The sequence below is a fragment of the Fundulus heteroclitus genome, chromosome 11, assembly GCF_011125445.2.
Source record: "Fundulus heteroclitus isolate FHET01 chromosome 11, MU-UCD_Fhet_4.1, whole genome shotgun sequence".
Lineage (NCBI taxonomy): Eukaryota > Metazoa > Chordata > Actinopteri > Cyprinodontiformes > Fundulidae > Fundulus > Fundulus heteroclitus.
The window spans coordinates 14,774,375-15,035,810 of NC_046371.1; the positions used below are offsets into that span (position 1 = coordinate 14,774,375).

At 40.2% G+C, this 261,436-nt stretch overlaps 15 protein-coding genes and 1 non-coding gene across 35 annotated transcripts in view; 6 read left to right on the top strand and 10 right to left on the bottom strand.

The window, feature by feature from the left end:
* Window positions 1-2,452: 2,452 nt before the first annotated feature.
* LOC118564533 (ras-related protein Rab-39B-like) lies at window positions 2,453-10,309 on the bottom strand. Its single transcript, XM_036142914.1, has 4 exons — window positions 9,989-10,309; window positions 8,007-8,239; window positions 5,651-5,921; window positions 2,453-2,648 (listed from the first exon to the last, which is right to left on the bottom strand). The coding sequence occupies exons 2-4, from the start codon at window positions 8,219-8,221 to the stop codon at window positions 2,493-2,495; spliced, it is 642 nt and encodes a 213-aa protein (XP_035998807.1). The 5' UTR covers window positions 8,222-8,239; window positions 9,989-10,309; the 3' UTR covers window positions 2,453-2,492.
* A 1,332-nt stretch (window positions 10,310-11,641) lies between these two features.
* Window positions 11,642-25,781, top strand: rab38c (RAB38c, member of RAS oncogene family). Of its 2 annotated transcripts, none has more exons than XM_036142911.1 (4): window positions 11,642-12,107; window positions 13,939-14,069; window positions 20,497-20,634; window positions 24,008-25,781. In XM_036142911.1, the coding sequence occupies exons 1-4, from the start codon at window positions 11,915-11,917 to the stop codon at window positions 24,164-24,166; spliced, it is 621 nt and encodes a 206-aa protein (XP_035998804.1). In that variant the 5' UTR covers window positions 11,642-11,914; the 3' UTR covers window positions 24,167-25,781. The 2 variants fall into 2 exon arrangements, with proteins under 2 accessions (XP_035998804.1, XP_035998805.1); XM_036142912.1 differs by having other exon boundaries at window positions 11,642-11,988.
* Window positions 25,782-28,969: 3,188 nt separating this feature from the next.
* Window positions 28,970-77,589, top strand: LOC105916240 (phosphatidylinositol-binding clathrin assembly protein). 4 transcript variants are annotated; one of them, XM_021309554.2, is made up of 20 exons: window positions 28,970-29,937; window positions 42,997-43,139; window positions 47,610-47,685; window positions 48,064-48,166; window positions 48,255-48,348; window positions 51,830-51,941; window positions 55,082-55,188; window positions 56,233-56,241; window positions 56,704-56,745; window positions 60,642-60,727; window positions 62,583-62,646; window positions 63,123-63,256; window positions 63,367-63,464; window positions 65,113-65,226; window positions 65,324-65,354; window positions 67,164-67,305; window positions 69,785-69,808; window positions 70,347-70,403; window positions 70,502-70,621; window positions 77,050-77,589. In XM_021309554.2, exons 1-20 carry the CDS (start codon window positions 29,808-29,810, stop codon window positions 77,062-77,064), a joined length of 1,701 nt encoding a protein of 566 aa, XP_021165229.2. In that variant the 5' UTR covers window positions 28,970-29,807; the 3' UTR covers window positions 77,065-77,589. The 4 variants fall into 4 exon arrangements, with proteins under 4 accessions (XP_021165229.2, XP_021165227.2, XP_012706085.2 ...); XM_021309552.2 differs by having other exon boundaries at window positions 28,971-29,937; window positions 62,544-62,646; XM_012850631.3 differs by lacking the exon at window positions 56,233-56,241 and having other exon boundaries at window positions 28,972-29,937; window positions 62,544-62,646.
* Window positions 77,590-82,627: 5,038 nt separating this feature from the next.
* Window positions 82,628-94,382, bottom strand: LOC105916238 (RNA-binding protein 4). 4 transcript variants are annotated; one of them, XR_002426932.2, is made up of 10 exons: window positions 94,327-94,382; window positions 93,524-93,703; window positions 90,708-90,892; window positions 90,358-90,531; window positions 90,159-90,268; window positions 89,667-89,936; window positions 89,307-89,557; window positions 86,505-86,921; window positions 83,322-83,453; window positions 82,628-83,214 (listed from the first exon to the last, which is right to left on the bottom strand). XR_002426932.2 is itself a non-coding variant. In XM_012850630.3 (9 exons), exons 2-9 carry the CDS (start codon window positions 93,682-93,684, stop codon window positions 83,450-83,452), a joined length of 1,572 nt encoding a protein of 523 aa, XP_012706084.2. In that variant the 5' UTR covers window positions 93,685-93,703; window positions 94,327-94,382; the 3' UTR covers window positions 82,628-83,449. The 4 variants fall into 4 exon arrangements, 3 of the variants coding, with proteins under 3 accessions (XP_012706084.2, XP_012706082.2, XP_035998810.1); XM_012850630.3 differs by having other exon boundaries at window positions 82,628-83,453; XM_012850628.3 differs by lacking the exons at window positions 82,628-83,214; window positions 83,322-83,453 and having other exon boundaries at window positions 85,364-86,921.
* Window positions 93,730-105,870, top strand: LOC110366734 (ras and Rab interactor 3). Of its 2 annotated transcripts, XM_036142916.1 has the most exons (8): window positions 93,730-93,744; window positions 96,653-96,854; window positions 97,387-97,590; window positions 99,065-99,179; window positions 101,460-101,532; window positions 101,680-101,771; window positions 103,978-105,248; window positions 105,626-105,870. In XM_036142916.1, exons 3-7 carry the CDS (start codon window positions 97,387-97,389, stop codon window positions 105,177-105,179), a joined length of 1,686 nt encoding a protein of 561 aa, XP_035998809.1. In that variant the 5' UTR covers window positions 93,730-93,744; window positions 96,653-96,854; the 3' UTR covers window positions 105,180-105,248; window positions 105,626-105,870. The 2 variants fall into 2 exon arrangements, with proteins under 2 accessions (XP_035998809.1, XP_035998808.1); XM_036142915.1 differs by lacking the exon at window positions 93,730-93,744 and having other exon boundaries at window positions 96,569-96,854.
* Window positions 105,871-106,117: 247 nt separating this feature from the next.
* dpp3 (dipeptidyl-peptidase 3) lies at window positions 106,118-121,102 on the bottom strand. 2 transcript variants are annotated; one of them, XM_036142919.1, is made up of 19 exons: window positions 120,996-121,102; window positions 117,826-117,957; window positions 117,555-117,699; window positions 117,370-117,459; window positions 117,098-117,235; window positions 116,620-116,694; window positions 115,976-116,066; window positions 115,693-115,823; window positions 114,564-114,694; window positions 114,179-114,237; window positions 112,367-112,561; window positions 112,146-112,258; window positions 111,959-112,051; window positions 111,746-111,808; window positions 111,536-111,660; window positions 109,438-109,558; window positions 109,022-109,201; window positions 107,738-107,900; window positions 106,118-106,668 (listed from the first exon to the last, which is right to left on the bottom strand). In XM_036142919.1, the coding sequence occupies exons 2-19, from the start codon at window positions 117,948-117,950 to the stop codon at window positions 106,529-106,531; spliced, it is 2,178 nt and encodes a 725-aa protein (XP_035998812.1). In that variant the 5' UTR covers window positions 117,951-117,957; window positions 120,996-121,102; the 3' UTR covers window positions 106,118-106,528. The 2 variants fall into 2 exon arrangements, with proteins under 2 accessions (XP_035998812.1, XP_035998811.1); XM_036142918.1 differs by lacking the exon at window positions 120,996-121,102 and adding an exon at window positions 119,933-120,034.
* On the top strand, window positions 120,226-120,307 carry trnas-gcu. Its single transcript has one exon. It is a non-coding gene; the product is annotated as a tRNA-Ser (tRNA).
* Window positions 121,103-123,090: 1,988 nt separating the features above from the next.
* On the bottom strand, window positions 123,091-128,364 carry cd248b (CD248 molecule, endosialin b). Its single transcript, XM_012850627.3, has 2 exons — window positions 127,482-128,364; window positions 123,091-124,997 (listed from the first exon to the last, which is right to left on the bottom strand). Exons 1-2 carry the CDS (start codon window positions 127,900-127,902, stop codon window positions 123,304-123,306), a joined length of 2,115 nt encoding a protein of 704 aa, XP_012706081.2. The 5' UTR covers window positions 127,903-128,364; the 3' UTR covers window positions 123,091-123,303.
* A 15,339-nt stretch (window positions 128,365-143,703) lies between these two features.
* On the bottom strand, window positions 143,704-148,975 carry LOC105916228 (CAAX prenyl protease 2). 2 transcript variants are annotated; one of them, XM_036142920.1, is made up of 9 exons: window positions 148,839-148,975; window positions 148,019-148,143; window positions 147,833-147,935; window positions 146,475-146,558; window positions 145,905-145,983; window positions 145,600-145,767; window positions 145,412-145,483; window positions 144,063-144,125; window positions 143,704-143,983 (listed from the first exon to the last, which is right to left on the bottom strand). In XM_036142920.1, exons 2-9 carry the CDS (start codon window positions 148,084-148,086, stop codon window positions 143,763-143,765), a joined length of 858 nt encoding a protein of 285 aa, XP_035998813.1. In that variant the 5' UTR covers window positions 148,087-148,143; window positions 148,839-148,975; the 3' UTR covers window positions 143,704-143,762. The 2 variants fall into 2 exon arrangements, with proteins under 2 accessions (XP_035998813.1, XP_012706069.3); XM_012850615.3 differs by lacking the exon at window positions 148,839-148,975 and having other exon boundaries at window positions 148,019-148,266.
* Window positions 148,976-149,917: 942 nt separating this feature from the next.
* On the bottom strand, window positions 149,918-195,470 carry ehbp1l1b (EH domain binding protein 1-like 1b). Of its 9 annotated transcripts, XM_036142922.1 has the most exons (24): window positions 194,834-195,470; window positions 193,925-194,049; window positions 189,458-189,515; window positions 187,042-187,137; window positions 186,116-186,169; window positions 185,464-185,642; window positions 183,886-184,004; window positions 183,661-183,750; window positions 176,080-176,236; window positions 165,455-165,919; window positions 165,116-165,214; window positions 158,035-158,697; window positions 156,874-157,078; window positions 156,626-156,774; window positions 156,473-156,521; window positions 155,200-155,524; window positions 154,792-154,856; window positions 154,634-154,676; window positions 154,459-154,508; window positions 154,050-154,170; window positions 153,254-153,353; window positions 153,030-153,103; window positions 152,265-152,379; window positions 149,918-150,923 (listed from the first exon to the last, which is right to left on the bottom strand). In XM_036142922.1, the coding sequence occupies exons 2-24, from the start codon at window positions 194,026-194,028 to the stop codon at window positions 150,836-150,838; spliced, it is 3,468 nt and encodes a 1,155-aa protein (XP_035998815.1). In that variant the 5' UTR covers window positions 194,029-194,049; window positions 194,834-195,470; the 3' UTR covers window positions 149,918-150,835. The 9 variants fall into 9 exon arrangements, with proteins under 9 accessions (XP_035998815.1, XP_035998814.1, XP_035998816.1 ...); XM_036142921.1 differs by lacking the exon at window positions 194,834-195,470 and having other exon boundaries at window positions 193,925-194,756; XM_036142923.1 differs by lacking the exon at window positions 194,834-195,470 and having other exon boundaries at window positions 154,050-154,161; window positions 193,925-194,755.
* A 1,747-nt stretch (window positions 195,471-197,217) lies between these two features.
* Window positions 197,218-200,015, bottom strand: fam89b (family with sequence similarity 89 member B). The gene is made up of 2 exons (XM_012850613.3): window positions 199,538-200,015; window positions 197,218-197,771 (listed from the first exon to the last, which is right to left on the bottom strand). The coding sequence occupies exons 1-2, from the start codon at window positions 199,787-199,789 to the stop codon at window positions 197,553-197,555; spliced, it is 471 nt and encodes a 156-aa protein (XP_012706067.2). The 5' UTR covers window positions 199,790-200,015; the 3' UTR covers window positions 197,218-197,552.
* Window positions 200,016-202,139: 2,124 nt separating this feature from the next.
* znrd2 (zinc ribbon domain containing 2) lies at window positions 202,140-207,105 on the bottom strand. The gene is made up of 4 exons (XM_012850626.3): window positions 206,989-207,105; window positions 206,438-206,589; window positions 203,516-203,600; window positions 202,140-203,383 (listed from the first exon to the last, which is right to left on the bottom strand). Exons 1-4 carry the CDS (start codon window positions 207,002-207,004, stop codon window positions 202,929-202,931), a joined length of 708 nt encoding a protein of 235 aa, XP_012706080.2. The 5' UTR covers window positions 207,005-207,105; the 3' UTR covers window positions 202,140-202,928.
* A 2,867-nt stretch (window positions 207,106-209,972) lies between these two features.
* arr3a (arrestin 3a, retinal (X-arrestin)) lies at window positions 209,973-218,826 on the bottom strand. Its single transcript, XM_012850625.3, has 17 exons — window positions 218,751-218,826; window positions 216,676-216,707; window positions 215,550-215,580; window positions 215,409-215,469; window positions 215,287-215,331; window positions 215,015-215,205; window positions 213,884-213,943; window positions 213,733-213,809; window positions 213,497-213,632; window positions 213,203-213,287; window positions 213,048-213,120; window positions 212,679-212,816; window positions 212,391-212,474; window positions 212,274-212,297; window positions 212,139-212,188; window positions 212,032-212,051; window positions 209,973-210,348 (listed from the first exon to the last, which is right to left on the bottom strand). Exons 2-16 carry the CDS (start codon window positions 216,681-216,683, stop codon window positions 212,047-212,049), a joined length of 1,068 nt encoding a protein of 355 aa, XP_012706079.1. The 5' UTR covers window positions 216,684-216,707; window positions 218,751-218,826; the 3' UTR covers window positions 209,973-210,348; window positions 212,032-212,046.
* A 2,784-nt stretch (window positions 218,827-221,610) lies between these two features.
* Window positions 221,611-242,623, top strand: LOC105916234 (proto-oncogene DBL). Of its 2 annotated transcripts, XM_036142932.1 has the most exons (26): window positions 221,611-221,844; window positions 227,069-227,203; window positions 227,359-227,475; window positions 227,578-227,727; window positions 227,903-228,027; window positions 228,179-228,293; window positions 228,390-228,509; window positions 229,496-229,687; window positions 229,802-229,993; window positions 230,066-230,246; window positions 230,494-230,582; window positions 231,281-231,381; window positions 231,571-231,637; window positions 231,758-231,873; window positions 232,006-232,075; window positions 232,164-232,256; window positions 232,360-232,452; window positions 234,459-234,584; window positions 234,754-234,963; window positions 235,453-235,545; window positions 235,647-235,725; window positions 235,984-236,029; window positions 238,716-238,888; window positions 239,879-239,991; window positions 241,602-241,714; window positions 241,842-242,623. In XM_036142932.1, the coding sequence occupies exons 1-26, from the start codon at window positions 221,794-221,796 to the stop codon at window positions 241,921-241,923; spliced, it is 3,042 nt and encodes a 1,013-aa protein (XP_035998825.1). In that variant the 5' UTR covers window positions 221,611-221,793; the 3' UTR covers window positions 241,924-242,623. The 2 variants fall into 2 exon arrangements, with proteins under 2 accessions (XP_035998825.1, XP_035998823.1); XM_036142930.1 differs by lacking the exons at window positions 239,879-239,991; window positions 241,602-241,714; window positions 241,842-242,623 and having other exon boundaries at window positions 234,718-234,963; window positions 235,984-238,813.
* A 3,185-nt stretch (window positions 242,624-245,808) lies between these two features.
* On the bottom strand, window positions 245,809-251,183 carry f9b (coagulation factor IXb). Its single transcript, XM_012850621.3, has 8 exons — window positions 251,031-251,183; window positions 250,352-250,524; window positions 250,218-250,242; window positions 250,017-250,130; window positions 249,795-249,926; window positions 248,147-248,571; window positions 247,818-247,962; window positions 245,809-247,639 (listed from the first exon to the last, which is right to left on the bottom strand). Exons 1-8 carry the CDS (start codon window positions 251,143-251,145, stop codon window positions 247,080-247,082), a joined length of 1,689 nt encoding a protein of 562 aa, XP_012706075.2. The 5' UTR covers window positions 251,146-251,183; the 3' UTR covers window positions 245,809-247,079.
* Window positions 251,184-258,990: 7,807 nt separating this feature from the next.
* The window catches only part of fgf13b (fibroblast growth factor 13b), a 33,378-nt gene continuing 30,932 nt past the window's right edge, over window positions 258,991-261,436 (top strand). Inside the window, exon 1 of the mRNA XM_012850620.3 lies at window positions 258,991-259,292. Coding sequence (XP_012706074.1) covers window positions 259,250-259,292 — 43 coding nt within the window. The 5' untranslated portion in view covers window positions 258,991-259,249. The remainder of the gene's footprint in view (window positions 259,293-261,436) is intronic.

Genomic DNA, 261,436 nt, shown 5'->3' on the forward strand with positions numbered 1-261,436 from the left:
GTGTGTGGTTATTTTACTAGTCCTGTTTGTCTAATACAGCCCGGGTGACTCTTGGGTTAAATAGGATGGGGAGCTCCTGAAAATCAATAAAGAACCAGAGGAACACGCAAACCCTCGCCTACTGGTCTGGTAGGAGCATCTCACAGCCTGTGCTCCACGCTCATTGCACTGATTCACACAACCACACCACACGTTCCCGCTTAGTTATGGACAAAACATTTGAGCACGGAAAACTTTCAAGTAATATGGACAATACAATCCTGACCTGTGCTCCTGTGTGTCTCAGCTGGTAACAGTGCTGACAGGTGCCATCTATGGATGGGGACATTTATGGACATGATTCAAAGTGTTTTTCCTGTGTTAACTTTGTTCACCTGTTACAATTATGGATATTTGAGGGCGGTATTGTAAATATCTGTAGTATTGTGTTTATTTTGCTTTCTTTTTGTTGTTTTTTCAAATGCATGCTGCCTGCACCATATAATTCAGTGTCTGTTTCATTAATTACGGACAAACGGCTCTAGCGGTTGGTCCCTAGACTTCTGACTCACCTATTCCTACCCTGCCTTGATCAAATTTAGCATAGCAGCATTATGCAATGTAACATTATTTTTTTATTAAAATTTTTTTATTAGCCATATGTGTAATTACCCAGGGTGAAGCCAGAAATAGGATCACACCACCACCTAAATGAAAATAACAAATTTGTGAGTTGTGTTCTTGATGTTTTCTGTTGCTTTTATGCATAAGCAGTCAACGAGGAAACGGCCACCCTTAAACCGGACTGCGGTGCAATGCATCTCACCTTCAAACCTTGGATAATTTCTTACATTTTAATCAGCTGGTTGACAGCACAAGGAAGGGTTGGCCAGGTGGCTTTTCCTGCAAGAAAAGGTTCCAGAAAAGGTTCCCTAAACATTCCCTGGTGGTTGGTTTCAGTGCTGGTGTAACTCTTTAAGAACTATCAGGGAACCTTCCAATGCTTTGATGAGACCCCTCGATAATTCAGTTCAGATTAACCATCTGCTGCACGAACATTGTAAGATTTGTGGACTGATTTAAAATAACAATCCTGGACAGCCCACCAACAATATATATATATATATATATATATATATATATATATATATATATATATATATATATATATATATATATATATATATATATATATATATATATATATATATATATATATATATATACATATATATATAACGTTAATAAAAATGTGTTATCGTCAAAATGTGTTATTGTCAATGCACAATTGGAGCATTGACAGGATAAATGGTCAAATTTAATCACAAAAAGGGAGTTTTTTAATTGCTCTGTCACAAAGCGTAGGTGTTCTTGTATTCTATAATCAGGATTTTACAGTTTGAGCTCACCTCTAATATTTCTCTCCAGAATAGGAGTTAATTAGATCTTTGATTGTTTTTATTGAAATCAATTGTTTTGAAATTCAGTTCATTTCTGTGAATTGATGTCATAACGAGTGGTTGAACATTAAACGTTCCTTTAAACAGACACACATCCATGGACACATAAACATGACAGAAAAGTGGTTCGGGTCGATCGAATGGGCTCACCGAGCCTGACTTTCAACGTTTAGGCTAAATTTGGACGTGAGCTATATGCTAAAAAAAAGGTGACATTTTCAGTGCATTTTCTTCCAGGCTAGATACAGACAAGAACGGGTCAGACTTGAATAGCTATAGCACATAGAACGGATCCATGGGTTTGGGCGGGAATATAGCTTATAAATTAAAGAGATGCACAACATGAAATAACCACTTTTTAAAACGCTTTTGGGGGTCCACACAAATGGACTCAATCAGAAACAAAAGTAGGAAAATGATTGTGTCAATGATCTTGTCTTAGTGGCAGTCAGTGGGTGCTTACAGATCATGGTCCTTCTCACAGACTATCCCCAACAGGCGAAGAAACGGCAGCGTCTCTACTGTTGGCTTGATTGGTTGCCTCTATTGTCCTGCACCTTCACTCCATGTATAATCCAGTCACATTCGTAGCACAGGTTGTCCACTTGGACAGTGAAAGTGTTTTCTTCCGTAATGGATGGCGGTGTGCTTGAGGCTCAGTCTCGGTGTCCTCGTTCCAGGCTGAATTCATGTGGCTACATGAGCAGATGACAGACACCAAACTGGCAGTATGAGTCTTTGGCTACAGCATAACCAGACACAGGAGTTACTAATTGAGAAAAAAAAAAGGCCTAAAGTGGCTGCAGTGTTGCTAAAAGCTACAGACACACGTTTACATGCAGACGGAAAGGTGAGCGGTCAGGATGCTTCTTGTGCTTCTACACCTGTTGGGAATCTGAGCGTAGCTTTAAATGGATGATTTGTCGGAGATGTACAATAGGATTAAAGTGAGGAACAGTCTCTCTCCACCCCCCCCCCCCCCCCCAACAAAAAGCTGCAGAGAGCTTCAGTCTGGTGAGGTTATATTTATACCACTTTCCAGATCTGCATCCATCAGCAGAAACACTGCCGACTCCCTTTGGTGACCTCCTCGGAGGAATGGACCGTGTTGGGAACAAATCCGCTTTTGACGCCTTCCCAGCCGTCCTGGATCTGGATGTCACCGTTTCGGACCAGCTCGAAGATTTCCCTCGTCAGATCCACAAATGCCTGAAGTAGAAAAAAAATAGCTCAGTCAGAGCTAAATGTCTTCGCGGGCGTGTGAGTTTAGAATGAGGCCGAACAGACAGCGAGCACTTTGAACCGTCTTGTTATTGAAAATTGCTTTATAAATACACTTGCCTTGCCCAATGGCTGAACCTGTGTACCACTATTCGCTTTTCTGCCACATTTATGTTTCTGATCATGAAACAGATCTTAATATCTAGCAAAGATGACCCAAGGAACTGCAAAGAGCAATTGGTAAATTACATAATTTATTAAAGGTATATAGCCACGTAATATGCTTATAGAAAAAGACCAAAAAACGTTTGATCATTGTAAAATAAGGTTATATACGCCAAGCCTCCATTTTGATATTGGTTTGATATTCCTTTTTGAGCCAAAAATTATTTGTTCTCCGGTGTGATTAACAAATATAAACAGATGTGGCGACATCTAGTGGCAGTATCGCAGAACTATTATAATGCCGGTTTTCTTAATTTATAAATAAATTGTAAATAGTACCGGACCGAACCTGACCCTCTGCAATGCATCACAATAAAGTGGAAGCTCGCAGTCGTCGAAGACCAATCGTTATTAATTAAAAATACCTATCTACAGCAACTTTAAGAGCCTCATATCGGAGCATTCAATCACATCCGTCAACTCTTCGGTCACATCTGAGCAATCGGCAGGTTTAGCGTCTGCTTCAGTGAACACCAACGTTCATACTGTACTCCCAGCGACATTTCAGTCTTTTCCCTCTTGGAATCGTATTTTTATGCACTTTTTTCACTGAATCTTGGACTTTTGCTCATTGTTTGGTTGGGAGATGCTAATAGCCGTTAGCCGCTGCCTTGTTTTAAACCCGGCACTACGTACTTCCGGTTAAAAACGTGAATAAACACAAAAACCTCTATTTACTAACAAGTTGGAAAAAAAACAGGCATAAAACACCAAAATAACAACTAATATGCCACGACGATGTGATAATCTTTCATAAAAACCTTGTATGCAACCAGTGTGAGCTACTGACCTTTAAATAAAAAAAAAGTCAAATGACGTGTCTATGCACCTTTAAGGGACGAAAGCTTTTTCTTAACCAACCTAGCTCTACATGAAAAGTACTTGCCCCCTAAACCTCGTAACTTGTTGTGTTGTCCTTGGTGGCAACAACTGTCTTCAAGTGTTTGTGATGTCTTTCACATGTGGATGAGTTTTGAGTGGATATGTTTTTGGCCCGCTTGTCTCAGCAGAATTGTTTTAGTTCAGCCACCATGGAGGGTTTTCAAGCATGAAGTCTTTTTTAAGGTCAGATCCAAGCATCTGAGCAAGATTTATCTGAACTTTGAGTAAGCCACCTCAAAACCTTCTGTTGGTGTGTTTTCCATCATTGTCCTGCTGGATAACCCAGGTATGCTTGAGCTGAAGGTCATGAACTGATGGCCTTGCATTTTGCAGCAAGGCATCCAGGTCCAGAAACAGCAAAGCAGAGGCAGACCATCACATCACCACCTTGACTGTCATCGCTGTTTCTGAAATGCTCTATTAGTTTTACACCAAGTGTAATGGGGACACACTTCCGAAAAAAAAGAAAAGAAAAAAATACTCTTGTCTCATCAGAACACAATATTTTCCCAAAGGTTTTGGGAAATCTTTTTTTTTTTTTTTTTTTTTTTTGTAGCTGCAGTAGTTTAGGCCTTGGAGCGCCACAATCAATGCCATTGTTTGCTAAGTCGCTCTCTTTTCTTGTTGAATCATGAATGCTGACCTTACCTGATGCAAGCTAGGCCTGCAGCACTTTAGATGCCGTTCTTGGTTGTTTTGTGACCATCTGGATGAGTCGTCAACGCACTCAGAGTCATGTTGGTCAGCCGACCACTACCGCTAAGGTTTACCACTACTTCATTTGTTCTATATCTACAAATCTATACATATATAGACATATAGATATATAGTTGTATACATGTATATACATATATACAACTAAATATATATATATATATATATATATATATATATATATATATATATATATATATATATATATATATATATATACATATATACAACTATATATATATATATATATATATATATATATATATATTATATATATATATACATATATACATATATACAACTATATATATATATATATATATCTATATATATATATATAGTATATATTATAATATATATATATATATATATATATATATATAATATGGAGAGAGAGAGAGATATATATAGATATACAGACAGACAGACAGACAGACAGACAGACAGATAGATAGACGGATAGATAGACAGATAGATAGACAGATAGATAGATAGATAGATAGATAGATAGATAGATAGATAGATAGATAGATAGATGAGGATAGATAGATAGATAGATAGATAGATAGATAGATAGATAGATAGATAGATAGATAGATAGATAGATAGATAGATAGATATTTTCTGATAAGCTCTTTCTCTGTTGCCTTGGAAATAACATTATATTTGTTTGCTGTTTTCATTACTAAAAATTGTGCGTATCTTTGCCACTGTCTCGCCCCATAAAGGAATGTCATATCTTAATGATTCTCACTGATGTTCCTTAGAATCCCTCAGCTCTGAAGATGACCGTTACCCTTTTAAGCATTAAGTTGTCAGTGACTTCTCATCTCTTCTTAATTTTCTTCAGATTGGGACATGCATGACCTTTTGAGATCTTTTAGCCTAGTTCATGTTGTTGGACAGCTTCTACTGAGGGGATCTATTGATTGTACAGATCAGATTTAATGTGGCTAGTTAGATTTAGCTCAGCTTTCATCAAAGTTGTTTAATCACAACAATGCATGATGGTACTGCATTGGGGCGATTACTTTTTCACACAGGGCCATGTGGGCATGGAGAAACGTCTTCCTCTAATAAATATCATAATGTGAAGACTGGATATACTTGGGGGGGTGTGGGGGACCCCGAGGGTGCTAATACTTTTACCCATCACTGTATATACAGACCTTCTCCACGTTGATAGCATCCCGTGCGGATGTCTCCACGTAACGCATCCCGTAGGCCGCCGCCAGCTTCTCCGCCTCGTGCTGGGTCACCTGCCGCTGGGCTTCCAGGTCGCACTTGTGGCCGACGAGCAGGAAGACGATGCTGTGCGGCTGGACGTGGCTTCGCGCCTCCTCCAGCCAGTTATGGACGTTCTGGAAGGAGCGGCGGTTCGTGATGTCGAAGAGCAAAAGGCCGCCCACCGAGTTACGGTAGTACGCTCTGGTGATGGACCTGGATGGGCAGATGGACGTGGGATTGCTGGTGTTATTAATTTATTGGCACATAGAGGTGTCTTGCAAAAGGTTTTTTAATTGTTTCTGAATTTTGCCGCACTTAAAACCAAACGTTTCAATGTCTTTTATTCGGAATATTTGTCTTAGGGCAACACAAAGCAGAGCACCTTTTTGAACTGGAAAGAAAAGGATGCTTGATTTTTCAGATTTTCTTGGCAATCAAAATCAGAAATATATGGTGGGAATTTGTGTTCAGCATCCTTGAATAAGTACCTTGTATAACATTTAATGACGATTACAGCTCCAAGGTTGTTGTTTCTTTTTGCTTATTTCTCTATCAGCTTTATCTAGAGCTTTGAATGTATGCCAATTCTTTCAATAAAAGCTCGAGCCCAATCCAGTTAGGTACATAGTGTCCTAAAAACGTAAAATTAAGTATACTTAGGTCTAGATTTTGACCGAGCCATTTCGACATGTGTTGATGTAAACCAGTCAAATGTTAACTAAACTACTACAGAGGCAGGGAATCTCAAAATGAATCACCGCTAATTAAACGACATGCAAAATGGGACTAAGTGATAAAAACAGCACTGCCATGGAAAGAGCACGACTAATGATGAAGCTCTGTCACGTTTTCTTCTTTTCTGGTCTCTGTGGTAATAAACCTGGAGCGTAAATACTGGTTAAGGGAGAATAAAAAGATGTTACATGAGTAAGAAGGTGTTTAAAGTTAAATCTGTGGCCATGTGAAAATTAGGACACCTTGCAACAGTTTGAAGGGGTTTCTAACATATTTGGACAATTTAATATGAGTTAACAATACGTTAACTCATATTTATATGTTACTTGAAAAAAATCATGTAACATATCAAAAAAAAAACCCTCAGGAAAAGACCTTTTAGATTTTCCTCTGAAGAGTAACAAAAAAAGCTATTTTTGACTTTGAATAATTTAGGATACTCCTCACTCCAGTTGATTCTCATTTAAAATAGGTAAATCACACTTAAGCGTCATGTTAGGGCCACAGGAAGCGGGGTGGGACCCAAAGAGCTGTCTGACGCCTTCAGAAAGAAGCTTGTAGCAGCTTGTGAGTCTGATAAAGGATTTAAAAAGGGTTTTGAAGGAAATCTTAAATCAGCCATTCCACAGTAGGGAAGGTATTTTACAATCGGAGGACATTTAAACCTCTGCCAACGTGTTGTCCAAACAAGTTCACCCAGGAGGCGGCCTGCAAGATGCTAGAAATCTCCTAAAAACTCCTAAAATGTCAACAATGGGACCCAAAACAGCCTCTTGATACGAACATGCATGTCTTTGCAATTACAAGGAGATTAAGTAAACTTTCCTAGGAGGTATGCAAGGAGGGGACCTCAAGCATGGAGGTGTGAGGGCCATGGTTTGGGGATGCTGCTAGAGCAAGACATGGCCAGCTCACCATCATGGGTGTTCACCATGATCTCTACCCTGAATGAGAGAGTCACTGAAGGAAATGTGATACTGTCTATTTTACAAAAAAGGCTGATGCAGAATAGGACCCTGCAACGTGACAATGACTTAAATCTGTCAAGGACTGGGTGAGAATTGAGATATAGGGTGTTTGTTTTTCTTCAGTCGAAAAGGCATTTTTTTGGCAGATATTTATTAACATGAAAACAAGGTAAAAGTTTGATGTTCAAGTGGAGCCCAGTCATTTCAATTTCCAAAGATTAAAAAGAAGTCTTCACAAAACTCATATCAGCATTGATATATGAGCGTTTCTTTCACTGAATCAGGGTCTCTTTATTCTTTTCACATCACTGCAGATGATAAAGAAGGAGTTAAAGGAGAATTCACAAGGAACAAGCTCTGCAACATTATTCAAAGACAAGAAATATTCCAACTAAGGGAACACAATAGAGGAGCTTTACAAAAGCAAGAATAACATAGAAACCAAGACAGGAACTGAGCCATGCATTAAAAGAAACAATACAACCATGAATGGGATGGAGGATTAATAAAAATACCCTTTGAAATCAATTAAAAGATGTTTTGTTCTCACGTCATAGGGCTGGGAAAAAAAAGAGCAGCTAGAGGAGGTCTGTACCTGAACCTCTCCTGCCCCGCAGTGTCCCAGATCTGAAGTTTGATCCTCTTTCCCGGCTCGATCTCCACCAGGCGAGAGAAGAAGTCCACCCCCACGGTGGGATCTGACACCTGGGCGAAGCGGCCCTCCGTGAACCTCCGGATGAGACACGACTTGCCCACCGTGGAGTCTCCGATGACGATCAGACGGAACTGGTACAGCCATATTGTCTCCATGTCTCATGTGAGTTTAATCTGTCGCAGAAAAAAAAATGCGTTAGTAGGTTTTAAACTGAGCTTAAAATCAGAGGAAAGAAGCAAAAGCTCACATTACAAAGATTTAACTTTGTGTCATGGATAGTTCAGATTATCTTCTCTGATCAGTTTGTTGGCCAATTATGTGATCTATCTATCTATCTATCTATCTATCTATCTATCTATCTATCTATCTATCTATCTATCTATCTATCTATCTATCTATCTATCTATCTATCTATCTATCTATCTATCTATCTATCTATCTATATAGATATGTTCCTTCACTAGTTCCATGTACAGTGTCCTGCTACAAGTACTCATATATGTTGAAGTTTGAGCATTTTGTTAGTCACAGTCCTTAATGTATTTTATTCAGATTTTATATACTAAAACAAAGTAGATAAATGTGAAGTAGATGAAAATTGGACAGATTGTTTTCAAAATGCTTTACAAATAAAAAAAAAGTTAAAAAGACATGGCAGTCCACCTAAGCTAGGGGGCAAGTTGACCATTAATCAGAGATGCCAAAAGGAAACATGAGAGGAGCAGCACTGTTCAGGTAGAGGTTGTTTATCTCCTCCAAATAAACAAAAATGAATCAACAAGAGATCCAGTTTGCCGTTTGCCGTACCCCATCTGGAGAGATGAGTCCAAATTTTTACTTTCTGGATTACATGCAAAACATTAGTTGCGGAATCAACAACGCCGCAGTGAGATATGACGGTGGCAGCTTCATGCTTTTCTCCAGCAGGAACAGAGACGCCTGTAAGAGGTGATACGAAGATGGATGGAGCTAAATTACCGAGTAATCCTGGAAGAAAATCTGCTGCCAAACACCTCAGAGTGGAGAGAGGAGGTTTAGCTTCCAGCAACATACAGCCAGAGTTGCAGTGGAATGGTGTAGATCAGAGCATTTATACCTATAAGAACGACTCAGACAAAGTCCAGGCCTAATATTGAATTTTCTCCCAATATGTCCGATCTCAAGATAGCTTGCAAAGAAGAATGGACACAAAATGTCAGTTTATGTGCAAAGCTGGTAGCGACATACCCCTAAAAGACTTGCAGCTGGGACTGCAACTACATGTGGTTCTACCAAGTATTTAAACATGCAGTACCTTCAGATTTTTATGTGCTTCTACTCCGCAGTTATGCACCGCTTTGTTTTCGTCTATGACATAAAATGTGGCAAAATGCAAAAATGTTCAATGACTACTGATACCATTGTGAGGCACTGGAAATGTCTAAAAAAGGAAAATGCTTTCAAAAGAAATAGTCTAATTTTGTGTTAGAAATAGTGCATCTTTTTTAAAAAGATTGAATACATTCAGTTTGAGCTCCGCTTTGTGTTGATTATAGGAGTAATTATTTGTTTATGACACCAGAAGAAAAAACTCAAATCATCAAGCTAGTGCATGTGATTCACAGTGGGGTGATCTAATTTTTTGGGGATGGGAGGGAGGGGGGAGGCCACTCCCCTCCAACTCAATAAACAGTGGTGTAGTTAGCCCCATGTGGATTGTAGAGTAGATGATACTCAGCAATAACACAAAACGAGGCGTCGGAGCACGGCATTTACTTTCAACGAAGAAATACACGCAGAAAAAACGCATTGTTGTTACCCAGATTCCCGAAAAGGTAGAAGAAAAGGGGTTTTATCCGTTTTATCCTGCCCGTATCATCCCAGGAGCATCTTTTATTCTATGCATTTAGGATGCAGATGAATACATATGAATGGTGGCCTACCTTGATTCAGAGCTCAGCTGCAGTAAAAAACAAGCTCCATGTTGAAGATTGTGTCTCCTGAAAATGACCCCTGAGGCTGTCGGTAGCTGTGATGCAGCAACTTACAGAAATAACCCCCCTAAGATGACGCACATGAACCCGTCTGGCATCACGGTTTAAAAAGTACACAAGCTAGCTGCTGAGTGCGCGCATCAGCTTATGATGGGAGCTGCTGGTATCTCCGTGTGATCATCCGAAATGGCAGCAGCAGGACGCAGAGCCACCAGCAGCAGCAGCAGCAGCAGCAGCCGCGGTATCGCGCACAAACACCTCTTCCTCGCCCTCATCAGCACCAGTACCGTAACTGCACCGGCGGCTGCGCAGCGGAAAACTCCCAGGATGCTGCATTCAAGGACTGGAGGAAAGAAATGTTCCAAAAATAAAAACACACAATGTCTACATGATACTGATGCATTTAGCCTGGTCACTTCGTGCGAGGAAAAAAAAAAAAAATGTAGATAACTGACAACTTTTGCGACTTGTGTAACTTTTGTAATTTGACACACTTGAAGCCCTTTGTGAAAAGAAATGTAACAAAATAATCAGTATTTTTGTGCATGGTCTTCTTTTTGCACGAATATAAAATAGCACAATTTGTACACACTTCCATGTACATCCATTGTACATTTCCTGTTTATTCATATTCTGTGTATTTACCCTTGTGTATCGATGTCTTAACGTCATATACTTATACTTTTGTTGTTATTGTTTTATTGTGTGTACCAGAGTGTATTTTGCTGCGAATCCACTGGATCCACCCCCAGAGTGACAAATAAAGGGGTTTTCTATTTTATAATGCTGCAGAACACGTGTAGTTAAGGACTATTAAGACACGCTGATATGACAGTAACTTGAAATAATACCATAACGGAATGATCTGACAGAGAATTGATGTAACAGGAAAATCAACAAAGATCCATTCAATGTGTTCAACAGTTCCCATTTTCGGGATCTCCACTGTAAAACCCTCACTTGACCTGATGAAATGTTGTAGCTTGTATAAATAACTCATAATGGCATTTAAGAAAACATAGTTTATAAACCGTTACGTTTACAGTAGCTAGCCTACTCAGGTAATCATGACTTTTTTGAAAGCGTGCTGAGACTGATTGCAAGGTTTCCGAGCAGCACTTGAAAGTACCAATTACTCCAAGACGAAAGTTAGAGATTGATTCAAACTGCAATGCTGTATCGTTAGTATTTGCCGCAGACATACAGCAAACGTTCTTTTTCCTTGCAGACGGGATAGGTGTAACCCTTTTTTTAGTTGGCAATTTGACAAATAACGCAGCTACCGACTCTATCATATCGTAATGTACAAAATAAGGACTAGGTAGCAGACGTAAGGAAAGTTGTAAAATTAATCCTTTGAAAGAACTTTAAACTTGATAAAAACGACCACCTGGAAGAACTGCCCCTCAATCTGCATAATGATCATCAATAATAATAATAATAATAATAATAATAATAATAATAATAATAATAATAATAATAATAATAATAATAATAATAATAATAATAATAATAATAATAATAATAGGGAAACCAAGAAAAAAATTTACTAGAATGTAGAAGAATGAGATTTACGAGTGGCACTTACATGCACCACCATCTCGGCTGTTAGACACGCGTTCAAACTGTTACAATGGATTGGCTTCAACATTTTCAGCGCACAGTGTCAACGTTGTTATTTTCCTCTGCAGGCAGGACTGATGTAACCGTTTTATTTGTAATTTAACGACAGAGAAAAAAACGAAACGACTTTCCATGACTTTGGATGAGCTTATTTGCAGTTTCGCCGTCATATAGCCACCAGCGTTTCTCCATATCATTGAGTGTTTGTTTTTTGTTTTGTTTTTTTGTCCATCTTGCCGAGCTGCTGCAGGCATGCAGCAGGAGCTTCTATTCAAAGTCTTGGTTGTCGGGGACCTGGGTGTCGGGAAAACCTCTATTATCAAGAGGTACGTTCATCAGATCTTCTCCCAGCACTACAGAGCGACTATCGGGGTGGACTTCGCGTTGAAAGTTCTGCAGTGGGACAATGACACCGTGATCCGGCTGCAGCTGTGGGACATAGCAGGTCTGTCTAATGTTGTCTGCTGAAAGAAGGGAAAAAAACAGGGGGAAAAAACAGCAACCTTTAATTTGTAAAACAATTTCAGAGCAAGCATTAAGGAAGTTGTTTGCTGCTGTTTTAACTATCTGAATTGTTTCCCCCTTTGCATGCCTCAGTCCCTCCCTGTATGTGATGCCTTCTCGTGGAATGTAGATCCTGTGTCTCACTGTACGTGGTCCCATGATTAATTATGTATCACATGATTCTACTTCAGGTGCTGGTGAACGGTAGTCAACAGCAGTTGTTCCCTCTGCTTCTGCTCTTTAAATTGTTATCTTTTTTCTTTTTTCTTTTTTTTTAATCTTAGCCAACTACGTTTGGGAACATGTTTTTTTGTCTCTGCGTTTCATTCTTGGGACAGTTTTTTTTCTGATTGCATCTCAGTCAACATGGTGGTGGGGATGCCATCTACACACAAAGACTAAAAATGGTGGAGGGTTTAAATCCCCTCAGAGACCTGAGGAGAAGGCACAGGGGATTTAAAGCTGGGCACAAGTGTTTTCTCTTTTCTGGTATTTAAATTCAGATGCAGTTGCTGCTTCCTGCCAGCTGGCTCCGCTGTGGGATCTTGATGCAGATCTTCTCCTGGGTTATTTCATGTATTTCCTCCTGCATCACTTCCTGTTGAAGTTCTCCTTCTCTCCCGATTGGATGCTCTCCTTGATTGCTCCACCAATCCTGAAAGAGACCTCCTTATTTAAACTGGCACTTCTTTGCAGACAGGACAGCTGTGATTTGTTGTGCAGCTTGCCTTTTGTACATGGTGTGTCTTCCTGTTTGTTATGGCCGTTGAGCCAGGTCGTAACCGTGTATTTTTAAAAGTTATTTATAATGTTGCCATTTCCGTCAACCTTTTCCAATGCGATACTTCAAAATGCGTATTAAAAATAAACAATGGAAACACGGCTAGTGCTACAGAAGCACCTTCAGCTAAATACTTATTTCCTCTTAGTCTAAAACAGAAAACCAGAGGAAGATTTTTTTTCATTCTGTGGACATCAGACTGTTTAACTCATCTATCTCAGGCCATGAAAGAGTTTGTGAAGACATCAGGCGCATTTCCATCGTCTTTTGCGCGGTTTGTGATTCATTGGGCCAAGAAATGCCTGGAAGAGGGAAACGCCTCCTTGGGGTGACTTTAGCCCCTACCCCACTCCCTGTTTGCAACATTGATACTTTAAAGAAAACTGAGGGAAAATGGTAAATGATAAAAAAAATACATCATTATAAATAAAACACAAATAAAAGAAAAAAATACAAATAATGTTTACTATAACTGTAAATGCAAGATTGTCTTGGAAATTTTTCAATGAATCCACCAGGATATATATCAGGATCACGCATCGAATAATAACATAAGGCATAGCCTCTCTGCTGTCTGCTTTGAAACTGTGTGCTTAAGACAGACAGAAGCAGAGAGCTGTTTAGTTGCTGAAAAGCGGTGTGCTCCATCAAATCTCTTCTCGACTCAGCTCGGTTTAACCTTGCTGCTCAGCAGAGCTGGAGGAACCCGGCCTGGCCCTGAAGAAAACTTCTCCTGAAACACAACCGTGCGGTGCGCACCCAATACTGAACTGGGCCTATGGCGCCCTCATTTATGTCACTTTTTCCAGTGTCAGGATTTTACAATGTTTACCATATCATTTATAAATTGCGTATAAAGGAGCATCTTTTATCTGAATTCAGGCTGCTAAATTGCACTTTGCCTATTGTTTATTGTCTATACCCACACATATTAATTATAATGTGTTGCATGAGAATTGACTTGAGTTGACTTCCTGTTCTTTTATCCCAGGACAGGAGCGATATGGAAACATGACCCGTGTCTACTACAGGGAGGCGGTGGGAGCACTGGTGGTCTTCGATGTGACGAGGGCCTCCACGTTTGAGGCTGTGCTGAAGTGGAAGGATGACCTGGACTCTAAGGTGGCACTATAACACTATAACACTACATCAGTGACTGTAACGGAGCACAGTCATGCAGTGACACAGAAATATAAAGTTGTGTGTCATCAGTCTAGGTTAATAAATGTAACGCTATTTTCTGGGCTACATTTTGAAATAAGTTGAACCGAGAATGAAGCCTTGAGGAATCCCAGCAATGATCTTTGTTTGCTCAGATTTATGATTACCAATTGATACAAAATATTCTGAACGGCTGTGCGTGATTTTGACCAATTTGCCACTGTACAGGACACTGACCAACCTTTCCAGTCTATGTATGTTATGCTCAACTGTGTCAAACGGCCATTGCAGAGGCGTGGACCAGTTTCGGTTTCATTTGCATGTTATCTAAGCCATTACAAGGCCTTTGCTGGGCAGTGCTATAAATCTTGGAACTCCACACTACTCCAAACATTTTGAATTGAGAAAGTCTTCTGGATAGGAAGCGAAACGTCTTCAAACTTTGGAAAAAGGTCCAGTTGTTTTGGAATGACCATGACCTGGATGAATGAGAATCTTTACCAGCATATCAGCATACATAGTGCAATAAATGTTGTAAAACTTCATACTCTAAGCTAGGAGAAGCAAATCAATTTTCAATTAGAGGACCTGAGAGTGGAGCTGTGAGGAACCCCTCGTGTAATCTTTAGCTGCATGGATTTACAATTACCAAATGTAACAAAATTGTCTCAGTGGTGATAAGACATCCAACTGAAAAGCATTGAAGAGAATTTATGTATTATTAAAAAACGCAATTTGTAGACAAACTGCCTTTTCAAGATTTTTGCTAAAATGCTTTGTTGGATGCATTGCAGGTCTGTAATTAGTCATTATTTCATCATCTAGATTGGACTACTTAAGAAGACAGTTGGGCGCTACAATTTTCAGGGCCTGTGGAAACCTGAGTGAAGAGAAGCATATACCATGTGCAATAATTTAAATTTGACACAGCTAAAAATGTATGGGCACCATATGAAAACAAAAGGTTGTGAATTTCAGCCCATAAAATGTTGATGGTGGTAGACTGGAATGATGGTGGTGATATAAACTGTGCTGGACGTGTACGCATGGAGAGGCTGACAGGATTTTGCTGGGTCGGTATATTTTTACCTTTTATTAAATATTGATTTCCAATCAGATTTCAAAACAAACAGAAAAAAACTTACTCTGACATGTTTTTCTTTAGGTGACAAACTATACTTAAAGTTTGTTTGATGGATTTTACAGATAGATTTTTAGTAGCTTCACCAGCTTTCTGTGGAGTATTGTTTTCTAGAAATCCAATGCCTAGAAAATGTTTATTTTAAATTAATTCAGAAATTTGATAGTCCTAATATCTATATATATATCTATATATATATATATATATATATATATATATATATATATATATATATATATATATATATATATATATCAAGAGTTCATTTGCAAATAATGCAAATGAACTCTGTTTTAATACATTTTTTAAAACAACATACTTTTTATTATTTGTTTAAGGTGATACCAGTCAAACTAACCTACCGGGTAAATTTGATCAAGTAAGAGTGACATAACAAAATAATGTCATCTAAAAAATACACCTTTATTAAAAGGGACCCCCTTCCCCACTTGCATTTTTGTTTTTTCTTGGCTAAAAACTGAGTTATCTGTGTTTGCAAATTAACTCTTGACTCAAGGTCATGGTTATATACAGCTGTTCCCACAAATAATGAGTTGTAACGTAAAAGTTATATGTGTAGGATGTAGTGACATCTAGTTGTAGAAATGTCAAATTGCAGTGCTGCGTGTATCTGTATTTCCGACCTAAGAGTGTGAGCCCTATGGAGGTTGATAAACACACTAGTTGTTCACAGCAGGGTCATTATACAGTACCAACAAAACCGCTTATTAGAGAAATCAAGCAACTGAACTATGTAGTTTCTGGCTAGAAACTGCTTATTTAAGGCAATTGAATCAAAATGATTTTTATTTTCCACAATTCTGTTAAAAAATCTTTAATTTCCCCCGATAAAATTAAGTCTGATGGTTTATGTCACAAGCTCTTAATAATTTTAGATTTTTTTGTGAGCGTGTTTCCTGTATTTTTTAATATACCAATCTAACTTTTTATGCGGACAAAAACAACAAGAGAAAGGACCCACCGGCCGACGAGAGAAAAGCCCCGCCGGCCGACGAGAGAAAAGCCCCGCCGGCCGACGCAAGCCCCGCTCAGCCGGCCGACGCAACCTCCGCTCAGCCGGCCAACGCAACCTCCGCTCAGCCGGCCAACGCAACCTCCGCTCAGCTGGCTATAGCTGAGATTCCTGCTGCGCACGCCACGGCCAAAGCCTGCGTGGGTGCGCACATCTCGCCACCGCCAGTTTTCGCTGACGTCCCGCCGGCCGCCGAGAAGAAAGACCCGCCGGCCGCTGAGAGAGAGGACTTGCCGGCTGCCGGGAAGAAAGGTCAGCCCGAGGCCTCCGATGGTGCTGCTGTGCCTCAGCCTGAGGCCTCCGTGGGTGCACACATCTCGCCGCTGCCGGTCTTCACTGACTTCCCGCTGGCTGACGAGAGAAAAGAGCCGCCGGCCGTCGAGAGAAAAGACCACCCTCAAGCTGAAGTCCTGCAGTCCCGCGAGGGGGTCCCGGTGGACCCGCTTCCTCCCTACGCTCCCGAGTCCAGTGAGGCGGTCCTGGTGGACCCGCCTCCAGTCTACGCTCCTGAGTCCAGCGAGGCGGTCCAGGAGGACCCGCCTCCAGTCTACGCTCCTGAGTCCAGCGAGGCGGTCCAGGAGGACCCGCCTCCAGTCTACGCTCCCGAGTCCAGCGAGGCGGTCCAGGTGGACCCGCCTCCAGTCTACGCTCCCGAGTCCAGCGAGGCGGTCCAGGTGGACCCGCCTCCAGTCTACGCTCCCGAGTCCAGCGAGGCGGTCCAGGAGGACCCGCCTCCAGCCTACGCTCCCGATTCCAGCGAGGCGGTCCAGGTGGATCCGCCTCCAGTCTACGCTCCCGAGTCCAGCGGGGGGGTCCAGGTGGACCCGCCTCCAGTCTACGCTCCCGAGTCCAGCGAGGGGGTCCAGGTGGACCCGCCTCCAGTCTACGTTCCCGAGTCCAGCGAGGCGGTCCAGGGGGACCCGCCTCCGGTCAAGCCTCCAGAGTCCTCCGAGGCGGTCCAGGGGGACCCGCCTCCGGTCAAGCCTCCAGAGTCCTCCGAGGCGGTCCAGGAGGACCCGCCTCCAGCCTACGCTCCCGAGTCCAGCGAGGGGGTCCAGGTGGACCCGCCTCCAGTCTACGCTCCCGAGTCCAGCGAGGGGGTCCAGGTGGACCCGCCTCCAGTCTACGTTCCCGAGTCCAGCGAGGCGGTCCAGGGGGACCCGCCTCCGGTCAAGCCTCCAGAGTCCTCCGAGGCGGTCCAGGGGGACCCGCCTCCGGTCAAGCCTCCAGAGTCCTCCGAGGCGGTCCAGGGGGACCCGCCTCCGGTCAAGCCTCCAGAGTCCTCCGAGGCGGTCCAGGGGGACCCGCCTCCGGTCAAGCCTCCAGAGTCCTCCGAGGCGGTCCAGGGGAACCCGCCTCCAGTGCCAGCTCTCCAGTCCAGAGAGGCGGTCCAGGGGAACTCGCCTCCAGCCAAGGCTCCAGAGTGCTCTGAGGCGGACCAGGGGAATCCGCCTCCAGTCAAAGCTCCAAGGTCCTGTGAGGCGGTCCAAGAGGACCCTCCTCCACTCTCAGCTTCAGAACTCTCCGAGGTTCCTTCAGTGGAGTTCCATGACAGGAGAATAAGGGCAAAGCTCCACTGCCAGCTACCTGAGATCCTCCTGCCTCTCTGCCAGCTGACCCAGCCACGACGAGGTCGCCCACCGCGACGCCCGCCTCTGTTCCAGCCACGCCGGGGCCGCCCTCCGCGACGACCACCACCAAAGACCCTGCCGTTTCGCCGCCCGATGACTGCGCCTCGCCGGGGTCGCCCACCGCGACGCCCGCCGCCTGAGTCTCTACTGCTCTGCCGCCGGCTGACCCTGCTTCGCCGCCTGCCGCGCCCAGGCCATCCTCCACGGAGCCTGCCGAGAACTCTGCTGCTTTGCCGCCTGCCGCACCCAGGCCATCCTCCACGGAGCCTGCCGAGGACTCTCCTGCTCCGCCGCCTGCCGCGCCCAGGTCGTCCTCCACAGAGCCTGCTGAGGACTCTGCTGCTCCGTCGCCTGCCGCGCCCAGGACGTCCTCCACGGAGCCTGCCGAGGACTCTGCTGCTCCGTCGCCTGCCGCGCCCAGGACGTCCTCCATTGCTCCCAAGCCGCCGTTCAAGAGGCGTTGCTCCCAAGCCGCCGTTCAAGAGGCGTTGCTCCCAAGCCGCCGTTCAAGAGGCGTTGCTCCCAAGCCGCCGTTCAAGAGCCGTCGCTCTCAAGTTCCCCGAGTTCCACGCTCTCAAGTTCCCCGAGTTCCACCGCGCTTCAAGAAGTTTTTGAGTTTGAGTTTCAGCGCGCTTCAAGATGTTTCTGTTCTCCCGGCACCTTTTGTTGGAGTCTGACCCCCCGTCCTGTCCTCCCTCCGCCCACCCGGGATGGGTGTTCCTGTTTTTGAACTGGTGTTTTGTTTAGGCCGCCTGGGATTCGGCCTTGAGGGGGGGGTGATGTCAGGATGCAGTTCTCCTGCTGCACCATGGACAGTTCCGGAGCCTTCCACTACCTTCTCTCCCCTGCTTCACTCCATGCTGGATCAGTTTCACCTGCTGCAATAATCAAGTCTGGACTCATTCCACCTGTTCAACCTCCTACATAAACTCCTCTCATTTCTGCTTTCACTGCTGGTTCGTCAACGTCCTTCCCACGTCTGCTCATACCTCACGTCTCCCAGCGTCCTTCGTCCCACATCGTGTGCTCCCATCTCCAGCCAGCCTCGTCTCTGCCTTCCTGCCTGCGTTCCCTCAAGTCCCCCGGCTTCGGCTCCACTACGTTCTCCTGCTCCAGCCACGGTCAACATCACTCTGCTGTCATCTGGTACAGTCTACTGGTTACCTTTCCACCACTCATCTCCTTCAGTAAAACTCTTAAAACGAAGCTCTGTGTGTGGCTGAATTCAGGCTCAGTAATCAGTACCTGACACTTGTAAACCAGTTAAATTCTGCAGGTTTGGCCTAAAACTGTCTTAATGCTGACCTCTAATACTACTACTACTACTACTAATAATAATAATAATAATAATAATAACAATAATAATAATAATAAGCATAATAATAATAATAATCATAATAGTAATCATAATAATAATGCATTTTATTTATAGGCGCCTTTCTCAACACTCCAGGTCACCTTACAAAATCAAAAATAAAGGTGATTTAGAGAAGGCCAAGAGTGACAAAAACAAACCTCTAGGAGTTCAAACATGGCTACTGCAGTTGACTTTTCCTACTGGTTAAAACTGTTCCTGTCTATGTAGCTTGGTGCATGTGTACAGTCCCAGTCTAAGGTTTGGACTTGCCTTTGTCATTCAATTGCTTTTCCTTATTTTTATGACTTTCTGCATGCTAGATACATAGCGGAGACATCAAAACTATGACTCAAAAGTATAAAAACAATGAATGAAAGAAAAAAAACAGTGAAACAGCTCATCTTATATATTTGACCTTTTTCTAAATACCACTTGCCCCTGCTTGGCCTTCTCTGAATCACCTTCATTGAGGTTAGTCACCTGAAATGGTTTTCCAACTGTCTTGAAGGAGTTCCCAGAGGTACAAATAACAAATAAAACAAATTATTGAATGTATCAAATGAGAAGGTGAGTCCAAACTCACTGTGGATGTCACAGCCATGTGTTTGGGAATAACGGTGCGTTTGATTCACCTCGAAACTTGTAACCGAGAAGTCGGCATGCCGTGATCTCCGAGGTAATGGGGTTCCTGTTTCCTGCTGGCGGACGCTCATATTCTCCATTGTTCATACATGGACACTAGGGCACAATGACAAAAACACTGTTCTACGTAGTATTCCAATTTCCGAGTACAAAATGAACGCACCATGAACCTACCTCACTCAGGGACACGCCACCGTGGCGAGTCAGGAGTTGGAATTGCGAGCATAACGAGCATTGATGGATAGTATTTATCAGGTGAGCAATTAATTACACATTTGTCAGCACTGTGCTTTAATTTAGGTACTTGGATTAGTCACCAAATTTACTGTCAGGTTACCTCTTCCTGACCACACCCCCGCTTAACACCTTCCTATCATCCCGACACTTTCTCGGCGCTCCCCACTTTGGTAGCATTTTTCAAAGTGTTGTCTGAGGCCGGGGTTACGCTTTTACGTCGGGTTTAGTTACACTTTAAACGAAACAATCGCAGTATGTTTGCATGTTCTGGTGAAAAATGTGTATGAAAAATAAACAAGTCACCAGATGATGCACTTACAATGTGACCTGATTTTATGTTTCCCAAGCTGACTCTGAACCATGGAAGACCGGTTCCTGTGGTACTTCTTGCCAACAAGTCGGACCAAATAGCGTGTCAGCTGCCCAAACTGGACTCCTTCTGCAAGGAGAACGGCTTTGTGGGCTGGTTCGAGACGTCTGCGAAGGTAACTTGACTTTGACATCATAACTGCAGCGTCCTGGCCCGTAATACTGCTTTTTTATGCTAAAGTACACCTGTGCCATAAAGATCTCCAAAAGGAGAATTGGAAAGGAAAATATACTTAGGATAAATAAGTTTTTTTGTAATTTAAACACTTTGAGTTGCCTGTAAAATCAAAAGATTTGCTTTAAACACAAAAGTGTTTTTTTTTTTTTTACTTTCAAGAGACAAACATAGGAAAGTGTAGAGTGACATCCAAACTTCTGATTTTGGCCTTTCTAATTCAATGTGTTTAAAGAATTACATCAAGTCCGAGTGAAAGTGAGAGAAAACATTTCCGTTGAAGAATCTGTAAATTTTGCAGACATCTTAGTGAGATCAGGACTGAAACAGCCACTGTGGGTTCACAGCAGCATGTGTTCAGTGGAAGTACAAAGAAGTCAAAAGGGGTCAACTAAATCTTTATTATCGAGGCTTTGGTTCCAAAATCTGAATGTTAATAGTTTAGAATAATTAATACCTTCTAATCTTTCTCTGAGATAATAGCCAATTCCTACATGGGCATTAGTTACAGTTTTTTCCACATAAAAAACCTTTTAACAGTTGTATTGAAAAGTACAATTAGGGTCATATTCTTGGGAAACATTAAAAGGAAAATGAACTTGTATTTGGTGAAAATATGTTTAAGGTCTCACATAGTGAAATCAGTGATTATACAGGATTACACCAAAGCGGAAATGTTGTAACAATTAAGAAAAAGGACCATCAAGCTGTTAAAGGGGCAGTTCGGTCAGCAAGGAAGAATCAATGGATCATTATCTATACCTAAGACTAATACTTTCGCAGTGATTTAACGAATGTAGCGTTAATCAGTAAAAAAAAATAAAAGTATTAATTGTCGACGCGATCAACAATTATTTCGGATTTCGAGAGGAGTTCACCATTGAAATTCGTGAGAGCAATTGTTAAAGCGACAATGCTCACGAGCATGGCAGTTGTATGTTGCAATACATCGGGTAAAAGTGAAAAAAACATTAGTTATTTCACCTTTCTGCTACACCACAGCCGCAGCAGACACATTCAACTCACATCATCCCTTTTTGGTCTCCTCAGCTCAAACTGGTATGGCTGTATTTCGTCAAAAGTCAGGTTGCCATCAAGAAAGTCTTCCATATATTCCAAATCGCTATCAAATGATGACGATAAATCCACAGAACTCCCATCGCTGTCGCTATTAAATCCATTACTCTCTGCTTCGCATACTGCACTAGTCGTCGCCATCTTGGATAATAGCGCGTTGTGACAAACACCAGATAGAGCATTGGGACTTGCTCGACAGTCGATACCGCAACATGACGTCACAAACTGGGAGGTGGCAGTACTGTTCTTTGACCAACATGGATGACTCCAGTAAAGCACATTCAAATGAAAATTACTCTTAATTAAAAGAACTTATCATTTAGTGAACGGTATGCAATAATTTTATATTTAAAGTACTTTCAGAAGTTTGAATTCTGAATATGACCGGACGTCTCCTTTAAGAATTATGCGATCCAAGTGGCCGGAGCTGCAGAAAGCAGTTAACAGGGACACACAAAACCAAGGAGGCTAATTAGATAATTCTTTTCAACATTTAGGTATCAGATGACTCAATTAATAATACATTTCACTAATGATATTAGCTAACACATTCTACCCTCCTACGAACAAGTAATAAAGATTTGACCTTGATCTGAAAATGGAGAGAAAGTGGGCGTAAAGAGGCCAATGCAGGCGGGATGTCATCAGGTTGTCTGGTCTCCTTCCTGTTAGAAGATGGACTGCTGCGTTATGGACAGCTTGTGACAACAGATTAAGAACAACATACAGTCCAGTCCAAACAGAAGAGATTGCCGTCTCAAGCTGATGCTGAGAAACATACACCTTAGCAAGTTTTATTCTCTGAGCTAATCTAAGACCATGATGTTGGTTTATTCCAAGCGAGTACTAAACAAATACTCGAATATTCTTGGCCAAAAACACCATGTGTTTTAGCAGATTTCCAACAAAACATTTGCAGCTTTCCTTTAGGAGAAGGAAGTTTATTCTCGTCAGTGTTTGCACATCTTTAATTCAGCTCTTTAAGACCTGAATAGAAGTAATGCTTTTCTTATTTTACACAGTTAAAAGAGCAATGCGCCAACTTAAAGATTAAATATATATTTTTTTTCTTTCCCATGCATGTCTGAGGTGTAAAATGAGTTTTCCTCTATTTATCACAGCTCCATCTATAGGGTCCATTAGTAAGTGCAGTCACAGCGGCAAATGCTTTTCCTCTTCTCCCATGCAGGCATACAACACAGGCGTCATTTCAACTTGTCACCAGAGGGGGCAAATTTCTGCAAAAACCCTGGAACTTGTGCTGTGCTCCTTTAAATCAGAAGGGTTTTCTGGAAAACAACACAAATTGATTAGCGGCCTTTTGCAGAATGATCATTAAATTAAAATTTTTTTTTTTTTTTTGCTTTATAAGCAACTGACTGCTGCTTTTGACTGCTAACTAACGCCGTACAATAACAGATTTTTTTGGCACAACGGCAGCAAAAGCTATCAAAACTGCAGCTACTGTCGCTGATGAACCCCCTGGGGAAGCCTCAAATTCAGAAGTCTGCAGCGCCACCTAGCTGCTGTGCCGCAGTACCGTTTTTATTCGGGAACATTTAGCACAGGGGTGAGTTTGACGTTTGAATTCAAACTATTTTTATTCTGTTAACAACCTGTTGTGATCGCAGGTGGAAATAAACCCGGGGCGTGTGTACTACTTGAGCATCAGAACAAAAAGCAGCCGACTTTGTAATTATGACGTCTTTGCCAGCCACATTTATCATGCTCAGGGACCACAGCCAATGAGAAAGCAATGCATTCTGGTGTCTGAAAATAGTTTAGCTTGTATCATGTGACGCAAAGTTAGCTGTGTGATAAGGGGAACGCTGGTGGTTTATCAGAATCAGCTTTATTTGCCAGGTATGTGTACACATGTGTGGAATTATGTGGATTATGTGTGCGTGTGTGGGCGTGCGTGTTGGATGGTTGTATTGATGGGCCCGACCAATTTCAAATGCGTTCCGCGTTCCACGGACACATGAACAGCTGGAAAAACTGCATTTTTTGACATCTTAGTGACACAAAATGAAAATTAAATTCACATGGACCACACTGCTATTTCCCCAGATATTTTATGCTGAAACTCTAAAAACCAATTTATGGTCCTACCAAATCCACAAAGAAACATTTTTGTAGCTTTTGTATCTCAGTTTATTCTGCGATTGTGCAAATTAAGTTGTGCGTCTGATGTGAAGGACGTCTCTTTAGAAATGCCTTTGTGCTCTGTCCATCAGGAAAACACGCACATTGAGGAGGCAGCACACTGTTTGGTGGAGCACATCCTGAACAACGAGGAGAGCGCGGTGACAGAGCGAGAGCCCAACTCCATCCTTCTGTCTGGATACACGAGCACCACAAGCAGTCATTTCAAGTGTTCTTCATGTCTAAAATGAAATCTGCAGAGTGAACGTCTCCCAGATCACAGCCATGAAGAAATAACTGAAAGAAAAGTCCCTTTTTTATTGGTTAAAAATAGAATGAAAACAATATTTATGGTGCATACTTTAGGCCAATATCTGGTATGTAAAGTGGAGTTATTTAACAAACTAGGAAAATGTAAATACATAAATTGCAGAGATTCTGAGAAAGCTTTACCTTATTAAATTAAGTTATGCGCTAACATAAGTTCCACATTTTTCATGTAATTCTTGGTATAAAATCTTTCTTGATTTGAAAAAAAAAACACATTTAATGTGAACCTTTTTATACTAATTAAACATCTTATTTTGAGTCTTATCATGATTTCTGTCCCCTGGCAAATAAAGAAGTGCATCATATGATACATTTACGATGCACTTTGAAACAGTTTTCTGTTTTGTTCTAAAATGAAAAACTGAATATAATTTTTTGAAATGATTAATTGCCTTCTCTGAAAATGTATATAAAGTAATTCACAACAGGCACCCTGTGCAGAATTTCTAGTGTTTCTAATGCAGCTTTTTCTTGAATTATACTTGATTAGTAAGAGCTAAACATATGCTGGACAGTGTGTATATGAAATACTTTAATCAGTATTTAAAGTATTTCTGATATGAAGCATGTATACACCCTGTGCATGCACTCATGCAGTAACATGTGTTGAAAACTAACTCAACCTAATCTTTGGAGGTAGAAGTGTTCAAGTGATTCTGATACTTCATTTAGAAGAATGCCATTTTTATGCTTGTAAACTCAGTAGCCGTAAAGTCCTTCAAAAAAGCATGCTTTTAATCAGAATTTAAAACTCAGCGTTTTTATTTTGATTATGCTAATGCTGCAATCTCTGTTTTTATATATATTTTGTCCCAACAGGAGCTTCAGTAGGACGACAGCTTTTTGTCTCTATAACGGTATATCTAACTTGAAAGCTACTCCTGTCTTCAGTCTACTCCTGACACTGATTTTTTTTCGTTCATGCATAGTGGTTTTAGTGGTTTCTAGGTGCAATATTAAAACCTTATCAGCTGGTAGTATTGTTCAGTATTTCAGGTATACAATAAAGCGTTACCCAGAACCCGCCAAAAAAGCATTTGGCCACCTGTGTTTCAGATTTTTCAAAATCAAAGTAAGAAATTGTCTTAAAAGTTGCAGTTGAAGAAGAATCTTAAAAAAAAAGAACTTTTATTTAGCTTCTTTCTATCTAATTGTTTTTTTTTTTTAGTGTTTCAAATATTTGTTGTAAATTAACAAAGGATAATAATCTCTATGGACTTTTCCCGCCTCACCACAACCCCCCAGAAGGAGGAAATAGGGTTAAATATAGAAAAAAAACATAGATTCATAATTAATGATTGAGTGAATCAAATGAGAAAAACTGACAAGCATCCCTAATGGTCAAAAGGAAAATGTTGAGGCAATGCCGCATTGTGGTTTCCATGTCTAGTTACTGACAACTCCAGTCCAAAGAAAACAGCCTTGTAGAGATGGATTTTTGCTGCAGACAGAAAAGCAAACTCTATCAGACCTGACTCACTGTCAAACTGTTGCTCCATTGTTGTAAGTCATTGTTTACAGATATAAAATCAATATCTTGCCAAATCTGAGTCTGTTCTTTCTTTCTTTCTTTTTTTTCAAAGCAGCAAAGAGAATCCAGCTGCTTTTGTTGAAGTCTGCCTTAAGTGTTGTTTAAAATTCATTGTTTTCAGTTTAATTGTTGCTTATTATTTCACTTCTTACCCAGTGATGGGCTCCAGCTTCAGTTTGTAAAAGCACAGATTTTTCTCTCTTTGTGCACACGCCACAGAAAAATACATCTCTTTTGTGGTCTTTTATATTCTCAGGATCCATTCATTAATTACAAGACACTTCAATAAAGAACTCCTCCCAACACAGCAGAAATTGTGAGCGCTAAGGACTGTCTGCAACCATATTTTTAATTAATGCCCATTTTTAGAAGAAAAAAAACGCAAGCGAAATCCAAACATTGCTATAAATAAAGTAAAAATTAAACAAAAAAAAGCAAACAGTTTGAATAATGGTGCAACAAAAACCCAAAGAAAGCATGAAAAGAACGGCAACAATCGTATCTAAAAGTGCACGTGTGCTAAATTTTACATCTGTGATGAAAGAAAACAAAACAAAAAAAAAGGCTGTTTTATTGCATGGTCTTAATGAGACTTCGCCCCTGTGGTCAGAAGATATTAAGGGCATATAAGCCTCAGCGACAAAAAGGCTGAAATGAGAAAACATGATTATGCTGATTCCAACTCAGGCTGAGTTTGAGACTCTACCACCAGAGCTAATTTCATGTCAAATAACAAGGAGAGTCAAAGCCTCTTTTTATTAAAAATGCACATTTTACCCAACCAGTCGTTCACACAGATAAAATGAGAACATCAGAATTTTCACAAATATTAGAACAAGCTGTGGGTCTTTAGGCTAATGTACAGTACAAAGGAGCTGATTTTAGCAGAAACCTGCAAAATTCCTTTCACAATTAACTTTCCAAAAAAAGTAAAAAACAAAGCAACTGAACTTGTTTTCCATAGTTGAAGACGTTTTGCTTCCTTTCCAGGAAGCTTTCTCAATTCTAAAAGGTCTGGAGTAATGATGTTTGGGCAGTAGTATAAAGCTTGGTACTCATCATTACTCTAGACCTTTTTGAATTGAGAAAGCTTCCTGGAGAGGAAGCGAAACGTCTTCAACTACGGAAAACAAGTCCAGTTGCTTTGATTTTTACTTTTTTTTGGAATGACCATGACCTGGATGACTGAGAATCTTCACCAATACATTTCACAATTTACGTTTTTATGATATATCCAGATTAACATTGGTATCAAGCAATGTTATTCTGTTTTTTACCATTGATATCGGTCCGATACAGGAAACTGGGCCAATATTAATAAATGAGATTTATAATTGTCGGACCAACTTTTCATATCAGTGCATCCCTACTTTTAACAAAACCATTCTGTAGTAGTTGCATTGTATTATGAGTTAATCCACTATGATATAATAAGATAATTAGATATAACCTTATCTTTTGGGATTAGGGTTTAGATTAATTATAGCATTTCGTAAACCAAAACCTTTCTAAAATCACACTTAATCCATCCATCATTCCTTAAATGGACTTTGTGTTTCTATTCTATTGTCATTTCACTTTGGTTTATTTATTTTGGGGCTATGTATTATAGTTTTCATCCCAACTCACTACACGAGACAAACAGGATAAATTTTCATACCATTATAGACAATCCAATTTGGTCCAAGTTTAGTTCAGTTCAATTCAGTTCTTTTAATGCAGTGAGATTTCAATCAAATTTCTTACAGTCCAGTTCAATGCACACACTAAGATACATGACTACAGTCCATTTTATTCATTTAATGGTAGTAATTTTATGCCACTTGGTAAAATAAAGTTATTTATCTAAGGAGTCCAGTCGACTGCATTAAGCTGTTGACTTTGCAGCAATCCCCCGCCTGAACAAGCATGTGACAACAGCAGAAAGGAAAGACTTCTTCTTAACAGGAAGACACTTTAATTATCTGGCTCAGTAGAAGCAACCATCTCCCACAATCAAGATAGGCCGAGAGGTCAGAGAGGAGACAGACACACTGAGCCAAGGGTGCATTCTGTGTGAGAAAAACAAAACAAATACACACATTTATCAGCAGCAATATCTCTGTTGATGACTTTTCCAGTAAAGAAATACAGCTAAACACAGAAGCTCTTAGCGTGGAGTACTTTAAGTGTGTGAAAAAAATTAAAATCAGCAATAAGTCAATTAATAGCTTCATCCAAGAAAGAGACATTGGACATAGGTACTTTCTATGGAAAATATAAATGAGTGCAACAATTAATGGCAACAGCTGCTCTGTCAATGAGCATGTCCGGAGAAAAGACAAAGTAAAACACAGAAATACCGAGCCAGGAGTACTTTCTACGGGAAAAAATAAATTACACCAAGTAAGTGGCAGCAATAGCCTAGCCATTGCCTCTGTCTACAGGAGAGTGAGACAGGAACACTGAACCAGGATAACTTTCTATAGGAGAAAAACAATAAGCACACAAAATTAATAGCAGTAAAGGTTCAATCAATGGCTTTGTCCTGAAAGGAGGCACAGAGCAAGGAGTACTTTCTATGGCTTGGAAGACAAAAAAACACCTAGGTAACTGCAGCCATAGCTCTGTCAGCAATCCCACCCAGGCAATGGACAAAACAAAACACAGAAACACTGAACCAAGCGTAACTTCTCGGAGGGAAACGTCCAGATAGATCTTATTAGCATGCTCGGATTCTGTTTGACGTTAAGCAAACAAAATCCACACCAACAGCTTATGGCTACTTTTGCTAAAAAAGAAAATCAAACATTAAAACAAATCTCCTTTGCATGTGTTGCCTTGAGTTCCTAATAACATCACCTTCCAAATCTAGCCGGCAGCTGAGGCGTCACACGTTGTCACGAACAAAAGCAAATGAATTGGCTAGTTTAAATGATTATAGGATATGCGTTGGTAGAGATGAATCACAGGGGACTGACGCACCTTAACGATAAAGGTGGGTTTTGTTCAGATAATGGATTTGTGTTTAGGGTTTAGTGGCTGGAAACAGCAACATTCAACAAGGTGACTACAGCAGATAATTGCCTCATAAACGGTGGGGGGTGACGGTGTGTGGAGGGGAGGGGGGGGGGGGCAGTCTTCTGCTTTAAGATGCCCTCCCCAGATCCGAGAGGTTGCCCAATCGCCCTCCTCCCTCAGTCACCTGATACATGTGCTGCCATTTTACACACAAGTTTGACTGATATAATAATTGAGAGGAGGAAAAAAAATAGGAATTGCCTTATTTGTATCCTTTAATAGAGATTTAGTCAGGGATTATTTTTATTTTTTTTTTTCCAGAGAGAAGATTGAAAGAGACTGCAGAGGGTTGCTGCAGCCAGCGTGGGGTGCTGCGGGGATCAAAGAGGTGCTTGCGCTCGGATCGCTTTGATTCTGGAGGAGAAACCGGGTCAAGAAAAGAAGGGGGGACGGGTGGGAAGAGAAGGACAATGCTGTTTCGCGTCGTTTGCCTCGCTCGTACGGGACGCCGCGCAGACGTTTCGCCCTTAATCGCCGTCCGTTTTTAGATTAGTGACATTTCGGATTCGGCGCTGGCACGGACGCGCCCCGCCACCGGCGTCTCACCCTTTGGGCAGCATCTATATCAGGGATAGCTCGCTGTGCGTTTGGCTACGTACGTGCGCACGCCAGCTCTTTGTGCAGATTCTCTACCTACAATCGTCGTTTTTTGTTTTTTTTTGCCTGAATGTGACGGTCCTCTGCAATTTCTTGTTTTTATCCTTTTTTTTTTTTACGGGGGGGTGCCGCCGCATGAATTCTCCCACCGGATCCTCGTCGGTGTACTCTGCTGCTTCGGTCCTGCTCCTCCTCCTCCTCCTCTTCCTCCTGACTCTCACAGAGGGCACTACCCTCCTCCCTACCACTAAAGACATTTTGATCGTCCTCCCCAGCTCCCCCCACCCGGACACGACCATCACCAGCACCAGCAGCAGCAGCAGCAGCACCACCACCACCTCCTCCTCCTCCTCTTCCTCCTCCTCCACTGTAACATGTCGGGACAGTCTTTGACGGACCGGATCGCCGCCGCGCAGCACAGCATGACCGGCTCTGCCATCAGCAAAGCCGTCTGCAAGGCCACGACGCATGAAGTCAGCGGACCCAAGAAGAAACACCTTGACTGTAGGTTGAAAGCATGCCATCACTGCTCCTATAGCTGCTGTAGCACATAGAATAGCCTGCATGCACCTTTTTTTTTTTTTTTTTTTTTTTACCCCCCTCACAAAGGACAGCCTGTACAAACAGCATCCGGCCAGGTTATGTTTCTAACCTGTTTTTTCTCTCTCTCTTTTTTTATTACAATACGCATAGGCGTCTAGGATGGAAATGCGCGCAACGCAACAATGAGGCTGAGCTCCATCAGTGCAACATTTAAATAAAGGGGCGAGGGAGTCGGTCAATATCTGGGCATGTCATTCGGGGGAAATAGGCCACTCTGGTATGGGCTAATCACATCGCAAACAGCCGCTTTATAGCGTGGGCCTATCCATTATTAACGCCACTATCAGCAGCATGCATGCAGCGGCGCTGGGCTACATCCCCCAGGAGACACTTCAGTACATAATGTGCATTATCGCGCAGCATCACCGAACATCTTCCTCTTCATTTCCACAACCGCGCGTTCAAGTTCACTGTCGCGTCCTCTGGGCTTTCATCATTAATGAACGTCCTGCTTGTCGGTCCATGGGCGCACAATAGCCGCGCCGCTGTCTGCGTGGTTATTATACGGAGAGACGGCAGAGAACGGAGGGGCTGATTCTTATACGAGCTTCAGATGATAAAGCGCGTTTATTGCGTAGCTTATCTAAAATGTTACGGACTAAAAATAAGGCACAGCGTTATAAGGGAGACTTGCTTTATAAACGCCTCACATATTGGTGATAAACCGGTTATTAACGAAGCTGTAAATACTTTATAAACTGTTAATAGGAAGTTATGGGTGTAGGACAGAAGCAGTGACCCATAGGAGATTATTAATAAGGGTTTGAATAATCTCCTGTGGCTCTCTTGCAACTAACGACTCACAAAAAGGGTTTATAAAGGCCTGACAGCGGATGTATAAAAGTTATTTTTTTTTAATAATCCCTTTATTAGGTTAATCTATCTGTAAAATGATACTTACAACAAGACTACCCTTTTAAAGGGATTGGAAAATGTTAAAAAACCAGTTAATGAAGCCATAAGCGCTACATCAACCGTTAACAAGGAGTTATAAAGCGTTATTAATCAGAAACATCAAGCAGCATAAAAGGGGCCCTAAAATAGAAAGGTTCACTTTAAATGTGACTAATGAATAGTTGTTTAGCCAGTTATTAATAAGGCTATAAGTCTTTCATAATGGATTATTAGCTACGTTTTGAGCATTGTTCTAAAGGTGAGCGTTAAATTAAAAGTGACCAGAGCCCAATAACCTTTAAACAAATAATCTCTTTTAACGTCCATAAAACTGCTAACTGGTAGTTTATAAAATGTAAAAGGCTTAGTTATTAACCAACCACTTAAAGCCTTGAATAACAGCAGTTTTATGTTAAAGGGGTACATCAAAGGTACCACTTTACTATAAGGCTGTTATAAATGGCTAATAAATAGTTATTAAGACAACTGCAAACAATCTATGAAGCATTAACAGCTGATTATAATGCATTAATTAAACTGTAGGAGATTATTCAAAAACCTTGAGAGGACATCGGTATTTGGCAAGAGTAGTGTCTTGTCAAATAGTCATTCTATATCACGATATGAAAAGTATTTTATGGCTTCCCTAAAATGATTTACGAAGTAAAAATCTGACTTTATGGCATTATTTTAATCCCTCTAAATGGACAGATTTATCTGAATTTACTGAGCTGAGATAGATAGATAGATAGATAGATAGATAGATAGATAGATAGATAGATAGATAGATAGATAGATAGATAGATAGATAGATAGATAGATAGATAGATAGATAGATAGATAGATAGATAGATAGATAGCTTTTCAGCTATCAGAAAACATTGTTAGTCTAATGTTACATGTTTAAACCAATACTATACAATATCTACAAGCAGCTTGTCTGTTAATAAACACTAATTAACCACCTTTACTAATAAACCTTTACTACCTATAAACCTTTACTAATAAACACTAACACAGGTGCAACTATTGAAAGACCAGAACAGCAAAAGGTAACAGCAATCTGAGCAATAAGCGCTTAAACACAGGTAGTGTATAATTTAGGTCTCAAAATCAGAAATAAATGTTGGATGTATTTTAACAGCAGTAGGAGAAAATGTTGCCTTTCTGTTCAAAATGTCATTCATTCTCTTTTTTATGTGCAAATACTGTAATATCTTGGTATTTTTTACCCAAGGTTATCACACCATTTTGGCCTTGTATCAGCCCATATCTAGTCTACATATAGCCCTTCTCACGTTTGTGCCAATATAAGGTCATCTAAATGCCACCAAAGCTTTTTAAATGTTTTTTTTTGTGTGTGTGTGTGTTTTCTTTCCTCTTATCACAAACAGAAATATGGGTTTTAAAGTTTCTCCAGCTCGGTTTAACAGACTCTCTATTCAGCGTGGAACAATGAAGCTAAGTTTTAAACAGCCTAAGTACGACGTTGAATCAGAGACGATCAAAAGCGACCCCGACTCCTAAAAGACACAGATTGGCCCTTTTGATTTAGAGCAGAAACAAAAGATGCAATCAGATAGAAACTTCAGCATCATCAGCCGCTCTCTGTGTGCAGCCTTATTTTACACCGCAGGAGGCGCCTGTTCCCGCTGAGTAGGTGATAAATAAGCGATACAAATGACACTTTTTTTTTTTTTTTTTGCTCTATTTAGTCTTTTAGCACCCTACAGGCCATGGCACCTAGCGCAGAACGACATAGCATCACCAGTTATACACATAGATTCCCGGTTTTGACCGTACCTGCGCAAAAGGATGGATCACCAGGGACTGTAATTAGGTTAGGTAGCCTTTTCAATATTTCTCTTCTTTACAATCACTTGACATGATCAATAGAGAGCACATCTAATCAACGCAGCTGAGAGTCAGACAGCCTGCAAAAAAAAAGAGAGAGAGAGAGAGAGAGAGAGAAAAGAGTGAGATGGCTAATCTGGAGGAAAATGTGGATAAATCAGCCGGAGAGACACCATGAGGCAAGTAGCCAAACAGCCTGAGAGTCAGTCATCCAGCTGCACGCCCAGCCAGTCAGCCGGCAAGTTTGGCAACACATTACTCAGTCGTGTCCACAGCGGAGACGCTGGGAATTGTGGGCCCCTTTAGGGAGGTTTGCCACCGGGCGTTCTAACATCTGTATTGCTTTGCCTCTATTTAAAACAAAAAAAAACAAACAAACAAAGCAAAACAAAAACCCACGATAATGACTGAAAATCATCAAAAAGCATTGGTGCAACAATAAGTAATTACTGCTTCTCTGATTTAATCAATGCTTTGCTCGAACTAATTAGGAGGGATTTTAGCAGGGTGTTTTTTTTTTTGTTGTTTTTTTTTTTTTGTGGGAGGCGGTCGTTTTGCGGATAGAAGCTGAAGGTTTCTGCTGGATGCTTTGATTACACGAATTTCGCTCAATGGAGGACTTCAAATAAAACATTGATATAAATGCTAGGGGGGGAAAAAAAATATCAGGCGAAGTGCCTCAAGTAATTAGATTCATTTCTGGCAAATCTTCAAGCACTCTGTAGCTGTGCAGATATTAATTTGTAGAAGGCTGCCCACTTCAGTGCCTGTCATGAGTGGGAGTGTTCAGAAAATTAAAGCAAAGCTTTTACAGTTTCTACAATGGATTTCATGTAACTGTTGTCAAGGACAAAAAAAAAGTTTCACCTGGAGTGCTCCAAGGAGCATATACGAGAGTTTTTTATTGTTCGGAGAGAGAAAACTCTGGAACCCTCCCTGGTTCCATTAATCTGCACTAAAGTACTTGTTTAGCTGGTTTGTACTTTGAGAATGAGACACTTTCTATTTCCAACTGAAGGGGCCTGTCTTGTATAAGGCAGGGTGTATCACGCCGAGCGTGAAATGTTAAAGGCAGCATGAAATGTATTCGTGATGAGGAGGTCAGTGGTTCTGAACCTGCGACTGCCTGAGCGGACCTTGGTGGCGGCGCGAACAAAGAACCAGCCAAACTTCTTGTAAAGGAGACTCGGATGAGTCATACGTGAGCAATGTCAGGTCTGCATTTTCACTTACGCGATACCCACGCTCTCTTTGTGCTACCGTCGCCGCATTCTAGTTGTTTTTTTTCTTCTTCTTCTTCTACCCGGCGCTGCCTGGTAAACAAGGTCTTAAAAAGCGACACTTTATAATGGAACGGCCTGGAAAAAGCTCTTGGTGGGAATGAAACCAGAAGGTGAGACAAAATGAATGTGGAGAACAGAATTTGGAGCTAATTAAAAACTAGAAATACAACTCCAGGGGTTTATTTCTAAATCTGACCAGAGCAACCCTTCTATAAGATAAGATAGTCTTTATTGATCTCACAATGGAGAAATTCACTCGTCACATCGGCTCATACAAGAAGGTGCAGAGTAGGGAAATCTCAGCGTATATTTTGTACAGAATTAAGTGTTTAAGCTTAGAGTTTTGCAACTTTTGTGGTCTGAGAGACGTAGATCAGAGCTGCAGGTCAACATTATATAAAAAAGTGTAATAACCATCCATCGCCCATACCGGTTTCACTTGCAGGGTGACGGAGGGGCTGGTACAACCTGGACGGTTCGCCTGTCCGTCACAGAGCAACGGAGAGACACACAGGACAGACAGCCAGACACACTCACACCTACGGGCAACGTGGAGAGACCAATTAACCTACTAGAACCCAGGGCCTGTTTGCTGCAAGGCAACAGTGCTACCGTGCAGCCCCCGAGAAATAATACGTTTCCCCAAATTAATCCTGAAAAATTCACGAAAGTTGAACCGCGACAATTTAGCTTTTGAGGCATCTCTGTTGGAGAGCTTTGAAAAGCCTTTAAAAGGATTTTCTGGTGACTTAGTGTCCCACTGAAGCCAGTCTGCGCTGGAGCTCTCCGACAGCAGCGACCCTTTTGAGATTCTTCCCTCCGACGGTAAACGTCTGGCTAAACAGATTCGGGTCTTTTTTTGTTCCTGCTACAGTTTTTTTTTAGAAGTTTTTGAAGGCAAGTTTAGGCCTGCAGATGCGTATGAAGATCAATACGCGTCGGCCTCGTTAGAACGGCATGTTCTCTTTTGTTTGCCATTTTGAAGAGTGGCTACGAGAAATGGGCTTCTGTGTGAAGCATAAATAAATGAAAATATTTTTAAAAACGCAATATGAATAAAAAAGAAACAAGATTAGATTTGATTTGAATGAATTGTCGACTTCCAATAAGTGTGCTATTCGTAACGTGTTTTTTTTTTACCCTCACTGTATATATATTAAGAAATGAAAAGTTCGATTTTTATGATGTTTTCCATTTAGTTTCAGATTTTGCTTTTAAATGAAATGATTCATTTTCATTTTCTTTACAACTTTTCTCAGGGTTGACACAAATTGTGTAGGACACTGTAGATACACGCAGCATGAACTAGAAACCCCCAGTCTTGCACATAAGAAGGCTTTTATAATACAATCTGGGGGCATCATCAACTAAATCTAACTAAAGCATTTTTTAAAAGGAAGCTACACGAGCTTTTTTTTATCAGAAGCATATGTTTTAGCAAGATGAGACTATAGGTTTAGTTCTTCGGATGGGCGTGGCATTAAACACAGGATGAATCCCAGGCTTACTGTTAAGTACGGTGGAGAACCTATGATGCTGTGGGTCTGTTCTGCATCCGAAGGTTCTTGGATCTCTTGCTAGAGTGCATGAAATGGTCAACGCTTTGAAGTACCGCAACGTTTTAAGTAACAATCTTGTAAAACCAGCTATTGGCTTTTCCAACGTGATGATTACGGCCAAACGTTGGGACAAATCTACACAGTAACACCAAAAAAAAATCCCAACCTTTCTCCTGGTCCCCAAACTGCTCTAACCTTTTAAAATGAAGAATAAGTGTCGTCCAATGTGTAATAAAGGGTTGTTCAAAGTATTCAAAGCGGTGCCGCCAACATTTGTGCCAGTTACGATTTTGCTTTAAAGCAATTACGTCACAACGTAGGACTTTCTTCCACGCTGCTAACATAATGCTAACATCAAAAGCTAATTTTCAGTGCGACATTAATGCGACTGAAATGAAAGATTCCTTTATTTTGACACAGCCTTCGCGGGGGGTGCCAATAAGCGAGGAGTGCGCCGTCAAGGGCTCTTTTCTTTTCGCCATGCTTTTAACCCGATTACTAAATAAGGCAAAAACACATCGCAAAGACACTGAGGTTTGAGGAGCGAAGAACAAAAGCCCAGTTGATGACGACGCTTCGCCTCGCAGGCGCTCTTAAATTGGCACCACTTACTCCCACATCTGTGTGTCATTTTAATGACCTCATCTTTTCAGTAGATTTCACACCCTCGATATTTCTCCATTCCATCTAAAGCCAAGGTCTTAAAGCGGACTGAATAAAGTTTTATGGCTTCTTACAGTAAGTCTCTTTATGAGGAGAAATCTCTCACAGACCGCGGCCTTCTGTTTTGTCCTGACGAGCGTCCAGCGCGTCCTGAATTTCCAGAACCGTGAGCCGCACGCCGCCTGGCGCTGATAACATCGATACCATTTCTAATCGAGTTTTTATTTATTTATATGATTTCCAACGTGCGCTGTGGGCTCTCAGCCGTCTCAACCATCGTATAATCAATATCCCTCTGGCTGTTTGCACTGTCACACGCTGGCGGTTAAATCCCAGCTGATGTTTCATCACGTATGAAAATACCTGACAGAACAACTGTTGTAATTTAGATTGAACGGTACGTAGGCAGGATGGAGTCCTAGCCAGCTACGTGCAAAAATGAACATTGCCGTTTGATTTTTTTTTCCTGCAAAAAGTTGCTGATTAAAACCTGGAAGTAAATTGCTTTTCTGGATACCTGGAGATTTCACGCTCCTTACTCTTGATTTTAGTCTTGACCAATCCCCTCCCCCCCCTGGGGAAATAAGCGGTGTGTCAGCAGCAATCTACTCGCTTCAGCGGCTGGTTGTCAACTTTGTCTCTGTGAGACTGCGCCAGGTTGTGCATCAGAGCTTCGGAGCAGAAAACGTCTGTCTGCTATAGCATGAGAAGTGCGACGACGTGAGCGAATGAGTAAAAGCAGACGCCAGATGTGGCAAGTCTCCACGCGCGTTTCTACCTCCTGAGTAAATACAAAAAAAGCACTTTTTAGATGATGATTTCATTTACTGAGGGGAAAACAGCCATCCAAACCAAGTTAGCTTTGTGTGTGGAAGGAAAAATAATTGCTCCCTTCGCCTGATAACAGGTTGTGCCAATCTCGGCGAAAAACACACCTGCCATCGAGCGTTCGTGAAAACTGGCAACCAGTCTTTTAAACTGCTCTGGAGGAAATTTTCTTTGCAGAATAGTTTTTTTTTATATATATAAACCAGGTTAAATTCACGCCGCAACATCCCACTTGGATTCAATTCCAGACTTAAATACAACAATATAATCTTGGTTTGTTGGAGCCTATGGTTCAACGTCTTGGTGCATTAACCCATGTACACCTGAGCCTAAGGATGATGCTTGATGACATCCTCCTACAGGGTTTTATGGTAGAAAGCTGAAAGCCTGCTTCCATTAATTATGACAAGTTGTCCAGGTCCTCAAGAAGGAACACCACACCACAACCACCATATCTGATGTTAGGACTGATGTGTTTTGTTTTAAATGGTGTTGATTTTACGCTAGATTTAAAGAGACCTTCCTCTTTCAGGAAGGTCCTCTGTGATTCCTCCATCTGAGTATAAGGATTCTTCCAGTGGTTCACTGGAGTCCCAGAACCTCAGAAAAGACTCTGTAATCCAGACTGATAGATGCCACTAGCTTTATTTCTCTTTAGATCAGGGCCTGATGTGTTGCATTTTGAGATATTTCAACCCACAAAATGTTTTTTTTTAAAGATATTTAAGCTTTTAACAAGGTAGTCACACCCCAGGTTGGTTTGGATAGCTCACCCACCCTTGATAAATGAAGTGGCCATTTAAAAACTGTATTTTTTTTTAGATGCTCTGGTTATTTTTGATATTAAAATGAGTTTTATAACCTGCAACATGTAAGAACCGGAGATCATTTTATATGCCTTCTTCCAGATGCTAAAGGCATTCAGACCTTTGACTGATATTTGCCCTTTAAGCAGGGGACAAATGTCAAGCCAAATATGCGGCAGAGTGAAAGTCCGATACACTAACTGAATAAATTATAAATAATCTGTTATGGCCAGCCAGGTAAACGCAAATGTGTTAGTAAATCAAAATGGATGTTTGTTTGTTTTCTTACTATTATTGAGTATGTGGTTCCTGTGGAGGTTTTTACACCGATTGTCAGGGTAAAAGGCTAAACAGGCGTCTGTTTTGTTGGGGTATCATTTGTGTGTTCTTTGAACCATGGTACGTGCAAGGAATGTTTCGTAGCCTGGGATTTAGGAAGCATCGAAGACATCTGCCGGTGTCAGAAAGCCCCGATAACCTCAGTTTGCTTCTGAAACTATTTGACATTTCCTCAATAACTCAACAAAATCTCTCTTTTGGGGGTTGTTGCTTCCACCTGGCCTCTTATTTCATTTCACCCTCTGTGCAGTGTAATGTTTTTATCCTGTTTTCCCCGATATGATACCTTTTACATTTATGTGTTAAACTTGACAAATGCTGAAAGGGTTAATTACCTGATAATGGATCTAATGTTCAATAGATGCTCTCTTCTGTCTCAGTTTTAATGATTTTGCAGAAATTGTCCAAGACTAGATGACAATTTGCAGGTAATGTTGCTGCACAACATCCAACAGTCTCGTTAAATTACAGGTCGTTTATCATAATTTCCAGTAGAGACGTACGAAAACAAAAAAAATACAAGGTCAAGGAAAAAAATGAAGAGTGGTTCCACTGCTGTGCGTTAGAAAATCAGAATAATATAACTGAGCAGACGTGTAAAGGCACATGCATATAAGGAGAGCGCTCCTGTGCCGTTTCATAAGGAGTCACAACGTCTTTGGGGTTTAACAGATGCCACGCATACTTCTTTTGCCAAAATCCATAAAGAATCTGGGCCACAGTTCCTGCAGTCTGACCCAGTTTTATGGTGACTGGTAAAAACTGTCAGCACAGCACTTTGCAAAGGTAATCACACCCCTTAAACTTTTTCATATTTGTCATGTTACCTTACAGCATGTATTGAAATTTCATGTCAGACCGATGGAAACCATTGCATGAGTTTAAGATGGAGGCTTTTCAAAACGCCTTTACAAAAAAATAAAAAATAATCTGAATGTTGCAGCGTTGCATTAATAGTCAGCCCCACTGAGTTGATACTCTATATGACTACCATTTGCTGCAATCACAGCAGAGAGTCTTATGGAGTATGTCTCTACCAGCCTTACACATCTAGAGACTGAACTTTTAGCAAATCCTTTGCAAAGTAGTTCACATTCAGTTTTATCGGATGGGGAGCGATGGGCGGTTTTACTTTTCTGCGACACACCTAACCCTAGCTCTCGTCTGACCTCAGCACATTCTTCCACATTTTTCCTCTCCTCCCTACATGGCTCGTAGAAACCTATAAATGGGACTTCTTGTGGCTTTCTTTCAGTAGTGCAATTGATGGGTATCCTGTCCAAAGATTATAATGCTTGGACTGCGGGTCCCTACAGCTCCTCCAGAGTTACAGTGGGCCTCTTGGCTGCTCCTCTGACTCCTTCTAGATAAACTCTTTCTTTTTCTGCGAAACATTAATCTGTGAGACTTTCAAAGCTTGACGTATTGTTTTGTTACCTAACCCAGCTGTTAGTTTCTTCACGACTTTATTCCTGACCCGTCTGATGCGATCTTCAAGAGGTTTGTTCACTGATTTTCTCTGACAAACCTCTGCAGGCTTCACAGACCACCTCTATTTATACTCATTCATGCTAATTGGGATACTTCTGAAGTTTTTTTTGTAGCTCTGGGCTTTATTTAAGGGCATCAGATTAAATGGGAACTTTTTAGCCTTCTATATGTAAAACTAAATTCATACACTGCAAAAAGAGAACAAAAATAAGTAGAAGTTTCTTGAAATGAATGTATTTGCCCTTGATTTGAGCAGGTAAATAAGATTATCTGCCAATTGAATTAGTATTTTTACCCCTAAAATAAGATAATTAGATACACAGCACTTGAATTAAGATGATGGATTGTTCCTATTTTAAGTGCAAAAATCTTATTCCATTGGCAAATAATCTTATTTACATGCTCAAATCAAGGAAAAATACTCTCATTTCAAGAAGATTTTTCTTATTTTTAGTTCTATTTTTGCAGTGTAAACATGCATCACTTTTTCCATCCACTTCACAGTTATGTTCTTCTTTATGTAGGGCTTTTATAAAATCCCAGTAAAATACATTTTTGTCGTCATAATGTGACAAAAACATGAAAAAGGTCAAGCGGTATTAATATTTTTGCAATGCAGTATATGTGATTTTTTTATATTTTTTCGCAATAACATTACTCAGTGTTTAACAAATGTTTCTCCTGAATCAACTCGTCAGGATATAAACACAAACTAGTCTGGTGTTTAACAAACCGTTGAATGCAAAAGACCTGCACAACATGCCGCCGTTAGCCCGTTGAAATGTGTTTCACATATCCTCAAAGTGGGAAATTTATACTCTAGATAGTTGAATTTTATCTCAGCCAATCTAACAAGGATGCTCCAGAGGCAAATTCTCATTCATTACTCCCTATCTGTTTAAACAAGTGTCTGGAAATGGAACAAATTAGATCCTGCGACTTGCTCTATAAACATTTCAGTGGAATAGGCTGGAAAGCTCTGCAGCACTGCAGCTACATAATGGGGATGTGGAAAACGGGGTTTTGGTTCTGATTCATCTGCCTGCACAGTTACTCTTATTAAAATTGTTGTTTTATTATTGGATTTGTGTGCAGTTATTGAGTTGGTGAAAATGAATGCAGCAGTCGATGTGAATCCCAGCGGACCGCCTTACTCCATAGATCCAGGGCTCCCCGAAGATATAAATTTGTGTTTTTTTCATAGCTGCTGCTTTTACTCAGTAATTCAAGGCGGTGGAACTTATGGTGAAAACGTGTAAGAGGCATTCAAATAAATTTATATTTTACTACTGTAGCATAATCTTACCCTGAACAAAAATCCATTCACAAGGTTGGAGCATTCAGAGAGGAATCTTTGAGCATTTTGGACAATTTCTCCTCCAAATCATAAGTCCCAGCTTGTGCCCTCTGTTCCTCAGCTCACTTCAGCTTAATCTATAGTATTTCTGAAGGAAGGTTGATTTTGAATCTATCTACGTTGATTTTGACCATATTGTTTAGATTCTTGTTTTTTGCGTAACACACCTATACATACAATTTTATCAAATGGTCCTAGTATTTCAAAGATCCATGAACTCTAACAAGGTTCCCTTAGCATCACGGCTCCTCCACCATACTTAACAATGCACTTAAGAAGCTCTTCTATGAAATAATCTTTAGTTTTAAAGCAGATACACCCATTGTTGCTGAAAAGATTGATGTTAGGTTTATCTCAGCAAAGCCCGATAAAGTCCCTGTAGATCAAACTAAACTCCTTGTGAATATGTTTGTGATGGTAGGACAGAAAATACTTTTCTCCTGGCATGACTCCCAAACGAACATTTGGCGTCCAGATATTGTGTAATCGCTCTTATAAAGGCCTTGTGAGCCAAACAGCAACACAGCTTTGCCTTACTTGAATAACATACTCTCTTGTTTTTTTCTCATTTAGAATAATATTTAAGACTAATAGGCTTCTATGCACTTTAACATCCAAAGGAAGAAGGCACGGAGGAATAATTAACCTTATTTAGACATGTAACATTGCAATAAATAAATAAATAAATAATTAAAAAGGATTATACATACAGATTTTTCAAACACATTTATTTGACAAGAATTGTATAGGGTGGAAATGACCTTCTGTCATGATACATATATATGAGTAGGACCCAAGTGCAGACAGGAACGAGGGACGTGCATTGTGAGAAGTTAATGGTGCTGCAGAAGAACGGGCGGGCAAACAGAAAGTACGAGTGGAGTAACGAGAATTAATGGGAGGATTCAGCTGGGAACAACAGCCCACAGCGAACTTAAACACTGAGGGGTGTGAGGAGAATGACGTTGAAAGGATAACGAGGAGCAACTGAGGCAGAAGGTGAGCAGGGAGACTAAAGGAAGGAGACTAATTAATACAGAGGAGCTGAACTAAGACAGAAGGAAACATTAAACCAAGGGGAAGATCACCACAGATCTAAGAGCAATAATCAAAAAGACACAGGGAACAAAGTGCAATGTATACACTGCAAAAACAGAACTAAAAATAAGTAAAAATTTCTTGAAATTAGTGCATTTATCCTTAATTTGAGCAGGTAAATAAAATTATCTGCCAATAGAATGAGTATCTCTACCCCTAAAATAAGATAATTAGATATAATGCGCTTGAAATAAGACAATGGAGATGAGTTGCTCCTGTTTTAAGTGCAAAAATCTTATTCCATTGGCAAATCTTCTTATTAACCTCCTCAAATCAAGGACAAATACACTGATTTTAAGAACATTTTAGTTATTTTTAGTTCCGTTTTTGCAGTGTAAATGTATAAAACTACACTTAAAGTAAGTAACTAATAAAGCAACACCTATAGAACATAAACAACAGGAAAGTGATGAAGAGATTTATATAAAATTATCCCTGAACACAAAAACCTAAGGATCATAACACCTTCGTGATTACAACTTGTGATGTAGTAAAACGAATAAGGTTTTTAACAAAGGTTTCTTTCCCCTCACTAAATGAACAAATCAAGATTGAATTGTTCTAAATTTTACAGAGTGTGATTATGCGACTGCAAGAAAATATGAATTTCTCTCGAAGGTTTTACCAGTTTTGTTTTTTTCCGCTAATCGTGATACACACTAAGTCAGCAGACAGCGAGGAAGGAGTGATTAAATCAGCCAGCAGAAGCTCTTGGCCTCATTTCTACAAGCTCAGATTGTTCACTGGAATAATTTGTTTATTTTTTTTTTATGTCTGGTGTTCCTCAGACCTGATCCACTGCACCAACGAGCTGAATGTCAGCATCCCCCATCTGGCAGACACGCTGCTGGAGCGCACGACGAGCAACAGCTGGATTGTGGTTTTCAAAGCGCTCATCACCACACACCACCTCATGATGTACGGCAGTGAGGTAAGCTAAACATATCAATGCAGGGACGCACCATCTCAAAGGTAAAAATAAGATCTAATATGTGTTTGTTTTTTTTTAACTGGGCAAACATTTTTATTTTGTAAATGTAAATTTTGGAAGACATGTTCATATTTATAGTCTCTCTCATAACTACACTCGTTCAAATGTCAGGCTTTTTGGGATTTAAGAAATTAATGATTCATATATCCTGTTCAATGTGACTGAAAAGCAAACAAATAGGAGAGGACATGTAACAAAAAAATAAATAAAATAAAGTACTAACGTGTTTGCATAAGTTTTCACCCTTCAGTTAGTAATTTGTTGAGGCATCAGCATTTGGTTTATGTTTGATATCACTTACAGAGAATCAGACTAGCAGAAGCTAACGTGTGCTCTTACAGTCTTCCTGGTGTTTGCTCATTTGCATCGTTTAACTAAAGCCAGAGTCTGCGTAGAAAACAAAAAGGGCTCTTTGTACAAATAATTGTTAAACCACAGATCTTTCATAAGTCCGGCATTATTTTCATTCATCCATGAAGTTTCTTTCTGACGAGACAGGCATTTCTCCAAAGAAAATCAAACCATAAAAGCAGCATCAATTAAGGAAAAAAAAGTTATTTTCAGTTACATTTTATTTAGAAAAAAATGGCGTGTTGAAAATGATTTATACCCTTCTTAATAATCTGTCAAAAAAATCCCTATTGGCATTACCGCTACCAAACCTGTCATATTTAAAAAAATATCAACAGCTGGTCCCAGACCAGATTAGGGTTATGTGTCTGAGTGATTGCAACGTTTCTGTCTATTCCTCCTCACACATTTGTGTGTTTTTGAGTTGAATCGTACGTGACAGACGGCTCATTGAAGACAGAGAAAATGTGAGAGGATGTTTTTTAAAAGTCTTTTTTTAATTATTTTTACGTTCCAAAAAAACCTGCCATTTTAACCGGAGTGCGTACACCTTGTAGGGATAGATTCACAAATAAAAACAAAGAGATTTCCTTCTCATAAGCATAGATTATTCTGTGTTAACGAACACAGTGTCCTTTTCATTTAATTACATTAAATAATACATTTATTGAGCGTGTATTCGCTGAGGCTCTTCAAAGAGAAACATACGTTGATGTTTTCTGCTCAGAGATCCTAATTTACGGATCCCCCCCTAAAAAAAAGCCGGACTTGCTGCTCTGTAGGCAGCTGCAGCATCTCTCCAGCTCGCTCTCTCTCTCTCTGCCTCTCTTCCTCGTGTCCGATACGGACTGATGAAGCATCCCCGCTGACATTTCGGGGGGCCAGCGTGATAAGTCGCCTCGCTCGGCTGCTTGCCCTACGCAATCAACAAGAGGCAAACATCAGGGCCGTTAAATGATGAGCCGCTCAGATCAGATGAGAGAGAAAGGATACGGCAGACATTACCTGGAGGGCGATGACTCTCTGAGAGCATGCAAACAGCGAAGCTTTTAGTGACTCTGGTTGTGACCCGATGGTTTGAACATCTGTAAGGGCTGCTTAAACTGTCTGAGCCCGGCTTTTTTCAGCTGGATTTACAGGGATAGAACCAGGTGAGGATTCAGGACCGAAACAGTCTATAAAAGAGATACGATTTAAGGTCCATTGTATTACTCCATGGAGATGAAGATGAATGGTGTTAGCGGTTAAGGTTGCTGGTAGGTAAGAAGATAAATGACATAAGAATGCTAAATTAATCTGTTTTTGATATTAAAATATTGCTGTTTCCATCACTGCCAACAAGAACTGCGAATGAAAAGAAGCTCTATTATGTCTTCAGTCTCTATTGATAAATTCTGTCAAATGAAGTAAAATAAAGGCGGCCCTCAGTACCACCTCAGGAAAGCGCTGGATTCGTTTCCAACTCATATTTCAAAAAGTCGCTACCAATATTTATTTTTGTTTTGACAGGTTTTAATAACTAAATGGATCCATTCTTATTACATTTGATTATTTTATGCAGCATTTTATGTTATTTTTGGGTTCCCTTTTAAAAATGTTAAAAAAAAATGTTGGTACTCTTGGTAAAATATGTGTAAAAAAAAATAAACCCTATGAATGAATTAATCTTTTATTACTGCAGCATAAAACCCTGCTGAACATTTTTGGAAAGCTCTGAACTTCAATTTGACAACATTTATTTAGTAGAAAAAATATTTTACACAAGGAATGATTATATAATTTCATTTTTTTTACCAAATTACTGGCTCCCAATCCATTACCACTGCTTCTGTGAATAGGTTACACAACATAAGATGACACTTAGACTCCTCCTCCAACATTTCACCTGTCCTGAGTCCTGTTATGTTCTCCTTTCCTCAGCGAACTGAATTTGGAGAAACAGGGAAAAATATTTCTTTTATAGGAGCAAATCAGACCAAGGTCCCTCACAGAACAAATTTCAGGCAAATGAAACAAAACAAAAAAACAAAAAAACTTGGATCCTGAAGAAACTGCAATATATGATTCTAAATTGTAAATCTCTACATTTTTGCATAATGTTGTTTGGTTAGAGTTGCTATTTTCTCAACTATACAGTGTTTGTGTTGCAACGCAGCAGCTGGTCTGACCAGTGCATGCTTGTTATTTCACTTTCAGAGTCCTGCATGATGTTTTTTTTTTTTTTTACAAAAACACAAAAGATTTTATGAATTTATTCAAAATCCATGTAGATTTCAGTAAATATAAATGCAGAGTTAAAACAACACTACTTCCTTACTCCACTGATTTAACATGCAAAATAAACCAACACCACTACATCTGTTTTTTTCTTTCCAATATTACAAGAGTTTGTAAAGTGGCCATCTTTAAACCTCTGATGTGCTCTTTCTTAACTAAACCCACGCTGGTTGATTTCCATGCCCCTTATGAATAGTTTAAATGTGTTTCTGAGATTTAAAAAAAAAAAGGAGTTTCAGGGATAATCTGTGGAGGCAGTAAGGCTTTATTGTGTCCATAATTTTAGATATTAGCAAATTAGTCATGTGACACAGCAAGCCTGGATAAGCACGTGTTAATATGGGGTAAGGTGGGCTTTTGTTCAGGGTAAAAAAAGCCAAGGAGGGTCATTTTTCCTGTGACACATACAATCACCTTTTGTGCGTGCAAAAGGACGTCAGCTAATCTTCTTTTAGAGGTGGAAAGAGTCCAAATCGAGAAACATTCAGCCCGCTTGTCAGTGTACAATCAGTCACCTTAAAAATAAACGGTAAAAAGATACTACTTTTTACAGTTTGTTTCTTTGTTGTTATTTTTATTATTATTTGAGTTTTTCATAGAAAAAAAACCCCTAAAACAATAGAATTGAAAACAAACGTCATTCCTGCAGTGATTTTCCACGGCCGGCTGAACAAAAAGGATTTCTGAGTTTTCCCACAAGAGCCCCTCCTCGGCCCCCAATAATGCAAGCTCCTTTAATGGTTGATACTGGAAGAATCGACCAGCACACGTAGAGTCGTGAAAAAAATTAGGATGGTTAATAAAATATTTACTTTGATATTAAGATTTCTTTCAATATATATTAATGTCTGAGGAGTTTCCTGCTTTAACTTTGCCCACAGTCGTCTCTTTTGTAGCATCTCGCTACCTGCTTTGAGGTTTAACTTGCTTGTATGGCCAGAGCTGGGCACACTGGCAGTTGTTTTGAATGTCCTCCAGATGATGTAGATGTTAACTAGTGGAATGACTGATTTCAAATTCCTTAGAGATCTCGTATTTCGTTATCAAACCCATAAGCCTCTTTCTGAAGATCTAAGTCACGAGCACACCTAACTAAAGTTCTGACGTTGTTCTGATGATACGCTCGTGTGTCATTTCACCCATTTTAAGTAGAAAAAAAATTGTGCAGGTTAGCAAAATCCAAAAGAATGTATTTTCTTTGTTTTCCTCTGTGTTTTTGTTTTACCTTTTTTATTTGAAATTGATATGAAATGTCCATGCGCTCATATTTCTTCCAAAAACATGCCACTGCAAAAAGGGAACTAAAAGTAAGTCAAATTTTCTTGAAATGAATGTATTTTTCCTTGATTTAAGCAGGTAAATAAGACTATTTGCCAATCTGGAATAAGATTTTGCACTTAAAATAGGAACATTTCATCTCTATCATGTTAATTCAAGTGCAGGATATCTAATTATCTTATCTTATTTACCTGCTTAAATCAAGGAAAAATACATTAATCTCAAGAAAATCTGACTTACTTTTTGTTCCCTTTTTGCAGTGAGGCTGTTGTGGGTTGTCCTAAACTTTACAAATGGCCGCATCCTCTGCATTATATTATCTAAATGTTATCTTTCACATTTATAAACGTGTTCATGTTGTTCCAGCTAAGCTCCGCTAAACTAAAAACTCGTGCAGAGACGCTTCTATTCGGCAACAGCCGCGCGTCTCTGTGGACGTAACTTGATACCGGAGATAAATCACTAACTTTGTCCTCTTTGTTTTGTCTGTTTCTCCTCCATCAGAGATTGATGCAGTACCTTGCCTCCAGAAACACGCTCTTCAACCTCAACAACTTTCTTGATAAGGCCGCACTGCAAGGTGATTTAATGCCATTTGACTGTTTGTAGACTCAGCAGTGCTGTACGTCAGACAAAAACGGCTTTCTGTCGGACTCTCCCTGGCTCTGTTACACCATCAATAAGCCGGTATTCAGAGCCCGTTTCAAAAGATCTGGGATTGAAAAAGGGTCTCTTTGTTTGATACAAGAAGGTGCCGAACGTTGCTGAGAAAACGGAAACAGTGCTCAGCGTGTGATTGCATGCTCAAGAGGTAAAATAGGTGAATAAATCTAAAGCAGTAGAGAGTGGTAGCTAGTTTAACAGATCCAGCGGAGAAAGCTGGTAAGCAAATGAAAATACGATGGGATCTTGTGACGCAAATAAGATGTAATCGTTCTCGTACTCTCCTACTCCCCAGGGTACAACATGTCAACCTTTATAAGACGCTACAGTCGATACCTGAATGAAAAAGCCATGTCTTACAGACTAGCAGCAGTGGACTTCACCAAGATGAAGAGAGGGTACGCCTCTCGCACGCACGAAGCGATGACGCGCACGGTGCATGTGAATGTTCCTCTGTTGCACACCGTGTTTGTGTGTTTGTTTCAGGGCTGAGGGTGTGATGCGCACCATGAACACAGAGAAACTGATCAAGACTTTGCCCGTCATACAGAACCAACTGGACGCACTGCTAGATTTTCAGGCAAGTACACAATTTGCGTAGAGTGCCGTTCAAAAATGTTCATTAGCTCTTCCTCTTCTTCACAGTGCAACCGTAAACTTCAAAGCGTAATGTGCATTTGTATTCAGCCCATTTGAGTCAGAACTGTGTAGACCCACATTTTCCAACACTTAAAGCTGCAAGTCTTACATCTCCACCAGTTTTGCACATCTAGAAACTGCAACTTTTGCCCATTGTTGTTTGAAAAATGGCTTAAAGTTGATCAGGATGGAAGGAGAGTGTCTGTGAACGCCGACTTTCAAGGCTTGCCACAGATTCTTACCCAGATTTAGGTGTAGACCTTGACTGGGCCATTCCACCACGTGACTATGTGCTAAACCATTTTAATTGTGGCTCTGACTGTATGTTTTGTGTTGTTATTCTGCTAGAACGTGAGCTTCAAGTCTCTTGAAGCCTCTGACTGCAAAGCTATCTTGTATTTAGTTCTATCCAATTTGGTTGTCCTGTTATGTCCGTGCAGAAGAAAAGTACCCCCATAGCATGATGCTACTACCACCATGTTTCACTGTGAGCACAGTGTGTTCAGGATGATTTACAGTGTTATTTTTCATATGTGGAGCAAAAAGCTCAGTTTTGTTCTCCTCCAGAGGGTTCTAGTAAATCCACTTAGAAAACAAAAATGGATGGGACATCAGGTACGCAAGCATTACATCTTTAAATAAGACTTTAAATGGTGCACAACACAAATCGGTAAACGAGAAGAACAGAAAAAGAGAATTAGTCGCCTTTCTGCCTTTAGCAAAGCAGGGGCTCCATGATCGTGGGGAAAAAGGGATCCTGGGAAATGTAGTCTTTCAGTGACAACCTGACTGAAATATAATCTCTTAGTAAAAATGAATTAAAATGAATATTATCAAATCAGACTCCAGTAAAGTAAAAACTCAGAGCACCTCCTGGTCAGGTTTGCTGTGTTCTCAGGGGCGACTGTGGCTCAGGGGCGACTGTGGCTTGATAGGTTGAGTAGTCGTCTGGCGACCAGAAGGTTGTGGGTTCGATTCCAGCTTCCCCTTGCCACATGTCGATGTGCCCTTGGGCAAGGCACTTAACCCCAAATTGCCTACCGAGCTGCGTCTCGGTGTATAAATGTGTGCGCGTTAGTGAGAGCGACTGGGTGAATGTGGCTATAGTGTACAGCGCTTTGGGTGGTCAGCATGACTGGAAAAGCGCTATATAAGTTCAGTCCATTTACCATTTAATCGGCATAGTTTGTGGTTTTCTTTTTACAATGGTTTGGCTGCTTTGATTAATGCTTTAGGCAAGGCAAGGCAAATTTATTGATATAGCACATTTTAGTACAGAGACAATGCAAAGTGCTTAACATGATTAAAATACAGGGGAAAAAACAGAATAAAAGCAAGTAGGAATAAAATGTAGAAACAAAATAGAACATGGAAAAATAGAAACTAAAAGCAAACATTAAAAACAGTTGGGCTACAAAGTTGAACTAATGATGTTTCAGTAAAACAGTTTAACTAGAACAGTCGAAGGCAATCCTAAACAAATGTGTTTTTAATCTCGATTTAAAGGAACTCAGGCTTTTAGCACTTTTACAGTTTTCTGGAAGTTTGTTCCAGATAAGTGGAGCATAGGAACTAAATGCTGCTTCTCCGTGTTTAGTTCTGGTTCTAGGTATGTGGAGTAGACTGGAGCCAGAAGACCTTAGTGGTCTGGATGGTTGATACACTGATAACAAGTCTGTTATGTATTTAGGTGCTAAGCCATTTAGGGATTTATAGACTAACAGAAGTATTTTAAAGTATATTCTCTGAGATACAGGGAGCCAGTGTAAGGACTTTAGAACTGGGGTTATGTGCTCTACTTTCTTAGTCTTAGTGAGGACGCGGGCAGCAGCGTTCTGCATCAGCTGCAGCTGTCTGATCCACTTTTTAGGAAGACCTGTGAAAACACTGGTGCAGTAATCAATTCTACTAAAGATAAACGCATGGATTCGTTTTTCCAGATCCTTCTGAGACATTAGTCCTTTAATCCTAGAAATGTTCTTCAGGTGATAGAAAGCCGACCTTGTAACTGTCTTTAGATGCTTTTGAAGGTTCAGGTCTGAGTCCATCACTACTCCCAGATTTCAGGCCTGATCAGTGGTTTTTAGCTGAAGCAGCTGAAGCTGTGTGCTAACTTTTGATCTCTCCTCTATTTGTCCAAAGATTGTTACTTCAGTTTTGTTTTTATTCAATTGATGAAATTATGGCACATCCAGGCATTGATTTCTTCTAAACATTTCCTCAGTGCCTGAACTGGTTCATAGTCACCTGGTGACATAGTGATGTAGAGCTGTGTGTCGTCTGCATAGTAACGGTAGCTGATGTTTTTTTTATTATCTGAGCAAGAGGGAGCATGTAGATATTGAATAGGAGGGGACCCAGGATGGACCCTTGGGGAACCCCGTATATAATTTTTGTCGTCTGGGATGTAAAGTTACCTACTGTTACAAAAAAGTCCCTGTCCTTTAAGTAGGATTTAAACCAGTTGAGTGCTGTACCAGAGAGGCCGACCCAGTTCTCCAGACGTTCTAACAGGATGGAGTGATCAACAGTATCAAATGCTGCACTGAGGTCCAATAGTACCAGCACGGTGTTTCTTCCACAGTCTGTGTTTATATGGATGTCATTGAACACCTTGATAAGGGCAGTCTCTGTACTGTGGTGAGCACGGAAGGCAGACTGGAAAACGTCAAAGCGGCTGGTCGTTGTTAAGAAGGTGCTTAATTGTTGAAACACAGCATTTTCAATAATCTTACTGATAAAGGGGAGGTTTGAGATGGGCCTATAGTTCTGGAGTAGAAGTTTGTCTAAATTGTTCTTTTTCAGCAGTGGTTTGATAATTGCTGTTTTTAGGGACTGGGGGAAAACACCTGACAGAGGGGACGTGTTTATTATCTTAGTCAAATCAGATGCTATGACAGGTAAAACTTTCTTAAAGTAAACTGTGGGTAGAGCATCAAGGCAGCAGGAGGAGAAACTTAGCTGGTGAATGATCTCCTCTAAGCTTTTGGAGTTTATTTGGCTGATTTGGGACATTTTGTCAAGATAAGTTCCAGTTGGATACAGCTTTGGTTCTGTTGTTGATACGGATGTACAGACTGATCCTTTAATCTTTAGGATTTTCTCAGTAAAGAAGTTAGCAAATTCATTGCAGGCCCTGGTGGAGTGGAGTTCAGAAGCCGCGGACACAGGAGGATTTGTTAACCTGTCGACTGTGGCAAATAAGGCACGAGCATTATTAATGTTTTTCTTGATGATCTCAGAGAAGAAAGATTCTCTTGCATTTAGATGACCCTGTCTTGGTAGGTTTGCAGATATGCAGAACTCTTTATGCTTTAGCACAGTGGATTGAACTTAACCTTGCTTGCTGTTTGTTCACTAACAGGTTTTATTTAGTAAAACTGACTTGACTGAAATCTGTGTTCCTTCCTCCTGTCCTGCAGCCAAACTCCAACGAGCTGACCAATGGAGTGATCAACACAGCGTTCATGCTGCTGTTTAAGGACTCCATACGGTTGTTTGCTGCTTACAATGAGGGGGTCATCAACATGTTGGGTGAGTCAGAAACACAAGAAAATGCACTCAGAATTTGTTTAACATAACTAGATCCTTCCTAGATGATTGCTTGTTCTGCTCCTTTCAGGAAAAGTGCTGTTAAAGACAATTAGATGATGCTCTTTTCTTCCTTTGATTAATAGGCTTTTTGTGCAAAAGTTGTAAACAGCTTCTTTATTCTTTCCTCTTTTTTCCCCCAAAATTAGTAGATCCATATTTTTCAGGATTTCTGAAGAGCTTTAATTTTCTTTTAAAAACCCTTTGGTGTCCATTCCTTGTAGCTGATCATGACAGAGAAAGTTAAATAGTGTTACCTGTAGGTAAAAAGTAACCACCGTCATGTCCATTAACCTTTGAACTGGATTGCCTCTTTGCAAAACAAGATTGTCCAAAAGGTGTTTTGCACATTTTGCCTGTAAAACTGGGGTTTCTTTGGTGCTGTTTTATAACTATGACTAAAGAAAAAGGAATGTGTTTTTGTACCATACTATTATTTAAAAGACAGTATAAATACTCAATTCTGAATATGTTTTTTGCTAATACACATACCTTAAGTTTTTTAATACTTGGTAGCTTCATAGATGGCTTGACAAAAAAGCAAATACTAAGGTACAGCACAGGAAATGAGTGAAAAAGCAGTGAAAGTCCAACAAAAAAACAAAAAGGCTCAAGAAGTATTGAATGAGAGCATTTTCAATATTACAATAGACATAAAGATTAGCTCAAAAACTGCATGATATTGTAAGAAAACGGGAATCACTGAGTTACAGATTTTTTCAAGACCAAATGATGATGGGTGTGTAGCTGTTTTTATCACTGATGGCACAATTTTTGCCCAGTTTCCACGCTCTTCTTATTTCTCTTAGCCTTATAGTATTATTACTTTACCTAAGCTACAAAGGAAAAGTAATGGAAAAATTATTTTCTGACTAATAACTTCACAAAGAACATTCTTATTTTTGTCCTTATTAAACCACAGTTACCCTATAGACATGATAAGTTACTTTTTCACCCGTTATGTTTGTTTTCACATTTTTGTAATTCCATTATTTTTGTTTATTATCATCATTTGATAAAATTATAAGAGCGTTTGGAAGATTTCAAAGTGATAATTTGGCTTATAATGTATCTTATTGATATTTCATGTTAGACCAACACAAAGGTTGTGTGGTTTTCAAAATTTTACAATGAAAAATCTGCAAAGTGTGATATAAATTTGTATTCAGGCTCTTTCGCTAAATAAAATCTAGTGCAACCAACTGCCTTCAGAAGTCAACTAATCCGTAAACAGAGTCCACCGGTTAACACATTAATCTCAGAGTAAATCAAGTTGATCTGTGAAGACCAAGAGGCCCATGGTAACCCTGGAGAATCTGCAGAGAATCTGTTGTTAGGACGCCTATTAGTCGTGCGCTCCTCAAATCTGACCTTATTGGAGGGGGTGGTCAGTAGAAAGTCATTGTTAAAGGTAATCTGTTTTGCAGTCATGTAGGGGCCACAGCAAACACGTGGAAGTAGGTACTTATGTAATCAGATGAGACCAAAATGCAACTTTATGTCCTTCATGCAAAACAACGTTTGTGGGACGACCCGATGAACACACAATCCCTACCCTGAAGCATGGCTTTTGTTCAGCAGGGATAGGGAAGCTGGTCACTGTTGATGGGAAGATGGATGGAGATAAATACAAAGAGGCTCCTCAGTATTTGGGCAAAGGGGAGACAGCTCTAAACGTTCTGCCAGAGCTACAACAGGATGGTTTAGATCAGGGTGTCCAAACTGTGGCCCGGGGGCCATTTCCGGCCCCTGGACTGATTTTGTGCGGCCCACAACTGCAATTCAACAATTATTTGACGCACTGACACATCTGAGTGACGCAGATTGAGACTTTTTATTCTTAATTAGGGCAAAACTTTCTTACAAGTGAAAATGTCCAATTGTAAAATTGGTGCAACACAGAGTGTCTTTAATTTCAGAGTATAGATAGAACATTTGTTCAATGACCTTTACTCAAATGCAGACTTTAATGCACCAAAATCGACTTTTAATTCATTTTTTTTAAATTGGCTAAATACAGTAACTGTTTTCAAAGAAAGATTGACTCAAGTCCTCTTCCTATTGCAGAGAATAGACCAAAAAAATCAATCAGGAAACACCTTTTGAAAAATCTCTAATTTGTTTAATTCAAATGGTGCATGATCATAATTTGTGGAGCTGATAAAAGGAAAAATCACAATATATATTTTTTGTGAATTTTACTTTGTTTTTTTGTTTTTTATAAAAAAAAAAAAAAATTGCCCTTGAGGACTTTTGACGTGAAATTTTGGGCCCCACATGATGAAAAGTTTGGACACCCTTGGTTTAGATCAACAGGATGGGTGACAGTGGCGCAGGAATTAGGGGGTTCATCCTGCAATTGGTGGGTTGCCGGTTCAATCCCCCACCCTTAACTGCCTCAGTTGTTGTGTCCTTGGGCAAGACATTTCACCCGGTGGTCAGAGGGCCGATGTATAGCAGCCTTGCCTCTGTCAGTCTGCCCCAGGGCAGCTGTGGCTGCTAACATGGCTCACCACCATAAGGGTGTGAATGGCTGACTTTATGTAAAGCGCGTTTCGGGTCATCGGACTACTTAAAGCGCTGTACAAGCTATTTACAAAATCTAAACTTGTTAATGTTTTAAAACGACCCAGCTAACGTCCAGGACTAAAGGCAGTTAAGAAATCTGTGCTGTGCCCAGATGCTCTCCATCCAATCTAATTTAGCTTGAGCTGTTATGCAAAGCAGAATGAACCAGAATCACTATCTGTAGATGTGCAAAGCTGGTGGAAACATGCCCCAAAAGACCTTATATGGTAACTGCACCAACAGGTGGTTTCTACAAAGGGTTGTCTCAGAAGTGCTGAATGAAAATGCACACCGCACTTTTCAGATTTTCATCTGTGCAAAAATTTTAAAACCATAAATAATTTTCTCTTCACTTCACGATCATGAACCATTCTGTGTCGGTCTATAACATAAACCCAATAAAACGTAGGGAAGCGTGTTTCTGTTGCGTGACAAAGCATGAAAAAGTGCTGCGCTGTATTGGTAACCAAGTGGCGACGGTCTTCTCATTATTTCCGTTCTCTCCTGCCCGACAGAGAAATACTTTGACATGAAGAAGAATCAGTGCAAAGAAGCGTTGGAGATCTACAAGAACTTCCTGAACAGGATGACAAAGCTGTCCGAGTTTCTCAAAGTGGCAGAGGTATCGTTTGTTTATCCTGCTCGGTGCCAGCCTGGAGACGATGGGAACGTGGGTTTGGAGCGAACCTCAGCAGCCTCCCCTCACTCGGGCTTTGCATAAATCACCCAAATGTGCCTTTCTGATCTTCTCCAGTGACTAAAAATAATTTACAGTATATATATATATATCTATATCTATAGATATATATCGATAGATAGATAGATAGATAGATAGATAGATAGATAGATAGATAGATAGATAGATAGATAGATAGATAGATAGATAGATAGATAGATAGATAGATAGATAGATAGATAGATAGATAGATAGATAGATAGACCGTTTAAAACTGTTGAGATTCGCTCCAGACTTCTGTCACCCCCAGGATTCTGATCTGTGGTCCATATTTAGCAAAATGGATCGCAGCTCGGCATCTTAGGGGCTTCTCTTTCTCAATTCTCAAATCTCTTTTTGCATCTAGATATTCTCCTGTTTCTCCCAGTCTCCCTTGCCCTGAACTGGGGATTGGGGTTTCACCAAGACAGCCATTAATGGTTGAGTCTTAGTCTCTCGGAGGGGAACTCATGTACAGCATTCCAGCTGAGGGACCCCCCCCCCCCCGTCCCCCCATGCGCTGCCTGCTCACATGCCTGCATTGCATGCCGAAGCAAGCTCTTTTCTATCACTGTCTCTGTCCCTTATTCCTCCTTCTAGTGAAGAAAAAAAAAAAAAAGGATATCTCTTTTGTATTTGATGGCTGTTTTCCAGTGAGCAGCTTCTGCCAGACTTCACAGTGAATATAAATAGTTTTATCCTCTGCAGACTGCGTAGCACTCTTCGCCATGCGTCATCTTCAAAGGCTTTCTCACTGCTTGATTTCGTTCCCATTTGGAAGAAGGTTTGGGGTGCAGCCGCTTGATCCAAAGAAAAAAAAAAGAGAGAGAGAAAAAAAAAAGAAGCAAACTAACGTTGACTTTAAGGACCCATTCATTTTATCTGTCTAACAAAATGTGTTTGTCTGTTTTGTGTGTCATCTGTGTCCCTCCCCTCTCCTTCTGTTCAAAGTCAACATTAGTTGAGTGTCTTTCCTTTTTGGATGTTTTGACCTGTTGTCCTCCCTCTCTCCTCCCGTTCAGTCAGTCGATGTGCTCCGCATTCATTTCCAACCAGTCTCCAGATTTCAGTGTGTGTGCGTGCACATGTACTCTGTCTACGTACAGTATATGTATATATAGGTGTTTGTATGTATGTGTGTGCACGTGCCCTCCTCCCCTCCTCCTCCGTTGTCTTTTGTTTGTTTTCTTTTTTCCAGCCACTGCATGAAGTAATGGATGCTTGGGTTTGATTCTTCTTTCTCCCTCCTCCTCCTCCTCCTCTTCCTCTTCCTCCTTCACGTGCCTCTTCCCTTTTCTTTTTCCAACTCTATGGTCTATTGGGTTTTGTTTTGGTTTGTTTCTTGTTTCAGTACGACATTTGGTTTATTTTCATTTTGCCTCCCTCCTCCCTCCCCTTTCCCCTCCCTTTTTTGTGACACAGCGAGTTGGGATAGATCAGGGCGACAGCCCCGATCTCACACAGGTCAGTCTACATCTCATCTCAATCAGTCAATCAACCAGCCAGTCAACTAGTCTATAAACCCGTCCAGTCAGTCTCATAATGCTTCATTCTTTGAGCTCCCGTTCCCTACTCACCCTACAGACCTCCCCACACTGCAGCTGCCCCGTCTTCTTCCTTTCTTCTCCACTCTCCCTGAATCCTTTGCTTTGCTCCTCTCTCCGTTTTTGAGTCTAGACTAGAGAGCAAACGATAAACCTGCAAATAGTTTTCAAGCAACATTTTATTTCTCCAATTATTACCTGAGGGATTTCATGTTTTGTTTTTTTTTCTTATCTGAATCATTGCAGAACAAATTTTGCTCAAAGGTAAGATTTAAAAAAAAAGGCTTTAAGCAGCTGGGAAGCAACTTTTTTTAGCGCTATGTGCAGATTTATTTTCAGTGGCCATGACAGGGACATACAGTGCCTTACAGAAGCATTAGTACTTATTGAGCTTTTTTTACACCTTGTAACATTGCAACGGCAAACGGCGATCCATTTTAACGTCATTTTATGTGACACACCAACACAAAGCAGCACATTATTGCTGAGTGGCAAGAATTGAAAACACTTTTCTTCGAAAGACAAATCTGAAAACTGTGGCATGCTTTTCTATTTAACCCCCGCCCTTTACTCTAAAACCACAAAAACCTCCAGTGCAGTTGCAGTTTTAACTAAGTTTGACCTCATATGTTCTTTGAAGGCCTCAGGGGTTTGTTGGAGAACATTAGAGAACAAACAGCACCGCGGAGAGCAAAGAATCAGTTCAGAAATGAGATCCTGGAGGAGTTTGAAGTGAAGACAAGTTTTAATACAGCATCTGAAATCTTAAAGGTTCTACAGGACTGTCTCAGAAAATTAGAATATTGTGATAAAGTTCTTTATTTTCTGTAATGCAATTAAAAAACATGAAATGTCATACATTCTGGATTCATTACAAATCAACTGAAATATCGCAAGCCTTTTATGGCGTACAGCTGAAGAAAACTCAAAAATCCTATCTCAAAATATTAGAATATTTCCTCAGACCAAGTAAAAAAAAAAATATAACAGCAAAACAAAATCAAACATTTGAAAATGTCCATTAATGCACTCAGTACTTGGTTGGGAATCCTTTTGCACAGATTACTGCATCAATGCGGCGTGGCATGGAGGCAATCAGCCTGTGGCATTGCTGAGGTGTTATGGATGCCCAGGATGCTTCAATAGCGGCCTTTAGCTCATTTGCATTGTTGGCTCTGGTGTCTTTCAGCTTCTTCTTCACAATACCCCACAAATTCTCTATGGGGTTCAGGTCAGGGGAATTGGCAGGCCAATCAAGGACAGTAATGCCATGGTCAGTACACCAGTTACTGTGAGAATCTTATGTCGTCTCTTAACCACTACCATACTTGTGATTTAGTTTACTGAACCAAGCTGAGTGTTTTTCCAGGCTCAGGAAACCCTGCAGTGTTTCGAGTTAATTAGACGATTCAAGTGATTAGTTTAATAGCCTACCAGTATACTTTTTCACAATATTCTAATATTTTGAGATAGGATATTTGGGTTTCTTAAGCTGTAAGCCATAATCAGCGATATTAACACAATAAAAGGCTTGCGATATTTCAGTTGATTTGTAATGAATCCAGAATGTATGACAGTTCATGTTTTTTTAATTGCATTACAGAAAATAAAGAACTTTATCACAATATTCTAATTTTCTGAGACAGTCCTGTATATCATGCTTTTTTTTTTCACAGACCCACAGCTCAGGTGGAAAAATCGGTTGACAGTAAAACTATTAGTTGTTCGCTCCAGAAATCTGGCCATTAGAGAAGAGCGGTAAGCTGAAATGCACTGTTAAAAGAAAGCGATAAGAAGTCCCATTTGCCTGTTTAAACAACAAAATGTGAACAAGGTGCTGTGCTGGGATGAAACTATATACGTTTTTGGTCTACATGTAACAACGCGTGGGGATAATTCAACACTGCAAATCGCCCTGAACATGCCAGCCCCACCATAAAACCTGGTGGTGGCAGCACCATGCTGTGGGGGTGGATGGAGCTAAATACAGGCACATCTTGGAGGACAACCTGTTGGAAGACATGAGAGTGAAGCACAGGTTCCCCTTCTGACAGGATAACGACGCTGAACACGCAGCCTCAGCAACACTGGAATGATTAATATCGACCCGTGCTACGCTGATGGCCCAGTCAAAGTCCCGGTTTTAAATTCAATCAAGAATCTGTAGGAAGATTTGTGCAGCCAATCTGATTGTGAGCAATTTTGTAAAGCTGCATTTTTTTATTTTTCAGATTTGTATTTGTAAGAAACAGTGCACACTATGAACCTTTTGTGTTTGCCTTTCACATAAAAGCAATGGAGAAAAAAAAAGGTTGACGACCTGGTTTTAACACGACAAAACAAAACTGTTGAAGGAGCGGGAATACTTTGCAAGGCACTGTAGAATTTGTCCAAAAAAAAAAAAAAAAAAAAATTCCCCTGTCTTCCTGACATTTTTGTTTTCAATGTAAAAATTCAAGGCCTCTCTATTTATTGAAAACTCATTATACAAACAAGTAAACACGACTGCATACAACGGCTTTTTCCCAATTAAAGGCGCAACGCAGAACATTTTGTTCCCCCAAAAATAATTCTGTCCCTTTTCCTTAGCTGTGGGGAGAGCAGCGAATGGTTTTTGATTAATTAGGTTTCTGCAAATATGACTTGGATAGGTGCACATAATGCCATCATAAGTACTGCATAACATCCTGAGGGACTTCAACACAGCTTCTCCTTTTCAGTGGATGCATATTTGGTTGTTTACATTTTGAAAAAAAAAAAAAAAAAAATCAAGTGGGGAAAAAAAAAACTGAAAAGGGTTTACAGAAAAACTAACGACTTGTAGTGCTTATGAAGACCTTATATGCTCTTATTCAACAACATAGTGGGCTATGCCTTTTTACTGAGCTGTAGTTATGTCTGTTTTGTTTTTAAACCTTTAGCATATTCTAGATTCCTCTGACGAAGGATATGCAGAATTCGCATTTTACTCTCTTTCCCCCTTTTGAAATAAGTAAATGAGAAGACTTTTCTTTGCCTGTTGTGTCTGCGCTGTGTTTCTCTGATGCTGAAATGTAAAGCTCTGGGTGAAAACTACGGCATCACATGTGGTCCAAACAAACCCATTCATCATTTTACCTGCTTTGCAGTTGAGCACTTCCCGGCTGCTCAATGTGTATGCCTGGTTTTTCACCAGATCTTTACATTTGATTGAGTTAACTATCTTGGTTTCCAGTAATTAGCTTTGCTTTGATTTATTTTTGTTCTTTTTTTTTTTTTTTTTGACTGATTGGTAACATGTCTCCAAATCAAATAAATCACACATTAACAGGGCTTTGACCTAGAATTGGAATCCATGAGTTAACTCTTTTGGGCGGCGATTTTCTTTACGTGTACGCGGGTGTAAAGTGTGTGTGCTTACGAGGGCGTATGTGAGCTGCTGGCCTCTGCATGGGCTCTCTAGACGGTTCAGAGACGAGTCATGTTGAGTTTCTTCTCTGAAGCCCTTCAACGACGACACTCTGCTCTGTCCCGATCTGTCAGTTCTGCTGCGGACTCGCTTGCATGACCCAACAGCTAATGTGTGCATGCCGGCCAACCAAACCTTATGAAGCCAAATGCAAAAGCAGAGCAAACGTGCTGTCGTAGAGTAGAACATGAATCTGAGATCGGTGTCTTAATTTCGCTGCTGCTTTTTATGTGTATGTGAGATACAACTGCTGAGGCAGGAAGGGGTGAGAGAGAGAGCTTTTTACCCCACTTTGTCTGCCGGGCTGTGATTCTAATGTTTTCCCCTTAACTTCATATATCCATCCCTCCCTCCCTCGTTCTTCTTAGGCTCCCAGCTCCCTCCTGGAGGCTTTGGAGCAGCATCTTGCTTCCCTGGAGGGCAGGAAGCTCAAAGACCTCTCTACTGCCAGCAGGTATGATCAAATGGAAAATAAAGCCAGTCAGGTCTCCTGCACCAGGTACTTTGTCTTACTCTTAATCTATCATCGGTACTAGTACATCTGTGTTAACCTAACCAATGCTGTTTTATTGTGCCGTTGGGTCTGCAACTAGAAAATTCAACAGGATTTCTGTAACTACACTGCAAAAAAGGAACTAAACATAAGTAAAAATTTCCCTTGATTTGAGCAGCTAAATAAGACTATTTGCCAATGGAATTAGTATTTTTACCCCTAAAATAAGATAATTGGAGATCATGCACTTGAAATAAGATGACGGAGATGAAATGCTCCATTTTTAAGTGCAAAACTCTAATTCCATTAGCAAGTAGTCTTATTTAGCTGCTTTAGCTGCTCAAATCAAGGGAAAATATACCAATTTTAAGAAAATTTTACTTACTTTTAGTTTCCTTTTTTGCAGTGTATACCTGCTACAAAGCCAGCAACAGAAGTTTATAGCCACACATCGTCAGCATGAATGGCTTATTTGTTTTATAAAAACAATAATTGGGTGCACAAGTTTGAAGTTATTGTGGATTTTCCAAGGATTTTATTTAGTAAAGGAGAAAAAAATGTTACCAAACAACGTGCCCAAATGTGAAAAAAGTTACCTACCCCAATTTGTTAAATAAAAAAAATCGATTACTCACATTTTTTAAAAAGCTGAGTTCAGAATAAAGAAATCGCTTGCATAGGCCTGTCTGTCAACATGAAGTAGACTAAAGAAATTCAAGGACAGGTGAGAGACAAAGCCACTGACATTTATGAGTGTGGAAAGAGCTACAGAGTTATGTCTAAGGGTTTAGGACTCCAGTGAACCAGAGGGAGCTGCGTCTTCCACCCAGGGAGAAAACAGGACATATCCAAGCGGCGTCCAGTTTAGCCAATGAACATTTCTTAAAAGTAGAAATGGTAAAGTCTAAAGGGTTCATCATCGAATTTAGAACTGCATTAATGCTGCACGGTCAAGACCCAAATTGGTCAAACCCCTGGCAGGTTTAGATTTGAAACTATTTTCCATTGACCAAGACGTTCGATTGTGTAAGAAAATGTGGAAGACATCTCTCAAAAGGTAGCAAAACATTATTAGAAAAATGAAACCCTTTTCAATAATCAATGGAAAAACCTTCATTGGCATCAGATAAAATCAAAACCCTTCTTATAATGTTTATGCTCCACAACTTCAGTTCATTATGGTATCATTTTTTGGGAAAAGAAATAGATACATCTTCAATTGGGGCTGTGCCCTCTGACAACAGGGAGAATATTAAGCATTTGCAGATCGTTATATTTTTTAAATTTCAAAAATATATCTTCAGACTAAACCACTATGCCAAATGTGTCGTGTTACGCTTCAACTGCCCTTTCCCTCCAAACATACTACACCCAATCCATGATAGATGAAAAGCTCTGAATTGCACACTCTGTGGAAAATTGTCTCTGCGTTAGTGATGGATGGCGCCTGATACCGCTGATGTCTGACGGCAATCCATTATGCTCATCAATGGTTTTTTTTGAGCCATCTGAGATAATCAGCAGCTGATGCAGTGAAATAACTGCTGATGCTGGTTTTCCCCGTGCCGTTGCAAATTTATTGGCCTCATCAACTGGCTGGCGCATTAATCTGTCATTTACTTGTATATTGTTAACATAATTGCGCTTGACCACAAAATCGTAGTCTTTAAGAGGTAACAGGGAAGTCACAAAAAACAGATTAATACAAATCTTGGTGAAAGGATCGAGTCAACATAAAGCATAAATAAAGAGGGTGAATAATGTGTCTCACTACCAGATCCAGCACCTTGTCCAGCACAGTGTCGTCTCTCTCCAGCGCCGGCATCTCTCTCAGCCGCATGGATGACAAGACAGAGGACAACCGGCTGCAGCAACACAAGGCGAGACATTTATAGTCCACCTCTTAACTTAAATGCATATTCTCATTGTGCCTTTCGGCGGCCAAAATGGCTGAAAATGATGCATGGTTACAGCACAAGTTGATTGTTAGCACAGTTTCTGTTGGTATTTTAGGGGGGGGAAAAAAAGCAGCTGAAATGTGAGTGAACTGTGAAGAAATCCATATGTCAAGTCTCTTTGTGCTCCACACTGCTGTTAGAGTTGAAAAGGCTTGTCCATTAATTCTGCAGCGCAATGAAATAAACTGCCCGTCTGGCTGCCAGCCCATGTTGTAGAGAAGTGCACGGTGAATAGAAATGAAGGCAGAGTTTAAATAAGGCTCCTTTGCAGCAGATTCTTTCTTCAAACGAAACCATGAGCTCATATTCTTTTCAGGGCAATAAATATTAACATTTTTACAAGCTGGACACAAAGGAGAAAAAAAAAAAGCCATCATTTTCTGTCGCTTTCCATGCAGGAGGACGGTCACAAAGTGATTGACATTCAGACACCTACCGTCTCGCCCAGCACCCAGTCGGTGGGCAGTGCCAACAGCAGCGGAGGGGCCACGGATCTCTTCTCAAGCTCACCCAGTGTACCCATCAATAACCAGTGCGTCCAACTTCATCCTATTCTCCTACCATAATTCAAGATGCCCAGCCACCGTCGTAAATTACGTTAAAAGTCTGAGGTGTAACTCTTCACTTCTCTTTGTTTCTTAGTGTGCCAAACCTGGCCAGCGAGCTGTTCACCCTGCAGCCCACCTTCACCCCCATCCAGACCACACACACTGTGCCCAACAACAACATTGCCTGGGGAGGTAGGGCCGCAAAAACAGCCAAACATTAACTTGCAAACATTTATCAATGCATACTGTTGAAGGCCAGATAAAAGCCGTGTGACCTTTAAGTGTGGCCATTAAAACTGAGCCTGGTTCTGGTGGAGGTTTCTTCCTGTTAAAGGGGAGTTTTTTCTCTCCACTGTCGCTACATGCATGCTCGGAATAAAGGATTGCTACATGCTCATCCAGGAAGAGTAAATGCTGCAAGTCAACGACTCGATGCAATCTGCCTGGTTTCCTTATATACAAAACGTTTTAATCAATGTTTGTAGGATTTGGTGGAATTGGCTTTGTAAAGTGCATTGAGATGGCGTGTTGTGAATTGGCACTACATAAAAAACTGAATTGAAACTAAATATATTGAATTGAATTATATATTGGAAGTAAGAAACATAAATGATTGTTAATTTGCCCATTCGGTTTTTAAAAGGATATAAAACACACTTTTGGGCAACAAAAAAAGGCCATTATAGCCACGCCTCTCTTAAAAAAAACAGGACAGGTATTGAGAACATTTATGGATCAGGACTTGTCATATAGGTCTGCAGTGTGCAACTGAGCATTGTTGTATCTCTGTTTGTATGCCCAGCAAACTGATTGTCTTCCTGATTAAAAAAGACATTTGCATTGAAACGTATCAAATGGATGTGTGACTCTGTATTGGCAAGAGAAAGAACAACTCTATGGGCAACAGATTTTTTTTCTGTGTTTGAGCTAAATGAATGACACTGTATATCAGTATTTTAACTTCCCTATCATCCAGTTACTGTGGCATTAGCTTAAAGGAACGTCCTGGGGCATAAAAACATGTTAGGGAACTAACTGGAGACACATTTCTGGATTTTGAGTGGCATGACACACTGTGTCCTCGGAATGTTTTGGCAGCTACATTAATGTTGTGTAATTAAACCTTTGTGAATAAAACAGAAACTGTTATGAGAAGAACAGTGAGGGTTGGACGACCACTGAACGGCTCTCTAATATAGGGTCGTTTCTGGAGGGAAAGCACTGAGGCATTGCTGTGCACATCAGAGAAACAATGCTGGAGAAAAACTGGAGCTAAAATGACATCTGTTTAAACACTGCCAGATTGTTTGTATTTCAAATGATTCGTGAGAATTTCAGGCAGACTGGTTGTGACAGAACAACTTTAAATCCCTCCATAATATACTGATTTGTTAGGTCTCCAAGCTACTGTGGTCATTTCTTTCACTTAACTTGATAAATCATTTAAAAGTATTTATCAACCAAAATTCAAGCCAGAGACTTTCCTATCGTTGCTTTGTCCTTACTTTTGAGTTAAGCATTTCAAAGTAATGTTACCACTCTTTTGCAACTTTAAGTTTTGTTCTTGGCTGCACTGTGCTTGTCTTTGCTCTTCCAGACTATATAAAAGGAATAATTTCTTGATTTTTGTCATTTAAATTATTTTAACTATTGAGTGCCACAATCCTGCAGATGATAATGAAAGATTGTAAATATATATATATATCATATTTGCCTCCTAAGTTCCCTTTTACTCACAACGAATACGAACCAAATGTGGTGTGAATTTAATTTCCAGTTGTATCATGTCCTGTACTCTTTTGCTCTCTTCTCCCATTTTATTAATTTTTTTACATGTCAGGAGACCTGCTAAAGCCTTCCCCACCCACTCAGATTCACAGTCCTGGAGCTCCATTGCACTCTGGTAAAATGTTGCCCAGTGATTTGGACTCTTCATTAGCAAACCTGGTTGGGAGTAAGTAAAATCATTCATCCAATCATCAGTCATTGCTGCCACGATTCTTCTCTGGCCACACCACTTCAGAATAAGTAATTTCTGTTTCCTCTCTTAGACCTACAGTTTGGGGGTACACCGGCTAAAAAGTGAGTGAGCTTACCTAAAAATAAAGCTGCAATTTTCTATCAGTAATGCATAACTTTGGTGCATATCAATAATTTAAGTAGAATATCATTTGAAAAGTTGGTTTATTTTAATTAATACATTCAAAAAGCATGCCTCATGTTGTGGTTATTTATTCATATTTTAATAAATATAGCTTAATTAAAACCTAATATAAATTTTCTCAGGATAGTTGAATTTTAGACAAGTCTAATGAAAAACCTTGAGGAACAAGGCTGTCTTTGAGTCTGTTAGTCTGTGTTTTGATGAATCTGTACCACTGTCCTCAAGACAGCAGTACACTCAGTCTGTGAGTTTGGTGGAGGGGTTAGCAGAGATGGTCATGGGGCCTTTCTAAACTTGTTTGGTGTATATGGAGTCCAGATCAGGATATCCCACAATCCCCTGCGGTGTGGTGTTTGGACTACCCAGGCCAAGTCCTTTCATTCCCGTGCAGCGGTGTGCAGTTCCTGTACCACGCTGCACTCTAGAAAGAGAATACAGCTGCAACCTAAACAAATTGGCTACAAGTTACTTAATTAAGTTTACCCAACTTAATTTAATTTAAATGTAATTACGTGTTACCAATTGAATCAATTATTTTAGGTTGAAGCTGCTTCTGTATTTAGACTGTGAGTCAGATGGTGGATCTCCTCTATGTATCGAGTCTCATCATTGATGAGACCCACCCACTGCAAACTTTGCAAACAGGTTTGTGGAGTAGATAGCAGAGCAGTCATGAATGAATAAAGTGAAGAGGTATGGACTGAGCACACAGCCCTGGGGCATCCCCTGTGTTCAGGACCAGACAGGATGGTGTGCAGTTCCTTATTCTCACCACTTGGGACCTGTTGGTGAGAAAACCCCTGATCCAGGAACACAGAAAGGAGGACAGGACCAGGTTCAGGAACTTTAGCACCTGCTTATCCACAATTACAGTATTGAAAGCCACACTAAAGTAGCATCCTAACATAGCATTTAGGATGCTGCAGATGGGACAGGGCTGCATGAAGACTTAGTGATACCGTCCAAGCATCCAAGCCCCCAGGGTTGACGTTGAGAGGGTGTCCTCTCAAAACAGGATTTGAGACAAGCAAGAACTTGGGACAGCTGCCGACACTGATTGCATATCTTCAGAAGAAAATCCTGTCAGCTGTTTGGGTTGGGGTTATGGCTGACCAGCTGGTAACTGCACCTGTAATCACTGTGTCCTGATCCCTCTCTGCCTGTTTCGGGCATTGTTGGGGTCAAAGTGGTCCTTGATCTACCATTTATATTTGTGTTTTGCCAGTTGGATGCCCCTTTTCAGGCCCTACTGTGGGCTTTTTTCTCCCCTGACCTGAAAGCAGCATATCTGGCGTACCAATATGTACAACCACATTTTCTGATTGAGGAAAACCTTGGTGGTCTTGGAATTTGGCCATGTCAAATTCCTTGTAAGTGCAGACCTACTTGGCAATAAACTTGATTCTGATTAAAGCAGTCCTGTAGAGTAATAGGTAATTTAATACTGGGTTTCAGCTTGTCTAGGTTGTTGGCTCTGATGTCTCATCGCTGCACTTTGGACATCACTGGTGTCGGCCATAACATAACATGTTTGTATTAAATATCCATTATTGGATCATCATCAAAACAGAAACAAATGCTTGAAACATGTAATGTAATGTACTTAATATCTGAGTTTCACTTCTTTAAACATGTTTTTAAATAAACGTTTCAATGATATTTTAATGTGTGGAAATGCACTTGCAAGTGAAGCACTGTCCTGTGCGTTTCTGTTACATGCACATCAGACCAGAGTTCCAGTGGAGCCAGCTAGTGGAGAAGAAACCCACAGGAGGGAACGGCTGGCAGTCAAAAACCATGTGTACCAACACCAACTGGACTCACGCTACCCATCCCATGGCACCTGCACCCATGCCTGTCCCACAGATGGTAAGAGAGCTTCATTAGGTTTTGGTCATTGTGCTCAAATTCCACCTTGCTGAATGTATCCAAAAATCCTTAAAGTGACAAAATTGATCAGAGTGTAATTATATGATGGTTTGGTTGGAAATATACAGTTTCAACCAAAGGTTTCTGCATAACCAATAGTTGGGGTATATTAGATAATATCTCAATCTAGATATGTTCTAATCTAGACCATTATAAGAAGTGATTGTAACCATTAGATTCTATTTTTCCTTCTGTTTGGCTTTTGGCCATCGCCATTTTGGATTTTTGCAGTCAAAGGGCATGTTTCCATGTTTCTACTGTCCTTCCACAAACTGTTATTCTAAGGAGCGTGTCATGAACAGGGACAGATGGACCCAGTATTCAGCCAGACAAGCAGAGGTTAGGTAAAAGAATATTTATTAACATAATCCAAAAACCAAAAAGGGCATCAAGCCAAAACCAGGAAGACTGCATCCAATAACCCAAAAAATAACAAAAAGCAGTCACAGACAAAACTATTTACAAAAACAGGGGACAGGCTAACTTAGAAATCCAGAGGCACTAAAATTAAATTGAAGCTGATAGGACATTAACTAAGATGGACAACTACAGAGCCAAAATAACCATAAAGACCAAACCCAAGATAGAAAACAAAGCTGAGACTGAACAGAACACAAGCTATAATAAAAACTAATAAAGCAAACCAGATAACTAAAACAGTAAACAGGCTAAACATGAATCCAACACAATACAAACCAAGAAACAGAAATAAACCCTAAGGCAGGAAAGCCAACTTAACCAAAACAACAACATGAACCAAAACAGAACATTACAAAACGTATTTATCAAAAACTCTAAATCTCTCCTTTGCCTTTTGTTTCATGCATTTCCGCTGCCAAAGAGAACTGAGCCCTGACATAGATTATCTCCACTTCCCTGGATCAGTGTTACTGCTTTGGACAGAAAAATAATGAGAAGTTAGCTATTAGTATTAGTTATTGCTTCCATACACAAAAATAAATCTTTATTTTTCTCAGCAGAGATGTCCCTACCTCTACATTGGGACAGGTGGCTCCAAAATGTGGCATAAAACAGTGATATCAGACAAATAAACCATTAATGTTAAAGCGTTAATCACAGTAGTTACTTTGTAAAACAGGGACTTTCAACAGTAATATTATAAAGGAATTGTTATTCGCAGCATGTTCACTCTATAACATAATACTAATTTCTGACAACTGTTACATTTTGAAAGTGAAATAAAATCACTCCAAACTCAGAAGAAATGTGCAACATAATAGATGTTTAATAAATCGAACCGAGCGTGTTACAAAACAGTACAAAACAATACAACTTTATTTATAAAGCACTTTAAAAACAACACCGTTGACCAAAGTGCTGTACACCGATAAAAACAAATAAAATACAGTGCAGAAAATGAATCTGTTTCTTTTACATTTAAACCATCCAAATTGTGGTTCAATTGTATTTGTGCCTCGAAAAATAAACGCTTTAAAACATTCTGTCATAAAAGGTTTACATCCCTAAAATATTACTTTGACTGACGGGTTTACTCCCTCCGTCTCCGCATATGTTGAAGTTCTTTGATTTTAAATTGCCTATCAGAAAATATGAGCTGATGAGAGGATTTTAAATTGAGACTACAGAAACATGATGCGAGACAATTTTGCAAATCAAAATTGTTTACGACTCTCTGGTCTGCTTTTTTTTTTCAGCGCCAGACTGCTACCCTGATAGACTTTTTTTTTAAAAACGTTTGTAGTTGCAGTAGTAAAAGCTGGTCCCAGAAAACGTGCCTGGTTTTTAGAAATGTTGAAGTCAAAATGCATGTAGAAGCTACCGTGTTAGGGTTTTGACCTGACTTTAGGAAAAAGTATCCACAAGGCTCATTTTTCTGGTTAAATGATAGCTTTTATTCTTTCCAAAATTGTAAGGAAAGAAAATGAACATTGCAGGATTAGTTAGTTTTGGAAAATATATTTTGCTTAACTGCATTATTGGGTCTATTTCCGTTGCTAATATTTGATTTAATGACACACACTGAACAGTCCTAACCGTCTGCGTAATTGAGATCATTACCTTTTCTTCAAATGATATAAATAGCAGAAATGATTTCTTGACAGAGCCTTGAACCATCAAGGACACCATCATTTCTCCCTCTTTGCCCTTTGTGCTTCACCATGATTATCTCCCTGTCTCTTCCATTCAATCTGCTTTCATCTTCATAATTTTTGGACCGAATAGGCTCTTTACTCAAACTGGTCGTTCTGTAAGGAAATGGTTCAGAAAGCCAGGGGCAAGACTTGAATACAAAGTGGAAGTGATTTTATCACAATGAATGGACAAAGGTCCGGTTTCTGCACTTTTGGCTATTTTGAGCGATGACACAAGTTTAGCTTTAAGCATGAAGGACAGAACTAACCATTTTCTCTTTTCTTTTCTCGCTAACTCTCCACAGAATGGGATGATCTATACGGGATATGTAAGTGTATTTAAAAACTCCAACCTAACATCAACCCCATCTTGCCGTTGTTTTAACCCAGGTGGCCGATTCTTACTGGTTCACCTCAAGTTAACTTTCTTGCATGTCGTCCTTATTTCTGTTGTCTTTTTGAAAGGTAAACAAATACCTTTTTACCTGGGTACAGGTTAAAAGAATATGTAGTTTTAAATACAGGCCAGTTCAATAAATTAGAACATCATACAGTTGATTTATTTCAGTAACATTATATAGATTAATTTCACAGAGCCTAATGTTTTCAAGCCTTTAAATGTGTTAACTATGACATTCAAAATTAGAACATTACATCAGGCCATTAAAAAAATACTTTTAATACAAAAATGTGGGCTTAATGAAAAGTATGTTTAATACCTGCTTAAAGGTTATTTTCGTAAGGTACTTTTAATCTGACAAATGAGCCTCATCAGAACGCATATTCTAATTTATTAAACATGACTGTATAGTTTTATAGGACTAACCACATAAAATTATATAGATCATTTATTTATTTTCCCTACAGGCTCCAGCGCCAATGGCTTTTCCTATGACGACACCCCAAGTGCCTGTGTATGGAATGGTAAAGTACAACGCTGTGAAACATACAGAAGTAACATGTTCATAAAACAAATACTAAAATATGTCCATCCTGCTGTTCTCACCTGTTCTCGGGACCAGCTCCCTCCTCAGATGAGTCATCAAATGGGAGGCGTTCCCATGATACCCCCGCAGCCTGTCATGTACAACCAGCCTGTCCTGAGACCCACCAATCCTTTTGGACCCATCCCGGGTACACAGGTAATACAGACACACATAGACGTTGTTAAATTCATGCAAATTCAACGTACTCTATCAACAAGTAAGGCACAAAGAGGCCAACCCTCCAGAGGAAAATTATTGTAGGGTGAAGACTATTTTAGATAACTTCAAACAATACTCAAAAAAATTAAAACAAGGCAGACGTTGGCTGTGCAAACCCTTATATTCACTGAAAATATCAAACAATAATCAAAGTTTAAAGTCAATCTAACGGCGCATAAAACAAGTCTGCAAACTTCCTCTGACAAGGACACTAGAAATATGCCTTATGTTAAAGAGAAATGTAAAAAGATATTTTCTAAATATGTTTCTTGAGGGCGTTGAGGGCAGGTCTTTTTTTTTTTTTTTTTTTTGCCAGTAATGATGTTCCACTGTTGCTGGCAGGCATTACATTTCCTGCATGAAGACATGGCATGGTTTTACAAACTTACAGCGTCACACGGCACACATTTTTTTTGCATCATGACCTTCTTACAGTTTAAAGTCTTTTGATGATGCTAGAGAAAGTACCACAGACAAAGGAAAAAAGGTGCTCTCCTACGTAAAAATGCTAAAAATGAAAACTGGGCTTGGAAGCATTTCCAGACACGAAAAGCTCTGTAAAAAAAAATAAAAATAATATATATATATATATATATATATATATATATATATATATATATATATATATATATATATATATATATATATACCAAAAAACTATCTAAAGGAGTAATAGATTTCCCTTAATTAGTAAGCATCTAATTGCATACCTTACAGAAATGTATGTCATAAAAATACAAGACTTTAAAATCAGATGGAAATTCAATTATTGTTGGAGCAAGGCACAGAATCAAAAAAAATAACCTATTAGTAATTGTTAATATTTAGTGAATAATTTAGACATAATTTAAACCAGCATAAAACTTATACCTTCATAAATAGAAATTCTGAAGGGAAATACGAAGGAATATTTGGAGTAATACCAGATTAAAGGTTTAATTCTATCAACACTTCCATTGAAGGACGTAGCTACAAGTTTAACTCCTCCTGGCCAGTAGGTGGCAGACATCACGCTTGCCCGCTCTCATTCCAACCTTCAACTTTACCGGTTGCCCGCTGGCTACCAGGTCAAATAGAATTATCATTAGCATAATGGTTAGCATTAACAAACATTTAACTTACCTATTCAGAAGGAATGTGGCAACCTCTGTGTGGTTTCTGAGCCCCTTTGCTTCCTAAATTCAGCACCATAGCTCAAAAGCTTGACTGATGTTCATCCTTGTATTGCTTCTTTTTTGGTCCACTTGAATCTGAAATGTTACGCAGAGAAGAATCCATTTAGAGCTCTTACAACAACTGAGCTCTGCGTCATGTGATTTCAGTCTACTATTCCCATTGGTGCAGAATCCTTTGGTCTCAACGTTAGCGCCGTAACCAGAAGTAAATATTTATGTATTTTGGACCCATCAAAATTTCCAAAACAATTATTTATATAATATATATTTATTTTTCAGTAAAATGAATACTTGTATCCTGCACCACCCTAGACATTCTGTGGTTGTAAAAAAAAAAATTATGTATCGTTTTGATGAAAAAGCTGTAGCTATTTTAATATCTTTAATATCTATTTCTCTCAAATTTAAACACAAACCTTGATAGATAATTTGGAGTTCAAAATGTCTTATTTAGGTTACATCCACGCAGAGTCGAACACTGTATATCCCCACAGAAAAGCTTGAGCATCAAGATAAAACCGGATGAAGGCGGAGGTGCTGTAAAAGGTGTTGTAATACCAATGCCACACCAGTGAGTGGCGCCGTAATGCTGCTACAGAAGTGAAGAATTAGAAGAAAAGAGGAAGCGCAGGGAGAAACAACAAACGCAGGACAGATAATAAAGCCGGAGGAGCAAAATGTGTTAGTGTAAAATCCACAATAAATTGAATAGTGTCCGACAACCCCAACTCCAAAGTCCAAGGTTTGGCCTGTTATGTGGATAGGGGTGTCCAGATGGAGCCGTAGTTGGGGGCAGATTAAGTCTTATCCACTCTGGCAGCCGGGTTTACGGCCACTTCGTCTGGAAGCAGTCGGTTTGGCCAACCAAGATACAGCCAAACCTGGCTTCGAGTGGATGGGGCCTTAGAGGACCAGCAGTATCAGGGGCCAGAAAAAAGCCAGAGATAAACTGATAAAGAGGAAATCTTACTTCTGTATCATTCCTCAATATACCAGACTGGGTACCTGGACCAACAGTTCTAAACAATATCCATCCATCCATTTTCTGACACGCTTAATCCCTCATGAGGTCGCGGGGGGTGCTGGTGCCTATCTCCAGCGTTCACTGGGCGAGAGGCGGGGTTCACCCTGGACAGGTCGCCAGTCTGTCGCAGGGCAACACAGAGACAAACAGGACAAACAACCATTCGCACACATTCATACCTAAGGAGAATTTAGAGAAGCCAATTAACCTAACAGTCAGGTTTTTGGACTGTGGGAGGAAGACGGAGTACCCAGAGAGAACCCACGCATGCACAGGGAGAACATGCAAACTCCATGCAGAAAGACCCAGGGGTGTACTCGAACCCAGGACCTTCTTGCTGCAAGGCAACAGTGCTACCCACTGTGCAGCCCAGTTCTAAACAACAGTTCTGGAATAAACATGCCCCCCTTCCCCAGGGGCCATGGGAACATTTAGATTATGTAGCATGGATTGGAGAGTCAAAAGGGGTGATGCACACCTACAGGGCATTTTCCCAGGACTGAGCTCCGTGCCATGATCTGCATACACACTGTCCAAATGCATCAAGGGCTTAAAATACAAGCAAAATATTTGTGCGCCCTCCTGAACTTTTCTTGATCAGAATATATTGATAAACATATTTTACAGCTCTGCCCTGCAGTAGACTGGCGACCTGTCCGGGGTGTACCCCGCCTCTCACCCATTGACAGCTGGAGATAGGCACCAGCAACCCCTCGTGACCCGATGAGGGATAAGCGTGCATAGATAATGGATGGATGGATTTTACAGCTCAGTCACACACTAAAAGATGATACGATGTCTCCGTTCCTATCCCTTACAGTTCACAATGGTTTGGGGTGTATCACTACCTTCTTCAATTTAAATCCCATATTTGGTGGTGGAACCGTTCTGTTTATCATGAATGGTAGAAAACAAAAGCATAAAAAATAAAACAGCAAGAGCTCTGAAAATAAGCGCAATCAAAAAGAGGTTTTAATCTTGTCAGTCCATCAATCTGACTCTCTTCTGAGTCAGCATTCAGAACTCACAGAACTGGTGATGGTTTTGAAAAGTGTTGGTCATGTCTCATTAGATAGCCGTCAAGGAAAATAGATTCTACAATTTCTTCAGACCCTGTTGTTTAATTTCTTGGTTGAGAGACTGTTCTAAATCCCTGCAAGGTTGCTAACACACCATCCCTCTAAGAAACAAATTCAGTTATATCAAACGCGATCTAAATTTTCTATCGGGTCATAAACTAATTATGGATCATTATAAACCCTTATTGAGGTCTGGTAGAAGAGGATCATTAATTATTTGACATGTATTCACATGGCACCTAAATAAAACATTTCTGATCATAAAAAATGCATGTTCAGACAGTCTGGGGCATCATCTGTAGAATAGCGCACGTCATGATGAAGGCCTGCTGCAGCAGTCTTGCTGAGAGTATTAAATGTGTGAAAATGTGCAAAAAGTTAGAATTCTTAGCCTCCATAACACCACAACACATACAGTTATTGTTGGAAAGTAAAGAAGCACTACCCATTACTGTTATTAGAAGGATTGCTATTTTAAATCTACATTTAACAAGCTACAATGTTTACAGAAGGATAGCTACTTGAGCAGATAGCTCGACTAACCAAGTCGCCATCAATTTGTTATAAAACTTGCTATGAAAAAAAATTATCAAAAGGGTTAATACCCCAAACAAGATTGTCTAATGGAAAATGAAATGACTACGATGTTAATTCTTGTTTTTGCTTAAATATCTGCATCACAATCGAAAAATGGCATTGATTTACCTGAAATCATGTTATAGTAACACAGCAGTACAAATAATTGTTAAAGTGTAACTCAACCCAAACATCAACTTTTTTTGCAGATAAACTGTGTAAACTGGACCTATGGGTGCTACCTTAATTGACGGTGCAATTTCCTTACATACAAACTACTTTAGTTCACCAATGTTTGACTTAAAACCATCTCGGTGTTGCCCTCTTAGGCTTGAACGGTGGCTATTGCAGTTGAATTTTTCTATTGGCTCAAACGGCACCTGCTTTCCTCATCATAGCCCGGTGTAGGTACCAGATTGACTCGGGTGGTCAGATCGACTTGGGTCCTGCGCCTTTTGATGACGTCACAATACATAATTGGTTTAACATTTGCACAATTGCGCAAAACATTGTGATTGGTCTGGACAGCTTACTAAAGTAAGTATAGCGGGGTGTAGGTTTTATTCGAGAGCGGGATTGCGGTTGGTAAACGGACAATTTTACGAAGAAATTCTCCATGGTCCCTGCGCCTTCCGATGACGTCACATTATGGCAACGCCACTCAAACAAACTACATTGAGCCCGCGGTCTGCATTTGTAACGAATCAATTTTATTTAGTTAATTTAGAGGTTTCTTTTTTCTCAAAAGCTTCAGGCTTAAAGATGAACATAGAAAATGTATAATAATCAACCCACTTTAATTGATAAAAATGAGGTAAAATATTTAGATATAATGATTAGCAAGGACCACACTGGAAATTATAGAACAAATATTCAAGGCATTTTACAAAAAAAAATCAACAAATATTTGACTGTTGGCTCAATTTTTGGAAGAATATTGTTAACAAAAACTGAAGGGATAGCCAGATTAATTTATCCAGCATATATCTTAAATATACCAAATATTACAATAAAAAAATTATAAAATTCATCACAATTTCATCTGGAATAATAAAAAACGTGATCAGAAAGAATGACATAGTAATATCAGTAGAAAAAGGAGGAATAAACATTATTGATTTTAAAGTGAGGAATGTCGTGATTAAATTAAAGTGGCTGCCGACGTTTATTAAAAATTAAAAGAGTTTATGGTTTATTTTCCCTTCACAACTTTAAAAAAAAAAAAATTGGAGGAAGGAAATTTCTCTTAAGATGTTACTTTGATCCGGCAAAATTACCGATTAAATTGTCAGACTACCACAGAAGCATTCCAGAAAGATGTTAAAAGTTTTCATGCCTCGATTAAGTTACTGGAAAATAACCGTAAATTAACAAAATAAAATTCATTTGTAACAAATGGAGACCGCTGGCATAATGTAGTTTGTTTGAGTGGATTTGCCACATGTTGACGTCATCGGGAAGCGCCCGAGCCAATCTGACCACCCGAGCCAATCTGGTACCTAAACCGGCTTTTTGGCACTAAAGCATCTCCAACACGTTCTACCTTCCCCACACTTAGCCCTGCCCCTCATGGTCTCTTGACACTGCCCACATTGACGGTATTTTTCAAAATTTGTCTAGGAATGGGTTATGCTTCTACAACAGGGTGAGTTACACTTTAAATTTGTTATATCATGTATATTTTTGTTGAAAAGTTTTGTAAACACCATGATTTTGTTTGAATTTATTCAAAATTATCCCTTGGTGAGAATCACTTTCCCGCTTTGCTTGTATATGGCAAAAAGTTACATTTCCTGAAGCACTGGAATAATAAAAAATGTTGATGCACTGCGTATAGAAAGAAAGCATATTGATAGAATAGAAATCATATTGATCGATATCGATAATTATCAAAAAATTAAAAACCTATATTTTAAGTGCAGCCCTGGGTATTTTTTGCTGATGCTTAATGACCTATTTTTAGATAAAGAACACACAAACATTGAATTTAATAACAACCCTTTATGCGACCAGCTTTTTACCAAAAGGGCAAGCTTTTATTTTTTTTGTTTTATTTTATTTATTTATTTGAAGGAAAAAAAGAAAAAAAAAGGTCAAGCTTTTAAAAAGAAAAAAGAACACACACTCTCTGAATGCTTTGAAGGGGGCGGGGCTTAGTGACTGAACGTTCCTGGGTCTGCGTATGTGATTGGTTGGGAGGATATTATGACTGCACCACACGTCTATCGACTGATATATATTGTTGAATTATCGTCCGGCCCTATTACATATTATAATAATAACAAAATAACACATGCGAGGTTTCTGGTGAGTAATAACTAAATAGTAAGACTGCTATGATTTCTAAGAAACGACATTTTGACATGCTCAGGAATGGGTTATGTTACGTGCCTATGAAAAGCTGCTTTCCTGGCTAGGAATGTGTTTACATCAACATCAAGTTGCCTGAATGCGCGATGAGTTGTTTTGTTGGAGTGAATTACCCTTGTTTCTCCGTTTTGCCTTCCACAGATGCACTTCATGTAGAGATGATGTTGTAACCATAGCAGCAAAGCTGAGAGAAGAGGCAAGAGAAAGAGATGGAAAAGAAAGAGCTGACGGCAAACACAAACACAGAACCAAATCCAGTGCAGGAGAAGGAAAGAACGGCGAGGGAATGAGAGGAGCAGACCACAGGATTAATAGATGAAATGCTGATGTCAATCCACCGTCACTTCACCCTTTATTTTTCATGTGGCTACTGATTTGTTTGTCTTTAACCCACGAGTGCGACCCCGAAGCATCAGAGGCTCCTGATCAGTTCAACCCAACTCCTCTTTTGTTGGCCTCTTTCAAAAGGCAAACTCAGCCCATGCTGACATTGCAGAGACTGACAGCTACGTGGAAGTTTCTCCACCTTCTCCTGAGCCACTCCTCCTGTTAATAACATACATGAAAACTTACCCGCATCTCTCCACATCCAACACGTGAATCAAACTTGGAGGGCAAACATCTCTTTCTCTGATTCGATCATTTTTCTGGCACTTTACTCAATGTGAATTTTTTGCCAAGGGTGTGTTTTTTTTTTTTTTTTTTTTGCGTAGATGATTCTAGCATCTTGTTCCGACTTGGTTCCTGATTGCTTGTCAACCATCATCTGATATCGCAAGTGATGTGAATGCGTACGGGCGTTTGCTTTAATTTTTTTTTTTCTTCTACATTTCAGCGAGCTGCATCGACATCATTTCTGTTTAAGGTCTTCATTTTTTTTTCTTTCTTAAATGCGTAAAACAATGATTTTTGGGTATGCCTGTGTGATTGTAGATGGACGTAGCTCTTTAAAAGTGTGGAATTTGTGCGTGTGTGTGTGTGAGTGTAAATTATCTTTGGTACCTGATGTCATGACTATATGTTGCCGGGTGCCAATGTGTTACTGCACTGGAACTAACCGATGAAAGCACTGAGCCAGACCCAGCTATTGCATTTGGATGTAAACAGACCTCTCATACTAACTTTGCTACTTTGGGGACATGCTGTACACACTGTTTTTCCTTCTTTGTTGCCCCTTCTGCAACCCGTGCGATATTGTGAAACCACATTAACTGTCTCTTTCACACCTTTAGCCTGTTTAGAAGCTTTCTTCTGCGACACTGTACTTTATTTGTCCACATGGTTTATCTGTATAGTGTTTCTTTTTGCTTTTTCTGGTTGTTTTATAACCTTCTCTTGTATACTTGTACTGCTCTAATAGTGAAATGTAGAAGGGGACTTTCAGTCTAACCAATCAGAAATTGTTTAATTTTCTCCGTGTCCTAAATTTGTTACATTTTAAGTCTTGTTCAACCTCAGACAAAACTTGATTTGGGCAAGCACTCCAGCTCACGTAAAAACCTTTACCCAGAGGACTTGGGCTTTTGTTCAACAAGTCTTAACGTATACAATTAGGACAGCTGAGGGTCGTTGCGAGACGTCCAGCGAATACCCGGCCATCCGAACGCAGCCGAGGGTAGTGTCTTCTGATCGCGACCCTGGTAACGTCTGCAGTGATGGCGCACAGATCAAGCCAGACAGCCCGAGACGAGGAGCCGTAATGAGGCATTAAACGCTAATGTGGATTTTCTGGCAGATCCAAGGTCAAGACAGACGCAGTCTGATAACATATATATACATATATTTATAGCACAAACCTTCGAAGAAGGAACAATGCTCTGCTGCACAAAAAACCTTAAAATCATTGCTGGGATGTACAGTGAAAAGGGGCAATAATCGATTGGGGGTAAAGTCGTTTTTTTCTATTGATTATGTCTGTTCTACGTACATGTACTTTGTGTGTTTGTGTGCACATGCCTTCGCATAGAGATTAACAGGGTCATGTTCCTCGGTTAGAGATGGAAGGTCTCTAAGCGAGATGGTAGCGCGTACTAACTTAGCATTGAGTGTTCTTGTGACAATGTCTGGAGTCTCTACAACACATCAGCTGTAGGTGGCTTAAGGGTCGTCCGCCTATGCCGAGTACAGTCAAACTGAACTCTTCAGACGGCGGGTGATTTCTAACCAAATCTTCAGAGAAGACCAAAAGTACATTAGCGTACTGTGATTTAAGGTTAAGATTCGACTGACATCAATCAGGCTGCCTGCATCTAAGACTCTACTACCAGCAGAGACTTGTGTTAGAAATGATCACCAAGCAGGCAGATGTTCAAAGGTTTCGCCTATTTGACCAAGTTCAGCTGTTGTTACACTCCTCCATCATTCTCGTTGCAGTGGTTTGTCCTTTCTTCAGCTGAAAGCTTTAATCAATGAGCTCCTCAGCCCCACAACTCAACCCATCCTGGGATCTGACTGTTACCGTGTCCCCTCTGTATATAGGTAATGCTGTTCATGTGTTTTTTGACGTGCTCTCTCTCTGTGAACGTGATCAAAGCCCCCATTGGATGACTTACTGTATGTTGGACAAGTTATTGCTGTATCTGTGTTTGAATGGTTGTATTTTTGAAGGTGTCATCATCCAGGGATGGGCGGGTGGGCTTCGGGTCGATGTTTGTGCTCTTTGTGTCCATCTCAAGGTGGAAGTGGGGGTCGGGGGAGGGGGGGATCAAGGGTAAACTATCACAACTGGTCAATACCAAGAGTGTCTTCATTGAAAAAAAGGAGGACAGGACGGGGTCTGTCCTCTTTGAAACAGGAACATTTTTTGCACCAAAGTCATCATCAAAGCGCAGCTTCTTATCCAAGGTCACTAAGGATGGATGATATCAGAACTCCAAGGATTATTTTTTTCCCCTTTTGGTTTGGTTCTTTTATTTTCTAAAGACAAACAAAACTGTCTCTTTTGCATGATTATGTGTCGTCTTTTTATTGGCTTGTGTGCCCGGTAAAAGCATGACCATAGTGTGAACTCACTCTTACCGGTGTGTTTGGAAAATGTTTAAGGAACTTTCTCATTGAGACTTTTTCTTTTTTAATTTTCTTTTTAAACTTACCTCTCGACATTCATCATCAGCTGTTTTACGATGTAGGGTCTGTAACTGTTTGAAGGTTGTTGCCTCGCATGGATCAATGCAACTTGCAAGTAACCCATCAAACTTCAAACCCAGTTACCACGACTGCATCTCTGTAAAACGCCATGGATGTCAACGCCAGTCACCACCTAACTAGCTAGACATTGCAGTCTTGTAAAAAAATTGCTCTTTATTAAAGCGTTGCTATTTTCAATACGTGTGTTTGAATGCTCGCTCCTTTTTCATAATCAAGCCAGCAGTATCTTGAGAGGTCGTGGTTCAAAGTACTGTAACCCGTGTTTGGTCTGGTTCACATTGTGTGGTGTTTCAAAGTGTTTGGGTGTCGTCCTGTCTTTGCCATTAAAAGTACCAAGATCCCAGTCATCCTCCACAATGCAGCGGTTTCCAGAAATCCTTCATTGGAAGCTTTCAGTTTGTTTTCGACTATTGAGGCAAAGCAAATCAGGAAAACTACATTAAGCAACCATTTTACATCAATTACAGTATTTGAAACTCTTACATAAGGGGTGGATGGATAATAATAAACTGTTTTTTTAGCCCAAATCTAAGGAAAACACAGTTAAGCCAAGAATGAGTAATTCCCCAGACATATTTATGTTGTAGGTATAACATTACTTTCATTCAACGAGTAATCTTTCCTTATAGGAAATAACACAGACATCACTTTGAGATTGTCTGAACAGCTTTTTGCCCATTTGAACAGATACTTTGGTGATTTATCTTCGAAGTTGGAAGGCCTTGTCGCCATCTTCCTCCGCAGTTTCAACTTCAAGGCCAGACTTTGGCTGGGCCAGTCGAAACACTCAATGTTTGCAGTCAGAAGAGCAAAGCTGGTAAAACTAGATTTACTGTTTGATTGTTGTTTTATCATTGTTTTGTTGCTTGGTCTGTAGTGTCCTTAAGGTCCCTGAAAGGGGCTTTTTAGATAAAATGTATTAGATTACTTTAAAATTTGCAAGGGATATAAGATAATTTGGGGTTTAACTGCAGATGTGCAAAATCAGCTACTAATGTCACCCGCCGGACGTACGCCTTGCTAGTAGCATGTTGGACCCCCTTTTTAACCTTCAAAAGGATCAATCTGAGAAATCTTGGTCAATGACATGATGGTATCCCAAAAGTGCTCTGTTGGGTTGAAACATGGCGACTGTGGAGCCCACTGGAGCTCATGGTCAAGAAAACGGAGATGATTTGAGCTGTGACATGGCGCGTCATTCTACTGGAAGAGGTTTTCAGAAGATGGATACACTGTGGCCATAAAAGGATAAACATGCTTTAGAAACAATATGTTCAAAGTATACCAAATTGGAACTGAAGGTGCCAAGAAATTATACCCCACACCATTAAACCAGCATAGATTCCTGCTCTCGTGTTGTTCCCTGCCATCTGAAATCGAGACGTCATTAGACAAGGCAATAGCCCACCATGTCAAAGCTTGACTTGGTGGGCTTTCAGGGATAGTATTCCATATGCAGTGGCTTTAACGAGTGGGTGTCAGTACTATCGTTGCCTTTCCATCATCTTAAACCAGCCTGTTCATTCTTCAGACATTGTCAAGGCATTTCTCGGTCCAAACACAACGGATGCTGAAAATGTTTTGTTGCGCCCGCCCGTATATTCTAGAGGATCAGCAGATCCATGAAGTGCTGTGTACCTCGATTGATACCTGTGTATCAATGCTAACTTCAAAGTAACCTTTTCCCTTTCTTTCTCATTCTGATGATCAATACGAACCTCAGCAAATAGCCTCCACCACTTCTAGATGCCTAAACCCATTAAGCTGCCGCCATGCCATTGGTTGATTTGCCAACAACTGAACCCAATAAAGTGGCCATTGCATGTGTAAGATATAGCATTGCAGGGAAACTGTTCAAAACAGCAACTAAAGGTGAACTTAAAATAATACTTTAACACTTTTTTAGAGCAATTTTTTTTTTTTTTTTTTTGTAGGTTTAAATTTGTATCAATTTATTAGTACAATCCTAGCTGCATTTAAAGTTTAATAGACAATAGCTTCCACGCTGGTTTGGCTGCTGGAAACCCTGGTTTGCTTTTATTGGAAACTTCTGCATTTTCATGTCACTAGCTGAGTAAATGGCACATTCTGTATCGGTTTTATATGTTCATGGCTCATCTTTTTACCTCAGCATACCATTTGTGTATACTGCATTCACCAAAGCCCTTCAAGTCCCCTTGTGTCCATCTGTTAGCTGTTCATTGTTGTTGAGTGCATGAAACTCAGCAGTGTCTATGACAAGCTCTTCCTTGCAGGGAGTAGGTTCTTGTACTTTAAAAATTTCTTCCAGCAATTTATTTAATTTTTTTTTAATACAAAAGCGATCAGATTAGCATCAGGTTTGGATTGTTATCAAATTGTTTTTTTGTTTTGTTTTTTCATTTAAAAAGGCATATATTGATGTTTTTTTTTTTTAAAGAAAACGGAATAAAAACATCTGATATTGCTCTCCGAGTTATTCCTGCCAAAGTGCAACTTTCTGAAATATTCACACACACACACAAAAATACAGTTTGGTTGAAATTCCTTTATTGATAATGAAACATTTCAAAGAACAAAAGGACAAAATGTAATTTAAAACAACAGCGTAGAATTTGTGTTTATTGTCATTCTTACAAGTTGAACGTGGCATCGAAAAAAAAAATTGTTTTTGGGAGACGGGGGGAGTTTAGCGTCGAACCAGCAACCGATCCTGAGCCAGATTATTCAACTCTGAAATGGAGGGCTCCTCATCAAGGCACTTAACCCCAAAGTGGCCGCTGGGTCACGTTTAGAAAACCTGTAACATCCAATCCCACCGAAATGTCCCGAATCTGGTTCTGGCTGTGGTTGCCTGGTGCTCTTTAATGGGGCAGGTAGCAGTAAAAACAAGATGGCTGCCGAAAACGATCGGATTAAATATAAAGGTGGTAATAAATGTCCTTAAAAGATTTATGTGACTTTTCAAGTCAGAAACAGGAATGTATGAGCTCAGGATGCTTGAAGAAAAATATGCCTGGAAAACCAAAGAAGGAGAAACCGATGCTCTCCCATTTAAAAAAAAAAAAAAAAAAAAAAAAAAAAACAGAAGAGGAGAATATTTTCAGGATATCTGAAATCCTGACAAATTAAAATCCCAAACACAGGAAAAAGTTGTTGTAAGCATGGACATAGCTGTTCCTGTTTTAGTAGAAAGGAAAAAAAAAAAAAAAAAAAAAGAACATGTGCTTGTGAGTGTGTTTCTCATGTTTCGGGGCGGGCCAGGAGTGTGTGGTCTGAGTGTTTACCTTTAGTGGGGGGACACCCCCATCGTCCACAGCAGTTTCAGGCCTAACGCTGCTGTTTTCCCCATCCCACTCTACAGCTGCGTGCGGCGAACGTCCAGGGCAAGGGCTCAGATTGGCTCCCTCCCACTCTAGCTGCAATAATCAGCAAGAGGAAGAAGGTGGCTGGAGCAGCAGCAACAACAATGCATGCAACTAACAGATCACATGGAGAAGGTGGAATAATGTGGTAATGTTGAGGTGCTGTGTGTCATTTGAACCTAACGCTGTCAGGTCGGCGTGCCCGATGGGGAAAAACAACATGGCTACAGTGAGACACTACTGTAAAAAAAAAAAAAGGAGGTTTAATAGCACGTTTGGTCTGCTTTTGATGTGTAAAAAGCTATAAACCAAGCAAAATCCGTTGTGGTTCAAGTGCAGAGTTAAGCTGTTCTCTGACTGCGATGGAGGGGGGGATCCAGGGAAAGCCGAATCCGTTTTGCGTTAAAGTACAGGGCGTGCTCAGGTGAAAACCGGCAAGACAAGAAAAAAATAAAAAAAGAAAAAGAAAAGAATATGCCCTTCTCGCTGCCGTTGGAGAGATCCAAAAACAACTTTTAGGTCGCCTCATTTCCACCCGGCCAACAGCCGAAATAAACCACAACAGGTAACGGAAGAAATTATCCTACTGTCAACAATTCTCGCAATCGCAACTTCAAACCACCAAACCTTCAGACGGCCTCGTGTCGAAGAGTCCGGATCGACAAACCCTCGATAAACACAATCTGCTTTTACATATTTTCCCTAACGGTGACTAGCATCAGCAAACATCGGCTCACGTCGCTTCTTCAGGCTCACATAAGGGCTCGAGTATATACATGACTACCAAAGTGTACATTTCCCTTATGTCTCTGACGCTTTCTATGGAGGGGGGAGGAGGGGGGATTCCTGACAAGAAATGGTAATAAAACAAAAAAAAAAATGAAATAAGACAAAAAAAGAACCAGCTACTAAAAGAAACTAGAAAACCAACTTGGAAAGTCAGGTTTCTATGATGGTATGCGTGCTTGATAACGTTACTCCTGGCTCTTGCAAATTCAAATATGTACACAACAACAGCAACAACAAAAGTCTGTCGTCACACAGCTGTCTGAAATGATGCGACGACGTGAATGCATGAAACCTGCGTCCACTGAAGAGGAAAAACACGAAGCTCTGAGTGAGATACAAAGGTTCTGATTTGATGCTCTAGTGGCTGAAGCAGCAAACCCAAACTGTAGAAATACAACGTCTGACCTAAAGCAGAAAACCGTCAAAAGGCCAATTTCGGTTCCGATCCCCAGTTGACTAATATCTAAATTGACTGATGAGCCCTGATCAAGCCACAATAGCAGAATATAGAAATGTATTTTATAATCATCAATCGTCAAATTGGGCACGAAATGAAGGTTGTAACGAAGCATCCCGTGGCAGACGGCACCATTTCAGTCCCATAACACCAAAAAATTATCAAAACTATGAAGCTACCAATTAGCACAGGAGCAAAATAAACAGCATCCCGTTTTTCCAGTTGTTATCCAAGCTGCGGTAAAATAAAACTTTCCCTCTTTGCTTTTGCAACTAACAAACCTAAGTATGCCCAAAGTATCGACAAAATATAAAAAATGAGTCAGAACTTAGGAAAACAGGTTAAATTAACCAAACTATAAGAATCTTATTTTATTTTTATTTTTTTATTTTCCCTTCCTTTTTCTGGTCAAGCTACTGCATCTGGCTGGTAAGCAACCAAACACCGAACCCACAGCGGACGAGGGCCACAACTTTTATCAGCGTTTTCAAAAATAAATGTCCGAGTTGTGCAAAACTCAGAAGCTAATCCAAAACAATTATATATATTTTTAATAAAGCTACACAGTGAGTTTTATCACCTTAAGTTTCTTCAGTATAAAAACAAAACTCAGTTTTATTTGGTGCTCAAACCTATTTTTAATTAATTGTTGTTTTTTTTCTATTTAGTGCTATTAAAAAAACAACACCACATATCAAGCTTTTCCTGCAGATTGAGATTTTTTTCCTAAGGAGCACAATTCATAGGAGAAATATTGTCCTAGAGGGGATTTGATAGAGCTAGGAGTTATGAAACCCACAGAAATTGAAGGAAAAATAAGGAAGCATTTTCCCCCTAACCATTTTATTTCTATTTAACTGAAAAAAGATTTGTTTTTAGATGATGATTTAATAAATTGGAAGAAAATCTTTATTTTTTCACAAACTGAGCTGCTCATCACCGAACATGTAAAAAAAAACAAAAAAAAAACTGTGATTCCAACAACCTCAGGCTGAACGTCAATTCACGACTATTAATTGCAGCAATCATCATCCAAATAAACAAGATTAATAGGAACAGGATCACTGCAGCTCAGTTAACCTGAGGTCTGTTACAAACTCAGAAACGGTCTGTGGGGTAAGGACACCCATCGGTTTCACAAACGCTAAAACTGTATTCTGAATTCCTGACAATTAATCTTTAACATGGGTTAGAAATATGTTTTTGTACAGTTTTAGACAGGTGATCGGAGAAAACGTTATGTCGCTTTATTGACAGTCACTCTAATATATTGTTGGACATAGGAACAGAGGACATTGCTCCACCTCTGCAACATACTGGATCTCCTAAAGAAATCACAAAGTAACACCAGCAGAACACGTCTGTGGTGTAGAAGGGGACGTGATCCAGCGGAAAACTAAAGACGGTCAACTTTGCCTCCGGTGCTAACCTTGCCCCAGGCAACATTTAGGAACCAACATTCAATAAAGGAACCAGTTCTGCCACTACAACATCTAAAAAGAAACTTTGAAAGCTAAAGAACATCCCGGTTCGAGGTGCCAAATTACCGCCACGTGTCTTAAGACCTCGCTAACTCGTCAAAAAATGGGGGGTGGGGAAAGAAAAAACATTCGGCCAAGGCGGACGAATGGCGCTCTAGAACTCAGAGCGCCATTCCAACCCAACCCGGCCTCCTGCTTGAATTTATTTTTAAACTGTCCCTCGTGTAAATAGATATACGTGAGCACACACATCGGCGACGTGTATGGTGTGTGTGTGGGGGGGGTGGTGGGGACTATCGATAAGGGGGTTCTGGCGTGTGGTAAGGGTAATCGTGACGCTGGGGCGTGGGTTGCCCGTGTGCGGGTGTCTGCTCATACGGTGTGGATGTGGAGTAGTTTCCCGTGGCTGGGTAAGCTCCGGATGAATCATATGCTCCCGACGCCCCGTAGCCTCCAGATGTGTCATATCCTGCTGAGGCGTCGTAGCTTCCTGAAGAAGCATTGTAATTCCCAGACGAAGAGTCGTAGGCGCCCGACGACGCCTCGTAGCCTCCCGAGGCGCCGTACGTTCCCGGGGCCGCGTAGGCGTCCGCTGCGGCGGCGTACGTGGGCGGCGCCGTGTAGGTCCCTGGCGGCGCGGGGGCTGTGGTGGGGGCTTGGGTCTGTCCGCTGGCCGGCGGAGGGGGTGGCGGCGGCGGAGGATTGGTGTAGGCGTACTGGAGGTACTGATACTGTTGCTGGTACTGTTGATACTGCTGGTACTGGTGCATTTGCTGGTAGTATTCTGAGTACGACCTGGAAAGCAAGTTAGAGTTGAGCGATAAGTGAGAGAAGCAGGAAAAAAAAAAAAAAAAGATTCATCTCAGTAGCTTTGACTAGCCCGTTTTTGGTTTGGGCGATTTGATTTAAGATTACTTAATTCCAGTTTAAATTTATCCTAAATGTCCTGTCTCCTGTATTTTATCTGGCAAGAATACTTGATAAAATGTAGGCGTTAGGGCTGGGCGATATGGATTAAAAAATAAATCTCCGATTTTATCATACCAAATCCGATTAATCGATTTTTTCCTCCTTTTTGTTTCATAAAAAGAAATTAAAGAAAATTATTTTAAAACCTTGCTTTTTATGTCAAGCATTTTGTCAGGGAGTTGACCTGAATTGAAAGTGCAACTAAAAACAAGCTGTGAAACACGCTTGTAAAACAAGATGGCAGCCGTGCCATTATAAACAATGAAAATATAACAAAACATTTACTGCTAGTGGTATTACACATTGAGCTAAGAACAGGCTTTACTGCACTTGTGAACTTCAAACTAAGTAAAAAAAAAAAAAGTAAATAAGTAAATGAAGTACCTCGTATTATAGTAAAAAAAAGTTTCTACTTAACAATATTTTGACAATACATTTGCCTAAACATATATTCAGCATCACATGCTGTTCTCTTCATGGAAACCCAATGAGTGTATTGGCAAAATAAAATCCAGATTTTCCAAAAATGAAATTGTAAATTCGAATTAATCGATGAAATCGATTTATCGCCCAGCTCTAGTAGGCGTTACAATTCAATAGGAGAGATTATACATGTGGCCCACCAGGCAGAATGCCACCAGTAGTTTGAACTTTGAATATTTGCATTATTTTACGCTTGTACTCAAACATTCTTGTACTTCTTAGCAGTACAGCAAATGGGTTTTGTAGAACAAAGTATTGCTACTTTAGAAAAGTAGAACATTTTAACTTGTTTGCTTTTAATCCATAATGTCCCACAATGCTTCAGGAAACTGTGTTTTTACGTTTTGGGAATCATTGAAAACACTACCCGCTCATTAATAATCTTAATTTGTTCTTTCAGCCTTTTTTTAACCAGATGTTTTCTTAAAAAAAAAAATATTGCGCAAATTAGCAAAACTGTTCAATACAGGTGGAAGAAGCTGATATTTTTGTCCACATTGCCCAGCTGTATCCCAGCATACAGCGGCAGTGACGTATGGCGGCGACCTTTGCTCGATGTCTGATTTATTTCTTGAGTATCTAATAAAAATTAAAGCACTTTTTTCCCCCCACAGATATATGCCAGAGCACTGCGTTCCCCAGATTTGTCAAAAACACAGTAAATGGCGGTGTGGAGACATTTCCAACACATGTGCTGAACAAAACTCCAAACGACTCTGTGGGGCCAACTCTGGGGCTCTTTGGACTGTTTCAATCAGGGATTGGTCAGAAAGGTGAGCCATGACGCAGCAGGAAGCCACACAGCACCGCTGTACCCCAGGGACACCATTATCCCCCCTTTTCATTCGTCACGCCGGCTGGATGTCATGATCAACTCTGTACTCACTGTGCCAAAAAAAGCATGGCACACGACAACAGACTTAGAAACGGGGGGATCTTTGTCACAGCCTCCTAGTGGAGCTGCGTCAGGGACTTGAAGGTTTTCTTCTTCACGTCATAAGACTGATCTACCCCAGCCTTGGAGAGGGAAAATACCAGATCCATACATGATGTCAAAAGAACATACAGGACCTCCAGGTAAAACATAATCTGAACATAACCAGATCTACTGATGTCACTAGATCAATTTTGACCCTTAAGGTGGAGATGTTTTATATATAAAAAACTATTGGTAAGCTCAACTACACAACTTAGCATTAAGAAAACAAATTGGGTCAATTTGCTGAGCTCAGAGTAAGAACAAATCTTTCTTTGAACTAAATGTCCTCCCTCACTGTAAAAATGACCAGGTGGCCCGGTGGTGTACGTCAGCTGTGGCTTCACTGTGCGCAGGCTGCTTTGTAATCTAGCGAGTGATCATTTAAACAGAATGCTGTAACAAAGGGTTGTGCGACTGGAATAGATGAAATCAGCTCTTAAAAAAAACCCAAAAAGCAACATATTAGATAGTAAAATCCCCCATTTTCCTGTAATTCTCTAGTCAATAAAATCCAGACTTTAATGGAAATAATTTTGTGTCTGCTGATCATGCCCAGTGTGAAGTTCTTTTCAGACTCAAAAAGGACTAAGTGAACACCATCAGGTCAAACGCTCGGCGTATATTGTTTTATATGAAGATGAATATGTTGTTTTTTTTTTGGTTATAATCATAGTACGTCACTTGGCCCCTTTAAATAGAATTAAAAATTTAGATGCTTCCTTAGGCTCCACCCTACAAGAGTGCGTTACCTAGCAACAGGATCCGCCCCTTCAGACGTTGTGGAGACGGGAGCTGCGTCTTCAGAGACTCCAGGTGGGGTAGGCAGCAGGGTGCGTCGCTTGGGGCGTATCTGAGCAAAGGAGCCCGGGACGGGGTCGGGAAGAAGAGGGGCCCTGTTTCCTCTTATTGGACTGCGGTCGCGTTCGTTATCGGATGACGCCGCCGCTGCAGCTGCGGCGGCTGCTGCCGCTTTCCTTCCTGCCTGCTGCTCTGCCAGAACCTTAAAACCAAGTTGTAGGGAAGTTGTAGGGAATAAGTATTAAGAATGCGAGTCCATTTGTTTTGCATTTGGATGAACGAAACACGTTGGGAAGCAAAAGTTAGCAAACCTTCTGTCCTTCCTGAAAGAACTTGGCTCTTGCTGCTTCGAAAAGTGTTGTTGGATCTGGCACGACAGGTTGCTCTGCCTCTTCAGTGGCGGGATTGTGATTGGCCAGTTCTTGGTAGACCTGATCGGCAACAGCGCCATACACTTGGCTGGCAAGAGCGCCGTAAATGACTCCATCTGCGCCCTTAGAACTTGTGAGGCCTTTGAGAGCAGCGTAGGTGGGGTCAAATGTTGTTGTGTTGTAAAATGAGTTATGGACACTTTGTTGAACCTGAAGAAAGAAAAACGCACATTACTGAAATGACCGATTTGACTGGACTAAATAGCAGCAAAACATGAATGTTAAGTGGAAGGTGTAGAGTTAATTTTCAGACTAAAATGACAGATTATAAAACTGACATCATCTAATAGAAGGTTTTTGTCCATCACTGTGTGTTACTAAATCTCACCACATAATGGATATTGCAATCATCCTAATAGAAAATCTGGTTACTTGTATGGGCAGGCCAGCGGCTGCGGCTGCTGCTGCAGCTAGCACGGCTGCTTGACTCTGATGATGCTCAAGTGACGAAGTAGGACGAGGAAGAAGACCCTCTCTGCCGCCTGGAATCAAGAGAAGATCAGATATTTGAAGGGTTGCACTTTATTTAAAAAACACAGATAACTGAATTCTTCATCATCAATTACAACACCTGAAGCTGAATCAGCCCCAGCAATCTGATTGATCAACGGTTGCGCTTTGGAAAGCTCTACAGCCAGCTGACGGCCCTTGAACATGGTCCCATTGAGTGCGTCAATAGCTGCTAGGGCCTCCTCCTTCCTCTCCATATGCACAAATGCATACCCAACATTTGAGCATAATCTTGCTGCAAAACAAAGTGGGAGGCCATCAGCGTAAAACACACAAATGTTCATTTCAGTTCTAAGTTTCTATTAAATGCCATTATTATTCTGGTTCAAGCACTCTTACAACTCCTTCAATCAAACTCTTTAAGTCAGCGTTTGAACACACGGTTTGACTTTACCAACTTAAAACTGTTACCTTTGACTTTATCGCAGTCTAAAACTCTTCCGAAGGTTGAGAAAAGCCCGTGCAGATCGTCTGCTGAACACGTCGCACTGATGTTCCCAACAAACACTTTAATAGAGTTGGGCGGGCGCGCACGTGACTCTTCCACAACCAGGGGCCTGCCTCTGTACTCTTTGCCGTCTAGATGCCGGATGGCCCTGAGGGAATGAAACCAAGAGCAGAACTTACTGACAGGACAAGCGATTAAACATCATACCTAAAACAAGGGTTGAAAATGTCTAAAACTCTGCAGAATTAACGTTTTGTACATTGTCGTCAATAATGTAAAGTACAGAGTTGCTATAGTTCTAAAAAATATGGTTGACGTGGGATTAAAATGCTCGCCAAACTTTTTGCGCTTTTTATTATGACGTTTATAAAATGTTTAAAAATTTTTGTCATCAATCCTTCCCATTGTCAGATTTTCCTCATTAAAACACCTACATTCAGCTGTGTAGCTGTTGTGCTAAACACGCAGCAGTCCCATTAAACCGGATTTCCAAACAGACTTTATTGACACATACAAGAAATTAATGTTGATATAACAATTCCAGTCAGGGGTTAGCAAACACCATCATTACAATTCATTGACATGATCATAACATAGGGAAACTAATTCAGTTTTAACGTAAGTGTAAACTAGTTATAAGCACCAGACAAAGAAAGGATACAGCAGCCTTCTTGGGTTCATTAACAAAAACCTGATGAGACAATACAGCACTAAAGCTCAAGGGAATGTTCTACTGCCCAAGTACAATTAATCCATTAAGATCCAAGGAAGGTCTACATGTGAAAGTGCACATTTATCCTCATAGCTGCTACAGAGCTGGCAAATATGATCTGCAATTTGCATTTACGGTGATGGTGGCTTTGGCTCATTGGTGCAGGCGTGCTCCAAAGGAAGTTGTGGGTTCAATTAGGGCCGGACGATAATTCAATAACAAAATATATTTATCGATAGACGTGTGGTGCAATAGCTCAAAGACTGTGTTTTTTAGGGGTTTTTTGTTTAAAAATGTGCAGTTTTGGTAAAAAGTTGGTTCAATAAGAGGGTTGAGTTTGAATTCATTGCTCTTCATCTAAAATTAGGTAATTAAACAACAGAATAAAATGGCCAGGGCTGCACTTAAAACACATGTTTTGAATTTTTTTTTTTTATAATTATCGATGCGGTTTCTTTCATCAATATGCTTTTTTCCTATATCTATCATCCAGCCATGGGTTAAATTCCAGCTTCCTCTCTGCAACACTTAATCCTGAGCTGTCTATCCCTTCTGTGCATCATATGTGTATGTGTGACTGGGTAAATTGAGCAAGAGGAAATATTTAGCTCGGAAACTTTTTCGGCCAATTCAATCACCTTTGACCTTATTTATTTGTCATTGCAACTTTTTACATTACAATGCAGCTTCCTGGAGCTAAGGGTCTTGTTCAGGGATCTAGAGTGGCAACCTGCGGGATTCAAACCGGGGAACTTTCCCCCGTTTCAGGACGCAAGTGCCCTGCTCCAATAGGGCTGGACGATATAGAAAAGAAGAATATCGATAAAATAGAAATCATAATAATCGATATTGATGATTATCAACAAATTCAAAACACATATATTAAGTGGAGTCCTGACCATTTTATGCTGTTGCTTAGCGACCTATTTTTAGATAGACAACACACAAACACTGAATTCAAGCTCAAACCTTTATTCATCCAACTTTTTACCAAAACTGCAAGTTTTTTAAAAGAAAAAAAAAAAACGTGTGATCTCTGAACCCTTTGAAGGAGGCGGAGCTTGGTGACAGAACGCTGCTGGATCAGCGTTTGTGATTGGTTGGGAGGATGTAATGACTGTAATATCAACCTACATGGCTAAAATGTAAAAGAAAGAAAAACTTATTTTATTTAACTTTTTATTGACTCCCCCCCCCCCCCCCCCCCCATCATCGATATACATCTATCGCTCCATATATATTGTCTATCCCTACGCTCTAATCACTCCCTTAAAAAAAACATGAATCTAACCCCATTTTGAATTACGTACAAGTTCATAATGGTTGAGATACTTAATAACTTGTACTTACCCTACTTGTTATCCCTAAATTAACTTTGTCAGCTTATATTGATGTTTTAATCTCTGGCATATAACCCCAGTGCTTTTAAACCTTACAGTTTCCCCAGTTTGATTTGAAGTTTCGTTAGCGTCATAACAGCTATTGACTATTATTAACAAATACAGAAATCTCTGCTATTAAGCCAGATCTCTTTAAACATACCCATTTCCATGATAAACAAGCCATTAGTAAGTAAGGGGGTAGACTGATTGGGGTATGTATTGCTGCTATGTGTAGCTTTATTACGATTACTATTTTTACTTTTATTCAGATATTTTTTTATTTATTATTATAATTTTTGTTCAAACCCCATGGCGATTGTTCACTGGGAATTGTACTTATTTATTTCTGTATATTATAAAGAATATTCTAATAAAGCTTATATAAAAAAATCATGGAGCATGTAAGAAAAACACAGGATAATTCAACAAAACTGAATCAAAGAACAAATGTAAGAGCAGAAAATATCTCCATATTAAAGAGTGTTGTAGTGTTTTTAATGAAGAATGTAAATAATGAATTATCTGTACTAGATGACTAGTTAGCTCTACGTTGAAACCAAAGTGGTGAGAAACTTTATGGCCCTTTTAACCAGTTTAACACTTGTGCCTAGACGGTCATGTTTTCTTAAACCTGAAGGCAAAGACATGGCGAGAACACCTGGGATCATGGTGGTCAGCTGCATACCTGTCGGCTGCGCCCTCCCCCTTCAGGGTCACGAACGCATACTGTCTGAGCAACGAACAGGTTTCGATCTCCCCATAAGGACCGAAGAGCTTGTTTAGTTCATCTTGAGTCGCGTCTAAAGGAAGGTTCCCTACAAACAGCTTCACGTTCTCCCCGCTCATCTCTGTATCAACCGGACATCTGAAAGAGAACAAACAGGATTCACTGCGACAAGCCGTTAGGTTAGCTTACACGCACCCCGCCGAATGTTAGCATCCCCTCCTGTGAAGTTGGCGCTGCTCTCCTGGAATAACATGTTATGGCACAATTATAAACATACACTTTACCGTTTAATCTTTCAACAAGCGCAATGGTACAAAAAGGGGGTCAGAATATCTACAAAGACGCGTAACGTGCCGACAGGCGTGTCGTAAGCTAGGCTAACATAACCGTTAACTTTAGCAGTAAAAATTGGGTGAGTGAAGTAAGAAGAAGACCACAAGCCAGACAAACTAGATAACCCGGGACAAAGGGCACACATATGGAAATAAAACCGTGTTCCTGTTGTAAATAATACGCACAACTGTTAAGCTAAAACTGCTGGCCATTTTGTTCCAACGCTAGCGTTAGCGGAGCAGCGTTAGCCGTGCTAGCTAAAGCTAACGCTGACGTTTTATGAATACATTTGCAAAGTTTTGTTTTTACCACTAAGGCAGTTTTGTTTGACGCGCCTAAAACAAGGATACTGAATAATTGTATGGACTTTTTAATTTAAAGCAAACGCAGATAAACGTCTAAGCGTACATGTTGCACAGATAGCTTACCCAACGCGGTTCTAAGCTGATGTGGTTCAGACGTAACTTCCGGCTGAGGTGTTGCGCTAAAAAAATAAAAAAGTACCCTCATTTCATTATCTGGTAATTTGTCTCATTGTTTATTTAAAGCAAACTGTCAGCTGATAAAAAAAAAAAAAATCCTCACAAATGAGCTTGAGCAGCAAAAATCTATTTAAAAATTAAAACTTGGTACATGCAAATATACCAAATTTGGCATAACTTTCAAATAAAATAGTTTATGCATATAAATATATAATATATATATATATATATATATATAGATATATATAGATATATATAGATATATATATATATATAGATATATATATAAATATATTTTATATATATATATATATATATATATATATATATATATATATATATATATATATATATATATATATAATAGTCTTATGGCACCAAAAGAACTTTATTGCCAAAGGTCAGAAACACCTGAACTCATACATGACACATTTGTCGCTGCACTGGTTATTCCTGAAACCAAAACCAACAATATGTTTTATTATTCAGTGTTATTCTCTGTAACCAAACATTGAAAATTTAAAAATAAAAATGAGGAGGGCCCTCATGAACTCCATCCAAAACAATGTCAAAATCTAAGTATAATAAGAGTATGTATTACATATTAAGTAAATTCTGAAAGCCTATTACTTGGTCAGAAATATATGACATTAATAGGTTGCATCAACACACAGAAAAACGCAAAGCTTTGCAACCTTTTTGTAATACTAATCAATGAGGAGTGGGTAGCTCCTTCATTTATAGTGTCAGTAATGCAAAAAATATTAATTGTTATTTACTTTCTTCAAGTGAGTGTAAAACCAGGAGTATGCTAATTATTATTTATTTTGTGGTTGTTATTATTATTAATGATAGTAGAAATAGCAGTAGTAGTTAGTAATTCATTAGTCTTTTATTGAGTTATTTATTTTTGTTAGTTGTGTCTAAAATGAACGTGTGACATCACAATGGTGACAACATCTTATAGATGAATACAGTTATATTATAAATAAATACTAAAAGAGCATATAGGTGAGAAAGAGTGGTTTACAATCTGTAAAACACAGGGCATGACCACCTGCTCCCGGGTATGGAGAGGATTCAATTGGAAAAATATGGTTTGATTTTTTATAACCCCAAAGATTTGGAAGGGGATGGTGCCCAGTCCACTGCTTTGCTGGAGACTTAGTGGTCAAATGGATGTGGATCACACACATAATCTGGTCCTGTCAAAAGATAACAGAATACTGGGATAAAATATGTCTTACTCTGAGAACAATAACAGGGGGAAAATAACCCAGAACGTGTAAAACACTGTATTTGAGATGCATCACACATGAGTCCTGACATACTACAAAAAGAAGCTATTGCTATCAGCAAGTAAAAAGATCATCACAAGATTATGGTTCAAAGAGGAACTGACTGTACAGCAGTAGCTGCACATTGTGGAGATTTCTGTGATGGAAAAAACTTAGGTATAAACCAAAATGGTTTAAAAGAAATGGGGGGGATGGTTTGATTATAGAAACAAGGAAGGCAAGGCAAGGCAAGGCAAGGCAAGGCAAGGCAAATTTATTTATATAGCACAATTCAGTACAAGACAATACAAAGTGCTTTACATGATTAAGATATAGCAAAATAATAAAATGTAGATAGAAAATAGAATAAAAGCAAGTAGGGATAGAATGTAGTAACAAAAAAGAACATTAAAAACAGTAAAACTGTTTAACTAGAACAGTCAAAGGCAATTTTAAACAGATGTGTTTTAGGAAGACACAAACCAGACAACAATAACGTGTTGGGTTTCCTTAGATAGGAAACTTATTGACCAGTCTCTCTCTCTTTGACTTTGTAAAGTGCCTTCAGATGACCCATGTGATGAATTGGCGCTATACAAATAAAATTTGATTGACTGACATCAAAAAAATATTTGTATGATGATGTAATTATGGTGATACTTCTCCACTGTAATTGTTCAAAGAACAGTTGAATAAAAATAAGTAAAAAATTATCAACAAACTAAAATCAAGAAAAATATTAGCAATATTTTTTAAAATGAAAGCCTTGAAATGCTCTTCCTGTGACGGGTTTCCTGGCTCGCCTGCTTGTTCATGTGTGCTTGTTTCCGCCAGGTTACCAACAGGCGGCGCTGTTTCGCCAGATCAACACAGATAAAGTCGTTCATGTTGTGCTGTCAGTCTGACCCATTGCTTTCTCAAGAGTAGTGCGCAGGCTTACACAATTATTTTGTTCTTTTTTCCCCCTCTCCTTTCTTTTTTTACACGACCGTAAGGGGAGATTTGTTTCCAGGTGAGATCAGGTGAGCAGGAAGGAGGAGCCATGTAGACGCACGCCATGACAGGCCAGAGGGAAAGAGAGGTGAACTTTTCTTGGTTGTAAACTTGGGAGAAGGAAGAAGATGGAGCACGCCGCCTCAATTCGGAACCCGAAGGGATAAGGAAAAAAAGAAAAAAAAACAGGAACTGAGCAGAAAGGTAACTACTAGACGCGAAACACCAAACCTGACAATGCCAGTGTCTGAACTGTGCAGACTGGACAGTGAGATTGGAGCTTGTAGAAAGGACGGAGAGCGTTTGAGTCGGCAAATGTGGACGTTTCAGGAATGCATGCTGAATGATGTTGACATGCATGCTACTGATAGCGTTTCTGAATATTACAGAACATAACATAAAGACCTTCATGTCTGACATGTAATTGTGTTTTAGCATAATGTGGGAGCCTATCAGATTCGTCTTTCTCTGGGTCTGCTGAACTGAAAGCTTTGACTTGAATTGCCATTCCATTAAACTCTCTCTCTCCCGAGCTGCCGCACTTTACCAAGTCTGGACTTGTAGTCCAAATCCAGGCAGATTTTCTACGCAGGTGTGCGTCTCTAGGTGTTGCAGTCTCACCCATCTTCCTGACTAAATGGGAATAACCAACACTGATATTACGGTGGGACAGCGTGATCGTTAAAGGTACGGCTAATAACAGTGTAATTACTGGCGCGTGTGTGTTTCTCTTCAGATGGCACAGCAGGAGGAGCCTCTGTATGATTTCCCAGAGCCTACCCAGCCATCGAAGCCCAAGCTGCTGGGGCCTCAAAGAGGAAGGGGCTCCCTGAGAAGCATCAGCGTGCTGGACCGTCTCCTGCTTACAGTTCCTGTCTGGCTGCAGCTGTCTATCAACCCGGCTAATGCACTTCACATTCTGCAGAGGGAGCCTCCTGGGGTCTGACACATTATCTATGTCGCATGCTTTCTTGTCAAACACACACACAGTGGCGTATATAAGCATTTGGAAACTTACAGATTACTTATTCTTTTTGCTCTTTTTTTGGCACACTTATGTGTTTCAGATCATCAAATAACTGGCAACTACTCTTTTTCTTCTTTTTTTAACACCGTGGAAGGATTTTTGGCTCAATGCAAATAGGTTTGCTGAATTGTTTGAATTCAGCCACAGTGGAAGGTTTATTGAACATGGTTAGTTTAAAAACTTCCAGCAGATTTGAACCATTAAGAGGTGGGTTTGCTGGTGGGCTTGAGGTAATCGCAAGTGTACTGTAGTTCAAGGTAATAAATTGATGCCCGGCGATAATTCAATAACAAATATATATCGAGCGATAGACGTATATCGACGGTGGAAAAAAAGGGTCAATAAAAAGTTCAATAAAATAACCTTCCTTTTGCATTCTAGCCATGTGGGTTAATATTACGGTCGTTATAACCAATCACAAACGCAGATCCAGCAACCCTCCGTCACCAAGCTCCGCCCCCTTCAAAGGGTTCAGAGGGCACGCATTCTTTTTTCCTTTTTTTAAAAACTTGCAATTTTGGTTAAAAGTTGGTTGAATAAAGGGTTGAGTTTGAATTCAGTGTTTGTGTGCACTGTATCTAAAAATATGTCGCTAAGCAACAGCATAAAGTGGTCAGGGCTGCACTTAAAATATATGTTTTGAATTAGTTGGTAATTATCAATATCGCACAGTATGATTTCTATTGCATTGATATTATTCTTTTCTATATCGTCCAGCCGTAGCCCGGATATTCTTCTTCAGGGGTTTCTGACCAATCAAATACAGGGTTTAGGTCCTGAAGCAGCAAAGCAGACCCAAACCTTCATGCTAACACCACCATGTTTGGCTGCTGGTATGATCCCCTTTTCTGAAATGCCAGGTCCGTTTTACGCCAGATGTAACTGGATGCAGGCCTTCCAAAAATGTCACTCTTGTCTGGTCAGTCCACCAGACATTTTCCCAAAAGTGCTACTTTTTGGGTGTATCTCGCTGTTGAATCATGATCACAGAGGTTGAATTTGAACTTTGTAACCCTTTCCAGGCTAATATGCTGTACTTGTTTCTCATCAGTTGTTAATTTTCATGGCATGACTTCATTCTTTTATCTACGTTACCCTACTTTATGTTGTCAAACAAGTCCTGTTTAAGTGACTTTTTTTATTCTACAGGTCTGTGCAATAGAATTGAAATGAACTTTTGAAAAAGCTCGGTTTGATATTTTTGTCTGAGAAATTGAAATTAGTTTGAGGCTCTGAAAAAAAAAGGGTGACAAATGATAGAAAGAATTTGGAAAGGAGAAAATACTTTTTCTTTGTGCTACATACATAAACACAAATACAATTGCGATTTTTTTTTCCCCCCTCAAAAAGTCTCTTGCATTGAGTAATCAGATTTGTTGTCCCACAGACATTCCTGGTGAGGAAGTCCCGCACATCCCAGAGGAACGTGCTTTGTGTTCGCCTGGCAGATGACAGTGTGCCATCCTTTGTACAGCAGTTTGGCATAAGGGAGGAACAGTCTAGTAAGAACATTAATCCACCTCTAACCCCTGATTTTTCCTTTGTCGAGCTCGTCTCAGTTAATGCTTATTGCACAAATTATATGCTTTATGCAACAGAGGGCATCCTCTGTGAGATTGTCTGACAGAGACAGATTTGTCTGTGTTTAAACATTTTGTATTTGGTTTTATGGCTTCTTTGGCCTGTACTAATTGATGTTTTTTGTCTCAGTGCAGCTTATTTTAGCCCAAATTTTACGTTGCACTACTTTTAGCCTTCATTTAGGCACACATATTTGATTGCATGATTTTGACACACTGCAAAAAGGGAACTAAAAGTATGAGAAATTTTCTTGAAGTCAGTGTATTTATGCTTGATTAGAGCAGGTAAATAAGACTGTTTGCCAATGGAATAAGATTTTTGCACTTAAAGTAGGAACAATTCAAGTGCAGGATATCTAATTATCTTATTTTAGGGGTAAAAATATTCATTCAATTGGCAAATAGTCTTATTTAGCTCCTCAAATCAAGGAAAAATACACCAATCTCAAGACATTTTTTTACTTACTTTTAGTTCCTTTTTTGCAGTGCAACCTTTAGCAGTGCCAGAACTGGAGTTGCATTTTCGCCTGTTGAGATGGGAGACACTGCTGCTTTAGTCTTTTTCCCCGTAGCACACCATCCCCATAATGAAACACGGCAGCGTCGGCAAAAATGCTACAGGGATGCTTCTCTTCAACAGGGACGGATAATCTGGACAGAGTTGATGGGCAGATGTGTGGAGCTAAATACAGGATAGTGCTGGAAAAAGACCTGTTAGAGGCGGCAAAAGATTGCGGCGGCGCGGCGGTTTACCTTCCAGCGGGACAACAACCCTAAACATGCAGTCAAAGCTGCAATTGATTTAAATCAATTGGTTTAAAACTGCAATTGGTTTAAAACAAAGCATATGTATGTGTTACATTGATCCAGTCCAGACTCTAATCAATCAATATCTATGTCAAAACCTGGAAATTGATGTCCACAAGTGATCTATATTCACTCTGAGTCCAAGCAGAAGATCGTGTGTTGGGGATTCCTCATTAGGAATATGTAGGATTCTTTAAGCGCCTCATACCGATGGCTCACAGAACTTCCTCCTGGATTTTCTAATTAAAACATTTTAATTTCCAAAGCCTACTTATGTTGGTGAGCTGTGTGAAAATCAAAATCTTGGGTGTTTTAAAAACAGTCTCACATGTTTTCTCTATCAACTGCAGCATGTCTGACGGTCGGCCCTATCTAAACGAATAAGCCCTTGCAGGCTTTAGCCCAGGGGTGTCAAACTCATTTTGGTTTAGGGGCCGCATACAGCTTAATCTGATCTCAAGAGGGCCACACGAGTTGACTCATTGCAAGATTAAATAGAACTAATAAATGTGGACTTGTTGATTTTTATATTAAGTTAATTTCACTTTTACACAATATATTATGAATAACCTCAGCGTTTTTAAAAAAAGTATGTGCAATTTCAACAATACAGTTAAACATTTACTTGTGCATTATGCATAAGAACTGATCACAGTGATTATACAATGTTGAAAAACATTTATTCACATTTTTTGGAACTTAAAAACACTGTCCTGCATGACAAAATACATCAAACAGATAAAAATTAAGAAATGATTTGAATTTTTCCACACCTGAAGCTTAATCTGCTAATTAAAACACAGCGTGGACAATATAGGAACTGCATATTTTCAATTAAACAAAGTACATGTTTTTTTCAATAATTGTTTTATCATTCTCTTCCTTTTATCTTGTCCACTTGTGAAAGTCAAATCTGATGAGCTCCTTGTGGCATCTTATTGCCACATTGCCAGACAGGACACTGGGAAAAAAAAAAAAAAAAAAAAAAAAAAAAAAAAAAAAAAAATATATATATATATATATATATATATATATATATATATATATATATATATATATGTATAATATATATATATATATATATATATATATTTTTAATAATGATAATGCATTTAGCCACAGGGCCGGACTAAATTGTTCGGCGGGCCGGATCCGGCCCGCGGGCCGTGTGTTTGACACCCCTGCTTTAGCCAGTGTAAACAACACACTGCTTCAACATGTCACTGCAGTAATTTTACATTTGAAAGAACTTTTTTATTATTTTGCATTTTGCGACAGAAAATGTTGTATACAGGTAGTGTGTTTAAAATCCTATATGATTTTATTTATATATAATCTCCTTAGAAATCTATATAAGGAAGTTTGAACACGTTTCCATGCTTGTCTTGTCAACAGCTCTGTCTCTGGCGGGCTCAACCATCACCTTTCCGGATCTCCCAAGACTAATTTCCTTTTACTGTGTCAGCAGGTAAAAAAACCCAACAACAACTCCTTTCCAATTTTGTTTCTATCAATTTCTTCCATCTGTATTTCATCTTTTTCATCCTGGGATCGTTAAGTGTTGAGGCTACAAAGGTTGCTGCTTGTGTGAGCGCGTGTTGCTTTTGTCTTTCAGAGATGTGTTGCCTTTCCCTCTGGAGCTTCCTGAAGCCATTGCAAAGGCAGCGTCACACAAAGAGCTCGAGTCCATCTCCCACATGGGAATTGGTGAGGGAGTTACCTGTTTCCTCACAGCAGATCTTGCAACCTGACATTTAACTGTCTAAGGCTTTGAAAAAGGGATTTATTTACATGACTCATTCACAGACGGTGGCGCTTGAAAGTGTACACACCAACCTGTTAAAGCGGCAAATTCTTGTGACAGAAAAGTTCAGAACCTAATAACCATTAAATAGATTAAGGCACGTTTGTTAAAAAATCATATGGAATGCAACGCAATCTGTTAAAACCTAGTTAGATAGCTGTACATGATGAAATACTAATACTCAATTGAATAAAGTTTTTATTGAATTTAATTTTTTTGTCGTTTTAAGACAAACAGTGAAAAAAATTCTAAATGTACAAAGGTGTCCGACAGCAACACCGAAGGAGCTGCAGAAATTTCTGGCAAGTACTATTGACCTTGTTCGTAGTTAAACCCAGTTAAACCCAGAAAAATGTCATACCCCTGGCAGATTTAGATTTAAAATACTTTTTTTAGATTTAAAATACTTTTTTTTATTCAACCAAGAAGTTCGTTTCTTGCAAGAAATGAAACATGCATCTCTAAAAGATACACAATAAGTTTTATGTACATTGATGTGGTATGTTGGAAGTTATGTATGAACATTCAATGGAAAAATCCTTTTAATGGTGGGTTTTAATGCATTACGGCATTAAAACCTTCCTTATAATTGCCAGCTCTTGGCATGTTACCACTGGTAATGTGATGAACTACATGTTTATGAAGTCAGAAGGCCTGCTTGCCTCCACCCTAACCTTTAGCTGCCCCCGCAGATTCTCTTAACAAATTCATGCTGGGTTTTTCCAAAACGTTAATATTACTTCAAATCAGAAGAGGCATGATGGTAAAATGTAAATAGCACTTAAAGTCTAGATTTAAGGCTCAACTGTACACGTGACAAGAATCTATGTTCAACAAATGTCTGTAAAAAAAGGACAGGGTTGCAAGACATTATTTTTCTTTTAGATCAGGAGGAAATCTTTCTAAACCTTCTGATCCTGATTCCAAAGGATATGTTAAGCTCAGCATCACTGAAGGTACCCCATATATACACAGTGAAACATGGTAGTGGCAGAATCATGCTGTGGGGCTACGTTTCCTCAGATGGATCTGGGGTTTTGTGATGTAAAAAGACCGACCACAGGACATGATTTCAAAAACTAATACTAGTATTATATAAATGCTTGGCTAAGGCACCTTACGATTCACTTTTATTCATTCAGTCTTCTGGAGATGATTACTGCGATCGAATATAATGAATCTAATTGACCTGAAATAAAGTTCAGCCACTGTAGTTGGATTTTCCAACCTTGCGTTCTTTAGCTCACACCTTACTACAAAGGGTCAAATGTATGGTTTTATACAAAGGTATCAGTCAGGAGAAGGGGTACAGTCATTTTTGGTTTTAACATTTCTCTTCTAACATTTGACAACAATCACGTCTGTTGTCTTAGTCAACCTAAATCTAACATAAAAATCTGCGGGTTCATTACTGAGCAAGGACAAAGCGGCAGGGCGTCAGCGATTGCCATGATGAGTGCTGTCCGAATAGTGCATCAGTAATGAAGGAGGTAGGAAAAGAAGCCTGTATGCTCCCTGTCGCGGCTAATTTAGGAACCTCACAATGTCCCTTACCGGTGATAAGGTCCTATAAGCAATCCCACAATCCTTTGCGTGACATGATGTTAAAGCACAGCCCAACTCACGGAAATGAACAAAAATGGCTGGAGAGCAGAGAGCACACACTTTGTAGTTCATTTTTGGAAGGCTGTAGGCCAAGATTTGACCAGAATCATCCATGTGCGTTTGTTACGTAATGATGTCGGAGTTAAAGGCTGTCTGAAATCGGCCCGGCAGTCCAAAGCTCCTCTCCTCCCCATGATAGTGTTCTTACTGTTGTTCCTGTGAAAGGTTAAGGAACAGGAGCGAGGAGCTGTAATAATAAAGTTTCCCTCTAACAGATTTGATTTTTGGTTGAATTGCCCAGGATAAATGTCACGTGTAGGTTTTGGCATGTCATCATTTTTTCTGTCATAAAAACCAGGTATTTTAACAGGGTGTGCGCTTCTGAGAGCTACTGTACTCTGAATGTAGAAAGGATTTGAATTATTTATTTTTTTAAATCTTATGCACATATTAAATGGTGTTCTCTGAAAAGTTTACTACAATGTCGTTGCAATTCACTTCTAGAATTCTGGCGTTCGCATCTGAACGTTCGCGGACCCCGGGAGCCTCCTAAGCCCAGAAAAGAGGAGAAGCAGCCAGACGCGTCAACATCAGCCACGCCCGTTCTCCCACAGACCAACTCTGCGGCTCGGCCAGCTTCCGGCCACCAACCAGATTCAGAGCACCTGCTCAACGCAGCCGAGCCCCACGCAAACGGCACCAAATCTGATTCGAATCCAACTCTGTTCCAGGAGTTTTGCCCGATCGCGACGCGCAGCCCGAGAGAACTGGACTGCGGTTCCGGCCAGGGCGACCTCTGCTTCATCAACCCTCTTTTCCTGCAGTCGCTGAGCGCTTTCTCCAGGAGGCGCATGTTCAAACGCAGCCTAAAGATTCGGGTTTCCACCGAGACGTCCACCATGCTCTCGCCTCCGCTCGCTCCGCCGCCTCCTCCGCCCCTCGTGCCTAAAAGCAAAGGGAGATGTAAGGGTCTGAAAGGAGTCGTCGTTAAACCCAACGGGGGCACGCTTTGTGTTGCTCAGCCTCTCATCGAAGTAGAAGAGCAACCTCCTTCAGGAGATCCTTATTTCTGGCCAGAGATGCAGGAGGGCCCAGCAGACAGTGAAACGGGCCACGCTGACGTCAAACAGGAAGTGGCTTCTCCTCAGGCTCCAGACATAATAGAGCATCTTCTAGACGACTACATGCAGCCTGGTCCAGCGGTCAGCTCTCCCTCACGCTCTCCTTACCAGTCGCCATCCATTTCTCCGAGAGCGCCTCCTCTGTTCCCCAAAACCGGTCGCTCCCTCTCTCCTCACGACTCTCCCAGTGCTTCCCCGTCCCCCTCACCTTATCAGTCCCCGTCCCTATCCCCCAGAGCGCCTCCACCTCTCTCTCCATACGACTCACCGAGCATTTCTCCCTCCCTCTCCCCCGTGGCCTCTCTGAGCTCCTCCCCACTGACGGGTCGAGCCTGCGGCGCTCCCTCAGCACCAGACGGGCAGAGGTCGGGGCGGGAGGCCGAGGAGGAAGCGGAGCGCGCAGATAGGGATAAAGACGATGACGGGGAGACGAAGGATTTGGATGAACGGAGGGAAGAAGGGGAGAATGATGTGGAGTTAAAGAGAAGCGGAGAAGTGGTCAGTAATCCTGAAGAAACAGAGACTCCAGCTCAGTCCGCCCTCAGGCAGGACACGGTTAAACAAGGCGAAGAGCAAACGCCTTAGACTCTTTGTGAAATTCAAAGCATTTAAAGTTATATAATTTTTTTAAAGAGCAGAGCAGAGATACCTTACAGCACAGGTGTCAAACTCAAGGCCCGCGGGCCGAATCCGGCCCGTCAAGATAAATTATCCGGCCCTCAAGAGCCAACAAAAAGCCATATCATTTCATAAAATCGAGGCATATATCCTTTTAAAGTGTATAAAGTGGCTAAAACTGTGCCTCCTGTAAGTGTAACTCACCCCAGTATCAACTTTTTTTGCAGATAAACTGTATAAACTGGGCCTAAGGTTGCTACTTTTATGTTACTGTGCAATTTTTATACTTCTATGTGAACTGGAATGAAATTATGAAATGAAAAGTATCGTCTGTACACGTGCAACCGGCCCTTTTAATGACTTCATGATGCCAAAGTGGCCCCATATAGAAATGAGTTTGACATCCCTGCCTTACAGGAATATCTATATTAGAATTTAAATTCTAGACTTAAACGTCTTTTATTTGGTCTTCGTTTTGAATTAGAGTGCAGTAAATATTTTTTCCAACCGAACCCAGCTACAATAGCAACAGTTGTTGAAATGTTTGCTAAAACACATTCACTAACAATCCAGCTTTTTGGATTAACATTTTTTTTTCTCTCAATCTGAAGAGAGAGATTTGTACTTGCAAATTGTAAATAAAGCATTCTCAATGAAATGTTGATTACATGTGTTTTATAAATCGAAACATGTCGCTTAAGTAGACATCTGGGGAAAAAAAGGAACTTTTTTGTTTAGTTGATTGAGGGTTTCATAGTTCATGTATGACTGGATTAAACATTTATGCCATTTACAATAATTTTTCTTTTTGTCAAGCTTTGAATATTTTTATTTGAGTCTGTTTTTACCAACTTTATATGTAGAGGATGGTTAAAACCTGTAAAAAGAACCAACAAAAAGTGAGACACATTAATTTTATTTTTTGTTTAGCATCAAACTCAGTTTAGGTACAGAGTGTCAAATGTCATGAGAGAGAAAAATCTTTCGACTCCAATCTTTCGATTCCAAGAATCCATTTAATTTCCAGGTAGTACAGTTTCTAATATTTCTCATCAGAAAATGTCTGAGTGCGTTTTACAAAGAGATCTGTTGCGTTATAAATCAGTTCATTCATATTTGCCTTAATTTGAACAGATCAAGCATCCAGCATGATGCGGACCAAACAGCACCTGATAGCTGACGAACACTTCCTATGGCTTTGTCACTTTAAGAATTGATCTTTTGGCAGTATTATTTAAACCGTTTCTGACTTCTCAGCACATCAAAACTGACTTTCGTTGTTTCTCTCTTAAACCAGTGGAGCCAGTCGTCCACCATCACCAGCAGGAGGCGTCCGTTTTGTTCAGATCCAGAAGGGTGGCTTCTAGGTGCTCTGCGTCATCCTGGAAGCGTTCGGTGAAGGAGCGAATCAAACCTGCCGCGCTGCCTTCATATTCCACCAGTTCTACGCTTTCCCCTGGAAACCGCACAGAGTGACACGAGTTGAATGCTGGGAAGTAGGGCTGGGCGATACGGCTTAAAACTAAAATCACCGATTTTACTATAGGAAACCCGATTAATCCATTTTCCCCCCTTTACCTTCATTTACATAAAAACAAATTTCAGAAATTATTTCTCAAAAACTTGCTTTTTGTCAGTCTTGTCTGAGAATTGAGCCAATACAAGTTGTGAAACATGCTTATAAAATAAAATGGCAGGCTCTGCCATTGCAAACAATGAAAAAAATAAAATGTTTGCTGCTAGTGGTTTTACAGGATGAGCTAGTTTAGACAATACATTTAAGAAAAGGCTTAACTTCATTTGTGCAACCTCAAACTTATTTTTATAAGTAAATGCCTCGTCTTATGGTAAAATGGTTTACTCTAGGGTATTGTGACAACATATTTTCTTGAAAATATATATAATCTTGCATGTTATCACTAAAACTATTTCCCCTTTCAGGACTGATATAGTTATGCCAACAAAGATTCATGGACGCCCAAGGTGTGCATTGACAAAAGAAAATCTAGATTTTCCAAAAATCATAAATTGCAAATTCGAATTAATCGATAAAATCCATTTATCTCTGAGCCATAATATCTCTATATAAGATATTTAACTCAAAATGTCTTTCTTTTCATAAAGTAATTATAAAAAGGCAGCTCTGCATCAAAGCTTTATCCAGAATGTCTCACAGGCACATTTGTTTTAACAAAACGCTTCAGACAAATATGACAAACTGTTGAGAAATAACCTACTGGAATACATAAAAGTATAAATATAAAGTAACGTAGACTGTCTGATATAAATAATATATCTGCTTAAAAAAAAATCTTGATATTTTGAAAATCGCCATATGTTGCTAAGCCCTACCGGAACGTAATAAACTATCGGCAGGATTTGGCAGATTTACAGCCATTATCTATTGGCAAAGTACATTTCACATTTGTCTTCGTAGCTCTGGGTGCAATAACTCATTTAGTCTCTCCTAATCTTTTAATTTCCCTCTAATCGGACTCATGGTTCAATGAACTCCAGCTCCTTACCGCTGATTCTGGTGTTGGCCTGAACAAACATTTTGCGAGCCTCTTTCCGCAGCAGGACCGTCTCCCGCAGACGCAGGAAGTTGTGAGCTCCGGTGTCGCCGACGGCGGAGTAACCCTCGTAGAGAGCCCTGCCTCCTTCCACATCAGCTGTTGATTTAAAGACCTGAAAAACGGGCGGGATCAAACTGGGTTAGGTTTGGTGGACTTAAGATTTCAACAGACCAGTTAAACAGAGACGATCATCTGTAGTTCTTAAGAAATCATGGCTGTGGCTTAGAGGTTAAACAATAAATGTAATCCTCAGGATCATTTCACAGACTGTCCAACTCTTTGAATCAGACGGTGGGACTTATGTTTGCACCTTTTTTTTTTTTTTTTTTACATTTTAAAAATTCCTGCCCCTTTTTCACTAAATAAAGGCTAATCCTGGAAAACTGCTGGTTTTGTTTTCCTTATTATGCATCGTTCCATCTTTTTTTAGGCAAGGCCTGATTAAGGGGTTTTAATACTTTTTTAAACATTTATAACTACAAACTTCAATGTATTTTGTTGGGATTTTATGCGATGAACCAACACACGATGACGCGTAATTGTGAACTTCCTTCACAAACAAAAATCTGAAAAGTGTGTCGACGTGTGTGTAAATTCCATTCAGATTAAATCCGGCGGTCCTGTTAAGGTGCCAGAAGTATTTCAAAGAAGGTTAACAAAGAGCATCATGAAGGCCAGGAAAGCTTGAAATAATGTTTTATACGCCATTATCGTGAAATGGAAAGAAAGAGTCCAGTCAACTATGTCACAAACCATGTAGGGGCCCCAGGAAACAGCTCAAGAAGAGCGTTCTGGTCAGATGGAGCAAAAATTAAGATTTTGTGGCAGCATCACGCTGTGGGGATGCTTTTGCTGCCAGCAAGGACAGAGAGGCTGGTCAGAGTTTATGGAGCTAAATACGTGGATAAGACACTTTTCAGTGTCATGTTCCAGCAGAGCAAGAACAACAAACACTCAAAAACAGCTATGACGTCGTTTTAGGATGCCTAAACCACAATTTTATATATCATTTTCTCTCTACTTGTCTGCGCAACTTTTTTCTGTACCGTATATAATCAAAATAAAACATACTATATTTGGTGTTTGTAATATTACAAAATGTCAAGAAGTTCAGTCAATCTTTTTCATAAGGCACTCCAAGTTTGTCCTTCATTCCTTTCCTACAGACTTGAAAAACGTGACCGACAAAGGGTGCATAATGAAACTGCTTTGCATGTGATGAGCTGGATATACCTGCAGTTTGCAGAGGAACCTGTGGATGGCGTTCTTTCCCACAGTGTTGATCTTGCTCCGGTCCAGCGTGACTCGGGCGTCTGGTTTGCCGTCCTGGCCCGTCACCTCCTCCAAGCCCACCAGGCCTTCTCCCGCCTCCAGCAGCACGCGCAGGATCACGAATCGGGCCTGCATGTGGGCCTGAGGCAGACAGAATCGAGGTAACGTACTGAAAACATCTCCTGACGATCATGTAGGCGCGCGGTCCGATAAAAAAACGTAAACATAAGAGCGTAAAACATCACAGACACATGGGACAGACATGCCAAATGAGGTGTAAGATGACGTTTTACATAAACGCCAGATATCAGCGGGGCTGAAGCGTTTGGAAACAAAGCGAGGAGCGACTCCAGCTGCACCTCAGGGAGATGGATTACCTGTCTCCAGCTCTTGCTCTCAGGCGTGTAGAACTCCAGACCCAGGAGTCCCGCTCTGACCATGCTCAGCCAGTTCACGTACACCACATCCTCTGCGTCCTGCGCGTCGTGGCCGAAAATGCTGCGACAAGACACACACACACGCATGTAACAGCTGACGAGCTGGCCTCCCCTCAGTGGAGTCAGCCGGCACAGCAGAGATGGAGGTGAACAGAAATAAACTTCTAATTTTCATTTATTTATCGGTTTATTAACAAGTTATGGATCACCCAACATTCCTTGGAGATTTCTAAGTTGAACCAAAACCTAAAAGAGAGTCCTCCAAATTAAATCCACGTTAGATCAGCACATCTGCGTTCGGATCTCAGGTTTTTCACAACATAAAGCGTCTAGTTGCTCCCCTTGTTCTAAAACCATTTAAATGAAACTCAAGGTGCACAAAAACACAGCAGGACAGGTTCTACACCGTCACTTATTAAACTGAGATGAAGCCAAAACGGAAAAGCTGTACGTAGAAAGTTAAGCACCAACCCAGGGTTCTCGCTAGTGAATTTCAGCTCAATGGACCGTTACGCTGAAAGTTGTCAAACTTACACTGAAATTAGACCCTTTCCATGTAATTGTGACCCTTACGCTCATTTTATGAGTGTAAGAGTCACAATTACATGGAAACGTGCGACACGGATGTTTGAGAGCAACATAGAAAGGCCAGTAAAGCTCTTGGAACGTGGATCAGTGCAGCTATACACCTGCCGAACCACATTAGCTATGCTAGCTTTTATTAGCTTGACGAACAGCCCCCTTCGAGCTGCACTACGCAACTCTCTACATAGGAAATGCATCCTTCGGGCTGCTGTGCCGAATTCAGATACAGCCATTAACTCAGACGTGATGAAGTGACACAAACACATAGATGATGGCAGCCAAATCCCGGCCTAGAGCCTTCCGAAAATGAACTACAAAGGGCGCAATCTCTTCTCTACAGACGTTTTCGTTGATTTCCGTGAGGTGGCTCGTGTCACGCAAAGGATTGTGGGATTCCTTAAGGATTCTTAGCGCGGCTAAAGGACGTCGCGGGGTTCCTAGGCAAAACTAGCCGCAGAAGGAAGCATACAGGTTTCTTTTCCTTCCTTACTGACTGCACTATTCGGACAACACTCATCATGGCGGCCCCTGACACACTTCCGCTTCCTATACGGCACAGGTGTCAAACTCAAGGCCCGCGGGCCGAATCCGGCCCGTCAAGGTAAATAATGCGGCCCTCAAGAGCCAAAAAAAAAAAGGCATCATGTCATAAAGGAGAGGCATATATCCTTTTAAAGTGTATAAAGTGGCTAAATCTGTGCCTCCTGTAAGTGTAACTCACCCCAATATCAACTTTTTTTTGCAGATAAACTGTATAAACTGGGCCTAAGGTTGCTACTTTTATGTTACTGTGCATTTTTTATACTACTGTGTGAACTGGAATGAAATTATGAAATGAAAAGTGTCGTCTATACACGTGCAACCGGCCCTTTTAATGACTTCATGACGCCAAAGTGGCCCTATATAGAAATGAGTTTGACACCCCTGCTATACGGGTATTCGGATTGAGCCTTGGGGTTTCTGCCGTTTCTCTGGACTCTACATTTCCTGGTGGGACATCCGCTCCAGGGTAGATTAGCAACAGTGTCACATCTCTCAGTGAAATGGAGGACTTTACATGGCCTGGAAATGACCATAAACTCCCAGGGAAGTTGAGAGGCGGTAGAAATGGCTCCTCTAATGTCATTGTTGATGTCTTTCATCCATGGCATTGTGTTATAAAGGTCGCTGCTGATATAGTTCCTTTGTTTCAGCACACACCTCTAAAATCAAGACCATAAAAGCTCTGCTTTTATGAGGCAGTCAGACCCGCTGCTAATCGGTTAATCAATTGCCTTTGATGAACATCTGGCCTGTAATCACGACATGGAAAACCCTAGATTTGATAGAAGAGGAGCTATACCGCTAATATTAACATACCTTCACTTTTACAATCTCAATCGTAAGGTATTTTTAGTGGATACATATAAGGTGCATTTACATCAAATCTGCAATACCACAGCACAAAATCTACCTCAGCACTTGCTTGTTCAGACAGAGATAGAGGCCGACACATTCTGCTCGGCATTCTTCATAGGTGGAGGCAATCGTGGAGAATTTACTGTCCCACGTCTCGCTGCCCCGATACCAACTCGACACCTTAGGGGGGTGATGGGACATAGTTGGTCTTCATGTTTGTACCAGACAGTAAGGAATGTGTGTTATTTTATGCTCAGAATCTCACCCTTTCCCCCGTCTCCGGGTTGACCACCTTACTCTGATCGAAGTTGAACTTGCCACCGTCATCCTTAGGAAAGAGCAAATCCGTTAGCAAGGATAAATCTTTTCTTTTTTTTTTTTTACTCCTTATACATCATTAGCTCTCATTAACACACAAGAAAGGAAACAAGGGTCTGATTTGTGTGTAAAACTAAAGTATCTAAAGTGTCTGACTGACCTGGACAAACAGCTTGCCGCTTCCATGACCCAGGAGCTCATGAAGACCAACCTGCACCTCAAAGGATGGCCCCTTCCATTTGATAAACAGATCCTGAAGCACCAAAATAACACATATCACACAGTTGGAAACAGGGACTTGATAGTTATGGAAATCACACAGCGTAAGAGCACGAGGAGGCTGCTACCTTGTCCTTTTCTTCTAGGAAGGTGAGTTTATCCTTCTGCGTGGCGTAGGCCACAGCCAGCACATTCCCAAGCGACACATTTTTAAAGCCCTCCGACTGCCTGATGTCATCATCTACAGGCACAAAAACATAGAAACATGTTTGATGCTTAAAAAAAAACCAAACAAACAGAAGAGCTGATGTTCAGAACCAAGATCAAGCCGGTCCCTCCGTTTGCCTACAGTTTGGGATGTTAATCCCGGCTGGGATGCCGCTCCCGGCAAACGTGAGGACATCCAGGGAGGTGAAGTCGGGTTTGAGGAACGTGTCCTTCTCAAACTCCTGGGGCCAGGGCAGCTCAGGGAGCAGGACTTCTGCTGAGCTCACCAACTTGGCAAAACGCTCACTCATCGCCTTGTTCACAACGGCAACAAATCCTAAAAGCAAAGTCAACGTTGGAATCAAACATACACATTTGTCTAAATGATAAATAGTTCGCTCACACCTGGAGCCTTTTGGCCTTCTTTAGGTTCTGCAAAACATATACCAATAAACTCATCAATCCAAAGCTGGGTTTAGTAACTCGACTGCGGAGAAACTGAGCCTCACATACCATTTCACTGCTCTCTAATAATGCCCTAAATGCCAAATGTTATTCTGGATTGAAAGGCAGAAATGAGCAGAAGTCTGTGCAATTCAGACAATGCTGCTGGGTAACTTTAAACGATTAAATAACTACAACTATAGTGAAATAGATGACTTCTTTAGGTTGACAGTTTTAATAAACTGCTTTTTTAAGTCAATGGATCAAAGGGTGGGTTTTCTCTGCATTTGGATGTTTATTTGGATCGGTTGTGGGGATGACTCTAGGCTTCCTGCTACGGTAAAATATCCCCCCCAATGAGAATATGAGCTGTTGAGCGGCGTGTCGCATTTTACCTCGCTTTATCGGAGCACCATGAGCTCAGTTATAGTGTTTAATGGAGCAGAAAACTGCCAGCAATGATCTTACTGCTGTGCTGGTTTACTGGTTAAAATAAGAGTTTTTACGCTACATTAACTCGGTTTATCAAACATTTTGTAGCAATTAGTGTCACAAAAATGTACATCAAGTAAACCTCAGTCATGTTAAGGTCTGATTACTGTTATTAAATGCATCTTTGATGTTACAGGAACATCAGTAGACCTGTCCTGTTGGTTCCTCGGCCCACTGGGTGCTGTGGTTTATTTGTATGTCGAGCAGGAATCAGAGAGCAAAGGCGCTGCTCATTTCTCTGTAGTTTTGGTGATTTTGTACCAAACTTTTTTTGTGTATAAAATGGAGCCGTCCCCATCAGACGTTTTCTATCTGCTTTGACAACCAACTAATTAAAGTCCTTTTTTTTAAATGATCTGCTCATAGACTATTATAAGTAAAATTTAGTTTTATGACTTAAATAAGTAATAGTAATAAAAAATATCCAACATCAATAGGTCTCTCAGGAGTTATTTTCATTTTATCAGGGGTCTTAATCTGTCTTTATTTTATAAGAGTTCACTCACCCAACTGGGGATCAGAAACAAAATAATTGGAAATAGGGTGTTATAATTAAAATAGTCGTGAGATCTGAATTCTTTCCGACTATTTGTTTTTATATTCTCCCAAAAATACTTAACCCGAAAGAGAAATATTGTACAGTGCCAATTGTTTAATTACATAAATTATTACACACCCCAGAGCCCTCAGTAGAGATTTGATGCAGAGTGTTAATGGTCTATTTAAATCTGGTTAACTTATATCCACAAAAACCAGGATGAACGTAAATAGAAGGTGTGAACAGGGCCTACATGTTAGAAATCTGGATTTCTGCATCATGTCTTTTTGTCAAAATATGAACAACTTGGTTTAAAAAGGTCAGAATTTAAATTACTGAATATATATATTCCACCTTTTCCCCCACTAATTTCAAGCAGGTCAGCCAGTTTTCAGCTCATAAAACTGTAAGAGACCTTTGGGATCCTAACCTAAAATCCCAATAAATAACAGGACAGTTCTCAGCCAGCTTTGTCGTTACCTTCAAACTCTCCTCTGGAGCCGAATGGGTCCCTGTAGCTCTCTATGAAACCTATGTAACTGTGGGAAAGTGAAAGAAAAGAAGCAGCAGAGGAGTAAAGAAGGATGAGGAGCAGAGAGGCACAGAAGTTTAAGAGGTCAATAAAGAAAGTAACACTGACTGTAGTTGGAGCAAAGGTCAATGTTGAAGTGAAAACCCAATAAAAAAAAACAACTTATTCAAACATCTGTGAGGAAGTAAATGAAAGTAAAAACTGCGATAGTGTCCTGTACACAACTAGGAGGTCACACAAATTATCTAAATTTGATGTAAGGCAATATGATCTGATTTGTAAGGGCATGTTATGACTACTGAAACGGTAAATCACTTCAGGGCTGAGTTTCACCTCTCAACAATCGGCCCCTTGTCCTTGATCCAAAACCGCGAGCCCTCTTTATGGGCTTCAATAGAACCGAACTCGAAACTGCGCCGGTACTCTTCCAGCATCTTCCTCTGGTTCTCGTTAGCAGCATAGGCCTGTTTAATATCAGCACATAAAAGCAGAACTTAAAAAAGGCAGAAGAGAAAATCAGTCACATGCTCCTATTAAAGCAGGATTATCGACTCAATCGCTCTGTTCATCCAAAGCCTCCTTTTTCAACCATCGGAGTTCCTACAGTTCCCATTTTTCAAAATCTAACACTTTTCCAAACTCTGTGTTTCTGTTTCAATCGGAAACCTTCACCTACTTGGGTTTTACTACGTCAGTTCTTCTCTTAAGACTTTCCACTTTTGAGCAAGTGAGTTAATTTCTGGGTCTCAGTGACTCAATACTCTTAACCATCAATATATTTGACAAACATGCAAGCTGTAATCATTAATTATATCATCTAATCTAAAACTTTACACCTAAATCACGTAATTTCTGTTAACTTAAAAATGAATCAATGTAATTTTTTTTAATATTTCAGACTTGTATTTTTAAGATCATTGAATAATAAGCTACATTTCCAAGACCCAGTCGTTCTTTTCCTTGGTTTGAAAAATCATAAGATAATTTTATTTTTTACTAGGCTTTATGGGAACACTGAAATAATGAATTTGTGATCCTCAACAGCAGTGCTTGGAAAAATTTACTTGCATAAATCGTTTCCAAACTAAATGATTTTGTTTTTAAAAAGGCCAACGTGAAATAATTTCCCCACCAAAGCTCTGTTTGTTTTAGGCTGATTCTGTAATTCATATTGTTCTTTTCCAAGTACAGCAGCGATAAACAGATGCACCATACAGGACCGTTATTGGGAACTGAGCTTGCTGACTAACATTAGTGGCTCGTTTTTCTTAAAGTAGGTTGAAAGGGGCGAGACATGCGGCAAAGGCACCCAGGCCGGAATCAAACCCACCACCCCTGCGCCATTGGAGCACGCATCTACCGTAATATTTTTAACACTGAGCTCATCCTAAGAAGAAAAAAAAAAATGTCATTGTTGCTGCCAAATCATCTATATATATATAAAAAAAAAAAAAAGACTCACCTGGGCTTGTTGGAGATAATGGCAGACCTTCTCCATTAGAGGACTGTAGTCTCCTCTCTTAACGATGAACTCTTTGTCTTCAAAGTTAAAGTTGCCGCAGGACGACCCACTCTCTCCATCCACCGCACAGTCTGTCAAGTAATATGGAGAATTTCTTTCATTCAGCCTCTACATTTCCCTTATTACACAAATTACCCAATTTATGTCACTAATCAGAATGTCAGACAGACAGCCTGGTTAATGGCAACATTTATTAAAAGAGTTATTTTCCACCAGTTCTAACCTTTTTGAACGGCTGAAGCCAAGCGCACCTCATAGCTGGCCTTTCCTCCGTTGTCCCTCTTGAACAGGCGTGTGTTGTAAGCAGAGAGTTTCTGGAGACAGTCAACAAGAAGATTAAACAATAACTGCAGCAAATGATTACTATCATCAATAAAACATACGTGAATGACATCGCCAGGAAAGAGATTAGATTAGGAACGAGTGAACACACCAAACCCGAGCGCAACCAGTTTCTCTTTCATGTGAAAGCTGGACTAAGTAAAAAAAAAGAAGAAAAAAAGCTTAGCCATATTTAGTATAAAATTGCCTTGTCAAATACCTCTGGATGCAGTGACTATTACATTATCAGATGTGTAAAAAATGGAACTAAATGAGCTAAAATCTGTCTTCTATAGGATTTAAATAAGATGTGTGGATAGGATTTCTACATTTGGTTTTTTTGGGCATCTCTTGTTTTATTCAAGTTGAGAATTTTACTAAACACATTTTATACAATCAAGAAAGTAGGGGGAAATGTATTTTTCATCTTTAGATTAGGTTTGACATGTGAAGGATACAAAACTGTTACAGATTACAGGATAAGACCACATAAAAATATCAGAATATTGAATATATGTCTTATAATTTTCAAACGGATTTGCTCACTTTGGAGTCTAAAAACCTCTGAGTCAGCTCAGCATCCTCCAGACAGCAGTTTCCTGAGAAATAGGTAGTAATTCCCTATAAAAAAAAAGACAAAGACAGATAGAAATATATAATTCAGAGTCATTCCTGTAGGACAGCAGAGTTTCCCAGCTAAGTTCTGTTGCAGCATTAAAACACAACAGAAAATATTAACTAAAATAACAGAAGCCAGAAAAAGCCTCAGGAAGCAACAGACTAGTGACAGTGCAAGAGAACAAATGCAAGTTCTTTACACATGACTTATTTCATTTCTTTGAGCAAATTGAACTGCAGAAAGAAAACAAAGGCAGTGAGAGCTGAAACATAAAAAAAAAAATATTAGAAGGAATTAACAGTGTACAGATTAAAACATAGACTAACAACTATCAGATCTGCCCAGTTTGTACAATACAATATCACCCCAGAAAGTAATATGAATCTGGGTTAAATTAAATCTCACCTTATCGCCCAGCCCGAGTTGTTTCTGTCGGTCCTCCAGGGAGTAAATGAGGCCTGAGCTGCTGCTCCACAGAGCCTCCATCTCAGCGGGATTCTCCTGAAATGCTTGGCTGGCCCTCACCAGAGCTTCCAGCTTGTCCTGGATAAACAAACATTCAACAGATGTGCACAGCTGGGGTATGTACTCACTCCCCAAGCTTCTTTAATAGGGATTATAAAGTAGATGAACTACATTTACAGCCAAATTTAGATTTTTATTTAGCTTTTCTTTACCTTTGGTAGATTTGGAATGAATTTGGTGTCTCCAAAAGACTTGTAGTTGCCCATGTTTGCATAAAGACCAGCAGCATACACCAAGAAGGCCTATAGATAGCATGCAGAAAAATGAGGCGTCATTAAAAAAAAGATTTTTTTTAATTATTGTCCTGAAAACAACTATAAAATACAACACCATGTACCTGGTACTCGTCAGAGCTGAGGCCAGCTGCTTTAGCGACCTGCTCCAGCTCTTCTGCAGTCTGTTTTCTAAAGATCTTCTGCAGCAGGACAAAGATGTTTGCAGACTCTGGAGATGTCTGCAGGAGCACCACCAGACCGCCGTACCTAAGACAAAAGATACAGCATAAATTTAAAAAAAAGATACAGTTTAATGAGGATAGATTCCCCTGTGAATGATTAATCTTTTGTCACTCTTTCCTGCCTGACTCCACCCAGAGGTGTGCAACTCACCAAGCTGCCCGTGACAGATAGTGCGCGTACATCTTCTCCTGAGGTGACAGCAGACGAAAGGCCTCGCGGCAGTCAAGCGCTGAGATCCCAATGTCGTTGGGGAGGTAGTACTGAGAGTCCACCATCGTTGTTCTGAGAAAATGAATAATGCAGATGACGTATTGTAAAAATAAAAAGAAAGAAAGAAAAAGAAACAGCAAAGAAACAACAACAAAAAAGGATTTAAGAAAGAATAAATAAAAACACAAAATAAATGTTAAATTGCCGATAGAACATGGATTAAATCAGGTAATGCCCTAATTGAGGCCAACTAAAACCTTTGCACTTTTTCCTCCTCTCACAAACCTCCGCAAGGACACCTCTTTGGTTTCGACACTTTATGCAAATGGCCCTATGACTCCTACGATGCAGAAAAGCGATCAGGAAGAATTGGAGGAACCAGGGGAAAAAAAAATACATGTTATGAACCAAACTGCGAACGAGTCGTTTCACTGCAAAACTACGCAAGGATCGACAACAGAAGGAGATGCTCGTTTAAAGAGGAGCTGTCGTCGAGGGCCGTTATAACTTATTGGCAACTCCTTGAAACTCCCAGGTGAAAGCAGAGAGGGCTAGCCTCACAAACTCCTGTGGGGACAATATATTAAACGTCGGCCACAAGAAAAAAAAAAAAAGAGTGAGGTATGTTAAACAGCTACAATACTCAGTGTTTCCCACAGCGCTATCTTGGCGAGGCGGCCGCCACGCCAAACTCACGCTACCGCCTCGGCAACATTCCAAAAAAACTAACTCGATATGCTTGCATGTTTATTTGATGTTAACACGCGTTTTTTTTGTAGTTGCATTCGCGCATGCATATAGTGAATGGCAGGGAAAATACAGGCAATAATACATGGATACGCTCCGCCGGTCGTCTGCGTCAGTCATCCGCGTCTTGTCTTGTTCCGGCCGACAACTCAACGCCGCGCCTAAGCAAATTCCTGGGGGAAACACTGAATACTATTGCAATCTTGCAAGTTTTTACACTTTCCAATATTTTTTTAAGTTTTATCTGAAAGGTGTTTTCTGTTTTTTTATATTAACAAAAATATCCAGAAAACTAATGGCATGCAGTTTAAATGGATCATTGAACACACATATTTCATACCAACACGTTATATAATTTTTTTTAATCTATTAAACTGTTTATTTTTTTTATATTAGGCTTATGAACAGTAGTGATTATTTTAGGCAAGTATATTTTGTTTAATTGATAAAACATTCAATTCAGAAAAGAAAAGAAAGAAATAAATGAGTCAGGAATGAAATAAAACAGATACCACAGGGCCCCGGTAATGATTTATATGTGTATCACTATGGAACCAAGCCTTTTCTTTGACAAATGTATCATAATACATGTCTCACATTGCACTTTAATGGTTTGTTTCAAAAACCAGTTTGACTACAAGCCAAAAGTGAAACAGCATGGCACTTGGACATTTTCCAGGTGTCATTTCATGCAGTTTTACTCTGAAAAGCAGCAAAAGATATCTCCTTTCAGTAAACTAGCTCAGAAATGTTGGGTCTGATTTCTCTAATGTGCAGCAAAGATATTTATATGCAATGCGAGAATCCGGCTAATTCAGAATTCAACTGACTGCTGTGATCAAGCCGCTACTAATTCATCCAGTCATAATTCATACTTGAAAATGTCTGCTGCTTTTACTTTTCAACATTTGATTTCAGGATACTTTAGAATCATTAAGCAGTACACAAACAAAGGCTAACACATACGGGGTTTTCTAGCCAGCTGTTAAACCATGAAACAAGTACAAGAGGAAAAAGTGTGGAGAAATAAGCGTCTTGGTCACCGCCTCTTTCAACAACCAGCAGGAATAAAGCCTTTTTAAAAGTACATGTTAAGTAAAGGCGAGGTTAACGGTGTGAACATTAGCTTCTAGCGGCTAAACAGTGCAGAGTCTGTGGAGTGTACTGACAACTTTAACAGCCTGCATCCCGGATTTCAAGCATACGTAAGAAAGAAAAAAAACACACACACGCGCGCGCGTTTGCCTTTTCAAAAATGTTCAATTAGAAAGGTCTTATTAAAATTGAAAAAATATGTTACCTTGAAAATGTTAACGGTTGCGTCGAAAGCCAAAGTGCAGTCTCACGCTGTTTCACTTCCTGTACTCATTCAGCGCTGGTCCCGCCTCTCAACCAATCAGAAGGCTGTATTTTGTAGTTGACGTACATTTCAACCATTCAGAACGCAACTACTTTTAAACTTTCTTCATCACTTACTTGTAATATAAAATACGCATTGCAAAAACATTACTTCTAAATAGCCGCCCACAGAAAAAAAATTACGATTATTTGCTATAAATGTTGAAAAAATACACGGAATATGCAATGCACAGCGACGAGGTGGCCGAGTGGTTAAGGCGATGGACTGCTAATCCATTGTGCTCTGCACGCGTGGGTTCGAATCCCATCCTCGTCGATAATTTATGTTTTTGTTCTATTACTTATCAAAATTGGCATACAATTTAATTACACTGGAGCCCCGAAACTGCTCGCAGTCTAGTCGCCATTTTGAATGAACCGTTTACTGACACTTTGTGAAATGGAGAAACTCTGAGCGGCAATGTATGATAATGTCATATTGCAATCTGAACTCTTGATGTCTTTCAAGGATAATTTTAACTGACAGCATCTGGGAGTATGGTCCTCTTTATAGAATTTTGAAATTACAAGAAAAGAAAGCTTCCATGGAAAAATATCACCGCTCCAACTGTGTTTTTACCTTTTTTCGAAGGAAGCCCGGGACTCATGGTGACCACCCAGCCCCTACTTTATTAAATCAAGTCATGCACTAACAAACAACACATGGTTAATTTAGCAGAACACTTTGTTCATTTTGACTATTTTTGTCCCAACTTGTCCCAGTTGTTATTTGCAATTAAACAACAACTTTAACTTATTCACGTTTTTTTAATTATTTTGACTTAGCTAGCTAGCTAGCGCAGGCTGCGGGGCCTTAGTTAGCCTAATGATAAACAACGCCTAACAAACTATAAACGCATCTTTTTATGCCAAGTGAACAAAGTAATGAATCTTACTGGGCTCAGTATAATCTGCAACCATTCACTGGTAAAAAAAAAACAATTTACTTTTCGGCATATACTCACGGATTAACTCGGAGTCGCCCTTGGGAAAGGGCAGTGGGATTCGGAACGGCTGCTCCTCTCAATGTTGCATTCCAGGACCACAGGAATTCACAAATTCAATCAAAACGGGGGACTGGGGTTCGAATCTGGGTTGCGTCAGGAAGGGTATGTAAAACCTCTGCCAAATCTGTTTGCAAGTTGTAATTGCTTGCGTGGCGACCTCCTCAAAAAAGGGAACAGTCGCAAGGACGGATTCCTGGAAGGTTATAACTCTAAAATATTAGTCGGCCATCTTCCAAATGCATACAATTAATCATGTACAATTTAAGCAATTTAGCTGCAACTGCATATCTAACAAAACAAAGTAATTGAGGGCCTTAAATATATACTACTCAAAAATAAATACATGGGAAATAAAAGAGAACACTAAAATAACATATACTAGATCTGAATGAAGATCCTAGATCTGAATGAAATATTCTTATTAAATACTTATTAATATCTATATAAATATCAATGAAAATCAAATTTATTGACCCATGTAGGACTGGATTTGGAGCCACACTCAAAATTAAAGTGGGAAAACACACTACAGGCAGATCTTTGATGTAATGTCCTCAAAACACGTAAAAATGAGGCTCAGTAGCGTGTTTGGCCTCCACATGCTTGTATGACCTCCGTATAACACCTGAGCATGCTCCTGATGAGGTGGAGGATGGTCTCCTGAGGGATCTCCTCCCAGACCTGCATCAGCCAACTCCTGGACAGTCAGTAGTGCAGCCTGGCGTTGGTGGATGGAGCAAGACACGATGTCCCAGATGTGCTCCATTGGATTCAGGTCTGAGGAACGGGCGGGCCAGTCCATAGCATCAATGCCTTCGTCCTGCATGAACTGCTTACACACTCCATCCACATGAGGTCTGGCATTCTCTTACACCAGCATATGGTCTCATAATGGGTCTGAGGATTTCATCTCTGTACAGTCAGACTACCTCTGGTGAGCACATGAAGGGCTAGGCGACCCCCATACAAATGCCACCCCACACCATTACTGACCCACTGCCAGACCTGTCATGCTGGAGGATGTTGCAGGCAGCAGAACGTTCTCCATGGCGTCTCCACACTGTCGCACTACCTGAGCCACTTGCATGGATTGTAGACTCCGTCTCGTGGTACCAGTAGAGTGAAAGCACCGCCAGCATTTAAAATGACTAAAACATCAGCCATAAAGCAGAGGAACTGAGAACCTGCAGAACCACTCCTCTATTGGGTGGGTCTTGCTAATTGCCTCTAATTTCCACCTGTTGTCTATTCCATTTTCAAAATAGCAGTGAAATTGATTGCCAATCAGTGTTGTTTCTTAAGTGGAGGACAGTTTGATTTCACCGAAGTTTGATTGACTTGGAGTTACATTGTGTTGTTTATGCGTTCCCGTTATTTATTTATTTTTGAGCAGTGTAGTTACTTTAAACTGTAGATACTTGTTAATAACTATTGTTGTATAACAATGAAGTAACAAAACTAAAATTTGGAGCAAACAGATGCATGAAAAATATATATTAGTACTTTTCTACTTTCTTGGTGCAAATAATGAAACAACTGGTAGGTACATTAAACCATTGTGAGAATATAAAGAGAAAAAATTATTTGTGTTTCTTGTTACAGGAAAAAACTTTTTTTTATAGTAATTTCTATGAGAGGGAGAGTTCAGAATTTTGAAGTGAGGTTCTGTTCAAAGCTCATAAGCAGTCAATATCTTACTTGGAGTAAATAACTCTCTTAGTATCTTCCTTTGGTACAAATTTGATTATTGAACTGAAAATAAATCAGGCTTGTTCCATTTTAAAGCAACCCCAGTAAAGCAACCCCAGGTAACAGTGGTTCATGCAACTCCTTCTATGTGTCTTAATCTGTTGCTTACAGAGAATCAGATGGCTATTTCAATGGCTAATAAAGGTACAGCAAAATAGCAGAGTTCTGCTTTCTTTTAAGTCCTTTTGAAACTAGCTTCCAAATAGTTATTTGACGTAAATATATCTAAAGTAAATATATATGCAAAGAGAGCTGTGCGAAGTGGTTGGATGTCGTCTCATTTTATTTTAAAGACCACACTGTGTTTAATCATTTTTCTTGTTTTTATTGAATTTGTAAAAATTGACTGTCAGCTATTTACAAAGGCTGTGCAGCAGAAACTATTGGAGTCAGTCCTTGGTACTAAATCCAAATTGTACATTTAGTGAGCAATTTTGTCACCAGAAACCAGACTAACGTTAACAAACATGTAGAGAAATTGTTTTTTTTTTTCCTTCTGTATTCTTAATGAAAAAGTTCATGCATGGGTTTTGCCTTCCCTCCTGTCCGGGGGTGTTGCAGGAAGCACCCAGCGATAGCAGTCCGCAAAGCTGACGCTCTTGTCAACTGCGCAGCTGGTGCAGTAGACGATTCCCAACGCCAGCATCACCACCAGGAACACACACAGAGGGACCAGCAGAGCCACAAGCAGCCAGCTCTTGTCATGCTTGCGCTTCCCATCGGCGGACCCATCTTTAATCTCTGCACTAATGTCCGTTTCATCTGCACTGTCCATCCTAGGTGCCTCAGTCTCCTCGGTCTCAGTGGGGGAATTCTTTGCCGTTTCAAGTACCATCGGATCGTTGCGGCTTCCGTCTCCTGTGTGAGCATCGTCTTCAATGTTGTTGCCTGTTCTCATTTTTTGGGTTGGGGATGGAGCTGTCTGGTATTGCCTTGGCGATAGCTGATCCCATTGGTTTAGGTGGTTGTCTGACTTATGAGCCGTGTCAGGGGTGAGTGCCTGAGGGGTGTCTGTCAGGAAATTGACGTTAAAGTTGACATCAGCTTTAACATAAGCTTCAACGGTTGACCAGGCAACATCCTGATCGTCGTAACTAGCGGGGTCAGGTGTCAGAGTGGAATATTCTCCATCATAATTTGAAGGTTGGCAGGTAAGTCCGTCTTCCTTCAGTTCAAAGCCGCCGTAGCATCCGCACTGATACCCTCCGGGAAAATTGAGGCACTGCTGTTGACAGGGCTCGTAGTCCTTGCACTCGTCCAAATCTATACAGTCTCCTTCGCTGTTCAACTTGTAGCCGTTGTTACACAGACAAGTGAAGGACCCCTCTGTGTTTTCGCAGGGCCCCTCGCAGGTGCCTTCATCAAGGCACTCGTCAATGTCCACGCATTCGTCTGCGCTGTCTGTCTGGTACCCCGGGTAGCAAGTGCAGTGGAACGTGCCCGGAGTGTTGATGCAGAGCTGCGGACACGGCTGCTGTCGGCATTCGTCCACATCCAAACACTTGCGTCCGTCCGGGCCGATTTGGTAGCCCGGGGGGCAGGTGCAGCGGGTGTTTCGAGGTGTTATTGAGCAGTTGTACTCGCAACCCATATCCACGCAAATCCGACTGACACGGGGCTGGTCTTTGGCGTAAGTAGAGTCCAACATCTCGGGTGATTCGGTTTGGCTTGGGTTGCAGCTGGAGCCATCCGCATCCAATATGTAGCCCTCAGAGCAGTAACAGTAGTAATAGTTTTCCGTTGGCTGGCAGTGCTGCTCACACTCATGCTCTTGGCTACACCAGTCCTGATACAGTGTGGGCGCACCGGATGAACAAAGAGGAGCATCTTTGGACCAGCCCACGCTGCCGTCATCCCTGTCGATACATAGCACGGATTCCCTAGAGGGCGCATCTGGGTTTGAGCTGTCCGTGGGACATGGCAGGTCAGCTACAGACCCAAAGGGCACGTGAGTCAGTCGGGTGCTTTTGAAATGAAATGGGGTCTCGTAAACAGCAGGACCACTACCCTCATCCTCCAGTGGGGGACACATCGCCTTGTAGGTGTACTGGCAAATAAATCCTTCCAGCTTCAGCACACAGGGACCCTCAGCCCAACGGAAATTCTCGCCGCTCTCTCCACCGTGCGCATACATAGCCACACAGCGGGGAACCGCACAAGTGTTGGGCATTTCTTTACGGATCCAGTTGGTGAATAGGGCCTCCTGGTTTCCTGTTAGAAGAGAAGGACAAATCCCCAGTCAGTGAAAAAACTAAGGACAGGATTTTATTTTATTTTTGACCTGACACAGTGGAGTTGTTTCCCTTAGAACAACTGGCTTTATTATGGCCCCTTTCTTTCTTTCTTTCTTTCTTTCTTTCTTTCTTTCTTTCTTTCTTTCTTTCTTTCTTTCTTTCTTTCTTTCTTTCTTTCTTTCTTTCTTTCTTTCTTTCTTTCTTTCTTTCTTTCTCTCTCTCTCTCTCTCTCTCTCTCCAATAAATAAATAAATCCAATTGCATTTTGTAGAAGAATATTCCAACTCTTCTCCTTTTTGGGCTTCGTTGGCATTATTGATGTCAGGCAATTGTTCTGCAAGGTCGAGATTATACCACTAGATGTCGCCACAATAAATAAAACTCCCGTGTGGAGTCTAGGATGCACTTATTTATTTAGGGCCCCTTTGTCTCCTTGTTATTTGCATTTATGGAGGTAGCATTAGTTCCTCTTAACAAACTGCGAGACACTGGTGATCTGAGCAGGATTCAAACAAGCACTCAGCTACTTGCTCTGCTTAAACGGTGTAATTAAAACCCTGATGGAATTTATCGCTGCCATTTGGGTTTAGTCGACACTATGAGACATAATGAATGTCTCATAGTGTCATCCTCCATACAGAAAAACAAACATGTCTGCATTGCAAAATAGTATTGATAAGTGAGGCAGTTATTGTAGTCACAAAAACCCACCTATTTAGAGTTGCTTGTGGCCCTTAATAACTAGCCTCGTGAGACCATCCTGATCTCGCGAGCTTTCAAGGTTTCACTCGCAGATCAGTCTGGCTACTCTCCGTTAAAGAAAATTTGGAGCCGTTCACCAAACGAACGTCCAATCAGCGTTGGCTTTGAGGCGGGTTGAGGTGTGACGCAACGGGAAGCGCGACAGTTCAGCCTAAAGAACATGGCGGCTTCAGCCAATGAAACTAGCGTTAGCGTGGCTATCAAGCAAGTTTTATCGGAATTACAGAGTATTTCTCTGCTGAGCTAACGAGCCTTTACCTGCAGCAGCAAGAGTAGCTTGGCTTGTGTTTTCGTCGTCGCTCGTAACAGAGCGACGAGGAATCTGATTGGTTTATTTGGCCCGTCTATCACCAACATAGGCCAATCAGCTAACCAGTATTTTCGCCCCTTCCCAAAATTACTTCAACGGAAGGTTTCCAGATGGATATGCGGAGCAAATCTATCTGGCGGAGTCAGGTAACTTAATAACAGGATCATTGACCAACATATTTGATGTATATTGATGTTTTCACTTAATACAATTACATTTTTGGTACTGGTCTCACAACCAGTGACTGTTTGGATGTGTTTATTATGTTTTTATGTTTACATGGCGTAAAGCACCTGAAACGTGTTATACAAATAAACTTGACTTGACTTGACAGAGGATGAACAGAAGTAAAGGGACCATAAAACTCTCCAAAGACTGAATGCTCTTTGTAACTGTAGACCAAGAGAGACACATCTGTTTTTTGTCAGTGTGTGTAATGACTAAATCAGACTTGGGGAGTAACAATGGGGTCCAAAAGGAGTTAAATACCCAAGTTGCACCTAGTCTGTCTGAGAAATCGAAGAAGATAATGCATTGACCAACAGGGAGCACAGAACTCAGCCGACTGGGTTTTGTGCCAGTGTCTGACAGGATGGGGTTTGGCAAATCGGTTCATTACCATCGTGTGATAATGGCTGGTTACCGGTGTCAAGGGAAATGAAGGTTTTAGTCTTTAAAGTTTTTTTTAAATGAATTTTCACTGGCTGTTCTATCAGTAGCAAAGAATAAACAAGCCCCGCCCCTCCCCCAACTGTTGCTGCCCACTGCCAGCTGACACAAATAAGGCTACTACATTTTTTTTTTATTTCTCAAAGAAAAGACCAATTCGGTCGTTTGATAAATATTTCCAGTTGCAAAACACACTGATAAGAGATCCACATATCATTCTTATGAAGGCAAAGCTGTTTAAAACCACAGCAGACCAAAGACCTGCCGGTTTTCCCTTGATATGCTTCTATAAGTGATCAGCAGATCAAACACTTAAAAATCAGATTTATTTCTCAATTGATTGAATCCATCAAAGCTGAGAATTTCCTTCCGCTTTTGGTCTGTAAAATGATCAACTATTGATGGGCTCTCTTTCAACATAAGATTAGTGGCACATGCTTTGAGGAGTAAATTGGGATAATATTGTGGTTCCTGCATTTACTGTTGGATTTAAAACAACTTCATCTAGCCAGAAGCCTTTTTTTCTCATTTTTGTGTCATAGTCTTTAGAACAAAACTAATTAGAATCAGGCAAAATCCAAATTAGCAGGCCAAACCTCTAGAAAAACTTGGATTTTTTTTATTGGCCAATCAGTGCATCTCAACAGCCAACCATTGTAAAGAACAACATATAACTTAAATCAAAATCTGTGAATTGCAAGTCAAAAAGAGAGACTTTGCCTGTGACCCAGACGAATCCTCTGAGGGGTTTTGTGGCTGAACACTGGCGCGGGGGTCGGTACAGCCCGATCCAGAAACGAAGCCTCTCACTGGAGCCGTGAACCCCAGCCGCTGATAGCAGGTCGTGGACCACACCTGCCTCTTCGGGGGTGTGCATTGTCACCAGGGTCCCGCGTTGATCCACGCAGGCCTGCCTAGCTTCCTTGAAGGTCTTCTTCTGGAAGAAGACAGCGTAGCATCTCTCATGGTGGCAGACGGCGTCTCTCTCACCCAGCTGAGCTCCAGCTGCTGACTGCTCCCTGTCAGGCACTCTCATCGTCTGGCCCTGACTCCCAGGAGCCAAACAAGCTGTCAGCATCCACACGACGCACAACAGAGCCATGCTGCTGCAGCTGCTACGGCCCCTTTGTAAATTCAGCATTGTCAATAATGGCAAAAGGTGGGATGTAACTTTTACTCTTAAAAATAAATATCCCAACACTTAGAAAAAAATGTTTCTTGACCTCTAAAAAGCTGATTTTTAGTCAAAACCTGGAGGAGAAACCTTCAGAAACGACATCTGTGGATGATGTTGACCAGAGAAAGACACCTCCAGTGTAAAGCAGACAGAGTTTCATTCAATCTGTCAGTACTGCTGACAATCTGAAGAAGTTAAAAAAAAAAAAAAGCATGAATAAATTCCTGGACACACTCCGATTAAATCCTTCAAAATTGAAAACACTGTCCAGTTATCCAGGTCCCAGAAGGAAGGATGTATTGTTCCATATATGCATTCAGTAAATATCCGGAGCCGAAACCCTGTGCTACACTTCCGATCCTGGCTCTTGCCTCTGCGAGGCCGACTTATAGACTGAGCTTCAGCGAGAGAGAGAAAGACTTGGGGAGGAATGAGAGAAAGACTTGGGGAGGAATGAGGAGGGGGGTGGAAGGCTACGTAGAGGAAAATTATTGAGAGGAATTGTGCGCTTTTGGAAGAGGGGGCTGGTAAAATGTGCGAGTATCTAAAGGCACACGGGAGGGGATGATGTGTGTGTGTGTGTGTGTGTGTGTGTGTGTGTGTGTGTGTGTTTGTGTGTCGGGAAGCTGGGGGTGAATGGGGTAGCTGGAGACTTGAAAACCCTGAGAGAGCTATGAAAACCATATGATGACACTCCGTCCTATACAGTATGCACACACATAAACATAAACATCAGGATTTAAGATGTACAGCATCAGCAGAGGGAAAAGTGTAGGTCAGCTTCAGCAGATGCTGAGATCTTCTCCATTGCTCTCCACTCTTTTGCTCATCCCTGATTTGTTTCCCCTCTTACGTTTTCTTCACTGATTTTTCCTTCATCTCTTTACATTCACTCCACAAACATTTCTCCCTCTCTCTCTCTCTCCCTCTCTCTCTCTCTCTCTCTCTCGGTCCGTGCCAGCTGGAAGTTTTTACTGCCCGATGGAAACATTATGGCGCAGGGATACCTGTTGAAATGTGCACATTGTGCGGGTGACTTCATTCTCTTGCTGGTAAAAATTAACTCCACGGAGGCGCAGATGTTTATGTGTGTTCCTCAGTGTGTGAGTGAGTTTAACTTGGGGGCATGTGGAGGAGAGGAAACAGGAAATGCCAGATGTGCATCAGCTTGACCTCTCCATGGCTAGGGGGCAGGAGTGACCTGTGGGGTGCACCTCCGCCGCCGCCACGCTATCCATCCCCTATCAAATGCATGGTGGGAAGTCAAAGACTGGATCTGCGTTTTTTTCCAAAGTAAACCCGAATTTCTTTATTTTTCCTTCTGGCTGAGTGGAGAACGAAGCTGGGGCGTATTAAATGACACAGAGTTCTTGTTCAAACCACCAACATCAAGGTCTTTTATCATGTTCTGTGCTCTGGATTAACACAAAGTAGTGCATATTTATGAAGCTGAACTAAAATTGCATGGTTTCATTCACTTTTTATTTTAATTTTTTTTTACAAATAAAATTCTGGAAGGGGCAACATGCATTCATATTCAATATTTTGAAGAACCACCATTGGGTCTTTTAATTGCTTCGCAGATTAAGTTACTGTAAAATGCGCTTGGATGGACATCCATATCTTGTTAGGTTTGCCATTGTGCTACACTCTTTGCATTTCAATATGCATGATGTTTAAAACTTAGGCCATTGTTTTATAACATAACCCTGCTTTAAACTTCACCACTTCTCTCTGGGGCTAAATACAGATACACATCACATTTTCAATTTTTTTTTATCTGTACGACAAATTGAAAAGTACAGATGATCTTCCTTCCACTTTCCAGTTGTTCATTACTTTCTGTCGGTTTAGCTTAAAATACCATTGACACACACTAACGTTTTTGTAATTTTATAAAACGTGAAAGGGGTCGAGGGGAGCGTACAATTAGCACAAAAACCCAACTGCAAGACAACAAAGGACTCCACAAAAGATCAGTTCATTTCTTTATGGAAAATGGGACACAGTCACAACAACAATCAGGGTGACTTCATGTCACTTCAATCCAGCAGCTCTGCAACAAAACAGATGTGTAATGCAAATTAGAAACTGACAGCCCAATTTCTATCACTCACCACCCTCCTAACAAAGGATGATGAGATGGAAAAGTGATGCATTAGCTGCAGCCTGAACAGTTAATAACCACAAGCAAACTGGGTCCAAGCCTCTGTTCTCTCCGTGCAGATGAGTTGGCTGGATGTGGTGTGTTGGTTCTGGCAGACAGAAATATACAGTATTATTATTCAGCAGTCTTTTCCAGTTATGTAAGGACCACTGTAGCTGGAGGGAGAACATGAAACCTCAGGATCCTGGAGAACCTGTGAGCCCTTTGGTCTTGTCTCCCACCTCTTCCAGCCTCATCCCTCGTTTTTCTCTGTTTTTCTTGGACTACCATCCGACCTTATCATCACCACCCTCCTTAGTTTTTTTTTTTTCATCCAATGTGTCCCTTATCGCCTTCCAGCTCCTTCCCACAAACTCTTCTCTGATAGCATTAATCAGGCTCCCATTCTGCTTTTCCAGAATACCAGTTGTTTTTTTTGTTTTTTTTTAAATCCCCAAACCCTCATTCTTTGCCTGCTAAATTCATAGGTCAGCCCGTTTTGGGCTCCTCCTCTTTCTCAGACAGAAAAGCTCCCAGAAACATACCAGAAGCATAAATGATAGAGCAGACAAAACCTCTCCTTTCCATAGTCGTGCGCTCCCAATTCCCTTTGTTCCTATTAATCTAGACACAATGTGTTCAGGCCTCTCTATCCACCAACCCAAAGTCCTCTAATGGAACACACAGACGTCTTTATTCTATATCTGTCGCCTCTTAAGTCGAAAAGTCAACCCTTGACTCCTAACCTCTTGCCACATGTCACTGTTGGCTCTGATTATTTCACACCTTCTAGCTTCTTTTCAGCTGAAGTGCACACTAGAAGCTCTAAGTTTTCTCCCAAAGCAAGGCCTATGGTCTCATACTACAATAATGATTCTAACTCATCATGTGCAAAAATGTCACATTAATGTGTACATTTCTCTTATTTGAACTGTTGTGTTCTTAGTGTGGACTGATAATACAATGCACGTCTTTAACAATGTTTAAAAACTAGATTGGGGGGGCCCAGGTTTTAATTTCCTGTTGGTTTTCTCTGTCGTTCAGGCAACATCCTCAAATTCTCAAAAGAGTCGAAGTCAGGGGAATTTCAGAAGCTTAAATTTAGTTGGTTTTGTCCATGCCTGAACCAGCTCTGTTTTGGTTCATTTACCTGCACTGTTTCTATGTTTCATTTCTTTCCATCCTCTTTGTTGAATACTACAGTACTACTAACACCAGAATGGGACACCCGGCATGATGCTACCAACACCATGCTTCATCGTTGGTACACTGTTCTTAGGTTTAAAAAAATTCTCACCTGGACTCTTCCAAACAAACTTTTGTCTTGTCTGAACCTGAAACTTTTCTCTAGAAGTTGTTGAGTTCATTCATACATTCATTCATACCTTCTGTATGGTGTTTGCATAAGAGCTCGTAGCTCATTACTGGTCGACAAGCTCTCCACTTGTGATGATTTAAAATGACCTTCACTGTGGAGAGCGGCACCGGTGCTCCAGCAGCTTCCAGTTCAAGTCTTGGTGGTTCCCAGGATGTTCCAAACCAATTTACTATCTTCTGAGGGAGACAGTTTGGGTCATATGACAATGATCTGAAGCACACATCTAGACATATCTTGGTTTTGAAATAGATAAATCAGGTGCTGGTCTTATAATTAGAATATCATGAAAAAAGTGGATTTTATTCAGTAATTCCGTTCAAAAATTGAACCTTGTATATTATTCTTATTCATTACACACAGAGTGATATATTTCAAGTGTTTATTTCTTTACTCTTGATGATTATAACTGACAGTTAATGAAAAACCCCAAATTCAGTATCTCAGAAAATTAGAATACTGTGCAAAGGTCCAATATTGAAGACACCTGGTGCCACACTCTAATCAAAAGAAACATGTTCATACTCATAACGAATGCATATAAACTTATAATTAGACCTGCATTTCTCATCATCTATGTGAGTTGGGGTTTGTCTACACTGTAAACTCTTGTCACTGAGATATGTGGATTATATACTTTTAATATTTAAAAGTGTCATGACATTTTTTGGTTTTAGCGATACCAAAAATTTTTCTTATTTGATCCTTTTTAAAGTGGCTACTTGAGTTATTTGTATGTTTTCTAATAAAACATGTTGTAATGGGGTTTGGTGTTTTGATTGTTGCGGCGTCTTTATCGCCTAATTGCTCTGGATTTGGATTTATAGTTTTTAAGTGGCTATTGCAGACTCATTAATGACTGCGTCTGGGTTCACATTTACAAGCATGTGGCAAAGTTCCAACAGAAAGACACAATCGTATTCAAAACAGCATAGTCTGGCCATAAAATGTGCTCAAAGAAACTTTAAAGACATCTGTATTAGATCAGTCAGTATATTACTCACGTTTCCTGCACAGTTTTGGAAAAGCTTGAAAAGGTATGGAATTAGATTTCAGTTGAGACGATGGAAGACTTTTATCTTTCCATGCTTTATTTCCTCGTAATCAAAGATCTGAAATTTCCAAATGAGTTGATCCAACCAGCTCTCTTTCACCCTGATTGCCTCTGTCATTTGCTTCCACCTTGAAAAGGGTTACCATGATGTCAAATGCTTCCTACGCCTTCTCTTAGCTCGAGTTTAACGTTTTAGGCAGTATCTTGGAAGCTGTAAGCGCATGCGTGCAGCTGTAGATGCTTTATGAATAGACACTGCTCATATGATTCAACAGGTAACAACAAAAGAGGAATCCTGGGATTTACGAGCCTGAAACCTGTCAGGAAACAGAACGCCAAAGTGTTGTTGTTTTATCCTTTATTCAATATCTTTCTAAAAGAGTTTCTGTTTTCATGGCATTTGCAGTCTACACATTTAAAAGCCTAAATTTTGAGTATTTAGTATTTGGTAAAAATCAACAACAAAGTATTGCCTAAATAGTCTGAAAAAGTATTGGATAGAAAAATTAACTCTTGTTTTGATTAGTGGGTTGGCTTTTTTTTTCATCTTGATATCTGCCCCATAATGTGGTCACCATACTGTTTATGTTGAGAGCTGTTTTTATCCTGATCCGTTCAGTTGAATTCGACCGTAGAATCTCTCTGATAATGCTAAACAGGCGCAGTATTTGTGTCAGTATGCTGACATTCACAATTTTATCCAATATAAATAAACTGCAGCTGCTACAGAATGTCATATCATATGTCTTGCATTGCTTAGTTTTGTATTTGGCAACACAGATGAACGAAAACCAGAAGATGCTTCATAACCCACATTATTACCAAATATATGAAAATAGAAAAGGGCTAACAGAGTATGAATCTCTGCTCCAAATTAAACGCTCGTGTCTGGGAGTTTTTTTTTTTTTTTTTTCCACTCAGACTCAAAAATGTTAACCTAATAATGGCTTTAAAGGAAAAACATGCAAACTGCCAAGTCAGTGTGATTTGTGCTGCTTGAACCAATAATTGTCCCCACAAATTGTCTACCAATTTATTCAGCAGATGTCAAGATATTTTCCTGGGTAAGTGGAGATCTGCAGAAAATCCATGGGTAAGTTAGATTTGTGTTTGTGAGAACATACATTTTTTTGAATAAATATCAAGGAATTGAATCCAGATTTGATTTAGGGGGACACAATTGTGATTGCCCCAAATAATCCAACCAGTTCTGAATGCTTTATTCATCCATTTTTCCATGAGAACTCGACCCTGACATGGTTAAAAAAAAAAAAAAAAAAAAACTAACATAATGTATCCGATGTGTGGTACACCCCTCGGTTTGTAGGTTTCTTCAGTGAATTTTGTGCTTCTCCATTTGGACTAATAGCTCTTTAATGGGAGCTGCCCAGTTCAGACCAAGCATTTTTTATTTTGAAGAGATGTGATTTAAAACTGTTTCTCTCAGCAGTTTTTTATATTTAAGACAACAGCACAAAATAGCCCACATTTGAAAGTGGAAGAAAATGGACAGATTGTAGTCAGAGTTTTCTACAACCATACCCATACAGAGAGAGACCTTTTCGCTCACTGTTTTTGGCAGAACAGTGCAACTTCAGTCACATTAGATGAAGACTGCTGATATGCTACAGATTCGTAACTGGATTCAGGTCTGGACTTTGACTCGTTTTAACCAATATATGCTTTGGTCTTCTCCAACCTATTGTAGCTCATCCCTGCTGCAGAAAAGCATCCCCACTGCATGATGCTGTCACCTCTTTGTCTCCCCTTCGATTACATGGTTGCTAGACCCCCATCGCAGGTGTCAAACTCCCATCCTCGTGTGGGAGTTTGACATAAATATGTCATTAGCAGGACTCTGTAGTACTAGAATATATGAGGAGGAAATTCAGCCATTTGTCTCAGGTATGCTGGACTTGGGATACATCAAATAGTTGCAAGAAACCAGCCCTCTCCTGGACTGTGAACACCTCCCACGTGGTGAAGAAGGCCCAACAATGTCTCTTCTTTCTCAGGAAACTGAAAGGGGCTGGACTTTTTACTCAGATGCTCATAAACTTTTAAAGAGCTTCAAACCAAAGCATTGTCTAACTCAGCGTGATGGTGAGGTATGGGTGTTGCGCGGCACTGGAGATGAAGGAGCTAGCAAAAGTGGTGAGGACACCACTGGGGATTGTGGGATACCGCCTAGTGGATTTGGACATGGTTTATGCTGGACAAGTCCAGAAAAGGGTCAGATGTAATGGCACAGGTCCCACCCACTCAGGCAACCCACGGTTTGTCCCACTTCTTTTGGGTAAATGATTCAGGAGCATTAAATCAGAAACTAATAGACTTAAAAACAGATTTTTTTCCCCAAAGCTGTGAAGGCTGTCGCCCCCTGCTGAGAATCAATAAACCACCAGCCTATCCATGGTCTGTTTACATGTTTACAAACATGCTGCTGGTTCCACAGGTTCCTGATCCGACTTTATCAGATGCCAGGGACTATTTGCACACTTTTTAGCTTCCCAGGAAGTGTTGTTTCGAATATTCAACTTAAACATTTTATTTTGTATCTCAACATGCATTATTATATACTAACAATTGCACAGTGTTTTCCCTTCTGATATGTCATTCTCTTCTGCTGTACAGCTTAATAAATTTAGCCTTTTCTCTTTTTTTCTTTTTTCTTTTGCATTCCTTACACAGCTTCACTATAAATGTTCATTCTTTGTTTTTTTTTTCCATGAATGTCTGATGTGTGTCTGTGTGTTATATGTGCATTCTGACCTGGTGTCTCAGCAAAATGTTATTATGGTTACATAAAGACAACAAAGGCTCTTGAGTTATTATTCTTGAGGACTGGCGTTTTGAGACCCCTGTGACATGGATTGTGGCAAACTGGAAATTAGACATTTTGTTGCTTTCTCTCATAAATGCCAGGTTTGTGGAGTACACGACTAATAGTTGTCCTGTTAGCAGAGTCTTCCACTTGAGCCATGTCTTGGTAGGTTTGCAGTGGTGCCATACTCTTTCCTCTTTGAAATGATGGGTTGAACATGTGCTCTGTGAGACATTCAAAGCTTGGAATATTTTTTTTATAACCTTACCCTGCTTTGACCCGCCTCCCCTGTCCCTGCAGAAGAAAGGCAGGATGTTGCCAAAAACATACTCAAGGTTATGTGCTTTGAACGTCTCTACAACTGTATTCCTGATCTATTGATTGGGTTCTTTGATATTCACGGCGCTGTTTGTTCTCTTATATTCACAAACAAACCTCTGCTTACGTCTCGGGTAAAGGAGGATGTTCTGTTAAATACCATGTTGTGCACAGCGCAGGAGCTTGATGTGCTTGGCAGAGAAAAGTCGTCCCGGTGTGTCCCCATTTTGCTGCTTATTCCTGCTAAAAAAAAAAAAAGCCTGGACTTGTTTGATCGCACAATCAATTAGTAATTTGTTATGATCAAATTATGTCTTTAACTCATAATACATTGCATAAGGGCATTTTTCCTGACCAGACAAAAATAAATTCATGTATAGTTCTTTTAAATTGAACACAAGTTGGCTCTATTTTCCAAGTAGGTGACTTGTGAAAGGAGCTGTTTGCCCTGGGTTTCATTTAGGGGTGTCAGAGTCAAAAGAGCAGAAAAATGCACGCCACCCATTTTCAAAATTAAATAAAATTAGCACCGTATGCAGGGACTGACCTTAACCAAGTGCCTCTGCTCTGGTAATAAGAAGTAGATCTGTCTCTGTGTCTGATGTCTCTTAACTTCCCACTAATTTCAAGGTCTGTTATTACATCGCAGTCATGGGTCAGATGATCACAGAGTCACCCTGATTGTGCGTCTAGAAGTGCTTGTGCCCTGTTCAATTCAGCACCACCCATCAGTTGTTTCCCCACTCTCACACAGTCACCCACACAGGGACACACTGAAACAATTAGCAACCTCCATCATGGTTAAATATGGGACATTATGGGCGATTTCTTTGAGGGGGGGGAAAGATGATGGTTTTACTCTACAAAGTCCATATGTTTCATCTTTTGCAGCAGACACGGATGCCCTCGTTCCGCACCCAGACAGTGAAACAAACGATCATCACAAGCTTCTGAAACGACTGGAGCCACCATCTGAGTGCTAAACTCAGAATGATTCCTTCTGCTAATGTGACTGAATCCGTCAGCTGAAAATATTAGGACAGTTTCATATGTAGTCAGCCAGCTGTAAATCTGGATTAAAGCTGACTGCAAAGGAAGGATTTTAAGTGAAACTAAGCGTGTCTCTTTTCCTGCATGCTTCGTCTAACTCGTGTTCGCACTGGGAGATGCCCAGCGCAAGCGCTGCTCCCATGGAAAAACTTGAGGTTTGTTAAATTGCGAGCTGGTTTGGAAAATCTATCATCGTCTTTCAGTCTCTTACTCACCCATAAGCTGGGACAATCTAAAAGTGAAAGAAATAAACAGAAAACAAAACATAAATTCTGAGTTTAGTACTGATAAATGCGGTCTCAGCTGAACTCCACATGCATGGGCCTGACCGCAGGGAAAAACAGAGAGGCTGAGGGACAAAGAACAGAAAGCACGGATAGGCTAACTCCTGACACATTATTCCTTTACCAGATGACAGGCTCAACTTTTCCATAGAGTCAGCCCTGCAGAAATACTGTAGATGTGCACAGACACATTGCACCCCTATCACCCTACAGCTCTTAAGACCATCTTGTGTGTGTCTGCGATGGTAAAGGCATTAACGGCGAGGAGAAAGGATGACAACTTCACAAGACGGGGTCAGGACACAAAAAAGTCCACAGAGAAACAAAGAGACAGAGCGGCGTCTGATGTGTTTCTGTCTGACTTATTTCTGAACCGTTTCCTGCCATTCTTTCTGCACAGTTTCATTTAAACTTCAAGTTTTGCACCACACGTCCACATCCCCCGAATGACCAGGACTGGCTTTCCACTGTTTTTAGGGGGAAAAAATGGGGAAAGGGGGGGGGGGGGGGGGGGGGGGGACTATAAACTGCCTGACTTTGCATCGGCAAAAGAATGTAAATTACTCCCTGAATGCAATGCTAAAATCTTCTGCAGACTTGTTATGTGCATGGAAGTCTAATAACAGGGTCTTCTTTTCCTCGCTCATTAGTTTGCTCACCCGTCCAACTGGGAGGTGTGTGTGTGTGTGTGTGTGAGTATGTGTGTGAGTGTGTGTAATTATTTAGAAAAATCACAGAGGAAGCAAACAGGTAAGGCGGTCGCTTCTTGGAAAGCCGCTGACAAGCTTGATCTAATGCAGCAGTGTTGCTCCCCCTCTCCAAAGATTCAGCAGCTAAGTACTTTGCTGGAATGGAAAGACTTCAAGTGCGACTTAGCTGACATGTATTAAACAGGGGGGGGAGAGAAGGAGCAAAGTGAGAAATCAGCAGTCTGACTTTGAATAAATAAAGAGAACGGTCTTCTTAATCCCCTCTGGACCGAACCCGTTCTAACATTTCACAGAGCAGAGCAGAGGGGGAAAAAGTGATCTTGACACCAGAGCTGCTGTTGGTATTCACATCAGCAGAGAAATGGGAATTTTCCAAACCTGTGGATGAGTTGCTCGACTTTTATCCTTTTTAACTTTAAAATGAGAAACTGTAAAAGTGAAACGTACAGCATGCACAGCTACAGAAACCGAGCATAGCATTGAAACTCCGTAAGCCACACATTTCTGTTTGTTTTATTGGGATCTTACGTTACCAGCACAAATTACAGTGAAATTGTGCAGCAAGAGGGAAAATGATGCATGGTTTTCAACCTTCTTTAACCAGAATTGAAGAAGAAGTGTGGCTTGTATTTATATTCAGCGCCTTTGCTCTGGTTTCGCTGAACAAATTCCTGTGCAACCTGTGTGGAATTTACCCTAAATCTAAATACAGTTGTTCTCTAAACGCTTTAGAGGTTTGCTAGAGAACACCAGTGAACGCACAACATGGAGAAGACCAAGGAACACGGCAGACAAGTCAGGGATGTTAAAACAATTTTTAAAGCAGGGTAAATTAATGAAACCATTTCCCATGTCTAATCCATCACAAAAGCTACAGTTGGTAATCCTGCTCAGGAAACACTTTCTGCAATACTTTGACATCCTCACCTCGACTCCTCCAGACACACTTCACAGTTTCCACTTCACAGCTGGGGTGAGCCTTGAAGGTTCCTTGGTTGATCCTGAGCATCCAACCGGTTTCCTTTCAATTGAAGGCAACAGTGTGGGTTTTTGAAAATGTATAACTAACTTGTACTTGATATCAGTTGCTTGAGCTGATGATATTGGCATTTCAGTTTCTTTAGAAATGGGACCAAATTACCTTCTGTATGAAATTCAAATTCATATTTTTGGATGTTCCATTGGGCCAATCCAGAGTGTGTTATCAAACAAATACTTCTTTAGTTATGATCCTGAAGGAGAAGAGAAAACATCTAGGCTTTCTAGAGCCTTGAATGCAACTTATTAAAGGGTTTACTGGAATGTAGCTATTGGATGTGATCCTGTCTGTGCAATCTTGATCACGGGTGGACTCGGTCAGTTGAGTGTTTTGGATCAAAAGCACTCTGATTTTGTTATATGGCTTGCCTTACTATTTTATGGTAGAAAAACAGGACCACATAATAATGCTGCCTCCTCTGTGCTTCTCCCATCCAAGGAGTTTTTGCAATTTCTGCTGATTTTGCTTCTTCAAATTAGAATTTTGGATTATAGGCACAACTTTATCCCTTCACTTTCAATCCAAATTCCCTTCTTTTACAGTTTTTCATTTTCTTTTTGGGCTTAATGCCATTCACAGGCTGTTTATGACCAGAATAGGTGCTGGGAAATATTCAACATTCCTGAAACGCGATTGGTTGGTGATTTCAACATTTTTTAACATTTCCAACATTCCTTAAACATTGTTGTTTAGTCATTTCAACATTTTCAACATTGCATAAACGCTATTGACCCTAATGTTGAAAGCTCTTCAGTGTTTTCCCGGACCGCTAATCCATTGTGTGTTGCATGCATGGGTTTGAATCCCATCCTTGTCGGTAACTGATGTTTTACAGGGAATGATGGCCTAGCCCTGGAGGAATAGGGTGCATGACTCCTGGAGAGGCTAGGCTGCAAGGTTCCTGATTTGACTCTCACTCTGGGTGCCTGAGCAAGACCTGCAGCCCCCAGAGTGCTCCCATGGCAGCCCACTGCTCCATAAGGGATGTAGAGGGCAACTTTCATTGTGTCATGTTTGTTGCCATGACAATAAAGATGATAATACAATTGCATTTGTCTTCTGCATTTAACCGCCCCCTTAGGGAGCAGTGAGCTGCCACTCTTGCACTAAGGGTTTTTTGCTTATTTGTTGAACACCTGGCTCCAAATGGCAAATTAATATGTTAATGGAAGGCAAATTATTATTATTATTATCATACTTACATACCTTGCAAACTTCTGGATTAGACATTTACTCAGATTTTATTTGTCAATAGTAGTCAGAAGAAGAAATCTTTGTCATTGCAATTGCACATTCCAATTTAAATTTGTCTTCTGCATTTAACCCATCCCTTAGAAAGAAGTGGGCAGCAATCTGGGGTTATGGGTCATGCTCAGGGAGCCACAGTGGCAGTCTGCGGGGATCGGAACTTGCAATCTTCTCAGAGGGCAAGCTCACTGCTCTAACCACTATAGCCACCACCCCCTACAAAAGGTCATTGATGACATTGACCTCCAAACAGTGTTTCTGCCAGGTTTTGAACCTGGGACCTGAATTTTTGTAAGAGCACCAGATGGAGAACACATCAGATGTCCTAAAGTATGGCTCAGCATGGCTTGGAGAATGCATTGTCTTCCTATTTTATAGTAGAAAAACAGGACTACATAATAATGCGGCCTCCTCTGTGCTTCTTCTATCGAAGGAGTTTTTTGCAGTTTGTGGTGTTGTTGCTCCTTCAAATTTGAATCTTGGATTATTGGCACCACTTTATAAACTTCAAACGCAAAACAAACAAATAAATGTGACACTCCTTTGCAAACTTGAAAAGCAGTACAGTATTTTTGTGCAGGCAGTGACTCCCAATCTAAAATTCCTTCTTTTTGTTTGTTTATGTAGGCCAGTGGTCCCCAATCCTGGTCCTCGAGGGCCGGTGTCCCTGCAGGTTTTACATGTGTCCCTGATCCAACACACCTGACTTACTTCCCCAGTGTGCTGTCAAGTTCTCCAGAGTCCTCCTAATGACCTCATTATTTGACTCAGGTGTGTTGAAGCAGAGTAACAAATAAAAGTTGCAGGACACCGGCCCTCGAGGACCAGGATTGGGGACCACTGAGTAGGCGCTTTCATTTTATGTTTGGGTTACGTTTTAATTTGTTTTAAGGACAATATACCATTAGTGGGATTATCATGCTAATGAGAAGGGTAACAGCACATAATAGCCCTCATTTGTTAAACGTTAATCTGCATTGTTGAGCACAGTGGAATATAAATGTATCAATTTTAACTTCTTTGACACCAGTTTGACTTCTTTCACAACGATAATAACAACAATCTCTGCAAATGAAACAAATTTCCCTTCGGGGACCTAATGAAGTAAAGTCAAATGTGATGGACTATTAATCCATTGTACTCTGCATACGTGGGTTTGAATCCCATCTTCATTGGTAACTGCTGTCGTACAGGTAATGATGGCCTAGAAGAACAGAGTGCATGAGTCCTGGAGAGGAAAGGTTCCTGGTTCGACTGTCACTCTGGGTGCCTGAGCAAGACCTGCAGCCCCAGAATGCTCTCTGGGTGCTGCACAGTAGTAGCCCACTGCTCCCTAAGGGATATAGAGGACAACTTTCATTGTGTCACATTTGTTGGCATGATAATAAAGATGTTGATACATTTCAATGATATTTGTCTTCTGAATTTAACCCGTCCCTTAGGGAGCAGTGGGCTGCTGGATGCAAACTTCTGGATGAGACATTTAATCTATAGCTGTTGTTTAGATGATACACTGTGTTGGTTCTATTGGATCTGTCCTTAGCTTTTCAAATGGTCAACCATAAAATTCTGCTAGATCGACTACAAAAGGATGTTTTTGATACTGCTCTTAAGTGGTTTTCTTCCTATGTGAATAACAGAACGTTTTCCATGTTTGTGAATAATATTATGTCTGAAGTCATACCTCTGTTGCACGGTGTTCCTCAGGGCTCGGTCCTAGAGCCAATTTTGTTTCTTTTGTGCATCAGCTCCCTTTGGGAAGATTATTAGCAGCTTTAAAAATGTGTCTTACCATTTATATGCAGATGATATTCAATTGTACTGGTCCTTCGTTCTGTACGCACTTTGTGCATACAAAATGACAAATAAAGTTGTCTAAGTCTAAGTCTAAGTCTTTAATGACTCAGAGTTAAACAAGTTAGATGACCTATTAAATTGTATTGCTCGTATTAAGGATCGGCTTATCAATAACTGTCTTCAGCTGAACACTAGTAAGACTGAAACTCTGAGGATTCCCCCAGAACAGAAAGTTTCTGTGATCAAACAACACCTCGGTTTTCTGGGCTCCTCCTCCCAGCCCAGCCTAAGAAACCTTGGTGTTCTTTTTGACCAGCCAATGTCTCTGGATTCCCATTCAATCACTTTTATCACTTGAGATAAATTGAGGGCAATAATTTTCAATTCGTACCTGGAGATGATTCATGCTTTTATTCCCTCTCGGTTTAGATTATTGTATCTCTCTTTTTATTTCTATTAACAAATCAGCAGTCACCCGTCCCCAGTTGGTCCAGAACGCTGCAGCAAGGCTTTTAACAGGAACAAACAGAACGGCTCACGTCACACCGGTTTTATCCTCTTTACACTGGCTACCTGTCAAATTTAGAATTGATTTTAAAATCTTAGTTTTGACTTTTAGAGCTTTTAATGGACAGGCCCTAATACATGTCAGACCTTTTAATCCTTTACTCTTCAGGCCGCACTCTTCGGTCCTGGGGCCAAAACCTTCTGAAGGTCCCTAAGACCCGGTTTAAAACTCAAGGGGCCCTGTCCTGCCAAGCTTTAACCCCCAGACTGTGGAATGCCCTGCTCCCATCTCTCCATGTGGCCGACTCTGTTGAATCCTTTAAAAAGCAGCTGAAGACACTTATTTAGACAAGCGTTTGCTTAAATGTAAGTATTTTTGATGTTGTCCTTGTGAGCTGTTCTTGTGTTATCTCTATCTGGTATTTATTACACTCTTAAAGCACTTTGTGATTTTATCTGTGAAAGGTGCTATATAAATAAAGTTTACTTACTTACTTACTGCTTACTTCATGAGCAAGTAATGCAGCCACTGCAAATGGTTTCACACATGTTTGAAGTTGCATGCCTCTACCATTTGTCATTGAAACATTAACTAGCAAGCCAGGTGAAATTGAATATTGCAATATGAGCACCAGCTTTCACACAGCTACAAACTAAAAAATAGCTAGCTAGAAATAAAAGGTTTCTAAAGCATCGATGTGAGGGACAGGAAATACACATGCATGGAAATGAATGTTGTTTGCCCAATTCCTGGTTGCACAGTTTTTATTATCCATAAACCTGCATCATAAATCTGAAGCTTCAACACAACCTTTCACCTCCAAGACATTTCCACATACCCTGAATGACCTCTCCTTCTTCCTCTGCTCTACTACTCCATATTTTCAATTTCCTCCGGGAGGAACAACCTTTCTCCTCAAGCTCCCCCCCTGCTCCCCCTTTTCTTTTTGAGTCTCCTCATCAGTTGGCATTACTCTTATTGCTTCTGGCTCCGGCCACTTGTTTTCCACTCTTCTCTGTTTAAGTCTTCCTCTGGCTTTCATTGCCTTGTCTGCCTTAAAAACATGATTTTAAATAGCTGTGTCTGTCCAATTTGGTCCCATTTGTGTGTTTATTGGCAACAGCGTCAGCATTCTTTGCCTGCCTCTGCGTCTTTCTTTGCGACAGTGTCCTCCGTTGCCTTCCATTTGGGCTTCATCACCACCACACTTCATCTGGTTTTCTCTGCTTGCACACATGCACACCTCTGCTTCTTTGTTGTAACCAGGGAATTTTGTCCTGGTGTTGAGTTTCATACAGTAGGAAATAGTTTTCAACCATGCAGGAAATGTCTGAGGCGCTGGGATCTTTCTCCTGCCTTGCTCACCCACAAAACATTTGGACAAACTTAAAAAAAAAATAATAATATTAAGGTAAAATATTGAATAAAAATGTATTTTTCACAGGTTTTTGTGTATTCATAAAGTTTTCATTCAACATTCCTTTGCTTGAGAGGGAGCCAGACTGCAGACAGGTCTGGCTCCGTAAAGGAAGGGGTCTGTCAGGGGGAAGAGCAGCACCAGAAACAGCAGGACTCCGGTCAGATAACAGAAGAGCACGGCTGGACGCTGATGGTGGTTCAGAGCAGAACCGAAGTCGGGGAGACCCTGGCTGTTGCAGAACGAATGGCACAAAACCGGACCCACAATATGACCTTTCGGAAGAGCAGAACACAGATGTGAATTTGTCATATATGTTTATGATAAATGTGTACTTTTTGACTGCTATCTCACCAGTTCTCAGTAAAATAAAAGCAGCAAAGACACCAAAAATAGTTGTGTACAAGAACTGCAACCCTGTAATAGAAAACAATAACGAATAGTGAATAAAATATACCAGGATTGCATTTCGTCACGTTAGTAATACTACAAACTTGACTGCATTCTGTTGGGATTTTATGTGATAAACCGAAGTGCAACATGAAAGGAAAGTTAAGCTTGTTTTACCGAAAAGTGCGGTTTGCATTTGATTTTAGCCCCCTTTCTCATCATCATCGTCAACCTTAAATACAATATTTATAGCCTACGTGCAAAAAGCAATTTTTGGTTGAACATTAACCCTGCACATCACCCTGAATGCACTATCTATACTGTAAAACATGGTAGGGGCAGCATCATGCTGTGTTTCTTCTGCAAGAACAGAAAAGCAGGTACAAGCCGACCTGAAGTTGGGTGGAGCTAAACACAGGCCTGTATTGAGAAAACCTGTTAGAGACAGCAAAAGACTCATGTCTGGGGTAAACCTTCCAGCAGGTCAACAACCCTAAACATTAACAAAAAGCTACAGTGGGGTGGTTTTAAATCAAATGCGTGTCTTGGAATGGCCCAGTCAAAGTCCACATCTAAATCCAATCAGGAATTCTTGGTAGGAGGTGAACATTGTTGTTCACAGATGCTATCCATCCAACTTAATGGAGCAGGAGTTATTTTATATGAAAGAAAAGGCAAAAAATAGTCTAGATGCATAAAGCTGGTCAAGCTGGTAAAGCTGGACATACAGTACCACAAAAGAGCTGGAAAGCATATTGTATAAACATGCTAAACTTTTCAGATTATGGCGTGTAAAAAAAGAAAAAAAGAGAAAACCATGTACCATTTTCCCTCCTATTTGAAAACAGTCAATTTGAATTGCTTTGTGTCGTTTTGTGTTGTAATGTCACAAACGTTCTACCAAAATACATTAATTGGTTTGCTTTTGTAGGGTAACAAAACTTGAAAATGGTCAAGGCATATGAATAAATTGGAAGTGGAGCAGGTTGATGTAAACCGCTACAGTCTGCATGCAATATTCAAGGTTGAACTGACAATGTATGCTGGTATTTAATTAAGAAAAAAAGAAAAAAAAAGAAATCAGTCATCTGGAAAAGGTAATGATAAATGGCTTGTACAGCGCTTTATGAAGTCCGACAACACGAAAGCGCTTTACATACATTCAGCCATTACCACCCTGACGGTGGTGAGCGATGTTAGCAGCCACAGCTGCCCTGGGGCAGACTGACAGATGCGAGGCTGCCATACAACAGCGCCACCACACCCTCTGAATAATATTTTCGCTCATGAATTTTATCTGAAAACAAGCTCACCTGCCCCCAGTAAGATGGCACTCACACTGTCCTTTCCGATGTGCAACTGCTCCATGATGTGGTGAAAATGAGCTGGAACGACAGTAAAATCGAAATGATTGCTTCCAATAAATTAAGTTTGTTAAGATTGTAACAGGGACACAGGAGAAAACTGCAGGAGGTTGACTGGATAACATTTCTTTTCATACCAACACCAAAGAACAGAGGAGCAATGAAGATAACAGCTGTGGTTCCGGTGCAGGGCACCAACATAGGCAGCATGGCCCCTCTGAACACCAGCTCCTCCGTCACTGGCGCCACCACCTGGTTCCTGAGCCACTCTGCGTCTCGCATGCACAGCCTCCAGCTCTGAACATCTGGGAAAAGCCATTACAGTCAGAACAGCGGGATCATTTATAACGCAAAAAAAAAAAAAAAAAAAAACACACATGTAAAACTCTTTGCACCAGATTTCTCCAACAGAACCTTTTGAATATTCTGAAGGCAAACAGACCCAAAGCAGATTGCAGTGCCCCGGTGAAGCCATCAGGGTTGTCCAAAGCAGACTGAACCAGGGGCCCCAGATACAAAAACTATTGAGTAGAATGAATATAAATGTTTATAACATGCACAGGCAATAAATAAAAACAGGATTAAAGGTAGGAATGTCGAAACAACATGGCACACTTTTCAGTACGTGGTTTAAAGACACGGCGGGGACCTGAAATAAAAAAAATAAAATCGCTGTAAAATGTTAAGAGTTAAATAAAAAGTATCTGAAATGTCCAATCTGTCTCAATAAGGCACACATAAAATCTAACAAAAAAGAGGACATTCAGAACTGTATTAGAAGATGCTGGAAAAATCATTTGAAGGCACTTTTGAAACATGACAACTTAAAATGCAAAAAAATAAAACAAAGAATAAAATCCAAGGACTGATTGTGATCACTTGCTCCATTTCAAATAAAAAAAAGTTATTGTTCTTTGAATTTTACGTAAAACCTAAGTTGGGAAGAACAAAATAAATCCAAAGGTTTTGTTGGAAAACTATTTCCTTTAAAGTTTTGTCGGTTCTGGCTTACCGTAGTCAGTAGCAAAGGCAGTACGGATGCAGGAATGAAACCTCGCAAACGAACTCCCATCAGCTCCCACGGGAACCCGTCAACCTGGAGGCGCAGAATGCACTTTGATCAATGTTAAATGTTATTTCAACAAAGGACCTCATTATCTGAGCATTGTGGGTTGTAAACAGTTTCTTACAGCGGGGACTCTGCCATCTGCCTTTCTGTGCTCTCTTTCAATTGCTCCAGAAAACAGAAACTAACTTGACCTTTTAGTCTGCATGGCTCAGTTTTCCAATCAGAACTATTGTTTACAATTTAATAAAGTTCTTGATCAAAAGGCTTCAGGGAGTTTTTTTTTGTACCAACCTCATTTGAATGCACGTGGCCTGCATTTAAATAACACTCTGAAGCCAACGTGATCTAGAGAGGAAGTGAGGTTGCTACTCCAAAATAAATTCAGTAGCTGTGTCTGCCGTGCAAAGGTTAACACCATACAGTCAGGTATTACAGTTACATCACAATTACAGTTCCAAGTGTTTATTACGTTTAAACTCCACATGCTAAATGTTAGAGGGGTTTTGCTTGTCTCTATTTTATATTCTGCATATACCTGTCCCCATGTCATTACACACATTTGGTTAGTTTTACTGGCTAGGTCTCGGAAGTGAATTAATTCTTTGTGTTAGTTTAAATGAAAGGTACCTAATAAATGTGCAATAAGTGTAAAAGTGGGATAGTTTCCCTTTTACCTGAGAAAATAACAGAAGATATCATGAGAACTAAACATACAACTATTTACTTATTTACTTTTTGCACACAGATTTATCAGAAGTGAAAGTAAATGTGATTTTCTAAATTGAAAAGCTTTCTTATATATAGCTTTGTTACACACACATATACATACATACATACATACATACATACATACATACATACATACATACATACATACATACACACACACACACACACACACACACACACACACACACACACACACACACACACATACAAACTATATATATATATATATATATATATATATATATATATATATATATATATATATATATATATATATATATATATATATGACATCCACCTTATTTTATTCATGTAACAGCATCAAATAAACAAATATTTACGGTTACTACTCAAATCTATCGATAAACTATCCCTTTTTCTTGGCTTGGACTGAAGCATGTTAGAGCTAAATTAGATTTTTGATGCAGCATTTAATGACAGTGGTTCGGATTATTAGCAGCTCAAAAGCAAGGCATGCAAGAAGAGAATCTGAATGGCAATGATTTTCTGGATGATTTTTAAACCGAAGAAATCTAAAGGTAGAGGCAAAGCTTTGCTCCTTGTGTTCTCACTGTAATATCAGCCCAGTGCATCCAAATGTTCACAAACGCAGGAGACGCTGCAGACACCAGCAAAACACTGACACAGCGACGCTTTACCACCTTTGGATGGTCCCTTAAAAGACATAAAGACACTTTAAGTTATGGGCTACCCGAATAGAACCAGCAGCATGGCTTTAGATGAGCTGCGTTGCATACCTTGGTAAGGAGCTCCAGCAGACATATAAACTGCCCACGTAGAGAAAAGTCAGCAGGAGGCAGCTCATGACACTCACCCAACAGCTTGTGTACTGCTCCTGTCTAATACAACCATGTGCTGGCGCCTGCATGACAGAACAGGAGGTCTAGAAAATGCAGAAATTCAAGTGGTTCCAAAAGTAGGGTGATGCTGCATAAAGCAGCAAAGGTTCAGCATGCTCGAATGGATAAGCTTGATCCCATATGTCAGTTTAGATTAGTAGATCCCAGTGCGGTGAAGATGTGCGTTGCAAAGAGAAGCCGATTAGCTCGAACGCAACGGGCACACAGAACAACAAAATAAACTTTATGCGTCACATAAGAAAATATAAAAAAAATATTTTCTCATCTGATGTAAAGGAAAGATGCACTTTCTGAAAATATTTGTCTTTTACGTAATGTATTACCCTCAATACCGCGTCATACAACATATGCCTTGCCGAGTATTATATTCCTCTTACTTTTCTTTCTTTGCACATTCAAGAGACACAATGTATGTTATATGGTACCTATTGTGATAGCAACATGTTTGTATAAAGAAAATATAACAATTTAAAAAAGTGTTAGAATAGAAAAAAAACCATGTTCCCTGACCGGGAATCGAACCCGGGCCGCGGCGGTGAGAGCGCCGAATCCTAACCACTAGACCACCAGGGATGCTATGTAGCACGAACTGAGAGATCATCATATACCATTTCACCCACCGTTGTCTGTGTATTTGATCTTTATACCTGTGCACGACGAAATATATGATATATATATCGGGTTTATGTGGACATACCTGAATTTGATCACAAGCACCCGCTCCAATTCCTTGATGATCTCAGGTCGGAAAGATATAATGGAAGGTGCTCAAAGTTGAAAAATAAATAAATAAATCCATCTAAAACATGCATAGGTCTCTCAACCACCCAGGCCTCAATGGTTGCTAATATAATGGTAGTTTAGTCATTATATGGAAAACTGGATCATTCGGCGAATCACCAGTTCCCTCAACGAACAATGCGTCCTACAACCACTAGAGGCAGACTGCAGCTTATCTCTGACTTTCCTGATAATATACATTGCTTTGGTGAATATTTACAACCACAGACATATACACAACGGCCTACAATGTAATATAATGGGATTTTAAGTAGTAAATAAACAAAATGTAATGCGTAATTGGGAAGTAAGTGAACAGGATGAAGGAAAACTAGGCAGGGTTTTTTTCTTTCTGAAGCTGGATTTACTCACCTCTTCTGGTAGCAGATCTTAAACTCAACTGCTAATAGTTATATTTTTTCCATTTTACTTTTTAGCATTCATAAAGGTCAGATGGACTAGATAACTAATAGCTGCACTGTAAATTGATTGTCCTACCTGAGCTGTGGATCTCCGCAGCTCCTGCAGAGTTACCATGGGACTATCCAGTCATCATGGGTGACACGGTGAGAATATAATAGTGTTTTTTTTCTCAGCAGCTGCACCAACTTACCTTATTAATCTAAAGGTACATTCACACCGAACACGAACAAGGCACATTTTGAAGTTGATCGCCTGCCATTGTTCGCTTGACATTTCGCCCCTGGGTCCACCAGAGTGGCTGGTGGCTTCCAGCGGTACTTCCGTGTCTGTCCAGTTCGGTGTGAATGTACCTTGACTAGGTTTATAGCAGCTGAATGACCCTTTAATTTATATTTGAATACGTTTTACTAATGCTATAAATCATATGTATTGCATAAAGCTGAACATCTTAATGTGAACTCCCAGTATACCACAAGTTTGTTAATATTTTGAAGTTGTAAAATCTGTGCTCCATTTGAAACACATGGATGTCTAAAGCATCTAGGTGTACCTCACAAACAGAAAGACCGGACATATGTCTATCAATTTTTCTTATGCATTTTTTTTTTTTTACATTCATGAACAAAACAGTCATTAATATGGAGAGCAACATTTCAAATCCGACATGCCAAGTGATGGGTACCGTTTTATCTGCACACCTTCAAAAAACATGCACACATTTCCTCAAACTATGCACATTTTCATTCCTGCCGGTCAAAAAGAGGCAGTGGATGACTCAAGTCACCAGGGTCCAACATCAAATGATAAAACAATCTTATAACGTACATTTTAAGATGTGTTACCGCTTTCAGCATTTGTGAGACTGCTGTTAGGATTTACAGAAAGTAAATATGCAATCTGCACTGACAGCCTTGTGGGGGTTGAGTCCAGCTCGAACAATAACAAGATATACTAATTTCTGATGTGTTTCTATTTGGAAACTCTCAGGAAAGATACAAGCATCACCTGAAACAGAACACCTCGCTTTGCACACTCTGATCCTGCGCAGTTAGATTCTCATTGAAACTGGTGCGTTTCGGCCTAAACATGGAGAACTTTCTATTAAGGCACAGAAGATAAATACACAGCATAACAAAAAACCTTTAAAATAAAACAGATGAACAGCTGGTGTGTGAATACTGAATAATGTCTAAAACACATACACAACACATGAAAAACACCATATGTGCAATAAATGTCTGACAAGACGACACGCGATTTTAATAAATAAAAAACCAATAAAAGGAATCAACAACTACTAAAACACACACATCACATTCAGAGAAACGTTTTTCAGCATCAGGCTTACAGCAATTTTCTAGGGAGAAAAAGGCACTTGAAATCCCCAGAGTTCCTGCCGATATCTTTGTATTTTAACTTCTTTACATTCAAGGAAAATACTCTGTTGGGGCTTAGGGATTCAGTTACAAATCCGGTTTGTGCTTGTCCTTTTTACTGCAGCACACATTTTTCCTTGTTGCTGAATTTCCTCCTCCTCATCTCCAGCCCTCGCTCCAGTCGCTCGTCCTCCTCCCGAGCACTGCAAACACAAAAAAACACGCTATGGTTCAGGATTAATCATTTCTTAACCAACAAAATGACTGAGCTACAGATCAAATCATCACTTTGACGCCATACATGAGTGCCTAGTGAAAAAATCTAAATTAATTTCTCTTAGTTAAGAAGTGTAAAACGGCTCAAAATAAATGTATTTCGCTATTTTCACACAAATACTTTTAAAACCCACACTTTCAACTCAAGTACAATTATATAGAGGGGGAAATACAGTAAGAATGGACTGTTTGTAGGATTTGCCTTATTTGTTTTACTTGATTTTAGTTTTTATAGTTGATCAGAGTCCTGGAACTCTTGATAGCAACTATTTAGATCCACGGATTTGTATAAGATGGCACGAGCCCCATTTACACTACCCTTTTTTAACCGATCCATGCCGAGTTTGGACCGAGCTTTGATCAGTTAACCGTGCCGAGCTTGGTTCTTTTACACCGCTAGCACGGTTCCTCGCCTCCTAGTGACGATCTACGGTACTACTGCTCTCTAGGATTGAAGGAGGCAATCAAGTAAATAAAAATAGCAGCGCCCGTAACATTCAGGAAGTTATGCTTGGTTATAATTGTGATATTTTGTTGTTTGTGGAGAGTCATAAGAAGAAGGCAACCTTTGGTAAATTTACTTGATGGAGTCGGCTTTTGGGAAGTGGATATGACAAACGAACATCTAATCAGGACTTACAGACGCAGGAAACAACGACAGACGTTGAGGTTCATCACACTGCTAAGCAGAATCATCACTGGAAATCGTGTGGCACGGTAGGGAAGCTAGTATTTTTTGAATGTCTGAAACCGCGAGATTAGTCAGCTGACTGTAAGGAGATGACTTGGTCTGCTCGTGCGTTCTTTGTTATCAGAGAACCGAGCCACTGAAAAACCGAGCTGAGCCCACCCATCGAACTGGTCTAGATTTAGCGCGGTTCGGTTGTATCTGGCACGGTTCAGTTCAGTTTGCGTTCCATTTACACTCGATAGTTATCTCAGTTACCGAGCTCGGACCGTTCTCTGCACGGTTAAAAAAGGGTCGTGTAAATGGGGCTATGGAGGCCCATCTCTCTCAGCCACTCTTCATAATGGGTAGGACAAGAGAACATGACATTCAAATAAGGTAGATGCCTGCTACAATGATCGATAAAGGAGGCAGAAAAACAAACCCAACGCTTGTTTTTGATTTAGAGCAGGGAGAAATATCTTGGGATTAGCATGTTTCCATAATGATCTCTACACTTTGTAAACCTTTTTACCTGAGAGGGAGGGGGCAATGATGGTTTGGTTTGATTTTTCAGGCCTTTTTTAAAGACTCCACTCACCGTTTTTCTTTGTCATCAATGTCTCTAATGATCTCATCCCGCTGGTTGACCAGTGACACCAGTTCCTGGAGAAGCAGCTGCTCCCTCTGCTGCTGAGTGGATGTCTTCTGCCAGTCTGCAAAATACACAGTTTGATGCCAAATGGTATTCTTTTAATAGCATTTTAGATATTCAATTTATATTTATATTGTGTTCTATGTGCTTTGCTCCTTGATTTATTATATACAAAAGAAGTTTTTTTTCAGTAAATCCAAAGCTAACAAAGTAATGTCTGACAAGTATGACACATTTTCAATCAAAATAAATAAATATTCAACTGGCTTTCAGATCACAGTTAGCATTTTCTTTTTACTGGGACAACTTCTGTCAACCATACAAATCATACAAGCTTTAGTAAATGTAACGTTTAATGCTGTAAAAGTTATGAGAACTTTTAAAGCAGAGATTCAAGACACCGGGGATTAGATTTTAGCAATAATTTCACAAAGAATGCAACACCTTATTGCAAGCATTTTATAAAGCCAGTGAGAGAAACATTACTTTAGCATGTTCACAGGCCAAAGTTTAGTCAAAAGTATAAATATCAGTGATGATAAATGTGTTCTACCACATGTATTTTATGTTTCTGTTTAACCTAAGCTCTGTTTTCACAGTGGCCAAGACAGAGATCCACAAATACACACAGATCTTGGGAAAACTACAACCATACAGATTCCCATTCAAAACAAGTCAATAACACTGACATAAAAACATCTGCGTACAGACCTTCTATAGCCATCATGACCCGCAGTTCTCTAGTGAGAAGCTCGAATCTCCTCTCCAGATCCTGCTCCTCTTGTCTGCAAGGGAGACAGAAATGAGGTAAATTCAACGAATCTGGTGCGTACACCTTCTTGTATGAGCCGATGTGACGAGTGAATTTCTCCATTGTGAGATCAAAAAAGACTATCTTATCTTATCTTAAGGAAGCGCATTTCCAGTACACTTACAATAGTTCCAGGTTATCCTGTCGGCGTATCAGAGCGTTCTTCTTGTTCACCAAAGTGAACCATTCCTGTATCAGCCTCTCCTCTTCATCACGATCACTCCCTGTAAACAGAAGGAAGCAATGTGGAAATGAATGTAGGAATTTTGGCAAGTGAAAAATAACCAGTAACCAAATGTAAAGGGGACATATCATGAAAAATCCCCTTTTTAAATACATTTTGTTGTGTACTAGCAGTCTCTAGAACCGCAGAAAAGTTTAATGACCTGGTGACCCCAAGATGAGACTAACAGTGAGCCATAGATTGATTTTGTCCCGCCGCTAGCCACAGTGATGAAGATAGTAATGGGGCTAAAAACAATCTGGTCCTGATGCTGCCTTGTTTGCCACAACTGCAGTTTCATTATTGCTCTGACTGTAAATTTGTTTAGGTGCTTAAGTTAGCGGTCATTTCCTGACTTATTAAGGTGAACGGACATCTGCCTTGTCTGAATAACACGTTCTCTTATCTTTCCTATTTAAAAAAAAACAACTACTGAAGACTAAAGGAACTGGGCCTTTCGTTAGATCAGATTCACACCCCAGGGAATGAAAAAGATTACTAGTTTAAACTCTGTAAACACTCTAGCCAACCTAAGAATGCAAAAGGATGAATTTCAAAAAGCACTTTGGTTTCCTTTATTTTACTGTTTACCACTTTTACCAAATTAACTAAATAAAAGAGGATCAGCACCTGAATTAAGCTAATTTAATCAATTTTTGCACCACTCAATTCTCACATTCCCATGCCAGCAACCGACCTGTTTCCATGAGGCTTCGTAGTCGTCTCTCTACGACCGCTGCTCTGCTGTCGATGTGCTTCTGCTCCGTCTCCAGCACCGCCAGTTCGCTCAAGACATACTGACTGGTGTCCTGCATGTACTGACCACAAGTGCAATCACACACACACACATGCATGCATGGTCGCAACAGGCCAACACACCAAAATACAAATAAACACAAAGCAGGACAATGGCCCGGCAGTCACAGGGAGCGGACAAGAGGGGGAAAAGAAAGACAAGAAAAAAGGACACTCACAGATTAGAGGGATGTCAGAATCACTGGAAAAATACTAACTGTGGATTTCTTCTGCGTCTCCATGATTTAATGGGATTTTGTAATGGGCAGTTTTGTTATGCAAAAGAAAAACGCGAATCACATAAAACTGACCATTGTTTCTTCTTGTTTAGGAGGTTGGGTGTTATCTGCACTCTGCAGCTCTGCAAACACAAAGACGCATGAGGCAAATTAAAGCTTGAACAACGAAGGAGAAGAAGAATCTAATCAAAGTGGGAAAAAATATCCAGTATTTCAAGTTATACCAAGGCTCATTCCAGGAACCTACCTGAGTTATTAGCGTTTTCAGTGGCAGATTTAGCATCTTCATCCTGCAAAATCAAACCATCATGCAGGAGAACAAACTTAATACCTACACACTACACTCAACCGTACTTTGCATTACGACATCACACGAGGTTTTAATTTGATGACAAGCAGTGTAACCTGTTCAGATTTGGCAGCTTTGGTTAGCGATCTTGGGGGTGGGACTGGGATTCTTGACTCTTCCACTACAAAAAAATAAAATAAAATAAGGGGAGCAATGAAATGTCTGACTCTTCCTCCTCGAGAAAAAAAAGCATTCATACAGGCAGTCATGGTCTTAAAAAACATATCAGATTACAAGTTAGATGTTTAGATTTAAGGCTCAAACGTGTAAAAAGAGAACTCTCATAAACTAAGGCAACAGGAAACAGGATGTGACTTCTTTACAACTTTCTCTGGACCAGTTACAGTAAAAGTGCTGATTAAAACACATCAACGACAACGCAGGTGGCCATCCATCCTCTGAAATTAGGAGGTTAGAAAAAGGAAGAATGAATAAGTCAAAGTGTAACAAAATGAGAGCTTCACCTTTAACAGTCCGTTTGGTTCTGGGCGGCGGCACCACCAGCGTGTTGCTCCCTCCTTCCTCTAGACTGACCCCTTCGTTCAGCCTGGCCATGCAGAAGGCCGCGGCGTCGACGTTGGTGGGAGCAGGACCCGACGGAGCGAGCCCGTAACTGGACTGACTGCTGTTGTGCTCGATCTGCAGTACGCTCAGCTCCTGGTTGGTGAAGTGGGAGCGAATTTGGCTGAGGTAGGTCATAACAATGAGCCGGTCCGGGACGGACAGGAGGACCATGTCGGATGGCTCCAGCAGACGAGAGATCCCCAGCGCCTCGAAGCCGTCGAACGCCTAAGTTTAGACAACGCATATATCAGACTGACCAACTCTTTTACATTTTGCGATATTACAAACTTCTATGTATTTCACAGTAAATTCATCTGATAGACCTGCCCAAAGTTGTGCATATTGGGAAGTGGAATTAAAAGGACACGTTTTACAAAATTGTTTACAGCCACAAATTTGTGGTAAAACATAGTGGTGACAGCGTTATGTTGTGGGGGAACGTTTATTACACTGCAAAAACAGAACTAGAAATAAGTAAAATGTTCTTAAAATGAGTGTATTTGTCCTTGATTTAAGCAGGTAAATAAGACTATTTGCCAATGGAATAAGATTTTTGCACTTAAAATAAGAACAATTCATCTCTATCATCTTATTTCAAGTGCAGTATATCTAATTATCTTATTTTAGGGGTAAAAATACTCATTCCATTGGCAGATAATCCATTTTACATTCTCAAATCAAGGACAAATACACTAACTTTAAGAACATTTTACTTATTTTTAGATCCTTCTTTGCAGTGTAGTAGGGACAGGGACACTGACCTAAATTAAATGAAGAATTTGTAGAAAGACTTAAAAATTGGTGCACCAAGATCCCTCCATCAAATGATTGATTGACTGAACTTCAATCTATTAGCTATTGTACAGAACGGCACTGGTAATTTATTTGTCATAATAACGCACTTCCTTATATTGGTCTTTGACATAAATCCCAGTAAAATAAATTAATATTTCTGGATATATAAGCAATGTACTGTAGAATGTTTAGATAAAAAAACAGTCCCCAAATGTTCCCATTATTGGCTCAGTTTCTGCTTTAAATTCCCCTGCTGCTTTAGAGCATATTCAAAAACTGACACATTTATTCCAGTGATTGCTCTCATGGCACACAGGAAAAAAAAAACAGCCAGAATAAGCCAAGTATAAAGTTGAACAGCGTCTTTCCAATTCTCACCTTCTTATTGTTTAACTTGATGTCATGGGGATCCAAATGTTCAAAATCTCTGATCGGGTCGAAGCAGAGGCATAATATAAATATATTTAAGACAGATGAAAGACAAAATAAACCATGAACTGTGCATTTAGGAATCCTACTCATCCTACTGACATTTTGTCTGGATGAAAGTGATGCAGTATGGCGCAGAAGGCCAGGCCGTTTCTCCAGGATGTGCTGAAGTTTGTGACCTTCACACCCTGGTACTTGGTGGTGACGCTCTGACACCACTGGAGCAGCGACTGGCTGGAGTTCACAAGGTCCTGGAGGAAGAGCAGTAAAAAAAAACAAAAATCAAAGCATTCAGTTTTAGTTATGGATTTACAAGAGCTCTTTTCAGTGTCCATCTATGATACATTTACCTCAGTGTCATCCTTCCCGTCCACCTCGGTGACCCCTGGCACTGGATCAGTGGCCCTGAGCTCTGGCGCTTCTTCCTCTGGTAACGTCGGAAGCCGAGAGTTCTTGATCTCGCACTGATGTGGGGAAACGACGGTATGCGCGTTGGACTGAGACGATTGTTTCTCTGGTCCACCGTCAGGCAGGTCCGTTTTCTTGTGTTTTGTCCTATGAGGAGACAAGACAAAAGCCAGCCAATGAACAGACGTGCCAGAGATCTGCATAGAAAGCAAAAAACACGAGAGGATCCATTCGCTGCAAGGAGACAGATGCAGCAGCCGTGCAGTGACGTCGGAGCTGGACAAGCACGTGAAGCTGGTGAAGAGAGACTGGATGTTAGGTAGCGTGGGCAACATTCATATAGCACTCAGACATGTTAACATGGATTTGCAATGTAGTTTGCTCAAGCTGGATCTACGCCGTATGAGAATTTAGAAACTACACAGTGTGTTAAAAGTACACAGCGAGACCAAAAAAAAAAAAATCAAGTCGGCAATTAAAAAGCTAAAACTACTTATCTTCCCAGATACAACGCTATTAGGGCATAAAGGCTTGATTGGTGTATTCCTATCTAGGAGCTTTAATTTCACAAGTCATTTTTCTTTTCACAAGTCAAAGGGCAAAAATAAAATGTTTACCCTTTTATTGCTTCGGCTTTAAGACATTATGATCTAATATTTGATACTGATATTGTTATATTATAATGATGAGGCACTTTTGATGTGGTCCATAGCAGAATTCAGTGTGAATGTTGTTTTGCCTGTATAAATGTTTTTTTTATTTTATTTTTTTTTACATGTCAATGGCAACTCAATTCCTCCCTTGGGGATTAATAAGGTAAACCTTAACCTTATTACACAGTCCATTCATCTGCTGTACTGAAATAACTACTTTGTAATTAACATTTTAAGAGATATCTTCGAGTTCACACCTTTTTTAACATCACTGTTCAGCTCCAGAAATTCTCAAACAGCAAAAAAAAATACAAAAAAAAAGATAAAACAGAAAGGCTATTGTTGGGGTACTACAAGTAGATATGCTTTGAAGACAACAAACGACAACAACTCTGTTTAGTAGAGGTGATTTCAGACTGCAGGGCCAATTTACAGCCTCTGACGACTTACACTTCATCCTCTCCATGCGGCTCTTCTGTGTCACTTAGTCTTATTTCCTGCCGAGGACTGGAGCAGGTAATAACCAAGGGCTGACTGTGATCAGTAATGTCAGCGGGGGGGTTTGAACGGCTTCCTCTCTCCGTAGCACTGCTCTCAATATCACCAGGAGTGGGAATGAGGCGCTTCATGGCACGAGACGCACCGACAGGCGACGCGTCGCCAGACATCTGCCGAATCTTAGCCAGTAAAAGCATTTCCTCCTCTTGGAGTTGCTGCTCTCTGGAGAGGTTGTTGGTTAAACCGGGGATCTTCTGGTCATCTTCAGACCTCAGTTCAAGACTGCTTTGCAAATGCGAGGGCATTTCTGTCTCATCTATCTTGCTGATGCTGATGCCAGTGGGGGTTATAGGCACCAACGTGGGTTGAACAAATCCTGTTCCCTTCAGACTATAATCAGTTTTAAGAACCCCGTCGCTCTTTTTTTCCACCGGTTGTTTGTCTGGAATTTGTGCTTCCTTCATCTGACTTATGACAAGAGGGTCAGGAGGCTGAGAGCCAGTCTGGACAGGTGGTTTATTTTGCTGCTTCGCATCAAAGCTATGATTAGGGGTTTGTTCAGTTGAGGAGGCTGATGAAGGCTTCTGGGCCACAGCAGGAGATGGGTGGCCTTGGCTAAAGATAAAAAGAGGAGAATTCAGAGCTAAATTTACAGCCTGGACCACGTATTACTAATATAACAAGCGTTTAAGACATGCTTCATCACATCCAAGCAGCAGAAGACGTATCGCTTTAATGTTGCAAAGCACAACAGTTAATCGTTCAAAGGACTTTCTCTATGACCTCTAAATTGTTAAAAGATTCTCTGCAATGTGCCTTGAACATTAGTGGACCAAAGGTGTCCTTGTAATAATGCATTTTTTTCCCCAAAACTGAAGCATTACGGGGACCCTAGCTGTCCGTTCAGCCATGCTAACTGACATGCTATGATGCTAAAAGAGCATAAATTGATGGCCACATTAATGCTGGCCATCAATAATAAAAAGGCGACAGATGCCGTTTATTCCAAGAAACTGGCTTTAGTACTACATGTAAGCAACCTTTTGCATTGTGTAAGATGAGCATTAGTAAGAGCTTGTTAAGCGATTACACGTTTTAACTGCTTATCATATTGAAAAGCATTTTTGCCAAAAGGCACCATATCATTTATCTTAGTTGGAGAATAGCTGTCTGTGGCTGTCATCTGCAGTAATCTCTCTTACTCCAGGAAAAGTGTTGATTTTTTTTTTTTGCACAGTCTTTATATGGAAATCAGGATAACCCTACACAATATGTAAGATAACAGTCAGCGTGTAATAGAGGAGGAACTGAATGACCGACTGTGGGGAAGGCAGACAACTGTCCGATCTGACTGGTGATGAAACACAACGCGGTGTGCTCGAAGACAAAGGACAGCAGATCTGTTAGCCGGACACATAAGAGAGCCGACCTGCAGGAAACATCTGCAACACTGCATTTTCCTCCTAATTTTTATCCCTTGAATAACAGAATGGATTATTTACAGCTGCAAGTACATAAATAGTACGTACACTTGCTAGTAAGAGACCGCTTACTTGCAAGCAATCTCATACTTGCAACAATGCCTTTGTTTCTGACGGTCTTCTTCGCAATACTTTTGAATTTAACTGCTAACATCATTATTTCTAGACAACAAAGCGGTACAGATGTTGTTAAATGGATACACATGTTGCTGTGGTAGATCAAAACCCCACAACATTAACATATACTGCAGACCGCAACAATCTATCGGCAAGTGTGGCCGTATTGGCGACTGCAGAATAACGTGTGGACTGACAGACAGGCACTGCTAACCGTGGAGTCAGGGTGACTTCTTGTGTGAATCTGCTTTACAAATGTGTGCAGATCTCCTCCCAAGGATTACAGTGTCGATATCCTCCGTACAAGAGAAAGACAATTTTTTTCGTTTCATAATATATATTTTGATGCGTATGAATTGGCAATAAATTAGCTGTTACCTGTTACCAAACAAACACTTTAGCAGGACTTTTTTCCCCCTTTTAAAACGATGCTGCAAATCAGTTTTTAGGAAAGGACCAACATGCAGACACATTTCTGGCATGAGAAAGACTTGCAGAGAAAGGCCGAACCCTCGTTATGCAAAGGTTATGAGTTTGGTAAATATGATATTCTAAGAGATGAACTGTGTTGAGAGGAAACAGTCACAAATGCTTCAACGATCATCTCTCTGGACAATAGCAGGCAACAAGGAGATCTGTCCGGTACAGCCAGGTTACTCACACATTCCTGATGCATTACAATGCATCAGGAATGCATTGTAATGCATTCCACCCCTCACTCACCCTGCTCCCCCTTCCATATACAGCTCAGTCAGCCAGATGGAGCCAAGATCTTCTTGCCCCCTTTCATATTCTACTTCCTCCTCCTCCTCCTCCTCTTCTTCTCGCAGCCACGCCGGGATGGCATCATGTATAGGTTTGGATGTACCATGCTTGACTGGTCTCAGATTGGAACTGTGCTGTGCCTTTTTAGCAGCACTCCCAGAGTCTTTGGATTGATTGTCAATCGCCTCATATGTACTGTCAGACCTAGGGGTGACTGTGCTGCCTGGTTTGGGGTCAGCTTTGGATTTCTCGCAGCCTCCTTGTAGTCTCTCGTCATATGCAATGTCATCCAGCTCTGCCTCCTTCAGAAGCGGCCAGTGGTTTGATGGGTTTGTGTTTCCTTTGTCGTTGTCTTGAACAAATAAGGAACCAGAGGGAGTCTTTGCCTCTCTGTTCTCACACCCCTTCATTTGTTTTTCAATCTCTACAATTTCTTCCTTATTTTTTTCCTCATTTTTCTCTTCAGTAAGTTTCCTCTGTTGCATGAAATATTCTGTGTCATTCTTTTCCGTCCCTTTTTCAATTCTAAGTGCTTTGTTTTCCAATTTTTCCAAATTTTTTCTGTCTTTCTTCTCTGCCTCTATCCCTTTAAGTGTTTCCCTTTCTTTTTTCTTCCCCTCTTCCCGCTCCAGTCTTTCCCTTTCTTTCTTCTCCATCTCTTCTCTCTCTAGTCGTTCCCTTTCTTTCTTCTCCATCTCTTCTCTCCTTAGTCTTTCCCTTTCCTTCCTCTCCACCTCTTCTCTCCTTAGTCTTTCCCTTTCTTTCTTCTCCATCTCTTCTTTCCTTAGTCTTTCCCTTTCTTTCTTCTCCATCTCTTCTTTCCTTAGTCTTTCCCTTTCTTTCTTCTCTGTCTCTTCTCGTTCAAGTCTTTCCCTTTCTTTCTTCTCCATCTCTTCTCTCGCTAGTCTTTCCCTTTCTTTCTTCTGCATCTCTTCTCTCGCTAGTCTTTCCCTTTCTTTCTTCTGCATCTCTTCTCTCTTCAGTCTTTCCCTTTCTATTTTCTCTACCTCTTCCCTCCTTAGTCTTTCCCTTTCTTTCTTCTCTATCTCTTCTCTCTTCAGTCTTTCCCTTTCTTTCTTCTCCATCTCTTCTCTCGCTAGTCTTTCCCTTTCTTTCTTCTCCATCTCTTCTCTCTCCAGTCTTTCCCTTTCTTTCTTCTCCATCTCTTCTCTCTCTAGTCGTTCCCTTTCCTTCTTCTCCACCTCTTCTCTCCTTAGTCTTTCCCTTTCCTTCCTCTCCACCTCTCTCTCCTTAGTCTTCCCTTCTTTCTTCTCCATCTCTTCTTTCCTTAGTCTTTCCCTTTCTTTCTTCTCCATCTCTTCTTTCCTTAGTCTTTCCCTTTCTTTCTTCTCTGTCTCTTCTCGTTCAAGTCTTTCCCTTTCTTTCTTCTCTGTCTCTTCTCGTTCAAGTCTTTCCCTTTCTTTCTTCTCCATCTCTTCTCTCGCTAGTCTTTCCCTTTCTTTCTTCTGCATCTCTTCTCTCGCTAGTCTTTCCCTTTCTTTCTTCTGCATCTCTTCTCTCGCTAGTCTTTCCCTTTCTTTCTTCTGCATCTCTTCTCTCTTCAGTCTTTCCCTTTCTATTTATCTACCTCTTCACCTCCTTAGGTCTTTCCCTTTCTTTCTTCTCTATCTCTTCTCTCTTCAGTCTTTCCCTTTCTTTCTTCTCCATCTCTTCTCTCGCTAGTCTTTCCCTTTCTTTCTTCTCCATCTCTTCTCTCGCTAGTCTTTCCCTTTCTTTCTTCTCTGCCTCTTCTCTCTCCAGTCTTTCCCTTTCTTTTTTCCCTGCTTCTATCCTTCTCAGTATCTCCTTTTCTTTCTTTTCTTCCTCTTGTCTCTTCAGTCTTTCCTTAACTTTTCTATCTGCCTCTTCTCTTTTAAGTCTTTGTTTTTCTTCCTTTTCAGCCTCTTTCTTTTCTCCTTTCTCCCATTCAGCCTTTTGATGGTTTTCTTTTTCTTCTCTTTCTCGTCTCTCCATCTCCAGTTCTCTTTCTTTCTCTTGTTCACTGGCTGCCAGTCGCAGACGTTCCACCAAGCTCAGTCCTTCGCATCATGTTGTCTGGCTCTTGAGTTGATTCTGTCTTGAGACCCTCATCTTCAACAATCGCCTGACTTTCTGCTGTGTCAGAGAAAGCCACTGGAGGTGAAATGTCCACACCAACAGAACAAGGTGGCTCATTATCTGGCTCAGTGATGGACAAGATCTCTGCATCTCCTTCTTTTAAACATGGCTGTTCTTCACTATTTGCAAGTGGCCGTAGTTTGTCTACTGAAGGCTCCAGATTGTGACCATTTGATCCAGATGTGTGCAGCATGGAGGCCATTGTCTCATAGCTAAGAAGCAAAATATGACAGACAGGAAAACTGTGAGACAGAGCTCACCCTGAAATGACCCAGAAACATGACCACAACTGAACCCTGTGACAGACAATCAGCCAGACATCATGCTTGATTAGTTTCCTTAGCAGACTTTGTTTTGGTATTCCTCCAAGAAGCCGCTCAATGCACCCAAAGGAAACATGGGTTTATTTTTAATTCAGAGAGCCACACATTTTTTTTTTCTTGTGCAAATAATACTGGTACAGGCAGGACCAAGTGAAATAGTTTCCAAATGCAACTAAAAGCTCAAATTAAAGAGAAGGATTACTAGATATGCAAGACAGGTTTTGTGTAACTAGCTACTACTACAAGCTGTAGTGAATGCAATATTTGTTTTAGCAGAATGAGTAAGTAAAATGAAAAAATGCAAAATGAAAACATTGAGCATACATCACTAGCACCAGTTAAGTTATGCACTCCGAACCTGGGCACTATTCAATCTATAGTTTTCTCTTGTAGGTTTGAGGAACCTTAAGGCATATTTCTGCATAAATATGATATGAGCCATATCATTTCTGCAAAACAGAATAGACAACAGTAGTTAATTTAAAATTAGAGTTAGGAGTCTTTTTCTGCAGTAAATGTAGCAAAAAGTAGGCTGTTATTTAAAAGAACATTAGTTTTCTATTAAACTATGGTTCTAAGACTGTGGTAGTAGTGTCACTGAGGGTGCATGGGCTACCAGTTGTGACAGTCAGACAACATTTTGGGAGGCAGCCTACTGCAGGCACAGCCATGTTCACTATCAATGCTGGAAGTTCACACCAAAAGCTTTGGACATTATAAAACACTGAGCGTTACTGAGCAGAGACTGAGAGAAAGGTAAGGAAACCTACAATTAAATGAACAACAAGTGAAATGTCGTTATTTTAGATAAATAGACCAAGCTCTTGTTCACAAAGCCGGGCTGGCTGCGCGTGCATGTACGTCGATTCAATATAATGCTACAATTGTAGCATGTGGGTTAATTTTCGGAATTTGACCAGTAATATCGGCGCACTGTGCCTGCAGTGGAGTGCTCTAGAAAATAGCACTTTGCAATGTCAATGTTGCAATGCAAATGTGGTTCCTTCTCTCGTGTAGTGCATTAACTCCTTATTTTGGAAAAGCCAGAAACCACTTCAAGGGGGGCACGACATTTCTTTTTGTGAAATTGAGGATGGGATTTTAAATTTTGCCGTTTCCATCAATCGTTTCTAATGCAGTACTTCAAAATGCCTAGAAAAAACATTGATGGAAACACGGCTAATGTTTTAGACAAAGAACTGAAAAATACATGTTATCATTTATTTAGCCTTTCTGTTATTTAAAAAAAAAAAAAAAAAAAGAACTGAAAAATACATGTTATCATTTATTAAAGCCACAAGGCAGCCATATTGGATCAAAATTCAAATTCAGGGGGAAATTCTTGTTATCTTTCAAACGTGAAATTTGGAAATGTCAACTTCTGAGGTAAAATACACAACCTAATTGAACTGCATTCCTGTAGTATATTGTATTCAACCAATCAATCAATTCTAATGGATAAGAATAATTTATTTTCTTTTTTTCTGTTTATAACTCAACTAGCCAATAATGTCTAAGTTAATTTTTTCAACTATTGTAAAATGTTGTCAGTATGGTGATACTTGACAAACTGGAAATGTCTCAACATGTTTTAGAAAAATAATTTCCTTATAAAACAAGTTTTTTTTTTTTACACCTCTCTACTTCTTCTGACATTTTAAATAACTTGTTGATAGTGAGAATAGCTCACTTTCAGTCTTTTTCACTGAGTAACAACATCCACACTAAAGAATTTAATTGCCAGCTCCAAATAGAAACACTTACTGCAGCATCTGAGCAGAAAAAGATTGGATGTTTGGTTTCTGGACAGCATTCAGGTCACATTGAGCTGAAAATGATCCTATTATTGTCAAATTATGTTTTGGAATACACTTCAAAGTTTTGATGTTGGTGAATAGGAACTTTGGTGGCATAACTTATAGAACCTAAAGAAAGGTAAAAAGCAAAAAAACAAATCACCAAGAATTGATATCGCGCTACTCTCCATGTTATTACAGTCGGTACTGAAAGCAAAGATTCACTAACTTTTGCTGCTTGTAGACTTACGCTTCAACCAAATTGGATGCTGTTTACGTTGGTTTCGGTTAACTCCTTTCATAACTGATTGGGTGTATTTATGCAGAAATCTATAAAACCACTTTACAAACTTTCAGTCACCGTTGTTATTTTAGTTTGCATTCAGCAATACACCTCAACAGGTAACCTGACCGCAGCAGCAGGCGGACTCACCCTCTGTGGATCACCCCAAACATCGCTGACATGAAGCCAGCAGATGTCTCCTTCTGCTCCTCTGCAACACACACATCGCCCTTTGCACACTGCTGGGCGCTATCACACACACACACACACACACAAAACAAAACAAACGCACAAACACACACACGTTTTACTGAAAAGCTCAGACAGACTTCCTTCAGTCTGATTGTCTACAGGCAGTATGGAAAGAAGAGCTTGGGATGGGGTTAATTGCCGCTAGTGCCTCGCTGTTGTTAGGATGCAGCGCAGTGGAGCTATGTTAGTATAAGAGCAGGTTTGCGTCTGAATGCTTTACAGCCATCACTGACTCACCCCCCAGCTACACTCTCTTCCTCCTCCTGCAGGGCGGGACTTTCAGTGCTTCCTGTCGCCCTTTGCACTCCCGTCTCCGCCGTGGTCTCCTCCACGGCTGCCCACAGTTTGTTCTCTACGCGGCACGCCGGTTCCTCGTTGATCACGAGGCTCCCCCGATCGACGTCTTCAGCCGGTTTCTTCTCGTCTCCTCCGTCCTGTTGCGGTTCAGCCGACGGCTGGACGTCCTGCTCCCGCCGCAGGTCTCGTTTTGGTTTCGGGGGCAACGAATCTGTCCACTCTCCAGATGGTTTTGGGGAAGGCTCAGGAGGGGTTGCAGGTTGGACAGCGGGTCTCTCCGGCTCTTTAGGCTCTTCTGGAACCGGTTTTGGTGATTCTAAATGTATTTCTGAATCTTCTGCCGCTGTTGTTTGGTGCTGCTGGGTTACAAGAGTCTCCAACTTGGTAGATTCTTCTGAGGGTGAACTGCAAGAGGAAAAAGAAAAAGTTAGATGAATTCAAATTCATATTTCCTGAGATTTAATTATTTATAAACCAAAGTTTAACACATTTGACAAAGAAAAGAGTCGCCAGGAGGATGTCGCAGAGAAGCAAGCACAAAGATGTCCCCCATGTCCGTCCTTACCCTCTGCACAAAGGTTTTGCACCCTCCTCGGCAGAGATTTGAACTGTTGTATCGTTGCAACTTCGCCCTTCTAGCACTTTCCACAGAGGAGTCTCTGCATCAGACAGCCTCTGTGGAGGTGGCGCCAGCGTCAGGACCTCTAATCTCATTGTTTTATTCAGCTCCACAGAGGGGCCTGAACGACGTGAGGCCGATTCTTTCTTTTCTGGGGTATCAGTGATTGACAGGGAGCAATCCACTGTGACAGAGGGCTGCTTCAGACTGATGTAAGGAGGCAAAGAAGGAAAACACAAAGGAAAATAAAGAGAAACAGGCAGAAGAAGATCAAAGATTGAAACGAACACACATAATTTACACAGATGCAAATTGGGAAACCAAACAGAACTCGATGCAACGTAATAGCAGGGGTGGGATGACTGAAGAAGTTTTACTATGAGGTGGAGGAGTTTAAGAAATTGATATCTTTAATTTGGGCAGTTCCATGTTAATCTGCACATTCACTCAACATACGAAAAGAAAAATGTGCGGCTCAAAAATAATTTTTTTGTGACAATGAGTAAAATGTATATAATCTACTTATCAGCACTGCTGGTAAAGATATGAAAAGAGCCTTAAGATAAGTTCATCCTTTATTGAAGCAGCATAATCTCACAGTAAAATGTTTGACAATTCAGCTTTTAGTTAGAGGAATTTGTTTTCAGTAAGCTGCGTAAAGGACTCAGGCCTCTGAACATGGGTCGTCTACTTCTGCTCTACCCCGGAGCCCGATTCTAAGCACTTTTAATTAGTAATCCACGAGTTTCTGCTTCCCTGGGGTAAAATGACATGATATAGAGGCTTATTTCTTTTAGTTATTGGTCGCTAAACTGGACGGGGACTCCCTTTATTGAGGAACCACAGCACATCTTGGGGTCACCGGGGCTCCAAAACAACCCCATACACTGCAAAAAAGGAACTCAAAATAGGTCAAATCCTCTTGAAATTAGCGCATTTTTCATTGATTTGAGCTGGTAAATCAGATTATTTGCCAATGGAATAAGATTTTTGCACTTAAAATAAGAACAATTCATCTCCATCACCTTATTCCAAGTGCAGGATGTCTAATTATCTTATTTTAGGGGTAGAAATTCTCATTCCATTGGCAAATAGTCTTATTTAGCTGCTGAAATCAAGGAAAAACATACAAATTTTAAGAACATTTTACTTACTTTTAGTTCCCTTTTTGCAGTGTAGATGCTCTTTACAAAACAACTGGTTGTCTCGGCGTGGGAACAGGAAAACGACTAAAACATCTGGAATTTGCAAAACTCTACATGGACTTTGGCCGGAGGTGCTTTGGCAAGATTGGACTCAGACTGAGCTTTTCTGCATTAAAACACTCCAAGTGGGTTTGCCATGAAACAAAGGATGCATTTGTGGAAAAGAACCTCCTAGCCACTGTTAAGGTCTGTGGTGCGATGGGTGTGCTGTTTCTTTCCCAAAGGTCCTAAGAACCTTGTTAGAGTCCTTTGTGTGATGATTCTTTTTGAATTAGCACAACAATTTAAATAATAATCTGAGCCAGAAAACCGGAACAGGACATTAATTGTGTCTTTTAACACCAAACGTTTGGTGAACCCAACACAGCAATGGTTCACCAGAAACAAAATCAACCTAATGCTATGGCCAACTCAGTCTCTAGATCTGCAGTAAGTCCTACAGAAAACGTTAGGGGTGAGCTAACGAGAATAGAGCTCCAGGATTCCCAGGCCTCGGGAAGATCAGGGAAAGAGAAAGGTTTAAAGTTCCTCTTTTCTTTGTGCTTTAATCTGTGAAGTGTGATAGAACACTCAAGCAAAACAAGAGGACTTTTTTGAACTTTGAGCAATATTATTGAAAACAGATGATGGATTATGCTTGAACACATTTTTCCTAATATCGAAAATGACCCTTTCCTGAATTTTAACATATTTAAATGTGCAGAATTTTACTGGCGGCTGTTTGTCCCTTTTTTTTGTTTTTGTTATGAAAAAGCTGATCTTCCTTGGAGGGCTCGTTTAGGTGAAATTTACGGGTTTGATGATTAAAAGAGAGAAAGACGACCACGTCATCCTTGTTTTTAGCTAAATTGTGGGAATCAGTCTTTCCAACCCTGTAGCACAGAGCTTACCAAAAAGGATTAACACAACACCACATTTGAGAAATATCAGAAACATGGAATAAATCACCTCTGTAGCACAAAATGATTGAAAATAGGAGTTTTAGTTTGGAAAATGATTCATTTTACTAGTAGTATCAACAGATTTCATTGTAAGCATAGAAACAGACCACATAGAGCGGGAAACACCAACAAGGTTGCATCTCTCTATCATTGCTGCAACTTACCGCTCGTCAAAAGCAGCGATTGGTTCAGTTAGTTGCTTTCTGTCTCCTGATTGGATGGAAATCTGTTCAGGCAGCTGTTTGGCTGAGGCTTTGGCTTTGACCAGTAGAGAAAAGCGTGGAGCAGGGAGCCGAGTTTGGGTTTCATCTTTAACATCTGCGTGGGACTGTTGGAAACCAAGAGGAGGGATGATTTTCATCTTCTCCTTGTCCTCATCTGACTTGTTGCCCTCCACAATGCTGAGTGGAGAGCTTCTCGTCTTCTCCTCTTCCTCCTCCCTCACCTCTGTCTTCTCCTTCTGCTGTAAAAGCTTCTTCTTTTGTTCCTCTTTGTTTTTACTTTCCGCCTTTTCTTTCTCCTCTTTTATTTTCCTCTCTGCTTCCAGCCTCACTCGCTCCTCTAGCAACTGTCTCTCATTTTCTTCTCCTTTCTTTCTCTCTTCTGCCTCCTTCTGTTTCTTTTCCTTCTCCCTCTGCTCTATCAAAAGCCTCTTTTTCCGGTTATCTTCTTCTTCGCGTCTTTTCTCCTCTATCTCCTTTTTCTTCCGCTCTATCCTTTCTGTCTCCTCTTTGAAAAGTCTCTCTTTTTCTTCTAGCTCCCTCTTTCTTTTCTCCCCTGCTTCTTTGATCCTCCTCTCCTCCTCCTCCCTCTTTTTTCTCTCTTCCGCCTCTTTGATTCTTTTTTCCCCTTCCTCTCTGCTCTTCCTCTCATCGTCCAACCTCTTCTTCTCCTCTGCCTTCCTTTTCTCATCTTCCTTCTTTCTATTTTCCTCTGCTTCTTTCAGTCTCTCCTCCTCTTCCCTCATCTTTCTTTGCTCCTCCTCACGTCTCCTTTTCTCCTCCGCTACCTGCTGTTTCTTTCTCTCCTCATCTTCCCTTATTTTCTGTTGTTCCCTCTCTTTTGCCTCCTTCAAACGTTTCTCCTCCACCTTCTTCCTCTCCTCCTTCTCCAAGAGTCTTAGTCTCTCTTCCTCCCTCTTCTTTCTTTGCTCCTCTATCTGTTTCTCCTCCTCTTTCATCTTTTTCATGAATCTTTCTCTCTCTTGTTGCTTCTCCTCCTCCCTTTTCAGATTCTCCTTTTGTGCTTCAGACTCCAGAATCCTCCTCTCCTGTTCTCTTTTCCTCTGCTCTTCTTCTCTCATTTTCTCCTGTTTGTCTCTCTTCTCCTTCAGGAGTCTCGCCTCTTCGAGTTTCATCTTCTCCCTCTCTCTTTTTACCTCCTCCTCCTCCTGTAGGAGCCTCCTCTTCTCCTCTTCAAGCAGCCTCTTCCGCTCTTCCTCGTGTTTTCGCATCTCCTCCTCCTTTTGCTTCAGGAGCACCTCTTTTTGTTCTTCCTCCATCTTTCTCCTCTGCTCCTCTTTCTTATGGATTTCTGATTGTTTCTCCTGCTCCGTCTGGCCCGCCGCTCCCTCTAACTTTTCTGTCAGTGATGGCTTTTCATTTGTTTTATTCTCAAGACTGCAGAACAGATAAACGAAAAGGCTTAACTTTTGAATTTTCTTTGTCAGCATCATCACCTCACATTCTGAAGCCCTATCTCACTGTGCGTTGCAAACGTAATCACACTCTTGCACCCGTTCACATCTCGTCGTGTCACAGCCACAAGCGTCTGTGAATTTTATTGGGATTTCATGTGACAGAGCAGCACAAAGGGCTTGTGGGGAAATAATTAGCGGAGGAATCATGCTCCTTCTGATGATGACGGTTTGTAACATATTTCACAAAAAGAAAAGTTTGACGTGCAATTGTATTCAGCCCCCTGAGTCCAGACTCTGTAGACCCATCCTTCACTGCAGTTACAGAAGGAAGACTCTGACAGATAGAGATAAACAATTCTGCTCGTTCTTATTTGCTAAATATCTCAAGCACAGTCAGATTGGATGGAGAGTTTTTATGAACATCAATTTTCAAGTCTTACCGTTGATTCTTAGTTAAATCTAGGTCTGGACTTTGACCGCGCCATTCTTACACCTTGATCCATGCTAGCTCTGGTTTGATAGAGCGGCTTGCCTGCTGGAAGGTGAACCTCCACCTTACTTTGAAGTCATTTGCAGTCTCTAAATCTTTTTCTCTTAGGATTGCCTTTTGTTTAGCTCCATCCATCTTCCTGTCAACCCTGACCTATTATACAGACTCACTTCTATACAGAAAACCCCTATTATTATCCTCAGCTGTCACTTTATAGGTGTCGTATTAAATCATACTGTATATTTGTCAGTGGTGGTATAAACGCGCTACTTGTTTTTACCTGTAATACTTTATCGGCTGGTTGTGCTGTTCTTTTTACATCTCTCTTTTCAGGGGAAGAAGCAGATTGAGGATGTTATATTGTTCTCTCCCTTTTCTCTCCTCTCTCTCTTTCACCTTTTCTGCTTTTTTTTCTCTTCTATGTCAAAATGCAGCTCTTAGCTATGTTTCCCAGATGTTTTTTATGTCTCCTGCATGTTTTCTGTCAATTTCTAAATATGACTTCTTACGGCTTTCTTTTGACAATATAAGTTTAACTATATTGTGGACATGTAGGACCAGCAGTTATCTTGTCAACAGATTCTCTAACCTGAGCTCTGAATTTTTGAAGCTTCTCTAGAGTCTCCGTGGGCCTCTTGGTTACATCCCTGATTTATGCAGTCATGTGTTTATCTGGACGGCCACGTCTTGGTAGGTTTACAGATGTGCCATACTGCTTCCGTTTTCAGATAAATTCATGATAGATTGACTAGTGCATTATCAGATGTTCAAAGCTCGGGATATTGTTTTATAATAAACTTACTTTAAGCATCTGCACAGCTTTATCTCAGAACTGTCTGCAGCGGTTCTTGGTCTTCATGATGCTGTTTGACAAGTGGAAGTGATTTAGTAACGGCGGTTCCTGAACGCAACTTGCTGCACTAGATCTTATTTGTTGTTATCGGCGTGGAGGGAGGTGAATAAGAAGGCACATATTTCAGACTTTAGTTTGTAAAACAAAATATGAAAAACGTTCCAATCCTGCACTTTTTCGTGTTGGTCTTTCACATAAAACCCCACGTCAAACACAGGGAGGTTTGTTTTTATAATGTGATCAAATGTGAAAAGAAACGTTTTCCACGCCACTCTCTCATTTTTGCAACCTTGATCTTGTCGTTGACATGTAAAAAAAAAAAAAAAAAAAAACTCACCCTGGAGGACACCTTTTGATAGTATCACACCTAGAATCGTCCTCTTCCAGAAACAATCGCCCTGATTTCTGTCTCTGGTTCAGTGATTTCTTAACAAAGTCTTCACAGCCGACTTCAGGTGTTGTTCGGGACACCTTTTCACTCATAACACTCTCACCGACTTGCTTTTTCAATTCAGTTTTTTCCTCAACATTGGGCTGCTTAGGCGTGATAAACGCAGCAACGACACTGGTGGAGGACTGCTCAGAGGCGGGCCGCTCGCTGCAGGAAAAAGGCCAGGGAGGTGGCGGGGCTATGATCAGCTCTGAGCAGGGTGGAGCGGGACTGAGGACAGAGATACAAGCAGTCAGACTCGAGGGGTGAATAGGTGCGGCTCTGAAGGGGGGAGGGATGTTTGCGCAATTGTTAGGCAAGTGCAATGGTTAGGCATGCTTGCATCCAGGAAGCTACAAAAGCAGACCTGCAGACATTTCCCAGAAGCCTTAATTCATATCAGTGAGATGAATCACTCAGGCTGGTTACCTTGAGGCCATTTGGATCACTATGAGTGCTGATAAAATACTTAGGTTGGGTAATACAGTACTAACCTGTTAGTATGGGATTATTTACTCTGTCTTTAGTCTATCCACAAAGCACCAAAAGGATCAATTTACTTTCTTCTGCTTTCCATAAAATCATTGTCAAAACAGTGGCACCACCAGGGGGGTATTGAGGTGTAGGGGCTTGTTGATGCCCCTTTAAATCTATGAATCTGTTGCACCATCCACTCTGGCCAGTATATGAAGAATATTTGGTATGAAAATTAATATGTGAAAGGAAAGGCTTTATCGAGTTCATCAAGCACTCCTGGTCCTGCTCCCAACACCCTTACTTGTGATGACAGCGTGGTTGGACTGAATCTCTGTTGTGAGAGTAATAGCCGAGTCAGAAAAAAATTAAATAAAATCTAGGGTCGAGAGCCTACATTATTGGCATGTGATTATTTGGTGTGACAGATACGATGGCTGCTGGTTTAGCTCTTTCACAACCATGGATGACCTACGATGAATATGAACCACAGTTGGAAATGTTCTGAAAACCACGCGGCGTCTGCAGATGTCTGATTGCTTTGCTCTTTTTCCAGGATATGGGCTCCTACCTCATCCTCCTTGCTCTGTTTTCACAGTTAGGCACTAATGATGAGAGGAACAACCCCCCCCCTCCACTTCCTTTCCATTTATTGTTTGACTGATATGTTTTACTGTTGGGTCTGTTTGACATGTTTCTGCGGCTCCTGTCCATTGTGCACGCCGACAGGCGTTGCTGTCAAGATTTTATCATGATGAGCTTGTCTGACAGGTTCAAGTATGATTTTAGAAACTGAACACATATAATTTCATTTATTTTAATTAAAACAAAAAGGCAACATTAATTCCTACTGCTACTAAAGCAAATAACACATTCATTATTATTATTATTATTACAATATTTTGCAAACATTTTATTTCAGATTTAAGAAAAAATAAATAAATGCATGTAAAATCTTGTACTAGTTTCCAAATTGGTTTTTACCAGAATATGACACTTTTTTTGTCATTTTGCCTTTTATTGAGAAACACAGCTATAACGAGCTGATAACTACATAATGAGGCTGAAATCGGCTGACTAACAGACAGCTATGTCTCATATGAAGGGCTGCCAGTACTGACCTTTGAGATAGAAGAGTCAAAATAAAAAAATAATTAAAAAAATATGCTTTTTTATAGATGGTGTCATTTTTAAATCTATATAAATGCAAGTGTGAAGAACAAAATGGAAGAGTAACAGAATAAAATAAAGTGTTAGATGCAATTGGTGGATTGGGCTTTTTTTTTTTTAGAACAGGCTTATGGGCATCACATATGGTCCTCTGGGGCTACTTGGTGCCAACGGGCATCGTGTTGTTGACCCCTGATATAACCCGAAGCATCGGGAATAAGTCTGTGGTCAGCCAGATAATTTTCTACTTTTCCCTCCAAGAATCATTAACAGAATAATAACAGTCCAGTAAATAGGACATTTTAACTAGATGGTTCGTTTAACATAAACACTGAAAGCAGATGAGGGGACTGAACACGTCATTTATTCTGAATGGAAAAACACTTTTTAAAATAATAAAATATAAGCAGCATGAATGCCATTTTCACACTTCCATTTGCTAGACCCTGAACTTGATTTAACAGTACTTTCTGTACTGGATCACACATTAGGACTTTAACAAAACCTATGTCATTGAACATTTTTCACAAGAAATTTCAAATTTATTCAAATCAAAACTTAAATAGGATTTCTAAGTTTTCATCAAATGGCAAAAAAAATCTGTGTCATATCATTGTTATGAAACATTAAAAAGTCACACATTACATTTCAGTGCTAACTTGTCTGACACTGACCTTGAAAGCTCTAGGAAGCAGCACACAGAGAGCCAAAGGGGATCCAAGCAGAGCAAACCAAGCAGCGCACCGCAGACATGATGGATTTGTCCATCATGACGGGTGATGAGTGTTAGCAGTTGGCACACAACAAAAACAATCACTTCACATGCAGGCAGTTTAAATGTAACTGTGATGCTCGATGATTATGGATGTTCAGTTTTCTATTTCAACTGGACTTTAGCTCCAAAAGATAAAAGAAATGAAAAAAAAAAAACACAATTGACGACAACTAAATATTATTGAAATTATTTTTTTTCCACTCTGCAAAGATTCTCTTATTTCACTGCAAAACGGAACTTAAAATAAGAAAATCTTCCTTTAAATTAGGATATTTTTCCTTGATTTGACCAGGTAAATCAGACTATTTGCCAGTGGGATAAGATTTTTGCACTTAAAATAGGAACAACTCATCTCCATCAGCTTATTTCAAGTGCAGGATGTCTAATTACCTTATTTTAGGGGTCAAAATACTCATTCCATTGGAAAGTAATCTAATTTACCTGCTCACATCAAGGACAAATACACTAACTTTAAGAACATTTTACTTATTTTTATATCTGTTTTTGCAGTGTTCTAAGTTACATAAATGCAATGTTTTCCCAAACTTAATGAGCAATCATGTCAAATGACTATTTTCAAATTATTGACAACCATTAAAACTACCAGAGAAAGCAACTTGAAGTTCTAGAAACGGATCTAGATTCCAGAAACATGCACAGCGTTTATTAAGCCTGGCTCTGTTACACAGGCAGGAAACGGATTCTTGACTTTTTTGGTAAAGTGAACACACCTAAAAAAGAAATATTTCCATCCGCTGATATAAGCGTGTTACATTTAGACTGAGCATGGCAAGATGTAGCACATCAACAGGCCGTTGGCAGTAGCTTCATAACCACAGAGGCAGATATAAAGCTTTTGAACATCGGCCAACAGTGTGAGTCCATGAAAAAGCTTCTTTTTTTTTTTTTTTTTAAAGCAATCAGCTGTTTCAGTTACACAATCATGCAGCATTGCACAAAACACATTAAAAGCCACTGTGAAGATTTTTTTCAGGTAATCAGATTTTCTAAGTCTGACTAAATAAACGTATCACATGATTACAGCACAGAATGTCAGGTAAAGAAAAATCCTTGTTTGGGAATCATTTTTATAGGATTCGACCACTGAAAAGTGCCTGAAAGCTGGTTTCAGTCATACTCAGGAAATCAGTATTTCCCCAGACGACACACTTGTTGTCAAGGTCCCTGTTTGGTTGAGGCCTTCAACATAGAAGGGAAGTTAAACTATGTCCGAAATACTTCCAATGACAATTTTTCTAAACACAGCTCCGTGCAAAAACATTCACACCCTTCAACAATTTTTTGTTTTTCATTTTGTCACATTACAACCACAGACTTACATGTATTGAGTCGGGATTGTTGGTAAAAGACAAACGTAATGGGGCAACCTATTAGTGTATGATTTACTCTCGGTTGTTCTCTGAAGGCTTCGGTAGTTTATTACAGAACATTAATGAACAAACAGAGATTTACAGCCCAGATGCAATAACCTGTTCATAAGCAACTATTAATGGTGCAACTCACAAATCTTGCCATTTTGGATATTGTGAGAATAGTGAGATATTAAATTGTTGACTGAAAGGCATTAAAAGTTACATTCAGAGTTTTCCAAAAGCCAAACAGCAAACATCTGGAGTCGGCTCTGCATCCAATCTAACCAAAGATGTGCAAAACTGGTAGAGACATCCTAAAAGTCTCGCAGCTGTAGGCACTAATTTTCTATGCATTTCCCCTCGTTTTAGTCTGTCACGTAAAATTCAATTAACTTGCGGTGAAGTTTGAGGTTGCAACCTGACAAACTGTATACAACAGAAGGAAAGGAGCTGTATTTAGGATGATAGTCAACTTCCATCCACCTTAAAATCATCTTTCTTTTTAAGATTTGTTTACAGTTAATTAATTTCCTCTGGCCTTCCACCTGTGTCTAAAAGGACCAAACCAAGACTGGGAACAATGCTCTTAAACTCACCTGGTCTTTCCAGCTTTGCTCTCTTTGATAAGCAGCCTTGACTGTTCTGAGGTTCTTCTGTTTGTGTCAGCCTGGATGCCTTTAGGAGAGGTTTTGTCTTGGATCACTGGGTTTAGAGTGGTCTCTTTATCCACCTGAGGAACAGGGAACGGCGAGCCTAAAAAGACAGATAACAAGGACAAAAAGAAGAGTAAAAGTTAGAAAAACGCAGTTCCGTTGAGAAACGGCGTGTGGCCGAAGATTTTCTAATTATTCTAGTGGATCTAAATAGATAAACACATGAGACTTTGATTAAAACGCTGGTGTACCTGTCTGATTAGAGCCGGTTTGAGCAGAAGGAAGGGAAGGATGCGTAAAAGTGAGAGAGGAGGAGAAAAAAGTCGGGGAGGAAAGGAGGGCGGCAGAACGAGCCGGAGTCTCTGGGTCACAGAGAGCATCGAGATCTGGACTAGTCAGCAGAGGGACAGGGGCAACGCTTCCGATGGCCAAAGCGGGGTCTGAGGGAGTCTGAAGCCCATGGGTAGCTGCAAAAAATAGAGAGCAAGGATAGAAAGGACAGGAGGAAAGAGAAATAAAACTCATAAGCAGAAGGACTGACAAGAGGAGGACACAGAGGAGGTAGGGACAGTGGAGGAAGAGTGGGAGACCAAAGACAAGGGTTACCTGACTCTGAGCCAGAGGAGGGGCATTTGGGGACAAATGATGACGAGGAGGAGGATAGTGGAGAAGAATCGGTGGATAAAGGAGAGGGAGAGGTGGGGCGGGCGATCGATTTCACCACCTGAGGTCTGAAAACATGGGAATGGCCTAATGTGCAGAGAGGAAAATGACAGAGGAGGCAAGAGAAAAGATGAAATGTTATAGGGACGGACTGAAGAAGAATCGCATTGGTTAAAGAGTGACAGAAGAGACACACCAGAGGCCGAGGCAGAGTCCTCTGCGCTCTGAACCGCTTGGGGGCGCTGCTGGTGCATTATAGGAGCTGAGAGGAGAGGAAAAAAACGAGCAGTCAGAAGAAAACAAATTAGAAGCTTTAGGCAGAGACTGGCTAAGAGCATGCATGTAAAACAAGCATGCAGTTTTTCTGTTAAAACATGTTTAACCTGTTCGTTATGTTTGCAGTGTTTTGTTCTCCAGGAGGGTGTATTGTGAGGCAGGAAAGACAAAGCTATAGTTTCTTTGAATTAACTGGCCTAAAATAAAATAAATTCATCTTCCATTAAGATAACGCAGCATACACAGCACACTATGCCAACAAGCTCAGTCAAGAGGAAGTGTTTTGTTTTTTCTTTCATTTTTCGTCAGCTGATTCTGCAACCTCAGATTAGGAAAATAGTCGTCAAGAGTTAGGCCCTTTGCAGCCAAAAACCTGTAATTTAAAATATGATCAACTGGTCTGGGCAGGTTAAACGAGAGCTACCCCTGTGGCGTTAAAAACTTTTCTGACTTCTCAAAGTTTACTACTTGCTTAAAAACATTTGAAGGTTTGCTGATTTTTTAAATCACTTTGAAGGATTTTTGTATTTACGGTCCCTTGCAAAAAATATGTATATCCCTTTAACTTTTGCACATTTCGTCACTTTTCAACCACAAAAAGCGCTGTATCGTATTAGGATTCTATGTGACAGAGCAAAAAAAAAAAAAATGTAAATAAATAAAATCCACTGCAATCAGTGGCCTTCAGTTGTATTTTACTCTCTGTATAAACACAGCTGATCTGTGAAGGCTTTAGAGGTTTGTTAGCAAACATTAGTGTAGGAAATCCATCATGACCAAGGATGACAGCACACAGGCAGAAAAGAGGATACTTTTTGTCCCACAGCAAAGATGTGGAAGAAAGTGCTCTGTTCAAACATCACCAAAACTAAAAATTCTGGCCACATTCAAAACACTATGGGTTAGGGTTACCCTTTAACACAACATCCTCACAGTGAAACATGGTAATGGCAGTGTTATGCTGTGGGGATAGTTTTTTTTCAGCAGCAAGCTGATTAAAGGTAATGGGGAATGAATGCAGCTAAACACACAGCAATCCACAAGGAAAACCTGTTGGAAGCTGCAAAAGACTTAGGTCAAAGGTTCGTCTTTAAGCGTGGCAAGCAAAAAGAGACAGAGCTGGAGAGAAATAGTTTATTTTAGTTGATGCTTACAGACACAGCCTATCCAGGTTGATTCCATTTGAGCTATTTTGCAAACAGGAATGGGCAAAGTTTTGGTTTCCAAATATGCAAAACTGGTTGAGACAACGCAGAAACCTGCAGCTGTAATTACAGCAAAAGGTGGATTTACGGAGCACTGACTCAGGGGGGAGGAACTCAACTGCTCACCGTACTTTTCAGGGTTTTATTAGTAAGAAAAATATGAAAGCCATGTATCAAAGTTTTTCAACTTTGAATATATCCATTATTTGCATTCATCAATCGCATAAAATGCTCGTAAAACACATTGAAATTTGTGATTATAACGTGACAAAGTGTGAAATATACTTTACTGAAATATACTGCCAATATGGGCACTGCGGTGTGATAGCTTGAGTTATTGCCAGAGAACTCATCTTCAATTCAATTCAATTCAATTCAGTTCAATCGACTTTATTAATCCCACAAGGGGCAACTGTTGTTCAATAACAAAAGACCTTGATCACTGAGGAGCATTTTAGCGAGGATTTAAACAGCTCGGTCGCCTTGCTCAGGTTCCAGCAACGACGTTAACACCCGTTTATTAGTCCCTACTTCCGCCTTTGTAAATTCTGCTGTCCTTCCTTCTGCTTACTGCCACCTCACTGTGCAGTATATGTTTGCAGAACTTCCTGTCTCCTTCCTGTCATTCATACACCTGTATGTTTGACCTTTTGTGGTTCCTGTCGGGCTTTATCTGGATTTCTGCCTGCCTTACGACTCTTTAATGTTCATTTTCCTCTGTGAATAATTAAGATCTGTAGTTTTCTATCTCACTGCTTTCTCTGAAATCCCTCTTTGGATTCTATTAATTTGCAACCCTCGTGTAATGTTTTCTACTGAATGTGTTGCTGCATGTTAAAAAGTCAGGAAGGGGCGTCTTAGTGAGATGGACTTTTGTGTTACTTGTTTATGAGTTGCAATAAAATATCCTTAATGTTTTGTAGTGTATAAAGGCAGATGTACAGTGGTGGTGAAAAGACACTCGATCATTGGCATGAAAGTCAATATTTTCGGCCTGGATACATTGGAGCTGTTTGCTTTTGGTTGGAACGGTTATATACTAAGCGATGTCAATGAATTGCAATATTTAGGTCCAGATGAGTCTTTTAAACCCCAGAACACAGCAGCAGCAGCAGCAGCAGCAGCTCTAAAACATGGCAGTGGTAGCATGACCAGGGTCTGTTCAGCTGCCAGTGGTGAGACTTTACATCAAAATAACAGTAAGATAGTTGAGACAAGGGTGTAATTGGTGAGGACTCTTTAGCCAAAGCGGAAGTGCGTCAACGATCACCATGATAAGTGCTGTCCGAATAGTGCAGTCAGTAAGGAAGTAGGAAAAGGAGTCTTTATGCTTCTCATCATAGTTCCTTTAGCATAGGAACCTTGTGATGTCCCTTACTGGTCCTAAGGAGCCATAAGGAATCCCACAATCCTTTGCGTGACATGACGTATAAGCACAGCCCACCTCACGGATATTAACTAAAATATCTGGAGAAAAGAGACTGCGCAATTTGTAGTTCTTTTTCAGAAGGCTGTAGGCCAGGATTTGACTAAAATCATCCATGTGCGTTTGAAAAGTCAAGGAGCAGGAGCTAGGAGCTTTAATTAGAACATTTTGGACGCAGCCTTGGACACATTAAGGCTCCTATTAAATCTCTAACTAATTGAAAATATGTGGACATGCTCTATGCTTAAAATCCGTCCTGTCTCAAGAATACAAATCAAGTTTAGCTAATTACATATTTTGTAAAGAAGAGTAGTCAAATGTCTAGACAGAATTATATTAGAGGCTCATTGATGGCTACAGAATGAGCAACTTGCCAAAGGCCATTTAATATTGGTGTGGGTCTATGACTGCATTTGAGTTTCTAGCCTTAAAAAAGGACAGTACAAACGCATCCTTATAAACCTAAAATTATTTTGGCGTTCATACCCGCGGTGGGTTTAGGTAATGTGTTTTTTTAGCCAGTGCTGTAATTTTGTTTGTGTTACAGCTTGACAACACATCCTGTCTGAATTAACTACGTTGGGTAATTTGGGAAAATATTTCAACAAAAAAAAATTATTGTTTTCCAAGACCTCTTCTAATCTTGGTGGTTTCTCTCTGCCTGTCTTTAAGATAAAATTTTGCCGCGAGTCAAAGTAAGATGGTTCAAAGGAAAGGAAATAGGCCATGAAAAGGATGAGTTCAAAGCGAGAAGGTACGTTTTCACTCTCTGGGTGAAATGAGACATCGCTGGGAAAACATTGAAATGTTAAACTCGACAATCGTCTGCCATGCACCATGCACAGTGCACACACCAACCTGTGAGTACAGTACATTTCATGGTCATGGAGGGGAACCATAAAAGCACGACACTAATAGAAATATGCAGCCTGAGGCATGCCTGTATTACACCCTGCATCTCAGTACCTTTACCTGGACCTGCCTGGAAGATTCTGGGCAGAGAAGGGGGCTGAGAAAGGGTCCGTGTGGGATGAGGCTGAATAGATTGATTTTCATGGGGCGGTGAGGGTTTTTGGAGAGAGGTACATTTAGGAGAAGGATGCTGGGAGGCTATGGAGATGGGCGTATGGATCACAGTAGTGGATACGATGAGGGATGTGTTTTGAGTAGACATGAATGAAGATGTCATTGCCGGTTTAGCTGATGGTGATGAAGTAAGAGGGATTTTGAGGATCTCTGAGGACAGAGCTGGGGGTGTGTTTGAGGTCAGTGGCGAGGAGGTCTCAGCTAAAGCTGGAGACATATTACAGGATGTTTTGAATTTTCAGGGGGAGGAGAGACGGAGGAGGCACTCTGAACTGGAGGATGATCTGCTAGGGCTCGAGTTTCAGGAGGACTAGTTACAGAGTCACACACGGCAGCGTCAGGAAGGACAGGGTTGGCCGTTTTTGGACGCTTGCATCTAGGCGAAGGCTGGGGTGAGGGGCCAGGGGCAGGTTGGACCTCTGGCTGGACAGGAGTGGCTGAGAATGGATGTCGGGAACGCCGGGGTGAGGGGCGTGGAGCAGTCGGGAGAGGAGGACGAGAATGCAGAGTGGAAGAAGGATCAACATCGCGACCACAGGCTGGTTTAACATATGGAAGAAAAAGACGTGAAAGATGGAGTGTGGGAAAAGAGAAAATATGAAACAGACAGAGAGGCTTGTTACGTGCAATGAATGATGAAACAATGGTAGACGCACATGACAGTCAGCGGTGATACAGTCATGTGGATCCTGTTATTCCATCACTTAAAGTGAAACAACATAAACAACCTCAGCTGGAATTAAAGGTCTCATACCTCTAGTGGGGATCAATGCAAAGTAAAACCTGTTTTCTAAATTTTCACATTTTGTAATGCAAATCTGTGCAGTGAAAATCTAAATAGAAATGGCTGTGTTCCAAATTATTCATACAACTAAATTAACGTTTTCTCTCCTCACTTCCCGTGTATATAAGCCGTCTGGTATTCACCTCCCATTTGTTGGCTCCTCTGCTATCCTCCGGTTCATTCCTCGCTCCTTGCTCATTTTTCGTGTCCTGTGCTCCTTCATAAGTTCCTTTTGTTCAGTTTTTAAATGTAACTGTTTCAACTCAACATGTGGCTACCGAGTTCCTGCCTGCAAACAGGTCCAGGTAGCAGCTCCCCAATCTTGACAATAATATTAAGTGGAAAAATCTACGGGTGTTACAGTGATCACATCTTTCTTTTAATTTCAGAACAGCTTTTTCATGCTTCTACTGATATTCTGACAATTTATCTTTGCCGATGAGCTCCAAGTCTTTGAGGTAGGAAGGCCTCCCTGCCATCACCCTAATTTTTTTAGCTCCCTCCACAGATTCTCTGTCAGATTCAAGTCATGACTTTGACTGGGCCAGTCCATAACTGTTAAGAAATATGTTGGGGAAAAATTAGAAGATAACATTAAACCATAATCTACATGGGTTATGAATGATTTTTATGCAAAACTGTATCTGAAAAATAAAATTTCTTGTTGTGGAATTAGTTGTAATGTATTAAAATTATGGGAATATCAGTTTAGACGTTGTGATTGATGATGGATGAGGACTAACTGGAGGGCCTCAGATTTACATTTTTCTTAGGGCCAGGTACGATATTGGATCGGCCCTGTTAGCAGCACGTCATTAAAGCTTCAGTCTACAAGACCATGCTGGGGGCTCCTTACACACTTGATATTTTGACTAGCAGCAGGAATTTTTTTTTTTTTTAAATTGATGTTTCAACGTCACTCTATGTTTAGTTGTTTTCTGCTAGTTTTAAAATATGTTTTTCTGTTCTTGTGCATTTCCCCATTCTAATTCTTAATAACTTTACTCTTTCACATCCTGGTTTCTTTTTTGATTATTTTTCAGTCAAGGCGTTTGACAGTTTTCCCGCACAAGTGAAGCAAGACACATACCACACCGCACAAAAATGCACGGCTTATGTATTTATGTTATTTCTTACACATCTTTAACTGGATGTCAGCACATGTGTCCGCATCTATATAGTTGCTGTCCACCTACACCTTAAGGACAAAGGTCACTCTTTTGAGGACCAAAATGTTCACATTTTGGACAAAGAAGTCCAAATGGTTTGAAAGGGGTGTGAAGGAAGCCATCTACTTTAAGAGATACAAAACAACCTTAAACAGAGGAGGAGGCCTTCGGTTCCAACTCTCAAAAACTTAAAACACAGCTATAGAATTAATTCCGGCCAATCATCACCTCAATTCTCATCAAAACATCGCTCCTTTAAGCCAAGCCAATAACAACCCTAACAACTCTTCGTTACAGAGGAGTGGACCGATCTGCTGGCTTAATGGCTTTAACGACCGCCCATTACTAAGGAGTGGACCTGTTTCGGTTGAACTTGCATGTTATCTAAGCCATTACAAGGCCTTTGTTTTGCAGTAGTATAAAGCCTGTTACTCCACATTACTCCAGACTTTTTTAATTGAGAAAGCTTCCTGGAGAGGAAGCGAAACGTCTTCAACTACGGAAAACAAGTCCAGTTGCTTTGTTTTTTACTTTTATTTTTTTTGGAATGACCATGACCTGGATGATTGAGAATCTTCACCAGTGCATCTATATAGTGTTAAAAGTTTCCGTTCTGTAGTTTTATATCTGTGAAAGCTTACACAGGGCGTTTTTTTTTTTTTTTCAGTTTTCACAGCTTAAGTGTTTCATACTAGCAGATGCATTAAAGAACAGTGGTGGGATGAGTCTGTTGTGTTCAGTGTCTAAGTGAGAAGTATGTGGGTTTCAGCAGCAAGGAGAGTGACAGGACGGCGTGAAATACTGCAACACAACCTGAGTGCTTCAGCAACAGATACAGACACACAGTATTTCCATCCACGCCTCCTCTTAACTGGGAGGGAAAGAAAAGGTCAGCAAAAAGCAAGATGGAGCTACCTGAAGCTGGAAGAGTGGCTGCAGTGGAAGTTCGTGTGTCAGGCGGAGGGGGAGCCGGACGGTTTGGACGGGTCAGGGTGTGAGCAACGGCTGCAGGAGCCATTAGAGCGAAGGGTACAGCAGAGGAGGAGGCAGAAAAACAGAGGGAAATGGAGGAGAAGGGTGTCTCAGAGGTGTGATGAGAGGAAATAGATAGCAGCGAAAATCAAGAAAAACTCTACGTACCTGCAGCAGTGATCGACTTCCTGTCCTCCTCTTCATCGCTCTCATTGAAGTCGTCCAGGTTGCCAATATCGGCGGGCTTGACACTCATGAGGCTGGCAAGACTCTGCATGTCTTCATCACTGAGCAACAGTTACAAACCGTCATCACACCACTGTCACAGACGGGTAGGCGACATTGATTTCTGACATAGAATCACCATAGCTGAAATATTTAAAGCGATGTTAACAGTTTAAAAATTTGATGCTTTCTTTCTCTTAGAAAATACATAAAAACAATATAATGCAATTGCTGGAAAATTTAGTATTTTATTCTCAATAACAATACAAAATCAGATGAAACTGTGGAAATTAACTCTACCTACAGACTACCTACAAGTATTAAGAAAAAAAGCACGTTCCACTATAACCGTCACGCAACAGCGCAATCTCACTGTATTGAATTTAGAAAAATCCAACCTTTAATTTGAGTGGGTATTTTAAAAGAAATCCCTTTTCAGATTTTTTTTAAGTAAGTCACCAGTAGCATAACCCTTTGTATCACAACAGTTTTTAGCCTGTTTTTTTTTTTTTTTTTGAGCAACAGATTTTTCTTTTTTACAGAGTTTGGCAAATAGCCAACAAAGTATTTCAAAGATGCCCAAAAGGAGTTTGTTTACAGCGCCTAACAACTTTATATTGGAAACCCATGACTTCCTAATGTGACACAGAGGCCAATTTCTCCTTGTCTCTCCTCATAATGGGAAAGACTACAGAACATGCATTCAAGTTAGACACAGAGGAGTTGATCTTTGTAAATTAGAATATGGTTACAGTCTCCCTCAGGGACTTGTTTAGCGATATACCAGCAATATGTATTTTTTCTGTCCTACCTTCATAAAGGTAAACAAGTGGAGTTTTTCTAAACATTAACTGTCACTTTTTTTTACCTTGGTTACTAGAGGCTAAGATTGAACAAAAACACTCCAGGTGATTTATGTGAAACAAAGGATGACTGTACGATTAAGCGCCTCATGGACACTCTGGATCATGGCGGAAGATCCGTGATGCTGTGGGTCTAATTCTTTCCCAAGGGCCCTGCTGGGAACCGTGTCACTGGCATCTTGAAATACAAGGACATTTAAACTAATATCTAGTGGCTTCAGCTAGAAGACTGAAAAAAAAGGGGTTTGGGTCTTTCTGCACAATAGTAACCAAAAATATGTATCTGCATCAACACAGAATTAGTTCACCAGACAGAAAATCAACCTTCTCTCATGACCTTCTCAGTCCCCAGACTGAAATCCAACAGAAAACCTGTGGGGAAAGCTAAAGCGAAGAAACAATAAGAAAGAACCTAGGAAAAATCCCTCTATTTGTATGCTTGAATCTTGTAAACTGTTATAGAAAAAAACACTATGGTCTTCGTTTGGGGAAATTACAAAGTATATTTGCTGCAGGGCTGCTATTTTCTTTCCCCCTGAATAAATAGACTCAAATTGAGGGTGCAATTTCAGTGTAAGATTGGTTACTCCATTTATAGTCAAATGTATTTCAAGGCGTTCAGACGGTAGAAGAGAGTAAACTAATGCAAACCACTTACGTTGCTTTTCCTTCTCGGATAAAGACACAGGACAGCGACAGCTTGAGCTCAGCCTCCACCACTTTGACTGACAGTGGCTTCAGCTTCAGAGTCAGGTCCGTCTGGGTTGGCGTGGGACTGGCAAAGCGCTTCAGGTTGATGTCAGCAGATGCTAGCACCTTACGGTGACCTTTGTTCTCCTGGAACAAAGGTAGAACAGTGCCTAATTTAAACCACTTTCTTCTTGACCATTTTATCTTTGTCTTTGCACTCAAACTCATTGTGAAAGATTTAGCTGTAAAAATAAACTAGAATATTATGCAAAAGTTGAAACCCTGCACAAATAAGCACGTATAGATGATTGGACCCCCGTTGTGTCCACAGATATGCAATTTCACACAGAAAAGAATCCTGCACCTAAGAGACAACTATTTTCCATGTCTTTGCCTAATTGTTTGAAAAGTATCCAAGATAACAATTTGAAACGGATAAAATGTCACGTGTTATCAGTTTATGTCTTGGTTTTCTGATGAAGTTTACACGGTGCGCAGGCAGTTATTCTTCACTTTACCACCAGTCTGATTTTAAAGCCCGCGCTGCCCGATGTGTTGTCACGGTCAGGCACAAAATCATTTGGATAAATTTGCAGCTCAGAAAGTAGAGCGATACTTACACCCTCAAGCACAAATGTCCATTCTTTGTCCTCAAACTCATCCGTGTTGGGTTCCTGAAGGGGCAGAAAGAAAACATGGCTTTAACGAAACATCCTGTAAACCTTGTGCGGCTATTTCCTTCATATTTAGATATCAATGATCCCCTTGTATGCCACCTTTTTCTTTAACCTGATTGCAACTCAAAATATTCACTTCATATCTGAACAGCCTGTTAGATCCTGTTTTTTTTTGCTTTTTCTGCACGTGTACATTTATTTCAGGCATCCATATATCCCATTAGCCTATTTAGAAATGAGTTGGGATAACTCAAGCACTTAAACGATGGCCGCATTCCACTCCAGCACCTTTGCATTTTGCTTGTTAGGAAAAAAGGTATGCAAACCCAGAGCTTTATCTAAAAGATAGACAAAGCCCCTGTTACCTCACTTATGTTTTCTCTACTTGTTTAAGGCAAGATGACTGACGTAACGTTGGTCTATACGTATGCTCCTTCTCAGCATGTTTCACAGCACTTGAACCACTTGTATTTTGAGAAAAGAACATTATTGTCATTTGTGATTCAGTTCAAGCTGCAGCCTTTGCTCTGTTGCAACAAAGACAGAACTGAAGGTATAGAAACACAGCTGTAGTTAAGGGAAATGTTTATTCCTACAATTAACAGAGACTAAATCACAAAATCACAGACATTTTGAATTGAGAAAGCTTCCTGGATGGGAAGCGAAACATCTTCAGCTCCAGAATAGAAGTCCAGTTGTTTTATTTTTTAACCTTTTTTTTGGATTGATCATGACCTGAATGAATGAGAACCTTCACCAACCTACCAACCTTTAACCATTTTTTTTTTAGGATTTCACACAGAGGAACTGTCTCCATGAGTCCCCTCTTAGCTGAAGCTTGCTGTAAACCAGTGTTTTAAATTGCGTACCTTGAATAGTGTAACAGAGATGTCGATGTTTTCTGGAACAGGCCACACCACCATTCCCCTGTAGGGGTTCTTGATCCCAGGCTGCCAACTGTGGAGCTGCACAACAAACAGTTAACGTCAACACAAATAAACACTTTTACGGCTGAACTAATGCCTCGGGGACGACTGCCCTGGGCTTTACACAATCTGCATTAGGACATTTTTGGATAAGTGAGAACATTTTCCTAAATCATTACGGTTTTTAGCACTTTTATCAAAAATACGTAGCAAAAAATATACATGAAACAGTAATAAAACAAAAATGTGAGTCCTGTGTTCAGAAGATATCTACAAGGTCCTGTTTTTCTTTCAGTTGTAGGAGATCAAACAGTGTGTGCCACATTTCTTGATGCCAAAAGCAAGGAGGGAAGCTGTCTGAGAAGAAGTCCGTCTGACTCCTTGGTTATGAACGCGTCTCTACAACCCTGAATGGAAGGCCTGTGCAGAAACCAGCGGTTTAAATGGCCAGCGAATGGTGGCAGACGCAGGTTTTAGCTCAGATATACACTCCAGCATAAAGTTACTGGTTTCACAGCAGACTCACCACGCTGTCCCCTGAACAAAATGAACGCCAGCTGCCAATGAAATGGGAAAACAGCTTTGGTGCCGGATATCTGATTTAGATCAAAGCATCTTAGCTGGATAAAAATCTTTGAATTGTTTAAAATTGTTGTTGTTGTTGGGGGATGGAGGCGGCCGTGTGCACCCATCATTGAGCCCAATTCATGTAAGGCCTACATCGCATATTTTACATGTTCACACACACATTTACGCACTTATAACAGATCAGCCGTGTTGCCCTGTAACTCTCTCCATTATCATCAACACTTTATTTCCCTGCTGCTGTTGGAGTTGGTGCTGTCTGTGTTTTCTGTTTTTTATTTTTTCTCTTTTTGCAGGTGGTTGTGGTTGTCTTTCCCCAGTTTCCTCATGGTGGCTGTAAGAGAACTTTTTTTTTTGTAGCAGCTGGTTGTAGGGTTTCATAATTTTCGGTATATATGTGTTCTTTTTATGTCTTTGTCCTTTCTCGGTTTTCTTGCTCTGTCCTTATTACATTTTAAATTGGTTTTATCGTTTCTTTTAAGCGTTTTTATGCATTATCTTTTTATTTTTTTTAATGGATGTGTTTTTACCTTGTAGCAATGTACAGCACTTTGTGTCAACTGTAGGCTGTTTTTAAGCGCTTTATACATAAAGATGGTATGGTATTATTACTTTTCCCTTCTCCCTCTCTCATGTTTGCCATCAGTTTGTACGTAATAAATGAACAGCAATTAAATTAATCATCAAGAAATCCTCCCTTGTTGTCAAGGGAGGATTTGCAGATATAAAGCCTCCATTAGAAGAGCAAATATTAATAAAACTATTTGTTTACATTTGTTTACAATTGTTGACATTTCAACTGCCTACTGTTCACTGCTGCACTTTATCCGGAAGTCAGTTGAAGCTTATCCTGTAACTGACTGCAATTTATTACTGCATTTTTATCCTGTACTGTAATTCACTGCAAGGTATCCTGTAGAGTTACTGCAATTTTTCTGAGCTGTATGAAAACAAAATTTCGTTCTGTATGCACTCTGTGCATACAAAATGACAATAAAGAAAGTCTAAGTCTAAGTCTAAATATGTTTGGCATAACTGACTGCAGCCAGAGCACCATTTTGTTTGGGGGACAATAAAATACTGTTCAGTATGATGTAATGACACGGCATTGGACTACTTCCCGCCTACATCTGTCTGAACTGTATTACCGATACATCAGTTACCCTTTTAAACGTTATTTAATGATATTAATTAGTAATTTCAGTCATCAATTATTTCTCTACCAGCACGGCTGCTATGTACAGCTGGATTCGGAGAGGTTGGTCAATGGAGCTGGTCAAAACCATTAAAGCACTCTTTATTCTCTATACTGATGGTTATCTGATTTTCTATTAAAAACCAGAATAAAATAATAACTTAGCTGTCATAGAGCATGGAGTCAACATAAACATTACTTTTTCTGTAGACAGGGAGGCTGCTGCAAGGGTTTTGAACCTGAAGAGTCAACATGTGGATCACATGCAGGTCGCAGTTGGAGTTATGCTCTAAGTAGTGACAAATACTGAGTTTTGGTGTCCATCACATCAAAGAGTTCTTTCAGAAAACAGAAGGAAAACATGTTTTTGAATTGCAGTTTTTTCAGGGACTTTAAACTGACAGCAATTCAACTAAAGGGTGCAAAGGGTGTAAAACCTGTCATTGGTCAGAAATGGTTTTACTGTTGCAGTCAGGTCAGGACTTGGGCAAGGCTTTCATTTGCGATCCCCAAAGCATGGTATGGTAATGCAGTGCCCCCTGAGAGGGCACGAGTCTGTTTATTGCTTCTTAGCTTTACCTTGGAGCACATGCGCCTGTTCCTCCTGGTCCACACCACTCTCAGCTTGTCTGGTTGCCTTTAGAAACACACAAACACACCAAAACAGAAATGAGGCGTAGTTGTTACTCAGCAATTACGTCTATTACACAGTCTGCTTAAAAGCAGAGTGGACAAGACCAGAAAAGAGGATGTGGAAAATGCTTTCACAAGGAACTCAGGAAAACTTTTAAATTGGACCTCAGAGCATCTGAACAAAGTGGACTTTATGCCAAAGGGATACCACGGGGTCCGGTACGAGGTCTCATGACTGTCCCTGCTGAGTAATACTGCCACTGAGTCGAAGAGAAAAAAAAAGGCAGTGTTAGTGATACAAGAGTGTGTGCTTATGCAGATGGCGGCGAGCACATGGCGACATGTCCAATTTGTCTATCAGTATTTATAACCCGAGCAGCTGCTCATCTGTTATTAGACTTGAACAGGGTATTCATTCTTGTAGATGTGTGCTTTGCTCTCTTTAGTGCAGGAAGTGAAACAGGAAGTTGCAGAGTCACGTGCTCGACAGAGAAGTGTGCCTTGTTACAGGAAGAAGGAACCCCCATCGGCGCTGACGCCGATGTGTAATCACATAATAATGGTTATTCATAAATCTTTAAAACTCGCTGGAAACTAAGCCAAATGATAAAAACCAACACATTTCCACTAGATTAATCCGACTTGATGGCTCTGTGATACTTACTGATGTCTTCTGTCTATTAATTTCTGTGCATGAGTGTTTATGCTAAGCCAACAGTGCGTTGTGTGCACATGTGTTAATGTGGTATGTATGTTAGTGGGTCGATATTGGCTTCAGAAATAGCCTGGTGGGCACAGAGTGTGGGGGGGGGGGGGGGGGGCACAAGAGATGAAGCAGAAGTAAAGGAAATAAAAGGATTGGAGTTATGACATGACAATGAAATATGCTAAAGTGTTAAGTAAGTTCTGAGGTTGTGCATGATGATAGATAGCTTAGGCTGAGGTTTTTTATGGACAATAGTGGTGGGATTAAAGTTAGTAACACGCTATTAGTGTACAATCAATGGATTACTGTATACGTCTTTATTTGTGTTTCTCAACAACTTTGCTGGTGGGTTGTCTTATCTATAGCAAAACTTAAACCTGAAAGAAGTGATTAGTCATACTTCTTTGGAGGAAGTAAAAAATCTTGCCATAAATCATGTTGTTCTGGTGACTTTTTGAGGAATTTTTTTTTTGCACATCCATTGCAGAAAGACCAATGTTGCAGTAAGTTTTTTATTTTTATTAATGTCTCCTCTTTTTGGAGGTTTTTGGCCTCCGCAGACAGCGGAGCAGCGGCTGTAAAACATCTGATTTGAAACATAATTTTTATTGCGTGACCTAAGACAACCATCCAAACAAATGCAGTCTTATTACTACTCATGTAGCAAGACAAGTTTTGAGGCATATCTAATCCACCTATGATGTCACTTCCTGCTCCTGATAAATGATGTGATGTTCCGAGGTGTCTGAAACCTTTGTACGGTTTAAAGTACAGATGACAGAAAGTTATGGAAAACTCTGCAGCCTTTTTTTTTGTCTCTTTCTTATTTGGATCTTCTCTCTTACTGCCTTGATCTCAGCAAAAGTATTCACACCCCTGAACCTTTCCCCATCATGCACTTTATAACTACAACCCTCAATGTATTTAACTCGGATTTGATATGACAGGCTAATATAAAGATGAGCACTATTGTGATGTGGCAGGAAAAGGATACATGCTTTTCATTCTCTGTACAGATAAATAAACTGTGCAGTGGATTTCTTTTTAACTCCTTTACTTTGATACCTCTAAATAAAATAAAGGGCAGCCGATTGCGTTTAGAGGTCACCTATTTAGTAAAACAGAGTAACAGAGTTTACTCATGTGTGTTTCTATTACAGCATTATTTCCCAATTGTGGTACAGTGAAGGTATTTCTTATCTTATCTTATCTTAATTACAGCGGTTCTGTGAAGGCCCCAGAGATTTGTTGGGCAACATTAGTAAACAAATAGGAGCGTGAAGACCAAGGAACACGGGGATAAAGTTGTTAAAAGGTTTAAAGTAGGATTAGATTAAATACAATAAACGATGCAATACCACAAGCTATGAATATTTTAAATTATAGATAATTGCGCAGCTGCAAATTTACCAAGACGACCATTTCAGACAAACAGTCAAAAGGCCCATAGCAACTGTGGAGGAGCTTCAGAGATCCACAGTTCAGGTGGGAGAGTTTGATGGCAGACTGACTGAAAACCAACACAGCATATTAACCCAAACAGACCATCCCCATAGTGACACATGGTGGTGGAAGCATCATGGTCTGGCATTGCCTTTTTTTTCTCAATTTTGGATAAAGGAAGTTGATCAAAGTTGATGGGAAGATGGATGGAGGTAAACACAGACTGCAGAAGATTAGAGTCACTAGGGTGGGTCATGGCCTAGTATTAGGGTGGGAGCGTCATATGCAGAGGCTGTTGATCCTCTGTATCGGACTGTGGAGTTCAATTTCTGAGCTTGCGTGTTTTCTCTGCCTGTTTCCTGTCAGATTGCTGCGAATAAAGGCCACTAGTGGCAAAAAAAAAAAAACTTTAAAAGAAGAAGACTTGAACCTGGTGCAGAGGCTCCTCTTCCAGCAGAACATCGACCGTAACAATGAAGACTTATTTGGCAGATTATTATTATTATTATTATTATTATTATTATTATTATTATTATTATTATTATTATTATTATTATTATTATTATTTATTTTTGTGTCCTTTCCCCACAACTTCACAACTGAGTGTATTGACTTTGTGTTGATCTATTCTATTAAATCCTAATAAAATATGATGGGGGTTGTTGCTGTATCCTCACAAAATATGAGGAAGTATATAAGGTGTGAATACTTTTCCAATGTACTGTACCAATGGTGGCAAATATCCTCAGATATCTTTGATTGTAAGTAATTCCTAACGTTTTTCTGCTGTTTATTAAATACAGAATTGTGAGTACTGTGATTGTGATGAACAACCAGAGTTCATATCACAGTGCTGACATTACATAGTAACTGTGTCCCATCAGATAACATAACAAGATAAGTGGCTGACCAAAGTAGGCAAAACAAAAGACGTTTCAAGCTAACCATTGTGATTAATTCACATTGCTGTTTATGTAAGAGTCAATTCCTTCTCTGTGCCTCAGCTGCCAATTGTTTTGTATTGCAGGAAATTTCCCCAGAAGCGAAATACAAAGAGCCTGAGCATAATAAAATGTACCTCAGGGATAGAATAACAAGAGAAAAATTAGGTTTACTTTGAGTTACCAATTATTTACCAGTGAATAAAAAGCTGGAAATTCCACCCCGAGTAATATTATGCCTACAGGCTAAACAATGCTGGGTTGTTTCTTTAACCCAAATGCTGGGTTCATGGGTATTTTTAACCAAAACCTGCATGAAAAATTGTGACCAAGTTTGTTGAGTTAGAGAAGAGAGTGGGGGCCACACCATTCCTCTCAGACGCACCATTGCAAGTGTTAAAAGTTCCCAGAAGTGTTAATCGGACATATTTTGGGGGGTGTTGAGGATCAGAAGGATGAGTAGTCATCAGTCAGCTTTAAGTCCAGCCCTCACCCCCACCACCACAAAGGCACTGACTGGGAGGTATGACTGAAAAACTGCTATAGACTCACTGATCATAACATGCTGGTACCAGATCCAGCGTCTCCTTTGCTTCCAGGAGTGCCTGATATCTTTGTAGAATCGTTTTCATTCGTTCATCAGACAGTTTGCTCATCTATGATGCAAATCTACATGTTTGATCACATCCTAAACTCGTGTTTAAAGGCATGGCAATGGAGTAACACACAACAGCTACAAAAATAATGCCAACTTGGGGTCTGGGTTAAAATTTTAGGTCAATTTATTTAGAAAATTTCAAAATGGTCAAAAATGTAATTCATAAGGTAAAGAAGAAGGTTTGAAAATCGGCTCAAATAATTTCACTGACAGTAGCAGAAAGGCCGTTTTTACCCTGTTGTTTCCGTGTGGTTGCTTGTATTTACATTTTCTAATCAGACAAAGAGAAGCCAACAAATTAAAGTTGAATATAGGGTCCAGTATTGGACATCGTACCCTTAGGCTCATTCCTGAGATCAATAGTACTCCAGGGTGTGTCGAACTTTTGCCTTTAAAGATAAAGACACTTAAGGACCGCATGTTCAGTGTCACACAGCTGTCAGACAAAGGCGGGGCCGGGGATCGAACCAGCGACCTCTCGCCTGCGGACGGAGCGCCCTCATCTCGCTCCGGCTTAGCGGAAAGACCCGCAACGTCAGGCTGATGCTGGTCATAACGGAGTCTTATTATAGCTAATAACACACAAACAGCTACCAGGAAGAGTGTTTTCAAGACAAACAGCAAAGAACACAAAAACATTACGCGGATGAACCGACTGTGCTCACCATTTCTTTGTGCACTCCAAAGTAAGTTCCTGATAAGAAGCGATAAACTGGAACTTTGAAGCCTTTTTCCCAACTCGCTGGAGTCGTTTCCACACCGAAGTCATCGCCTTTGTTGGTAAAGAGTCCTACACCCAGGAAGAGAAGAATAATCCAACTTTTACCCACTGGTTCTGGGTTTCTTTTTCTTTTCTGTCTAGAAGAGGGTTTGCCTCCTCTTCATCCGCCGCTGATGAAACTCGCACAAGCTGCGACTTGCGCTCATTTGCAATACCTCGAAGTGCACGCACGCTAAACACGAAATGCCCTGATGTAAACTTAGACAACAGAAGAAAAGGAAGGGAAAAAAACAGGCTTGAGCAAAAAAACGATTTCCCAACCAATCTTTAAAAAAAATGTCCAACTAAACAACTGCAGGAGCTCTCACAGAGAGCTTGTCTCTCGCTCTTTGGCTGCAATCCACATGGAGGCAGCGCAGTTCACTTCACCCAGGGTTGTTGTAACACAGATCTGCTTCCTCCTGACTCAGTCAACCCTCCCTTTTTTCTGTCTGGCAGCCGCAGTCGCAGAGAAAGCGAGAGAGAGAGAAAAAAAAAGAGAGAGAGAGAGAGAGAGGACATGCAAAGCGTGTATGTTGATGCGGCAGTAGGCTATGCAAAGTCCTTAATCTCCCTGTCATACCAGCAGACTTTGAACCTGACTCTTAGTATCTTTGGAACAGCCTTATCTGGCTTCATTTCAAATAATCAACTCTGCAAAGTCTAATTTCTTTGCAGGCTGTGAGAGTGAGAATCGTGCATTGGCAAATCCTGTCCCTGGTTTGTAGCAAAGCTCTCAGTTATGATTGAAGTCACTTCCTGAGTTCTGGCTACATCAGCCTGATGTTCGTGGGAATTCATTCTTCAAACTTACAGATGCATAGTTTCCACCGGAGAAAAGCAGCCCAGGCCCACTGTGTGTGTTTTCAAGTTAGGTCAAAGCGCAGGGATTTTCCTCAGTGAGAGCAGCAGAGTATTTTTAGGTGGAGGATCATTTATGGACAGAGGCAGCTGGATGGAGGAGTGAGGGGAAAGCAGCAACTGCAACAGGGGGGGGGGACAAATCGCCCATGACTCAGAGTCGCTCTAATTTTACACTTTGGGTACGGTCTCCAGTGCTGTCCGCCCCTCAACCAACCATGCTAACCTTCCTGACGTTGTGACATGTAATGTAGATGAGGTCCAGATAGCCTCTTTGTTGTGTTTCATTTGGGCTTAAAGTGACAAAACAACACAAAGTAGGACAGGCAGTTAAAAAAAACAGAAGTAACAGAAATCTGAATACTCGGCTCCATTTGCTATGATGACCTCAAATAAAATGCACCCTAACTAATAAAACAATGTAAACGTTGTGTGATTTAATATCACACACAGGTGGCATACGGGAAAAAAGAGCATGATAAAGACAGCAGAAAGGTCAGGAATGAAGCTGTGGAGAGGTTTTTTGTAGATTTAAGGTTATAAAACAATATTCCCAAACTTTTAACGCCTCGCAGAGCACTTTTCAATCCATCATCTGAACATAGAAAAAGAAAAGACACAAAGGCAAACCTATCCATGGCTGCTCTGAATTAGCTGCGGGGATCCACCGCTCAGACGAGAGAATTTGTTGACAGGACAACTATTAGTCATGAACTCCATTTGTTTTTTATAGATAAGAGGAAAAAAAAAGAAAGCCCTTGTTGAAAGAAAGCCACGCAATTTAAAGATGGCCACAAAGCCCCGTTGGGGACACAGCAAACATCTGGAAGAAGGTCAGATGACTTTACGGATAACACGCAGGAAACAAACATGCACACCATCCTGACGGGAACCGGAAGAAGCCAAATACAGGATAACCCTGGAAGAAAAACTGTTAGAAGCTGGGAAAGTATTCAGACTGGAGCAAAGGTTCTCCTCCCAGCAAGCCAAACATCACTAGACGACGAGCCGGAGCTACGATTGAGCGACTCAGATCAAAGAATAATCATGGGTTAGAATGAAGGAGGACTCGGCAGCAAAACATTTGACACCACGGATAATTTTTCTGCCGCAGTCATTCACTAAACTGTGTTGCTCTGTCACATAACAATTGGGGCTGTAACATAACAAATGTGAAGAGGTCTAAGGGTGTTAATAATTTCCCAAGACAGTGTACTAATTAGATATCTTACCTCAAATATCTCATATAAATGCAATGACATTGGCTCCTACCTGTTCAGTTATCTGTCCACATCTTTCCCTTTACTAACCCACATTTTTAATATTTTGCTATAAAAGCAGGCTTGACAACAAGTGCTTCATCCTTTTGTAGCCACAGGGTTTGATACTGACACACAAACATTCCATTTTTTTTGTGGCTTTTTAAACTGTGCTGTATATCTCACTGGCCATTGTGAGGCAGAGCATATCTATAGTGCTCATAACTATATGGTTAAATAGTCACTTTCTTCCTGCGATAGACTGGCGACCTGTCCAGGGTGAACCCCGCCTCTCACCCATTGACAGCTGGAGATAGGCACCAGCACCCCTAAACAGACTGGGATCTATGTACTTAGACAGACCTTTTTTTTACTAAATAAAGACTGAATGAAGGATCATGAAAAATCGCATATCTCTATTTTCTCTGTCAAGTTCCCAGATCATAACGGCAATAAAGATGCCAGAGAAGAATTTTTTTTTTATGTTCGCTCCTGAGAAATAAATGTCCAAAATTTGCAAACCTTACCTGGTTTCAAAACGTCTCGAATGAGCAAAAAATAATAATTCATACTGAATTTTGATCAAATTAAAGTTTATTATACCCAAAATAATTAAAATCTGTTAAGATCACACAGATCCCATTACGTTTAGCTGGTCTTTACTCTGAGCTATTTCACTACTAAACTGTCATTTACTGCTTGATAATAGACAGTTATTATAGATTGGATAGTGGCGACTTTGACGTTGGAGAGAGCGGGCCTAGCAGGACAGCTTTTTGTGTAAATCTCTGTACTTTAGATTTAATTCTCTCTATTTTTTCCCCAACAAAAAGCATTCTTTGTCCAGATTTATTCAGTCAAGACGTCCCCGCTGTCTTTTAAATGCATAATCTTAATATCTTGATCTCCTGGTTTTTATCTATTTGTGTTTTATGTTTGCCTTTTTCAAAAAGTGATGAAAAAAACCCTTCTGCTACATTGGATACTAATAAATACTAATAAAACTAAACTTGTGTTTCCTGTAAAAACTCTTTACTTTTCCAGATTCAAACTTTCAAAGACAAATCACATGCAAAAGTAAATAATAATAATAATTTATTAAATCCAGTATAAAAGTCCAAATGAGGGGGATACATAAAAAAGGTGTGGAAATCTATCAGGTAATTGATGGATGGTCTGCATGATGTGTCGTTACACGCTGACAAAACTAATCAATTAGAGTGGCAGAATTAACAAACGTCTGTCTTAAAAAGAAGGTAAAGGCCACTGCTGCGTTGTCAGGACAATAAAGGTGATCTCAGATTAGGTGATTTGGGAGTAGAAAACACATTAGTTAACAAAACAGGCACTGATTGCTTTCTGACTGAAAAGAATGTGGAGAGATAAAGATGCCATGTCATGTGTGGAGCTTTACTAGTGAAAATAAAAGGAGTTACAGGGGGAAGACTGAGAAGATTTTTTTGCTTTGTCCTCTCCTTTCTCCTCTAATTCATCCTCCTCCTCCTCCTCCTCTTCGTCCTCAGAGTATCCGTTGTCAGCAGTGAAGGAGGCTTCCCCCTTGCATTCTTGGATGGCTTCGTGGAGAGACCAAAGCTGGCAGAGCAGGGACATGTCGAGCTGGCGTAGACCCACCTGAAATGCAGGAAATAAAACAAAAAGGCCAGGTGGTCAAAGAGAGCACAGTCCTTAGTTACACAGAGCCTCGTACTGGATCACATTAAAATCACAAACTACAATGTATCTAATTGGGAGGACGTATGATAGTCCAACACAGATTGGTTTATAAAATGTGAAGTGGAAGGAAAAAGTTGTGTTATGCATAAATTAATGAATTTCCTTTAGCATAATTCCCCAAAATAAAACCGAGCGCAACCAATTGCCTTCAGATTAGCTCTAATTAGTACATATATCCCACCCATGTGTAATTTAATGCAAATACTGCAGTCCTGGGAAGGCCTCAGAGGTTTCTTAAAGAACATTAATGAAGAATCAGCATCATGGATACAGTGGTGGAAAGGTGGAAAGAAAGACACTGTTCAGACCATCAACTAAAAATATAAAGAGTGTGGCACACAACTTCAGGCCTATAGCGAGACATGACCTTCCACCTAAACAGGCCACGCAACATCAGCATTAATCAGAAACAGCCAAGGTTACTCCAGTAACTCTGGAGGAGCTGCCGTGATTCAGAGCTCAGATGGAAAAATCAGTCAACAAGACAACTAGCACTGCTCCAATCTAGCCCTTATGGAAGAATGTCCAGAGAAAACTGTTCTTGAAACAAAGCAACCTTTGCAGTTTGCAACGAGCCTTACAGAGGACACAGTAGAGTTTTTGCTCCATGCAAAACACCACAGCATGTGTGGTGGAAAAATCAACACCGCACTTCTTCAATACGGACAGGAAGGCCAGTCATAGTTCAAGTGAAGATGGATGCAGCTAAAGCCATAGAGGATGCAAAAGGCTTGAGACTGGGAGAGAGGTTCACCTTTCTGCAGATAACGAAATCAAGCATCCAGCCAGAGCTGGAGGGTTCGGATCTAAGCATATTTATGTGTTAGAAGGGCCTAGTCAAAGTTCAGGGCTAAATCTATTTGATTCTGTGGTAAGACCTAAACATGATGTTTACCGATACTCTTCATCCTTTCTGACTGAGATTGGTCTATTTTGAATAAACAAACAAACAAATAAATAAATAAATAAATAAATAAATAAATAAATAACAGAATAGCCACAGATTTTAGTGTCTAGGGGTCCAAAGCCAGGAGAGACATGCCCCAGAGAACTGTAATTGCAGCAAAACACTTCCTACCCTCAATAATACACTGCTTTTTATTTATCTATCCCCTGAAATCTCAATATAATACATGGAAGGTTAAGGTTGTAGCAGCATTGAACGGTTAGGACAATTACAAGGGCCCCTGACTAAAAGGGCCCCCTAAAAGAAAAATGCATATATTTATATGAGCTTTTGGGATGATTTAGGTTTCTTTTTGTCATGGGGCCCATAATTCCTGGCGGCACCCCTGAGCATGGCAAAGTGTGAAAAAGTTATACAGGCATGAATACATTTGTAAAACGGTCAAATAAAGACCAAAGTACAGAACAATTAAAGTTTTTGAAATCAAATTTGTTGAATTTGAAGCAATAAAGCCTCCATACATGGGCTGCTTTGGAAACGTGTAAAAAAATGATAGAATAGCAGAATATGTTGATTATTTTGATGGAGACCAGGTGTAAAGGGGATGCAAACAGGTTTAATAGTCAAGTTACTTATTAAGCTTCCCTCCCCTAAAGTAAGAGATCACGCCAGGTGATTTAAAGTTTCAGTGGCACAGATTTCTTGTCCCACCGTGGCGTGGACCTGCCTGGCTGGAGATGATGAGTGAACAGCTCACCATCTCTTTGCGCAGGAGCGCCAGCGCAGCGTCCAGTCCGCCCGGCTTGGCCGCAGCCGCCTCCCTGCCTCCTCGGCAGCTGATCTCGGCTTGGATGCGGCTCCTCTTGCTGTGCATCTTCTGGATGTCCCTCCACGACCCGCCGCTGGTGTTCAGGATCCCGCCCAGGCTCTTGGGCAGCGGCGGCAGCCCCTCTGCGGCGAACGCGTCAGCGCCAGCCCGACAGTCCGCTCTGCTCAAACTCCCGTCCATGAGACGCCCTTTTCTCAGTTAAAGCCGCTGTTCTCTGACACTTTCCAGATTAAAATCCTCTTCAGGAGCAGCTGGTCCCACAGAGGTGCTGTTTACTAAAAGAAAATTAGATCGCTTTCCTGGATCCAGACGGGGAATAAAAGCCTTTTGGATACAGAAGGAATAGGAAGCTTCCGGGCTTTGTTTTGCATCCTGCTCTTTGTGTAAAAGAAGGGGCGTTCACTGACAGCCCCCCCCCCCCCCCCCCCTTCACTCCTTTTTCCACCCGGACAAAGCAAAACCCCGCAGCATGCGTGGAACAAAGCGAAACCGACTGCTTTAAACCAGGGGTGTCCAAACTTTCCGGGACATGGGCCAAAAGTGTCAAGTCAAATGAACCAGAGGGCCAAAAATATGAACCCAGTTTTTAAAAAACCAAAAAAAAAAAAAACTGTTGATTTTTTTTACCTGCGCTACAAAACATAATTTTAAATAAGTCATATTTTTTTTTGTATGAAATGCATGTGTAAATCGTTGTAGATGAAGGTAAAAAAATGGTTTTGCTCATCTGTCATATTAAAATATGGCCATCCAGTTTGATAATTATTTTTGAATTATTTTATTTGACTCTTTAACTATAATAAACCGAACTCTTTTTGGTCTAGCAATTTAAGAACCGTAATTGGGTCAGTTGTACTTTAAAAACACTTGTTGTAATTCGCCAATTTTAATAATTGAGTTCAAAGAAGATTTTAATGGACCAAAGTCTGCAGTTGAATAATTAAATGTCATTGGATAGATGTTACTATGAAATTAAAGAATGTCAAGTGTGTTTATTAAAAGATGAATGGCCTACTTTGTGTTGCACTTTTTCAATTGTAGGATTTTAACATTTGTGTGATCATTTTTCCCTAATTAAACACTAAAAGCTTCCATCGTCATCAGCCATCTGGTCCAAATCACTCTTGAAATGCCATGGGGGTGTGGGGCACTCAAAATCAGTGCAGGGGCCACACTTTGGACATGCCGGCTTTAAACAGTTCCTGCGCCTTGATGTGGGTGCAGTTATTTCTCCTGATGATTATTACATTATGCAGTTTAACCCAAAACATATAAACATGCCTATAGTACCTTGTAAAAGTATTCACACCTGTACACCACAATGTTTCATCAGGATTTTTGTGTGTGTGATACATCAACATAGAAGTGGATCATTATGCAGGGGAAAGAAAATCATTTTCACAGCTTGGAATCTGAAAGCAGCAGCGGGCATTCGTAGCTTACAGCCAAGCTTTGCACATTTTAAAACTGACGGATTGGAAGGAGAGCCGGTGTGAGAACATTTTTCCTGTCTAGCAACAAATCTTTCATTTGGATTTAGACTTGGACTTTGACTGGGTCATCCTAACCTGCTTTGATCTGAACTGTTCCGGTGTAGCTACAGCTATACGCCCAGGTTTTGACCAGCTGAAAGCTAAACGTCCTCTGCAGTCTGGAGTTTGTTCTTTTTGCAGCCTCAGAGGTTTTCTATCACGGTTGCTCTGTTTTGAGCCCTTCCCAGCTTTCTGATTGATTCAGTGTTTTTTATCCCAGCTAAAAAAAAGCCTCCCCACAGCATCATGCTGCCATCCGTGCGTTTTACCATGGGGACAGTGTTAAGGGTGACACAATATGGTAATTTTCCACTAAAAACATTTTGCATATTGGCCAAATCTTCACTTTTAGTCTCATCTGACCCATTCGTCTTTCAAATGTTTGTGCTGTGTCTCCTACAACTCGGTAATATAGCTGGCAGATGTATGGAGTACACGGACAACCGTTATAGGGTTAACAGATTTCCGTACCTTACAATGTAGTTTATCTCTCCGTTTCCATCAGCCTTTTGGATGCTTCACTGATTAAATCCGTCACATTACTGGAGATTTGCCTTTCTGCTCCCATCTTATTCTGTGCTGCTCTTCCTGAAGGTGTTTGTTCACAAACCTTTTCAGGTCAGCTGTATTTTATGCGCTTTAATTGCATACAGGCATGCTTTACTCACTAGCCTGTATAGGCAGTTGTTTGCATCGATTTTATTTAGCGGTATCAGAGTAAAAAGGGAGATGGGAAATGCACAGCACACTTTTCTTGGTAAGAAGTTTGAAAACCAAGTTTCTTTTTCCTTCCACTTCACAATTACGTGTTACTTTAGCGTTGGTCTATCACAAAATCCCCCAATGCTACATTTCAGAGAAAGGTGTGGTTGTAACATGAAAGAAATGTAGAAGTAACTCAGGGAGTGTTACATCACACAAGAACTGTTTGCACTGCAACAGCCTGTGGGAATAACCTTAAATACATGTGTCGCCCTCTTGTGGAAAGAAACAAGCTGTGCAACTTCAGAAGCGGATTTATTCTGGTCCATTCTTAGAAAACTAACTACTTTTGGACACATCGTTAAGGATGGGTTCTATAATACGAGGTGCCACCGTATGATGTACAATGCAAATACTTATTTATTCTACTTGCTTTAATGAACTGGAAAAAAAAAAAAGGATACATCTCATACAAGCATCCATGCAGCACAATCTTTTTTTCTCAAAGCCTCACATTAACCATCTTTGCCTCTCAGGACGGTCAAGAAGAGAATTTTTAAGGGTCAGACCAAACAACATCTGAACTACAACGGATGTCCCGAAGTTTAGATGAACGTTGCTGTCTGAACCCCGCAGCCAGGTGTGTGCCGGCAGCTTCAATCTGTGCGCAACAAAACAGATATGGGGGCTTGCAGCATAACATTTCGCAGAGGATTGTGGTTAGCCCAGAGGCGACTAGGTTATATACAGAGATTCACATAGGATTTCCTTTTCTATGTTTTAAATCGAATGACCTGAAAATGTTACGCGTTTATAATTTTAAGTTACAATTTGACTAAAGCCATTACCTCAGTGTGCCGTTTTTCTGCCAGCTACTTGTCCGCATATTCTCAAGAGGAAGTGGCGCACTCTAAAACCTTTTGATCCTAATTCAGGCGCATTTAGAAACAAACTGGGATTCTGCCGTAAGCAGGTATTCAGAATGCGAGAGAGAGAGAGAGAGAAGCAAGGCATCAGTCAGTACTCTGAAGCAGAATAGGAACAGCGGTCCCATCGCTCCATGCTGTTCAAGCACTCCACTGTGTTTACTGGCTGAGTTCCCTGAGGCTTCGCAGCGAGTTGGCGCAGCTGCTGATCAGGCTGCACAGCTGGATGCTGGCCTCCAGCGAGGCCGAGCTCTCTAACTGGGCGGTGGCCCAGCGAAGTTTAGTCAGGACCGCTTCTTCGGCTTCTTCCAAAACAGGTAGGCGGGTGGAGGCCTGCGGACACACCGGGGGACGAATGGGCGCCACGGCGGCAGCGGCGGCGGAGGCAGGAGGCGGGGGAGACGCCACGGCGGGCGGAGGCAAAGCGGCCCTCCCTCCAGCGGCGGCTCCTTCGCAGTGCTCCGGCCTGGGCTGAGGAACCGTCACGCCCGCCTGACTGCTGGCGCTGCTGCTGCTCTGGCCTCCGTTGAGCTCGGGGACACGGGTCGCTGCAGGGGACTGGGCTGCCAGCTGCCACTCTCTGACCTGGGACAGCGCCGCTTGTGGGTTTAAAGCTGATTAAAGAAAAAAAGAGAATAAACTAAAAACAAGGGCCATAAACATCTGTAGAAAGAGGAGAGGTAAATGAAATGTAAAAACACACAAATAGTGCAGGAAAAAAAGAAGGAAAGAAAGTAGGCGTTTACCAGGGTTATCCTTGTCGATATCAGAGTCCAGCTCCTGACATGAGACGCAGTAGTTTTTCTGCTGTCTGTCCTGAAGAAGAACAGTCTGGAAGCACAAACACGTCTTGGATTAAGCTTTCTAGATTATTTAAACTCAAACCCATGTGACAAACCTCCGTGCAGTCACTCAGGAAAAGGTCACCAAGGCTACGTTCACATTGCATGGAAACGCGACCCAAATCAGATCTTTTTGCCCATATGTGACCCACACCCTTCTTTTTCCCGGCAGTGAACAGATCGATTACGATCTTCTACGGAAAAAAAGAAAAGTCCGACTTGTGCCACTTCCATATGTGATACTAATTTGGGTACGTATCGGATATTTGTCAAAGCGTCTGCAGTCTGAATTTTATCCGCCTTTCACGTCACCCTGCTGGCTCCCACTACACATCTAGGGCTAGAACGATTAGTCAACATCATCGACGATGTTGATTATGAAAAATTGATGACGCAAAAATCCATGCGTCGACGCGCCGTTTAAAAATATATAAGCATTGCTGCATTCTCAATATTCTCAGTGGGGGACAGTTTAGATCGCATGCAGTTCGCTAAGGCTGCAGCAGAGGGCAGTATAGAGTGAGTTACCCAGTGAGCAAAGAGTACCCCATCACATGACTTGGACTACAGCTCCATCCAGTAATGGCCCAAAGCAAATGATTCAGTTGGTAAAGTTGTGTAAGTCACTCCCTTGATACAAAATTACTTTTTAGATTGATTTCAGGGGAGAATGTGGCTGTGTAACACTGAAATATCTGCTTGGTTTATCAATAGCTTGGTTTATCATAGCTTAGCTGTAAAATGCCCGTTCTAACTTCACCCAGCTGTAAGCTGAGTCAGCGATCACGCTCCTCAGCCCCGGAGGAGGTGGGCTGCAGGGGGGAGACTGTTTTGAATCTACCTCTGCAATTCAATCAGAGGACATCTTACCCCAGGGCGCCGCGCCTACTGGGCTGGTCGCTGCAACTGTAGTCAGTCAGAGCGGTTCCACCCAGAGCGCCACAGCACATTTCTGAAGCGTCCCAGAAATTGAGATTAATGTGAAGTGACATGACGGGTTAGTTTTATTTAACTTTAATATCTGACTAGAGCGATGGAGTTTATTTGGAAATGAATAATTTGTTAGTTTTTAATAATGGTGCTGGGAATATTGCCTTATTAAAAAAAAAAAACCTGACTGCAAACACATTAATATGCTTTTTTTTACACTGTAGTTTCAATTTTTATAAAAACATTAAGGAATGTTACAAGCTTGGAGGTCGAAAGGTTGCTTTAAAAATATTTTTACTTTGATATGAAAGTCAGTTAAATTTAAAATGAAGGTTCTGTGCAGGATTATTTATTAAGCTAATAAAGGAGAGTGACAACAAGAGGCAATAAGAAGGTGTTCAAAGGTGTGCAGACTAGAACGGGTGAGTGAGTCAAAGCATTTTTACAAGCAACTGAAGTGATGATGGAGCTCATACAAAAAAATAATCCATATTTTAGTCAACTATTAAAATAATACCGATACTCAGTACCGGTAATATCGGTACTGTATCGGTTCAAATGTGAGATATCACTGACATCAACTCTCAGTGACCTTTTGGCTTATTAAAAATAAAAAATAAAAAAAAACTAAGAGAGGCTGTTTCTGGGCCTCTTTCTTCTTCACTCAACCTACAGTAGGCAGCTGCGGATGGCAGCCAGTGTCTGCTGGAGGTTTGTTCTCAATAAAAAAGGAACAGTTTGTCTCCAAGGCTCCCAGGTGCTTACTCAGGATGTCCACGACGTGATGCAATCAGTGGGGCTGTATCTTTTTTTGCCGACTGGCATTAAATTATCAACTGAATTCAGCTGTATTGTAAAGCCTTGTAGGACTGAATGTGATTACAGATGCATGTCCAAAAAAAAATTAGAATATCATTCGGACTGGATCTTTATTGCAATATTCTATGCGTTAAATAGATAAAATTCACACCGAAGAACACATTTCATGTCTTCATTTCTGTTCATTTGGATGATTATGGATTACAGCTAATACATTTCCCATCTTAGTTCATTCAGGCTGAAAGATTGTTTTATTACTTTATCACAGGGCTGTTTCTATTGATTTTATTATTCTACCATGCAACCTCTGTTTCATTTACAACACTTTGGTCCTGTGGATGTTTAATGGGTGGTTTTTCTTTCCACTGTCACTTCATGCTTGCTCAGTATGAGGGATTGCTGCAAAGCCATGGACAATGCAGACGACTCTCCCTGTAGCTCTACGGTTCTTCAGGAGTGAATGCTGCTTGTCGGGACTTTGAAGCAATCAACTGGTTCCCTTATAAAGGAAATTTTTGACCAATCTGTGTAACCTGACTGATTCTGACTTTGTAAAGTGCCTCGAGATGACATGTTTCATGAATTGGCGCTATATCAATAAAATTGAATTAAGTCACTATCAAATAAAGCTGGTATGGTAACAACTACATATGCATTCCTACAAGCCCCGTACGGCCATTCATGGAAAACATATTCCCATGCCTGCATCCTCTCTCGGCAGGATTATTCATACACCCTACCACAAATTTAAAAAAATGGTTCAGCGGTGCCCAACAACGAGTTTAAGGTGTTGAATCGACCTCCGAGTTCCCCAGCTCTTAACGCAGGTCCGACCAATGGAGGCTCCACCTCTCATCTCACAGGATCTGCTGCCAACATCTTGGCAATGCGACAGGTCAGGGCTGTTTTAGTAGTAAAAGGTGGATTGAGACGAAAGTATGCAGGCTATCATAAGAGGAAGCTTGATCGTCAACATCTGAGTTCATCCACCTTACGATCAGACATCTGTTATATGTTGATGTGGTTTCACTTTTCTTCTGATTAGAAGAAGAGGAAAAACCTAAACGTCACGCTTACCCCGCACACCTCGCAGCTGTCCCCCAGCATCCTGTACCCCTTCAGGAGGTAATCTCCCATCAGCTTACTGATCTTGTCCTGCCGCTCTCTGCGAGCCTGGATCACCTTCATCTCTGCCTCTGTTGGAGGCTCCCACTCGAAGTCTTCCTCATCTGCAGGGCGGCAACAAGTGAAAAACAACATCCGAGCAAACACACTGACATTATCAGCCGTTCTAAATAAAAACGCCGCTATAATATATATATATATATATATATATATATATATATATATATATATATATAGTGTACCTGTCTATTTGCTCTTTAACGCTTTTAACCTATTTCAGCACAGGTTTTTATCTATGTTTGTTTCTTAGACTAGCTGTCAGAAAATAATGACAAGCTAGCAGTCAAAACCACCCGGAGCACCGTCCGCTCAGCACAAACACGGAGGAAACAGCGGCTCGGTGGCGGTAAGCTAACGCAAACAACCGGGAAACAACCTCAGAAGTCACAGCACAAGCGGCCGCTGAAAAACTTCAAAGTTAGCGGACAGTTAAGTTGACAAACCTCCATTCAAAGCCATGTTGTTTCACTGCTGCTACACGTTGTGCGGGACGTGTCTTCTTCTTGTCTGCTCAGCCGGCCCTATACCGCCCCCTGTTGGCGACGCCCGTCAGCGTCCTCTTGGCTTGTCTGCACCAACCCTAACACTAACCCAGCATAGATAGATAGATAGATAGATAGATAGATAGATAGATAGATAGATAGATAGATAGATAGATAGATAGATAGATAGATAGATAGATAGATAGATAGATAGATAGATAGATAGATAGATAGATAGATAGATAGATAGATAGATAGATAGATAGATAGATAGATAGATAAACACTAAGAAAGTAGAGCATATCACTAAAGTCCTTACACTGGTTCCTTGTATCTCAGAGAATAGACTTTAAAATACTTCAGTTATTCTATAAATCACTGAATGGTTTAGCACCTAAATACATCACAAACTTGTTATCAGTGTATTAACCATCCAGACCACTAAGGTCTTCTGGCTCCAGCCTGCTCTGCATACCTAGAACCAGAACCAAACACGAAGAAGCATAATTTAGTTCCTATGCTCCACTTATCTGGAACAAACTTCCAGAAAACTGTAAAAGTGCTGAAAGCCTAAGTTCCATTAAATCAACATTAAAAACACATTTGTATAGGATTGCCTTTGACTGTTCTAGTTAAACAGTTTAACTGAAACATCATTAGTTCAACTTTGTAGTCCAACTGTTTTTAATGTTTGCTTTTAGTTTCTATTTTCCCGTGTTCTATTTTGTTTCTACATTTTATTCCTACTTGCTTTTATTCTGTTTTATTTTCCTATATTTTAATCATGTAAAGCACTTTGCATTGTCTCTGTACTGAAATGTGCTATATCAATAAATTTGCCTTGCCTTGCCTCGCCACAAAGTAGTGCAAATGTGAAAAGGAAAGAATATATGGCATTCACATTTCTTGTTTCAAATAAAAATATGAAATTGTGGTGCGCATTTGTAGCTCGACTGAGTCAACCAGCTTTGCTGAAATTCCAGCTGCAAGCGTTTTGGGGTATGTCTCTACCAACTTTGCATATCTAGACTACAATTTATGACCGTCCTGTTTTTTTGTTTGTGTTTTGGTGGTGGGATTGTGTGGCTATGATTTTTTAGGGCAATGTTGTCCAGAGCTTTAGCTCCTGGTAGGCTCCCATATGGTGTATTTGTCTCAACACTAAGAGCAATTTCACTGACTCCGAAGGTATGGTGGACAACAAGAAAAAGGGTGAACTTGGTACCCACCTGGAGTCAGGCCCGGGGGTGCAAGTGACTGGTGATCAAGCTTTGGCTCAGCCAGCACAGCCGAAAGAGGCTTGAGCCGGTGGACACACAGATTGGGGCTTAGGCTATAGTAAATGCTGCCGTTGCTCCAGTCTGCTGTGGTGATGAAAGAGCGTTGCCAAAAAGCATATTTATTTCTCGGTCAGTCTGTGTTCCAATGCTCATCTATTTGTCATGAGGGTGAGATTCCTCAGGAGGGTAGCTGGGCTCAGCCTTAGAAATAGGGTGAGGAGCTCTGTTATCTGAAGGGAGCTCATTATTTTTTTTAAGTTGTTGGATTTCAAGCTGCACAATTCTAGATTCTGTCTGGATTCTAGACTATCTTTTGCATCGCCCCAAGTTTGTGAGAGTGGAAGAAAAGTGTTCTTATCTCATTTGACCGAAAAGTGGTGCACCACAGGGGACAGTTTTATCTTATTTTTTATTCACATTGCACACAGCCGACTATAGGTATAGTTTCCCTTATCATCATCTACAGAAGTTTTCAGATGACACTGTCCTACCGGGCCTGATCTCTCGGGGTGATCACCAGGCTCACAGGGAGGAAGTTAACTCCTGTGTGTGTGGCCTAATGTTTGGGAAATGTTGTTTTGGGAAATGTCCTGTATTTGGCTCTTTTCATCTTCACCTGTGTGGTGCTTATCTGTCTCTGCTAAAGAAAAGCTTTGTAAGTTGCAGCCACATGTCACAGTGGGGACAGTGTATAAAAGGTTAGTTTTCCTCCACATGCAGGGTTTTACATGTAGGCCAAAAACTGTTGCACCTGAACAGCTTCTTTGCTGTGTCTCCGTTATGACTTATGATAAACTGCATGATGCTGTTGTTTGCATGAATAAATATAAACGACAAACAGAACTCGTTACCAGTTATTCATTACTCATCATCTTCTGCTCATCTGGGACCTGCTCCTGCTCCTCTGGGGGACGCCTGAAACGTTCCCATGCCAGTTGAGAGACATAGTCTCTCCAATGTGTCCTGGGCCACCTCTTGGGCCTTATCCCAGGGAGACTTGCCTGGAGCATCTCATGAGGGAGGTGTTCAGGGGGCCCAGATGGCCAAGCTCCTCACCTTATCTCTAAGGGAGTGCTTGGCTACCCTGCCGAGGAAGATCATTTCAGCTGCTTGTGTCCGGGATCTCCCTCTTTCTTTTATGACTAAAATTTTATGACCAAAGGAGAGGCTTGGAATGTGGACCGACCAGTAAATGAAGAGTGTCCCCTTTCGGCTCAGCTCTCTCCTCAACACAATGGACCAGTGCAGCTCTTTTCTGCTGCAGAAGCACCGGTCCGTCTGTCAGTCCCTCACTCCATTCTCCTCATTTGTCAACAGGACCCGGAGATACTGCAACTCCTCCACTTGAGGTGGATCAACAGAATCTCAAATAGCTTTTGTGCTCCATACACCTTAAAATAACTTGCTTCCAACCCTAGATCAGATCAAACAATCCTACATTTAGATTGCGTTTGCCAAGTTTTGATGCGGTCAGCACCATGGACAGAGCCACCATACGTCCGGAGGCTTCGGAAGTTTAACGTTTACCATGATAAAGCTGACACATTCAACATCTGGCGAGGTTTTGGGAAACATAAACATTGGAACAAACCTTTGATTTTAATATTTGAAAATCAACAAGTAGACAAATAGTTGTTCTTTGAAAACACAACTGAAAGACAATAACATTTTTTCCAAGTCATTTTATTTCACTTTATGGGTAAGTGTATCATAGTGTTCAAAAGCACAGTGGTTTTATGGGCTTCAAACTGACATTTTATGGGAGAAAGAAAGCTCCACTTACATGAGGGTCTTAGTAAGGGTCTTGTGCACAGACAATCTCGACAGCTAAATGGCAATGCTCTCTCTACATGAACAGAAACAACAAATATCTAGGAGGGGATTGATGTCACATCTTATATCCTTTTTTCCTGCATTGAAATATTTTCCTCTTCACTTCCTGACACCAGCCACACTCTTCCTCTTTGTGTCACATCACTTGCTTTGGTTGTCATCTTGTCTTTCCGTGGGTGTCTTCTCAATCTGCAGGGTAACATCTTCTCTGTTCAGGATCAAACACAGAGTTGAGATTGTAAGTCCATTTGGTTTAAGTAATATTGATTGATTCATTCAACAGGGCCTTGCAGAAATGTTCATACCGCCTGGGTTTTTTTCAGCTTAAAGCCACAAACATCAGTTTGTTTTAATATGACTGTATGCGATCAACCAAAACAAAGTAAAACACAATTTAAAACATGGCTTTCAAAAGTGTTAAAGAAACGGAAAGTTTTGTGTTCATATGTATCCACAAACATTCAATGCAAGTACAGCTGCAAGTCTTGTGGGGGATGTTTCTACCAATTTCCACCCACCATCTTGAAATTTTGAACATTCTCTGTAAAATAGCTCAGATTGGATGGATAGTGTCAATGGACATCAATTGTTTAAGTCTTGCCACAAATCTTCAGGTTCTGGACTTTGACTGGGCCATTCCAACACACGAGCCTGGTTTGATCTAAACCAGTGAACCTATTTGTTCACTGATGTTCTCTAACAAACTTCTAAGGCCTTCACAGAACAGCTAGACACACAGGCGAACCCTATTTACTAATCAGGCACGTTCTAAAGGCAATCAGTTGCACTGGATTTTCTTTTGGGTATCAGCGTAACAGGGGCAGAATACCAATACATGCATCTATGCTGGTGAAGATTCTCAGTCATCCAGGTCATGATCATTCCAAAAAAAGTTAAAAAACAAAACAACTGGACTTTTTTCCGAAGTTTGAAGACGTTTTGTTTCCCATCCAGAAAGCTCCTGTAGTGTGGAGTTCCAAGCTTTATATCATTGCTCAAAAAGACGTTGTTATGGCTTATAAACCATGCAATTCATAATTTAAAACCAAACAGGACCCTCAGACAGAGACTGGTGCATCCTAAGGATAAAAAACCCAATAAGATTAGCGGAGTGGTGTATGCAGTTCAGTGCAGTGAGGAATGTTCTGATCTTTATATTGGAGAAAACAAACAACCTCTCCAGATGCATGGCTCAACACAGGAGATCTACCTCCTCAGGACAAGACTCTGCTGTCCACCTACACCTTAAGGACAAAGGACACTCTTTTGAGGATCAAAATGTCAAGACAAATGGTTTGAAAGGGGCGTGAAGGAAGCCATCTACATTAAGAGAGAAAAAACAACTTTAAACAGAGGAGGAGGTCTCAGGTTTCAACTTTCAAAAATCTACAACACAGCAATAGGTTTGATTCCTTCCAGTTTTCACCTCCATGCAGGTGATCACAACATCTCCCCTGTAAGCCAGGCCAACGATGACCCTAACGACTCCCCATTGCTAAGGGGCGGACCAGTTTCGGTTTAGTTTGCATGTTATCTAAGCCATTACAAGGCCTGTTTGGGCAATAATATAAAGCTTGAATCTCCACACTACTCCAGACATTTGAATTGAGAAAGCTTTGTGGATGGGAAGCGAAACCTCTTCAAACTTCGGAAAAAAGTCCAGTTATTTTGTTTTTTTACTTTTTTTTTTAAATACATGCATCCAACGAGGCCTTGCATTGTATCAGTCTATCACAGAAAGTTCCTATAAAATAAATTGAAGTTTGTTGCTGTGAGGCGACAACATTTCAAAGGGTATTAATAGTCCTTCAAGACACTGCAAGTTTACTTTCACAAAGATTTTATATCAACTATATGATTTTGAGCACATAACATTAAAAGTAGGACTTACAGTGATGTGGAGTCTTTACTCTGCCCAGTTTGGAGGAATAAAAAAATACTATTAGTACCAGTGTGGATAACAAAAACATCCTGAAATGTGTGTTAAAGACAAAATACCTTCAGGTTTGGGGTGCATGAGGTTCAGTGGCAGCTCCACTGTGACGTCGCTGCACCAGAAAAGAAACCAAACAATTAGCAAAAGCTTCTAGCTAATCAGCAGTGATATAAGCGCTGTGATGGATGCTTGCTTACCTGGCAGTAAGGCCGCCCAGCAGGCTGTGGGGGAAGGACAACATTAGAAGATTTTTTTCACCCTTCAATTAATCCTCATTAATCTTTAGTTTTATTTGAGGTGTGACACAGACTCACCCTCCTCCAGCCACCATGAGGTTAATTTTAATCTTGTAGGAAACCAGGATACCCAACACCTCTTTTTCCACACCCTGCCGCAGCCTGTGTAAAGGAGGGATTTACGAGGATTTCAGGGATTAACGGGTTTATTTTAGTTAAGAGTACAACTATAAGAAATCATGGATTAAAAAACAACAACAACATAAAAACTACAAAGTCTAAAAAGAGGTAACATCTAGAGGTGTAAACAGTGAAAATACAAGTAAATCCTGTTTTTCAGTTTGTCTGACGTGTTTGTGCACTGACATGGTAGTGGAGGCCAGGTTTGTGTCCTCGTCCTTCAGCCGTCCGTCCAGCGCCAGACCTCTTTTCTCCTTGTTCTCAGACAGTATTGGTGTGATGGTCAGAGTTTTGTCCAAAGTGCCATTGGCCTCCACTGTCTCCCTGAACATAAAGTACAAGCAAGTGCATATATAAGTTCAGAAAATTCTATTTAATGGTTTGTTTTGATTCCAACTACCCTGACAGTTTAGGCAAACAGTATGGTCAGTCTAGATGCCTTACAGCAAATGTGCTGTAACAGTAAGTGTGAGAATGGGATGTTAACCCTTTTGTGAAATTGACATGCCATCTCTCTGACAACATGGTATTTTTTTTCTGGGCTCTGAGACATACCCAAACTCTTGGCAAAGAACAGTCTTGGTGTATTTGTCCGCTGAGTAGAGGACAATGTCAGTGGTTTGGTCCACTGTGGGAAGAGAGCGAAGAAGATAAATAACCAGTGTGTGACCTGATGTTCGTTGAAGGATCAATAACTCATAGGCACCCACCAGAGATTTTGATTTTCTTCACTGTTTTGTTGCTCTCGTTGTTGATTTTGATTTTGATTGGGATTGCTTCTCCATGAAAGTAGAGCTGTACAAAACACAAATTCACATTCTTTATTTTTGTCTGTTCGTCTCTCCATATCATCAGTGTTTCCTTGTAATTTACAATGTTTGTACTTTTTGCTTATACTGCTGCCTCTTACCCAGATCTGCATTTTAAATAAGAATTAGTTCTCTATCCTCTCATGTGGTTAAATAAAGGTTAGATAAAGGAAAAAAATATATTTGCCCCCGTACATCTTTCTCCATCGACGCTTCTAAGTGAACAGGTTTGTCGGACATCATGAAGCTCTTGCAGATGTCGGCCTTGGGGCCAGACCCCACCTGAGATGGGGCGTACTGGATTTTACGGATGACAAGCCGAGCAGTGTCCCTGTTCGGAGCACACAAGGAGAGGAAAAACAACTGACCTAAGCACTGGAAATGTAAATTAAGTTAAAAAAATGAAGGTAAGAAGGATATGGAAGACCCACTTCTTTTCAATCTTTTCATCTGGGTTGTTCTTCTCCTTGGCCAGGTAGGTTTTCACCTCAAAGTCAACACCACATGCCTGTAAGGAGACACAAAATGCTATGAAATGCCTCTTGCATATTTATTGACAAACAGGTTTAAAAAGAGGCATACCTTTCCCTTGTCATCAGGTCCAGGCTGCAGAGAGACTGAGCATGGCAGGTTGTTGGGAATCTGGAGAAACAATACGATGAGACTTATCAACAAGCAACTCCCTTTGTATTACCAAACCCACAAATATGTGCGTTCACAGACTGAATGTCTGAATATAAATAATCAATCACGATCTATTTTATTGTAATATATATATATATATATATATATATATATATATATATATATATATATATATATATATATATATATATATATATAGTAACATAAGTTTGAGGGCTTACTGCATATTCATATTATTTAAATTCAATTCAATTTAATAAAATTCAATTCAACATTTATTTAATTGGATTTAAGTTACATTCAGTTCAGTTCAAATTATTAACATGGTGCAATTTTACAACAAACATTAGCTCAAGTTACTTTAAAAGACAAACAAATTAAGTTTATAATCAATCATATACAATCCAGTTCATCCTACAATCACACAGACCAATTTAAGAGTTTAATTGAAATATTCCAATATTCAAATATTCAAACTCAAATATTCCATTCAGTAATGGCTCATTAAAACACATTAAAATCCTTTAGGAAAAAAGGAAAGAAATATCTAGCATGAAAATGTAATGAAAGTAATAAAGTAATTGTACAGTTTACTTCTATGAAATCCACTTGATTCGTTTAGTCTGTTTTATTCCCTCTAATTTTATTTTAGTGGTTTAGATTTCCGAAACAGATGTAAAATTGCTGCATGAGGGTGCAGTTGTTAGCATGGTTGTTCTATCAACCTTTCCTGGGTGTACTCCACTTTTTGCCCAATGAAATGGGAGAAAATGATGGAAACAAGATTTTAGGGGAGCTTTTTTGTCAGTAATTTTTTATAGGCATAGAAAGGAGGATTTTTTTAATTAACAAACACTGAGCCTCAACATTATACTGAGTTTAATAAATGTTTTTTTTCCACAGTTAGTTTCTCCTTTCTGACTTATTTTCTTTTTTGGAATAATTGTTAATCCAACAAGCTTTACTCTCCAAAAGAATCTCTGCCCCATCAGTTTGTACTGAGTCGTTCAGCACCATGGACAGAGGCACAAACATCTGATCCAGTTGTGGTTTTAAGTTCCCTTTTACCTCAAAGGAGAAGGGGAACGAGTTGTCCCCCGCCTTCTTCAGCAGGGTCTCGTGCATGGCGCTCAGCTGAGGCTTGCTGCTCTCAGGGTAGATTTGTATCTGCTCGAACCAGATGTCCTTCCTGAAGCACAGGCCCATCACATCCAGGTCCTCGCTGCCGTAGCGGAAGGCACAGGCCAACTGGACGAAAGCTGCAAACATTTGTGCATTTATCACAAAGTTACCTTCCTCTCCAAGGAGATCAGACAATGAGGAGTCTTTTCGGATGTTACCTTTTCTATCACCAAAATCTGCTGGGTCCACCTTGACAACACCATCTGCACAGGGAAGAATCCTTATTAAAATCTTGACAGTGCAGCCTCATAAATATGTAGAGACTGAGATCAACACGCACCAACTCTGTCCACTGCAGACACATGGTCCACATAGTCTCTCTTCCCCAAGTAGAGGGTAAGCTGTCAGATACAGGGAGGTAGAACACTTAGAAAAGAAATGTCAGAACGTCAAAATGTTGAAACAGTAGAGGAGCACTTACCCCTCCATTTCCACTGGTCTTCTTGAAAACCCTGTAAAGAAATGAGAAAAACTAATTTAGAAACCTAATCTCTTAACATTCCAGTCGGTGTTTACATTACCCATCCTTTCTATTATGTTCTACATCATCTATTTACACTCTTGCAGGATTTGCTAATTAAAACCAGGATGGAAGGGTGACATAATTAAGTTTCAGTGGGAAGCACTGGTTTCTCCAGCATGTAGCAGAAGGCCCAGTAAGTCTTTATTCCACTTTATCCAGTTAAGAATAGCTAACTGTGGAGCCGATTTGCCTCATCCAGCCCGGATTTTAGAGGTTGTGTCAGCTGAGAGAGGCCATAATTGCTGCAACCAAAGTATCCCCAAATAGCCGATAACCTCTGTGCTCCCGCCTGAAGCTTCTTATGAGTGTTAATGTCTAAGAGCACAATTCAAACAAGGCATCACCGCCTAAGTCCTTACAAACCACAAATAAATGCCTTCTGCCACGTTTTTCTTTTTTCTTGGGCTTTGGATGTAAAAATAAGTACTTCACAGAACAAAAGTTTACATTTCTTTATTCATTTGATATAATAAACTTATTTTTCTTATCTTTTGATGCAATGTTTAGCTGATGCTTTCAGTGTTTTATTAAAAGGAATTTGCATTTAGGGATATATTAATGTCTTCTGAATTTCACTTTTTTTATTGAATTGAGTTGCACCCTAAAGATTCTGATCAACTATTAATCAAATTGATCATCAGTATGTTGAGTAAGAACAGAGAATATCAAATTTGAAACAGTTTTTCCCTGAAAACAAAAACAAACTCGTATTTGAAAGAGAGTTTGAAATTTACTTTACAACTAAACAGTTGCTGTTGAAATTGGCCAATCACAGCACTTTGCAAAAGTATTTACTCCTCTCTCTATTTTATGCTAAAACTATAAAAATTGGTGTATTTTAATAATATTTTATACAGTAGTGCATCATTTTGAAGCAAAAAGATTGACATGCATTCAAATAAAAAGACTGAAAAATATGTGGCACGTTTTTCTGAAAGAAAGAAAGAAAGAAAGAAAGAAAGAAAGAAAGAAAGAAAGAAAGAAAGAAAGAAAGAAAAGCAAACATTTAATAAATTATACTTACTTTGCCATTTCTGGGAGATGTTTCAAACCTTTCTGTTAGGAGATAAGACAAAAAAAAAGTTGGTTTAATTTATGGAAGGGTCACCCTTTTGGTCATAAACAGGGATTAAGACATTGATTCTGCGCCTTCTGTTGGCTTTTTGGCAGCTTTGGTGATATTTCTTTTCAAGGGGCCACTGAAGGTTAATCTTTTGTGATAGGATTATGCCACTGGTGTTAAATACCACAGCCAAAGCCGTAATTTCTTCGGCCATCTGGTCTCAACTCAGTAAACATACGCATCAGGAAAAAGAAAAGCAAAAGGTTTACATTCAGCACAGTCTGTTCTCTCATTATAAATATCAGGATGTGCACAAGAATTGATTAGATGATTAAACCCAAAGTGTTGATCTTGTGTTGGTATTTCTAGACCCATGAGCCCTAAAAGCAGTTCCCAGTTACATGTAATTTCTGATGGATAAAGAGAAAGAGAGATCAGGCTTTAATATTTAGAAAAATCTAAATATTAAAATAATCTGCAGGTGTGTCCGTGACAACAACTATTTTTTTAATTCTCTTTATTCAGGAGTATTTTAAATCTTGTGCGAAAATGACATCAAATTAAATGTTTGATTATTCTTTTTGATAAATTACAACTCTAGCGATGACTTGGCATCTGGAATATATGTAGTTATGGTATACATATATAGTTATGGATATAAATGTGAATTTTTTTTCTTCATTTCACTTTAAATTGTTGCAAGATTATGTACAAAGGTTACTATAGTAGATGCATAAGAATATAGATATTATTTACTTTATTTCCTAAGCATTTTTTATATAAGATTGGCTGTTTGACAGGGTACAATCATGGTACTAAGAATACACTTCTCCTTAAATTTACACATCTAGGGTTTTTAAAGTGTACCTAATTTTTTCACAAACCAAATCAATCCGTTTTGGCTTCATCTATAATGAAATAGTGGAAAATGCGACATGTGGTTTTCTCCAGTTCTGATCAAATTTACATGACTTTAAAACTTGGTAACTACGTGATGGTTTCTGCTTTCAATGCCTGGAATTGATAGTGTGTGTACTTTCTTTTTTGATACATGTTGTGGACACTTGACTCCCTGAAGTATACCTATGAAATTCATGTGTATGCCTGTTAATTTAACCATAAGTGTGTGAATGCTCTCAAACAGTGTGCATCAATAACCTCGCCATGGATTGTAGTTAAGTGACTGCCACGAGTTATCATAAAAAAAGAGGTGTAGGCAAAAGTAAAATACACAAAAACTGCTCTGTAGTTGATGTAACTAACACTAAACTATCTTTGTTACACTGCAGAAATTGAAATTGTGTTTTTTTTTTTTTAATATAATTCCCCCCACCCCACCCCCCACCTCGAATTTTGGCAGTACACATTGGGGTAGCTAGGACAGATGTTATTTGTTTTTGACAAATTATTTTACGACCACTGGGGAAAAATATAAAACTGTTAGTTGGTTAGTCCGTATTTTGGCTGCAGACGACATTGAAGTTTCATTGATAAGCCCTAATTCAAGTCTAGGGAGAGAAATCTCACCATGGAAGATGGCTAAAATCTACTTTATTCTGAATAAGCATTCAAATGGTTCAAAAGAGTTCATACAGCCAGATTATTACTCTGCTTTAAGTACATGATCCTGTTTTCGACTCTAAAATGTCTCCTTTTGACTAAAGATTAGGGCTGCATGATGTCAGGAAATGAGATGTGATATACAATATTATTGGTCAATGTTGAAATGATTATATGACATGCAATAAACAAATAAAAAGACTTAAATCCACGTTGTTAATGCCAGTCAGCATTGGATTTAATTCAAAGACCCCAGATAGTGGGCAGTATGACATTTACATAGGCGTCTAATGTTTGCTGCAATCCAAACTTATTAACATTGCACACACCGAAATTACAATAAAAATAAATTTGCAGCATACTCTACAGCCGTACCGGCAGGGATTAAAGGCAACATTTGTCAGGTTTGTCAACACTCCTTGATCTCTGCATCCAAACAAATATAATCACGAGTTTTTGCCGTATGAATGTCTTACCTCTGCCTGTGAGCGTCAGCGTGTGTCAAGGCGAGTTGAGTGTGTGGCCAACAACAGTTGATGTCCCTTTATATACCAGCCTCCTGCTGTATCGGTTTCAGAGTTAACAGCTCCATCATTGCTGTCGTTGCCTCCTCGATAATCCAGTTAAGCAATCAGCCCACAGTTTATTTTGGGCCACAAAGGGTTTAAAAATGTCACTCAGCCTACCACACAGCCACCACATGGATGTGGTTGTAGTAGGCTGATAATCCATCCAACTCTTCACTGCAAAAATCACAAATGCAACAAAAAAACACACATTTATTTAAGACTATTAATCCATATTGTTTCGTTTCCAGAGTTTTTCCAACCAGAGATTATGATTTATCTAAACGGTTTGGAGAAAAGTTTGCTATCTGCTTAGAGTTTAATAATAGCCCGTAAAGCTGTTATTTTTAGGTTGACCTGTGCTGGATGTCAGGGTGCATTAATTAAAAACATGGCAGTAGAAGGACTTCTTGAAAATGTCCACAGAATTGCCAAGAAAGACCAAGCATGGCCCAAAAAGAGCTAAAGACACATGGACCTACCAGTGGATAGTGGAAATAAAATGGACAGAGACATCTTGGAGAACTTATTGGGTTTGGAATCAAAGTTTGACAAAAACAATTGAATGGATTCTGTTAAAAGGTACAAAGTGAGTCTAAAAAATGTCAGGGTCTTCCGTGGGGCAATGTAGGGATTCTCTGTAATTAAGTCTGTCTGATGCAGGCAGATTAAGGGCTCCCAGTCACGTTACAGTACGGATGATGGAGCCTTGACAGAAACATCAGAGTAAGCTGCCTTATTCAACACTGTCTCAGTAAAAGGCCAAGGGTTACACAGGATCAGAGGTGTTTCTCTTTGACTTTTCCAACAGCACAGACAAAAAATATACTACTTTGAGAAGCTCCCGCTGAGTGAGGTAATATTAAAAAAAAAATACTTTAAGCTGTTGGCTTGGAGTGTGGAGATTGTCATTTAAAAAAGATAAAGCATTTTATTTAAAAAAAAAGTCAATGCCATCAAGAAATTCGTAAAGACAAATTAAATTTGAATTTATCTAATAAGAAACCTCTGAGACCAGCATGATAACAAGGGAAGGATTACTGCGTTGTTATGTGGAGGAAACATGGAACATGGTACAGGTTGCATGAACTATTTATGAGCATGAAGTACAGAACATGACGACTAATTAAATTTCTGATATTGCGCTAAAACACCATTGATTAATTAGATCCTCGGCTCAATCTCAAAATTTACATAAAAGCATTTACAGGTCATGGTCGCTATGTAGAGCACTTTGCAAAAAAAAACTTTGCTCTCTTTAATTTTTTTCAATTTTGTCACATTACAACTACATTTCCTTCCGATTTTATGTGGTAGATCCAAACAAAGTGTTTAACTTTTTATGCAAATTCATATATGAATAGTGTCTGAGTTCAAAACATTTTGGATTTTTTTTTTCTGCAAAGGTCTTTTGTGATATGTCTTCATCCATTTATTAGAGACTGAAATTCTTCTTCACAAAAAATAGCATGGCTTGGTCAGATTGGACAGACAGTGTCTGTGCACATTAATGAATCAATCATCATGGCTGACCAGCACTTTACATGTTTCCATGGGTATTTAATAATTTGTCTTTGATGATGAGCTCCAAGTCTTTGACGTTGGAAGACCTAGTTATCAATCCATCTGTGGCCCCTGGACCAAGTTTATGCAGCCCCTGACTGCAGCTCAAGAATTATTCACATTTGTCCATCCAGCAGAGGTGGTTGATGTAGAATTCTTTATTTTTCATTCATGAAAGATTGCTGCCAGCAAAAAAAAAAAAAAAAAAAAAACGTTCTTGCAATGAAAAAACTCACATTTTGATAAAGATCTACCCCGTAACATTTAGTCAAACATGGACCCAATCAGATTAGAAAATCAGATTTGGGTCCAAGTCTGTGAATAACAGATTCGCAGACTAGATTTTCTAATATATTTAGATTTTCTTTTCTATTATTCATTCTACTAAACCTGGATGAACGCAGTAATGTTTTAAATAAAGATTGACTGAAATCATGTTGTTATTGCTGAAAAAATACAACATTTGTTTTATTATTTTCAACTGATCCCACAAGATTTTACAAACGGAGTGCCTTTCTTGTAATAAGGCAAAAGTGCTAAATCGTTTTAAGGTTGTGAATCCATAATAATTTATACACCTCTTTCCTACAGAAAACCTGCTTGCTTAATTTTTTGCCATTAAAATGTTGGACATGTAGTTTATTGTTGAGTAAGTAAAAATCCGTATGTATATATATATATATATATATATATATATATATATATATATATATATATATATATATATATATATATATATATATAAATACTATATATAATCAACTATATAATTTAAAGATTTTTATTTCTTATGTCTGCTGCTTTGTTAGTTTCGCTCCTGCTCCTCAGATCTTGGATCTTGTATTTGCTGCCATCTAGCGGATTCTGTTAAAAATGTTTTAATCATTTCTTCAGATTTATTTATTTATTTATTGCTTATATTTGTGTCTTAGTTTGTTTGTGAGTTGTTGCTGCTTTTTCATTTCTATTGGTATGATCAGAAAACACGTAGAAAGAATGCAAACGTGTTTTTAGCGGTTTTTAGTATTACTGTTATTTATAATAAGGTGTGACAGCTTTGTTGTTAAAAAGGGAAAAAAACTGTTTTCTGTGAATTCAGTCCAGTGGCATATACGGCAGTAAAAAGAGTGCCAACCTTGTGTGCTGTAATACTAAGCTGCTTTTAGTTTTGACGTCAGGTGAGTGCAGCACACCCCTCCGTCCCCGGTGCAGAGCAGAGGACGTCTGCTGGCTGACTGAGGTGCGCACTGAGCGCGCCGCCTCGGCCCGCCCGGACACTGCAGTGGAGGTACCGAGCCATCGCTGCGGCTGCTCGCTCCCGACACACACAACGTCCCGCTGTAGCCGCCCCGGGACGGGACGGAACAAGGGTGGATAACCACCGGGAACCATGGCCGAATCCAACATGCGGTGGGGGTTCCCCCGTCTGCGCCGGGCCGCGGTAAGCTCCACCGGGAGGTGGGGAATGTGGGAGGCTTCCCGACTGGGCGGTAAAGGATAGCTACTGCAGCAGCAAGGAGAGATAATGCTGTTTTATACTGCGACACAGAGGGCGTGATGTGCTTCCAAGATGCGATACCTATTTAACACGCTTTTATCTCCAAGAGGCTGCAGAGTGGAGTTCAATGTCAATAAGTCTGTTTGGTTTAGGACAGGCCAATGACAGATGTGCTTTGAGTGAACCTGGAGGTGCAGAACTGCAAGCTTTACTGATAGATTAGAAGGAAAATGTTACTGTTAAACCCATGTTTTGTGTAATAAATCAAATATGCTTCATTATTCTGTATATAGCTGGACAGTTGTGCGATGCTGATGTTCTTATAAGTTTTAGGTTACATCATCATGGCTGCAGAATGAGAAAATATTAGATTCACTGTCTGAACTTCAATTGCGTTTGCTGTAAAAACGAAAGATTTGATGATTTGATTTGGTCTACGGGTCAACTGAGTCATATCTAAAAATCTCACTTTCCCTTCAAAGGTTAGTTTATATGAGTGCACAATACACTATATGATGGCTTAGAGTTTTTTTTACAAATAAAATTTTTAAAAATGTGCCATTTATATTGATTCAGGCCCCTATATTTTGATACACCTAAAAACAGATCATTTCATCTTATTATCTTTAGAGGTCACCTAATTAGTAAATAGCATACAACTGAGTGTCAATAAAAATACAGCTTTTCTGTGAAGGGCTCAGAGGTTTACTGGTGAACAATAGTGAACGAACAGCATCATGCACACCAAGAACAGAAAGGTCAGGAACAAAGTTGCAGAAACTTTAACAGCAAAGTACCGTTATAAAACAATATAAGGTCTCTACTGAGATAAAGCCAAAACAGGTCCCATTTGGAGGTGACCACAATCCCTAACAGGGAGACTCTGGTCAAATTACTGGTCATGCTAGACTTTATGTGGCAGTATCATGGTTGTTGTTAGTTTGGTTATTCTGCCTTGCAAGAAGCCATTCAGAGTTGCTTAGAATATTTATGGAGCTAAACTAATGGTAACCCTGAAGGACACCCTGTTAGATGTGGCCATAGACTGCTGAGAATTGGCGGCAAGAAGTGAAAATTTATGGTCACAGGTGTTCTCCTTCTAATCTGTGAACGTTTAGACATTTCAGTTTCTAGACACATAAAGCTGGTAAAGCATCTTAGCAGTAATTTCTATGACATACTTCTGGAGAGCTTTGATTCGAGGAGGTTGAATAAAAATATGTGCGTCGGTTTTTAGGTTTTAATATGTAAAAAAAGAAATGGAAACCATGTGCAATTTTCCTTGAAATATTCAACGTTTTATCAGTTGTCATCTAATTTTCTACTAAAAAACAGTGCGGCAGACATGATCTCGTACTCTCTGATAACAATTGGGTTTTGTTTCCTGCATGAGACCAGAGTAATGTGTACCAGTGTCCTGTCAGAGTGAAATGTTTTGATCTTTACCAAAAATATTCAGAACAACTGTAAATTGAGGACATTTGTCAGAGTTTGTGGTTTGGGTGCTGGACCAAGATTTAGACAGTATCTCTGGAGCAGTTAGTGAATAGATTTAATCATGTATGTGTGTGTGTGTGTGTGTGTGTGTGTGTGTGTGTGTGCGTGTGTGTGTGTGTGTGTGTGTGTGTGTGGGAGGGGGCATTGACCAGGGCATCTATTTGTCTGACACCAGCTCTCATTACAGCGGTCTACTTCCAGCCTAGTTCTAATTTATAAAACGGTGAAATTGTGGACAAATCAGGGTACATTTCAAATGGGGACAGATTGACTGTCCCTGTTAATCCGGATGTGTGCATTCTAGAGAAGCGGGTCAGAAAGTTATCCATGGCTCCTTCCCACGTTGTTCCAATAAGGGCTCTGTAACTTCCATCCATACATTATCTATACCGGCTTTTCCCTCTAGGTTTGCAAGGATCACCAGCGATCAAAGGACAGTCATTTTGTATTAAACTGTTTTGGCGCTTCCTTCATTTGTAATATTTTAACTAAAGCAGCTGTTGTGAAGTGTTGCTGGAGGTAAATCCAGCTGTTTAGAGATGAATCTAGCTGCAAGTCTGACCGCACGGCTCCTTCCTAGACTCAGAGGGTCGGGGAGCAGCTGAGAGCTGACAGTCAGCTTTTCTAGGCTCTATGATTGATATGCAATCTTTTAAATCTAACTTTGTTTTTTTTTACAGCATTTTGAGTCACTTAAAGAGCACTATAAATAAAAAGCATAACTGTTAGAATGTTATCCATCCATTCATTTTCTCTACCCGCTTATCCGTGCAGGGTGCCTATCTCCAGCAGTCAATGGGGGAGAGACCCTGGATCTATTTATGGTATTATTTAAAAAATAGTTATTATTATTCTCCTTCCTCCGACAACTGGAGGGAGGTTTCTGTCAACAGGGTTGGAGAAACTGCTCAGCTGTCGCATTTGACGTGACCACCGTCACTGAAACCCGAACCGATAGAATAATGATAAACGGTTGAAGCCGAAGCGGTACAAGATGGATTCTTGCGTGTTTTTGAACTCACAAATACCGCAAGAACTAATTTTGCTGGCAAGGTTACTTACTCTATAGAGAGCAGGACAAATACTAAACTAAGGGAATAAACTAGGATAAACAGGGAAGAAAACACAGGAATAATCTAAGAAACTAAACCACAAAGCATAAACTAAAATGACATTCATATCATAACAACTGAAAATACAGCTATACAACAGTAACTCACTGTGCAACAGAAAACTGTAAATATGTTTATATAGTAGATATATGTATAAACGGAAAAAGAAGCAGCAATGCCATGATTTTAAAGACGTGTATTAACACAGTACCTCTAAATACAACACACACACAGATATATATACCGGTACTCATATTGATACTAATTTAAACACTGTTGTTGTCTCTATAGTGTATATATATTTACTGTGATAGGACCATAAACACCCTTACAGTAACTACCTGGCATTCAGCTGCTAACAAAATTCACAGACACATTTCCACAGTTTATTTAAAGGAAGAAAGTGTGACTGATTGTTGGGGAGCTTGGCTTGACAACTGAGATTGAACGAAGATGTTTCACTAAGCAGCCGAGTAAGTAAGAAGAGCTAATTTTTGGAGGCACTGAAGTGATACCGGAGCTCAAAGCTCTTCTAGATTGACATTTAAGGATGCTGATGCTGCGTTGAGCTTTGCACTCTTTCTCTGAGTTAGCAGTCTAACTCCTTGGGTGCCATCACTCCTTTTTCTGTCTGCCACCAGTGGATGAACAAGCCACAAAAGTCACCTTGATGTGGCTGAAACAACCCCGACAGAATAATTATGTCTATAATGCTATATATAGATAGCATGCTTGACCTGAAATTTAAGGATATTTCTGGTTAATGTCTATCATCTGGCCAATACAGCCAGTTTGCAACACTGACGTTCTGCAAAGCAAAGCGTTTGTCGCTGTGAAACAAACAAGGTGCAGGACAGAATGCTTGATGTGCGTTAGTAGACAAAACAACACTTTCTACATCATTGCAAGAAAATCTCCAGTTTGGATATCTGCTGTGCTCTTCATTACAGTTTGGATATCTTTCTGGTGTGTGTCTGTATATCCGGGATGCTACAGTTTTCTCCTATCTTCCAAAAATAAAACATGAATTTTAGGGCAATCTGGCAACTGAAATACAATTTCCTACCATATTGTACACCCAGGAAGTTCTTTGTCATTTGGGTATTGCCCGCACTGAAACCTAAGCGAGCTTATTGATTTGATTAGGCATGGGCCGGTATGAGATTCTAATGCCTCAATAACCCTGAATGAAAAACATAATTATTTTATGATACCACTGTGTTTACAGAAAAATTAAACAGTAAACTGATTTCTTTAGAAAGGTATCCCATCTGCTGCTAAAAAAGATGCAACCATGTTTATGGTTACAACAATGTTATCAATTACATTCATTTTGCTCTTATTTTAATTTTTAGATGCGAATTTCAGGAAAATGTAGCAGAAGCACCTGCTAAATTTAGCAGATTTCTTTCGCTCATTGTGCAGAATATACCGTTTGGTTATTAATTTTAAAGCAAGTGTAACAAGCTGGTATTAACAGATTATCCAGTAACTGTAATTTACTATCTGCTGAGGAAGCCTGCTTTCAGTCAGTGTCCTAACATACACGCTGCTAGTAGCTTGTTAATTATAGCTTTAGAGCCACATTACCGCAATAAGAGTTCTTGCCCTTCTCAAGCTCCCATACAATTACTGTCCATGTTTTTGGCAAACGGAAATATTTCCGAACAGACATGCAGGGAAAATATGTGGTAGCCTTCTCAGTGTGCAGAAAAAATAAGGAAAACTAAAAAAAAAAAAAAATCTGGTCACACTGGATCTTTTTTCTAGCATCTGATTTAAAAGGCGTTTAACCATATAGGAAGGGGATGATGGAAAATCACAGCCGTTCTGAAGCCACAACTTTTTAAAACCTAAACATACCTTGATACTGTTAGCCAGCCCATGTCCACATTCAGAGTGTTATGAAGCTCCGCTTTTTATGCCTGAATGATTCATGATTCACTGCATCATCTAAATCTCATCAGATGCAGATGAGTATTTGCACACTTTTGAGCTTCTCATAGAGGGTTTGTTTAGACATCCATGCAAATTGCAGAGTTTTTTAAAACTTTTTTACTAACTTAAACATTACAATGTTTTCTCCTTCTCATTGAGCGTTTATCTGATAGATTCACAAAAGTGCACAGTATTTTCGTGCCGCTCTGTAAACTGACTGCTATCCATCTTTTTTTGACTTGAACATTCAAATCTTGCCAGATGCTAAAGACAATTGTGTCACTTTTAGCTTCTCAGTGAGTGTTGTTGTTTGGTACACTGAGCTTGAACATTTATGTCTTTGATTTGTGCCTGTGAATGGTTACATACACAGACTCCATGGTAACATTATGACAGTTAAGACTCTTAATTGTGGATTCATAGGACATAATCATCTGATTAACAGCAAAGCCATTTTATGAAAAGGGTCAAGTACAAGACTGAAAATGAAAGTGAAAACATCAAATTATTTTAAGAAATCATTTATGTGAAAGACTTTTGCCTAGTTGTTGTGTTTCAGTTTTGTATAGAATTCAGGAATTCCTTAAGGAAGAAAACTAATAACTTTTTACTCCTTTTAGACTTCTTTTCCTGGTAACCTGCACCTGGTCTTGGTGCTTCGCCCCACTGGCCTGCTAAGCTCCACGCCCAGTCCCTCCTCCAGCACAGATCTGGGCTTTCGCTTCAGCCAGGATGACTTCCTGCTAAAGATGCCGGTAAGAGACTTTGCAGGACAACTTATTAACGTGATACATCATACTATATGTGCAACATTTCTGCAGACTGGCAGTATGCTGCATACTTTTCAGACTTTGTAAATGTTGCACAACTTATATAACTGGCCAGTTGGATTCTGGGTCTATTTTTGCAGGTGGTGATGCTGCGCTCAGTTGGTGACCTGCTGCGCTACATCGATGAAAACCACCTGGCTTCAGATTTTACTGCAAAGGTGGAATATTGCCAAAGTGACTGGGTCCTTCTACGATCGGTGAATGACTAGCTCATATAATTCTACCACAGCGAGTTTTATTTTTAAATGTATTGTTTTACGTATCTGTGGGTGAAAATGTGTGCCCGTCTGTGTCGGCAGTCCATTGAGACTTTTGCGGTGACGGTGAAAGAGATCGCCCAGCAGCTGCAGGGGTTTGGCTCGGAGCTCTCTGAGACCGAACTGCCAGATGAAGCTAATGCCATTGAATTCCTGCTTCACTCTCACACACATCGATACAGACAGATGAAGGTAATACCTCCTTACTTTCCGTCTACCCTTCTCTTCTTTGTTCTTCCATTTTTATGCCAGTTTCTGTTATAAGTAACTTGATGTTTTTATCCAGTTTTTTTGGGCAGATTGCTCAAGTTTTGTGCGTTTTTGTTGTTTTAATAGCTTGCTGTTTTTTTTTATTTCGCTGCGTCAGGACGAAATCCGGGGTGTGCTGAAAGAAGGACGCCTGCTGCTGACAAACCTGGAGACAGTAAAAGCTGCTAAGAGAGACGTAGAGGAAGAAAGGGAGATACAATCTGACATGGAAACTGTTAAGAGGTGCGATTCAAAGGAAAAAAAGACCCAGGAAAATTTCTTTGAAGTTTTAAACGCCGTGCAGATCTGATTCCATGTAGTCTTTACAGGGGATCTTCAGCTTTATTCAAGCAGAGAGTTTGTTTGGGGGTCTGTGTGCCTTGGTGTGTTTTAGGCTTCTGGCACAGCTCAGAGACATGGAGGAGGCATTCGATGGTTTCTTTGAAAAACATCACCTGAAGCTGCAGCAGTACCTCCAGCTGCTGCATTATGAAACCAGCTTCCAGCAGGTGGGATAATTGGTGTTTGTGCTTTCCCTCCCATAAAAGTCAATTTAGCACCGCCTCTTGATTTAGGCTGTTGTGGCTTGTGTGTGTTGAGTGTAGATGGATGAGGTGCTGGAGCGGCTCTCTGCCCAGGAGAAGGAAATTGCCTCCGTGGGAACCACAGTTGTTCAGACAGAGCAGCTACTTAAAGACCTGGAGAGTCTGAATAAACGTGCCCAGGTCATGAAACACACACAAAGATGCACCTCACTTAATGTAAAGGTGTATCTCAATAAATTAGAATATTATTGAAAAGTTCATTTATTCCAGTAAGAGGAATATAACACATTTTATGGATTAATTGCACATAATCTGATGTTTTCAAACCTTTTTTCTGTTAGAAATTATGATTTTCTGCTTAAAACTAATGAAAACATGACAGCTAAGATTAAAAAATGTCAGAAAAACAACAAATTGAACACAGACATGTGGGCTTAATCAAATCTAGTATGGTATGGCATAGAAAGGGGTGGGATGATATGGTTATCTGTTACCCATTATGACTCATAAATCTATAGTAAATGCCACAAAAACATAATCCCTCCATAAGGCTTGGACAATTTAGCAGATGATATCCAAATCCATAATCTTTCAAAGAGGAAGACAATTTGGACATCGTTTTGGATTCTTTCGAAATTTGTCATTTAGAAAAGTGCATTCTGTTACCGCTCCAAGGCTACACCTTCAATATGGTAAGCATTGGATGAAGTGAGCATAGCTTTACAACTATTTTTTCTTTAAAAAGCCTTTGATCTTAGATCTCCATATAAAAAAAAGAGAAGACTAAACCTGGCTTTGGTTTTCTGAGAAAAATGTAGGAAATTTTCGAACAAAATGTTACCATAGATATCCGTTTTTTGAAGCTTGTGTCCTTGATGCAACAATCTTGTCAGTCGACTGGCACGAAAGGTGACATTTATTGGGTCGGTGGGCTACAGTGAAGGAAACGCATGATTTTTTTCAGCAAATCTAACAGGATGAGAAATAAAAGATAAATGCTTCAGTAACATGTTCTCTAACAGAAACGTATTGCTGCAGTGTACCATAGGTCATGCAACCTATAAGGCTTATCTCTTCAAAAACAAGAAAATAGTGTTAATAAAGTGTCATATATTGCTCACACCCAGACATTGCATATAAAAATTTCATGTGTTTGCGTGCATCAGGAGGAGATGACTCGTGCCCAGGTCGTGATCTTGCACGGTCACCAATTGGCTGCCAACCACCACTACGCTCTGGCGCTCATCGTCCAGCGCTGCAATGAGCTGCGACATCACTGTGATGTCATCAGCACTGCCATAAACACCAAGCGGGCCTCGCTTACCCGAACACGAGACCTGCTGCGGCGCCTTGAGGAGGTAAAAGCGTTACGAAACGCAATCATCCCCTTTATTTCTTTTCATTTTTGTTTCTGATTGGATCAGTTCAGGAAAGCAATAGAGAAATCGATAGTTGTGTCTTTGTTTGAGCAGGCTCTACGTTGGTGTGATGAGGGGGCCTATCTGCTCGCCAGTCAGATGGTGGACAAGTTCCAAACCAAAGAGGGAGCTCAGGAGGCTCTGCAGTACCTGGGCAGCCACCAGGAGAGGGCGCCGTCTGTGCTGAAAAACAGCCAGGACACCCTGAGCCTGGAGTTTGAAGCTGTACTCACACCACAGCTGCAGGTAGATGTGTGTAGGTGCTGCTGACTCAGGTCTCAAGAGCATATAGGTTTTCACACTCTCTTCTCTTGGCAGTCCCAGATTTCTATGGTGAAAGAGAAGCTGAGCTCAGTTCAGTGCATGATCAGAAACAGAGAGCAGTGTTTGAAGAAGCTGGCGGACCTGCAGGTTCGACCCATTCAGCTGGTGGCGCCTCGGCCCGAACCGGACCAGACCTTACTCCGTTGCAAGTCCCCCCTCTTCTCCCCGAAACACGGTAATCGCCACTTCAGCTGCTGCCTTGATTGTTGAGCTTCTGTCAGAGTTTGTTTGTTTATGGCATTTTTCTGCTGAACAGGATATAACGCTTAAATAAAAAAAAAACCACAACAATTTACTGCAGTTCATTTTGATCTGGACTGTATCTGTTGCTAATTATGTTTTTAATTATGGAGTGATCTCTTGCACTGACCCTCTAATATTTGCCCATCATTTCCACTTCATATGGGTGGTTCTTCCTACAGGTGTGGACTTTAACGTCTTGAACTCAAAGTTCTCCTTTGACCTCCTTCCTGGAAAAAGAGCTGCAAGGAGAAACAACAGTCCGCGCAAGGTCTTTGTTCATTTACTATTCATGTCTGGAATAAATTTTTGGTTTCTGCCCATATTATGTCCAAAATAATTCAGTAAATTTGGTAATGACGGCCTAGATCTGCAATAACCTGCCAAATTTACCACATATGTAAAGGTGTTGAAAAAAAACTCTTAAAATAAATTATTATTTTAACTGCTATAAAACATATAATTTAAATTTTCATTAAATTTAAGAAATAATAATAAAAACTCACCACTCCCACAGTCCTGCCTGAAAGTGATCAGTAATGACACTTTAGGTACTTAGCAAAGGGTGACTATGTTTAGCATTGTGGAGGATTTATAATACTGTGTGTTTCTCCTCCAACGATCCTGGGAACTTTGTAAATCCACGCCATGATGAGCTCTTTGAAATATCAGGTTATTTTTAATAAAGATTTGGTGGAATCTACTAGTAAACTGCATAAACAGTATGATTACCCAAAATATATGGCCAAATCAGCAGAAATATTTCACCCGACATGTCAAAGCCGTCTTGTTCTCCAAACGTAAAACAGAGACAAGTATTTTATGTGAGCTAAAAGATTGTGCTCCTTAAAAAAACAAAAATAAAACAACAACAAAAAAACTTCTTTGCACATCTTTCCATGGGACGCTGTACTCTAAAGCTCTTTTTTTTTTTGGCTAACATATTGTATTTCATGCGTGTTTTGTCAGATTGAGGTGATGCATGACTACCAAGGTAACCGCAGCTGCCTTTATGGTCCCAACCCTGAAACTGATTCAGAAGCAGAGGACAATCCAGAACAGGTCACAAGGTAAGTGACCGCGCTCCCCTCAGAGCTAATCGCTGGTCTAAAGTTTGACCTCTGGTCCTATCCTGGATTTTCTTCAATCTGCAGCTGTGTTAGCATACACTAAGAGGACTTCCAAATAATTAAATCCATTTTTTATGGCTTCTCTATTGAGGATTTGAGACAATTTATCTCTTTGATTTGCTGTTTTAGGCACATAATGAAGGAATTGATAGCTACAGAGAGGGTCTATGTGGATGAGCTGCTCTCTGTTCTTCTGGTGAGTTTGCATTTTTTAGCTAAATCAGCTCAAAGATTATACCCAGGTTGGAAAAAGAATGTATATTTTATATTTCTAGGCTTTATCTGCTTCGCCTGTTCTTTACTTCTTACTCATCAGGGCTACAGGGCAGAAATGGAAGACCCCTCCATGTCTTATCTTCTTCCCTCGGCTCTCCGCTGCCAGAAAGACGTGCTGTTCGGCAACATGCCAGAGATTTACCAGTTCCACAGCAGGCAGGCGTGCATGCTCATTCACACGTAGACCCAGGGCTCTCCAGTTCTCACTGAGTTGCCCCTCACTTCCTGTCTTTTTTGCTCCATTCCAACCTCCCTTCCTTTTTTCATTCTCTTGGATTCTCTGTTTAGGATCTTCCTCCAAGATCTGCAGGGTTGCCTGGAAACACCAGAGAGGGTGGGGGCTTGTTTTCTGCGGCGGGTGAGTAGACAGGAGCAGAAACCTGAGGACTGAATCCAAGTTGATCAAAAGAAAAAAACGTAGTGGACTCTTATGTGTGTTTGAGTAGAAAGACAAGTTCCAGGTGTACGAGCGTTACTGCCAAAACAAGCCCTGCTCCGAGCTGCTTTGGAGACAGTGCTCTGATTCGCCCTTTTTCCAGGTAGTTACATATGGGACACATATTAAAACTCTCTACTCCATTTGCTTTTCATTCATTAAACTCTGTCTCTTTGTCCCACTTTTCTTGTTATAACCCCCTTTAGGAGTGCCAGAAAAAATTGGACCACAAATTAGGTCTGGACTCTTATCTTCTGAAACCAATCCAACGGCTCACCAAGTACCAGCTCTTGCTTAAGGTTGGGGAGTCCTACAGACGCGCGATTCACATGAATTAGAAATATGACATTTCTGCAATATTACATTGAAAGTTTTTATAATAATTGTCAAGAAAGTAGAATTTTGTTGCAAACATGTTGCAACATGTATGAACTGGGTTTAAACGTAGTAACGAAAAAGTAAATTTTCTTTGAAACCAAAAAGGCTTCATTGAACATAAACAAATAAGGTAGTTACATTTATGATTATCTAAACTGGGTTTTAAATAGAGATGCAGCAAGAAACCGGCTGTTGACTGGATATGGATACATTTCAGCTCAGATTTGACTAGTCCTGAACAGTTTAGACTTGTTTAAAACATAAAGAAAGTAAATAAAGTAGGAGCCTTGTTAGAAACACACCAGAGAAAGGTCTCCAAAATAATACTGACAACAATACTATTCAGTGTGGAAGTTGTTACTGACTGAAGAGGACTTAAAGTTAGCTATTTCCAGCGTCAGTGAGCTCCTTAGAACTCTGGGGAAGACGTTACTCTACTGGGTCCTCTTATCCCCTTTTTGTTTTTAACAGTCAATGTTTGGCCTGTGTTAATGCCATGGCAAAAAATGTCCCAAGTTTAATTTAATTAATTAATTTAATTAATTTAAATAATTAATTAATTTGAATCAAAATTTTAAATTTCCTCCTCATTCCTCATCACAATTTAGAGGTTTAAAATTAAACGAACAAAACACACACAGGACCATGGGCTCAAACTAAACAGGTTCCCATTGACATTAAACAAAAGTTTTTAAATATACAATACATCAATTTAACTTGAAGTGATAGCTTATGACTACCTTTTAGCATCTGGGTTAAAATTATATTGTAATGAAATTATATATTTAACTACTAGTTAGCAGAAAAGAGATACAGGTTGTCTTTTTTGTTTTGTTTGTTTTTTTACATTATTGCAATAAAATAAGATTAAAAGATTATTGCAACAAAAATAGCACAAAATCTAAGACAAGGTTCATATTTGTACAATTTATTTTAAAAAAAAGCTTATATGAAGATTCATGCTTTGTAGGTAAAAAAAATACTAGATTTATATATTTTTTCTTTTCCATTGACACATTGTGTCCCAAGGGCTCTTTTTTTTGGGGGGTACCCCAGGAGTTTAAAAAAAGCAACTACAGTTTCTATGACATACAGAGAGATGTCTATATCTTATTCATGGTGCTAGAGAGAGGATGACCGTCAAAGATAACAAGAGGGCTGGACAGAGTGAAGTAAAGGTGCTCTAGTTTCTACTTCTTAGCTTTAGACCAGCGTCCGTCAAAGAAAAATGTTGGCAGATTTATGAAATTGTCATAAATGAATTGTTAGGGAGTACCAATGTAACTGTGGTTTCAGTAATGCAAGCCACACTAACTGAGCTAATTGCTTATATAAGCTGCTGAAGGCACTTTAATATGTGAAATTGGTAACTATTTTGTATTTGTATTAAATGCAAGTAAAAAAACTGTCTGGTGATCTGAGTTCCTAATCGCTGCTCATAGCAGGAAGACTAGAGAGATAACTTTTGTGTGCCCTCATTAGGTTTGTACATCCGAGTGGGCTAAAATCAGCAAGTTAAAGCTAAACACAAGTCAGCCACAGCATTCTGATTGGTGCATTGTAGTTTAAAAGTTTCACTGTGACTATTAGCCATTATCCAGTAAGATAATCAGTCGTAGTCTTTATTCCTGCACCACTGTTGGTTCTCTGCTGTTATTTTAGCAACAGTCAATTGCAGCTTTTTAAATAAAGTCACTATAAAACAATTTATTTTGCATAATAGTATTTTCAATTTCAAGCACAAGTAAGTAAAGGACAGCGACTCTAGTAGACATTTCTAAATAGGCCCAGCAAGACAAACTGAAAGGTAGATTCAATTTAGTCGATTTGCTGATCTACAGACTAACTGGCAGTGATTTTCAGTTTTTCTAGATTAGATTAAGTAGAAGCTGCTGACATTTCCTGCTGTGTGTCTGTCTTTGCTCAGGAGCTTTTGAAACACTGTGTGGAGGCGCAGTATCGCTGTGAGCTCCAGGAGGCGCTTGACTCCATGCTGGAGCTGCTGAAGTCTGTCAACGACTCCATGCATCAGATAGCCATCACAGGATACCCGGTACCAGCTAGCCAACCCAATGATTTAAACTTAGTGCACAGTATTTATTGTGTACCGTTGCAATCTCCTCAAAGTATATCATATATATTGCGGGGGGAAAAAATCCTTTAAATTATGCTCTTCTTGTTCTTAGGACCATTTCAGTTTGCGCTACTGTCTTGGGTTTCAGGGTGATATTAGCCAGCTGGGCCGCATAATACTCCAGGGGAGCTTTAGCGTGTGGATCAGTCACAAACGGGCAGCGGTGCGAATGAAGGAGCTGGCCAGATTCAAACCCATGCAGAGACATCTCTTCCTCTACGAGCACGCCCTGCTCTTCTGCAAGCGACGAGACGAGGACAGCCATGACAGCTTCTACAGCTTCAAATCCTGCCTCAGAGTAAAGAGCTTGCTTGATACTCGTGGATGCAGTAAGATGTTGTGTGGAAGACTAGAAGATGATAGTCTCTCAAAGTTTACCATTTTGAGAGACTATGACAAGTAGTGAGGGTGTGTGGTTCTTCTAACTTTGGGTTGGTATTATAAATGAAGCTCATAGTATGACTGTAGGTTTAAAAGTTGTTGATTTTTGTGCAGCAGAATACTAAGGAGATCTTGGGCAATCATCTAGTAGATTTCACACATTTTCAGACCAGACTTTAACAACTAAAATGTGGATTGTGCATGAAAACTAAAGATAGATAAAATATACAAGCAAGGCAAGATGACTTTGTAAAGTACCTTGAGATGACATGTGTTGTGAATTGTGTTGTGAAGATAAATAAAATTGAAGTGAAGTGAATTCCTGGTAGTAACCGCACTATACATTTTCCTGGCGCACATTCAGTCATTTTTATACTATAACATAATATCATCACTTTTTCTCTAGATGAGCACTGTGGCGATCACAGAAACTGTGAAAGGAGATGTGAAGAAATTTGAAATCTGCTACAGTGGCAGAGAAGTTGTATATATAGTTCAGGTATTTTTTGTTTTTGTTTGCTATTTTATATTGAATTGCATATCATTTTAATGTGAACGCCTCTAAAAAAAAATCTGGTCTGTGTGTGATGTCTGTCCTAGGCTCCCACGGTGGAGGTCAAAGTTGCCTGGCTGAACGAGATTCAAAAAATACTCGCCAACCCACAGAAACTACGACAAGGTTTCTATCACTTGTGTGGTTTAGTCAAAAGGCCTTTTAAATTTTTTTAAGATAATACCTTTTTCAGTAGAACTTGCAATCTGCTGTAATTTCTGCATGTAAAGTGGTAGTTCTTTATTTATCCTCTTTGATGTGATGCTGTTTCCTTTTAGAGTTATCTTAGTAAATTTATTCTGCCCTCCCAATTTAATATGGTTTATATATTCAAATTCCTTTGGATTTAACTCAGGCACTGTGTATGTTTTCATCTTTTCTCAGACGAGGCTTCTTCTCTTCCACTTTCGGACAACCTTCTGTCTGACAGGTGAATCCCCTTGAAAGACTTCTGTGATATACAAACTTCTGGTCACATGCTTATGTATGCTATCCATGGTCCTGAAATCTATATCACAAACTTCTGGTCAGATGCTTATGAATGCTATCCATGGTCCTGAAATCTATATCACAAACTTCTGGTCACATGCTTATGTATGCTATCCATGGTCCTGAAATCTATATTATTTTACCACTTTAACAGCGCATTCGAACCATCCTTTATCCCAGTTGGAATAATATTACAACATACAACTTTAGTGATTTAACAAAAACAAAAATTCGGTGTGCAAATTAGGAATTTTCAATAATCCACAAAATTTTCTAAAGATTCTAAATTATACATACAGACTCTAACATTTACATGCTCCCACTAATATTTGGATGAACGTTCTCTTACCTAATTGCTTCTCAACCACATCCTTTTTTGTACCCAATTGGTTAGCTTCTGTCATAGCTCTGCTTGGATACTTCACCAATCTTTTGGGGAGGAGAGGGTTTATGTAAATTGGTTAGTTTACCATCATGGTCCCAGCTTTTAGGCATAATCCACACATTTTCAATACAGTTAAGGGCATGGCCTTTTTTGGGAAGCTTAAAACTGTTATTTTATGAGATTTTATGAGATTATTTTGATATTTAATGTCTACTTGTATCCAGGTTTAGCTATTTGCAATGAAGATGTTCAGGAACAACTCAGAACCCACCTCAAGCTGTTCTATGTTCTATCATTACTCCAACTGCAGGTTGCTCTTATTTAAAAACTTCAAATAAGAGCATAAAATCAGTATAAAATTTCATGCCCGTGACGAGTGAGTTTGAATATTATCCTAACAATTTTTTAACTGTGACATTTTAAGCTTTTTAATTCAACAAAAGCCTCTTTCACAAAGTATTTCAAAGACCCGCAAAGACTGCAACGTCTCTGAGCTTCCCTCTGGTCAGCAGTGGTTTTTTTTTCAGTTTGACCGACAGGAGGTATCATGCGGTATTAACGCCATTACTGCCCACTAAATCAGGTCAGAAAAATTATACGTGAGCTCTACATCACTTCCTCTACCCACAAAGTCAACTTGCCCCTATACTATAAGTCAGTTGATGCGGGCCTGTCAGTGCCTAGCTTGGCGAGTCAGGAGTGTAACAGAGTCGTGCTGACTTCTGCGCCCCATGCCACTTTGCTCTTTTCACGTAATGCATGGAGATGGCAAAAAGGCGCCTTGATCCCACCTTGAAGCGCTTTTTGAAATGGGCGGGATAACGCTGTTCTCTACATTAGACCCAAACGTTTTCATAACCTCTAAGAGAGTTGGTTGATTTCAAGAGACCTTTGACTTCTAGGTTTCTGCAGCGGCTTGAACGAACGTATTCGATATTTCCAAGAAATCGAGACATCAGTGAAAAATAAAAACCTGTTTTAGGTTTTTCTGGCCTTTTTGAGTTGACTCTTTAATGCCTTGTCAGTGACAGTGCAGCCTCGTCAGGATGAGGTCAAGCATATTTCTTTACAGGGTGTTTTTTTTTTTAGCCTTGTTTGTGTTAAAAACAACAATGGTTGGTGTTTGCATGCCAGCATGTTCGGGAGTTTGGGGAATGCGTGATTTTTGTGTCACATTGCGAAGAACATTACTTTTCCTTTCATTGAGCAGGATTTTTTTAAAGAATTCTTTTCAACATGTATCCCAAAAAAGACGAAACCCAACAAAGTTATTCCCATGCATGATATTTCAGTTTTTCTGTTTTACCAAAATAGCTCCATTGGGGACATTTTACAACAATGTAGTAGATAAGGTAAATGTCCTCTTTAGTTGCTATTATCTCTCTCTCTCTCTCTGAATGACGTGTAGAAAGTCCATGCAGATAATAGTAAGACATTTTTTTAGGTCAGGAACTTCCCATCATCTCTTCTTCCAGGAATTGAGCATTGAAGTTTTTGGTATAAAGATAAACTAAAGGCAGTTTTACCAAATTCTGTATTCAATAAAACATCTACCTCATGCTGCAGAGGGGTCTCAAAGACCAGGATTGGTAGATACTGATACAGGTGTTGGATGTTAATGACTAACTTGTGGAGAATATTGAATTATAGCCTGTCGTGCATTTATATTCATATAGTATATAGTCAGTAACTTTAGCTTAGAGAATGTTTTACATTGCAAAACATTTTGCAATAAAAAACATTTTTTGATTGATTGATTAGAGATACACAAAAATGTTCTTGAGAAAAACTTGTTTCTGCTTTCTGAAGGTGATGGGGGAACTCAAATTAATTCAAAGTATTTTTCTACACACTGTTTTTTTCCCTTAATTTTCTTTGTTCATTTATTTAAATGGACAATTTTCACCCATCTGCTACTTAAAGCAAGTCAAACTACACTTTGGATTGTGTATGCTGTTAATGAAGGACCTGGTTGATGTGTTTGTGTGGGATATTGTTTAAAAAAAAAAAACCCCGACAGTTCCATATATTGCAGCCCTCTGGGACGTCCGTGTTTCGACATGGTCCGAAATCCGAGGCTGAAATATATGTGATTGTGAAATGAGTGGAATGCAGTGTTAACCTCGATAACGTGGATGAGGTTTGAGCTCGGTTATGTGACACGGTGGATGTTTGTTTGCCTGTCCTGTTTGTGGTGCTCGTGTCTGTGTTTCTGTGGCCATGCGTTGTTGTTTTTCTTTAGCGCATCAGAGATGTGTGTGTCGTGGGCTGGCGTGCCGGTGGGAGGCTGCTCAGCGTGTCTTCCTGTTCCTCACAGTTCCTCGGCAACAAGCCACTCCCACATATGCAGAGGGGAGGAGTCAACACGTTCCAGCCCCGCCCATTCGGACCCTGTTGTTCACTCGCCTCGACGCAGTGAGTTGGAACAGGCTACGTCCTTTATGGGATACATTTTGGATTTTTAAGAGAGTGCATTTTTTTTTTTTTCAAAGAAGAAGAAATTCAACAAATGTGTTTTTCAGAAACTTAAATAATCTAAAACACAGACTGGATTATCTTTAGCATTGTAAAATAACAGTACAGAGCTTCACTTCAGAAAAATGATAATACCATTTTTGCCTGCAGCACAAACTGAATTGTTTTTAATAAAGATACTATGCCTTTAAAAAGGTACTCATTGCAAAGGTTTGCAACAATTCTAGCTAACAGCGCTTTGGGAATCAGATTGTTGAATAAACTACAATTTTATCAACCAACTACATTATTTTTCTAGAGTTTTGGCTCAAGAAGTAGGAACATTGTTGGTCTTTCTGCAAAAGTAGCTAAAGATCCAATTGGAAAATTGTTCATTTCCTACTTTAAGTTCTCAGTTGTGTGGGCATAACACTGGTTTATCCCTTTTTGTATTAAAGGCTTTTAATGCAGTGATGATCAAGAATCAAGTTTGATATAAGTTTCAAATAATATACCTCTTACAATTGTATAGTGTCCAAGGAAAAAGTTTAGTCTTTCCATTTAGTCTTTCAAAAAGAATGGAAAACTATTAAAGATCTGTTTAAAATATTTAAAAAACAAACAATGTAACTCACTGGAAGCAAACTCTAAAGAATTTAGGAAGGGCTCAAGACAGTCCCTGTTAAGTTAATAGAAATATGACAATATCCAGAAGCATTGTAAAAAAAAAATTACTTTTACACAACTTAATAGTTTGGTATCATATGAAGCAGTTTCATCTTTTCTTTGACCACATCTATCTTTTGGATTATTGTGAAATAGCACAAGAGCTTCAATTCAAAACTTGTTTGTTTTTTTGCACAGGAGGTTTTGCATAGCATATACAATGTTTGTGGCTTAATAGAGCAGCAGTGCAGTTTCCTACTCAGCTTAGCCGTCTGTCATCCACAGGCTGGCCAGCTCCTGCTCACTCTGTGGCAATCTGCGAAGGCCTGGAGGACTGGGGTGCGACAGACCTCTCTGCCTTATCAGACTCTGATGAGGAGGATCAACCTTCCCCACTGGTAAACGTTTCTTACGGGACATAAAGAACAAATTGAATAAATGTTGTTATGTATAAGGACTTTGTGGATTAAATGTCATAGCATCTAACTTGCTACTAACAGAAAACCACAAAGCTCATCCTGGCCTTTAACCTTCAATTGGTTTAATGGTAGGATGAGTCCTGGAGATTTGTTTTTTGTATTACTGCCTGACACTAATGACTCTGTGGGAAAGCTTTAAAATACAGGATAAACACATTTACTGCAGGGATTAGTGCCTTTAGTCCATGTCCATTAGGGTTTCAGGAAAGATGTACCTTTTGATCTGACAAAATATCAGTTTACTGGTGTTTTTTTCCTTTGTTTATCTTCATTTGGCTTACACTACATAAGCCCATAAACCCATAATTGTTCATGTTAGAACCATTGCTGGTTCTAACATCAGGCTAAATGCAGTGTTTTACATTTTACATTTGTGCTAATTGTTTAATTGGATTGTAATTTACATTTACTAACCCATCTCATCGCAGTATTGGTGAATAAATACTGTGTAACACCGATGTTGTAGCTCTGTGATGGGATTCACATTTAGAGTTTATGTTTTTGCTCATTTTAATACCCCAGCCGTCACGTTATTAAGTGTGTTTCTTTGTTTATTTCCATTCTACTTATGTAATACAGGATATTTCTATTGATCTCCAGCTAAAGCAGGCAACCTCAGAACAATATAGAGCACATGTAGATGGTTTCAATGCAATTTATGCGAATGCCAAGGTTGCACAAAATATATTACGGATATATCGTAATCCCAATATTAGTGTGTGCAATATTCATAGCACATTGAACTGTTTGGGGTGATGACTGATATATTACAAACGTTATGAACTTGCATTATACATCCTAATGTAATATTTATTTAGTTGGACAGAGTCTCATGACAGCAAATTCTATTGTGATCAGTGTGTTGAGCTGTCAGAATGGTTGAATTGGTATGGCACTCTGACCTGTTTTCTAATTAACTCATCTAATATTTGCTTGACCACCTGGGGGGACTATGTATAAAGCATTGAATTTTCAGCCCTAGATGGTCAGGGGATCACTTATGCTGTATTTGATTTCCCTCAAAGCTTGGATCTGGTAATGACGAAAGATGAGCGTAGGAATTGTTAAATGCTGTTGTGCTGACTACTAACAGCCATACAAGCTGATCACAGTATATCTCCAGTTTATGGATCTGAACACAAAAGGAACATTTTTACATATAAAGTTGTGCAGTCTTATGTGAGCTGTTGGTTTAATGAGATACAAAGCATCTGATGTGCTAATAAATACTTAATTTCACCAACTTTTATTAAGTTTTAAATGAGTGGCAGCCGTATTTAATGTCAATGTTTCACAAAAGGCACTTTTTTTCTTTTTGTTTAGATTGAGCTAAAAGGCATTTTTCTATGCACCATCATCCAATTGAAACAATAAGAAAACAGCTTTCATTCAAAGCCCCCCAAAAAAACTATTGTTCTTAATGGAACCTGGATTTTCTTCTTTCTGCAGTACATGAAGGAAAAAAAAGGGTTTGTATTTTCATGTTCATGTTCAGGTTTACCATTCACTTTAATTTCTTGTTGCTTCAGGTGGCGGGGAGGTACAGGGTCATGGTGGAAAGCAGCATGGCCAGCTCTGGTGACATCCTCTTTAACTGCGGCGACGTCATCCAGCTGCTTCATGAGGATTCGTCGGGAGTGTGGTAAAGAGATTCAGGAACGCTGATTGGATCCACGTTCTGATTGTGATAGCGTCATGGAGATAGAAGGTTAAGTACAAACATCTTAAGACATGCTTGCTGTGCTCTGCTGTGTTGTTTGTAATTTTAGGATGGTGAAGAATATCAGCCGTGGGGAGGAAGGTCGAGTTCAGCCTGAGGACTTGCACAGGATTCTGGGAGAGAGCTGCTGAGGGCCAAATGAAAGTCCCCCCCCATTCCCGAAAACTCACACATCATCCATTCATTTGCAAAATAAATGCGGGTGTCTGATTCAATCAAGTCAGACTAAAAACACAACAGCAGCCACTCGTTCTACTCTTCAAAGAGCCGCGACGGTTCCCCTTCAGAAGCTGTGTACTACAGGACGGACCTCAGAAGACTGTAAACATTGAAAGCACACACAAGCCATTTTTATCTACCTTCTCCAGCAATGAGGCAGAAGATTGTTTGGACTGGACCGGTTCAGTGGTTCCTCCTCATACTTCCTTTATGGACTTTCATTTCAGAAGTTGTACAAATAATATTTTCTTATGACATATTTAAAAAAAAAACACGAGCAGATACTTGTGGACCTTTCATTTGTGTGCCAAACAGCAAGGCTGACCACTGCGGCGTCTCTTTGTGACATTGTGTTGAGGGAAGCCTGCTTTCTACAACTGCAGCCATATTTGCCATTATAAGGTTTGTTCTTTAGATGAGTGAACATATTGTCACATCACACTTTGCCTCTTATGCCCCCTTCACAGTGGAGTTAGATTGCACTATAATATAAAAATCCACCGGATGATTTTTGCGGGGTCTTGGTGAGATCTTTTTGCTACATATGAAGGCCACACCAACAAAGCTGTCTGACTTTTTTGTGCTTGCACAAAAAGTCCACGGCAAGAGTGTTTATTATCATGGAGCGACAATATGGGTCTCGGGTGGTCCATAACGGAGCCCGGTTGGGTTGCAGCGGTAGTAGGTCATCCATGTTTGTGGCCCTGCAGGCCTCACGTCAGAACTACCGCCTCATCACATCCACACCAGCATTGTGTCATTCCACTGCTTGGACCGCACCCAGTAGGATCTCACCAAGCAGATGAAATAATCCGCTACCTCCATAGCAATAAATAACGCTCCCTCCCTTGAAGAAAAGAGATCAGAATGCTCTGGGTTCCCAGTGGAGCACGGCTGCTAGCTGGGAAGAAGTGCTGATACCTCCAAAATTGTAACATGGTTGCTGAGAGGCTAAGGGAAGGAATAGGATGACGAAAAGGTGCAAACAACTGTTTGTATGTTTCATATTATATCATTTAATTGTCAAAGTGCAGCTTTAAAAAAAAATTATATCAGGCTTCTTAACTTCCGTTTGATTATCTCACAGTGATCATTTATTATTATGACATAAACAGATCACTGCACCAAGTTAAATTTTCTACGCAGGATGGTACAGTCAGGAGTTGCAGAGGCCTACCTTATGTGTGTGTGGATATTTACTGTGTTAAGAGAGCCGGGATTTTAACTATGCAGTAATGTCGGAGTTGCCATCAACCAGAAAGGAGGTCGTCTAAATTTGCCGTGATCCAGAAATGTTAAAATGGTCGTGGAGGTCTCGAAGCGCATAGAGCTTTCCTAATCTAGTGTGAACGGGGTTATAATTGAAGTGACAAAAGGTAACGATAGTCTTCCAGCCACATTTACCTGCAATTGCAGGACACAGAAACCAAGGGGTTTAATAAGGTCAACATATGACAGGTCTTGCAGGTATCTTTATTTATTGCTGCCATTCTTTTATCTTTTGCTCTTCTGGATGATGAAAAAACAAAAACACAGCACCTGCTCTGTCCTTGTGATGACAGACAATGATCTATGGTGCATAAGGGTTGGATTTTACTTATTAAAGTTAATCTGGCGACAGTAAAACCACAAGATCTATGAGTCAGTTCCCATACAGGTGGTGGCGCTCTAAGGCAATACCCTAACTCTTTATATCTATGTCAGTGACTACGTTGCCTCCTAGTCCTTAAAACAGTCAAATAAAAGGACACTTTTTAGCACGTCATCGCGCATGCAAACCGTGCCGACTATCTGCAGCTGTTTTATGATAATTCATGATCAAATACATAAATGCATTCTGAGGAAAAACACTTTGATTCATTTACAGTAAAACCTCTTTGGGCATGATGATGATGATGATGAGAAAATGTGACTAAGTTCAGTTTTCTATCTAGTAATTCCTGATATTGTCCATTCAGTCAGGAATCGTTCTGTGAGAGAGAAACGATCTTCACAACACAACGCAACCATTTCTCATATTATGTAAAAAAGTAAAAAAAAAAAAGAAAGCATAACATATTGTTCAAGAAAAACTGGAATGGAATCAGTGAAAATGTACAGCTTTTGTTCAAGATTAAGTTCAATCCATCGCCCATCAATTTTCTGCATCTGGTTTATTCTGCTCAGGGAGGCAACTGCAGGCCTGTGATTTGTTGTTCTCTTTTAAACTTTATTCTTTGATTGATGCATTTATGTATGTATTTGTTCCAAGTTGAGCTTTGGTCTATACCTTGTCATTTCTTGTCCTTTTCAAATGCAACATCTAGCACATTGTTTTATTGCTTTGTTTGTGGCTCTGCATAGAGAAATACCTCTTTATAGATTTGCACTTGCCTTCAGCTTTGTTTCTGCCTCCGCTGTTTCACACAACCAGGATACTGTGGTTAATGTTGGTTAGTAATTGTAAAAACAGTAGCCTAAGGCTGAAATGGTGAAAAAACAACAACAGATTGAAGCTTTACTGCCGGTGTAAAAACTGCCAGGACTGACTTTTTCATATTGTCACAAGGATCTTGTCAGAGTAAAGCTAAGTGGTCATCAAAACACTGCCACTTTACGGCCTAAAAACATGGACACTTTGAGAGAGCAGCAGTCAAATGTGAATATGTAAATAAAAAGAACATAGCTAGTTTAGTATCTAAAATTGATCTGAATAGGGAAAGCCACTTTGGTAGTCAAAACCTGTCAACTGACTTAAACAGATAAGCTAAAAATACACAATATTAGTTCATTCCTTTATAAAAAAAAATAAAAAATAACTGTAACCTAACAGTAGTATCAAATCCAAGATTCACTTCACTAGTAAAACTGCATTTAATCTCACAGTATTTAACAACTACAGTTGGACTGTAGCCACTTGATGGCGATCGCAGACACCCCAGACTTTTCAAACCATCTCAGAGGTTGGAAAAGGTTTTGTTCTGTCGTTCTTTTGAACTGGAACTCGTTTGCTGCTTTTGCTCACTTTGCACTTTTTTTCTATCCTTTGAAGCATAGACAAAGCTTGTATTATAATGCACAATGCCTGTAATTACTTTCCAAAATATAAGCACATGGGTGTTTGATTTGATTCATTCTAATTTATGGTTGTTGTTTTTTTGTTTTTTTTTGGGTGGGGTGGGGTGGGGGGTCCAACAGCGTTTTCGATGGTATGCTCCTTTGCAGGATTACTGAACCTCATAAAGTTCCACAAAGATGTTTTAATTTTTTAGTGCCTAATAAAACATCCTCTCAGAGCTTGTTTGGTGTGTACTTATCTTGATTATTCCTTGTTCTTTGCTTTTCATGGTTTCATTTTTAATTCCTTAACTGTGATATACCGGTTAGTTATGAGGGCTGCCCCCATTGGACCCAAAATGTGCATCACAGCCAGGTGAATCACTTTTTAGGCAGAATATTTTTGATTTGTTTGTTTGTTTTTTGACTATCTTATGGTTATTGGACAGTTATGCCTTGTATTATAGATAAATTCCCCTTTTTTTTTTAACTTTTTTTTCCATTGCTTTGCACTTCCTTTTAGCTCTTCATCTGTACCACACCAGTTTTGAATTCCTATGATCATTCTTGATCCATCCAAAAACCTGTACTCAATATTTATTACCGCTGAATAATATACAGATTTCACTGCTTTTTTTGTGTGCAAAACTCCAGTTTTTGGCCCTATTTATCCCACACATTTAATAAGTGCTGAGCTGGGAAGGCAGCATTTCAGCATCAAACAATCCTTTATTGATATTAAAAAGAAGGAAAGAAAGGAATTTGCTATAAGGTGTTTTATACACTGAAACCATGGATTTCAATAAACACAGAAGCTGCTGCATACATAAAAGATGTGTTGGCAAGAATCTATTTTAAAACAATGAATCAGGAATATTTTAGTGAAGATTCTCAGTCATCCAGGTTATGATCAATCCAAAAAAGGTTAAACATATAAAACAACTGGGCTTCTATTCTAAAGCTGAAGACGTTTCGCTTCCCATCCAGGAAGCTTTCTCAGTTCAAAATGTCTGGAGTAGTGTGAAGTTCCAACATTATAGACCTGCTGACGAGATCTCGTTAGGGCTTAGATTTGCTGATCGGCCCTCATAATGGAGAGTCATTAGGCTCACAGGAGGAATGCTGTGGTCACATGCATGGAGATGTGAATTGGGGAGAAACTTGGCAGGAATCAAACCTATTGTTGTGTTGTAAGTTCAAAGTTGTTGTTTTTCTCGCTTTATGTCGTTTTTTTATGTGGCTTTTCTCGATTCTTATGTAGGCCTCGCCAGCAGCTCTGTAAAGCTAAATACATTTTAAATTGAGAAAGCCTCCTGAATGGGAAGCAAAATGTCTTCAGCTTCAGAATAGAAGTCCAGTTGTTTGATTTTTTAACCTTTTTTTGGATTGATCATGGCCTAGATGACTGAGAATCTTCACCAACAACAGGTTGGAAGTGTCAGAATTCATTTGAACAAAACCTTAATCTAAAACACTACATGATTCTTAAAGGGATAGCTCTGTTAGTGTCCTAATACATGACTGTCTGGGGTTTTTCCTTTAGTATAAAGCCATATTAGTTGATCCCAGGGGTTTCAGGGAATCGCTTGTCTGAAGGATGCCAAGACAAAGAGGACTTCTGCCAACTCCAGTCTCAAAAAGGTCACAGCAGTTTATGTGAATGCTGTTTTATGAACCATTAATCATCATGTTTGTATTGGCCGGTTAATTTATCAGTAGGAAATAATTATTAATGCAGGAGACGGAGATTGGAGGTCTTCCGCCATCGCTGACATTCTGGTGTGAAGCTTGAACTGAGTAGGCCTACAGGCCATGTAAAGCAGCAGACTGAGATCAGAGTTGCTTTAGACAGTACAAGTCCCCTTTGTTGTTGGTCATTTTCAGACTACCTGTTAGCTTCATCCTCTAACACATCTGGTTTTATTCCAAATGAAGGAACAAAGGGTGTTATTCACTTCAGGCAAGATGTCACTCGCTTATGATGAAAAAAAGAGACAAATTAAAACATCCTTGATGAGCTAAACCACAATTTTCAGTTGGCCCCTAAGATCCCTGTTGTCTGAACAATCCAATTGTAGTACCGGGAAACTCTGGTGTACACGCCGAATCGTCCCTTCTGGGCACAGCCCTCCCCCCAGCTTACAATGCCAGTGAGGAACCAAGTGCCCTTGTAGTTGGTGGCATGCGGCCCACCGCTGTCCCCCTGGCACGCATCAGTCAATCCGTCTGCAAGGCCGGCACAGAACATAAAACGGGTGATGTGTTCCTGGCTGTTCTGTTTGCATAGCGTACGGTCCGCGAGAGGGACCGTTATCTTCTGAAGCTTGTCGGCTTCGAGGCCCATACCCCTTATCCGTCCCCAGCCGCTCACCAAGGAGCCTCTGGACTCTCTCAGGAGGTTCTGTACGAAGCTCTTCGGGCCCACGCAGATGGGACGTCTCTCATTGGACAGTTCCACAGGTGTGGCAAGCTTCAGCAGGGCAATGTCGTGATTAAACTGGGACTTCTTAAATTCATAAAGGGGGTGCATGTGCTCCTCTGCCACTTCATGGTCGCTCTCCGTAGCCTCGACCACATTCACGTCGTGTTCACCTGGAAATGTTAATGGACTATGATGTACCTTAATAAATCAGGAGAGCTCAACATCTACAAGTAAAGTTTATAGCGTTTACTTATATTGATTAGGATCCAGACATGGGCTACTGCAGGTTCTTTACAGAAAATTCAGTTTTTACAGTATGCAGTTGGAGAGAGCTTCTGTTTTTCTTACCAACTCTGACGGAAATATTCTGTCCTGCCCCTTTGGCCAGCACCAGACAGTGGGCTGCAGTGATCACCCAATATTCATTAAGCAGAGAGCCGCCACAGACAGGCTGCACTTTGTTATGCCTTTGTACAAAAGCCATCAGGGCCACCTGGAAACACCAATAAAGACACTTTTACTTTACCTATTAGTCCATTAAATCAAAACACATAAACCTCCTTCTGGTCTTACGCATCTTGTTTTATTTTTCTGCTGTGGTTTTAATTCCATACTAAAACAGAACAACTTATTAGTCAAAAGTAACCATTTTCATTTTGCATTCAACATCGCTGTACCTGCCAAGGTATCTCTCCAGGTGTTGCTTCATTCCCTCCTACAATCCTCTGGTCTGAGTTCTGCTCAGCTGTGACGTTGGGCAGCATGGGGAAACCCCATGAAGGCTTTCGTGGGGGAACTATGCTGCGACCATGCGTTGCGCTGATGTTACCAGTCTCCACTTCGTCAAGGGAACTCGAACCCAACCGTACTGATCTCACATTTAACACAGAATCTGATGAGCTGTTGAACGCGTCTGTTTTGTTGGTTGGAGGGTCGAGGTAGTTCTCAGATTCTTCATAGTAATCATAGTCGTAATCATGTCGACTGATGGTGGAATTGTGTGGCATTGTAATGGAGCTTTGTGTGTTTGATGATCGTGTCTGCCTGATAGATCGGGCGACAGAGCCAGAGGACAGGCTCACAATGCCACAACTGAACAGCCCTGAGGAAAAAATATGGAAAAGAGGCAGATGATAGAGTTTTGTCACTCAAACATTGTCTGTAAACTTAACAGCATCTGTTTAACTCAGCCTTCCAGTGTGTTTACTTGTAATCTTCTCGTTGCAAAATTCTGAATTAACAAGCTTCAGGTTCGGTCAGTGCATGTTTACCTGGTGGGTTAAGAATTGGTTTTAGCAGATAGATCATATTCCTACTCTGCTGTTTGGATTAGGGTAGTGAAATCTGCTTTCCATGTTTCCATTTCAGCAGTGTAATTATGTGATAATCATTGTTTGTTTGCTTTCTGGCTCTAAGCAGCTTCAAGCTGTCAGCCTCAGTCATTTGTAATGCTGTTTATTTGACAGCTGTCAACTGAAATGTCAGTTTGTTATGACCTAATGGATGGATGAGAGATCTAACATGACGGTGCCAGATTTCTGTCTTTTTGCTTTATAATAACCAGATATCAGCGATTCTAAATGAGAAGCTCAAACATTTTCAGTTTGACTAAAGCAATACTACCATATAGAATAAAACACTACATTTATAAAATGTTTCAGTCTAATTTTCAGAATAACACTCCACTAAGACAGCCTTTTATTTTTTTAATGATCTGTTTTTAATGTTGATTTTGGTGGTTTTAGGTCTTATAGCCGCTACTGACGCCAAAAATCATGGCATCCTCTATTCTAAACTTTAACATTGGATTGGTAGCATACAAGCTCTTAGTTTATTAAGTTTATTAATAAAATTACAAAGTCGTAACAGTTCTTTCACCATTCTTACTTATTTATTAACTCTTGCTTATCCAAATCTATTTTCACCTTTTAATGAGATTATTTTTTTGTTGCAAATGGTTTTATTACAACTTGGTCACATTTAACATGGTGGAAATCAAAGTAGAAACTAAAGGGTTTTAGGAATGGAGACACCGTGAAACAACAGTAAGGGTTTTCACTTGAAGCACAGAATACAAATCAATAACTCAATAGTTTTTTGTTTTTTTTACATACACTGAAAATGTCTTTGTTAACTTTTTCTGTGTATAAATTCTAAAGGTAAATATTACGTAACCAGCATTGAACATCTGGAGAACGTCTGTGTTGTAGATTCTAGGTGCCTGATTCTCTACGGAGTAGATACCAAACACCGCAGGCAAGATGCAAACAACTTTGCTCTTTGTTGTGTTTGCTTGTATATAGGCTGCTTTTTATTTTACTCTACCTGTTGGCTCGCAGCTTTTTTGATCTGTTCCAAGTTTGTAACCAGCTGCACACTGACACACAGGCTGCTGTCCTTGCATTGTGCAGAAATGTGAACACCCGCCGTTGTTGATCGAACACTGTCTGGTCATCTCTGTACAAAATAAAAGTAGATATTAAACCGTAAACTAACGCACCGGCGATCTTGTGCTTGTTTGATTTCTTTTTTTTTGTTAACACTTACCAGTTTCGCAGTTTTTCCCACCAAAGTTTGGTTTGCACCAACAGATATAAGAGTTTACTCCATCCTGACAAGCTCCTCCATTTTGGCAGGGCTTTGGCTCACACTGGTCACCGTCTGTGCGCAAAGCATAAAACAAACACATCTAAGGGTCAGAGCAGATTTAACTTCTCAGTGTGGGACGCTGACAAATATTTGACTTACCAGTGTAGGAAGACCAGAACTCCATCTGGAAGTAAAACATGGAAACTACGGTCAAGTTTTCTGTTTTTTTTTGGTTTTTTTTACATTAATAAAAGCAGAAGCTTTGGTCATTTTGGTGTTTGTGTCCAACCTACGGTTTTTTCATCATCCTCGAACCACTCCCTGGCCTCCTCCATGGTGCATTGCTCCTCTCTACATTCTCGCTCCAGGTTAGCCTTTTGAATGATTTCCTCTAGACGGCCACTGTTGAATCTCCGTTGGCGTTTGAGCACCACATGTGCCGTCTGCTGAGAGACAAACACTGTTTCTGAAGAGAAAAGAATCAGAGATCATTACAATCTGGTTAAATATTGTTATCAAACTCTTAGAATTTACCTTGTTGTTGGATTTTCTACCATAAATTAACATATTCTGTTTCATTTAGTGGTGGCATATTGAAGTGATGGTAACAAACGGCGATGTATGGCAGCCTCGCCTCTGTCAGGCGTTTAGTTACATTTTGAGCAACTAGATACTCGGCTTCCTTTGGACGATCTGTTGTATTTTTTTTGTTTTATTTCATCCACATCTACCTATTTTAAAATTACTTAAATTGTTACGCTTTCAGAGATGACAACAATGTTGTTTACAGCTAAAATGGAATCTCTGCTTAGTAAAAACAGAAATTCTTCAGCAGAATATCACTTCAGGACCTAAGTGCTTTAGAAATAGTCAGACTGGTTAACTGTCTTGTCCTGTTGTCTAATAATGTTTGGATCAGATATCTGTCTGACCTTTCTTCCATAAGCTATACCTATAATGCTGCGGTTTTACCTGTGTTGTCTTCTGTAATCGCAACACTCAGTCCATGTGTCCCCAGTTGAAAACAAACAATAAAAACCAGCAGACCAACTCTGGCCATTTTAATGTTTTCAGCGATCAGGCTCATTATGACACAAGAGCCCAAGCTGTGCCGCTTAGGCTAACTCGCCACTCCAAAGTACAGGAACACACTGTTTGCTCACCTGTGTCGTCACAATCTGTAAGTGTTTGTACATTCCTATTTGTTTAGATGTGGGAAAGAAAGCAGGAAAAAATAAAATATCGTACCTAATTCTCCCAGAATTAAAGATGTGGCACGTTTGATAAGAAAAAAGAGATTTACAGAGGGACTATTTGCAAAGTTGCTGATTTTTAAACCCATCATGTTAGATTCAAGTTGAACATTGTCTAATATTGACAGTTCATGACACAGTCGAAAAGGTTTTGAGCGTGTGTGTGTGTGTGTTTGTTCTCGTATTACCAGCTATTACTAATGCTGTTTATAAAGTTAAGCCTTTTGCAATGACTACCTTTAGCAGCCGTTTCGGTACGTGCGGTAAACATCCACACAGAGGCCTCGACACAAACGGCTTTGAACCTTTAATAGACGTTTAATGGGACAAATTTCATTGCATTGTAGATCCAGACAAGAAATTGTAGTTGCTCTTACATGGATTACTCACTCTCCTTTGTAAGCATATGGAAACAGATCAAAATCAAATATGCCCGGTGGAAGAGCACCTTCCTATTGGCTACACAGTAAATCATAAGGTAATTTGTCTTTCTTCTTGAAAGATTCTGTTTATGCCATAAAAGTGGACAAGAAACAATCAAATAAACAGTTAAGAACTACAGAGAATATCTTTAAATTTATCAAAAACGTTGCATTTCTTGTTAAACACTTCTTGCAATTGGAATATAAAGCAATTACAATCCAAAGATTAGGAAAGAGGACACAACACAGGTCACACCGCTGGGACAGGGAGCTCCAGTAAAGCCAGCAGCCACACTATTGATGTGACGGTGGCTCTCTGTTCTGTGGCTCACAATATTCCAAAATTAAGAAAAAGTGCTATTTTACAACAATTTTTCTATGATTTTTCTGTCAGTACAAAATGTCTGCTGATATCCATTAGACACCTTACTAGGTACGTTTCTCCAAACCATCCAGCAGCATGTTTACACACAATAATTAAATATCTTAGTCTTTGGGTCAAATGAACTTCAGATTGTATGTCAGTGTTGTATCTTCCCTTTCATCTGCCCCTTGCAAATCGTGAATGTTTTGTAGAGACAAACACAAAGCTGTTGTCAGAAAACAAGTTGGAGAAAGACTTTACAGTTTGGATCGGGAGACGGACGTTTCCATCAGAAAAACTATTTGACATTTTACACCAAATTTTTCCAAAATGTATTTTTGTCTCACAGAAACCCTGGCTGCAGCAAGAGGATTATGTCAATATGAAGCAGTCAGCTCATTCATATTATTTAGATATTCTTTCAGTCAGATTTATTAATCGACCCGGGGCCACTTAATAGCTACAATTCGTTTGGATGTTTCCCTGTCCGCTCTGACTATTTTTTAATAACCTTTGAGTTTAATTTAACTGAGGACTTCACCACTGAAGGGAAACATTACTATAGTAGATTTTTATCAGACAACACTGAAACTTTTAAGAACCTTGCATTTTTAATTTCCTCAAACTCTCAGAAAAACACAGCAGAGGGCAACGATTTAATTTCCACCATTTCTCAAATTGACTTTGTCGTTCATTGTGTTATTTCCTCTCTGCATTTTGCATTAGACAACATAGCCCCCTTGAAAAAGAAGGGAAATATTTGTCAAAGGCTCCAAAGTATTCCCAAAAAACAGCTCAGTGCTACACCAAAAAAAAAAAAAGAAAGAGAAGTTAAAAAAGGTCAATATTTAAAGAAAAGATGGAGAAATTTGATAAACTTTTGGGCAACTTTTTATTTAAAGTTGCTTAAAAAATAATGACATGGCTCTTTTAAACTACTGCTGTATGAAGACATAAAGGAAACAGCATCTTTGCTCTGTCCTCCACATGCCTGCTCATTGTTTCAACAAGAATCAGAGACACTGTCTACAAATAAACAATATATTTGCAATCTTTTTTTTTTTTTCTTTTTTTTTTTTTTCTTTTTTTCTTCCCAGTGTCCTGTCTAGCAATATGGCAATAGGAATTGATATCTCAATGCCAGATAGAGCTCGACAGATTTTGCTTTTACAAGTGGAGCAAACAGCTTTCGCCATAGTGCTCTATATATTTGCAATCTAAGTTCTTGTTATGTCAGTTACATCAGTTTCTCCCTCGGTTTTACGCTGATTTACAGAAATATACAAACCTATTTAGAGACAAACACATGTCCACTGTTAAACTGAACACTGTAATAACTGGCCTTACAAAGCACATCCATCCACAATCAGAATCACTAATAATGCATCGTTCCATCCCAATTCAAGCAGCCAAATGTTGCTGTAAATCTGAGCAGGCAAATCAGCTTAGAGCCTTTTAAATACACCAGGAAAGACACCAGTGGTACCAAACTCCCCCGCTGTGGCTGCTGTTCACTCGGGGAGATTGAAGAGCAGCTGATCTCCAGGCTCAGAGATGACGACTGAGAGTTTGAGTTACACAGGGTGCGGCTGTAGACAAATCACTGACTGTCAGGAGCTGGCAGCTCCTCAGCCACGACAGCCTTCTTCTGATTTATGCAATCATAGGGGAGGAGGAAGGATTTTTTTATTACAACTCATGCCAGTTTATGGCTTCATTAATCATGGAAGCTGGAAACTTTTAGTGAAGATCAGGCACACTCCTTTTGGTGGCAATTATTTCTTGATGAGTCAACAATGATTACAAGAACAGATTATCTGATGATGTCCACAATATCTCAGCTGACGTCAAATCAGATGTAAACATACCAACAGAGTCGGAGAGAAAAGTGGATTAAAGCCTGAAAAATCACACTGCTGGCTAAGCTGGCATCAGTGTTCCTAATCCCTACCAGACTGTACACAATTTCATGAGCACTGGATCATCCAAATGCTTTCCCTCTTTATTTGTTGCATAAAATTTGACCCATAAGAACAGAGTCATGTATTACACGACATGATTCAACTCATAAAAGCTATATAAACTCAAGATGAATGCACCCAGAGGAACAATCTTTGCCCAAGAAAAGGAAATCAGCTTAATGTTTGTACTTTGGTTGCATTCCATTTTAATTAAATGGCTACTATAATTGATGCAGAAAAAGTAATTATTACATACTTATAGTTCCTTTTCTACAGGCCATATGCAATATATTCACTTCTGCTTTATTAGTTTTTGTGTGAGTTTGCAGAAAGGTTCTAAGAAATACCACATCAATATAACTTTCTCATAGCATGTAAAGATTTTTTAGCATATACTGTAACCACAATGCGAAACCAGATTTAAATATTGGGCTGATTTGTTAATCCTCCTATGGTCATACAACTTGTTTTAGAGTGGTATTGATCAGATCAGATTATTAGATACACTTTACAAGTACCGGGTTGGACTCTCCTCCGAGCAGTGTATATTCTTCTTGGCATAGATTCAAGAAGACTTCAGAAACAATTCACAGAGACTATGGTCCTTATTCACACGATAGCATCGTCGGTTGCTGCATATTTGTTGGCTCTACATCCATGATGCAAATCCTCACCTTCAACACAACCTATCGGTGCTCTTTTGGGTTGAGACCTGATGACTGTTAATTTTAATGGAGTACAGTGAATTTATTCTATGTTCAGGACACCAGTTTGAGGAGTGGTGCATTATCCTTCTGAAATAGTCATCATAAGATGGGTACATTGTGCTCATAAAGGGGTAGACATTTTAAGCAACAAAACTAACGTAGGCTGTGTTCATTATTTGCAATAATAAAATGGTACCAAGGGGCCAAAAGGGTGCCAAGTAAATATCCTACACCACAACCCCCGGGCTAATATGCTGATATATGGTTGGATGGATCCACACTTTTAATGTTCTTTATACCAAATTCTGAGCCTGCCATCTCACAGCTAAACTCAAAATTCATCACACCAGGCAACATCTTTCCAAACTCACCAAAAGAACTGGATTTTGTGATTCTGTGCAAATTGTAGCCTCTGTTTCCTGTTCTCCGTGGGAGCAGTGACACCATGCGTGGTCTTCTGTAGCCCATCTGCTTCAAGGCTCTACATTGTGTTAATTTAGAGATGCTAAAACTGTCAAAAACGTTTTTTGACCCAGTCTGCCCATTCTCTTCTGACTCGAACGAGGTATTTTCATCCATACAACTGATTTTTTTTTTACTGTATATTTTCTATTTTTCAAAACCTTTTTGTAAACCTGAGAGATGGTGGTGCGCAAAAGCCCCCAGCAGATCAGACCAGCTTGTCCACATTCATCCCATGTTAAAATTCACCTAAATCCTTTCCTTCTGATGTTTGGTAGGAACCTCGACACATTTAGATGCCTAAATGCATTGAGCTGGTGACATCTGGTTGGTTGATTCACTACCTAAGAAAGTGACAGGTGAGTTTATCTATCTCAATGATGCAGTGAGACACTTTAGTCTACAGTAGCTGTGAGGCTCAGCATCAAACCCAACCCGTTGTTCCTATATGAACCTCTAATCAGTCAACTCCTAGGTTATTCATTCATACACTATCATCCATTTTTTAACCATAAGACTCATCCAATCAATGTTTCATTCAATCTTTTGTCAAATACTCTCAGTGGTGCACAGATGAACTCAGACCAGGCAAAGGAACAATGCAGAGTGGCTTGTTTAAGGCGGACTCTGTCCCACTCTACTCATGAGTAGAAACAATGAGTGCATCCTGTGATACAACAGAAGATAGATTCGCCAGGAAAAATCCACATCTTCGGACCAAAAAATCACTGTGGCAGGAATCATGGCAAGACCTTCAAAGATTCAACTAAATGCGGTAGCTGTTGGTGAGAAATTCTGATGTTCAAGATATTTTTTTCCAAGAGTGGTTTCTGATGGATGGAATAGGAACAGATTTATGCGGCACTTTTTGTTGTGATCATGAAGCAGGTCCTGGATTAATAATCCACAGAAGGAGACTCTTACAGAGGACCAGCTGCTCCGTTGGCACACATGTAGTTACCATGAGTCAAACTGCAGTGATGGCTTGATGCATCAGTCTTGTTTTTTTCCACCGAGAGGATCTCATCTCAACAGAGTGTGGGGACCGCACCAACAAAGTGGGGAAAAGAAAAACATAATTAATTGAGATAAATATTAATACATGTTTTTTTTTAATAGTCATGTCACAATTTTTAAAAATACTCCAGGGTAGTTAAAGTGAAACTGTCCAGGGGTTACCTCGCCTCTCACCCAATGACCGCCGAAGAATGAACAGCGCAGGGATGGTTGTATTAAACTGTCAATTGTTGCAATCTGGATTTTCTGTTTCCTTTGCATCACTATTTGCTTGAAACAATGCTGCTGCACACAATGCAGCAGCCATGTAGGGAGATGGGAAGGTGACAATAAGCTGCAAGGTGATGCTCTAAATTACTGTCAATTTGAGCATCTAACAATGTTTTTCACCTTCTGGGTATATAAACTAATTTAGTTTCAAATGAAAACTCATGTTCATACTTACATTTCTGTTGCTGTTGTTAGTCAGACCCCATTCTTGGTGTATGCAACTAACATTAAATTTATTGCTGACCCACATTCTCTCGTTTGGACCACAAATTCTAACAAATTAACTATGAACATTATGGCTTTGCTGGATGGATTTGATGTTACTGAAAAATAGGCAGAAAAATCCACTTGATATTTTTGATCTTTTTTAAAAAATTACATTTATTTTTGAAAGTATCTAAAAGGGAAGAGTTATTTTTACAGTAACACTGGTTTTTAAACAATTGGTTAATTTAAAAGTGCACACATAGATAGCGGTTAACAAGCATGACAGATATACAACCCTCTAAAAATGGAGATTCAGCACACACTTGTGTTTTCTTGTTTTGCCTCGTTAAAGAGTTGAGAATTTTCCAGCACACATTGATTTTAATGATCGATGAACTAATTCATTTGCACTGTTCTTTATGTGCTGAGTTCGCCAGAAGATCTGCATTAATTGGACAGCTTAATAGATACGGTGACCTTCCTTTTTCTCTTGGGCACTCTGGGAGTTGTATTTGTGAATATGTTAGAACTGTCACCAACAATTTTAATAAAGGGGCTGAGGAACATTTCTGTCTATCAAGTTTTTAAATATTGTGTTTATTTATGTTAGTGAGATTACACTGATAAAACTGTTTTATACCAATGAAACTTTTTGGACCGCTGCCTTTATTTGAGCAGCTTTTAATAAAGATTTCTTAATTTAAACCATGTATGAGTAACTGCTAAAAGATGCTGAATTAAACTAGTCAAATTCCAATCAAGCCATCTAAACGGGTCAAATTATACTTTAGAACATTTTTCTCATCTTTTTCTCATTTTTCTTTTCCCCTCAAACATTAAAAAGAAAGTGAAGAAGAATCAGTTTGTGGTTAAGGCATAAAAATGTTAATGTAACAGTAATAAGATATTTTTAAATAATTTATTTCCCTGACTAAAACAGTTAAGATGTGCTAATCATTAACAATAGATGTTTCACCACAAAGACGCTCAACTTGCTCACAAGTTTGACTTTAGCATTAGCTCTGTTGCTAAAGCGGGTAAATGTGCAGAAACCTACATACTTTCTCCAACAGAGAAACTTTCTCAAACACAAGTCTTATGACTGTTCTTAACTTTTGCTAAATTGACGTGTGGATTAACAATAAAATGTGTCATGCTATCCATGTCAGCCTCAATGCTTTCTGCTTTGCTGCAAACGCAAAGAGTACCTGTGAAAAATTATTGAGTGAACCAACAACTTGAGTAAAATTCTAATAAAACATTCTACAGGGATATCAACATTTAAGAAGTGAAGGTTGTTAGAATTTGACCATAATTGACAATATATTTACTAAATAAAATGCATGGGTAAATTTAAAGGATTCCATTGACTAACATTTAATGTCTCCAGCTAAATTTTTTTTATAGTGCAGATCCATGAAGATTAATAATTTTGCAGAAAGATATTGGATTAGATGAGTTTTAGTGAGGTATACATTTATTCTATCTCTATAGTTATGCTGCTATAGGCTAAGGCTGTTAGAGGACATCAGGGTCTATTTTTGTCACTCTGCTGAGTTCTCCTACTGTTCTCCAATTTGCATTGTTTGTTGTTTTTTCAGCTGTTAACCTTTTGTTCTCAGTAATTTATTTTCCTTTATAGTAGGAACACCTAATCTGGCTTTTTGTTAGCTGTGACATCATCCAGGGGTGACAGATCATCCACTATTACCATGTAACATAGAAAGGATTCCTGGATCAATGTGTGCTTCTGTGCTTTTTTGTCTCTTTTTGTGTCTCTGCTCTGTCTTCTCTAACCCACAGTCGGTCGAGGCAGATGAGCGTGCACACTGAGTCTGCTTCTGCTGGAGGTTTTTCCTTCCCGTTAAAGGGGAGTTTTCCTCTCCACTGTCGCTTCATGCTTGCTCAGTATGAGGGATTGCTGCAAAGCCATGGACAATGCAGACGACTCTCCCTGTGGCTCTATGCTCTTTCAGGAGGAGTGAATGCTGCTTGTCAAGACTTGATGCAATCTACTGGATTTCCTTAGATGGGAAACTTCTTGACCAATCTGTATAATTTCAATGAATTTGACTTTGTAAAGTGCTGTGAAATGACATGTGTCATGAATTGGCGCTATATAAATAAAATTGAATTCAATTAATAAGATCCACTTTTGCATAAGCTGTTAGCAAAGACAGTGCCTCACCTGCAATTATGGCATACATAATTTGCATATAGCCCCACCTTCTTTGTGCCATCTTTCTTTGTCTCCCACTGCATGCGTGCGTTCAGATCCAGCGCGTGCAGATTTAGAGCGGGCGCTCGTGCCTGTTGACGTGGCTGCAGCCACATGGTGACATCCAGAGAGCAGTCTGTCTGAGGGGACAGAGGCAGAGAGGGGACAGAAGGAACTAAGGGAGGACGGGGAGGAGCTGGACATTTTTAGCGGAGGGTTACAAAACTGAAGAACATGAAGGAGTAAAACCGCCTCCCTGCACCTTTCATCCGAAGTTTTATTCAGCGAGCAGCCGGAAAAGTGGAGCTCCATGAGCGGAAAAACAAAAGGCAAGGAGGATAATGGCAGCAAAGGTGAGTTGTAAACTTGAAATGGCCTACGAACGTGCGGTATTAGAAAAAGAAGATGCCAGATGATGCTTTTGCAGAATGCTGAGATCAGCACATATGGCTCTCTTATTTTCATTATTTTTTACTGTATGGGACAAGTATTAGAGCCTCTAAAACGGACCAAAACCAGCTTCTGAAACTTTTAGTAATTAATGATGCAGATATTAATCAGTGATTTCTTCCCTATATGGTATATTCTGTAGGTATGCTGAATTAATTTACTGCATCAAATACAACAATGAGGCGCAAAATACTCGACTTTTATCATATAACCCCTGGCAGAATGTCTATTATAGTTTATTGCTGTTTAGCTGAATTCAGATGGCATAATAGCGAACACAGTCACTCAGCAGAAACACCAACGCGGGATCCACCCGTGGTGGAAACTGGGAAGCTATCCTCGCCATGGAAACAAAGGGGAGTTTCCAGCAACCAGAGCACGCCGTCATTCATGCAGTTTATTCATACCACCAGTTCACAACGAAATGTAGCTCAGTGCGTCTCATAAAAAAAATAAACGAATAATGATCTGAGAAGTCTGATTTGTATGTGTTCTTTCATGAGGCGCAATTGATGCAGTAACAGTTACTGCGATATCTGTCATTTAAAAAGCCATTGTAAAAAAAAGCATAGCCTAATGATGACAACTAGAATCACTGCTCCCACTAAGCTTTAATTTGATCTTTTTGCCCACTTTTTGTTTTCTTTGTGTAAAAGCAGAATATTTGTCTTTTAATTCATAAAGTGGGTCATGGCCTTTTTCTGTGATAAATGTCACAAGGAAAATAATAATAAGGTATTTGTCATTGAAACGCACATTCCAGTGACATTTGTCCAGTGATTTTAAACGTTTAGGGAGCACTGTGCGGCGGCCGAGCATTGTGGGGCTGAGGGTCTTACTCAGGGACCTATAGAGTCTGTGATTTGAACTGGGGAACTTGCAGCATGGCAAGGATGCAAGCATCCTGCTCTCTAACCACAAGGTCACCACTCCCAAAATATGACTTGCTGTTTCGATAAAAACGTATGTTCTTATTTATGTGCATACCTGAATAATAACAATAATTAAAACGCATTTAGAATCTTCTATAGGCTGCTACAAGTATCAAAGTATCAAATTGTAAGTCAGTGTAAGTCAGACTTACAATTAATTTGAATAAGTGGTTATATACATAAGTATGCGTGTGTTCATATGTTTAGCTCAAAGTTAATTTGTTCATTAATTCACTAGCAAATTAAAAAGAAAAAGTGAAGGTACTGCAGGGAGGCGGAAGAAAAGCTTGTTTTTTCTTTGTCCAGAAAACACGCAGGCCTTCTAAATGTGACAACAGCACCCCCTGCTGTTTGTTCTGTTCCTGCAGTCAATAGTATGTTGAATATTATCAATATACTCCTAAAAAAGTACAAAACTTAATGTAACTTAAGTGTCAGTGCTCTTTAATATTAATGGCTTGATATTGTTTTGCCATACGAGGTTCATAGCTAATTAAAAGTCGACTGCAGGTATGAGTCGGGTTAAAAGCCATTTATATTGCTAATAATATAATCAAAAAAGTGTGGCAATGTTGAAACATTCTAGTCGTTAGAAACCATTGCTATATGTTATAAAGGAACTCATATATATGTCATAAGTTTCAAAATGGATTCTGGATAATCTTTCGAATGACAACTTTATAAAATTCTCTTCTTCTTCAAAGGATGGCGCAACAGAAAACATTTGAGAACCACTGCTGTACGCCAACAAGATCAACACAAAGTTGTTCATAATTGTGAGGCGGAATGAAAATAAAACTATGCTTTCAAACATTTTGCACGAATAGGAATAAAAATGTTGTGGCCTGCATTTGCGTCCAACAACCTCTGTAGAGCTCCAAAGAGCCAAAGCTCAGCTGAGAAACGGTTGACAAGAAATCTTTGGCTATAGACGTCACAAATCTGGAAACATGTTGAAAAAGCTTTCTGGTTAGATGAGACCAAAGATGAGGCTTTTGTCCTTGATGCAAAATAGATGCTCGATTTATTTCAAATCGCCCTAACTCATAGGGAATGATATGTGTTGAGCGTACTCTGTCTGCAGCTGTCTGACCAGGAGGTGTAAGGTCGCTGAA

Coding starts and splice junctions, on each gene's coding strand:
- LOC118564533 (XM_036142914.1), bottom strand. CDS start 8,221: ATGGAGACAATATGGCTGTACCAGTTCCGTCTGATCGTCATCGGAGAC. Junction 5,922..8,006: donor GCGGGGCAGGAGAGGTTCAG/GTACAGACCTCC, acceptor CTGCCCATCCAG/GTCCATCACCAGAGCGTACT. Junction 2,649..5,650: donor ATGCTATCAACGTGGAGAAG/GTCTGTATATAC, acceptor TTTCTACTTCAG/GCATTTGTGGATCTGACGAG.
- rab38c (XM_036142911.1), top strand. CDS start 11,915: ATGCAGCAGGAGCTTCTATTCAAAGTCTTGGTTGTCGGGGACCTGGGT. Junction 12,108..13,938: donor GCAGCTGTGGGACATAGCAG/GTCTGTCTAATG, acceptor CTTTTATCCCAG/GACAGGAGCGATATGGAAAC. Junction 20,635..24,007: donor GGTTCGAGACGTCTGCGAAG/GTAACTTGACTT, acceptor TCTGTCCATCAG/GAAAACACGCACATTGAGGA.
- LOC105916240 (XM_021309552.2), top strand. CDS start 29,808: ATGTCGGGACAGTCTTTGACGGACCGGATCGCCGCCGCGCAGCACAGC. Junction 63,257..63,366: donor AGTGTACCCATCAATAACCA/GTGCGTCCAACT, acceptor TTTGTTTCTTAG/TGTGCCAAACCTGGCCAGCG. Junction 69,809..70,346: donor GGATGATCTATACGGGATAT/GTAAGTGTATTT, acceptor TTTTCCCTACAG/GCTCCAGCGCCAATGGCTTT.
- LOC105916238 (XM_012850628.3), bottom strand. CDS start 93,684: ATGAGCGGGGAGAACGTGAAGCTGTTTGTAGGGAACCTTCCTTTAGAC. Junction 90,269..90,357: donor TGGGGCTGATTCAGCTTCAG/GTGTTGTAATTG, acceptor TCTTGATTCCAG/GCGGCAGAGAGGGTCTTCTT. Junction 86,922..89,306: donor GGGGCGGATCCTGTTGCTAG/GTAACGCACTCT, acceptor CTTGCTTTCCAG/GTCGTACTCAGAATACTACC.
- LOC110366734 (XM_036142916.1), top strand. CDS start 97,387: ATGGCACAGCAGGAGGAGCCTCTGTATGATTTCCCAGAGCCTACCCAG. Junction 99,180..101,459: donor CATAAGGGAGGAACAGTCTA/GTAAGAACATTA, acceptor TCTTGTCAACAG/CTCTGTCTCTGGCGGGCTCA. Junction 101,772..103,977: donor CATCTCCCACATGGGAATTG/GTGAGGGAGTTA, acceptor ATTCACTTCTAG/AATTCTGGCGTTCGCATCTG.
- dpp3 (XM_036142919.1), bottom strand. CDS start 117,950: ATGGTGGACTCTCAGTACTACCTCCCCAACGACATTGGGATCTCAGCG. Junction 114,695..115,692: donor ATTATCTCCAACAAGCCCAG/GTGAGTCTTTTT, acceptor GATATTAAACAG/GCCTATGCTGCTAACGAGAA. Junction 106,669..107,737: donor GGCCAACACCAGAATCAGCG/GTAAGGAGCTGG, acceptor TGCGGTTTCCAG/GGGAAAGCGTAGAACTGGTG.
- cd248b (XM_012850627.3), bottom strand. CDS start 127,902: ATGCTGAATTTACAAAGGGGCCGTAGCAGCTGCAGCAGCATGGCTCTG. Junction 124,998..127,481: donor AGGATTCGTCTGGGTCACAG/GCAAAGTCTCTC, acceptor CTCTTCTAACAG/GAAACCAGGAGGCCCTATTC.
- LOC105916228 (XM_012850615.3), bottom strand. CDS start 148,149: ATGCAGGCGCCAGCACATGGTTGTATTAGACAGGAGCAGTACACAAGC. Junction 146,559..147,832: donor TGCACTGGGCTGATATTACA/GTGAGAACACAA, acceptor CTGCGCCTCCAG/GTTGACGGGTTCCCGTGGGA. Junction 145,768..145,904: donor GGCACTGCAATCTGCTTTGG/GTCTGTTTGCCT, acceptor GGCTTTTCCCAG/ATGTTCAGAGCTGGAGGCTG.
- ehbp1l1b (XM_036142922.1), bottom strand. CDS start 194,028: ATGACTTCGGTGTGGAAACGACTCCAGCGAGTTGGGAAAAAGGCTTCA. Junction 184,005..185,463: donor ATCCGAGAAGGAAAAGCAAC/GTAAGTGGTTTG, acceptor ACTGTTGCTCAG/TGATGAAGACATGCAGAGTC. Junction 158,698..165,115: donor TTTGGGGTGATCCACAGAGG/GTGAGTCCGCCT, acceptor TTTTATCTTTAG/CCAAGGCCACCCATCTCCTG.
- fam89b (XM_012850613.3), bottom strand. CDS start 199,789: ATGGACGGGAGTTTGAGCAGAGCGGACTGTCGGGCTGGCGCTGACGCG. Junction 197,772..199,537: donor CGCTCCTGCGCAAAGAGATG/GTGAGCTGTTCA, acceptor CCTGCATTTCAG/GTGGGTCTACGCCAGCTCGA.
- znrd2 (XM_012850626.3), bottom strand. Junction 203,601..206,437: donor ACAGCTGCGAGGTGTGCGGG/GTAAGCGTGACG, acceptor TTGTGCTTCCAG/ACTGTTCTTCTTCAGGACAG. Junction 203,384..203,515: donor TATCGACAAGGATAACCCTG/GTAAACGCCTAC, acceptor TTCTTTAATCAG/CTTTAAACCCACAAGCGGCG.
- arr3a (XM_012850625.3), bottom strand. Junction 215,470..215,549: donor AGACCAGTGGAAATGGAGGG/GTAAGTGCTCCT, acceptor TGTATCTGACAG/CTTACCCTCTACTTGGGGAA. Junction 213,810..213,883: donor GACCTGATGACAAGGGAAAG/GTATGCCTCTTT, acceptor GTCTCCTTACAG/GCATGTGGTGTTGACTTTGA.
- LOC105916234 (XM_036142932.1), top strand. CDS start 221,794: ATGGCCGAATCCAACATGCGGTGGGGGTTCCCCCGTCTGCGCCGGGCC. Junction 228,510..229,495: donor GTCTGAATAAACGTGCCCAG/GTCATGAAACAC, acceptor TGCGTGCATCAG/GAGGAGATGACTCGTGCCCA. Junction 241,715..241,841: donor GAGGATTCGTCGGGAGTGTG/GTAAAGAGATTC, acceptor TTGTAATTTTAG/GATGGTGAAGAATATCAGCC.
- f9b (XM_012850621.3), bottom strand. CDS start 251,145: ATGAGCCTGATCGCTGAAAACATTAAAATGGCCAGAGTTGGTCTGCTG. Junction 248,572..249,794: donor AAAAAGCTGCGAGCCAACAG/GTAGAGTAAAAT, acceptor TTTTTTCCTCAG/GGCTGTTCAGTTGTGGCATT. Junction 247,640..247,817: donor GAATATTTCCGTCAGAGTTG/GTAAGAAAAACA, acceptor TAACATTTCCAG/GTGAACACGACGTGAATGTG.